At 43.1% G+C, this 288,358-nt stretch overlaps 1 pseudogene; it reads right to left on the minus strand.

Moving 5' to 3' along the window:
* Positions 1–44,177: 44,177 nt before the first annotated feature.
* LOC126096147 (5S ribosomal RNA) lies at positions 44,178–44,295 on the minus strand (annotated as a pseudogene).
* Between the last annotated feature and the right edge of the window lie 244,063 nt (positions 44,296–288,358).

Consider the following 288,358-nt stretch of genomic DNA (forward strand, 5'->3'; position numbering starts at 1 on the left):
TATTATTAGCATTACAATATGAGAGTCGTCTTGTTATTTCTTGTTATTTACAGAACTGTCGGCTTAGTCTTTCCAACGTTTGTAGCCCCTGGCTCACTTACGCGTAACAGGTCGTGTCCTATCGTAACCTCAATATTGCTCGTTCTTTTTAGTGGTGAGCGTAACTTTGTAAGCAAGCACAAAGAGATCCAAACGGACTCCACTGCAGAAGAGGTACTCGTGACAGCCTGAGGTCATAAATTATAGTAATCACGAGATGGCAATCGAAGTCATTTACATTTTTATTTGACTTGTATGTTAACAGATTCGAACTGGTTTGCTCGAGACTACTTCAGAACTCGAGCAGATATCGCGGTAGTAAATTAGTCTAGAGTTTACCGCTAGGCCCGGAAGCAGTCTCGTGTTCGTGTCAGGCACACTGTCATTTGTTTGCATGTAAACGTAATCCAGAAGTGATAGCAACTACCGCCTATTCTTACTCACTAACATCTTTGGTTAGTCATCTTTAACAGCTGGAACTACAGGGCGTATCATAATTAATGGCCTTAACGCATACAGTTAAAAATATACAATAATAAAAGTAAAACAGTCTCACAAAGAACTCCCTGCAAGCGCGATCGCAAGTTCAGTCTTCAGTAAGGCTCATCTGAAAGTGTTCTGTTAACAATTATGACAGGAAAAGTACGTCAGGAGGACGACAGAAAATGAGTGCCGGGGGGTGCAGAGATCAACCTTCTATAGGATGTCTTTATTACTCTTCACCATATGGACATCTCGATATTCAATAAATGTTCAAAACCATTAACTTGCACCATGAACACCGAATGGAAACTGGAGCATGACAGTGATCACAAGGGTTCCCTACATCACCATCGAAGGCGAACTCTCTGAGAGTTACGAACCATGCAGGACGTTCTGCTAGGTATCCACTATTAAGGAATGCATATAGAATCATATTGGTGTAACGGGAAGATGAGAACTCATGGAATGTGATGGAATGCAACCGAATGCAAGCAGTGTGTCGTGGAGCTTATCGTGAAACTGGCTTTTTTAAAAGGCTCAGCTGCAGGTAGTGCGACAATGTGTCTTATTAGGCACGGAAAATACAAACATCCACAGGCTGAATTTGTCCAGTGGTCCCAGATCGTACGAACTGCAATGTGATACACTTTTCAGGAGGGATAGATTGCTCTTAACGAGTATGAATTTTTTTTTTTTTTTTTTTTTTTTTTTTTTTTTTTTTTTTTTTTTTTTACGCAGACCAGGAATTGTTCAATAGCAAGTTACTTTCACCAGCTATAGGCCAACAGCAGTACTCATACCATAGCTGCAATACTCTTACACCCATTTTCTTCCTGTCGCTTGCTGTGACGTAAATATTTCTTACTGTCCTTGCAAGATCACGCAAACGAGAAAGAATCGTCGGGGGTAGGGCACCCCCAACTTCTCGCAGCACAATAAATACCTATCCAGCGAGTTTTCCATTCACATGAACAATTGGCATAATTGTATGTGAATGCGTTAAGGCACATGTTAATGGATCTTGATACAACTCTCTTGGTACCTTTAATTTTCAGAATTCCCTTCATACACATTTCCTCTTCGAAACCCGATTGGTCGGAGTTGTAAAGAAATTCGTTATTGAATGGTGCGATAAGTTCGTTAATCCACATAGAAATGTTCGATAATCTCATACACAAATTTTCAGGCAGATTGCACCATTTTCTTCGCTTCGTCAAGTTGAAGCTTTGTTTGAAATTTCATTATTTTACGTCTTCTAGCTCTGCAGCACTTTTAGAAGTTACGCAACCATGCCCTGCTTGCCTTGAAACCACTGTAAACCATGTCGCCCGCAATTTGAGGTGCGTGACGTAGTGTGTCACTAACATGCTCATCCCGTAAATTATATCAAGCATCCCTGAAACGCGCAAACGTCAGTTTTTTTATGAAGTGCGGCTTGTCCTCATTTGAATATCCGTAGTTTTTCTTGTGAACTACACGGTCATATTGCTGCTTACTTATTCTAAATTTGTTCATAATTGTTCTTTACTACGCTCCAGATGATCTTCGATGTACTTAATTATGTTTAGTATCCGCCCCTTGGACAACGATTGTCCTTTATTACTTTTCACTGGCTATGGGATTTGTGGCTTCCTGTCCGACAAAGATGATGAACTGCATGTCTCGACACCTGTTTCAATAACATTTTCACTTGTTAAGCACGTATAGTCATCATTGTACTGCACATGCTCATTGTCTGTCGAGTGTTTACAACACCTTACATTCTACTGAATCATATTCCTCAATTTTATTTGTCACTTCCTTCTCAGTCTGCGAAATTCGTCGGAATCGTTTCTGATGAAGTGTCAACTTTGGTAACTCTTATTGTAGATATAATGCAACGTTTGCTTTGTTCATCGATGCCGTTGCTCTGCTTTGTATCAACACCACTAGCACTATAGCACTGTTATGAGGTAATCTCGACTAAGCAGTTCAACTACGCTTCGTAGCTTCATGTTGTGCTCGCCATTGCATATCTCCAGAATCCCCCCCCCCCCCTCTGTTGCCATTAGTTACCAACATTGTGGTTTTTGAGTAGACAATGTGTGGGGCGTTGAATGCGTAAACATCATCGGCTTTTTACGATTTCGCACTCAATGGGTTCATTGTCAGTAAATGTAAGTCTGGAAACGAACCGTTTGCGAGGTAATTGTAACTTTGTGGTTACCGGGCACAACTCATTCGATTGTACGTAAACGTCCTCCCAGCTAGAAAAAAGCAACAATACCATACGACGTTACAAACGTCTTGGGGATAGGTGTTGTGAATGAACATGACATTAGTAACCTTACTGTACTAGTAGGTACAGGTGTTCGGAGTGTCATACCTGGATGCAAGCCTGTACCCGTCAACGAATATAATTTCGAATCCTTTCACTCCCGCCTGCATCATTTCGAAGTTCTTGACAAGCACTAACAAATTTATGCCCCATTTCTTCAATCATGTTAACAGAGTGGATGGCTCTGAGCACTATGGGACTCAACATCTTAGGTCATAAGTCCCCTAGAACTTAGAACTACTTAAACCTAACTAACCTAAGGACATCACACACACCCATGCCCGAGGCAGGATTCGAACCTGCGACCGTAGCAGTCCCGCAGTTCCGGACTGCAGCGCCAGAACCGCTAGACCACCGCGGCCGGCTAACAGAGTGGCATACACTACGTCTGTAAGGTGGTTCCAGAGACAGAAATCCGTGGGGTTCACATTACGTAATCTTGGGGGCCACAGTAAGGGTCCTCCTAGCTCAGTGTATCTTTGGGAATTCGGAGTGTTAGATTTCCTCTCACCACAGCAGCAAAATTTGTCGATGCTGCATTACGCATGTACCACATTCTTTGATCTACATCTACATACATACTCCGCAATCCACCATACGGTGCGTGGCGGAGGGTACCTCGTGCCACAACTAGCATCCTCTCTCCGTGTTCCACTCCCAAACAGAACGAGGGAAAAAGACAGAACGAGGAAAAAATGCTCTGAGGAAAAATTCCCAAGCCATCATGCAGGATGATGCTGCAGAAGCCGAAGCTAATGCCATCTAGTATTTCTAACATCACACGAGAAACGTCACTGATGTGGAGACTCATGCAGAGCATGTGTGTTGAAACCTAGATGACTCAAAACGTGAGAATTGCGCTAATTAAACCACCGTCACGAGTGTAACCCGCTTCACATGTAAGTGAATTGTTATTGTCAAACGTAGGTTTCCTTACAGTTTTTTCTTACATCCACTGGCAGAAATTTAGTCTTGGATCAAAATCTACCTCACTAAGATGCTAAACTCTCGTTGGATGTGGTACGAGTACATCGCATTGCTATGCATTACTCTCCAAACACTACCATTGCTCACGACAGGAATCTCTGTAGTAAGTTTCCTTGTCGACAATCGTGGACTTGGTTCGACTGTTTCCAGAACCACATATTCAAGAATAGGTATAATTTTTGCAGGCCTAGCCGCTCCTGCAGTATATGCAAAGTTCTCAGTTTCTCCGTGGCACTGATGAACCGTTGTACCATTCGACTGTCAGGCAGGATACAAGTGTGCAGCCTCACCTGCATTGCCGTTAGACCTACCATAAACGATATGCTTATAAGCATACTCCTCGTTAGTGTAACATTCCATGTTACCGCCAACTCTCATACAACACAACTGATGTACTGCAAACAACTGACTTGAGTGGCACGGTGAGTGTGTATGTGATGTCGCATCCATTTTCTCCCCAACTCTACATCTCCCACCACACTAGCGATCAGCACGCAGTGTTACAGAGAATCACGTCAGTGGTGGCTTATAATCACAAAATCGCAAATTATCTCACAAACAGTTTATTTGCAGATATGCGTTTACTGAGACTCTTTTGCTTCTAGTATCATGTACTTTCTATTGCATGTGTTTATGCCATTAATTATAATATACCCTGTAAATTCTACTGAGAGGGTTTCCTTATTGGAATGTAAATGTTTTTGAGGGCAGGTATGCCCTCCTTTATATAAATTTTATCGGCTAGTTACTTAATTTTGCGGTGCCATAGACACATTATAGATTGTAGTTTACTAGAATGTCGTTACTTCATACCTTCCACAAACACAAATGTTTCATCGAAAGTATTCAAAAATTTCAAATATATATCGAGTTGTAAATCCTAACAGTCGTATTTTCAGTGTAAGGTGGCAGCTTGAATAAATATCCATTTCGCACCTTACATGAGATTTTATACGTCATAACAAGTAGAGGAATATGTCCACCTGACATACTTTGGCGATAATGAGCAGGTTTGCCTATCAAAAAGTTCAGTGCGTAATGCAAAGGGATGACACTCGATTCAACAGCACACCGAACCCAAATCCTGTACGTCAATTAGGTGAAAAAAACTGCTGGAAGAAACATTTTAGTTTGGGGGCAGATGCAAGTTGTACTGTCACGGCCCGCCTACAATGGAAGATATCTAAAATGGGTTGATGACACGCGGTGAGAGGGACAATGAACTCGCCAGGCGATACGTCAAGGGGAGCAGGTAGTAGTGCGCGGCTGCTTGTGACGGAGAAATTCTTCAGAAAACTGCGTTGGGGAATTTCCAGATAGATACAAACAGATCAGCGACGCTTGATCACGTGAAATGCCTATGGTACGGTAGTGATGTACGCATGTAAGGAGCAAAAAGGGGCGATATTTCGACGCAGTTTAAAGGTAGGCCCTTTGCGATTGGCTGAGATAGTTCCCACAAGATGAAAGGAATGCTCCCATTGGTCTGAAAAAGCCATGACGTGAAGCACGAAATTACACAGGTGGGGGACAGTTTGCTACGAAAGACATAAGATGGAAAACTTTGGGAACTCTCCTCCTAACCAGCCTCAAGTGTAGAACAAGCGCATCACGCTCTGTACGACTCAGAAAGAGGAATGTTTGTGGGAACACTGCATTAACTTTGGCTGACATTCAGTTAGAAATTAGCTGAAGAGTCGTTGAGCTCCGACAATGGAGAAACTAAACACCCATGTAGTTAATTGTTCTTGCGAGAACTGAGACGGCATTGAAGTAGACATGCTGCACCATCTATGGATGTGTATATCGCCCTATTTTTCAGACTAAGGATGAGTGCATGTTTTCTCGCCTGACTTGAAACACAGGACAGTTTCAGCTGATAAAATCAGTAAAGATTTTAACTAGCTTTTTATAGGCTTTCAGAGGGTGAGAGCAGACATGCAGCTGACAGCACATCGCAACCAAAAGGTAAATTCCGCTGGCAGAGGGGTAAACTTGTTGGTTCACCAGCTTGTGTCCACTGTGAACTCAGGCAATCTTGAGTAATCTTTTACTCATCTTTTCACGAAAACTAGCCATCCTCCATAGACTTGATTCTCATCCTAAATAGTACCTAACTTAGAACCAGAATCGGACGATTTGTCGTAACATTGGCCAACTTCAGTGTGTATAAGTAAGAAAAATTCTGTTTAGATTTGATGTTGTGTTCGGTGTTATTCCTGCTAAACAGGTCGTAATGCGTTATATTGACCACTGTCCTGAAATTGTCATGTCACACACAATGTAAACTCCTGTGCTTCTTTAACAACAAAATAGGAATAAAATAATTTTACAGCTAAAAACCAATGTACTCGGTCCTAGAATAAGGGTCCACACCTAACCCCAGTCACTGATTCTAGCGATGGTAATGCACTCACAGAGTGTTTTGCTGATGTCTGACAAACGTGAAATGTAGTGGAGTGTCAGATCACCTACAGTATATGAGAGTCTTGGCTAAAAAATGTTATCTGCATAAGACGGACCTGATCAACAGGAATGTGTGTACAACATAGTTACAAAAATGGTTCAAATGGCTCTGAGCACTATAGGACTTAACATCTGAGGTCATCAGTCCCCTAGAACTTAGAACTACATAAAGCTAACTAACCTAAGGACATCACACACATCCATGCCCGAGGCAGGATTCGAACTTGCGACCGTAGCGGTCGAGCGGTTCGAGACTGAAGCGCCTAGAACCGCTCGGCCACCCCGGCCGGCCATAGTTACACACTTAATTGTTGTTCTCAGACGGAAACGGTGTTGTAGAGTTACGTAAAGTACTCTTCAACAGCCAACAGATCACTTACATGGTAATGCAGTAAGAAAGATATTGGTAAGGGTGGTCATTTTTAATAATCAAATTTTCAGAATTTGTGTTTGTTTTAAATAACGTAATTTCTTTCAAGCAACGGCCAGTTTATAGACGATAGTACTACAAATCTCTGTTCCACACAAAAAACGTATGTTCCTGCGTGTTAACTTTAAGACTGTCATTATGATTTAGATAGCGACAGAAACAGAAAAAAATAGTTGTTCAAAAATAACCATTCTCTCTCTCTCTCTCTCTCTCTGCACCCGACCAGGTCTCGGAAGGCCAAACGGTACCGACCGACCGCCCTGTTATCCTCAGTCGATAGCATCATTGGGTGCGGATATGGAAGAGAATGTGGTCAGCACACCGGTCTCCCTGCCGCTGTCAGTTTTCGTGACTGGAGTCGCCACTTCTCAGTCAAGTAGCTCCTCATTTGGCCGCGCAAAGGTTGAGTGCACACTGCTTGCCAATAGTATTCGGCGGACGCAGACGGGTACTGATCCAAGTGCTAGATAAGGCCGACAGGGCTTAACTCCGGAGATCCAATGCGAACGACGAGACTGTGTTTCTTTATGTTATATATGAAGCACCACTTTACTGTGCCCGTCTGACTGCAGAATGCACTAGGGAAATTCGTGAAGATGGGGAGCTGGGGCTGTTTGCGTGTTACCGGTTTGTAAGCTTGTGTTTGGTGTATTGTATGTGTGTTATTGGTCTCAAAAGTGGCGTATAAGGATTAATTTTAGGTTTTTGTGAGAAGCTTCTGGTGGTTCGTGTCCTAAGTTTTGGATGAGAAGTAGGGCGAAGTAAGTGTTGTTTCGTAAACTTTTGTCGATTTGTCTTGAACAAGTGTGCAAATGGTGGGTTGGTCTCTCATGTGTGTGTTGGCGACATGTCTGCAGGCGTTTGAGATGACATGAAAAATTTTGTTGTGGAGATTTGCAGTCGCGTTAGAGCGGTGTCTGCCGCCACAGAACACACCTCCGAGCCACACAAGCTGACCGTAAGTATGAGCTGGCAACGGAGCAGGGTTTGCACCGAATGGATAATCCGTCAACTTTCAGTAGGGGATACAACCAACAGAAAAGTGCGCAGACTTGGTTTGCTGCGGTGGTGAGATGCCTGTTCCACGTCAGGCGACGATCTATTTCATGGCCAATGTATATTACTGAGTTTCTCCAATTCAGTTCTCTGCCGTGAGTGGTGAGTTGACAAGGGAACTTGATTTTGGGGGTGAAGTAGATCGCCCGGCTAATTGTGGTGTTGATTTTTATCTTCCACCGATTACATCACTGTGTGGTGTTGCCGAGGTATTGTTCTAAGTGGTGGTGTATATGGATGAGCCTGCGACTGCTTTTGGATTTGATGATATCTTCGGCATAGAAAGCTATCCCTTCACCAATCTTCCTAGGAATGTTATTCGTGTACGTGGTATAAAGGTTGGGACCTAAATCCGAGCCTTACGGGACTCCTGCCACAGTCAGTCGTGCCTGCCTGAACTTTTCTCCGTTCCTTACTTAGTACTTTCGACCTGTAAGGAGGGAGTCAGTGATCCAGATTATGTGTACTGGGCACCCTATCTGATCTGGCTATCGTGCCAGCCCATGGGAGCCAACGTTACCACTGGGCGGGGCCGTTGCCCCAAATAACCAGTCACACCCAAGTAATTTTGTGTGACAATAGAAACGAGATGTCGTAACACAGCTTACATACCCTAATATGTTTTGTTTTTTACACCGAAAACGGGCGTCTGGCCCGACACAGGTTCGATTTAGCTGTTAATAAATAAATATTCATCCAACTTTTCTCGATTTCTGAATCACAGTGTCCTTCAAGTTAATGCAAGCTGCAGAAACCAGATATAAGAAACGTTAGAGCTGATTTAAATCTTCTACGCTGCTTGCCCCTACTTCGTCTTTGTGCAAAAATATCGAAATATTCACCAAAAGAAACAAAAATTCGAAAAACATTAATTTTATTTCGCTCTTCCAACTGTGGATTTTTATTTTTATTCATGTTGTTGTTCACTTCTTCTTCGACACAGTTCCCTCGAATGTTCTTGTGTATGGTTCTGTTTTTGAAACAGACAACGAGTCAGAATCATCAATAAGAGAGAAATTGTGCAACGATTGGAGGACAAAGCTGTACAGTGACTACGGTGACAGTGTCACAGTTTGACTACATAGCTGCGACCAGTTCAAAGCGGAGTTCAGCATCTATTATGAAAGTTATATTCTTAAACTTTTACCCAACATGTGGTTCCTAAGTTGGTCACACATGAATGTTAAGACATTCAAATGTCTAGATGAAATTTAATTTTTTTTACCTTCCCTTTGCAGTTGAAATAGCGTTAGCAAGTTTAACGGACGCATACTACATTTCTACAGTAGCTTTAGGATTTAAGCTGCTAAATGGACATAGACTTTCATGTCAGTCGACAGATACATAGTGGGATAACGAGAATATATATATATATTGTTTTTTGTGGCTAGGTGTAGGGGAAATATATCTAGTTTAGAAAGCTATGAAAATGATACAGAGCTATGTAAAATTTCTAATTCATTGTACTAAATATGTGGATTATACTAAATGGAAATAAGAAAATGGCGAAGTAGTTTTTACGAAACGTTAACTTAAATTATTGAGATGATATTTCTGCTCTTGGAGTTACAGTACATTGTATGAAAATTAATGGCCCGTTCGCTGCCTATTAGAAGAACTTTTTCATACGTGTATATCTACATGTATATCTAGTCTACTTGTATATCTACACGTTACGTCAATTCCGACTTGTTTGGCCCTAGCGTCGCCAGTAGATGAACCAGGGAATAGCATCAAGGGCCTGTATGGCAACTGCGGCAGGGTTTACATCTAGGCCTACTTTCCAGAATTGCTACTTGCTACCAATGGAACTGTAGAGCCAGTTACAGACATCTATGTGTGAATGAAGTATTGCCCTTTGATTTGAGTAATATGTTAAAGGTCTCAATACTCTTAAGCTTTACGTCTTGATTTATTAGTGTACCTTTGTGGCATCCACGATCATGTTTGGTAATTATCTCCTCGGTAATACATTTTCGACTAAACGGATTAACAGTGATTTCTTTGCGATTTCCTTGTCCCATAGGTCAACAGATGCAATTTTAACTTCGACATGGCGTTTCCTGGTATATTTACTCAGCTGTAATGGCTAGTGTTTTTCAAGAAGCTTTCCATTGGCAGGATTAGTTTCGTGCCTTTGATACCGCTAGACAAGACACCTGAGACCACACGATCTTGCTTGCTGTCAATCATAAGGCCTCAGACACAATATTTCTGCTTCGCAGTCGGTGTAGGTGGGTGGGATACGGGGTGAATTTGTAAGATATTCGATCATCATTAATTACGTTACACCCTTGTTCCCAAATATCCACTTTCCAGTGTTCTAGTAAGTGGTAATTCTACTGTAAGTGTTCTTACACCCCGTCCCATTACGTAATAAGTGCTATGCTACATTATATCTTACAGATATGACGATAGGGACGAAACCTAGGGCTACCACAAGTGTCTGTACGGGAACAGCAAAAAAGGCATGAATTCATGTGAAGTCCGCATTGGTAGACTACGCTACTGTTCCTAGACCGTGGCTACAAAGCTAAGGATTGCAGGTAAGGTGATGCTCTGGTAAGCTCTGACCGTTCGCACCGGAAATACGTATGGATACTACACATCTGTACAATTTTATTAATTACGTTTTGTGTTCTTGTTTTTTCTTTGTTGACGTGCAGGTGGAAGAACTTTTTTAATAGGTAAATCACATCCAAACATTCTCCATTCTGCTTTTAGTCTGATGACCAAGTGTAGAGTTTACCATAGCTTTGTTTTTAGTGTAATGTATCAGATTATGTTAACAGAAATACATAATTTCAGTACACAAGCACATAGGACGGATGTGCCAGGGTACATCAATTAGCCTTTCAAGTAGTGCGGCCTAAACGTACGGGCAGTGTAACGCCGTTCGTGTCGTCAAGCCGACTGTATTTTTGAGCTTCTACGCCTAGCAACTGCAAGTGGTACATTATAGACATTTCCAGAATAATCTGTCCACACCTGGAGTCATGTGGGTCCAATTAAGATACTGTTCTCGAATATTTTATCATTTTTCGGTAAGGTAATCCATTCAACCAATCAGTCTCTACAGCACTTTCGGTGGCTTTAGTTAAAAGCGTTAGGTACAGGAAATCTTTAGTTCTAGCTTGAGAGTGCAGGGCCCTGTATGCTGTCGAAGGTGCGTCCGTTATCCTGAAGAAATGGTTGGAAGTTTGTGGTAAGTCCTGTGGGACGAAAATACAGAGGTCATCAGTCCCTAAGCTTATACCCCACTTAATCTAACTTAAACTAAGTTACACTCAGGAATACACAGACACCCAAGCCCGAGGGAGGATTCGAACCCCCGACGGGGGCAGCCACGCGAACCGTGGCAAAGCGCCTGAGACCGCACGGCTACCCCGCGCGTCTTTAAAAAAGGAGGAGAAAGGAGAAATTGCGTTTTGCTCATATACATCGACGTCTTCGACTGCATAAAAACTTGGTAAGCCATCATACTATACTGTTAGTCACTCCTTTTCCAGTTGTACTGGCAAATGGAGAGAGAAGAAAAGACCATATGTACGCTTACGTACGATCCCTGTTTTCTTTTATCTTGTTCGCGATCTTTACGCAAGATGTGATCTATATTGATGGCAGTAGGATTGTTCTTGTGACAAATGTCGGCTCTCTAAATTTTCTCAATACTGTTTCGCGAAAAGAACGTCCTTTTCCATCTGGAGACTGCCATTTGTGTTCATGTAGCATTTTTATAATACTAGTGTGTTGATCGAATCTACACATAACAAATGTGGCAACACACCTCTGAGTGCTTCGATGCCTTCCTTCTATCCGAATGGATCGAGATTCCTAACACTAAAGCAGTATCGAAGTATTGGTCGCAAAAGGGCTGTGTTCCTTTATAGATGAGCTCCATTTTCCTAGAATTCTCCCAGGGAACAGAAGTCTACCATTCGCCTTCCCTATGATCGACCTTATGTACTCGCTCGACTTACAAGCAGCACATCATTAATACTGTATTCGAACATTATAGGAGTGTCTTTCCTACACTTCTGCACTAACGTACTTGTTTCCACACTTAAAGCAAGCTGCCATTCGTCACACCAAAGAGGATTTCTACTCAAGTCATCCTGTAACCACCTGCACTTATTTTAAAGAGACTCTATCCCGTAAACTACATTCAGTAGACATCCACAGACTGTTGCTCGTTCTATCCATCAGCTCGTTAGTGTATATAGAGGGCAAAAGTAGTTCTATTACACTTCTCTGGAGAACGCTTGGCGATATCTTGTCTCTGATGAACGCTCGATGTCAAAGACAATGTACTAGGTTCTATTAGTGAAATTAAAATTGAAATTTATGCGATATATTTTTAAGATCCCGATCGTGAATAACACCGAAAATTTCCTTGATATCCTTATCTGCTTCCGAGTTTCAAATTTACGCTACTTGTACGCTGAAATACACCCGCAAAATCCGGCGTGAGGCGGTTCAAATGGCTCTGAGCACTTCGGGACTTAACTTCTGAGGTCATCAGTCCCCTAGAACTTAGAAATACTTAAACCTAACTAACCTAAGGACATCACACATATCCATGCCCGAGGCAGGATTTGAACCTGCGACCGTAGCGGTTGCGCGGTTCCAGACTGTAGCGCCTAGAACCGCTTGGCCACTCCGGCCGGCGCGTGAGGCGGAAACGTAGTTTATAGAGTTACGTAGCACAGAGAAATATGCTATAAGGTGTCTCCGTTATCATCATAAGTGTTCTGGCAACCCCATGTTGTAGCACTGAAGCACATGCAAAATTCCTTGTACGTAAAATACAGTATGAGGCGTAAGATTATGTTTGCGTTATTTCAGTTTTGTTTAAGTAATCTGTAAAAATTTTACTGATTAATACAATTCATTTATAATGGACGAGCCTCGCTGCAATAGGGAAAAGAAGGGGACCAGAGGGAAAATGCCCCTATCCGAGAATGAAAAATGCGCATATGTTTCTTTTTATTTAAAAGAACCTGAAAACTGGCGAACCAGTTGCCTCGTTGTACCTTCCTCAGCATTTCAGAAACTTCCCCAAAAATTTTGGCATATTAACATAATGCCGCTTTTTAAGCTGAAAGAGAAGACGAAATGGGCGGTGGCAAAGAGACGTAAAGCCAGTAAGTACTGCAAGATAGTAGACGTGGTTTTGTTGTAAAAAAGCGAAGGAGACAATAGGAATGTGAGAGAAAGAGAGGGAGACAGTGGCATAAAACAAATTAGACTGTAACGGAGTAGTGCTAGCGGAAGAGTGAAGAAGACAGTGACGGGTGGGGGAAGAATAAAGAGAAAGAGGAATTCGATAAGAGGTCAGTGATAGTGAGAGGCAGATTGTATGACGATGACACCGAGCAAGAGAGAGACAGTGACGTGCGAAGACACATTAGCAGTGGGAGGAATGAATGAGATAACAGCAGTAAGAGAAAGGAAGAGGGAAATGCTGACAGTGAGAGGAGACAGTAGTAGTAGGACAGAACGAAGAAGACGGTGTCTGTGAAAGATGAAACAGTGACAGTTAGGGAGACACAAAGAGATGAAGACACAGTGCTGGGATAAACGAGTCAATGAGAATGGGCAAGTGGAAGTGGTTAGGTATGAGGAGGATACAACAATAGGCTAGTGAGTGACCGAGCGAGGTGGCGTAGTGGTTAGCACACTGGACTCGCATTCGGGAGGACGACGGTTCAATCCCGCGTCCGGCCATCTTGATTTAGGTTATCCGTGATTTCCCTAAATCGCTCCAGGCAAATGCCGGGATGGTTCCTCTGAAAGGCCACGGCCGACTTCTTTCCCTAATCCCATGAGACCGATGACCTCGCTGTTTGGTCTCTTCCCCCAAACAACTCAACCCAACCCTTGCAGCAGCTAGTGAGTGTGAGCTAGGTATAGAAAGAGCGAAGGATAAAATAGGATGTGAGAGAAAGAGAGGGGCACAGTGGCAGCGCGGAACATAGTAGACAGTGGCAGAAAAGTGCTATGAAAAGAATGAAAGAGACAATAGACAGTGACCGGGGGGGGGGGGGGGGGGAGGAAGGATCTTGTGAGCGAGATGTTAAAAAAAAAGCGGGAATTTGTTCGCTTATCAAAATTTTTGGGAAAATTTTTAAAGGCGCTGAGTAAGGTTGAATGAGACAGTTGGTACCCCAGCTTTCAGTCAGTCTTTTAAATAAAAGGAACACATTCGCACTTTTGTGCTCTGATAGGAACATATTTCCGCTGGTGTATTATATTCAAATTCAGAATATGCTCAAGAATTTAGCAGCAAATCAACGTTAAGGATATTTGTCTCTGCTCTGGAGCACCCATTTTTTTACCCTTGTTTTGAGAGTCTTGAGATTTTCCGCTCTGGAGAGAACATTTCCAGCATGTCAATTTTAGCCCTTCTGTTAAGTAATAGACGGCAGTTGCTGTAATACCTGTGAGTGAATGCCACCTGGACGTGAGGATTTGCCTTTTTATCGCCTGAAACACGCCCGGAGCTTAAACGCGGCTTAGGAGGACGTTCCCCTGTACCAGGAAGCGGTCTGTGCGCCCCCTGGACGGGAACGCCGGTTGCAGCCGCATCGGCTCGCCTTTCGCCGGCAGGATGAACTCGTCCTGTTCCGGTGTGTGTACTGAACAAGGCGCAGAGCCCGTGTCGTGCAGGGGGTGGCGCAAGGCGACCATTTGCACACAAAGCCTCGCCGCGGCCGTGAATATTCATGCGCGCCCGCCAGCCGCGACACCGCTGCGCTACACGGCGCGCCGGCGCGGGAAAGGAGAGCAGCAGGGGCGTGTCGCAGGAAGCACGCTCCCTCACCCGCCGGACACCGGCCGCTGTCCCCGCTCTCTTCCCAGCCGGCGCGTCCCCGCGGTCCAATACGTACAGTCTCACGACATTCTCTGGCGCGAAAGTCGTTGCCTTGTGACAGCTGGAGTGACACTAGCGCTCCAAGCGGTGAGGAAGCAGTAGCATGCGTCGTAAGGATAATGTTTGTTTTCTACTATTTTTTACTTAATTAATGAAACAGTTTGGGTTCCATCCGTTAGTAAATTACCAAGAGGCAGGAATCACATTGATTCTACTACATAAACTACAACTTACTCATGAAGAAATACCTTATAATATGTGCTTATTTTGCAGCTTATTCCGCTGAAAGTGATAGAATATAAAAGAGTATTTCATGCATGAGAAACATATCTTCTTCTTCTGGCTCTTCATTTGTCAGTTAAAAATATTCATGGAGTCTGATAATTCGCCCATTCTCACGTTTCTCTATCTCATACACGATAATTTTTATAAATGTAATTACCTTTGCTTCAAAAGCGAATATGCTAGAGTGTTGCTCAAATTTAACAACAAAATGGTTCAACTGGCTCTGGGCACTATGGGGCTTAACATCTATGGTCATCAGTCCCCTAGAACTTAGAACTACTCAAACCTAACTAACCTAAGGACATCATACAACACCCAGTCATCACGAGGCAGAGAAAATTCCTGACCCCGCCGAGAATCGAACCCGGGAACCCGGGCGTGGGAAGCGAGAACGCTACCGCACGACCACGAGCTGTGGACTAAATTCAACAACAATTCTAGAACTGGTTTCTTCTTTTGACGATCTTGGGTTCGTTTGAGTAGTTACCAGATAGCGCCAGGCAACAGGCTGTACTGCGAATGTGCAGCTAAATGACGTAGGCAGCCCGTGCTTGGTGCTTGCTCTGCTCAAACGCTTTTCGTCGGATTTCTGGTGGAATTTCGTGGTGGGGCATCACGTGACCATGTGCAGCGCTGCGGCATGTTGTTGAGAGGACATAAAAATTGTTTTCTCATATCCCACCCAAATGAAGGATGCAATAAAGAAGCAGTTCTTGGAAAAATATCGTTTCAAAATTAGACTCCACAGTTAGAAGTACCATAACATTTTGCTATGGGGTGAATTTGACAGATTGTTTTTTTTTTTTTTTAATTCGTACTCTGCAGTATTGTTATGTAGCATTTCCAACAGGTTTACATCTACACAGCACTGCAAAAAACCAGTAGGATGGAATACAAATTTCTTAGGAAAAAAAGAACAGTTTCTTGTGTAGCTTACACCGGAATAAGGACAATAAATTTCACGACTATTTCAAAATGTGCAAAAATTAACAAGGTTGACTGTGAGGCAAAGAAACTGTACAATTGACAGTTTATATTCTATTCTAGGATTAAATAAGAAGCCATGTGCGGAGCTAAAACGATAAAACACAGTATGCTGCCAGTCTACAATTTACCATAGAATGTCATTCTATAAATTTAAGACGTAAACACAAATTTAAGAAATAACTTCAGGCCCAGAGGAAGTAGTAGACAAGTGCCTTATGAACAAAAAACACTTTCACAGAAGGCAGATTTATAAAATTCTGCTACAGCTGTCATTATATTTGAAACTAAATATTTAGACCAAATTTGCCTACTTAGTCAGCTTCAAGTAAATGTTTAATCTTACAGTGTCATGAAAGGGGAACAGGACATCAGAGACTACTCCAACTAACATGGGAATTTCATAAACCACAGTAAAATGCTTCATTCCTCTCTAATTGCTTATTTCTATGTCCAGATGCACTCTGAAGTACCTGATATTCAGCTTTTCATGTGGTTTTCGTGATACCAATTTTCTCGGAGGTCCAGTACTGTATCCTCATGTTTGGTTCTTTATTATGGTATAAAGTCATTCGTCCCAGAAAATGAAAATTTGCACTTGAAACTGAACGAAGTTGAAAGTAGCCAATAGTGTGAAATGAAACACTTCGTTCCAAATAAACTAACTGCCTCAGCAGAAAAAAATTAATAGAAGCAAATTTCTCTACAAAACAGACAGAAATAACTTCATTAAGACATTAATGGTTGAATACTAATCACGTGGAAATAATATAAAATCAGAAAATTGAAACTACTAACTTATTTTTATCTTTCATGGTTATGAGAATGTGTATTAATTCACTTGATGACTCCCGGCCACAGAAATCTATTTTCATTTCATTTGACGTAGGAGCTGTAAACAAAGAGAACAGCAATATTTCGAAGACACGAAACATGTACACGAATCACGTGGGGAAGGATTCCCACCACTATAACTCAGCTTGCTCTGCGCATGCTCGAATCTGGGAGCTTGGGTGCGCCACAATTTCTCCGGGTAGCATCTGGCTACTTGCAACTACTGCTCATAGAGCAAACAGCCACGCTTCAAGTAGCCAGAAGCGGGAGGAATGCACTGCTCATACGCGAATTCAGCTCTTTGATTACGCGCGAGCCCGCTGGCAACTACTCATACGAACCTATTATTTTCTCGTCAATGTGCTTCTTCCGTAAGTTGCAGTTGTGGTGCTTATTTGGTACGTTAAATAATGTAGTTATTACAGTCCATACAGATTTCTTACGTACCACAGTCACAAAGCCGGTGAAAGTGTAGCGAACAAAAGTCTGTTTTGTTGCGTAGAAGCCGGCAGCTGTGGCCGAGCGGTTCTAGGCGCTTCAGTTCGGAACCGCGCTGCTGCTGCGGTCACAGTTTCGAATACTGCCTCGGGCAGGGATTTCCTTAGGTTAGTTAGGTTTACGTTGTTCTAAGGCAAGGCGACTGATGACGTCAAAAGGGCTGTCGGAGTTGGCCGAGCGGTTATAGGCGGTACAGTCTGGAACCGCGCGACCGCTACGGTCGCGGGTTCAAATCCTGCCTCGGGCATGGATGTGTGTGATGTGCTTAGGTTAGTTAGGTTTAAGTAGTTCTAAGTTCTAGGGGAATGATGACCTCAGATGTCCCATAGTGCTCAGAGCCAGTTGAACCATTTTTTTGATCTCAGATGTAAAGTCCCATAGTGCTTAGAGCCATTTGAATCATTCTTTGTTGCGTAGATATACGACATCTTTCTGCAAAAGATCACGTCTCCTGATGTTTACTCACAATTTCTTGTTATTAAAGGTCGAGAACATTAGTCTGTCTCTTACATGAGTATCGTAAATAAACTGCCGCATAGCGTACCGTTTCGTACCTGCCAGGAACTAGAAAATTAAATAGTGACACATGTGTTACTGTTCAGTTATTATCGATTTCTATGGCAACTCCGTATTGCAAAAAGTATGTTACAGATTACTACAAACGTTAGTATCTGCAGTCATCCGATATTCTATTCAGGACTGTCGCCTGCTGGGCGCTTGGGACGCTGCTATCGTTAATGGGGAACAAAAACGAGACGGAGTGTCACGACTGGTATGTTACACAGTGGTGCCTCCCGGCGCCTCTAGACCTGGCCAATGGAGACAAAAAAAATGGTTCAAATGGCTCTGAGCACTATGGGACTCAACTGCTGTGGTCATAAGTCCCCTAGAACTTAGAACTACTTAAACCTAACTAACCTAAGGACACCACACAACACCCAGCCATCACCAAGCAGAGAAAATCCCTGACCCCGCCGGGATTCGAACCCGGGAACCCGGGCGTGGAAAGCGAGAACGCTACCGCACGACCACGAGATGCGCGCCAATGGAGACACCTGCACTACCGTGATATCCCACCAAAGCCTTCCTCTCACGGGACGCACGTGGTCGAGGAGCTGATGACGTCACAGCGTGGAATTCACGTTCCCGTACACTATGGATCGTGAAATAAACAATCCACTATGTCAGATTTTTTCCTTGTGCAGAAGAACGTGACCGATGAGGTACCACATTATTTTTACGTCAGACGCAGAACTTCAACCCGCCATACTGTATGGCGTTAAACATCGTATTTTGTGGATTTTCCTTCTCATACAGGACGTGGTTGGAATATAAGTTTTTTCAGAGCATCAGAAAACTGAGGATGTCTTGAAATCTCGTAATTTCAGTTACGATTTGCTAAAATAAAACTGCGGGAAACTACGTATCTGTAGGTAAGGGCTCAAAAATGGTCCAAATGGCTCTGAGCGCTATGGGACTAAACAGCCGAGGTCATCAGTCCCCTACAACTTAGAACTACTTAAACCTAACTAACCTATCATACACATCCATGCCCGACGCAGGATTCGAACCTGCGACCGTAGTGGTTGCGCGGTTCCAGACTGAAGCGCCTAGAACCCCTCGGCCACTTTGGCAGTCTGTAGTTTATGTTTCTAGTTCAAATGTGGGTGAATTCAGAAGGGAGCAAATTGCTGAGGTTATTGGTCCGTAGGCTTACAAACTACTTAAACTAACTTATGCTAAGAACAACACACACACACCCATGCCCGAGGGAAGGCTCGAATCTCCGGTTGGAAGGGCCGCGCAATACGTGACATGGGGCCTCAATCCGCGCGGCCAGTCCGCGCGGCTATGACTTTAGTGAGATAACTTATATGCTATGAAATTTCATAGTTTCAGCGCTACGTGACATTGAGCATTTATGGAAAGCGGACCTCCTTGGTATGGCTTTGGATATACAGGGTACGGCCAAACTTTCAGGAAACATTCCTCACACACAAATAAAGGAAGATGTTATGTGGACATGTGTCCAGAAAGGCTTAATTTCCATGTTAGAGCTCATTTTAGTTTCGTCAGTATGTACTGTACTTCCTCTATTCACCGCCATGATTTCATACGGGATACTCTACCTGTGCTGCTAGAACATGTGCCTTTATAAGTACGACACAACGTGTGGTTCATGCACGATGCAGTTCCTGCACATTTCAGTCGAAGTGTTCGTACGCTTCTCAACAACAGATTCGGTGACCGATGGATTGGTAGAGGCGGACCAATTCCATGGCCTCCATGCTCTCCTGACCTCAATCCTGTTGACTTTCATTTATGGGGACATTTGAAAGCTCTTGTCTACGCAACCCCGGTACCAAATGTTGAGACTCTTCGTGCTCGTATTGTGGACGGCTGTGATACAATACGCCATTCTCCAGGGCTGCATCAGCGCATCAGGGATTCCATGCGACGGAGGGTGGATGCATGTATCCTCGCTAACGGAGGACATTTTGAACATTTCCTGTAACAATGTGTTTGAAGTCACGCTGGTACGTTCTGTTGCTGTGTGTTTCGATTCCATGATTAATGTGATTTGAAGAGAAGTAATAAAATGAGCTCTAACATGGAAATTAAGAGTTTCCGGACACATGTCCACATAACATATTTTCTTTCTTTGTGTGTGAGGAATGTTTCCTGAAAGTTTGGCCGTATATTTTTGTAACATCCTGTATACCAAATAATGACATTTGTATATACAGTCTTTAGACATTGTATATCACATACAGAAACCCAGTTGTGCTGTCGAATAGTGTCGTGAGCTGCGGCCCGTGCAAAGAGAAGTAAGAATTTCCCCTCCACCACCTTCCAAACCTTTTCACCCTGTGTTTTTTTAAAAGGTTCTGCGTATTTCCTATTATTTTAACACAATTATAATCTCAAAAGTAGGTGTTGTTTATTATAAACAATATTTTTCCTGCAATTCTTGTTGCAGAGGTCAACGACTGGAATTTTTCCCGTGGAAAGAAATCTTAATGTTACAGGCAGTCTACGTCAGAAAGTAAACACAAGTTACACATTGGAGGCTTTTGCTGTTATGGAACTATGTGTTTCCTTTCTCTTTTGTTTTATGGACTAGCTGATGTTAGTATCCTGCAGGTAAACATCTTTTTCAATTATGGTGAGCAGCTCGAGAAAATCTCCTCTTCCGTTTAAACGAAATAACGAAAAGAATTTCGATCTTGAAATCTATGTAATGAAGAATGTTACTTCAGAGTGATAGTAGTCAGATCAACAAGGAGAATATGAATATTATGCACGTGCAAACTGTCATTGGATACTGCACTTTATCTATATTCAGTTTACTGCCGAAAATGGGATGAAGATCTAATTGAGTTAAAGAATAACTTCTGCTAGTAGGCTATGTATCGTAGGTCGCTGTACAGCATTGTGTAGAGATCCTCTACCAGCAGTTCGCTGTTGAAGCCAGAAATCTGCCCGGAATTTTCTTTGCGATTTTCTCCGCTCTTCTACGACAATCGCTAACAGAGTATACGCAGCTATTTTGTGCGCGTCTGTTTTCGTAAGGAGACTGTATGATTTACGCACCACATGCATCTGAAAAGCCGCTGGAGAGCGTCGAGGTTGCAAATCACGTTGAGGAGCACGTTACGTTCCGTGAGTTGCAGCACGTCGTTGCAGAGCGTGCAGCAACCACGTCTGGCGTGCTTGCGATGAGAAATACGTCCCGTGTGAGGACGGCTTAAGGCTGTAAGCTGGTGACACTGACAAGATTGTAGCTGTAAAGCAATCAGAACAACCCATGCATTGTATCATGGCAGGGTCGTCCATATGTACGTTTATGAGGTTTCTAGATTATGAGAAGTGGCAGCTCTGTTGTGATATTTGCCATACAAAACGCGTTTCCTGAGTACGTGGATGAAGGAGACACCCGGGACATCAAAGTTTATAATGTTGTCGAGTAGTTTGCCGGCTGACGAACACTTCTGAGTCGAGAGTTGGTCGAAGTAGGTATGAGCTGGTCTGCAGCCCTGGTTCTGGAGTGCTATTGCTGTAGTTTGGAAGATATGAAATAAGGTAATATGCATTCGCGTGCTCTGGCATTGCAGAACACATAATGTTGCGTTTAAGAAACATTTTCAGTTTTCGTTTATAAATTTTTGTAACTTTAATTTTTTGGCTGTTGAGACATTGTTAATTCTAGATCTCCATAATACGCATCAACTCAGGAAAGTATCACAGCAGTCTTTACCGTTTTTCTTTTAAAGTAGTTACTGTAAAAGATAATTACAAAAAAATTAAAAAGGCCATATGGTTGCTTAAATACGATCGCTAGTTTTCGCTCAATTTGTTCATTAACTGTCATCAAGCGTTTCGGATTTAACTCAACATCTGATGGTAACAGATGTTATGTCACAAATTTTACAGAAACGTATATTTCTTATACTAGTCAGCGTATGTGGGCAAGCGATTTAAAATGTTGTTTATATTGACAAACACTTTGGGCAACTGTTTCTTAAAAATCCAAATGTAATTCTTATAACTGGCGCGAATCTGCGTGGCGCTCTTTAAACGTACATCGATACGATAAAGCCATGTGGCGTGACCGAGCCTTCCTCCCAGTGCACACGAGGGCGTTGGCCATTGCTTGTGTGGTACTGTAGTTAACAGTTGGGGTCGAACTGTACAACTAATGGTGCTACATATTATTCTGCTTACTAGTAACGACAGTATCTCACATTTACATGAAAATCTCATTTATTTGTATCTAAAATGGTATCTGTTTCCGTACCAAAAACCGTTTTGTTCTTAAAGATTGTTCTTTTCGAACTGACATGTATAATGAATTTCCGTTTCCGTTAAATCTGTAACGTAACATTTGAAACTTACTCGCAGATTAAAACTGTGTGCCGGACCGAGACTCGAACTCGGGGCCCATTGCCTTTCACAGGCAAGTGCTTCTGTGAAGTTTGGAAGGTAGGAGACGAGATACTGGCAGAAGTAAAGCTGTGAGGACGGAGTGTGAGTTGTGCCTGGGTAGCTCAATTGGTAGAGCACTTGCCCGCGAAAGGCAAAGATTCCGAGTTCGAGTCTCGGTCCGGCACACAGTTTTAATCTACCAGGAAGCTTCATATCAGCGCACATTCCGCTACAGAGTGAAAATCTCATTCTGGAAACGTAACATTTGTTAATGTAGTCTGTTTATCCTAAGTCATCAGCGTCGTGATGGTTAATAAACAAATTCAGAGAAAACCAGCGATTTTCTCTCAGCAACCAATCAGTCTTCTTAAATTCTTTCCAATAATTATATTCATTATGGTTGCATGTCTTTGCAAGAACTTACAGTCTGCTTTAGAATTTACTATAAAAGATGTTGCCGCACGGGGTAGCCGCGTGGTCTGTTGGCGCCTTGCCACGGTTCGCGCGGCTGCCCCGTCGCAGGTTCGAGTCCTCCCTCGGACGTTGGTGTGTGTGTTTTCCTTAGCGTAAGTTATTTTAAGTGAGATAAAGTAGCGTGTAGGCCTCGGGACCAATGACCTCAGCGGTATGGTCCTTCAGGAATTTACCACTATATAAGATATCGTGTTTAAAAACTTAATGTCAGAAAACTCACGTTCTCTATTCAAAGTTATTACTAGTGTTCATAACCAAGATTAATGATGTTTGTTTCTCCATTTTCTGTAATTCGGCTAAAGAATGCACAAATGAGTTTAAACGACTCTCAAAGTATTGGGCACAGTGCCCCCACATCTCATTCATTATTCAAAACTTTCTGATTTAAAACTGCTCGGACTTACATTTCAGCTCGCGGGATCCGACTGTTAGTATCAGATCTACCGGCACTTAACATTTTTGAACTGCACTCTGCAAGCTTTATTTATGTTATACTCCAAGGAGCGTGATTTCTTTAAGATTAACTTGTCGCAGAGTACTGTAATTGCATTTGCGTAGCAAAGCTCAGCTAACAATTATCGCATGGATATGGCATGACATTGTTGGAGCCAGATATATTGTTTAATGCAGTTAGGGAACAGTGAGTGCTTATTCTTTCAGCAGGTGAGATTATATTCAGTGAAATCTTAATCTGCTTAACATAGATATCGATACCATTTAGTTCAAGGGTTGTATATATGCTTTACATTAGAAGTCCAAAGACTGAGATTAAATATTTATACGGCAATACAACAACCACTATTAGAAGGTCACATAATGTACGTAATTATAGACACAGGGACTCTAAACGCAGTAGCCTCATATGAAATGCAACTAATGGTTACATACAGCTACTAACGTTTTACAGTTACATGACGTAGAGAGTCACACAGAGAGAAAAGTTAAAGAATAAAAATTACACGTAAAACTAAAAGTGAAAAGTTCAAGTATAAAAGTAGAAATGTGTGCCTGAATGTGACACAAAACTGAACTACGACCATGAGCATTTAATTAATGGCCTCAACTGTTAAGCTATGTTATAATACATGAACCTGTACGCCCCAGAAAACAAATTATAAACGCTAGCTGACCACGAAGATTTAACAGAATAGTCACAGACACACACACCTACGTGGGAATGAATTTTGCATAGTTAACTCTTCAAGCATTAAACAATAAATAATTATCTACCGAGAAATTGTCCAAGATACACAACTTCTAATACCGCAAATAGAGAGCTTCAAGGTATCAGGTATTCGATAACATAGCTCACTACACTACACTCTGTATTTAGCAGTCAGTAATCTTCCAGCACTATAACCGACAACTTATCTTTCCCCATCTGAAACCTAATTCAATGCAAAGAAACAGAATATTTATTGTTGTTGATTTGCGGTTGTAGAATGTAATTAATTTAGTTAACTCTACGTGCCATCTCATAGCAGTTACCAGATGAATCCGATGGTAATTAAGGGTGCACAATCTGGCGACATGGCAGCATGTAAGTTGGTTAAGTAAAGATAATTAACAAAGTGACTGAGTTTTAACGTAATAATTAAGAGAAAAATGTTATAAATATGAACGTACATTGTCCTCAAAAGAATGCAAGTCATTTACAAAGTCCATATGAGTCCTAAGAGTAAAAAATTGAAATAGGATTCTTGCGAAGGGTAAACAGAATCGTAGGCTCTAAACACAAAACTTCTAACAAGGCGGTAGCTCTTTTAAAATGCAGGAGATGTTGCTAATGTTGAATCCGCTTCATGACGCATTGAAAAGATAATATTCGGTCCAATAATCAACTTCCACTTAATAAGAAATGAGTAACTCGTGAGATTCCACGCCATCACATAGAAGTATACCATCGCAAGTATGAATACAAAGTGATCGCAAGTTCATAGTGCAGATATTTAAAATGCCCTTCTGAAATACCCTTTACATTCACCTAGCAGCCACTATAGCAAGTAACTGGAAAAAATCTCAACCACTTTCTTTATCATTGTAGCAGAACAGAATTTGATAGGAATCAGCACCACAGTGGCGAGTTCACTCTGAAAATGTAGCACTCCGTGTTTCCAAAACTGCAAACCTTTCTCATTACCGGATGGCCTAAATCGACCTCCGGAGATGCGACATGTACCACTGGAGACATAAAGAGATTGCTGAAAGAGCTTGTTTCGACTAATCATAGCAGACTACAGTAGAAACACACACAGCATTGAAAACATAAGCTCATGACCGAAGAAAAGCAACAGTTCCATGATGCTACCCCAGGCGGATGTTAAATGAATGTGCGCAACGGAAAATAATAAACTCTGAATTAAGATTTGGCCCTGTCTGACTACCCCCTGAAGCAGATCGTAGGATCTCTTAATTCTATAAATTACAATCTAAACATAAATGAATAATGAAGGCAACTCATCCTACTAAATGATAAACGTTGTTCCTGCTTATAAATTTATTGTAGATTAAAAAAACCTTTAGATTACAAAGTTTACATTTCCTAAGTAAAATCAATGGCCCAATTGCCCAACTCTGCCCCTTATTATGACTGCATGGTCTAATATGAATGATGCGAAATGACTGACATCGTCTACGTACCAAGCACTAGAAGTCACTACTTTCAAAGATGATCTACAGTGGTGTGGAACCTCAATGGAAATAAACTAACGAGATTACAGCTTTTTAGCTTTTATAGATCTAATTAGCCGAAGCAATTTGGGGTATCACAGTATGTGGTGCGTCCGGTGCTTCGAAGTGATGGTTCTCGTACTCGTCTGCGTCGATGGAAGAACTCCAGCCACAAATAAACTCTTTCAAACACTAGCACGGCAAAAGGCGGCCCTCTGACTAATATACTCTAATACTGTTTTCTCCTCTCTGTGTTTAATAGACGAGAAACGCGAACTCCCAGCCACAAGGTAGGAGTTCAGATAACGTTTCAACGTAAGTATAGGCAGAGAAAGTGCTCTCAGTTACTGAACGCTGCGAACTCAACAACGACTTACAATCTCGAGGTGAAGTCTAGAATCGTATAGGTTCGCAACAGTACAGTGCCTAACTGTTCTAACTATAAACTCTCCTGAGAGCGAAGACACCAAGTCTTTCCGTAGCAACAAAGCTGATATCGAGCGATCGTCACACATGGGCGCTCACAACGGAAGGACTTCGTCTCTCGAGCGCTGGCTTTCCAAAAAGGCTTGGCTCCCCGTCATCGTAATTCCGAAACCGAATCATATTGCCGAAACCACGGAATATTCTCCCTCTTTACAGATTCTTCCGAACGTCGACCAACCATATTTTAGTCTTTTGTCGTCCAACGCGGAAAGTTTGCGAGGAAAAACCTATACTCGCACAATGGTACTCTTCTGAGTAAAAATACTTGGAAATAGCCCTGCCTGCGTGGTTTCCGAGGTGTCACTTCTTCGTTCCTCTCACTTGCTTTCAAGATTTTCAGCGATCGGAAGTATTATCCGATTATCCTTCCGGCCCCTACTACTATAGCGGTCGGCCGTCACCCAGTTGTGCTCGAGAGCTCAGGTGTCACGACATCTGTCTAGCTACTTCCTGTGTCTAAGCAGAACCAATACCTGTGACGGCGTTCCACCCAGAGCTTGAGTTCTGCCTGCCGTTTCATTTCCACTGGCGTTCCAACCTCTACTAGTATAGGCAATCATTCATTACGCCGTGTTTATAATAAAGCCACTCCGTCACCTTTCATGCAATAAGCGTTAACAATTATTTACAAGACGTACGTGACAATGTCAGTCTCCTTTATATATTCATATATACGATGTACAACCTGTCACATGCTGCCTAATTCTGTTTGTAGATCACGGCAAAGTATGTGAATGAGTTCTTGTAAGGTGCGAAATTATAGCCACCTTACAAAGTATTGTGATCAAAATATGAAACTGCTAACAAACTGGCAGCTTTCACAAGCTATGATACGCTAAGCAATGTTAAATCACGGGGAAAAACGAATGACTTATGCTAAACTCACAAATGGGAAAGCAAAATACCAAAACCGTGGCAGCATGCTGTGCGAACTTGGAAAAAAACCTCGCTGTTTGCACAAGGGACGTTAAGTACGGACACGACTGAATGTACATCTCTAGATCAGAAAGTGTTACAGGCACAATATTACGCCACAGTGCGAGCATTGCTCCGACCTTGCCATAATTCTCTTTGTTTACAGCACGGGAATGACGATCGAAACGTATCTCTCAACTCAGTACTCAGCGTCCACAAGCCTGTTCCGTCATGTGTGTAGAGCCAGAACAAAAAAGGAGCCGAATCCTGAAGAAAGAAAGTCGTTGGTAGAAAATTGGTAAACCACTGCCTTTGCCTCGCATTCAGCAGGGCACGCAGGACCCAGCTATGCTACACAGGTAGCCCAGTAGTCAGTCAGCTATACTTACGAAGTGACGACTACACACATAGCTTCACTTTATTATTTTTTTTCCTAGTATTCGTCACTGTTGCGAAAATAGACATTTATTCGTGCCGACTAGTTTCGGACCATCACGCTAATTTTCCAAACAGAGCCTTAAAGCTAAGTTTAATTATACAGTCCACCAATATACATAACTGTTAAAAATGTTCATATTCGCCGTTAGAAATCAATATATGAATACAAAATAACATTTTGTAGCCTATACATGTAATGATTTATAACGAGGAATATGAACATTTGTAGCTCTTACGTATATTGATGGACTTCATACTTAAACTTAAGTTTAAGGCTATTGTTGGAAAATGAGCGTGATGGTCCGAAACTAGTCGGGACAACGACACGACTATCGTTCGGCATTGCTTACGATTTCGAGCGCTGTTAGCCCATATGTGTTGTCCTGGAGATGTGTTCTTTAGTCTCCACGCTACAGTTGGCCGATTTCCGGCGTTCTTTCATTCACATCTGATACAACACATCGCATACGTCGCTTTTAGTTTACTTTTTGTGGTCGACACGTCTGTGTTTTCGGTGTGTAGTGCTGCCAACTGTCGCTGTGTGTATAAGGTAATAAACAAGCTGCCTTCAAATAGATGCCTAGATGGAACATACCTCCACGAATCATAATTTAACTGTATCACCAGGAGACTTTAGTATGCTTAGCATCTACATCTATATTTATACTCCGCAAGCCACCCAACGAAGTGTGATGGAGGGCACTTTACGTGCCACTGTCATTACTTACCTTTTCTATTCCAGTCGCGTATGGTTCGCGGGAAGAACGACTGCCGGAAATGCCTCCGTGTGCGCTCGAATCTCTCTAATTTTACATTCGTGGTCTCCTCGGGAGGTATAAGTAGAGGGAAGAAATACACTCCTGGAAATGGGAAAAAGAACACATTGACACCGGTGTGTCAGACGCACCATACTTGCTCCGGACACTGCGAGAGGGCTGTACAAGCAATGATCACACGCACGGCACAGCGGACACACCAGGAACCGCGGTGTTGGCCGTCGAATGGCGCTAGCTGCGCAGCATTTGTGCACCGCCGCCGTCAGTGTCAGCCAGTTTGCCGTGGCATACGGAACTCCATCGCAGTCTTTAACACTGGTAGCATGCCGCGACAGCGTGGACGTGAACCGTATGTGCAGTTGACGGACTTTGAGCGAGGGCGTATAGTGGGCATGCGGGAGGCCGGGTGGACGTACCGCCGAATTGCTCAACACGTGGGGCGTGAGGTCTCCACAGTACATCGATGTTGTCGCCAGTGGTCGGCGGAAGGTGCACGTTCCCGTAGACCTGGGACCGGACCGCAGCGACGCACGGATGCACGCCAAGATCGTAGGATCCTACGCAGTGTCGTAGGGGACCGCACCGCCACTTCCCAGCAAATTAGGGACACTGTTGCTCCTGGGGTATCGGCGAGGACCATTCGCAACCGTCTCCATGAAGCTGGGCTACGGTCCCGCACACCGTTAGGCCGTCTTCCGCTCACGCCCCAACATCGTGCAGCCCGCCTCCAGTGGTGTCGCGACAGGCGTGAATGGAGGGACGAATGGAGACGTGTCGTCTTCAGCGATGAGAGTCGCTTCTACCTTGGTGCCAATGATGGTCGTATGCGTGTTTGGCGCCGTGCAGGTGAGCGCCACAATCAGGACTGCATACGACCGAGGCACACAGGGCCAACACCCGGCATCATGGTGTGGGGAGCGATCTCCTACACTGGCCGTACACCACTGGTGATCGTCGAGGGGACACTGAATAGTGCACGGTACATCCAAACCGTCATCGAACCCATCGTTCTACCATTCCTAGACCGGCAAGGGAACTTGCTGTTCCAACAGGACAATGGACGTCCGCATGTATCCCGTGCCACCCAACGTGCTCTAGAAGGTGTAAGTCAACTACCCTGGCCAGCAAGATCTCCGGATCTGTCCCCCATTGAGCATGTTTGGGACTGGATGAAGCGTCGTCTCACGCGGTCTGCACGTCCAGCACGAACGCTGGTCCAACTGAGGCGCCAGGTGGAAATGGCATGGCAAGCCGTTCCACAGGACTACATCCAGCATCTCTACGATCGTCTCCATGGGAGAATAGCAGCCTGCATTGCTGCGAAAGGTGGATATACACTGTACTAGTGCCGACATTGTGCATGCTCTGTTGCCTGTGTCTATGTGCCTGTGGTTCTGTCAGTGTGATCATGTGATGTATCTGACCCCAGGAATGTGTCAATAAAGTTTCCCCTTCCTGGGACAATGAATTCACGGTGTTCTTATTTCAATTTCCAGGAGTGTATATTCGATACCTCATCCAGAAACGCACCATTTCGAAACCTGGACAGCAACCGAGAACCCGGCTTCCAAACGCTGTTGCAATAGCTTAACAACAAGAAATTCGCCTAAATATGAATAACTTCAAAGATGACTTTTAATGAAAGGCTTTCAAGCAACAAGCAGTAACTGAAACTGCGACAAGTAAGCCTCTCTCACGGAAGTGGTAAACAGTGAAATAGTTTTGATGTAAAACTGTCTAAAAACGTCTGTACGCTTGTTACAGTGGTAGCCGGTCGTACTCTCTTGTGTGACAAAATAACGCAATAACTAACAGAGTAATAATGCGTAAACAATGGTTGGGGCCGCAATGGATAGATCGTGTTGAAACGTCCCCTTAGAAAAATTATACATGACTGTGCTTAAACTGATACACAATTTTTTAGCGCAACGCAATCTGACTTTCAATAATCCCTACAAAAGAATGGCCCTGACTAACATTAACCTATACCTTTCACAAATCACTTACCTCACAAAAATCTTCGTTACTCCAACTACTGCAATACAGCGAGCGCCACTACTGCCAGCTAAATAAAAGATTTAAACTACTGAAGGCACTAACTACTGATAGGCAGAGTTAGCAAATGAAAGATTTTGATAGAGAACAACAATGTATTTACCTTAATAGTGTTCAAAGGTCATAATATATATAGCAGTTCATGACATCCATTCTTACAAATGTACTGTTTCTGATGGACACACGTCCAGATCATCCGCTCTCAAAAATCCGCCATTTCACTTCCCCACATCCACCACTGCTGGCGGCTTACCTCCAACTGCGCAACGCTACGCGCTGTTCACATCCAGCTGCCCAACACTACAATGGCAGACAACAATGCAAACTAGCCACAGACTGCACACAGCACAGCCAGTCATTTTCATACAGAGCGCTACGTGGCGTTACCAGTATAAAAACCTAAACAGCCTACTTACATAGCCCCCATGCTCACAACAAAAAAATTTTCAAATTGTTTTGGGCACTGGCCAGTACATATTTGTTAAAATTTTTTCACAATTACAATAACAAAGAAATCAAATGCACACACTTATTGATACAATGTTGGTCAAAAGCTAAACTTTTCTCACACTCCATAAAGACAGTTCTGGTCGTTCATCACAGTAAAATAGCAGTGTTTTTCTCAAAGTCTGAGCAGTAAAAGAAAATGCACACGGAAGTAGTGGATTTCCATGCAATCTTGAAGAAGTAGTGTTGTCCTTCCAACGGAAAGACAGTGCTGACTCTTGACATGCAGACAGGTAATGGTCCACAACAGAGCAAACCCACAGCAGAGTCAGCCGACGATTTGAAGAATATTGATAGGTAGGTCATCACAGAGCAGACCCACTGTAGTCCTGGTAGAGATTACGGTATTGGTGGGCCACCAGAGGTGCAGACCCACTGCAGTCCTTGTAGAAATAATGGAATTGGTGGGCCACCAGAGATGCAGACCCACTGTAGTCCTTGTAGAGACGGCCAGCAGGCATCTGTTGCGACTATGCAGGTGCACAATCGCCATCGAAGAGTCTTACAAACAATATAGCAAGTCCATAAACCACCACTTGTGCACTCACAAAGTTTTTGGAATTGTCCTTAGAACCAGCAATGCTGTTAATCAGTCCCTTGCTGAGTTATCAACACATGTGCAAACACTAACGGTCCCAACTTCTCACATATTGTGCATGTACTATCACCAACAGAAATGTGTGCACTGAAATGAATGCCTACAAGTTACTTAATTTGCTGAACTGGTGTCCATTCCAATTTTATAACATGAGAATACAATTACAAATATACAGAAAACATCATTAAAACATAATAATACAGATAACATTTGTAGTAATACAGGCTTTACAAAAGAATAGAAATAAACGTATACATCAGTGTTACAGGAATTATGAAATAAGTAAATATGTAAAATAATGAGAATAGTTTTTGTAACATTAATTTCCCAATGAGCACTGAAACAAAACAGAATAAATAATGTCTAAACATCTTTACGAAGTAAATAACATATTGTCAGAAAAATTCCACAACATAACTCTTATTAGACAAACACATGAAGACAGGAAAAACACAGATTCCCTCAGTGTAATAACACAAAAATACAGGACAGTGTTTGTTTTCAGTGTGACATTTGGTACTGCAGTCCAACCCAAAACTTCATACTGTAGATGTTTCCTCTTTTTCCAACATATGTTTCCACTAAAAAAATCCTATCCAAGCATGCTTTCTGTATTCCGTTCACATCCTCTTTCAAAATTCTTTTTCAGCCATACCATTTTCTTATAGCTTCTCAATGCATTTCTTCCAATTCATCACAACTCGTTCTCACATATAGCCTACCCCATCTTAAGCTAACTTAAATCTACTGAGGTCAGATGCTAAACTAAGGGACGGGGCAATGCAGCAGCACAAAACAATTAACACAAACAGCAATGACAAAAAAATGGAAATTGGCAAAGCAAGCTACAGTAAATCTAAATTACCAAGCAAATGCAACATTACAACTAATATGAACCAATGTGCAACAACAAGAAAAATAAATCACTAGTAAAACTGGCTTAACAGAGTGATACAAAGTGAAATTTAGTAGCACTATGCCTGGCAAACAGCAGCAGCAAATGCAACAACTTATATCTAAACATGACAAAGCTCAAGCAGAAAAAATATTACAGTAAAATGGCCATGTTTAATACCTATGTCACATCTTAACACTAGAGTGATGCATCACGATAACTTTCTCTACCACAAAAATTACCAATTAGTTGAAAAGAAAATTATGTATGCAGTTACTGTTATTAATCCCTTCTTATTGTTCTTTCCATTCCAAGTGCTCCTTTTTCAAAGAATATGGATCATAAAATTACTATTTAATAGATCAGTTGGCAGAAAGTGTTCACATTAGCAAATGCACTTAATTTTATTTTATAAAGCCAATGCTGCAACACAGATGGAAACCAGATATTAAACAAAATGAGCAATCTCTCAACTAGAAAGACAATAGATGTAAAATGTTTCTCATCATTTCATTAGGAATTTTAGTAAATATCATAAATTAAGAGCTCCACAGTGTAATCATATGTTTTCAAGTTTGAACGTGTCGTATTTGCGATGCTTTCGACAAAGAAATGTCAATAGAAAGGATAATGGCCTCTTTTTTTTTCTACACCTAATGGCTTTCTTTTGTCAGACGACTATCTCTCAGCTGGGCGCCCAAAACGCATTATGTCAAGGTGACCTACCTTCCTTACCGAAATATTTATGACATCAATTTCCGCTACAGTGACAGTCTCTTATAAAAATTTCACAGGTCGAGAATTTGCGTTACAAATGTGTAGAATCAAAATCCTGTAAATATAACAGTGTCCAAAAACTTTTCGTCGGCATTGTGATACATTCACGTATTTACACACATTTCATAACTCTTAAAGTACGATTCTTGGTTTCCAACATCCTTTTCACAAGTCAGAGCCCCTAACCACTGCTCATTATTCCTTACCTTGTTACACATATAAATATTCGACGACACTTCTTCAATATTTCATCATAATAAATACGTAGCATAATCAAATTCCTCATATAGCATCAGCTTATTGATCATAAACATACCTCAACAGCATAACACACATCGTCATCGTAATAATAACATCATAATAACTCAGCCAAATCTCAAAAACGTCGTAGCTTTCTGCAATAATCTCTAAACCTAAGAAAATTCTCTTCTCATTTCAATAGTGTCATCTACCTCAATCGCACTTTAAAAATCGTGATCCCATACCAAATATATCATTCAAAGCTCTCATAATATCACAATGGTTCCGAAAAAATATGAACAGTTCACAAAGTACAGACAAAATACAATTTCGTAAGTGTGGAGTTATCCAATGGTGTAATTACATAAACATCTGTCACTGATGTAGTAAAATAAATGTTTGTCTCTCTCAGTTAAATGATCAGATAGCTGTGTAATTTATGTGTTAGAGAAATATGGTACCGATGTGTAAAGTTGTATGAACAAATACCATATTAGCTAGGGCTCCTTGTGCTTGCCAAACACATGGTACACAAAGTAAGCATGTACCTCCTGAGGATTAATGTTATTATACCCTCAGGTATTACAGATTACAGCAATGGAATGAAGTGTATCACGGAAAACTTTCTTTGTATGTAAAAAATTTTGAAAAATAAATGTTTTAAGTACAAAATTAAACACTCAAATGCGTGTCCTGTAGCGCTAAATGTGCGTCTTGTTGTAAGATAATTCTGTGGAAGACTCATAGTTATCGTCCTCTGTAAGCAAAGTTCTGCTGAAGTCAATGTACTTACCTCGTAATAAACAAAAGCGAAATGCTATGCATATACTCGTGGATATCGTAGTTATTACGTACAGTACCGTGATCAAGAAAGTACTACACTGTAACGTGCTGTTGTGCTACAAAAAAAAGGCTGTCTTATTGTAGCTATACCACAAAGTTACTACTAAAACATATTTTACTTTCCAGAAGAATTCAGAAAAAACTGTGCAGATATAAAGCAGATACACCGCAAAAGCAACAATGTAAATTGTGTCACACATTAGTAGCGTCGTGATATAATCGTGTAGCTGTCAAAGAAACCAAATACTAAGTCATATTTAATCCCACAGAAAGTACTTCAAATAAAGAATGTCTTTCCAACTAAACCAAGATGTTGCATTAAAATCTCATTAGCAGTATATGTTCTAAGTATATAAGCCTTATAATCGTTACATAATCGTGCAATTAACAAGCAAGAATGTACACACACAGTAACACCGTGTCCTCTGTTCACTATAACAATGCATTCGTAATTTCTGTTTAAATAAGTTCTCTTGGTTCTTGACTGGATATTTAACTTCAAACATTGTTGCATGTTAACAGATTCTAAGTCTGACAAAGCATACTAGTAATGTAAAGTGAAAAATCTTATAGCAAAGACTAAGTTAAAAAAACAGATTATCTCTCAGTAAACGGTTTTACATGTGAAATGTGGTGCAATCCTTTACTCTTCCTAGTATGCAGAGTTACAACTTGAACGCAATTATCATGTTGTATACGTCAGTAAGGAATGCTGGAATTTTTCTCAAGGTTAGCGTCTTTGTTATTTTCCTCTGAGCCAGCTGGCGCACGTGGCTGCCTGCGGTGTGAGTCATTGTCTGTTTCTTTGTTGGTGCGCATCGTTATTGGGATTTGGAGATCTAGCTGCTACAAATTCACCTTGTCGAGAGGGCCCTGCCCTGTTTGAATCATGCCAGTTCTGATGAAATTCAGGTCTGTCATTACGATCATATCGTCTGTCATCATGTTCGTAGTTCTTGTAGTTTCTTTCTTGTCGGTTAAGTGGTGGAGAATTTCTCCCTGAATTACCACTGCATGGTGGACCGTTGCATCTGAAGTTATTCTGTCTCCTGTAATAATAATTGTTTTGGTTCCCATATTGTCTGTTTTTATGGTAGTCTCTGTGATAGTCATTACTATGGAAATACGATCTTTTTCTGTAATTATTTTTACTCTGCCAATGGTTGACATACGGGTGGTGTCTGTTTTGGTCACGATTTACATTGTAAGAATAGCCTTGTCATGTCCAGTTATTATTTCTGCGGAATTGTGACGGATGTGACCTGTAATTGTTGTGCTCCTGTTTTCATGTCCCGCGATTGTCAGTGTCAATTTCCAATTCTTGTAAGAGTCCCTTAAAAACTTCAATGTCGTCATTGCAACGTCCTGCCAAAATAATATGTCGTAAATGTTCAAGCATTTTGATTAAGCAAATGCGGATTAGTTCTGAGGGGCTGTATGGGTTTGACAGATACTGATTCTTGTGCAACATACCTTCAAAATATTTCACAAGACTGGAAAATTCAGATTGTTCAAATGTTTCATCATTATGATGCTATGGTTTACTCGGTCTTGTGTAGCTTGAGACCAATATGCTGAGAGGAAGGCATGATAAAATTCTCCTTCACTATGACAATCGTGAATGACCGATCGCATTCTTTCAGCTGGTTCATTCTCTAAGTAGCCACACATAAATTCTAATCTGTGCTCTAATGACTAGTTGCGAGGGAAACAATGAGAGACTTGATGGAGCCACGCTTGTGGATGAATGTCGTTGCCAGAATTCTTATATGTTTTGAATTTACATGTAGTAATGAACAGCTTATAGTCAAAATCATCGTGTCGGCGAGTAGCATATCGGTCATTGTTACGTCGTGTCGGCGGTTCCATCTCAAAATTCGTTGCACCTTGCCAATTTCTTTCATAATTTCCGAAATGCGCTGTGTAATTATTTTGTGGCTGTTCCATATTTCTGTGTCCTTCATCCCGTATTGGGGCGCGAATGTCCTCTGAAATACATAATTCTTGTATTACCTGTGTCAGCTGATCTTGTACTTCCCGGATTTCTCTTTGGTGTTGCTTATTAATTTGATTCAGATTTTGTTTCAGTTTCCTAATTTGTTCGCACTCTTCTGTGTCATTAAAGACTACCGGTTTTGTGTCATTCAGATTATCATCTACCTTCGTAGATAAATTATTTAGCTGATCCGAAAGTTCAACTACTTTCTCTGATAGTGAACACATTTCCTCAGTGTGTTTTTCTGAACCAATTTTCAGAGTATCTACTGTGTCCTTTAAGTTTTCCTGAGTTTTTGCAAGTTGCGTAACCAAATCAGTAGATGCAACTAAGTCAATTTTAGTTTGCAGGGTCTCATGATTTTCATGAGCAATAGTTTGCAGTTCTTTTATGGCTGCTTCGTGATAATGTAATGCATTTTCATGACGCAAAAAAATAGGTTGGAAATGCTCACAAATTTGTGTTTTTACGTCATTACAGACTTTTTGACATTTCGATTCGATGTTATGTAACTCAGTAGTTAAATCTCACGTGTTTGTTCAAGCATGGTGTCTAACTTCCGAAGATTTTGTTCCATTGTGTCTAACTTTTGAAGCTTTTGCTGTGTTTGTCTCTGATTTTGTTCCATTGTGTCTAACTTTTGAAGATTTTGTTCCATTGTGTCTAACTGTTGCTGTGTTTGTATCTGATTTTGTTTCATTTGTTGCATTAATTGCAATAATAGTGTATTAGTGTCTGGAATCTGTTCCTCTATGCTTTTCGGCAGTTCATTTGCACCGGCAACATTCACATTTTGACGAGCAGAAAATGTGTCTTGACTTATTTGAGAAAACGATGAGGACCCAAAACCTGAGTCTACAGTATTTGCAATATTGTGATCTGTCATTTCGGATTCCTGAGGCGAGCTGTTGCCGACCGATCGATCGATAATGCTTCCCTGTTCACTAATTGTTTCACTGTCTACACCACTGTTTGTCGCCCGCTCCATTTCCCTACGCACAATTACCAAATTACCATGTTGAACATTAGTTAATTCATTACATGGTGGCGCTAAAACACTGCTTTCGTCTTCACTGTCATTTTTCAGTTTACTTTGCAGCCTACTATTACGTTTTTCACACGTCATTATTGTCACAATATTTTACACGATAACACAGAAAAGCACAACTTGAAGAGCAAAAATAAGAAAACACATTAACATAGCACTGAAAATAATATCTCGTTAATCGCAAGCGCAGCTGCGAAATACTTGGTGCAAATCTACATGCCACATCTGTTTTACTGTACAACAGTGAAAGACTGCAACTACAAAGGAGATTCTCTCTACAATTACGCGCTAGCAATAAACAAAACCTTCACTAGTTACACAAACTACAAGAAAACATGAGAAGTTTCCAGTGAGGTATCCTCGGCTAAGGTTCGACATATGAAACGTCTCCTTAGAAAAATTATACATGACTGTGCTTAAACTGACACACAATATTCCTAGCGCAACGCAATCTGACTTTCAATAATCGCTACAAAACAATGGCCCTGACTAATATTAACCTATACCTTTCACAAATCACTTACCTCACAAAAATCTTGGTTACTCGAACTACTGCAATACAGCAAGCGCCACTACTGCCAGCTAAATAAAAGATCAAAGTACTGAAGGCACTAACTACTGATAGGCAGAGTTAGCAAATGAAAGATTTTGATAGAGAACAACAATGTATTTACCTTAATAGTGTTCAAAGGTCATAATATATATAGCAGTTCATGACATCCATTCTTACAAATGTACTGAATTCTGATGGACACACGTCCAGATCATCCGCTCTCAAAAATCTGCCATCTCACTTCCCCACATCCACCACTGCTGGCGGCTCACCTCGAACTGCGCAACGCTACGCGCTGTTAACATCCAGCTGCCCATCACTACAATGGCAGACAACAATGCAAACTAGCCACAGACTGATTTTCATACATAGCGCTACGTGGCGTTACCAATATAGAAACCTAAACAGCCTACTTACAATGTATATGTGTGTTTGCCGTGCTGCATTTACTTTGCCTGTGAGGTTATCGTACCTCGGAATATGGGCGTGCTTGTTACAAATTAACTTTGTGTAAAACTGTTAATTGGTTTAGTGTGGAAGCATTGATTCGGATGTGTCTTTAAAGAGCTTGCTGAGTACCATCAAGACCCGAAGTGAGGCAATAAAAGTATTCGCCTGAATGTAAGTGAAAATCGGTATTGAAGTGTAAACGACAGAAAAATGAAATACGTGATGTCATATGACTCGTAAATGTACTCGGAATTGAAGGGAACGCAAGTCAGAGAAAAGGTCGCATATGAAGGAATCCAAAAAACCTTCAGAAACCAATGGAGAGCTAACACAAGCTTACGGCAGTGTCGAAAAGGATTTTTTTAAGCTTAAACCGATTACATTGGTGGGCCAGCTGACATACAGCGGCCGGTAACATTCCGGCATCGTTGCAGTGCGTTACAGATAAAGGCTGGTACTCGTAATATAGATGGCGTAAAGACAAACTTGACACAAGGAGATTTTTTTTTTATCTTACACAGACTCTTGTTGTTAATATCGACATTTCACGTACATGCCATTAGGGTATATCTTCGTGTTTTTATCGGTTACCGACTGAGAGAGTATTCCGAAGAAAGCATTGAATACCAGAGACTGAAATTCTCGTTACTTAAGTTTAAAGCTTCGCAAACTATGACGACGTGAATAAATTTATAGCGGTCCGTAGGTCTCGTTTTCGTCTTTTTCCGTGCTGGCGTTGGGGCAGTTTGAAAGCTGCACGTCCACGTTTTTACGGTAAAAGGGCGGCCCGGCAGGTTTCCCGCTTTACGACACGGCCGCCCGCCCGTCTCCCGGCGTCTTCTGGCGCTCGCGCTTGCCCGCCCGCGCCCCGAGGTGTTTTAATAACCCCGGCCCAAGTCTCTCTCCGGCGCGCGCTGGCGACTTTTAATTTTTAAACTTGATGTAAGCGTCGCCCCTGAATGGCCCTCGGAAGGGCTGTTAGCAGCCGGAGTTTGCTGCGCCGGAAACTCGTCAGCCTGCTGCAGAATTCAGCCGCTCAGGCGCTGCGCACGCTGCCGTAGCATACCCCTGAACACGTACGCCGCGCCTTCTCCAGATGCTACACGCACAGAGATACGTTGCACTCGCATTTGCGGAAATGTCCAGAGACACGCTACTCGTGCCTCGAACATTCATAGAATTGCTTCTCCTTCATAATTTTGTGCTGCTTCACCGTCCTGAATGCTGCCGTGACTGCAAGTGTTGGACAAAAATAAGGAAACAGTGGGAGAAATGCGTACTTGAACATGAAGCAGATGTTAGCCAAGCCTCCGGGTTGCGCTGTCATATTTGACCACGAACCTCATCTGTGAATGTCCTTGATAGGTTGCAAGTGACAGTCGTGGCGATATGCGGCGTGTTGCGTAGTTGTGAGTGCATTATGTGGGAGCTAAGTGAATTCGAACATGGGAAAATTGTTGTTGCTCCTATGATGGGTGCATCCGAAGGGAGAGGCACCATATCGAAGATGTATACCGCATAGAGAGGAAGTGGAGAAACATCATCTGCTGAGTCACAACACGGACGGGAGTATGTGCTGAGTCTACGTGACTGACGGTCATTGAAGAGGACTGACGAAAAATTAAGAGGACGGCAGCTGCAAAAGTCACTGCAGAATTGAATGTAGGACCAGCTCATGTAATTCAAAGTGTAGATTTAATTTCTTCAGGTTGAAGTTTGAATGTCTTTAAGAATTTTTTTTTCTTGATGGTTAACTTAATTGTTTCTGGTAATTTAGTCAGTAACACAATCTTCTGTTGTCTTTCCTTAACGTCAGCGTAACTGAAATGATCAAACCGTTTTGTTTAAATAACATGTATAACATGTGTGCATGGTTAGTACATGAACTTAGTATGTATTTGGAATATGTAACATTGGTTTTTTTAATAAATGTTTTTATAAAAATTAAAAAAAGTGGTCAGCGCGACAGGCTATCAATCCTAAGGGCCCGGGTTCGATTCCCGGCTGGGTCGGAGATTTTCTCCACTCAGGGACTGCGTGTTGTATTGTCCTAATCACCATCATTTCATCCCCATCGACGCGCAAGTCACCGAAATGGCGTCAGATAGAAAGACTTGCACCAAGCGAGCGGTCTACCCGACGGGAGACCCTCGTAACACGCCATTATTATTATACCAGAACAACGCGGTCTGTAAGCAGTGTCGAATTGGAACCCTAAAACGACTCGTCAATGATGCAAATGCTCGTAACCGGAAAACGTTGTGCCTAAGGTATGTAGTCAGGGTTATGGACCTATGGAAGGAAGTTATTTGGCTTTATGGGTCTTATTTTACATCGTTGCCAGCTTCTAGCCGAGTTCCCGTAACGATTCGAGCACCAATATCATGGTATTGCATGGGCCCATGATTACTCTGCAAGGCTGCATTACTGGCAAAGATTGTGTGACCATTTTGGCTGTTAGGTACACCCCACGGTACGTTCGTTTCCCGATGGTGATGCTGTGTTCCGAGATAACAGGTCGCTGTTCAAACAGCTCACATCGTCCATGACTGGTTTTCTGAGGATGAGGATGAATTGTCGCACCTCCCCTTTCCACTACAATCACATATTTCAGTATTATTGAGTCTTTCTAGTCTATTTTTGAGAGAAGGGTGCGTGATTGTTTTCCATCTGAGTCATCGTTTCCCGGAATTGTAACTATTTTCCACAAAGAGTGATGTAAGACTGCCTTGAAAACCATACAGGACCGTATTAAGACATTCCGAAGCGGTTTTGAACTCCGGAGGTTTTCCTACACCGTATTAGATATGGTAATGTGATTTTGGTGTTGCCTTACTTCTGTCCACTCCTAGTACGCAATAAACTTTCGTGGATGGTTTAAAACGTGCCGCAATGAGACCAGATTGTCTCACCACCTTCTCCAGATGCTTTATGGCCAAGGATAAGCTCATCGAACTACTTAATAATCCTGTTCTTGGGCAACACTGGTCTCTTTGGCGCGCCGTAGATAGTGTAAACAAGTTTATTTGTTCGTGTCAGGTGCTTACCTTTACAGCACGTACAGTTATACGAGGCACATTCATATTTACAGGGAAAATACCACCCGTAAATAACATCTTCCGAATTTGCAAATCAAATGAAACTTGTCCAGAATTCAGTCACAGATAGGACGCTATCGTTTGAAAGGATGAGGTCCGGGCCGGCCGGAGTAGCGGAGCGGTTCTAGGCGCTACAGTCTGGAACCGCGCGATCGCTACGGTCGCAGGTTCGCATCCTGCCTCGGAATGGATGTGTGTGATGTCCTTAGGTTAGTTAGGTTTAAGTAGTTCTACGCTCTAGGGGACTGATGACCTCAGAAGTTAAGTCCCATAGTGTTCAGAGCCATGAGGTCCGGCGTCGAATAAGTAAATGGACTGAGAGGGCACCAGTAGAGGTGTCCTGCAGTGTGTTCTACGCCACGCTCTCACCTGCTTCCCCCGGTATTAAACCCTGTAGTTTAAGGGAGGACTTCGTACTGCCGATCACATCTCTTAAGCGGTTAAACGACCTCCAAACCCTCCACTTCTCGTTGTGGCTGGCCGCAAGATATACGGATTTCCATCGAAAAAGTCTTGCCTTGTCGGAAGGGAGTTTCAAAGATTCTGCTGTTCGAAGGAGTTTCTTTTTTTTTTTTTTAATAGTAGGCTAGTCTGAGGTGGTTTATGGACAACTATTGAGTGCACTTCAACTTTCTCAGCTCTCAGTCGTTCATGACCGACGACAACTTCGTGACGAATATTTGGAGGTAGGCAGACAATAAATCTTTTCAACAGGGGCAGGTTTTAACCACCACGTAATCAGCTTGCAAGCTCAGTTCAGAGCAGGGTACACAGTTTTTTCATGAGATGATTCTTACTAAAGATGGGACGCGTAGTCTGCTGCAGAACAGCGTAGATCTTGTACATCTACTCGTGTCAGAAGCCTACCTTTACAGTACACACTTATACTTGGTATATACATATTTATAGAAAAAAACAACATTCGGAGGTATCATCCACCAAGTTTGCAAATCATATGACATTTTCCCAAACTATATGTTAACGAAAATCAGTCTTAAAAGTAGCGGAATGAGGTCTGGTACATCTCTCTGCAAACTCCGAAACTAAAACCTACGAGTCAGATTTGTATCCGACAGCATCCAGAATGTAGCAAAGCAGTTAATTAATTTACGAGGGTTACCTACAAAGTAAGCATCGTACACCACATATAGAAGCAGAACACACAGTCCTGCAGATAACTGCACATGCGTGAGAGATTCAAGAACCAGCTATTGTATATCACAGTTGCCCCTTAATGATCTCTCAATATACACTCCTGGAAATGGAAGAAAGAACACATTGACACCGGTGTGTCAGACCCACCATACTTGCTCCGGACACTGCGAGAGGGCTGTACAAGCAATGATCACACGCACGGCACAGCGGACACACCAGGAACCGCGGTGTTGGCCATCGAATGGCGCTAGCTGCGCAGCATTTGTGCACCGCCGCCGTCAGTGTCAGCCAGTTTGCCGTGGCATACGGGGTCCATCGCAGTCTTTAACACTGGTAGCATGCCGCGACAGCGTGGACGTGAACCGTATGTGCAGTTGACGGACTTTGAGCGAGGGCGTATAGTGGGCATGCGGGAGGCCGGGTGGACGTACCGCCGAATTGCTCAACACGTGGGGCGTGAGGTCTCCACAGTACATCGATGTTGTCGCCAGTGGTCGGCGGAAGGTGCACGTTCCCGTCGACCTGGGACCGGACCGCAGCGACGCACGGATGCACGCCAAGACCGTAGGATCCTACGCAGTGCCGTAGGGGACCGCACCGCCACTTCCCAGCAAATTAGGGACACTGTTGCTCCTGGGATATCGGCGAGGACCATTCGCAACCGTCTCCATGAAGCTGGGCTACGGTCCCGCACACCGTTAGGCCGTCTTCCGCTCACGCCCCAACATCGTGCAGCCCGCCTCCAGTGGTGTCGCGACAGGCGTGAATGGAGGGACGAATGGAGACGTGTCGTCTTCAGCGATGAGAGTCGCTTCTGCCTTGGTGCCAATGATGTTCGTATGCGTGTTTGGCACCGTGCAGGTGAGCGCCACAATCAGGACTGCATACGACCGAGGCACACAGGGCCAACACCCGGCATCATGGTGTGGGGAGCGATCTCCTACACTGGCCGTACACCACTGGTGATCGTCGAGGGGACACTGAATAGTGCACGGTACATCCAAACCGTCATCGAACCCATCGTTCTACCATTCCTAGACCGGCAAGGGAACTTGCTGTTCCAACAGGACAATGCACGTTCGCATGTATCCCGTGCCACCCAACGTGCTCTAGAAGGTGTAAGTCAACTACCCTGGCCAGCAAGATCTCCGGATCTGTCCCCCATTGAGCATGTTTGGGACTGGATGAAGCGTCGTCTCACGCGGTCTGCACGTCCAGCACGAACGCTGGTCCAACTGAGGCGCCAGGTGGAAATGGCATGGCAAGCCGTTCCACAGGACTACATCCAGCATCTCTACGATCGTCTCCATGGGAGAATAGCAGCCTGCATTGCTGCGAAAGGTGGATATACACTGTACTAGTGCCGACATTGTGCATGCTCTGTTGCCTGTGTCTATGTGCCTGTGGTTCTGTCAGTGTGATCATGTGATGTATCTGACCCCAGGAATGTGTCAATAAAGTTTCCCCTTCCTGGGACAATGAATTCACGGTGTTCTTATTTCAATTTCCAGGAGTGTATTACCATTCAAAAGGCTGGAATCGTGGCTCTCGTTCCTCTGATACCAATCAGTTACACACGCAAATACTTGATAATTACTACACAAAACTATTCTGTCGACAGTTATGGAACTACATCTTAAGCAACTTACATTTACCAATCAGAAATGTACAAAAGCCTCAGAAATGAATGTCCAGCCAGGATTAAAAAAGCACAACATAATGTCTAAAGAGCTCACTAAAACGATGTCTTTAAAACAGACAGTTAAAAAGTACCTGCCTAATATAAAGGATTTCATAGATAACACAGAGTAAGAAATCCGTCCACACAGGCCTTGGAAAACTCAACGGTACCGACCGGCCGACGTGTCATCCTCAGCCTATAGGTGTAACTGGTTGCAGATATGGAGGGGCATGCGGTGAGTACACCGCTCTCCCGGCCGTACGTCATTTTACGAGACCGGAGCTGCTACTTCTTAATCAAGTAGCTCCTCAGTTTGCCTCACATGGGCTAAGTGCACCCCGCTTGCCAACAGCGCTCGGCAGACCGTATGGTCACCTATCCAAGTGCTAGTCCAGCCCGACAGCGCTTAACTTCGGTGATATGACGGGAACCGGTGTTACCACTGCGGCAAGGCCGTTGGCAGGGAGAGTAGGAGCTAGGTAAAAATGTAACTGGAGTAGACAATAATAAAATACCTCTGTAATTTCGCAGCAGCCAATCGTACTATAATCTTTTTCTTTCAGGATAATCCTAAACTTAGGCTTTCAGTGGATAACATTAGCGCATTACCATCTTTTTGTACTCAAAATCTCCTTCATTACTGAGTGATGTTGACCCAGCTGTTCAGGGAAGCGAATGGGAAGCTGTGGTATAAAAAATACGAACAAAACTTCATCGTCGTCGTAGTGATGTCAGTTGGCGTGTGTATATATAGTGTGTGCAGTGGTCGGTGCAGAGAAATGAATGAATAGTGTACCAGTATTTCTATACTCTGTGAAGTTACTTCTTTACCAAAATGTACACTCCTGGAAATTGAAATAAGAACACCGTGAATTCATTGTCCCAAGAAGGGGGAACTTTATTGACACATTCCTTGGGTCAGATACATCACATGATCACACTGACAGAACCACAGGCACATAGACACAGGCAACAGAGCATGCACAATGTCGGCACTAGTACAGTGTATATCCACCTTTCGCAGCAATGCAGGCTGCTATTCTCCCATGGAGACGATCGTAGAGATGCTGGATGTAGTCCTGTGGAACGGCTTGCCATGCCATTTCCACATGGCGCCTCAGTTGGACCAGTGTTCGTGCTGGACGTGCAGACCGCGTGAGACGACGCTTCATCCAGTCCCAAACATGCTCAATGGGGGACAGATCCGGAGATCTTGCTGGCCAGGGTAGTTGACTTACACCTTCTAGAGCACGTCGGGTGGCACGGGATACATGCAGACGTGCATTGTCCTGTTGGAACAGCAAATTCCCTTGCCGGTCTAGGAATGGTAGAACGATGGGTTCGATGACGGTTTGGATGTACCGTGCACTATTCAGTGTCCCCTCGACGATCACCAGTGGTGTACGGCCAGTGTAGGAGATCGCTCCCCACACCATGATGCCGGGTGTTGGCCCTGTGTGCCTCGGTCGTATGCAGTCCTGATTGTGGCGCTCACCTGCACGGCGCCAAACACGCATACGACCATCATTGGCACCAAGGCAGAAGCGACTCTCATCGCTGAAGACGACACGTCTCCATTCGTCCCTCCATTCACGCCTGTCGCGACACCACTGGAGGCGGGCTGCACGATGTTGGGGCGTGAGCGGAAGACGGCCTAACGGTGTGCGGGACCGTAGCCCAGCTTCATGGAGACGGTTGCGAATGGTCCTCGCCGATACCCCAGGAGCAACAGTGTCCCTAATTTGCTGGGAAGTGGCGGTGCGGTCCCCTACGGCACTGCGTAGGATCCTACGGTCTTGGCGTGCATCCGTGCGTCGCTGCGGTCCGGTCCCAGGTCGACGGGCACGTGCACCTTCCGCCGACCACTGGCGACAACATCGATGTACTGTGGAGACCTCACGCCCCACGTGTTGAGCAATTCGGCGGTACGTCCACCCGGCCTCCCGCATGCCCACTATACGCCCTCGCTCAAAGTCCGTCAACTGCACATACGGTTCACGTCCACGCTGTCGCGGCATGCTACCAGTGTTAAAGACTGCGATGGACCCCGTATGCCACGGCAAACTGGCTGACACTGACGGCGGCGGTGCACAAATGCTGCGCAGCTAGCGCCATTCGATGGCCAACACCGCGGTTCCTGGTGTGTCCGCTGTGCCGTGCGTGTGATCATTGCTTGTAGAGCCCTCTCGCAGTGTCCGGAGCAAGTATGGTGGGTCTGACACACCGGTGTCAATGTGTTCTTTTTTCCATTTCCAGGAGTGTATAAGAGAACAGCATTGTAACGAGAGGAGAAAAGCAGGATAGTTCCCAATATGAGGCTACCCTTGTCAAACTACACCATTATATAAGCGCATCAGGAATAAAAATATTTACCGGTTTTCATAACAGACTGATAACATGACAATCTATCTTCCTGGATAAAAAAAAAAATAATGTCCAATTGAGGTTTATGGACATATTAGAAGAAAATGGAAAGTAAAAGGTAACCATAAATGTGGAACTAAACACTCGCTGTGACAGATGCTGCAGCTAGACGGGGAAGGGACAGGAGTTGGTAAGGATATTTAGAGTTTCAGTCCATCGAGAAGGTACAACAAATCACCAAAAGCAGCGTTAGAATGTCCAATGAAGCAGATTCTACTCAGTGCGTATCATATAAGCACAAAATTCAAGACTTTTCCCTCTTTAAAGGAGGTTTTCGAGTACGTCGCTCTTTGTAGATGAATTTAAACTAACTTTTCCTCAGCTACTGAACTACTGATTTATTTGATGATAATTAGTTCCGAGACAAGCTGACTAATATTTAAATGTTGATCATCGTACATTTCAGTGTGCGACAGTTACAGCATGCTGCTGTCATATTAAATTTCTGAACATCACAGAGTAACAGGAAACATAATTAGTGCCCGCGAGGAAGTACGAGTGCGGCTTGAGTTCGCTGATACTTTGTAGAACTCAAGGTAATGAGAATTTGACGACTCTCGTCTCGTATCTAATTATGACAGAATAAATGGTCTATAGGCCGCTAGCTGTGGTTTGAACGTTCATACTGAAAATTATCTGACAATTTATTTAGTGCTTTCTGATGTAAATCAAAAAATTAGTGAACGATTATGTATCGGAGTTATATTCATAACGACAACTTGGAGAAAGAGTGAGCTCCAGTATCTTCAGAAGAAACTGAAGTGATTATGTTCGGTAACATAGCTACTCGTAGTAAGGAGGCTAATTTGTAGACAGGTGTTAATAGAGGACATACTGTGTATATTATGTTCCAATAAATGTGTATCTGGTTCTACATTGTAAATATACGTTGCGTTGCCCAGAGTCCAGTTGTGCGCAAAGTCATAGCATGAAACGAAGATTCCACTGAATGGAATATCGTAGAAGAGCCTTGTGTCAGGTTTCGATAGCAGCATGAGACACTTACGTGAATAAATACGTACAGTGACGAAAGCAATGGGAAAAATGTGTTAGCCTCCTGCATGAGACGATACCCGTGCTATTTCTCTCTGTTTACGCATATGTGTTTCGTTGGTTTTACACCATTCTCAGTGTTTTCCACTTTATTCTACTGTAAAACATAAATAATTTCAATACTTAAAGACATGCAAGTTGGTACTACGCTCATCAGATTCACGAAAACTATTTCTATAATAATGTAGTGCAGACTGTTTTAGCTTGAGGATACTATACTCAGGTACACATGATATTTTCCAGTAGATGTTTCAATGTAGTGATCAATTTTAGAGTTACATTGAATGAATGCGCGCCGGCCGGAGTGGCAGAGCGGTTCTAGGCGCTACAGTCTGGAACCGCACGACCGCTACGGTCGCAGGTTCGAATCCTGCCTCGGGCATGGATGTGTGTGATGCCCTTAGGTTAGTTAGGTTTAAGTAGTTCTAAGTTCTAGGGGACATATGACCTCAGCAGTTGAGTCCCATAGTGCTGAGAGCCATTTGAACCATTTTTTTTTTTAATGAATGCGCACTAGTAACTACTATATGCAGTTTCCGTAATTTTCTACTGATTTCCTCGTTGTAGGACATGAGGTTGTGTTTTGATCAGCGTTTGTAAATATTGCGAGTACTAAATATTTAAATGCTTTGTAGTATAGTAAAACTGTTTGTAGGATATTGTTAATTCATCAGCTAGAGACTTTTATGATGAGTAAAATCACGTATATTTTAAAAATTAGATATGTAACCTGCGGACTTATAGTCGTACACGATCTTCTACCTTGAAATAGGTGAAGGTATTCTATCGCGTGCAACTTGATATTTGCAAATGAACTCAGTTTCTTCAGTGTCTTTACGATTTTCCCTGTCTTGAAAACGAAAATTTGTGTTAGTTGCAATTGATTCTATTTCAAAAGGTTTTTAAGTTACAACTGGTTTTTGATAATACTTCTTAATTAGATTTCTCTTATTGATTATTCTTGTTAAAACGGTTCAAGTGGCTCTGAGCACTATGGGACCTAACTTCTGAGGTCACCAGTCCCCTAGAACTTAGAACTACTTAAACCTAACTAACCTAAGGACATCAAACACAGCCGGCCGCGGTGGCCGAGCGATTCTAGGTGCTACAGTCTGGAACCGCACGACCGCTACGGTCGCAGGTTCGAATCCTGCCTCGGGCATGGGTGTGTGTGATGTCCTTAGGTTAGTTAGGTTTAAGTAGTTCTAAGTTGTAGGGGACTGATGACCTCAGAAGTTAAGTCCCATAGTGCTCAGAGCTATTTGAACCATTTGAACATCACACACATCCATGCCCGATGCAGGATTCGATCATTCTTGTGTTGCAGAGTGACAGTATAACACAGACTCTTGAATACAGTATTGTCGAGGTATTCTCGATTACAACACTTTTAAACCTGAATAGAATTTTTTTCTAGCCACATGACCCTGTTCTACTTTATAAAAGATTTTCATTTTTGGAAAAAAAACCTACTTTTCTGGAGATCAGTTTGCACTTTCAGAAAAAGAATGCAGCACAAATAAAATGAATGCCGTTATTTCGAAACAGAAAAAGAAGCGAAAGTCAGAAAAATGTTCCAAGGTGCGAGAACATTAACAGAGAAATTTCATGTTACTCTCTGTCTCGGTCGGAGAGTCAATACTTTACCACAGCCTGTTATCAGCAATTAATTGGTTTTTCTACCATTGGTATAGTATGGACGAAAATTTCGGCCTGAAATGGAACAACTTATACTAGTTGCCTGTTATTACTACCATCAAACGACTAGTTTTTCTTGAAACTGTTTTTCTCACTCTGATGACGATAAGCAGACTGTGTAATGTCACTGAAACATTTGTGGGTAAACATGAAGAAACAAGAAGTTGTCGGCTTATTTTGTTGTAGACGGAATACTAAAAATACGATACGTTCCTTAAAATGACAGAACAAAGGCGTGTGTGATTAACGGGAGCAATCTGAGGTGGGAGCCGTAGTAGACTGACAAGTGGCTATTACGAGTGGAAATATTACGGACGTATAAAAAAAGAAAAAAAAATAGTAAAATGTGTGACCAGGAATCGAATTGGACAACTAAACTAAATAAGGTGGAAGTTGTTCGCTACGGAACATTTCTTAAAAGCACCGTTGGAAACAGAAAGCCGTGTTACGGTGTTCCGCCCCTGTCCGCATTCCTGGGCGCATCGCGGCAGCGGCCTAGCCCTGGCCTGACAGCCCCTAATACGAGACCATCTACGATGACGTAGTGCGTCCTCGGGGAGTCCGGCAGACACTCCTCTTATTAAAAGGCGCCACTTGGCGGCCGCGCCACGTTTTTCCCAGAGATTTGGGGCGACCCAAATAGCCAGCTGCCAGCACTGAGTTACTGCCGCGCTCGGGGGCGGAGCCCTGTGGTCGGGAGGGGGTGGACCGCGGAGAACGCCTCAGGGATGTCGAGGGCTGAAGCGTGTCCGCTGCGCGCTGCGTTAGCAACGTGTGTAGCCTCTGGGTTGGCTGATTCCGCTCTTCCTGTCACCCTCCACTCACTAACGCGGAGACCGTACTGGAAGTAAAAGTGTCTTCTTAGAGCCTCCATCGAAACTACCTTCTGCAACTACTGCTCAGTTAAAGCGCGGCACTTTTACAGTAGGTGACCGTCACGGAAGTTCTTTCAAGCCATCCCAACATTTCAAGTTGTTCCTCCCTTCTAGTTCAGACATTTGATAAATCTTAGTAATTTAGTTGGCAAGTGTTTATGGACACCGTATTTTATGCCCAAGCAAGGCAATCTTACGAGCAGAAACACGAGTCTCAACCTATGCGTAACTCATACGACTTGTATGCGAGCAGTATGGAAAGGAGACATTAGGACATATGGCAGTTTTCGTTTGGTCGTGAACCGTGCACGGATAGCCAAGCGGTTTAGGATGTAAGATCAACGACTCTGTATTATTGTACATATAAGTAATTCTGTTCATTTGATGATAAACCTGTGTCATTGATGTTCTGATTTCATTTCTTTTTGTTTCATGCCATTATATTAAGAAAACTCTAAATAAGTTTCAATGTGAATATCAATGTTTATGTCAAATGTCAAGTAATATTGTAATAGAATTGAAATGTAACAAATGTTGAAACTGTTGTAAGATGTTTAAAATTGTAACAGTGCGTCTGGTACATACGTAGGCAATGTGTTAGGATATGTAGAATGCAAAACCTCGGGTGAATACCCGGTCTGTCAGGGAGCGGTAAAAGGGTGGATGGCAGGCGAGCGCGGGAAAATGCGCGCGGGCACTGCACGGCACAACGGGCTCAGTAGTAGTTGTTGGAGTTTGGCACTGGTTTGAGCAACACCTTTTGGAGCGAGGGGGCTTTCCTGCAAGACATAGCTTTACTGAGCCTCTGGTATGCCGTTCCAACGCCCACACAATATAGCAAAATTCCATAGGCACCAAATGGAAAAGTATTGCGACGCTAAGAAGAATTAAAGTGCCGATACGTCAAGAGCCATAGCTGTTGTTGTATGTGTGCTCTGTGCCTCGCCAACCGACGCATCGATACTAGCAGATTGAAACTTTTAGTGCTGTATTCGTATGGATCATAGAGTGAACTGTGTTTGTTTGGTGCAATAATAACCTAAATTTTACCAGAACTTTTCCATCATTTAATTATACTCACAAATAACCTAGACAGTGTCCTTTCCAAACGTTGTGCAATCCGAGTGTCCCGAAATGAAAATTAAAAATTGTGTTAATAATAATTATTTGCTGACCTAGCTATATTAGAATGGTGTTTAAAGAAATGTTTTGTTAACGAACCAGTAAATCAATAGCGAAGGTCTAACGAAGTCGAAAGATAACTTTAGTATTGATGTAGTAATGAAGTTTATTATTTTGAGACAGATTTAAAGGCATTTAAATGAGCAGTAAATAAGATGAAAAGAGTAGTAACTTACATAATGGAAATCTCGAACGTATAATAAATTCAGCAAAAATTTTTTAATACAGGGATCATGACAGTTTCAGGGTCCCCCCCCTAATTCTCTTGAATTTTGAAGTGTTCTAAATTGGTTTGACCAGCAAATGTTAAAGTCAATATAAAAGTCAAATGTATCAGTGTTTATCAAAACTGACATTTTGTGTGTGGCAGGAAAGTACAATTTCTAGGGTAACCTATGTCCGATTTTAATCAGATTGATAGACAGTATAAAGTTTTGTAGTAAACATTATAGTGTAGTGTTATGTATTCATGGTTTTCCATATCAGTAAAGTTCGTGAAACTATCAGTTCAATAGATTTTCTGGTTCTAAAAATTCTACTATATTATGCACTGTTATAACTTGTTTTTTGCATGAATATATACCAAATTGTACAGGGATGAAACTCAGTTAATGCCTAGTTAGGCTGGCGACAGTATTATTATCACATTGGTAGCATCGTTTGAGTTGCTTTTGATCCATCCTAACGTGTAATTGCATTTCGAACTTACTTGACGTATCATTGTTATTGCAGAGTGGATGCAAGTCTGTTTTTCCACCATTCAGGCACACACGGTCGATATCTATGCGAAAATCCTTTCTCATAAGGTGAATCCCGCTCACTTACCATAGCACAGGCTTTAACGAGTACAGTGTCACGGGGATTACAAGCCGACCGTTACCATAAAGCGTCCCGTTCTCCCAATCCAGCACATATTTTCATTTGTTAGACTACTAATAAATTGTATAAAAAATGGCTCTGAGCACTATGGGACTTAACATCTGATGTCATCATTTTCCTAGAACTTAGAACTATTTAAATCTATGGACATCATACAAATCCATGCCCGAGGCAGGATTCGAACCTGCGACCGTAGCTGTCGCGCGGTTCCAGACTGAAGTGCCTAGAACCACTCGGTCATCCTGGCCGGTGAAATAAATTGTATAGCTGGTGTGCAATCGTATTCATAGTATGTCAATACGTTTCATAGCTTAGTAATTCAATTGGACTGGCCACTTCAGCTCTAAATTTCGACTTCTCATCGAAGTATTGGGAGATAGATTTTAAGGCGTGGAAGCACTGGAAAACTGATAAGTCCATAGTAAGTTGGGAGGGATAACGAATGAGGGAACTTGATGCGGATATCCGCAGATGTTTACGGTAATAACACGTTTGTGGGTAATACCCTGCGCTGTTCTGAATATCCGCCGGTAACTTTGCAAGTATCCGTTGTAATTATTTGTGGTTAAAAGGACACTGCCAGTAATACGTCTTGTACTGGATAACATTGCATCGTTAACAACAATAATTATTATTAAGTGTCTGTTATTACTCAAACGCTACGAATTAGATTCGGTGCGCAATGTCCTTCCCGAATTGTATGCTTGGTTGACATCTGCAAGGCCTGACATGGTTTCCACGGTTTTCGGCATAATTACAAGCACATCGTGTTACCGTTCTACCAGCAACGGCGTTACTTGTGCCTCATTTCTGTTCGTTTTCTGTAATAGAGGTCACTATCGCTATAATCGAAAGCTGCCACAAGACCCTTCTGAGATATTCCATACACTGCGATCTTCGTTTTATAGGCTGACTCTCGTCTACGTACCACATACGTCGCAAATAATGTTTGATAAAAAATCAGGGGATCTATCAATGTTTCTTTTTAATGATACTCGTATAAAATCAGGAGATCTATTAATGTTCCTGTTAAATACATTTATAAATATACTATGTAACGCTAGTTAAGTTGAGAAGTGTAGCAAATTAACGTGATTTAAAATATATGGGGTCCGCCTGGACGCCCGGGTGCATATATGAATGAATATTTCGATGATCGTGTGATTGCTTTGGGCTATCCGAAACATACAGGAGGCGGCGTGGATTGGCCACCCTATTCGCCAGACATGAACCCCTGTGACTTCTTTCTGTGGGGACACTTGAAAGACCAGGTGTACCGCCAGAATCCAGAAACAGTTGAACAGCTGAAGCAGTACATCTCATCTGCATGTGAAGCCATTTCGCCAGACACGTTGTCAAAGGTTTCGGGTAATTTCATTCAGAGACTACGCCATATTATTGCTACGCATGGTGGATATGTGGAAAATATCGTAGTATAGAGTTTCCCAGACCGCAGCGCCATCTGTTGTTGAAAATTGTAACTACTGTAATTTCGAAAGTTTGTCTGCCTGAAAATGTACTGTTGTCCCAAGCATATTGCAACAAACGGTGTATTTCTATCGCTGCTCGTTTAGTTTTTATTGCCGTTTCAAATATACCGGTCATTTTTGATACACCCTGTATATTCTACCATACAAAAACAAAAAAAGGAAAAATATGGTTCGAAAGAACAGGGTGCTGAGAAATAGATGTTATAGGCCTATGCTGCAACAGTGAATACTTTACCATCCTACTGGTCAAGGCGCCACACTACGATGTGTGTGGCGACTGAAGTCATGAACGGCTTCAGGGACAGGGGGCGTAGCTCCGACCCCGAATCGAATCCGTCCGGTATTAATGGCGCAGGTCGGTGTGCCTGGATATGGATTTTAGGCGGTTTCCCACTACCGATTAGGTAAATACCGGGCTGATACCTAGATCCCGCCTCAGGATTCGCAAACGTTTCGAAAATATTGTCACACTTTCACTTCGGATAACACTAGACGCATATACGAGGGTCGTTCAATAAGCAATGTCCCACATTTTTAAAAAAGCCGTTAATATACATAGACAAACGTTCTTGTTGGTGCTTCACATTTGATGTTCGTTCAGTAAGGCGGTGAAATTTCAAACCATTCTGACAAATGGCAGAGCCGTAAAACAGCGTCAAAATGACGTCTACATGCGACTCACTTTACAAGCAGCGTGCTGTTATTGAATTCTTCTGTGGAGAAAAAGAAACCGTGGTGAACATCCATAAACGTTTGCGTGTAGTATATGACGATGCTGCAGTTGATAGGAGTCCAGTTGGTCGATGGGTTGAAAGACGATTCCTGTTAAAGGAGTAAAGGATCCACACAGTGGACACCAAATGAAAAAGCTACTCCTTATGTTTCTGATCTAGACTGCCATAAAAATGCGAAGGAACTGTTAAACAGAACTCAGGGTGAAGTTGTAGTCTAATTCACAATCGATTTATTGATCTTAAACAAGACAAGACCACAAAATTATTAAAGAAACGTCATACAAAAATATTTATTTAACAAAAGCCTTACTAAAATGGGATCTATGGTGGAGAAAGTGATCTGCTGGCGATCTACACACGACGTTAACCAGAACACTACTCGCTCTATCTCACTTCATACACGTGAATCCACGTTATGGTATCAAACTACGCCACCACCAAGCATCTACAGGGTGTTTCAAAAATGACCGGTATATTTGAAACGGCAATAAAAACTAAACGAGCAGCGATAGAAATACACCGTTTGTTGCAATATGCTTGGGACAACAGTACATTTTCAGGCGGACAAACTTTCGAAATTACGGTAGTTATGCATGTGGGCAGCATTTGGTTTACTGACGAAGCTTATTTTTACCTGGACGGCTTCGTCAATAAACAGAACTGGCGCATATGGGGAACCGAAAAGCCCCATGTTGCAGTCCCGTCGTCCCTGCATCCTCAAAAAGTATTAGTCTGGGCCGCCATTTCTTCCAAAGGAATCATTGGCCCATTTTTCAGATCCGAAACGATTACTGCATCACGCTATCTGGACATTCTTCGTGAATTTGTGGCGGTACAAACTGCCTTAGACGACACTGCGAACACCTCGTGGTTTATGCAAGATGGTGCCCGGCCACATCGCACGGCCGACGTCTTTAATTTCCTGAATGAATATTTCGATGATCGTGTGATTGCTTTGGGCTATCCGAAACATACAGGAGGCGGCGTGGATTGGCCACCCTCTTCGCCAGACATGAACCGTTGTGACTTCTTTCTGTGGGGACACTTGAAAGACCAGGTGTACCGCCAGAATCCAGAAACAATTGAACAGCTGAAGTAGTAGATCTCATCTGCATGTGAAGCCATTCCGCCAGACACGTTGTCAAAGGTTTCGGGTAATTTCATTCAGAGACTACGCCATATTATTGCTACGCATGGTGGATATGTGGAAAATATCGTAGTATAGAGTTTCCCAGACCGCAGCGCCATCTGTTGTTGAAAATTGTAACTACTGTAATTTCGAAAGTTTGTCTGCCTGAAAATGTACTGTTGTCCCAAGCATATTGCAACAAACGGTGTATTTCTATCGCTGCTCGTTTAGTTTTTATTGCCGTTTCAAATATACCGGTCATTTTTGAAACACCCTGTATATTCTACCATACAAAAACAAAAAAAGGAAAAATATGGTTCGAAAGAACAGGGTGCTGAGAAATAGATGTTATAGGCCTATGCTGCAACAGTGAATACTTTACCATCCTACTGGTCAAGGCGCCACACTACGATGTGTTTGGCGACTGAAGTCATGAACGGCGGCAATCTGTTATTAAATGTTCCCAAAAAATGTAAGTACGCGGTCTCACGTTCAGTTAATTCAGAACGCAGATACTTCCATATGAGCCTCTGAAACCTGATGGATTCCAGTGTGCAGGTGGACCCATTTTCTGGTCTGCCAAACCAATTTGACACCATGCCACGACTGTGCGTGTCGGAATACGTCAAATGTTTAGACGGCCGACTCAAGACAAATAAGTACATCCACGTGTCACTTGTTGTGACCGTCATGATATAAGCAGTACCTCTGACAGTTCATAAGGTGACTGACACAGGCTCTAAGTCACGCCCTAGCAAAGGACACAAGTCTCAGCATTTAGGTAGAGACCTGCAGTTCTTTACTAGCGAAGTGCCAGTACAAGAGACTTGTACCAGAGTGTCGACATCCCTTTCTCTGTGTTGCCTCCTCAGCTCAGTTCCAATAGCACATTTCTCTTTTTTGACCTCCCCCAATTTCGCACAAGCCAATCATGAGCTGGAGCCTGGCATCCTAAGCTCGGTGAATGGTCTTTGCACTGCAAACCGATTTGACCAATCCGAGACTTAATGTTAATTGGCAGATAATGGAAATAAAATTTCACCTTCGCAGCCTCTTTCCCACATGTTTGCCGTGTCTTTTGCTAACACAAGCAAAGCCCTCCATAAACAGCTTGTTATCTCCCCTGTTGCATCCATTTCAAAGTTTGCAAAGAACGGCCATAAACTAGCATTGACAAAACATGTTTTGAAACAGAGTCTGTACATTTGGGAGCCAGTTTTCCAGTCCCACGGACATTTGCAGCAAGTTTACGTTTCTATTGGTGGCTTGCTCGCTAACAAAGAATGCAATGCGCTGTCGGCGACTTTTCGGCGCTAGGCCGTATACTTGGACGTCTGGCCCTGCCCGTGGCGCCAAGCTAATGTGTTTCTGCACAATATGACTGCGGCACGGAGCTGTCTGGAAATGTCTCTTCATCGTTCTCCAGAAAAAACGCGCTTTGTCGCCCCACTAACGCCATGCTTTACTGCAGTTGTATCAGTTGGCACCCTGTTCCTTTGAATGCGGGTAAAGCTTACCGTAATTCTTTCCCTACAGCATGCAAACAAGACCATAAACTGCTGCCCACCATTTCATCACAATGTATGAAGTCAAATCGCCATAGCTCGTATTCCCTACACCAAATCAGAAGTGAGAGTGCCCTGCAATCTCTCAGGGTAAAGAACGTTATAGCCTCAGGAAATGCAGAAAGAGAGCTCCATGTTCAGCCACGCTCGGAATGTCCTGTCATAGTCACTGCTCCAGACACGCTGAATCGTGCGGATCACATTATACATGCCGAACAGCGCATCACAACTCGATAATTGGCTCTACAGTTGTCGGTCAGCACTGGAACTGCGTCTCTAAAGATGGAGATTCTCGGATACTCAAAGAGGTGCTCACGATGGATTCCATGAATGCTCATAAAGGACCCCAATATTAAAAGAAAGGCCATTTCATCTGAACTGTTGGAAAATTTTGAGAACAATGGAGAGGCCTTACTGTCATGGATCGTTACAGGGAGCTATAGCTGGGTGCACCACTTTGCGCTGGGGACAAAAAGAAAGTCCATGGAGCGTCATCATCCTCTTTCACCACAAAAGAAGAAATTCAAGACACCCCCCCCTGCCGGAAAAGTCATAGTGACAGTCTTGTGGGATTGTGATGTCGTCATTCTCGTGGGTGTGGTACCAAGAGGGTCAACCATCAATTACGAGGCACATGCAAAGACCCTGAATAAACTCAAGAACCGTTTCTGAAGTGTTCGATAGGGCTAGAATTCAGCACAAATCTTGCTCCAACACAATATCGCACTTCCAGACACAATTCTGAGAATCCGGGAATACATCGTCAAATTGCACTGGGCAATACTGCCTCATCCACCCTACAGTCCTGACCTGGCACCCTCGCCTTCCATCTCTTTGGGAAGGTTGAAGATTCTCTATGGGGTACACACTTTGAAGATTACGAAAGTGTCAGTCAAATGGCTCTCAGTACTACGGGACTTAACTTCTAAGGTCATCAGTCCCCTAGAACTTAGAACTACTTAAACCTAACTAACCTAAGGACATCACACACATCCATGCCAGAGGCAGGATTCGAACCTGCGACCTTATTGGTCGCGCAGGTCCAGACTGTAGTGCCTAGAACCGCTCGGCCACCCCGGCCGGCAGAGTGTCAGTCATGCCTTGAAAACATGGCTACGCCTACAGGACACGATCTTTTACCAGCAGGGGACACATGTTCTTCCAAAACGTTGGCGTACGGCCATAGAACGTGATAGTTACGTAGAAAATTAGGAAATGGACAAGATATGTTGGTTTATATTGTCACCAAATTCTGACTCTTAACAATAAATATGTTCTGGGAAAAAATGTGGTGCATTATTTATTGGACGACCATCGTAGGTGGGGTAAACAACATCCACTCTGGAAAGGAATGGTTGGATACGTGGGTGGAGGGTGCTGGGGTGGGGGTTTAGGTTAGGAAAAAGAAGAAGAAATGTGAACAAACGTTAACAACGAACATATACAGTGTGTGACGACAGGTGTAAGATAACTTCAATCTTAGTATACGGAGTGTAAATCACGAGTTCCGACTCCAACAGACTAAAACTGAGGACAGGGACAAGTCTGTCGTCAGAGTTCCATTTTACAAATGTCTAGTATCTGCAGATTCGGATAAAGGTCTTGCGGATAAGGTGCGGATTCCATTTTCTTATACATGCAGACGTCTGGATGTAGGCCTTGTCTCAATAAAATTGGGTGGCAAACTTCTCTTTCTGACGTAGACAAGACATTCTGCCTGAGAGGAACTACGTGACGTTCTTGTAAATATAATTATTTTATTGTATATTTCAAACATAGGTATCTTATTCGGTTTCGACTTCTGAGAAAGCCTCCTCGTCTGATTCTTCATTAATGTAGAATGACGTTTTCTGTCACGATACCAACAGAGTGAGTTGTTGTCATGGTGAAGACTTGGCGCAGTTTTCCTAGATAATGCTCAGTATTCGGAAGCTATTTTGTATTGCGAAACACCAGCGTGTGGTGCATTTGCGTTGACCTGTCCTGAGGAAATTGCTTTCTTCTAGTGCTGTATACTGACTGGCATTACAGGCGCAAAATGGGGTAAATACGTCTCCCTCTATTTTCTAATATTTACCGAAAACCTCGTCTCCACATCATGAACCGTCAACAGAATAAATGGGTAATTTGTTTTAAGTGGATAACCTGGAATATTTCATCCTAGAATCACGCATTCACAACAAAAAAAATCAGAAATAGGTCGGGAAATTACGTTACGATTGAAAAAATTTGAAAGTATTTCACCAACACACCTACTGTTTGCAGTTCCTCACCCACCAACATATTTCTTAATTTGATACAAAGTTTTTACATTACACTTGTGTAATTGAATAGTAGATGTTTTATGCAGATACAAATCGTTCCTTATCATTCATACTCGTAACTGGATCCATCTCTTGTACGCGTTGCTTAACGTCTTCAAGATCAATAACTAACGGTCTCCCTGATTATGTCTTCCTCCATTACCACAAAACTCAAGGGTTTGATTGCCAGCAGCTTTGAAATGTTTCCAGTGAGTCATCTAATAAATATTCTTTATCCAAATATTTCGCAGCTACGAATTGTCAACTATTTACCATAACTTAATATTCATCATTCAGACATAAGGACAAAATAAAGCATTAATGAGTATTTATTCAATCACATACCAGAGACTGAAAATATTTTAAATTTAAAACTCTTAAGTCTATTTCTGATTAATTACGAGTTATGAAAAGTAAAAAAGAAATTGATAGCGAACACAGCTGTAAAATGAAATAAATAGTAGTATAGTAAGAGTTGTAAGAACATTCAGCAATATCCTGCGTTTTGCTAATCTCGCTCTGCATCATACAAATCCATGTAACATCGATGATGTGCAGTGACGGAAAGGGGGTGGAGGGGTGGGGGGATCAGGTACGGGGAGTGGCTAGACAATTAATACTGTGTGGTATTAAAATATAACAACCGCACTGTCTTAAACATGTACTAAAATTAACTTAAAACAAAAAGCCATTTATATAAATGTCAGAAACCTCTCACATCTTTTTGTTTTTCTAAACTGTTGCTAAAGTTTATGGATATAACCAACATCATGGAAAAAAATGTGCCATTGTATTCTTTTGTTTTCCATCTCTGGTAAAAATGTGGGCCCGCACTTTTGAATCTTTGCCTAAGCCAAGTAATTCGAAAATCCAACCCAACAACGGACGACGAAGAAGTAGATTAATAAAAGGATCATGGAAAGATTCTATTGTGTGTCTCGCTACTTGACCCTGACAGAGATATCTGTCACCTGTGATTACAAGTAGGTTAAGACTGGTTTCCACCAGCAGTTACAATGAGGGCCTAAGCAGAGCAGAAACAATTGCAATCACCATTGTAATTAGCTGCTTTTAATGGAATCTAGGTAGACAATTTCATACTCCTCTTAACAGGTCAAGGAACAAGCAAGTCAGATATTAGTGAAATAATAGTTTTTCGTTTGGATGACGTTATGTTTGGATGGGATAATTTCATGAGGGAGTCGCACGCCTCTTTCAGCAAGGCGGCCCATGTGCTAACTGGACAAGAGAGAGCTTATATAGTAATGTACACAACAGAGCCTCTCTGTCCTTGGCTGTCACTTTACAAGACTGACAATGTAGAACTCTACATTGATTAACAGAGGAGACATGCCTCTTGCAGACACAATGGCTCCACCAAGAAAGAGAAAGCTTAGAAACTGTCGATAGTTTAGGACCCCAAGCGACATCCTGGCGCCAGTTGAGGGTTGAGAGTCCGCTGATTAAGTAAGAAGTTACGCCCTCGGCAGACATACCGACGCGAAAGCTGTTTACCAAAACTGTGGAAAGAGTTTAGACAGTTCCGGAAAATAATATCCAAATAGAAGAAAGGTGCATTTTCTCATGTCTCACAGGCTAAGCCGTAACAAGAGCTCTCACTGGCCGCTAATATTTGGCGTGCGTCTTCCTGCGGGTCCTAAGATTGGAGGAGTGGAGACGAGTGGAAAATTTTCTCTCTCCAATAGGTCAACAAATAAGCATGAGCCCAGGTTGGCTGACATGGGTTTTGGTGGAATTACTTTATTGGAGCTCCAGTACTAGAAGAGAGAAAGTTTTTTACTTCATTTTCGTCAAAAATATTCGCAGTATTCATAATAGAAAGTTGAATTTGCTTTTTTTGTTTCCAAAAACCGTTATGGATGGCAACTCCATGTTTCGTCCTTTCTCTTATACACTCCTGGAAATGGAAAAAAGAACACATTGACACCGGTGTGTCAGACCCACCATACTTGCTCCGGACACTGCGAGATGGCTGTACAAACAATGATCACACGCACGGCACAGCGGACACACCAGGAACCGCGGTGTTGGCCGTCGAATGGCGCTAGCTGCGCAGCATTTGTGCACCGCCGCCGTCAGTGTCAGCCAGTTTGCCGTGGCGTACGGAGCTCCATCGCAGTCTTTAACACTGGTAGCATGCCGCGACAGCGTGGACGTGAACCGTATGTGCAGTTGACGGACTTTGAGCGAGGGCGTATAGTGGGCATACGGGAGGCCGGGTGGACGTACCGCCGAATTGCTCAACACGTGGGGCGTGAGGTCTCCACAGTACATCGATGTTGTCGCCAGTGGTCGGCGGAAGGTGCACGTGCCCGTCGACCTGGGACCGGACCGCAGCGACGCACGGATGCACGCCAAGACCGTAGGATCCTACGCAGTGCCGTAGGGGACCGCACCGCCACTTCCCAGCAAATTAGGGACACTGTTGCTCCTGGGGTGTCGGCGAGGACCATTCGCAACCGTCTCCATGAAGCTGGGCTACGGTCCCGCACACCGTTAGGCCGTCTTCCGCTCACGCCCCAACATCGTGCAGCCCGCCTCCAGTGGTGTCGCAACAGGCGTGAAAGGAGTGACGAATGGAGACGTGTCGTCTTCAGCGATGAGAGTCGCTTCTGCCTTGGTGCAATGATGGTCGTATGCGTGTGAGCGCCACAATCAGGACTGCATACGAGCGAGGCACACAGGGCCAACACCCGGCATCATGGTGTGGGGAGCGATCTCCTACACTGGCCGTACACCACTGGTGATCGTCGAGGGGACACTGAATAGTGCACGGTACATCCAAACCGTTATCGGACCCATCGTTCTACCATTCCTAGACCGGCAAGGGAACTTGCTGTTCCAACAGGACAATGCACGTCCTCATGTATCCCGTGCCACCCGACGTGCTCTAGAAGGTGTAAGTCAACTACCCTGGCCAGCAAGATCTCCGGATCTGTCCCCCATTGAGCACGTTTGGGACTGGATGAAGCGTCGTCTCACGCGGTCTGCACGTCCAGCACGAACGCTGGTCCAACTGAGGCGCCAGGTGGAAATGGCATGGCAAGCCGTTCCACAGGACTACATCCAGCATCTCTACGATCGTCTCCATGGGAGAATAGCAGCCTGCATTGCTGCGAAAGGTGGATATACACTGTACTAGTGCCGACATTGTGCATGCTCTGTTGCCTGTGTCTATGTGCCTGTGGTTCTGTCAGTGTGATCATGTGATGTATCTGACCCCAGGAATGTGTCAATAAAGTTTCCCCTTCCTGGGACAATGAATTCACGGTGTTCTTATTTCAATTCCCAGGAGTGTAGAATACCACTTTCTCATAAATTCAATTCATAGGCTGTGATAATATCGAGGTTATATTCTGTGTGTATCTTTCATTAATGTATGCAGCACCATACTTCTGGAATCTAGAGTGACTGCAGCAATTTCAGCCAAACTTGATACGTACCCGGTGGTTATAATAAAAATGCAGGTACTTGCAGAGGCAGCGAATCTTGGTAGATATCCCGAGGGATTAATGCGGAACCGATTTACACTGGAAAAAAGTTAGTTCCAGTTATAGCCACCAGGTGCATATCGGAGGCTGTGAATGCAAGAAAGACGTACAGAAACGTTTCCATATGTAATGTATTACGAGATGGACTTGGGCAGAAACGATCAAACAAGAGAGAAAGGCATAATGTTGATTTTATTGTTAAGTGCAGCTTACACAATTTATTCAGACTCAGCACGGGAGACGTTGACGATATCTGCAGAGCGCCAGATACGCACCTGAGGCCAAAATTAGAACTGTTTTTTTTTTTTTCCGGCGTGTGTCGGTTATGCATCAACGCATTAGTGTATCTATGAAGTTTCGTTGCCCTACGATAATTCCAGAACACTCTGGACCCCTTGAGCAGCTGCAATGTAAATTACTGGTATGTGACACTGATGTATTCATCTCCAACACGTTTAGGATTGAAGTGTGTATGAGAAAGGGGTGACATATACACATAATGGAAAACTGTCGACATTGGTTCTGATTCCATAGCATTCGGCGTCTCTGGGATGATTTGTGGCAGTCCTGATGGTGTTTAAGTACTGAGATGCGGGTGGCACTTGGAAGGGGTGACTGAGGTGACTTACAAGTCATTAACATGGAAAATTTGGGACAATTTTAAAAATGGTTCAAATGGCTCTGAGCACTATGGGACTTAACATCTGAGGTTATCAGTCCCCTAGAACATAAAATTACTTAAGCCTAACTAACCTCAGGACATCACACACATCCATGCCAGAGGCAGGATTCGAACCTGCGACTTTATTTGTCCAGACTGTAGCGCCTAGAACCGCTCGGCCACTCCAGCCGGCGGGACAATTTCAACCCAACATCACATTGTAGACAGCAAGAGAGATTGTGTGGTGCTACGACAGACATATTACTACTGGGAATGTGAGGAGGAAGGAAAAGTTTTAACATTCTGTCGGCAAAGGATGGAAAAGGAAATCGTCCTTTCCGTTTCAATGGGACCATCTCGGTATTTGCCTTAAGCGATTTAGGGAAATCATGGCAAACCTATATCATATTGGCCGGGCGAGGATCTGAATAGTCGTCCTCCCGAATACAAGTCTAGCGGTGCTAACCACAGAGTTACCTCAGTCGGTTGTAAGAACGGGGTTACGGATTGAGGAGGAAATGGAGTGGCATGTAGCCATGGATTAATATTATTCTCTGACCATGGAAAATTTACTTTGACAGTGAGACACTGGTAGTTTGGGGATGGGGAGCGTTAAAATAATAAAAGCAGTTGAAAACCATCTTCAAGATGACAATATATCTGTATTCTCCTAGTCCACCTCGTGCTGGAAATGAAAACTCTTGCTCCGCTGGAGTCAAACTGTTAAGCACTAGCGCCGCAATGGCGAGACGTAGCGACCTAGGCTGCGGACGCGTATACAGTAACTCGGCTTCTCCGCAGCTGTTACTTAAAGCCGAGATGCTATCAGTCGCTGCCAGAAGATGGCACGCAACACGGCAGAGTCCACGGGCCCAGGCGGAGACGCAGACGCATGCGCTGCCCCGAGTAACTGTAACCGCGAGCTGAGCGGAGAGAGGGGACCCCATTTGTCAGCGGGCCCGCCATTCATTACGCCCACGCCACGGCACGCCACGCGGCGGCGGCGGCGACGCGTATCCGCCAGCCAGATATTCCGCGCAGATAGCCGTTTGTTCCGGCACGTCCAGCCGTGACGGCGCTGCCTGTCACACGCGGCGAAAGCCGCGCTCCCTCCCATTGTGCCGGTCCGGCCTTCCGATGGCGCCCCATTCACGCGACCGTTAGCGCCCGCCGGGGGGAATCGGTGACAGCGGATCCACCGCCACACACGGATGACGCCGCTGTCCTGTCAACTGGTGTCCTATAAAAAGCGTCCAACGCAGTTTGCTCCCAGTGAGATTTCCGACCAGAGAAGATGGAGGAAACGTCCACCAAACTCCCTGTCCAAAGTTCGTACCTTGCCCAGCAGGTAGAAGACACTGGGGTACTTACCTGGTGTTTTACTTTACAATAAATTCTGATAAAGGGGACTAGATACACTCAAACAAGAACAGCAGTGCCACAATCTTTTTCAGTCAACACTGATCATATTAGGTTGATGCTAAGTTCGTAGTGTTTTTGTATTGTATGTTTGTATTCCGGTTTCTGCGGATTTATTTATCGACTGGTATTTTTTATTTGTAGTTCACTGTTCATCCCCCTGTGAACCATGGACCTTGCCGTTGGTGGGGAGGCTTGCGTGCCTCAACGATACAGATAGCCGTACCGTAGATGCAACCACAACGGAGGGGTATCTGTCGAGAGGCCAGAAAACGTGTGGTTCCTGAAGAGGGGCAGCAGCCTTTTCAATAGTTGCAGGGGCAACAGTCTGGATGATTGACTGATCTAGCCTTGTAACGCTAACCAAAACGGCCTTGCTGTTGTGGTACTGCGAACGGCTGAATGCAGGGGGAAGCTACGGCCGTAATTTTTCCCGAGGGCATGCAGCTTTACCCTATGATTAAATGATGGTGGCATCCTCTTGGGTAAGATATTCCGGATGTAAAATAGTCCCCCATTCGGGTCTCCGGGACTACTCAAGAGGACGTCGTTATTAGGAGAAAGAAAACTGGCGTTCTACGGATTGGAGCGTGGAATGTCAGATCCCTTAATCGAGCAGGTAGGTTAGAAAATTTAAAAAGGGAAATGAATAGATTAAAGTTAGATATAGTGGGAATTAGTGAAGTTAGGTGGCAGGAGGAACAAGACTTTTGGTCAGGTGAATTCACGGTTATAAATACAAAATCAAATAGCGGTAATGCAGGAGTGGGTTTAATAATGAATAAAAAATAGGAGTGCGGGTAAGCTACTACAAACAGCATAGTGAACACATTATTGTGGACAAGATAGACACGAAACCCACGCCTACTACAGTAGTACAAGTTTATATGCCAACTAGGTCTGCAGATGATGAGGAAATTGATGAAATGTATGATGAGCTGAAAGAAATTATTCAGGTAGTGAAGGGAGACGAAAATTTAATAGTCACGGATGACTGGAATTCAACAGTAGGAAAAGGAAGAGAAGGAAACGTAGTAGGTGAATATGAAGTAAGGCTAAGAAATGAAAGAGGAAGGCGCCTGGTAGATTTCTGTACAGAGCATAACTTAATCATAGCTAACACATGGTTCAAGAATCATGAAAGAAGGTTGTATAGATGGAAGAACCCTGGAGATACTATAAGGTTTCAGATAGATCATATAATGGTAAGACAGAGATTTAGGAACCAGGTTTTAAATTGTAAGACATCTCCAGGGGCAGATGTGGACTCTGACCACAATCTATTGGTTATGAACTGTAGATTAAATCTGAAGAAACTGCAAAGAGGTGGGAATTTAAGGAGATGGGACCTGCATACACTGAAAGACCCAGAGGTTGTACAGAGTTTCAGGGAGAGCGTAAGGGAACAATTGACAGTAATGAGGGGAAAGAATTACAGTAGAAGAAGAATGGGTAGCTTTGAGGGATGAAATAGTGAAGGCATCAGAGGATCAAGTAGGTAAAAAGACGAGAGCTAGTAGAAATCCTTCGGTAACAGATGGGATACTGAATTTAATTGATGAAAGGAAAAAATAAAAAATTCAGTAAATGAAGCAGGCAAAAAGGAATACAAACGTCTCAAAAATGATATCGACAAGAAGTCAAAATGGCTAAGCAGGGATGGCTAGAGGACAAATGTAAGAATGTAGAGGCTTATCTCACGAGAGGTAAGATAGATACTGCCTACAGGAAAATTAAAAACACCTTTGGAGAAAAGAGAACCACTTGTATGAATATCAAGAGCTCAGATGGAAACCCAGTTCTAAGCAAAGAAGTTAAAGCAGAAAGGTGGAAGGAGTATATAGAGGGTCTATACAAAGGCGATGTACTTGAGGACAATATTATGGAATTTGAAGAGGATGTAGATGAAGATGAAATGGGAGATACGATACTGCGTGACGAGTTTGACAGAGCACTGAAAGACCTGACTCTAAACAAGGCCCCGGGAGTAGACAAGATTCCATCAGAACTACTGACGGCCTTGGGAGAGCCATTCCCGACAAAACCCCTCCATCTAGTGAACAAGATGTATGAGACAGGCGAAATACCCTCAGACTTCAAGAAGGATATAATAATTCCAATCCCAAAGAAAGCAGGTGTTGACAGATGTGAAAATTACCGAACTATCAGTTTAGTAAGTCACAGCTGCAAAATACTAACGCGAATTCTTTACAGACGAATGGAAAAACTAGTAGAAGCCGACCTCGGGGAAGATCAGTTAGGATTCCGCAGAAATGTTGGAACACGTGAGGCAATACTGACCCTACGACGTATCTTAGAAGAAAGATTAAGGAAAGGCAAACCTACGTTTCTAGCATTTGTAGACTTAGAGAAAGCTTTTGACAGTGTTGACTGGAATACTCTCTTTTAAATTCTAAAGGTGGCAGGGTAAAATACAGGGAGCAAAGGGCCATTTACAATTTGCGTAGAAAGCATATGGCAGTTATAAGAGTCGAGGGACATGAAAGGGAAGCAGTGATTGGGAACGGAGTGAGACAGTGTTGTAGCCTCTCCCCGTTGTTATTCAATTTGTATCTTGAGCAAGCAGTAAAGGAAACAAAAGAAAAGTTCGGAGTAGGCATTAAAATCCATGGAGAAGAAATAAAATCTTTAAGGTTCGCCGATGACATTGTAATTCTGTCAGAAACAGCAAAGGATTTGGAATAGCAGTTGAAAGGAATGGACAGTGTCTTGAAACTAGGGTATAAGATGAACATCAACAAAAGCAAAACGAGGATAATGTAATGTTGTCGAATTAAGTCGGGTGATGCTGAGGGAATTAGATTAGGAAATGAGACACTTGAAGAAGTGAAAGAGTTTTGCTATTTGGGGAGCAAAATAACTGATGATGATCGAAGTAGAGAGGATAGAAAATGTGGTCTGGCAATGGCAAGGAAAGCGTTTCTGAAGAAGAGAAATTTGTTAACATCGAGTATAGATTTAAGTGTGAGGAAGTCGTTTCTGAAAGTATTTGTATGAAGTGTAGCCATGTATGGAAGTGAAACGGGGACGATAAATAGTTTGGACAAGAAGAGAATAAAGGCTTTCGAAATTTGGTACTACAGAAGAATGCTGAAGATTAGATGGGTAGATCACATAACTAATGAGGAGGTAGAATTGGGGAGAAGAGGAGTTTGTTGCACAACTTGACAAGAGGAAGGGATCGGTTGGTAGGACATGTTCTGAGGCATCATGGGATCACCAATTTAGTACTGGAGGGCAGCGTGGAGGGTAAAAATCGTAGAGGGAGACCAAGAGATGAATACACTAAGCAGATTCAGTAGGATGTAGGTTGCAGTAGGCACTGGGAGATGAAGAAGCTTGCACAGGATAGAGTAGCATGGAGACGTCCAAGAAGGAACTTTCGTGCGCAAGACGTAGAAATCTGTGTTTTCTTTGAATGCAGTTGAGACCCACTGTTCTGAGAAGATTTGTAAGAGTGAGACGCCGGTCAACATTGACTTCACAAAGGCCAAATATTACTCAATATGAGAACTGCCAGGACTGGCTTATATGAATAAACTAGGGGTTAGACAGAGAAAACTGATTGTGCCGATAAGAACCAACATCACTGGTTACAGAGACAGACGGAAAGAGAGGGAGATGTCCTTTTTCAGTATTATATGGTAGGATACACGTTTGTGGTTAACCACATAAAGAATAGCCTAGGGAAAGGGAGTAGCGTTTTCTAAGGCAAATTTTTACCAGTCGAAGTTCAGAAATCTGTATTTCAGTCAATATGAGTAGATTAAAGAATGGAAACGCGAAAATGCGAGTTTCCCCTTCAACGAACACTCGATACAAAATTACTTCTCCAAAGAGAGCCTTCACCGCTTCATTTTTATCTCCAAGAGCTGGGATGTGACGGCTCCAGAGCAGATGTGTCGAAGAACTGAAAGTTTTCTGGCTGATTCGCTACTCAGCCTTTGGCGACTGTCAGTGGTTTGCCGCCAGTGACTGATTCTGCACCCACTTCAGCCTCCCCTACAATTTACTATGGTGAGATCGAAATACAACCGTGATATGATGCTAAGGGACGTTAAAGCTATTTTGTACTTCAAGCTTCACTTTGAAGACTCGCTTTCAGATTCTACGACGAGCTATCTTTCATTTCCGACTTTCTGCTAACGTCACAAAAGTTACGGAACAGATTCAGAATTACAACTGTTTCATTAATTTTTAGAATCTTGCCCAGACCTTGTCAGATGTGCTAGGGGTTGAACAAGAATAGTATTATCATTGTATTTCAGGTGTTTCTTTAAGGGCATAAACCGAATTAATGTTGATTATTATTTCATATAATACACATTTAATAAATAATCCATTATTTTCGAAGATGCTTAACCAACATATATCAGATACAGGGCCCAATTTCCACATTTCTTACTTGAATCACATGACTATAACCTTGCAGTTTGGTTAGTGACCTAGCCGTTTGATTAAAGAAGTATATCCGATTTGTCTCCGTGAAAGTTTAAAACATATTTACACGTATGTTTTGACCTACTGACATCAGCTGGAGTTGTTAGGAGCCAATTGGAGGCATTCTATGAAACGTTAGCTGTGTACATATTACAGACTAGTCTTCTGATCTCGTAATCTTCCTGCGAATAGGGCTCATTCACATAGCTTAAGGACTTTAATCACTTACTTTGGAGTAGAGAGGTTTCCACCATATCTCGCGGGTCAAAATGATGCTGGGGATCGTTATTTACACTGATTTTAATAGTATAAGAGTGCGGAGAAAGAATCTGGACCCGTTAGACGTTAGACAGGAGAACTAGGGAGCAATACGTAGTGCAATTTGACTGTCGCACCAGACTTCGCTAAAGGTTAGTGGATTCTGGCCGCGGACGTAGTTGAGACTACGAGGAACATTCGAGGACGGGCAGAAGAAACGTTTCCTGACCTCTTCACGCGTCTTGCGGCGAATTGGTAATACCGGATCTACCGTTGTGTAGTGCCTGTGAATTTGGCTTGTAAGCATAAAACGATGCAAAAGTTGGCTTGTAAGCATAAAACGATGCAAAAGTTGGATTGTAAGCATGAAACGATGCAAAAGTTGGCTTGTAAGCATAAAACGATGCAAACTGCTTCACCTCTTCCCACACGTAGTGTCACAGCTCTAAAAAGTGTTTTAATTACGCGTCGCCGCACATGCTAGTGAATGTAGCATACACACATACAAACCACATCTCAGCTCTTGCAGAAATGGCTTAAATTCACAGATTGTAGCGTACGAACATGAATACATTGACGAACAGTGGAGCTGGTTGTGAGACGCGGTTAACTAACGAGCAAATGCAACGCAGTACAAGTACCAGTGCCAAAGGATGAGAACAAGCTCTTCTCAAAGAATCGGCCAAAGCTCTCGTGTGAAACACAGGTCGCTTTATCTATAAATGACGTCTTGTAAACAACAGATGTTGTTGAACAGGTAGAGTCTTTCTTCCCTGATTTACATAAGATGTTGCACACTGTATTACATCCTTAATTGCTAAACAAGATATGATCATACGGAGCATCTTCGTAGATGTGATTGGCTCCAAGAATATTTAATCAATCGAGTTCTGTACCTTATACCTGACGGCAAATGTTTTACAGAAACGAACATGGTGTTTTCCCGAATGGAAGCGTAATACTGTGGGATATGGATGTCCTCAATACACATAAACGATTTAGCAGACAGGATAAGTTAGTTCGTTAGTTACATGTTACACGAATCAACCCTATAAAACTACAATTTATCAAGGAGAATAATGTTATCTACACGGTCAAATGCCATAGACAGATCGCAGAAAATACCAACCGGCTCTGTTTTGTTATTTAATGCTTGTAATATCTGGTGAGTGAATATATAAATCGCATTATCTGTAGAGCAACTCTTCTGAAACCCAAACTGTGGTTTGCTGAGGATATTGTTGCTTAGGTAAGATTCTATTCTAGAATATACACTCCTGGAAGTTGAAATAAGAACACCGTGAATTCATTGTCCCAGGAAGGGGAAACTTTATTGACACATTCCTGGGGTCAGATACATCACATGATCACACTGACAGAACCACAGGCACATAGACACAGGCAACAGAGCATGCACAATGTCGGCACTAGTACAGTGTATATCCACCTTTCGCAGCAATGCAGGCTGCTATTCTCCCATGGAGACGATCGTAGAGATGCTCGATGTAGTCCTGTGGAACGGCTTGCCATGCCATTTCCACCTGGCGCCTCAGTTGGACCAGCGTTCGTGCTGGACGTGCAGACCGCGTGAAACGACGCTTCATCCAGTCCCAAACATGCTCAGTGGGGGACAGATCCGGAGATCTTGCTGGCCAGAGTAGTTGACTTACACCTTCTAGAGCACGTTGGGTGGCACGGGATACATGCGGACGTGCATTGTCCTGTTGGAACAGCAAGTTCCCTTGCCGGTCTAGGAATGTTAGAACGATGGGTTCGATGACGGTTTGGATGTACCGTGCACTATTCAGTGTCTCCTCGACGATCACCAGTGGTGTACGTCCAGTGTAGGAGATCGCTCCCCACACCATGATGCCGGTTGTTGGTCCTGTGTTCCTTGGTCGTATGCAGTCCTGATTGTGGCGCTCACCTGCACGGCGCCAAACACGTATACGACCATCATTGGCACCAAGGCAGAAGCGACTCTCATCGCTGAAGACGACACGTCTCCATTCGTCCCTCCATTCACGCCTGTCGCGACACCACTGGAGGCGGGCTGCACGATGTTGGGGCGTGAGCGGAAGACGGCCTAACGGTGTGCGGGACCGTAGCCCAGCTTCATGGAGACGGTTGCGAATGGTCCTCGCCGATACCCCAGGAGCAACAGTGTCCCTAATTTGCTGGGAAGTGGCGGTGCGGTCCCCTACGGCACTGCGTAGGATCCTACGGTCTTGGCGTGCATCCGTGCGTCGCTGCGGTCCGGTCCCAGGTCGACGGGCACGTGCACCTTCCGCCGACCACTGGCGACAACATCGATGTACTGTGGAGACCTCACGCCCCACGTGTTGAGCAATTCGGCGGTACGTCCACCCGGCCTCCCGCATGCCCACTATACGCCCTCGCTCAAAGTCCGTCAACTGCACATACGGTTCACGTCCACGCTGTCGCGGCATGCTACCAGTGTTAAAGACTGCGATGGAGCTCCGTATGCCACGGCAAACTGGCTGACACTGACGGCGGCGGTGCACAAATGCTGTGCAGCTAGCGCCATTCGACGGCCAACACCGCGGTTCCTGGTGTGTCCGCTGTTCCGTGCGTGTGATCATTGCTTGTACAGCCCTCTCGCAGTGTCCGGAGCAAGTATGGTGGGTCTGACACACCGGTGTCAATGTGTTCTTTTTTCCATTTCCAGGAGTGTATTTACCTTCTAAAAAAATTTTTAAAATGATGTCTGCAGTGAAACAGTTTGCTAGTTATTGACATCTCTCTTATCAGCTTTCTTAAAGAGGGATTTACCAATGGCATATTTCATTCTCTCTGGAAAAATGCGTTGACTTACACATTTCAGACCAGACCGGCCTTATGATATGGGAACAAATCTTTAGCACTCCTTTGAAAATACCGTCAAAACCAGATGAGCTATCATTTTTGAGAGAATGTTTAATTTTCGTAATTTCAGAGGAAGAAATTGGTGATACATTCGTATGACTGAATTTTGTCAGTGTTACTTCTTCAACACACTGCCATGATTTTTCTCTTGTGCTGTTTGTCCCTATACTTTTTACTACTTTTAAGAAATGATTATTAAATGTATTTGCAACATGTCAAACTTCCATAAAGCTCAGTAGCTATGTTATCCTGTTCTGTGGCTGGTTGTCCTGTCTGTCGTTTCACTACATTCCATACAGGCGTAAGTCTGTTGTCAGAATTAGAGATTTCTGACATTATATGCATGCTCCTTGAGTTTTATTAACAGTTATTAATAATTTTGAGTAGTTTTCGTTTTGTGTGTCATCGTTAGTCAACCGTAAGAAATCCAGAACGAAGTCGAAATAATTTTCGCTAATTTTAATGAGTGGCAGCTCTCCTTAACATAGGATGAAGAGGATGCAAGGAAATATGTTTCTTTTGGTGACTGAAGACGATATACTGAACAACATTAGATCAGTATTTACGTCATTTGCACACTAATAATTATAGCTATTGTAATTCATACGGCTTTAAGTTGGTGAGTACCTCCAAGTATATGTGACAAGAGCGAACTATTAATACTTAGCCGGCCAGTGTGGCCGTGCGGTTATAGGCGCTTCAGTCTGGAACCGCGTGACCGCTACGGTCGCAGGTTCGAATCCTGCCTCGGGCTTGGATGTGTATGATGTCCGTAAGTTAGTTAGGTTTAAGTAGTTCTAAGTTCTAGGGGACTGATGACCTCAGATGTTAAGTCCCATAGTGCTCAGAGCCATTTGAACCATTTTATTAATACTTATTTTCCCCTGAGCAGCAAGTCAGGTGTTGAAGTCTGGACGTGTGGACGCAAAAAGGTTAGTCTATATTGACAGGCTTAGTCCACTTAATGGTGCAGTTACAACCGTGAAGAAAACATCAGGTAGTAAATTATATAATGTGTTTGTGGGACAACTGTTCGACACAGCCGGCCTAAGTGGCCGAACGGTTCTAGGCGCTTCAGTCTGGAAACGCGCGACCGCTACGGTCGCAGGTTCGAATCCTGCCTCGGGCATGGATGTGTTGAAAGGTGGCTACACTGAGCCTCAGCGCCAAAGATCGCGCCAGAGAGTATTGTTCCGCCGCCTCCACTGGCAGTGATTATTGAGACGCAGCGGCAAGCAGTGCTTATTGAGAGGTAGCGGCAGGCAGTTCTTACCGAGAAGTTGTGGTGGACACTGCTTGTCGTGAAGTCAGAGTGAGATGTGGTAGTGGAGAGTGTTGTTCCATGTTTTATGCAGTGGTTTGATGGGAGAGATAGCAGATGTTGTTCTAATGGAGATATTGTAATGGTCAGAGTGCATTTCGTCAATATATATGGAGGTATTTTCTTTTATTCTTTTATTCTTTCAGTGACCTGAATAATGTGTCATTACAGGTTCAGTCAACAAAGCATCTGGCGTGTGTTCTTGTATTAGAGTGTAATTTTGGTTTTCTTGCACAATTATAGTATTTGTAATTTTCTTTTATCACGTCAGTATAATTGGTATTTAAAAATTCTTGTCTTGTTGAAGAAGAACCGTGCCAGATGTGCGTTGAGTCATACTACCACATACAGAACAGCTACACTTGTGCTTTGTTGGTTTCGTAGGTTTTATAGTTGCTGGGGACTTAATTAATTAACTGTGTTAACGAAAATTTTCTTACATTCTTTGTTGTCATTCTAAGCAGTCAGATTGCGTACTAATACTAGTCAGGGCCAGCCGTTTACGAGACTTGCGTAATCGGACATACAGCGACAGAAAATTAAAAAGTATTTGCATTGCATTCTTATTTTTTTTTAATTAAGCCCCCATGCAGTGTGTAGTGTCCTTCGGTTAGTTAGGTTTAAGTAGTTCTAAGTTCTAGGGGACTGATGACATCAGAAGTTAAGTCCCATAGTGCTCAGAGCCATTTGAGCCATTTTTTGGACACAGAGAAAAAACAACCAAAGCACTGATTTCTGTGCATATTAAGGTAAAAAATATTAAAATATCTGCACTTATACGCGTTGCATCCTATATGTTAATAAATGTAAAATAATACCTGTAAGAAAAAGAATGAACCTACTGGTACCCGATTACAAGATTAGTGGTAAAAATCCTGAACATCGAATAGGTATTTAGGGATCATAATAATAAGCGACATGGATATGGGGCGATCACGTAAAATTAGTATTAGGATAGATGACTGGTTGTGACTGGATTCAAGACTTCCAGCAGACAGGACTCAAAACGTTTTTCTCAACGGGACGAAAAGTACAGACGTATAGGTAATTTCGGGAGTATCCCCAACGGAATGTTGTACCGTAAGATACTCAGCAGAATCCGCCTGCAGTGACTCAGATTTTTGTGGAGGTTCTGGTAACATGTGTAAGAGAGAAGACGCAGTTATAGGAGCACTACTGTATGATTTTAGAGAAACTGTATTCGAAAAGACTGTGCGCCATTAGGATGTGATCATCGTAGGCACCATGAGAATTCTATAAGAAAGATTAAACAGAATAATGAGCCATGTAGACAGCCATTTTTCTATCTTCCAATGCGCAAATTGAATAAGACAGAAAACTAATAACACTGATATGAAATACACTCCGTCACGCACTATGTAGTGGCAAGCGGAATGTAAGTCACACATTATTAAGGCAGGCCAAGTAACTTTTACTGCATTGTCAACAACACCTGAAAGTGACAGATACTACACTCCTGGAAATGAAAAAAAAAAACACATTGACACCGGTGTGTCAGACCCACCATACTTGCTCCGGACACTGCGAGAGGGCTGTACAAGCAATGATCACACGCACGGCACAGCGGACACACCAGGAACCGCGGTGTTGGCCGTCGAATGGCGCTAGCTGCGCAGCATTTGTGCACCGCCGCCGTCAGTGTCAGCCAGTTTGCCGTGGCATACGGAGCTCCATCGCAGTCTTTAACACTGGTAGCATGCCGCGACAGCGTGGACGTGAACCGTATGTGCAGTTGACGGACTTTGAGCGAGGGCATATAGTGGGCATGCGGGAGGCCGGGTGGACGTACCGCCGAATTGCTCAACACGTGGGGCGTGAGGTCTCCACAGTACATCGATATTGTCGCCAGTGGTCGGCGGAAGGTGCACGTGCCCGTCGACCTGGGACCGGACCGCAGCGACGCACGGATGCACGCCAAGACCGTAGGATCCTACGCAGTGCCGTAGGGGACCGCACCGCCACTTCCCAGCAAATTAGGGACACTGTTGCTCCTGGGGTATCGGCGAGGACCATTCGCAACCGTCTCCACGAAGCTAGGCTACGGTCCCGCACACCGTTAGGCCGTCTTCCGCTCACGCCCCAACATCGTGCAGCCCGCCTCCAGTGGTGTCGCGACAGGCGTGAATGGAGGGACGAATGGAGACGTGTCGTCTTCAGCGATGAGAGTCGCTTCTGCCTTGGTGCCAATGATGGTCGTATGCGTGTTTGGCGCCGTGCAGGTGAGCGCCACAATCAGGACTGCATACGACCGTGGCACACAGGGCCAACACCCGGCATCATGGTGTGGGGAGCGATCTCCTACACTGGCCGTACACCACTGGTGATCGTCGAGGGGACACTGAATAGTGCACGGTACATCCAAACCGTCATCGAACCCATCGTTCTACCATTCACACGACACTGTATCTGGTCCATACGCCGCGAGAGTTCAACGGTGAATCTGTGTGCAGCTTGCACGTTTTGACCACTGTCCTGCGTACTTCGTCTTTGAAGTACATTTTCAGTTGCCGCGCCATTTTACTCGCACGTTGTGATTACCCTCGTAGATGTTGATGTGTATGTAAGTCGGAGCATCCGATGAGAGGGTTCTCTCCAGTTGCTTTGTGCCAACACAGAAGATGACGAGCAAATTGGAGATCGGCCGCGGTAAAAAGGGGAGCCGGCCTCTTGACGGAAGAAGAGTTGGTACCGGACGCGAAGTACCTAACTGATATTCTCCATCTTGACGATTCCCCCTAACTTAGGGCGTGGTGAGAAAACAAAGTGGTCATTTGGTAAAAGACATATCCGAAGTCACAACAGAAGCTTTTCTCAGCAAATACTATTGCGTTTCCAACTGAAAGTAAATTATATTTAGACACGTCAAAACTAAAATCAGTATTTCGGTTGGCGGTTCATCTACACCTACATCTACATGGATACTCTGTAAATCACATTTAAGTGCCTGGCAGAGGGTTCACAAGAAAAACGCTCGAAAACTTGTCTGACTTTTTTTCAGTTTGTCATGGAAGAAACTACATAAAATAAAAAGTAAACTTAATCACCCACCAAAATGTCTTTAGGTGCCTTTTCTCTCGTCCTTATGATGGTATTTGTTTCATTTTGGTATGTAGATGGGATCAACCCAAAGAACCACAGCTCAAATGATGCTTCATTACATCGACCAGTGAAAGAAAATTGTTCAACCCTTTCTTACTACCGTAAAAATATTGTTTGATGTTACCTCTGCGGTCTAAACAGTGACAGATTTTCAGATTGCAATGATATTTAGGTCTATTGACCGTACAGAAAAACATGGAATTTATCAGCGTTTCCAACAAAGACTGTGTACAAGGTGAGCCTTTCCGCTTTGCATTCGTGGTATCGTCATATTACACCGATATTCTGGCGCTCTAGAGCACTGATTGTTTCCCACATCTTGCTGTCAGAGTTGGCGACTTTTCTTGAAGTGAATACCACTAGATACTAATCTAATATTGGCCTCCTGCTTGGGTGTTACGTAGCATACTTTAATAATATTTACATCGTAGCGAGAGCTGGTCTGATGTTTCCAGTTGACTCTTACACGTACGAAGTACTCTTTCAGTATTTCCTGGGCGGATGTCTTGTACGCAGCACAGAAACAAAATCCAAACTGTGTTAACATATGCCACAGAAAAGTCACCTGACGACCTTCTGTAAGGTCAGTTTTTATTTAATCTGTGTGTGGACCCACAACAACGACATATCTAAGACTCTCACGGGTGACCTGCATATACATCTATACTTGGCAAGCCATCAGACGTCGTGTGATGGAGGGTGCTTCTGGTATCATGTCAGGCCCCTCTCTCCCCCCCCCCCCCCCACACACCCCCACTCACTCCTCCACTTATCTGTACCATTAGCGAATAATGCGTAAGAATACTGACTGTCGATGATTTTCTCGCTGTGGTGCTTTGACTAGTCTTACGAGCTATATAGAAACCAGTTACCCAACTCTTCTAGGAAAGCACACTCTCGGATCTGCAACAATCAAGTTCTACGTGACGCACAACGCCGCTATCGATGTGCCTGACACTGCATTTTGGTGAGTGATTCCGTAAAGTTCACGCGTTTATGTAAATATCCTGTTATGAGAGTTGCCGGTATTTGTTAGATCTCTTCTGTCTCTTTTATTGTCCAACCTCGTAAGGGTCCGAGACTGATGATCAGTACTCAAGAATCGGTCATTGAAAGTTCACTGCAGGTCACTTCTTGAATGGACGAATTGCATTTTCTTCAGATTCCTACCACAGTTAGTTGCACGTAGTCATTCCACTTTAGGTGACTGCAGGCAGTTGATGCTGTTCCCGTAGTTGTTTTGCCAATGGTGTAATCGAGCAGTGATGGACCTCCTTGACTATTTACGTTTCAGTTCAACTACGAATCCTTTCAACTATAATCGATCCTTTGTGGTCTTCCTGCATTTCACTACAGTCTCCGAATATTGTAAGTTTCTATATACAACATACAGCTGTACGGAGCTACTAACAATATCATCTACCAGATAACATACACATTGTAAACCGTAACAGCGCTACAACATTCCGTTGAGGGGACTCCCGAAATTACCTATACCTCTGTACTTAGCGTCGTGTTGAGAAAGACGTGTGGAGTTCTGACTGCTAGGAAGTCTTGAATCTAGTCACAAACATGGTCCGGTTCTTGAGTACATCGTATTTTGTTCAATAAACGTGAGACTATCCATTAGAAAAATAAAACTGGTTAGGTGCGAGTAGCACTCGTGCCCTGAGGTTTCCACAGAAACTCAATTATGTATACAGGCAGTTCCGGGAATGGAGAATTCCGACTGTTTTTGTTGTTATCGACTCTGACACTGGCAAGATAGCGGTTCCAGAGATTCCAAGATTTTCGAGAATGCTTTTCAATAACATAAATGTGACATAAGATCATGCACGAGGCAGGTAACCATTATTATAACAACCAGTAGTTACGCGTTCAGGCTGACTAGGTGGCAATAGAAAAACTCAAAACATCAGGCAAGGAATGATTTCACTGATCATATGACGCGTTTCGGAATTTATCCATCGTCAGACAACCAGGAGCGATTACTGCACGTAACATTGCGTTGTGAAACAAATATCTGCAGAATAGTCTGTGAGTGAGTAAACTGTCGAATGTGTATTTATTGATGACTGTTATAACGCACGTAATTTCTGTTTGTGTAGAATTTTCTGGTAAAGACTTTTGACAAATAATTTTCTCGTAAATGCTTTTGACAACTATATTGACCGTTTATTCTCGTATATTGTGTCAATCTAACTGCCGTAGTATTTCAAAAAAATTCTACACAAATAGAAATTATATAACATGTAATGGTTCAAATGGCTCTGAGCAGTATGGGACTGAGGTCATAGTCCACTAGAACTTAGAACGACTTAAACCTAACTAACCTAAGGACATCACACACATCCATGCCCGAGGCAGGATTCTAATCTGCGACTGCGACCGATGCGGTCGCGCGGTTCCAGACTGTAGCGCCTAGAACCGCTCGGCCACTCCGGCCGGCTAACATGTACTGGTCCAGCAACAAATAGACAGACAGTAGACAGTTTACTCACTGACGCAATACGGACGTCTATTCCAACTAGACGTTTGCTTGAGAATGGCACTATAGTCGAAAGAAGCTTGTAGTAACGGTGAAGCAGTACTAATTAAAATATCTGCAGTTTGCCTGAAATAATTGTCTATAAAAAGGCAGAGAGTCAGAAAGAAAGAGACACTGTGCTGGTTAAGGATTCCAATAACTCACTTGTTGATCAGTCTGGTGTGGCAGCTGAAGAAAACAAAACGAGAGCCGAACTTTCAAATTTCACGTTCAAGAAATTGTTCACACAGGAGAACCGTACAGACATAACGTAGCTTGACCATCGCACAGACCCTTGTATGGATACCGTAGTAATCAGCACGTGTGCCATAGAGAAACAACTGAAAGAGTTAAAAACAAATAAATCTGAAGGTCAGGAGGGAGTTGCAGCTCGATTTTTCAACGAGTACCATACAGCATTTCACCGCTTATCTAGCTTGCCTTTATCATGAAGCCCTCACCCTGCGCAAAGTCGTAACTACTGGAAGAATGTGCAGGTGATTCATTTATAGAAGAATGGAAAAAAAAACGGATTCGTAAAATGAGAGACCAGTATCCTTAATCTCGGGTTGCTGCAGAATTCTTGGACACATTCGTAGTTCGAATATAATACATATTGCTGAGACCGATAATCTTAGGTCCACAAATCAGCATTGTTTTAGAAAGCATCACTCGTGTGAAACTCAGATAGCCCTTTTCCCACATGATATGCTGCGAACTACGAATGAACAGCAAGAGGCCGATTCCATATTTCTAGATTTCTGGAAAGCCTTTCACACGGTGCCCCATGGGAGGCTGTTAAAGATGGTACGAGCATATGCAGTAGGTTCACAGGCATTTGAGTCGCTCGAAGACATTTTAAGTTACAGAACTTAGTATGTCTCCTCGGCGGCGAGTGTTCATCTGAGACAAAGGTGTCGTCACGGGTGCCCCAGGGAAGTACAATAGGACCGCTATTATTCTCTGTATAAATGATTTGCCGGATAGCTGGGCGGCAATCTGCTGTAGTTTGCTGATATTGCTGTGGTGTACCATAAAGTGTCGCAGTTGAATGACCCTAGCAGGGTACAAGATGACTAGTTGATATGATGAATGGCAGCTACCTCTAAATGTAGAAAAATGGCAGTTAGTGCGGATGGGTAGGAAAAACAAACCCGTAACTATCGCATGCAGCATTAGTAGTGTCCTCGTCGATACAGCCGCGTCCTTTAAATATCTGGGCGTAGCACTGCAACGCGATATGATGTGAAACGAGTATGTGAGGATCGTGGAAGGAAAGGAGAAATGTCGGCTTCAACTGTCGGCTTCATCTGTAAAGGAGAACGTATTTAGGACATTAGTGCGACCTATTCTCGAATAACGCTCAAGTGTTAGGTACCCGCAGTAGCTCGGATTAAAGGAAGATATCGAAGCAGTTCAAAGGCGGGCTGCTAGAGCTGTTACTGGCTGGTTCGAATAAATGTTAGTGTTACGGACATGCCCTACGAACTCAAATGGGAACCCCTGGAGGGAAGGCGACAATCTTTTCGAGGAACACTATTAAGAAAATTTAGATAGCCGCATTTGAAGCTGACTGCAGAACGATTCTACTGCCTCCAGCATACAATGTTAGTAAGGATTAAGAAGATAAGATACGAGGAAATGCGAAATGAGGGGTTCATACGGAGGCATATAGATAGTGGCTTTTTCCTCACTCTACCTGCGAGTGTAACAGGAAAGGAAATTACTAGTAGTAGTAGGGGGTAATCTACCCACGCTCCCTACTGTAGATTGCAGTGTATCTTTGTAGATGTAGAAGTGACCACAAAAAAATGATTTCTTGTTTATGATTACAGATTTACAGTTTTCGGTTTTTTTCCTTTTGTTGTACTTTGAAACGGTCCTTTTGTCACATGTCATGATTCTAAACCGGAGGGAAGTACCCTATATTTTTGTTGAGTGAATTCGCAAGTATAAAAATATGTAATATAAATTGCATATCTTTTGATTGCATTGACTTAGTTTCGATGTTTTACGCGAGCATGAGACCATTGACCTCAGTATGTGACATAAATTTCAACGAGATACGTATACCCGCTCCTGAAAAAATGGTGTTTTAACAGTCTGACACACAAACAAACGGCCGAACAACAAACTGATACTCTAATGTTTACTTTTTTACGGACTGAGGTACAGAACCCTAAAAAAACACATATCTCTATGTGAGTTATTAGTCACTCTTGAGGTGCGAAGATACTCTTTTCATGGATTTCATGCCCTGTGGATGCCGCAGTCTTTGGCTGCATAGGGAAATTAAATGTGTTCGGTGTAGTTTGGAAATGTAGCTGTCTAACTAATCTGGTGTAAGAGCGGCAGAATTTGGTACAGCGACTCCCGTAGACTGCCGGACGAAGCATTTTGACTTGTGTTTTCCGTATCTTCCGGACTGGATGCATCAAATACTCGCTGCCCTTTCTAATTCGGTGATATTGTCTGGTTTCATTTCAGTGGTAGTTCTATGCCACAACATACAGAAATTTATGGTTAGATAGTTGCTTACAAGCGCGCATTGCCATAATGTTTCATTTGTAAAATGTTCAGTTTTACATCTTCCTTGTGTACCAGGTTAAATCAGCTGTTCAAAGCGAGAGGCTTTGTTCCACGTTCAAGGATCAATACAGGTATTTCATTTATGAATGTAGGTCATGTACTTTAATATCCGACTTCTTCACTATTAATATAGAAATTTAATATTATATGGGTTATATTTTTTTCTGATTTAAATTCGTTGTGGAATTGTACTGCACGTGGTCTGTTAGAGGACATATGTAACCTGGTTACCGCTATGTCTCTGTTGTTTATTAAACTATAATACGAAGTTATTATTAATTTGTCTTTAATTATTTTGATCCCTGTCAAGTCTGGAAATTATTACATGTTCTTGGGCTATTCCCATATTCTTGTATATCGTTACCTAAATCGGCTGTTGATTGTTGTTACATTTACTAGATACATTCTGTCATCAGCAGAAATATTTTGAACGATCTGTGTAACCCCCGTTGCCTGGATATGTATTTATTCAATCCTTTTACTAGTTCATCTCCTACTTTACCCTATGTCTGTCCATCGCCTCCTTCTGTTCTGTCTGCCCATCTCCTCCTCCACTCGCTCTGTTCATATTCTCCTCCCTCTCCCTCTATCTGTCCCTTCTCCATCTCTCTCTCCATCTCTCCCTCTTTTCTTTTTCTGTCCATTCCCGCCGGCTGGTGTGGCCGAGCGGTTGTAGGCGCTCCAGTCTGGAACCGTGCGACCGCTACCGTCGCAGGTTCGAATCCTGCCTCGGGCATGGATGTGTGAGGTGTCGTTAGGCTAGTCAGGTTTAAGTAGTTCTTAGTTCTAGGGGACTGATGACCTGAAATGTTAAGTCCCATAGTGCTCAGACCCATTTGATCCATTTTGTCAATTCCCTTCTATCCCCTTTCGATCTATTTCTTATTCCTCCTGTCTGTCCACCTCTTTCTGTCCTCTTCTTTTCCCAAGCTATCACCCCTATCCCAATAAGAGTTTGCTGGTTTATATCCCCACTGTCTTTCTTTCCAGATAGCAAGTAGTATGTGTACCAAGTCGATTAAAATCTGTCCAGTGATTTACGATGATATGGTGTCATACATACATACATATGTATATTGTACACCCATTTTATGATAGGTATGGATTCTTTGCATGCGGCTACAGCAAGTATAAGGTAGGTTTGTGTGGCTGAGAACTTTGAGAATTCCAGTTGACCTTGAGTATATTCACTGCAGATAGTTGTTAGATCATACAAAGGGAGGTTTCACATTCTTATTGCAAGTCTGCTCTTTGTAGGGGAGGATGCACGAATACTTTCTTGTCGTATCAGGAGACCAGTGTGTTCTGATCGAAATATTGTATCCAATTAAATACATGTTCAGGTTTCTTCTATTGCTTGTGTGGTGTTACCGCCAGACACCACACTTGCTACGTGGTAGCCTTTAAATCGGCCGCGGTCCGTTAGTATACGTAGGACCCGCGTGTCGCCACTATCAGTGATAGCAGACCGAGCGCCGCCACACGGCAGGTCTAGTCTAGAGAGACTCCCTAGCACTCGTCCCAGTTGTACAGCCGACTTTGCTAGCGATGGTTCAGTGTCTAGATACGCTCTCATTTGCAGAGACGACAGTTTAGCATAGCCTTCAGCTACGTCATTTGCTACGACCTAGCAAGGCGCCATAATCAGGTACTACAATTACTACCTTCAAAAATGTATTCTGAACAGATAATATTGTGAATCATGTACCGTCAAGGGCGACGTTCATCATTAATGGATTGAAGTTAAGAATCAAACTAATTACGTCCGCTTTCTGAATTCTCCTCCCTTGTCATGTTCCAGACCTCACGTCAGTATAGTTCTTCCCTCCTCACGCCAGCCTGCGTGAGCTAACACGCGTTCATTTCGGCCTCCACTCGTAATACGGTGTTGGCTCTTCTGCTAACACAAGAGCTTGTCTGCAGTATTAAAGTCTATACTACTTCTGGGTACATTAATCGTTTAGCAGTCAGATCGCGTTATTATTACTTCGCGGATCAGAATTCTGTGTAAAAAGGGGAATATTTTCACAGAATTTTCACTGAAGTCGTGCTAGTTAGGTACACAGTTTAGTTCATAAAAGGAGTAGGAGGCTTCTAGACCACAGTGTGAAACTGTATCGGGTGCCTTCCGGAAGTCACGGAAGGCGGCATCAACCAGAGTACCTTTGTGTGCCACGCCCTGGGTCTCGCAATCGTGGCGGGAGTAGAACTCGCGATCTCCACTGTACGTGCGATGGGCGCTACTCCGAGACAATAGAGAGCAATGTCCCGCAGTGCGCCGAGGTTCCGTGCCGGGCAGCGGACAGCAGCCGCGGCCGTGCGGTCCACTTGGCCTGCAGAGCGTGGGGCGCCCACGCGTCCGCGTGCTCCGCTCTGGTCCCGTCTCGGCTGGGCTCGCCACGCCGCGCCACGGCGGAACGGACACCGGCCAGCAGGAAGCGCGCCACGCCACGCTGCCTGGACACCGCCGCTTCCTGCCCCGCCAGTCCAGCGGCTCCGTCTGCCGCTGCTGCCGTCGACCCCATCCAGATTTCACCTGCTCCCGTGTCCACGCTAACCTCTCCCAAGTGTACGGTATATCTTTCTACGAATATCCAGGAGAGCTCCCACCCCTGATACAAAAACACTCTTGCCTACAGCAGCCGCTGAAACTTTGTAGCAACAGATCGGACTTACTCTGTATGTGAGATGAAAGCTCAAAAAATCCTCTTCTGCTTATTCTTCTTCTCGTGGTATATTTTAGGCCTTGCTTGGTCTGTTGCACCTAGATTTGCTCCATCTTTTTACAGGGCTTCCAATGTATCTTCTACTTTTCAGATCGTATTGCCAACAATGAATCTGCAATCTTGACTACTCTTTTCGCAACATATGCAGAGTCGATTTTACCTATTTTCTTCAACAATTTCTTTTATATTACACTACTCGCCATTAAAATCGCTACACCACGAAGATGACGTGCTACAGACGTGAAATTTAACTGACAGGAAGAAGATGCTGTGATATGGAAAAGATTAGCATTTCAGAGCACTCACACAAAGTTGGCGCCGATGGCGACACCTACAATGTGTTGACATGAGGACAGTTTCCAACCGATTTATCATACACAAACAGCAGTTGACCGGCCTTGCTTGGTGAAACGTAATCGTGATGCCTCGTGTAAGGAGGAGAAATGCGTACCATCACGTTTCCGACTTTGATAAAGGTCGGATTGTAGCCTATCGCGATTGCGGTTTATCGTATCGCGACATTTCTGCTCGCGTTGATCGAGATCCAGTGACTGTTTGAAGAATATGGAATCTGTGGGTACAGGGGGGTAATACGGGGCGCCGTGCTGGGTCCCAACGGCCTCGTATCACTAGCAGTCGAGATGACAGGCATCTTACCGCATTAATGTAACGGATCGTGCAGCCACGTCTCGATCCCTGAGTCAACAGATGGGGACGTTTGAAAGACAACAACCATCTGCACGAACAGTTCGACGACGTTTGCAGCATCATGGACTATCAACTCGGAGACCTTGGCTGCGGTTACCCTTGACTCTGCATCACAGACAGAAGGGCCTGCGATGGTGTACTCGACGACGAACCTGGGTGCACGAATGGCAAAACGTCATTTTTTCGGATGAAACCAGGCTCTGCTTACAGCATCACGAAGGTCGCATCCGTGTTTGGCGACATCGCGGTGAACGCACATTGGAAGCGTGTATTCGTTATCGCCATACTGGCGTATCACCCGGCCTGATGGTATTGGGTGGCATTGGATACACGTCTCCGTCACCTCTTGTTCGCAGTGACGGCACTTTGAACAGTGGACGTTACATTTCAGATATGTTACGACCCGTGGCTCTACCTTTCATTCGATCCCTGCGAAACCTTACATTTCAGCAGGTCCTGGACGGGCCTTTCTGGATAGAGAAAATGTTCGACTGCTGCCCTGGCCAGCACATTCTCCACATCTGTCACCAACTGAAAACGTCTGGTCAATGGTGGCCGAGCAACTGGCTCGTCACAATACGCCAGTCACTACTCTTGATGAACTGTGGTAACGTTTTCAACCTGTACACGCCATCCAAGTTCTGTTTGACTCAATGCCCATGCGTTTCATGGCCGTCATTACGGCCAGAGGTGGTGGTTCTGGGTACTGATTTCTCAGGATCTACGCACTCAAATTGCGTGAAAATGCAATCACATGTCAGTTCTAGTATAATATATTTGTCCAATGAATATCAGTTTATCATCTGCATTTCTTCTTGGTGTAGCAATTTTAATGGCAAGTAGTGTAGTATTTTCATTTCCTTCTTCCTTCTTCTTCATCTTCCTGACTTTATACCATATGTTAACGGGGTCGACATTTAATCTGGATTTGGCAGTGTTAGTGTTAGAGGATGGCCGCTTGCACTTACTGTCGCCACGCCATCATCTTCGACCTCCCCCCCTCCCCTCTCCCCCGGCAGCTGGAATTTGTGTGCACCACACCCCTTTCTGTCTAGTCTTATTGCATGTGAATGTGTGAAAGTTTTTCGAATTATTTTGCGAATTCTGTTACTGAGATGGGACGTGAGTACAAGCCCGTTACTCTCCTTACACATACAAACTTTCCAACACACCACCTGTCGTTAATCAGATGGGCAGGTTCCATACCCGAATCAAGGAAGCAAAATGCTAACGTGCTATCCAGACGGATTTTGTTATAATTTCTTTCGTAATATCTATACATAGTTCTGTCACGTCAGTGTGAACACTGCTTATGTTCGGTGTCAACGTTCAATAACCACTCGCGTATGGCAGGTGGCGGCACAAGCAATGGAGGGCATATAAAGCGTGACGGGGGGACGCGAAACATACTGCAGTCACTGTCGTAGTGCAGAGACGGAGCGATTTGTCTGATGCCAAAAATGGAACGATCTTTGGCTTTTGGCCTAAGGGTGGAAGCGTTTCCGAAAGGGCTAAGTTTTTAAACTTTCCGCGTGCTGCCTTGGTTAAAGTTTACCGTGAATGGCAAAATGACGCTATCCCAAATCGTCGCCGAGGCAACTGTTGTGCATCACCGGCATAGATGACAGGGGTGAATGACTACTGGAGAGATGTATATGGGCGAATAGACGTGCATCGGAACTTAATTCGAAACGGGGCTCTTCACTGAAGACAATTCTACTCTAGTCAGTGAGTGCGAATGGTACAAATGGCTCTAAGCACGATGGGACTTAACGTCTGAGGTCATCAGTCCCCTAGACTTAGAACTACTTAAACCTAGCTAACCTAAGGACATCACACACACCCATGCCCGAGGCAGGATTCGAACCTGCGACCGAAGCAGCAGCGCGGTTCCGGACTGAAGCTCCTAGAACCGCTTGGTCAGTGAGGTACTAGGCAGAAGACATCTCTGAGGACGCCCCAGACGACGGTGGGATGCAACCTGATAGTTGCCCGCCATACGGCCGACAACCAGGACTGATGGTGTGGGGTACCATTCCTCTTCATGGCAGGAATCCTTTGCTTGTCATCCGTGGCACCCTTACAGCACAGCGGTACATGGCCGATGTTTTATGCCCAGTTTTGTTGCCCGTCACGGCTAGCCATCCTAGGCGTACATTTCAACAAGAGAACGCCCGCCAGCATGGGAGAGAGTTTCCGCTGTTTGTCTTCGTGCTTGCCAAACCTTATCTGGCCAGCAAGGTCGTCGGACCTCTCCCTAACAGAGAACGTTTCGACCATTACCGGCCTGGCCCTCGAACCACCTCGGGATTTTCATAATCTCTAACACACCAGTTGGAGAGAATTTGGCACGATACCCTTCATGGGGACATACAGCAGAACTGTCAGTCAATGCCAAGTATTATAACTGCTTGCATATAGACCAGAGGTGACCAACGCGTTACTGACTTGCTCCGTTTCTGAACTTCTTTCTCTTCTTCAGTGGTCGAGATTAAAACTTGATCATATGCAAATAGCATCATCATTATATAAACCTGTTCCTTAAAATCGTATGTGTAATTCTGTAGTTAAATTTTCCAGCGCAGTACAATTTCTTCATGGTATGGCGAAACGCTGCGACAGTTTCGAACTCCTAAGTTAATATTTTCTTTTCTTTTCTCATTATCCCCAGTTATTTGGACTCTTGTTTTATTACAGATTTCCTGAATTACATATATGTTGTGTATTGGTGTGGCTCTTCTTCACATTGTCTTCCATAATAATTGTGTATTTACTTTGTAGAAGGTCTTTATATAATATGTGAAAAGGATGTGTGTTAGAACTGAAAGACTGAAGCTCATAACAGAGTGCATGTTGGCAGGGAAAAAAGTGATTCAGAAAAGAAGGAAGTTGTACAGGCAATACATTTATACTGTAACAAATTGTAGAGAAACACAAGTAATACAATAAAAAATGCATATATTTTCATAGAACTGAATGATACTCAGTTCTTTTCCAGGCAACACTTTATGCTAAGAGACCTACTTGTACAGCCAACTGTCCGCAGCTCGTGTCGTGCGGTAGCGTTCTCGCTTCCCACGCCCGTGTTCCCGGGTTCGATTCCCGGCGGGGTCAGGGATTTTCTCTGCCTCGTGATGACTGGGTGTTGTGTGATGTCCTTAGGTTAGTTAGGTTTAAGTAGTTCTAAGTTCTAGGGGACTGATGACCATAGATGTTAAGTCCCATAGTGCTCAGAGCCATTTGAACCAATTATAGCCAACTCGTGACGCGCTAGCTTACTAAACGAGGAGGAGAGGCAAACCCGGATCTCAACTGCGCGTCGGAGTTGACTGTTCGTGTGGTACGCTCTCCACTCTGATTGTGGTTATTAGGTGGATTTCTACATTCGTTTGGACAAATGGTGTGCTGGTACCCAATCTACGCCTCATAAATTATGATGCACAAACAGTTAAGAAGTATCCAGAATGAAATTTCCACTCTGCAGCGGAGTGTGCGCTGATATGAAACTTCCTGGCAGATTAAAACTGCGTGCCGGACCGAGACTCGAACTCGGGACCTTTTCCTTTCGCGGACAAGTGGTCTACCAACTGAGCTGCCGAAGCACGACTCATGACCCCTCCTCACAGCTCTACTTCCGCCAGTACCTCGTCTCCCACCTTCCAAAGTTCACACAAGCTCTCCTGCGACCCTTGCAGTTCTAATCTGCCAGGAAGTTTCATATCGGCACACATTCCGCTGCAGAGTGAAAATCTCATTCTGGAAACTTCTCTCAGGCTATGGCTAAGTCGTGTCTCCGCAATATCCTTTCTTCCGGGAGTGCTTGTTCTGCAAGTTTCGCAGAAGAGCTTCTGTGAAGTTTGGAAGGTAGGAGACAAGGCAATCGCGGAATTGAGGATGTGAGGGCTGATCGTGAGACGTTCTTGGGTAGCTCAGATAGTAGAGCACTTCCCCGCGAGACGCGAAGATCGTGAGTTCGAGTTTCGGCCTGGCAATCAGTTTTAATCTGCCAGGAAGTTTCACTTAACAAGTACTGTAACACGCAGATATACATACGATCCGCAAATAGGTGGCGCACCCGTAAGTTAAGTTGCGCTTGTTGCGAAAGTCAGGGGAAAAATCGCCATATCTTGGAAAACAGCGAATCCCATACAACGGGATAAATGCTAGGAAATACAGACGTTAGGCAAAGAGGTATAACTCATTAACTCCGTACCCATTTTTACAGTTGCACTTAGTTGACATTCAGGTATCAGATTGATGAACCACCTAGCTATCTCTCGTCCGCAGATCTCATTGTTATTGACAATAACGGTGTGCCTTAATTAATACGATCAAGCTTACATTTCTTGTTTCAAAGAATGTGCTATTAATCAAACCAGAACGGTTTTAACTTCGACTTTCACTATTGTATGAGTTCATTTTCAGTAGTCAAATCAAATGGCTCTAAGCACTAAGGGACTTAACATCTGAGATCATGGGTCCCCTAGAATTATAACTACTTAAACCTAAATAATCTAAGGACATCACACAAATCCATGCCAAAGGCAGGATTCAAACCTGCGAACGCAGCAACAGCGCGCTTCCGGACTGAAGCGCCTAGAACCGCTCGGCCACAGCGGCCGCCTTTTCAGTAGTCAGTTAATGCCTAATCATTCGAAGTGACATACATTCAGTCAACGTAGCACACTTCTGTCTTTCTGTCTGCACAGACATGTAGTTGAGATTCACTATATTAACCTTCAGAAATATAATTTAGCATGAGGACAGTTTGCTACACCAATCATTCGCGGTCAAATACATTATAGTCATTGTTTTAAGTTTCTTCCATGACATGCGTAAGAGCACAATGGGCTTGCAGTGCTCGTTGTGAAAGCTGAATGAGTTCCACTGAAGTTCGACCTACTTCTGAAATTTATGGTAGCGTGGATTTAGATACACTTAAAGTCATCCTAATACGAGTATAGACTACCACCGAAGATTAAATAATTATGAAAATAATCACGACTTGAAACTTCTTGGCAGATCAAAACAGTGAGCCGGAATGGGACTCAAAATTGAGATCCTTTCACGGGCAAGCGCTCCAGCGACTGAACTGCCCAACACGGCTCAAGACCGGCCCTCACTGCTTCACTTCCGTCAGTACCTCTCTCTTACCTTCTGAACTTCCTCGAAGTTCTCCTGCATGTCTTGATGGAGCAGCACTCTCATCAGAAAGGCTACTGTGCAGACGTGGCTTAGCTATAACCTGCCGGATTGTTTCCAGAACCATTTTTCACTCTGAAGCACTGTGTGCGCTGATTTAATGAATAGCTCAGTCGGTAAAGCAATTGCCCGCGAAAGGCAAAGGTTCAAGGTTGAGCCGCAGTGCCGCACACAGTTTTAACCTACCGCACACTTTGAAATCAGCTCACACTGTCGGGTGCCTACAGTAGAGTGAAATTTCATTCTAGAAATTCATGACATATTCCATACCCCTCACACACACGCATAAAATCACTTGGCAGATTCTCTGCTCCGTCACAACCGAGATTGTCGATCGGCAAAGACAAAACCCAAACTCGCGGCAGCTAAAAGATAATTTAAGGCAGCAAAAGACGTACACCGCCTTGGTCAAACCTGAGCGTGCTTGCAAACTCGCAGAGGGTAAGAACAAGAATTGCTAAAGGAGTTCTTCGATATTAGGTAACCACGTCGAAAGATTATTTATGGTGCAAACATAATTACCAATTATCCTGATAGTCATCCATTATCTGAAACTTTTGTGTATTGTAATTTGACTCTGAGAGGGATTTTTCCAGAATCAGACTAAGATAAAATGTCGAAAGCACAAAGACGAGAATGAGACGAAATCGCGAACAACTCAGGGCAACTTTTCATTGGAAATTACTTCCCCGAGTAGGGTGCGCATCTAGGCCTCCTCCAATAACATGCAGTAAACAGTTAACGCGGACGTTCGTAATTATTAATAACACGGCAGAAATAAGTTTTTCATGCGTCGGCGATCCACGTAGGGGTACTATATACACACTGGCCATTAAAATTGCTACACCAAGAAGAAACGCAGATGATAAACGGGCATTCATTAGACAAATATATTATACTTGAACTGACATGTGATTACATTTTCACGCAATGTGGGTGCGTAGATCCTGAGAAATCAGTACCCAGAACAACCACCTCTGGCCGCAAAAATGGCCTTGATACGCCTGGGAAATGAGTTAAACACATACTGGATGGCGTGTACAGGTACAGCTGCCCATACAGGTTCAACACGATAGCACAGTTAATCAAGAATGGTGACAGCCGTATTGTGACGAGCCAGTTGCTCGCCCATCATTGACCAGACGTTTTCAGTAGGTGAGAGATCGGGAGAATGTGCTGGCCAGGGCAGCACTCAAACATTTTCTCTATCCAGAAAGGCCCGTACAGGACCTGCAACAAGCGGTCGTGCATTATTGTGCTGAAATGTAGTGTTTCACAGTGACTGAATAAAGGGTAGAGCCACGGCTCGTAACACATCTAAAATGTAACGTCCACTGTTCAAAGTACCGTCAATGCGAACAAGAGGTGACCGAGACGTGTAACCAATGCCACCCCATACCATTACGCCGGGTGATACGCCAGTATGGCGATGACGAGTACACGCTTCCAATGTGCGTTGACCGCGATGTCACCAAACACGGATGCGACCATCATGATACTGTAAACAGAACCTGGATTCATCCGAAAAAATGACGTTTTGGCATTTGTGCACCCTGGTTCGTCTTTGAGTACACCATCGCAGACGCTCCTGTCTGTGATGCAGCGTGAAGGGTAACCGCAGCCATGGTCTCCGAGATGATAGTCCATGCTGCTGCAAACGTCGTCGAACTGTTCGTGCAGATGGTTGTTGTCTTGCAAACGTCTCCATCTGTTGACTCAGGGATCGACACGTGGCTGCACGATCTGTTACATCCATGCGGATAAGATGCCTGTCACCTCGACTGCTAGAGGTACGAGGCCGTTGGGATCCAGCACGGCGTTCCGTATTACCGTCCTGAACCCACCGATTCCATATTCTGCTAACAGTCATTGGATCTCCACCAACGCGAGCAGCAATGTCACGATACGATAAACCGCAATCGCGATAGGCTACAATCCGACCTTTATCAAAGTCGGAAACGTGATGGTACGCATTTCTCCTCCTTACACGAGGCATCACAACAACGTTCCACCAGGCAACGCAGGTCAACTGTTGTTAGTGTATGATAAATCGGTTGGAAACTTTCCTCATGTCAGCACGTAGTAGGTGTCGCCACCGTCGCCAACCTTGTGTGAATGCTCTGAAAAGCTAATCATTTGCATATCACAGCATCTTCTTCCTGTCGGTTAAATTCCGCGTCTGTAGCACGTCATCTTCGTGGTGTAGCAATTTTAATGGCCAGCAGTGTAAATCGCGGTCGGTGCAGCCGTGCACTTAGTATTCGGGAAGCGTCGATCGGAGGGACGTGTAAAAGGGAGCGGTTGACAGCCTCTGCGGGAGGGAAGCCGAGGTGAGAGAATCCAGTTTCTTGCCGGACAGGTCCGGCTCGGTGTCGCAGCTTGGCACAGCTCAGCTCGGCTCGGCTCGGCGACAGCGGCGGCCGAGGCGCGACAAGAAGGCCCGCCAGCGCCGGTGGCGACCGCAGAGGCACGCCGTGCCGCGGCGGCGGCAGCAGGGGCGGCGCCAGAGCCGAGGCACCGCCGGCCGCGCTGGGAACCTTTCACCGGCCGTCACGGCCGGACGGCGAGCATTACCGCCGCATCCGCAGATCGCCCGGTGGGCGCTTCTTGCCCGCGCGCTCGCTTTCTCTGTCGCGTTACTCGAGCGCAGAGTTATATCACAGCCAACTCAGCAGGGTTGGTTGCGGCCGTAGCCGAGAGGAACTAGAACCGAAAATAGAAAGAACCATGACAATACTATCACAATGGCGCCACAGAACCAAACGAAAAGTCGCACCAAATGAATCTACCTACTTACTCTTAAAAGGCCAACTGGCCAGAAACCCTACAGTTAGGATAGATGGCACACCAGTAATACGTCGTCGGGAAGCAAGATACTTAGGAGTAGTACTGGATGAGAAATTGAGCTTCGCCCGGCACATTGAAGTCACAACACATAGATCACTAGAGGTACTAAATAACCTCATTACGATAGGGCGTAGGCGATTTCAAATCACACGAAACCTCATCAACACAATCCTTGCCTCCATCGTGGGCTACTGGTCCGCAGTCTGGGCTCACAGGCTCACGAGGGTCGTTCCAGCTATGGCCGTGACGAGAGTGCAGCGGAACATGCTATTGCGCTCAGTCGGGGCCTACCGTACATCTCCTGGGGGAGCATTGTTGATTCTCATGAGGCTGTGCCCCCTAGATGTAAAAATCAGGAAGCAGGCCACATGGTACTGGGTAAGAATGGGGCAGATTGAAAAAACTGGGGACATTATGGGGGTCAGACTGGGGGATAAACCATCAATCAAAAGACGGGGAATGGAACTTTGGCAAGAAATCTGGGATGGGGATGAGACAGGGAGAAGAACCTACCAACTGTTACCAAACATCCAACAACGATTGAGAATGAAGCATTTTCAGCCTAGTAAGGGACTGCTGCACTTCCTCACTGTGCATGGCCCGTACCCGCCATATCTCTGCCGTTTCGGGAAAAGAGCGACACCCTCGTGTGACTGTGGCGCCGGGATAGGTACGCCGGACCACGTGGTCTACGAGTGTCCCATTTTCGACGACGTTGCCGCAGAGTTAAGGAATTCACTGCCAAATACGGATAACTTCCATCTAATTAGGAACCCAGTCACCTTCACTATGATCGATAAATTAGCCAGCGAGGTATCCGCCAAAGTCCTGAGAGAATAGCGTAGGGAGATAGAGTAACGAAAGTGCCAATACGTGACATTACGCAACATCTCATTCCGCCAGGATGCGTACTGGCCGACCGCCGTGACAATCGGGATCCGTCGCGTCCAGGATTAGGGGGAGGTTGCGAACTTACCGACTATAGACACAGCACACCGATTATAACTTAGTAGATTAAATTACTAGGAGGAAATAGATTGTAGGACATTCAAAAAAGACCTGCAGCGATTTTCATTAAGGCCAGGGGCACGTCCACTGGGATTAGCTCGGTTGGCCAGGCCAAGAGATAGTAGGTCTATATTTCTACTGGCACACACGTAACGCTGCAGGATGTAGTTGTTAGTAGAGTAGGATAGAGTGGATAGCATGGTAGGTTAACAGTAGGTCAAATAGCAGGAATACTCATAGAACTAACTTCCCATCCTGTAGTTGATACTAACAATAAGCAGATAGAGTCTTGATGAATTCTGCTGAAAATTTGTAATTTTGTATGTAACTTCGACCCACTAATGTCTTAGGTGGTGGGTTACTTTGTATGATATTGGTTTTGATGAATAAAGATTAAAAAAAAAAAACTCAGCAGTGTGACGTGCAAGATGTTCGTAACCACTAGGAGATTGTAGATCCTAAATTTTTAATCATTTTCGTCACTTAGACTATTGTAAAATTTTCCATCTAACTGGCCGGTTCGTCGCTGATAAAGCATTTCTTTTGTAAGTAGACGTTCTAAAGGTACACTCTGTTTTTATTTTATTTACTTGCCTTGCCTTGTGAAACGGTGTCCAGACAGTTGCCACGCCGGACATTTGCCACGGTTTTACCTGCTCCGAAAGGTTGGGTCCCTTTTCTCCCCCTCCCCCTCCTCCTCCTCCTCCTCCTCCTCCTCCTTCTCCTCCTCCTCACCTACCCTCCCAGTTTGCTTTCGAAGTTCCTAACGTGACCATCAGTATGGAAGTTATTACAACGAACAATGGGAGGCCTCCTGCTCATTAGAATGGTTACGCGTATCTTAAACAGAGGCAATCTAAATAAAGTGTTGTTACATGGATGTGCTTACGCTGAAAAGCGGATCATTGCAAGGGAAAGCTGCTTTTGAGGAACGGAGAAGTGTTGAACCTGTTAGAACATCTCTGTGGACCACCTGACGATGCGGCTCTGAAAGTGAGACAGCAAGTGGAAAGAGCGAAGAGAAGGTCTCGAGAAGAAACTACACAGTTATCGGAGTTATACGCGGGTGAAATAGGAAATCTACATAATAAAGTTTACGACTTTGTTACTGTGATGCCTAATTCAGAATCTATGAAGAGAACCATGCGTCGTCGATGGAGTCAAGAGCGGGGGAACCAACAAGAGTCTAAGAACTCTTATGAAATTGATCTTCATGAAGATCTTTTAAAAGTGGGAGATGGCAGTAGTTTTCTTCTGGAAGACGATAGATTAGAAGTGAGAATAATGATTTTTAGTGGAAGCAAAGAAAGTTTAAAAACATGTTCCCATTTTTTTACGGATGGAACATTTAAGAGATGCAGCAAGCAGTGTGCACAGATCTACACCATACACGTAGACTTAAGAGGCCCGATTAAAGAAACAAACATTCTTCCTACTGTATTTGCACAGCTCCCTAATAAGAAGAAAGGCACATATGTTCGTCTGTTTCGTCTGATAAAACAGGCAGTCTCTGAGTGGCGTCCTAAACAAGTAAAGGTGGACTTTGAGGCAGCTGCGATATCGGCCATTCGTCAAGTTTTTCCCACAACTGAAATAAATTGATTCTATTTTCATATGAAGAAGAGTTTATGGAGAAGAATTCGAGTTCCCGGTCTAACTGAGGAATACCGCTAGAACGAGGATTTAAGACTTCACGTCAGCATGTGTGCAGCACTGGCAGTTGTAAAACCGGAGGACGTAAACAATGGATGGACTGAGCTTCATGCAGAAGCTCCTGATAACGGAAGGTTCTCTCAGTTTTTTGACTACTTTGTGGATCACTGGCTAGAGAATGAGGATATCGCAATAGAAATGTGGGACTATTACGGAAAAAGGTACCGAACGACGAATGCTATTGAAGGGTGGCACAACAAAATAAATAGTATTATGGGAAACCCTCACCCTAGAATCAACTATTGGGTGGAGTGCTTGAAAAAGGATGCTGAGCTCACAAACAGCATGTACATTAAATTGGAAATGAATTTTGAAGGTAAAAAGAGGAAGATAAAGTACTTGAAGCTGTACGACAGGATAGAGACAATCGTAAAGAATTATGAAGAGATTGGCAACATTAGGCCTTGCTTGAAAGCCATTGCCCATATTCAGAAACTGGACTAAAATACGTTAAAAATAATGTGTTAAAAACTATGAAGACCACTGAGTCCTCGCAGATTACTGAGATAAAATTATTAAAACATTGAAGCAGCATTATCGGAGCTAATATTAAGTTGTAACTGTAGATAGAGTGTACATTAGTTCAGCATGCTTAGGCTGATTTTATACTTCCTTCGCCTTCTTTGGTGAAGGAATTTCGGAAAATGCATTTACTAACTCCACTTTAGTGGCACTGTCATCAGTAACATTACCGTCGCTGTCGCGCAGTAAAGGTACTTACTGAGCCTTTCCGCTGGTTTACTTAACATGGGACCAGATTTTCCGCCAAATTTCTAGAGCGAGTTTCGTTGTGGAAACTATTAAATGTATCTCGCATTGAAATCCGCACCAAATTTTAAGCCTCAGTAAAACTTCACCAATCTTGGAGATTTTGCGTTCGTCTAAATTATACGTGCCTTTTGCGGTGCTCCTGAAACAGCTTTCTGTCGTGTTTTGTGTACCATGGGGGATCAGTTCCGTCTCTTATTAATTTATTTGGTATGAATATCTCGAGTGCTGTTGATACTATTTCTTTGAACTTAAGCCACATTGGTCTTCATTTACATAGTTTGGAAGGATTGGAGACTATCTCTTAGAAAGACGTTACCCGAATTTTTATCTGCTTTTATAAATAGATATAATTCGCGTTTAGTTTTGGTGAATTTCTTTGTTACGGGAGTGAGCCTCGCTACGATTGCTTGTTCACTAATCCCTGTATCCGTCGTGATGCTCAGGATTATTTGTGGCTAAGAGGTCAAGTGTGTTTTCGTAACCATTTACAATTTGAATGGCCTCTTCAACTAATTGTTAAAAATAATTTAAAAAAAACATTTGGAACCTTTACGGAAGTTGTTTTCTATTTACAATAGGGTATGAAAATGTATTTTGGTCAACATGCGGAAGGTAGATTGAAGAAACTGCCAGCTATAATTGTATGAGTAGGGTACCTATTTGTGATGAGATTCAAGTTTTCTTTGAACTGTTCAGCAACTGTTTCATCTGAGACAGGGGGTCGGTAAGTGAACTATCTACATTTTAGTAACCAATATATTTTCTTTTATTTAAGTTACATTCCTTGCAGCGGCAAGGAAAAGGAGAGAACCACCGTAAAGATGCTTCTATCGGAGCATAAAAAATGCGAATATGTTCCTGTTTATTTAAAAGACTGACTGAGAACTGGGGTACGGGCTGCCTCCTTTCTACCTTCCTCAGTACCTTTCAAATTTTTTTCAAAAATTTTTGCACTAGAACATATTTGCTCTTTTTTATGCTGAGAGATAAGAAGACAGTGACTGTGGGAAAGACACGGAAAAGTATTAAATACTGGAAGGTAGAATCCAGCGGTTGTGCTATAGAAAGAGCTAAGGAGACAATAGTAGTGTGAGAGGAAGTGAGGAACACTGTAGCATTGCAGTGTAGTTGACAGTGGCAGAACAGCGCTAGGAAAAGAGTTAAGGAGACAGTGCGAGGGAGGGAGGAATGAAGGGAAAGAGAAAGTGAAAGTGTATGAGAGCCAGTGATAATGAGAGACAGAGTATATGACAGTAGTAGGAAGGAATGAATTAAATGTTAGCAGTAAGACAAAGCAAGAGGGAGACAATGACAGTGGGAGGAGACAACAGTTGTAGGACAGAACGAAGATGACTGCAGCAGCGACACAGGAGACAATGACAGAGAGACACAAAGAGATAATAGCAGTGAGTTGGGCTGAATGAATGAATGAGAAGGGGGAACTGGGAGTTGTTGGGTTTGAGTGACTTAACTGCGATTGCCTTTTGGCTCTGAGTGAGTTACAGCTAGAGGAGCTTCTGGAAGTTTGAGGTGAGTTGCATGTTACGGAAAACGCGAATATTTTCGCATGCAAAACTATTTGGGAAAGTTTTTTAAGGTATTGAGGAAGGTTGAATGCCGAAGCTGGAACCCCATTTTTCAGTCAGAGTCTTCAAAATAAACAGGAACATATTCGCATTTTTGATGCTCCGATAGGTGCTTTTTCCGTTGGTACTAAAACACTCAGAAAATTTCCCTGAACAGATTTCGAAGTTTTCTCGGCGGGGTTTCATACGTCCCTCGTCGTCCCAGCCTCGGGGCTGCTGCAGCGTCGGGCGAAGACCGACTCAGGGCCACGGCCAGAATCCACACACTCTTAGCAACGAGCGGCGCAGGACACAAATCCCAAGACCTACTGCTCCACAGACTTTCTCTGTGCCATTTCTTGGCAGACTGGAGCAATGTACGCACAGATACGCAGATACTATCACTTAACGTAAGGGTTGCCAGCCTTGCTTTGACCTGTGAGGCAGGTTTAAAATTGTCTCTTATCATACACCACTAATCAATGCCCTGCCAGCTACTTTGGGAAAACTGTCGGATCCGACCATCAGATTATAAAACGTGAGATGCAAGCGATGACAGAATCGTATCAGAACGGTTTTTTGTCTCTTCCGCCAATAATCTACTCCATAATCTAAAGATAATGACAGTGTGAAGTCAAAGAGGTGATGAACACACACACGAACTCCACCCTTCAAATTTCCATTTGAAGAAAAAGGGGTTTACCATTTTCTAATAAACCTCACTAAATCCTCCTCGATCCTTAGAAAACACCTCCACCTATCTAATGGCTTCACTCTGCGCTAAGCAGTGTCTCTCTAGGCTGTTGTAAGCATTCTCTATCTCCAAGAGTGAAGACGCGTGAAGAATACTCCGTTCAGACTGATCAGTTTTCTTTAAGTCAAATAGAAAAAAATTATTCTCCCGTGTTGGTCCGCGCTTATCATGACTAACCAATCAACAAATAGCACACTTTCGAATCGTACTTTTTTCCAAAATAAATATTCAACATTTTGATATTTTATTTATACTTCACGTTATTAAGTATTTTCAAGTGCACTCGAATTAACTTTCGTTTTACCTTAAACTTACTTAACATATTATGATACAAAATTCCCCGTTCTCTGCTTTCACACTGTCTTAAAAATTTCTCACCTAGTCCGTACAGCGTTTATCAGTATAACAATGATCTACATATTTACTTTAGACCACATTCACGCATCATTCACACTACTAAAAACATATACAAAACTGTACAAAGATAAATAAACAAAAAAGCGTTCAAGAAACAGAACAATTCACAAAACATTCTCTTGACCCGTTTCTTGAATGTCTCTGTCCGCTACTGTACTCTGGTGGATGCAAATTAGAACTACGTACTCGACTGAATCCGCTACAGAGCATCTGTCAATGTGCACGCATGAATCGTTCTCCCGATACACAGGCTCCAGACAGGACCGATATAAAGGCGCTACGCCTCAATATGTGACATTTATTTCAAACAAGTACGTCTATTTCTCTGGTGTTTTACTCCATACGACGCCAGAGAGGACGTTAAATTTATCTTTGGTATTCAGTCGTGTAGCCTGGTCCTAGATCATGAAACAAAATATTGGTTCGCAGGACCGCTCGTTCTCGCACACTGACGAGCACACATAAATGACAAACTGCACGTCATACTTTTAAAAGTTCTCCAAATCAACGAAATACAGAAAATAAATACTAACAGGTAGTTTTGCTACATTTTTATGTCACCCCATCTCAACTACTAATGATAATCGTGAATCTTATTCTGATAGTATTTTTATACAAATACTAAGTCATGTAATCATCTAAGAATTTCGCGAATTTTGCTTTAATGTCTCTCCCTTTTCCTCTCATTCCTATGGGCTGTAGGTGGATCATAACCCCACAGTGGTTCTTTCCGTACAGTAAGCAATCATTAAATCCCTAATTCTATAAACTTCAACTCCCCTATATAAAACAACTTCAAACTTCTGTTTACTTAAAAAACGACTTAATGTGTTAAGGATTTGACAATGAGTAAGTAAACGAGAAATAAATTAGGGAACCGTCTGAAATTATGTTTAAAGTATGCTGGAAGTTGCGAAGTGGTCTCAGTATGAAATACAACACGAGTGTAGTCTGGACAACTTGCTCTCTGTTTTACGAAATTCTTGTCTTCCACGCAACCCAGTGTTTATGACGTTTATGTGTCCTGAGCTGTGTCCTACATTGATATAATTTTGTTGTTAAATTCTGTGGTATATACGGATACTGCCAACAGAGTTTGCAGGAAAAAAGTAGTAAATTAGAATGACATATCTGATACGGAAGATTTTTCACGCATCACAGTTTTTATGAAGTCATATCGCCTGTACTGTGCAACATATAATAATATAATTTTGCAAGTACATTTGGTGGTATATGTGAATAATGTCTGCGAAACGCATTGAGAATAGATTTAGTAGCGAGTCAATGAAGTAGAACACCGTGACTGATGCGGCAGTTTTATTTCATGAACAGCGAAAACGTAATAAGTGATAAACTTTTTCCCTTTCGTAATTTCGAATGAGTTGTGAGTGAGGGAAAGCTTCGTAAAGGTTTGAAATTATGTGTAAAGCTTGGAAGACGCTAAGTGCTCTCATTTTCAAATAGTGGATGAATGTGTAAAGGTTATTTGCAAGCGCTGAGCTAAGTTTATTTTGACCCCCATCACCCCATAAGAAGTAGGTGGTTTTTAACACTACAGTGCTTCTTTACAGACAGTAAGTGTTAATTGTACCAAGAGTAACTGCAATCGATCCAATGGATTAGGATGAGATGTTGCACGCACACACACACACTCACACACACACACATACATACAAGGTACAGCTATTTAGGCCTTCAGAATAAGTAGCCGTAAGCAGGAAATTTCATGGGCCATTTCTTTCTCTGGTTACTCCACCCGAAAATGTAGCTACCTGTTAGGACATTTCGAATGTTTCTTTCTAGCAGTGCTTTGATCCACTGGTTATCCTTGGAAAATCACTCGCTCTTGAGCTAGCCTCCTAGGCCACGAACACAACCCATTTAAGAGGATTAGGGAAAGACTAGTCTCTCATTTTCCCTCTTCCTCTTGTTACCGGAAACTATAGAGGCACAACCGGGAGACGATGATACTAGTTCGTTACCACCTTGTATTTCATGTGTGCTGCTTCTTTCCACTTTTATTTCCGGAACTTCCACATAAGTTTCCTTCCAAAAACTTGCTCGTACGAATATTTTCCATCTCCTCGCGAACCACGAGGCAATGACCGTGCGCGTCTCCAGGTGAAGAAGCACGGTGTTGCCGACCGCCATTATAATTTTCGCCGCTGTTGCGCAAAGTTATACATCCCGGAGAACAGTCGTTGAAATGCAGGCGGGCCCATCCTTCTCCGCTATTGCCACACGGCGCAGCGCGATGACGCCGGCTACGGAACGATTTCCACCGCGTTCATCTTGTGACGAAACGCGCTCCCTGTCTTGTATCTCGCAGTCCACTGAGGGATACCGGCCGGTTCGCGGGTGCGTCGACCGGACAGTGCTTAAGAGAGCGGGCGATAAGCATCGCGCCCGCTAACGCTGCAGGTGGAGGGCGGGTATTTTTACGGCGGTTTCGCCGGTGCACCAGTGTCCATCAGGCGCGCCGTTGCGCCAGTGGAGAGTGGGACCGGAGCCGGCCGCAGGGTGCTCACATTCCGGCCGCGACCCGACACGCCCAGTTCCATCCCCGCCCAGCTCCTCGGCGATCCTCTCCGCAGACTGCGCAACGCTCGCCCCTCGCCGCTCTGCTCCGCCGAACACACACAGTAAATCGCCGCGCGCCTCCCAGATGGCTGCCGGGTCAAAGGGATACGCCTGCGCAACCGAGTTATCATAACGAGGATGTACTGCCGCTTAGCGTCGAAGGAGGCTATTGAAGCTATTAGGTGCGCAGAAAGCGGCTGATGGCAGCCCGTGCTTACTCTCGAGTCCGTCTTAGTGGCTCAGAGGTCGACTTGCGTAACTGCTAGACCGAGGACTGGGCTCGATCACCACTAGTATCAGCCTCTTTTGTAATGAATAAGCTGAGACAATTGAAAACCGGTATCAAATCGGAACTCGAAACGGGATTTCTTACTTTTTCCTTGTGTACTCTTCCAGCACATCCCGTAGAGTGTAGTTGTTGTTGTGGTCTTCAGTCCAGAGTGGTTTGATGCAGCTCTCCACGCTACTCTATCCTGTGCAAGCTTCTTCCTCTCCCAGTACTTACTGGAAACTACATCTTTCAGAATCTGTTTAGTGTATTCATCTCTTGGTGTCCCTCTACGATTTTTACCCTCAACGCTGATCTCCAATACTAAATTGGTGATCCCTTGATGCCTCAGAATACCCCTTCTTCTAGTCAAATTGTGCCACAAATTTCTCTTCTCTCCAATTCTATTCCATACCTCCTCATTAGTTATGTGATCTACCCATCTAATCTTCAGCATTCTCCTGTAGCACCACATTTCCAAACCTATTCTCTTCTTGTCTAAACTATTTATCGTCCACGTTTCATTTCCATACATTGCTACACTCCATACAAATACTTTCAGAAACAACTTTCTGACATTTAAATCAAAACTCGATGTTAACAAATTTCTCTTCTTCAGAAACGCCTTCCTTGCCATTGCCAGTCTACATTTTATATCCTCTCTACATCGACCATCATCAGTTATTTTGCCCTCCAAATAGCAGAACTCCTTTACTACTTTAAGTGTCTCATTTCCTAATCTAATTCCGGCAGCATCATCCGATTTAATTCGACTGCATTCCATTATGCTCGTTTTGCTTTTGTTGATGTTCATTTTATATCCTCCTTTCAAGACATTGTCCATTCCGTTCAACTGCTCTTCCAAGTCCTTTGTTGTCTCTGACAGAATTAAAATGTCATCGGCGAACCTCAAAGTTTTTATTTCTTCTCCATGGATTTTAATACCTACTCCGTATTTTTCTTTTGTTTCCTTTACTGCTTGCTCAATATACGGATTTAATAACATCTGCGATAGGCTACAATCCTGTCTCACTCCCTCGCCAATCACTGCCTTCCTTTCATGCTCCTCGACTGTTATAAGAACCTCAATGGCATTGAACCTCAATGGCATTGAAAGTCTGAGTTAGGCCTTTAGTTGTGCTCGGATAGCAACGATAGAGATAGGACTCCAAGGCACAGGTGCTCGCAGTTTTTGTTGATGTTGAACACTATACTCAGCTGATTTCTTACAAAATTATATTTCACAAATGAACCCCAGATACGTACACTGAGGAGTCAAGGGGTGGCAATATGTACTTATACATACGCCAGTAGTATCGTGTACATCAGATACAAAAGAGAAGTGCAATGGCGGAGCTGTCATTTGTACTCAGGCGATACAAGTGAAAATGTTTCCGACGTGATTATGGCCGCACGACAGGAACTAGTATTTTGAACGCGGAATGTAGCTGGAGCTAGACGCTCAGTATATTCAATTTCGAAAATCGTTACTTATATTTTTCCCTCAGACATTTAAGTCTTTCTTTATCTACGATAATGATTGAAGCATCAGAAATGAATTAAAATTTGCGCTGCGGCTGGGACTCGAACCCGAATCTTTTTACAGATTCGGCTGAAATGCTAACCATTACCATTCCACGGCACTACGATTAGCACGGCTACAAAAACTACTCACGTTGACTGCTCTCCATAACATAAACTTCAATTCATATCTCCTGCTTATTTTCCCTTACATTGCTCTACTGCCAGGGTTCTCCGGCATTGGAATAGCCGGAGCGTTGGACGTAATGGGAAAGCCCTGTACGGTAGGTGATGTTATAGATCTTATAATTACAATTATCGTGGAAATCGCTAGAGCCCCGCGGGATTAGCCGAGCGGTTTAAGGCGCTGCAGTCATAGGCTGTGCGGCTGGTCCCGGCGGATGTTCGAGTCCTCCCTGGGTCATGGATGTGTGTGTTTGTCCTTAGGATAATTTAGGTTAAGTAGTGTGTAAGCTTAGGGACTGATGACCTTAGCAGCATACGATTTCACACACATTTGAACATTTGAAATCGTTAGAGAACTCAATATTTCTAGATCCACATTGTCAAGAGTGTACCGAGAACGCCAAATTTCGGGCATTAGCTCTCACCACGAACGACGCAGTGGCCGACGGCCTTCACTTAACGACCGAGAGCAGTGGCGTTTGCTTAGAGTTGTCAGTGCTTACAGACAAGCAACACTGTGTAAAATAACCACCGAAATCAGTGTGGGACGCACGATGAACTCATGTGTTAGGACACTACTGGGCTATGGCAGCAGACGACCTTCGCGAGTGTCTTTGCTAACAGCAGGGCATCGCCTGCAGCGCCTCTCCTGGACTCGTGACCATGTCGCTTGGGTCCTGGAAAACTGGAAAATCGTGGCCTGGTCAGATGAGTCTTAATTTCAGTTGCTAATAGCTGACGGTAGGTTTCGAATGTCGTGCAGAGCCCACGAAGCCATGGACCCAAGCTTTCAACAAGGCATTATTCATGCTTATGATGGCTCCAAAATGGTTTAGGCTGTGTTTACATGAGATGGTCTCTGCTTACTCTGATACAACTGAAACGACAATTGACTGGAAAAGGTTGAGTCGGGATGTCTGGAGACCATTTGTAACCATTAATGGACTTCATGTTTCCAAACAACGATGGAATTTTTATGGATGACAATGCGCCATGTCACAGGGCCCACAGTTGTTCACTATTGATTTGAAGAACATTCTGGAAATTTCGAGAGAGTTTTTGGCTAGCAAGATCGCCCGACATAAATTTAGTGGAACATTTATGGGAATAATTGAGAAGTCGGTATGTGACAGAATCATGCATCGGCAACACTTTCGCAGTTGTGGACGGCTAAAGAGGCAACATTGGCTCAATATCTCTGCAGGGGAATTTCCAACGATTGTTGAGTCCGTGCACTACACAAGGCAAAAGGAAGTCTGAGACGATATCAGAAGGTATCCCGTGACTTTTCTCACCTCATTGATAAACAACGGCGGAATAATGTTTCTATCAGTTTTCAGTAGCAAATGAAAAACGTGTAAAACTGAACGTCTACAGATTAATTATTTTATGAAAGTACTGTTCTTGTTTATTTAAACAGCTGAACAAATAATAATTTAATAAATTGGTTCATTAAGGTACTGAACTTCTCTTCTTTCAGTGTCATGTTCATGCCAACGCTCTACGACCTTCCCATGCAACTGTCGGGCTTTATCTGACGATATATCAAAGAAACCTCTTTAAGTTCTTGTTTCTAGGTTTTGTTACAGCTGACTGATTAAAATCAAAAATGGCTCTGAGCACTATGGGACTTAACTTCTGAGGTCATCAGTCCCCTAGAACTTACATCTACTTAAACCTAACTAACCTAAGGACATCACACACATCCATGCCCAAGGCAGGATTCCTACCTGCGACCGTAGCGGTCGCGCGGTTCCAGACTGTAGCGCCCAGAACCGCTCGGTCACCCTGGCCGGCGACTGATTAAAATCCTGGAAACTATCTGCATATGTAAGAACTCTGGCTTCATACGTTTTCTTTTGTTGCTCTGTTAGCAGTGGCCTAAAATCGTAGGCCCACACATGTCAGTCCTTCCCAGAATCGAACAGGTACCATGATGGCTCAGAGCCCCATGAGATTGTGATAGTAAGCTTGTGGCTTCAAGTTTTCTTAATCTCTTTTTAATGGTATCAAATACCCTATCACGGGGCATGAAACTCTTCCCCCTGGGAGGGAAGTAAAGAGCTACCTGTCGAAATTTAACAATAAATGTCTACCACAAGCAGTAGATCACATTCAGCAAAAATCATATTTTTAGGTGTCGAGTTTCGGAAAATTTTACAGTTTTGTTTTCAAGATTAAACAGGCAAATAGTAATTTTTAATAAAAGCCGCGTACTGCAACGCATTCGTCTCATTTAGAAGTACACGAATACCTATATAACTCATTTTTGTAAATTTTGTAGTTGTTGAGTTTTGTGAAACCGGTCTTCAGCAGCTCTGTTATCAGCTATTCATTCATGATTCACAATCGCGAAGTGAAGCTGTGAGGGTGATTCGTGAGTCGTGCCTGTATAGCTAAACCCGTAGAACAGTTTCACGAAGTGCCCAGGGTTCGAGTCCTGGTCCGTCGCGTAGCCAGGAACTACAAACTTGCGCGCATTCCATAGCAGGGTGAAAATTTCATCTTGGGTGGTTGTTGTTGTTTTCTTTAGTACAAAGACCGGTTTTATGCAACTCCCCATGCTTCCCTCTCCTGTGCATTCCTCTCCATGTCTATATGATTGTTACAACCAACAGCAACTTGAACCCGCTTATTGAAGTTAAACTTTGTTCTAGGTCTCTCTCGCTGCATTTTACCCTAGCCCCCTGCTCGCTGTGTTTCCTCCCATTACCAGACGGACGATTCTTTGATGACTCAGTATGTCTTCTATCAACTGAGCCCTTCTTCAGCTCTATTTGTGCCATAATTTTTTTCTACGGGTTCAATTCAGTATCTCTTTATTAGTTATTTGATGTACCCGTCAAACCTACAGTATTATTCCGTAGCTTGATATTTCAAACGCTTCTGTATTCTTCTTGTTTGTAATGATTCTAGGCGCTTCAGTCTGGAACCGCGCGACCGCTACGGTCTCAGGTTCGAATCCTGCCTTGGGCATAGATATGTGTGATGTCCTTAGGTTAGTTAGGTTTAAGTAGTTCTAAGTTCTAGGGGACTGATGACCTCAGATGTTAAGTTCCATAGTGCTCAGAGCCATTTGAACCACTTGTAATGTTTATCGCCGCCTTTCCCCTCGAAAAAGCTCCCCGCCCCACGTCATACAAACACTTCCACTATTAGGTGTTACACTATTTCTTCTTTTTCAAAAACACCTTCATTGGTATTTAAGCCTGCATTTTATATCCTTTAAGCAAAGTGTTCTGATGTCGTCAGAGGTGTTAAGTACAGTCGAATCACCACATACGAAAGCAGAAGCAACAATAAGATGGGATTATAACCTCCCGAAACCGCTCTTAATTCAACAAATAAGTCTTCTGCAACTGAAGCGGCTTATTAACTGATCCCACGATACTCAATTGCGGATGTCCTTTCAACCAAACGTTAGACAAGTAAGAAGAAAAATGAAGAAGGAAACGGACAACGACAGGGCTCTGAGTGTTCCGAACGAACTTAAAGTTTATATAGACTACAATAATTTCGTGTGGCTCAACTAGCTCGGTACAAGTCTTTCAATTTGACTCCAATTCGGCGACATACGTGTTTCCAACCCACTCACGTTATCCAACGGGGAAAGAGGACCTGCAGTTTAACGTGCATTCGGAACCACTTCCTATTTATGACGACTCTCCCCATCGTCGAGAGATGAAGGTTGGGTTAAACGAAGACTGAAAAATCCATGGTCCGACTGAGATTCAATTCCGCGACGTCTCGGTTTCCAGGCACGAGGTTTACCACTAGATCACCAGACCTGACATGTACGTAGGTAATTCGCCTACAGGTTTTGATATGTGAGTTCGCTAGTATATCTTTTGACTACACTGAGGTAGAAGCTTAATTTTTCTCCAGCGCCAAGCGATCACAGACCTTAGTATGCCACATACATTTCAACTTGACATCTCTGCCCGTTCCTGAGATGAGGAGGTCTTAGCACACGGGCAGACAGACAGATTGACAACTAAAGATAAAAATGTATTTACTGTCTGATATAATCACAAATTCATAATTTTCAGATTTTTTCCCTTTACTTGTACTGCGAAATCTCATGATTCTAGGTCCAGGAATGTACCCTATAGATACTGATGAGTCAATTTGCGGGTATCAAAATATGTGATATAAATGGCCGTATCATTTTGTTTCATTCACTCATAAGCTTAAATTTTTCTAGAGAACCACAGGACGGTAGATCTTAGTATCTGACACAAATTTTAACTTCATACCTCTACCTATTCTTGTAAAATAAGGGGGTCGTAACAGACTGGTGGGCAGATGGACTGACAACAAACGGCAAAAAAAAATTATGTGAAATTGTTGCTAAATTGAATGATCGTATGGCATAGTTGGCCCGGAGGTCCCATTCGGTTTCGGCCGCCAAGCGCAGGAATTATTTCAGTCCCCGAGCGGTGAAAATCTCCAACCCGGCCGGGAATCGAACTCGGGCCCAGTGCTTGGGAAGCAAGCACGTTATCATCCAGCTAAGCAGGCGGGCATATTGTTACGACTTAACAATTATGACTTTTTTCCTAGCTTCCTGTCAAATTTCGTGAGTCTACATCAACGGGAAGTACCCTATAGGTTTTGACGAGTGAGTCTGCAAGCATAGAATTGTGAGGCAAAAATGGTCGTATCTTTAGATTCCATTGACGCAGAACCTTGAATTCTTCCATTGACTCAGAACCATCGGCGTTCGTATGTTGACATAAATTTGGACTCGAAATCCCGGCCACTTCCTGAGAAAAGAGGGCCTTAACTGTCGGACAGACAGACGGACAACTATGTATCCTATAAGGGTTCCGTTTCTATCGGTTGAGGTATGGAGCCCTAAAAACGATAAATGTCTGATTTCCGTACGGGAAAGGGAGACCGAAGATCAGAGGAATAGATTACTGATTAGCAAGTGCGACAGGATTAAAATATCACGAATTACCTGCACTACAGCACGATTTTATGGCTAACTCTCTGTACGTCAAGTTAACAAAAAGTCCCTTTTAGTAGATTGAATCCGTAAGGCAGCTACAAGCACTGACTACCCAGACAGTGAAGCTGACATCATTAAAACAAATCGCCATAAAACATGAAACATTATATCAATAATCTGAAAACAAAATGCAACTTAACTCACATAAGGTACAACTTGTTGAATCCATACCAACTGATTCTCTTCACATCTCATAACAGTAAGCAAGAAAAATTTGCGATAAAAATTGTCGCATTACTCTATTAGCGTGCATGGGTTAGAGCGTACTTGTGGTTATCGAATGTCTTGGTAAAGAAGATGGAGTATGTAAGTCCGGTTGCATTTGATTCTGTAATTATTGAGAGTATATTTGAAAATTTGTGACGATACATCGTATTAATGGGTATTATTAATTGTAATTTCTTCACCTACGCAGATTCGCCTCAGAACGGAATTAACAGACCGAAACCGGTAGCCTAAGAATTGCCAATTTTGGCAGGGGAGTTACTTTATCATCAGGATCCATTGCAAGTACAATGACAATTAGGCTTGAGGTGAGGAAACTTGGATTTCATGATCGAGCGGCTGCACATAAGCTACACATCACGCCGGTAAATGCCAAACGACGCCTCACTTGGTGTAAGGAGCGGAAACACTGGGTGATTGAAAAGTGGGAAGACGTTGTGTGGAGTGACGAATCACGGTACACAATGTGACGATCCGATGGCCTGGTTCAGGTATGGCGAATGCCCGGTGAACGTCATCTACCAGCGTGTATAGTGCCAACAGTAAAATTCGGAGGCGGTAGTGTAATGGTGTGGTTGTGTTTTTCGTGGAGGGGACTTGTACCTCCTGTTGTCCTGCGTGCCACTATCACAGGACAGGCCGACACTGATGTCTTAAGAACCTTCTTGGTTCCCACTGTTTAACAGCAATTCGTGGATAGCGACTGCAACTTTCAACACGATCGAGTACCTGTTCATAACGCACTGCCTGTGGCGGGGTAGTTACACGACAATAACATCCCTGTAATGGACTGGCCTGCACAGAGTCCTCACCTGAATCCTAACGAATAGCTTTGGGATGTTTTTATAACGCCGACTTCGTGACAGGCCTCACCGACCGACATCGATACCTCTCCTCAGTGCAGCACTCCGTGAAGAATAGGCTGCCATTCACCAAGAAACCTTCCAGCACCTGATTGGGCGATGCTTGCTAGAATGGCAGCTGTCATCAAGTCTAAGGGAGGGCCAACACCATATTGAAATCCAGCATTACCGATGAAGTGCGCCACGAACCTGTAAGTCATTTTCAGCCAGGTGTCCGGATACTTTTGATCATATAGTGTATTAGCTCCCTTCACTCACACATACAAACAAAGATAAATACACCCACTTTTAAAAAACAAAAGTAAATTAACTTATCAAGAAAGTAATAATACAAAATGTATGTCCGTCTCTCTCTCTCTCTCTCTCTCTCTCTCTCTCTCTCTCTCTTTGTCTCTCTCTCTCTCTATCTCTCTCTCTCTCTCTCTCTTTCTTCCTAGTCGGAAAACATAAACGTTCATAGAACGGGAGTGACGCCTCCACCACTATCAAAACAACCAAAAGACGAACGCATACCGCAATAGCAAAACAAAACACTCTAAATGGTGAGAGGACAGGGATACTTCCCAACATACAAGTGTAAATGTGTTCAGTGGTGCGTGCAAATACTCAACACATACACGTGGAAGGCGAAAAAATGCCACAAAGAAACAAAAATAATGTAACCAAAAGAATAAAAACTTTGTAGTAATACGTAAAGCCTGTGAACAGTTAATGACCATAAAAAAACAAACTTGTAAGTTGAAAACCATATTGTTACCGTGACTACAGACGATCCTTTAAAACAAAACTAAAGACGTCTGCTTTTAATAAGGCTGTTACTATAGTTGCTGAAGACGGCAGTTAACCTACACAACTTAAAAACTTTTTCTTCAGGTTTCAGCCAGCTCTCGGTCCCGACAATAATGCGAGCAGGAAAAATTTCATGAAGCGCAGTAAATTCGGGAACTTCGTGACGAATATCATGATAGTTCACTGATAAAATTTTGACAGTCGAGCCATCCTTTCTCTGAGCGCGGCCTGATTTCGCTATCTGTGTGTCCACTGACGAGTGTTTATCAGAGTATCTCAAACGACCAGATAGGCTGAAAGTATCGCATGTGCATTCCACAAGTACTCTGCTACCCGAGTAGCTGCTTCCTTTTCGTAGAGCACCTCTGACCTTTCAAGAAGAGTCTTAAAATTCCCCATCCGACAACGCAGGCCCAGATATCTGCAGCCAAGACGAAGTCTTTAGTTGAGACCTTCCATTCGGCTCCAAACCAAAGGATCTCTGGAAACCTTGCGAAAGATGCTCCAATTAAAGTTCATGTAGAACAGTACAACTATAGCTAATTGCTACTGACTTTGGTACAATGATCCCAGTCCATAGGATAGGAATGGATGGCTTCAGTGTAGCAGCTCCTGGATTGCCGACGCATCAAGTTTTCCATGGCGTCTTGCGAAGTTTTGACTTTTAAGAAACTGTGCCCGAAGATATGCCTCTCACACGGGATAATATCGGGTCCATAAAGAGGATGTTCCAGGACCTCCCACTGATATTTCTGAAGGAGCTTGGGTGTCTTCTTTGCCTCAAGTGGCCTAGCGTTGTCCTAGAGAAGCAGTATGCCATTCGAGAACTTGCCCGTATGCTTGTTCTTGATGGTCGGTTTGAACCGTAGCAACTGTTGTAATACTGCACATTATTAACTGTAGCACGATGTGGTAGACTGTATATAAGTGCTTCTTCATCGGAAAAGAAATTGACCATCAATTTTCCAGCCTTCGGGATAGAGTGGACTGTTTTTGGACAAGGGGAGCCATCATACCGCCACTCCATGCTCACCTGTGTGGAGGCAGCGTGGAAGTGGTGACACCACGTTTCATCACATGTCACAATGTGAGCAATGAAATCCATTTCTTACTCCGTTTATCTCAACAGACATGTCATATAAGCGCCCATTCTCAGCACCTTCTGATTCTCTGAAAGACGCTTGCGCACCCACTGTGCACAAATTTTGCCATAATGGAACTTCTCGTGGAATATGTGATGTACAGTTCTTTCTCTGCAGTGTCACATTTTGTGTTCCGTCGCTTTGTCCGTATGCACTCTTCCACACCAGAAATCGTTGCGCTGGTGATGACAACGTGCGGCTACCCATGGCGTGGCATATCCGTGACGTTTATACGTACAGCCTTATAACGCTGACGCCCGCTAAATATTGTGCACTGTGCGAGACACTGCAATCCCTACTCTTTTTTCATCTTACGAAGAAATTGGATGAACGTTCTGTATGCTGGCCGGGAGGAATCCATCATGCAGCGAACTGCTGAAACAACTCTCCAGAAATGAGGAAATTGCAGCGAAGCCGTTAACTCCACTTGTGCAACTGGGAATACCAACACGCCATTTCTCGGCAAACACATTTTCACCCATTGGGATTACGTACAACGCAGCTACAGTAAAGGTCTCCTTTTCAGTTGGAGCATATATGTAGATCTCCATTTCCTCCAATAGGTTCAATACTTGTCCCTTCGGTGCCCTATTGCTACGCTTTGAAGTTATCTTGCATATTTCATGCTACATGTTCTTCCTTTGTGTATCGTGGGCACTTATCCTGGATGCAAATGTTTTCTCTGAAGCGAATCTTTAAGTCCCTCGCCGTCTGACCGATAGAAAACCTTCCACAGTCGTGGAAGTTGACCTTAAAGTTCCTGGATTCCAAATATTTATTACTGTTGTTGTCTGCTTTGTAGCGCAGCCTAGTTCCAGTTATACCTTGTGTCTTAAATCCAATTTTAGCTTCAGTTTCTTTCTCAAAACTTGCACAATTCTAAGTGTACCACTAAATGACATGACGATAAACGCTTATCGTCTGGACCTACTCTCTCTTCCTGTCCCATATTTTTTATGTATGGTTTGGCGATCCTCGCGAATGTATGTCCGGCGCCTTGTTTACAATTCCACCTCGCATGGTAACTGAGATTTGATGTTTTATGTATAACGTCTGACGTATTGTAACCTCTGTCCAAGTTTCACGACAGTCAGTACGTGATATCTCGAGCTAATGCTATTTCGCCGATTCTTGCACGTTCGTAGTGCGGCGAGTTGGCGGTTGTGTCTTGCTAGCTGTCGGCCTGCACGAGAACGCCGACAGCGCCTCGGGCGGCGGCGCAGTAATTGCCAGGCGACTCTTTATGAATTGTAGATGTGGCGCTCGGTCTCGGCGTGCGCATTCCTGCGGGCTGGCCCCGTCGCAATTAAAGTCGCTGCCACATCAAAGGCAGCAGCAGCCTGCTGCCTGCAGCCTTCGTTTATCGCTCGGTCACCGCCGCGACGTTTCGGAATGCGAGTGAACACTCGGCCGGCCGTGTCCCTGGCTGTCCCGGGACGTCGAGAGCCGGCGCTAGGAACGCCGCCAGCGAATTCCCCTCGCCACTTGCCACACGCCTCACTCTGCTCCACTCCCTTCCGAGAATGCACAGTGTACGTAAATGCCTTTAAATCGGTTCCTGGATTTCCAATTTGCCAACGCAACAAGCCTGTCTGCATAACCGAAGACGCTGAATGGTTGACCACCAGCGGAGGCCAAACTGATGGTTATCATCAGTGTTTTAACGACAACATGTTAAGTTCCACGTTCTTGTTTAGTGAAGAACATACAGTGTGTCCATGTAGTCCGGCTATAATTTCCAAAAAAATGAAATAAAAATTATTGGAGCATGTTGGTTTGTTGTAAAATGTTTAGTAGCTCTCAAAGATTTTTTCCGTTATGCCAGAATTTCAGTATGTGCTCCAGTCGTCACTCGTAGAATACTGGATTTCTGTCCAGGTGCGGGTCAGCACTGCAGCTTTGGCAGTTCCGATTCATTCTTTTATTCGAGCACGAAGAGTGGCATTGTCACTGAGTGGTGTTGCGAACACACGATACTTGACGTAACTCCATAAAGGAAGGTCTAATGGTGTGACATGTGGAGAGCGCGGTGGCCATGCGATGGGAACAATCACGACCCATCCACAATCACGACCCATCCACATGTCATTCAGAACACGCCCAAGTGCCAACTCCAGTGTGCGGGTGCACCATCGAGCTGGAGGACGATAGATGGCTACATCTCTGCAGTCTGCGGCAGCACGAACTGTTCGAAGTTTACAAGTAAACATTTCCGGTTATGGTTTTCTCTGGCAAGAAAAATGAGCCTCTCGCCTCGCCCCGTTGTACATTAGGCCACACCAAACATTACGGTTCAGATGATTTTAAAACTGGGTCAACCACAGCTAAAACAGTTATACATGATTTCTTGACAATTCATAGAGTGAACAGTTTTTAAATTAGAATTGTGTAGAGGTATATACACTTTTCATCGTTGACGATGGTCTTATTTATCAATTGACAAGGGTTTTGTATCAACTGAGGAGGGCGGAAAATTTTATCTAGCTACGCGGGTACTTACTCTGTGGCATTCTGTAACCTATGACATAGCATTTATGTTTGCACCAGAAGGTGCTACTTTAAAGTTGCGATAGCAGTATGGTTCAAATGGCTCTGAGCACTATGGGACTCAACATCTTAGGTCATAAGTCCCCTAGAACTTAGAACTACTTAAACCTAAGGACATCACACACACACATGCCCGAGGCAGGATTCGAACCTGCGATACCAGTAGTGTGGGTTTATAACTGACCTGAACATATGCAGATACAGCGCACCATTGGACTGTACTAATTGTCAAGCAGTCATGTATAATTATAGTTCAGGCTATCACCGACGTGTTCACGTGCGCTACGTGGGTTCTCCAAGCCTCAAATCCTAATGTTGTGGCGATTCTGGAACTGCAGAACGTTGCTTCGTCTGCACACAGGTACTTTTTCGGGCAGTCATTGTCAGCTTCTGTGGAGGTCAGCTTGGAACATGTGAATGCATACTGCAGAGGACGGTCGATTTGCTTCAATGCTTGGACAATTTGCCTATTGTACGCGAAAGGGCATTACATTTTATGAACAGTTGATTTTGCTTCCTGCTATTCACGTGACGAAATCACACATGGGGGCTGCGCTGAAATGCAGCTTCCACACTGTCGACACGTGCACGAGACACAAGGAGACTTCCCTTCGAGTAACGTCTTTGACACTACCTGTTTCTTTAAAGGTTTTGACTCACCTTCATGGGGTACACCGAGGCTATTCCACCTATTTCAAATGCGAGCACAATATAATATGACATGAAAATTTTTAGAAACTCTAGTATTGGCACCCACCCACCTTCACCTGTGTGGGTATAATGTCCGCCTCCACTCAGGTTTCAGTGCAGGCGAGAGTCAGTATGATACAATTATGAAATGTTAATCATGAATAAATTGCGGTATATACAAGCTCGAAACAAACATCTGAAAAAGGCAGAAATCACCATACATAAAAATGGTGGGGGTATTCCACCCAGTCAAGAGGCTATTTCACCCAATGTATTCCTATGTCGACATCACAAGCATTAACACAAGTAAATATTTTTCACATATTTGCACAATCACCAGTTCCTGAAAGCATGTAGTACATTGTCATCCAGAGGAACTGCTTATAACACTTGTTACTGCTTGTTTCATATCTTCCTCGGACCATGTAGCACTAGGCTTTTTCCTTCCGTAACTATGGACAATCTGAAACAAACCCATAAAATATGTTCTCTACAATTTCTCACTAAAACATCGGTTAAACTAATAATGTGACTGAGCGGAAATAGCCGCCATGGTTCAAATGGTTCAAATGGCTCTGAGCACTATGGGACTTCTGAGGTCATCAGTCCCCTAGAACTTAGAACTAATTAAATCTAACTAACTTAAGGACATCACACACATCCGTGCCCGAGGCAGGATTCGTACCTGCGATTGTAGCGTTCGCGCGGTTCCAGACTGTAACGCCTAGAACCGCTCGGCCACTCCGGCCGGCAATAGCCCCCATGTACGGGGCGAAATAGCCCCATGTGCAGACATTTCGAAAGACGCGGCAAATCAGAGCTGTGGATAAGGCCAGCAACAATTGTTGATACACAAACTCCGTAATCTGTGTTCTTATACAGGTAAGAGTAAGAGTTTAAAATTTCACGATATTGTGCATGGTACACATTCATTTGTTAGGTTGTGTTCTTTACCTGTGGCAATAATCTATACCAATTCACTTACCTCTACAGTTAGTTCTTCTGTCCCATAAATAACGCAACTGAAAGCGCTCTTACTATAACCACATGCGGCGATACAGAAAGACTGGTACACAAAGGAAGGCAAAACGACCTTGACTCTATGAGGAACTAGCAATTGATCCAACATTTCTTATTTGAGGCGGATTAGCCCCGTGAGCAGAATAGTGCTTGTTTTTGCCGTTGCTGCCGTCCTATACTGGAGTCGATACGTTAGCAGTCCAGTCGACACATTGCTTCTTCTCCTGGTCTCGCGCCACAAATCTGCAACATAGGACAAAGGAAAAAAAGTAACTGAGTGCTGCTAAACGTTTTACAACAAACCACGATTCTGTGTATCTAATAGTTTCCAACTTATGGTCTTCTTTAAATGACATTTCGGACACCCTGTACAATATTCCATCATCTTCTAGGCGAGCATCGGAGACAGCAACCATTTCTCTTCCGATATTTCAGCTTTAGACCTTTACCATCTTCAAAGTGAGTTGGTGACTCAATTCTGAGGCTCCAATCGAGACATTTAATACGCTGAAGTGGGAAAATCACGTGATTCAAAGCTATACAGTGAAGTAATATGAGCATGCGTCACAGATAACGCAATAAACACAAAAGCGTCTGTCATACATAAAACTTATTCGTCAAAGATGGAAATGCTGGTTGCGTGTAGTCTGTGCAAACATAGACTGGTTGCAAATTGTGAGTGCTTATCACATAGATCGTTGATCATTAATAATGGTGGAAGCTGTCAAAATGCTAGGCAATGAGGACTAACAACAAAAAATTATTTCAGGGTGCAGACATGAAATAAAGCACTGTAGAGGGGGAAGCCATCTCCTCGGTTGAACAGGTCGACTGCCAGTTGTATTTTCACAATTTTGCTTGACGAGTAAATCCCAGTAGGGTTAGGCAGTGGTCATATTATCACTTTTGTGTTATCGGCGGAATGACCAGTGTACGTACAGTGTTTTAAAAGGAGGCTGGGGTGTTGTTCGGTGCACCGTTCTTGTACGGTGTCTGCCATTTCCCCTATATAACTGTTATCACACTGATAAGGCTGGTATATATTGTAATGTCCACGCCTGTACTTTATTCAGAATCATATTCGCGACAGCGCTGTGCTTGGAACGCGAATGAAAATTCTCGTGATATTAATAAAAAGGACTTCATCGATGCTATAATAATAAATAATTATTGTCAATGACATAATTTAATAATCTGTAAGAAATTATATCTCAGACAGTACCCATGGAAAAAGATAATGAAAATTTTCATCTTTTGTTATCTATGATTGTTTTAGAATAATCCTTTTTCTTGTTCGAACTGATGTACTGTTCGTATGTGATTGATGTCTCGTAACACAGCGGTCTGTCAAAAACTGTATTATGTTGTGAGCGTGTGGTTGCTATTCTGTCATTCTGCGCAACGGATTAATCTGAGATGTACCTTTTACCCTGTGGCTCCTGCAAGATGCAATTTCCACCCCCACACTACTACAGAAGTCAGACAGACGCCCCTACCGTTCTAAAGAGAGATTTCTGAAAAACTTTCAGCAATAAATATCTTCTGGAGTCGTCCGCTGTAAGGAAATGGCACAAAAATTCACAAAATTTCTTACGTAACTAGTGGGATACTTGGATACTGGAGTAGTGCTAGTTAGTGCAAGAAAAACATGAAACTAACGAAAATTATTATTTATTTCGCAAAAAATTTGAGAAATCACAATGGCACTTTTAGTTATGAACTGAACAAGTTATTTCCAGGTTCTTTTCGGAATGTGAAGTTACCTCTTAAGGATAGGATTCGCTACTGAAATTTATATACAAAGTCTAAGATTGTTATTGACTTGGCAGAATGGCTGAGAGCCGCGCCTACTCAACTTGAATAATTATCCATTAGAATGTTGCTACGTATGGTCGAGGCTGTCGCGTGTGAAATGCAGTGAAGTGTATTGTTGTGGAGGAAATATGGGGCTCGCAAGAGCTGTAGCACACAATACCGTAAGCTGCGATGACTGCTGTCTGTGCCACTTGCTGCTGACAAATAAGATAACTCTCGTTCTATCTGGATTGACCTTCACCTATCAAACTCTCCCTACGCCTTGATGATGTCGAGGACTCCATTCGCCCCTAGTCCAACTATTGGCGTGGTACACATGCCAGATAACCAGTCCACCGCGATGCCACTCAAAAACTCGCTCTCAGGCGTTTAACTATAATTCTGTCCGTTCACACCGCACAATAAGTGTGGCAGCCAACACAGTGAACAACGCTTAATCGCAAGGACTCAATATAGAGTTCAAAATGGTTCATATGGCTCTGAGCACTATGGGACTCAGCTTCTGGGGTCATCAGTCCCCTAGAACTTAGAACTACCTAAACCTAACTAACCTAAGGACATCACACACATCCATGCCCGAGGTAGGATTTGAACTTGCGACCGCAGAGGTCGCACGGTCCCAGGCTGTAGCACCTAGAGCCGCTCGGCCACTCTGGCCGGCCAATATAGAGTCACACTCCGATTCGCTCTCGACAGAGGTGCTCTCCCAGTGAAGTACTAAGGAGAGACTTGTTCCTCGCTCTTTGAGTACACGTACGAGTGCACACACTCTTGTTATGTGTTCTCGCTCGAAGAGCGACAACAGAATGGCCCCTCTCCACGCCAGACATGAAGGGGTATATCTTTCGGTCTCTTTCATTTCTCCTTCAGATCAAGGCATCAGGAATATCGTCTGCCAATCAGCATTGCTCTTCTAAAACGGGAGAATGACGTTTCGTTTAAGGCGACCAATCCGGAAATCTGTAGCATCGGCGTTTGGCGTTTGCTGTCTCCCTGTAAAAACCTCTGAAACTGCGTGCTATGTTTGTAAAGTATGCATAGGCTGGGCGCTCCAACAATGTAGGGGAATTTGCTTTTAAGCCAAACACAGGGTTGTTCTCGCCTTTCACTCGGGCAAACGCTGTCCGCTCCATGGGCGGTCGCCGTCTGACGTAGAAAGGCTGAATAGTCCTCTGAAGGGACCAGCCTCTCGGCGTGCAGTCCGCCTCTCCTGATCGAAAAGCTCTTGTGAGCGTCGTGTCTTGAATGTGTGTGTTTATGCCAGCCTCGAGTATCTCAACCTCAGTGCGCACTTGTTATTTGCGAATAGTTTACATGAATTCATACAACATTGACTTTATCTTATCGAGTCTGAGTTCGAATGAAGCGTCTTGATGTGCGAAATATGATTGTGAGGGAGGAATATGTAAGCAATGAAGGTCAGGAGACGACGACGTCTTGCAATGTTGTTACTTAATATTTGAAAAACGTAGTTTCTTTGTCACTGAAATGAGTCTTCATTGTTTCGAGTTTTGTTTCATTATGATTCTTGTCATATATAAATGTCGAGTTTTTCTGATCAGCTACAAAGGAGCGCAGCCATTAGCGCTATGGATCTACAGCGCTATTGATCTACAGCGCTATTGATCTACAGCGCGGTTTATTGTTAAATGCTGAATAACGAGCGACTAAATGGTTCAAATGGCTCTGAGCACTGTGGGACTTAACATCTGAGGTCATCAGACTTAGAACCATGTAAACCTAACTAACGAAAGGACGTCACACACATCCAAGCTCGAAGCAGGATTCGATCCTGCAAACGTAGCAGCCGCGCGGCGCCGGACTGAGGCGTCTAGAGCAGCTCGACCACAGCGGCCGGCAACAAGCGATTAAAATTGAGAAATGCTTTTAAATGTTAATGCATATAATAAAGGTACAAAAAATATCTAATATATATTATTTGCTAGTAATAAAACATCGATAGGTGATTGTCTTATGTTAGCCGCCATCTTAATGAAATATTGCAGCGGCAGTTTTAAATGGAATTTTTGAACAGACATAAATGTTGTTGGTCATTATCGCGATAATAATTGTGTATTGGTCGCCCAGACTCCACTCACAGGTAATAAATTCCAGTTAGACTGTGAATAATCTTTAAATGTAGTGAACTTCTAAGAATGCAAACAGCATCTTACATGATGAAAATGGTTATCTGCTGATGTATGAAGCTTGGTTACTTCGTAACAACTTTTATGAAAAATTTTGACAGGAGAAAAGTACATTAGTGTTGTGTGCGTGCGGTACTGTGCGAAAAAACTATTCATTTTGCTTAAAGCTAAGATTAGGTTAGGTTAGTGTATAACGTCCCGTCGACAACGAGGTCATTAGAGACGGAGCGCAAGCTCGGGTTAGGGAAGGATTGGGAAGGAAATCGGCCGTGCCCTTTCAAAGGAACCATCCCGGCATTTGCCTGAAACGATTTAGGGAAATCACGGAAAACCTACATCAGGATGGATGGAGACGGGATTGAACCGTCGTCCTCCCGAATGCGAGTCCAGTGTGCTACCACTGCGCCACCTCGCTCGGTAAAAGAAAAGAGTTGCCGCCTCGAATAACAGTAGCGGTAAATTCGATAGACGATCTGCAAGTAGTAATGAGACTGAAAATTGCTAAAAATCATTACTCTTGTATAGTTGAGATTACTTATCATAGATATATCTTGTTTACTGGTTATATATGATCACTTTTGTGAATGAACTTAGTGCCATTTACCTGCTTGACAGACAAAATTGCTACAAGAATCAAATTTTCACTCTGCAGTGAAGTGTGCTCTGATTTGAAACTTACTGGCAGATTAAAACTGTGTGCCGGACCGAGACTCGAGCTCGGGACCTTTGCCTTGCGCGGGTAAGTGGGGTAGTTGCTCTATCAACTGACCACTTGCCAGCGAAAGGCAAAGGTCCCGAGTTCGAGTCTCGGTCCGACACTCAGTTTTAATCTGCCAGGAAGTTACAAAATTGCTACAAGTTTCCAGGTGGAGATTTCTTTAACAAAATAACTATCATTAGCCGGACAGAGAGGCGAAAGACGAGGAGATGGACACAGACGAGAAGATTAACAGAGAGATGAAGAAGGAGAGGTGAAAGAGGAGGGGATGGATCGTGAGAGGGGCGAGGAGGTGGAGGCGGAAGTGGATAGAGGGGAAAGAGGGAAATGGACAGAGAGAGGAGCAAGAAGAGATGGACAGAGAGAGGGAGAAGGAAGAGACTGACAGAGAAAGGGGGGAGGAGGAGATGAACTAATAGAATATCGGAATCAACAAATTTTTCGCCAATGCCGGATCTCTGAGCCACCAAATTAGTAAGTGGTCTCTTGTGCCCTTGTCCCACATCGGTCGCAGCTTCAGTAACGTATTTGTCATCGTTAATTTAAGGGGTGGCTGGATGTCCTTCCTGCCGCCACCTGCCCACTGGATGGATTGTGTGTATCTCAACAGTCTACAGGTAGTAGCTTTCATGTGAAAGTGCGGGAAAGTTTTCTAATTATTTGCGAATCGTGTAAATCAGCTGGGACTTGGGTACCCGCCCAACATTCGACAAGTGGGATGTGGGAAACCACACAGAAACCAGATCCAGGATGTCCGGCACACCGACCCTCGTCATTAATCCCGTAGCGGATTCTATTCGTGGCTGGCGTATTTCCCTGTCCAGAAAAACCGTTATAACACACACGGCTATCCGGGATGGCTTATAGATTAGTAAATGTTATTTAAATAAATAGCTTCTCAAGGAAGATACTGTAATGAATCCATCAAGAGATACAGTACGAGTATAAAATGGTTCAAATGGGTCTGAGCACTATGCGACTTAACTTCTGAGGCCATCAGTCGCCTAGAACTTAAAACTAATTAAACCTAACTAACCTAAGGACACCACACACATCCATGCCCGAGGCAGGATTCGAACCTGCGACCGTAGCGGTCACGCGGTTCCAGAATGAAGCGCCTTTAACCGCATGGCCACACCGGCCGGCAGTACGAGTATAGCGTCCTAAAGTGCTCCCACGTGGTGCTAAGGAATGGGTCAGCAGAGGCTCATGAGGAGCTCTGCGAAAAATTTTAAATCGCTTCAACGAAAACGAGGAATTTGCTGAGAGCATAGCGTCGTGTGGTGTGTCATCATTTCGCTAACGAGACAAAGTGAAAATACGGAACTATCGGATTTGAAGAAGCGGGAAATCGAAGGTTAACATTCTAAGATATTCGTGACACTCAAAATTTAACGTTCTTTGTGAATGCAAGAAACTCGTTGGTCTGGACGTAATGACGTTTGTCATGTTTTATTGTAATAGGAAGATGCGCAGCTCTTACATTAGAAAAGTAACATTTTCTATTATGTGGAAATCCTCACGGACAAAATTTTAACCTCTGCATTGTGTGACATTTGGTTCCAGTTTAACTACTGTACCGTAATTTTCAAGACAATGGTCCCATACTATCCATGTCTAGACACTATAACGGCACTTGGAGCCTACCTGATACTACTTTCTTGTCACTATATCTTTGGCTCAAGGTAGTTATATTCGTACTGTGTAAAGCAAGAGGTTATCCCAGCCAGATAGCATCATAGCTAATAGCTTTCAATTACGAAATGCCAACGGCTGAACTATCCGACCATACAGATCACTTCCGAGGTACGAAGTGATCCTGACCTGTCTCCGAACTCGGCACCGTCGTCTAACACATAGCTTCTTGAAACTTAATACCAACTTAAAACGATTTATGTCGAACCGCGGCTCGAATCCGGGATCTTTGCCTTTCGGTAAGTATAGCTAAATTGTGTCTCAGAGCATTCACACAAGGTTGGCGCCGGTGACGACACCTACAACGTGCTGTCATGAGGAAAGTTTCCAACCAATTTCTCATACACAAACAGCAGTTGACCGGCGTTGCCTGGTGAAACGTTGTTGTGATGCCTCCTGTAAGGAGGAGAAATGCGTACCATCACGTGTCCGACTTTGATAAAGGTCGGATTGTAGCCTGTCGCGATTGCGGTTTATCGTATCGCGACATTGCAGCTCGCGTTGGTCGGGATCCAATAACTGTTACCAGAATATGGAATCGGTGGGTTCAGGACGGTAATACGGAACCCCGTGCTGGGTGCCAACGGCCTCATATCACTAGCAGTCGAGATGACAGGCATCTTATCCGCTTGGCTGTAACGGATCGTACAGCCACGTCTCGATCCCTGAGTCAACAGATGGGGATGTTTGCAAGACAACAATCATCTGCACGAACAGTTCGACGACGTTTGCAGCAGCATAGACTATCAGCTCGGAGACCATGGCTGCGGTTACCCTTGACGCTGCATCACAGACAGGAGCGCCTGCGATTGTATACTCAATGACGAACCTGGATCCACGAACGGCAAATCGTCATTTTTTTCTGATGAATCTTCCGTTTACAGCATCATGATGGTCGCATCAGTGTTTGGCGACATCGCGGTCAACGCTTATTGGAAGGGTGTATTCGTCATCGACATACTGGCGTATCACCCGGCGTGATGGTATGGGATGCCATTGGTTACACGTCTCGGTCACCTCTTGTTCGCATTGACGGCACTTTGAACAGTGGACGTTATATTTCAAATGTGTTAAGACCCGTGGCTCTACCCTTCATTCGATCCCCGCGAAACCCTACATTTCATCAGGATAATGCACGACCGCATGTTGCGGGTCCTGTACGGGCCTTTCTGGATACAGAAAATGTTCGACTGCTGCCCTGACCGACACATTCTCCAGATCTCTTACCAATTGAAAACGTCTGGTCAATGGTGGCTGAGCAACTGGCTCGTCACAATACGCCAGTCACTACTCCTCATGAACTGTGGTATCGTGTTGAAGCTGCATGGGCAGCTGTACCCGTACACGCCATCCAAGCTCTGTTTGACTCAATGCCTAGGCGTATCAAGGCCGTTATTGCGGCCAGAGGTGGTTGTTCTGAGCACTGATTTCACAAGATCTATGCACCCAAATTGCGTGAAAATGTAATCACATGTCAGTTCAATGAACACCCTTTTATCATCTGCATTTCTTCTTGGTGTTGCAATTTTAATGGCCAGTAGTGTATCTTGGCCAACTCTTAGAGGAAGAACACTCTTAAGTTCACCTTTTCGAATGAATTCGCATGACCCAAAGCACCGACCGTCGAACGCTTCCTACGTGAAAGTGTGAAGATATACCGTGACGATCTCATTGGCAGACACCTATCGATCATTAGCAGTGTTGTTTATGTTGAGATGGCTTGCAACACTGCCTACAACGATATTATACAACAAACTCGACATGGACTAAAATTTCGACACTCCGACAGCAACGACAGGCTTCTGGATGTAGTCGACGCAGGACTCGGCCTTTGAACGGTCCGTGTTTTCGAGCTGCCTTTCTGGGTGCATGAAGACGAAGTCATTGCTGCGCCAAGCCCGAATGGAAAAATCCACTATCAGGTAGCCGAAACATGGGCACAATTTACGACGTATTCTATGCTTCATGGTGTCAGTCTGAATGGATCTCAAACGGTACGTCCCATCACACGTTTCTATAGGCGGCTGTCGAGCAGTGGTGATTTACAATCGCTAACTTGTATCGGTTGTGGCAAAGAAGGCCAGGTCCGTAATGAATGCCTGCAAAGCCGCATGACGCAACTACGGCATGACGACACGAACACCGACCGAACCACAACCGCCCTTCCAATCACATATGCGGTGAGACTCCACGTCCAGCCCTCACAGGACGCATTCCATAAGCGTCTCTCAGGACAGATACATCCGGAAGCGTCACAGCACTTTGCCACCGGCAGTGCCGCCCTCCCAGGGTTCACAAGGATACCAGCGGTTGTCTTATAGAGACTGAAGACCGCATAATAGAAGCCGCAGCTTTTGTACCGGAGCGACGCGTTTCTTTTCCTTCCTTAGACACCAATACACATTGCCGGAAGCAAAAGTCACGTAAACGCCGAAGGAAACGCCGCAGAATCGGCCACTGAGCCACGTTGGCAGGACGAAAAGGTGGCGCATAGATCTGAAGGCATACACGAGAAATCTTCTCCGACTGCCACGGAGACACGTCCTCCACAAGATGGGGAGCCGTCCAACAGAGGTTCTGAAGAACCGATCCAGGAAGACATGGAACCCAGCGCGCCCGTCGTCGCCGAAGCCATTTAGCCGAATCGGCTAGCGCCTCCAGGTCTCACCAGTGTTGAAACTGACGTACCGTTTTCATGGACAGTTGACGTGGGTTTACCACCTCCACCCGACGCGGCAATGATATTTGTTACCCCGTTAGATCAACACTAACATGGTGGACGTTCCCTCCACAACAACCTTCACCAGCTATACGCATATTGGCAACACGGATCCTCCAGGTATACTGAATAGCTACCATCAACACCAACAGTATCGGCTCCCAAGTTACACTTCAGCTGCTCCGTGACACGCTAACGGCAGCGGACATCGACATCGACCTACTACAAGAACTGAGGACAGCAATTTGGACCGGGTCTTGCGGACACGAGATATACGCCGTCCCAGCGGATACATCCTCCTCCAAGCAAAGATTGCAGTTTTAAATGTAGAATGTCTCCCAACGGCGAGAGGGGTGGCCTTAACAACTGACGTAATCAGGATCATCAATATCTATACCCTATCGGGCACAGATAAACGGAGGAATCGCTCCCAGTTGTACGCAGAAGATACCACGTCTTTATTTCTTGGCAGATTCGATCATCTTACAGTGGGCTTAGATTTGAACTGTGTTCGCTTTCACGTTAACCGCCTTCGTCTCGTTTACACTAGGAGATTGGTACACGATGACCGCCTGGAACATTCACACATCACAAGCCACTCTGCCATCCCACTCGATGGAATATATATAGCTGACACTCTAACATCCGAGGAGCCTCTCGATGCGGAACGTTGGCCGTCTGCCTCTTCGGATCTATACCATCAACCTACATAGACTATGTACACGCCGCAGTGCACGACCTTGGAACCTCGACGTCACGCTACTGCGAGTCCTTGAATGTCGACAATAGGTCATAGAAAAATCGTAAGCTTGTGTTAAACAAATCGTGCGTTACGAGACCACACTGCAATGATGGCTAATGTGCGCCGAGCCGACCATCCACCGCACTTTGACACAACTGGAAGGAGCCGTTATACGTGGATGTGGCCAAGACAGTATTAAGGGTGAAGACCTCTGATGCATCATTTCATTCGAAATCGCCGACATCTACAGGTCTTAAGGTCAACATTTGACCTACCTCAGGGACGACGGCTGACATCGGAAGCTCCCATCGCTGAGACCTCCACAACGCACTACAGATGTCTCAATTAAGAAATACCTGCCCGTACAGAGACTATTGCCGAGGTTCCCCAGGAGATCCATCGTATACTAGACTCTTCACGCTGCAGAAGCTGTCCTCCTTACTGCAAAAGTGATCACCGACGATATCCTTGGAGCTGTGGCCAAATGATCACTGATTTGGTCCCCCGGTCGGGATGGTTTACAAATGAGTTTTACAGAACCTTCCAAGATTTGATGTTGCCAGAATGGAGAGACATGTACTGGGAACTTTTGTCCGGCGCAGCACCTCCGTTACCAATGTTCATGGAAGGCTTACTCGTACCAGTTCCCTCGATCATGTTACTCAATTCCGATTTCAGGATTTTCACACGCCTTCTAGCTACGCGACTCAAACATGTATTACGGTAAATCCGTAGGCGGTGATAATAACATACAGACTGCCCTTAATGAGTATCGATAAGTGATCTCTGTGGCAACACACTCCTGACTGCCAAGCGCTTTGATCTTCAACGACTTCAACCAAGCGTTTGACAGTGTCAATAATGCATTCCTCAACGCAAATAATGGAACACATGGCGATCCCCACGACACGCAGGTAATTATGCAGCTGCGAGGAACAACGTCCAGGCTTCTCGTCAACGGAAGAATTGCAGAGCCAATACAGATCGAACGCTCAGTGTGGCAGGGTTGCCCACTCTCGACCGTGCCTTATGAGAGTGCGAAGGGACCACCCATCTGCGGATTATGGCGACGCTTGACAGGCATTCGATTCCAGAACCATGTCTTCCATTGCCGAGCCTATGCGGACGACTTGGTCCTCGTCGTACGTTCAGCGGCTGACGTACAAGCTGCGATGCAGTGGATTAACCGTTACAGTGCAGGGACAGGGATATGAACGTTGCAAAATCATGCGCCATGAAAATCGGCCGCGGCCTTCCCACCTACGGCGTAGCTCCTTTCAACTGGCGGACATCCTCCGTTGTCTCGGAGTGGTGTGCGCGCGAAACATTCACCGTACCTCGCCGATATATTTTCATACAGAAGCACCTAATATGCCCGCTGAATATGTGCCAGAGAGTCACATGCGTCAATACCCATCTGGCAGCCCGGAAACCCACATTGCGCAGATTCTGCCCATCACTGCTATAATAGCAGCCATACTACAGGCGGATTTCGGGTATTTCACGCTTTCCGGACACATCTTCAAATTCCAGTATGATGCCCGCACTTTACCATAGCGGAATGGTGGTCTTCATATGGTTAAGATCAGAGCTAGTACCATGGCACTGTACACCAATACTATGCTCCTGTTATGAAGAAGCCATGATATTAGTTTCGTGGAATGTTGACCAACGACTTCGCACCTGCTTCGAGACGCCCGCCAACATCATTGGCAGGTATACCACCTCCGATGTCACACAACACACGGTTCTCTTTGGAATACAGCAACATATGCACTGAGCTCCCCAGCACTAGAAAGACGACCACCTGCGACATCTACCGTCTTCTCCGACCATACCTACCCCGAAACCCCTTGAAGCTTGTCACCGTAGTTTTAATGACCTACAGTTTGGAAAACGATCCATCAGCCATGTTGCACAACTGACACCACCGCGACGTGGTACATTCTCGTCAACGGCCAACATACTACAAGTCAGAAACTGCATCGCATCGCGCTGGTGGACTTACCGCTGTGCCTCAAGTGCAGTGTCTAAGATACAAATCTACACCGTTTCGAGTGGGGGCAGCAGCAGCTGTCTGGACCCTTGTACAGAAGATAGTGGCTTTCTACCTCCGAGTACCCCTACATCACATTTCTCCTACCAAGCTAATATACCCTGAAGCATCTTACTTTCCATCGTCTATGCGAAAAGACATCATATGGATCAGTGGCATGGCTATCAACTGACTGTTCCGGGACGATATCGTCGATCCGGCGGACTTATGGACACATCTCCAAGTACAACATCACAACTCTATCGGGCCACTTTCGTGAACTATTTACAGAGTTTTTTCACCAACCCCTACCCCTCTCAGGAGCTGGAATCTCGACGAAACGCGCCAACCAAGACAGGACGATCCCACGTCCCTCTTCCAACGATAGAACGGACGTTGTTCTGACGGCGCGACAATGTCGAGCATGGAGCTGGAAGTCTCCCTAGTTTCTTTCTTTTTCTCTTCATTTTCTAAACATTTTTCCTTATGCATGTTCATTCACGAGTGGCTCTGAATCTGCAGCCTTATTTGTTTTCCTTTCTCGTATGCTTCACTACAAAAAAATAAAAAAATAAAAAAATAAATAAATAAAATAAAAAAGTGGCGTTTGAACGCATGCTTATTTACGTTTTCAGGAAATATTGCTTATTTTATGAAGAAAGTTGTGTTTTATTATCAAACAATAGATTTTTCATTGTTTTATCATTTTCTGAGAAAAAAAGACAGTAGACGACTTGCCCGCGTAAGGAAAAAGGTCCCAGGGTTGAGTATCGGTCCATCACACAGTTTTAATCTGCCAGTGAGTTACAAATCAGCTCACATGGTATCATGGCTGCATATTCCAGCGAGACGAAGCCTCCTCACATACAAATGGCTGAGCTCAACATTTTGAGAGCACTTTATATTATGGTGTGAGGGCAGAATCAAATTTAGGTGGGGCTGTGCCCTCTATTTCAGCTGACGATGGGAAGTGCGCTGTATATATTTTAAAATTTTATGAAGTGTCCTCATTCCGGTTTAAGAATTTAGCCTGTGGACATTAGTGGGTTGCAGAGTGGCTGGCTCACACTTTTTCTTCTAGCTCTCAGTCATCCTCAAAAATTCTTTGTACTCCTTTTTCCTTCATTATTAAAAGTTTCATATCTGAAAAAATACATAATTTCATAGCTTTAGCTGTGTGTGTGTGTATGTGTGTGTGTGTGTGTGTGTGTGTGTGTGTGTGTGTGTGTGTTTAGGGCGTTTTTATAACTTTTTATTTGTGGTTAAGGCTTTACTGTTTTGCGAGTGTTATTCACACTCATCTCATAAAATTTTAGTATGGTCGCCAAAGACCTTGCTGCACTGCGCCAAAACCATTATACCTGGGGGATCAAAAAATTTCCGTTTGAGGACGTTGGTGCAGTTTTAACTCAACAAAGCATTCGACAGAGTAAAATAGTGCAAGATCCTAAAAATTCTGAGAAAAATTGGGGTAAGCTGTAGGGGAAAAGAGTGATACACAATTCTGCAAGAACCAAAAGGGAGCAATATAAGAGAAAGACCAAGCACAAAGTGCTTGGATTAAGAAGGGTGTAAGACGAAGAGTGGGATTAAAATACAAGGAAGAAGGACATCAATCATAGGATGTGTTGATGACATTGCTATCCTTAGTGAAAGGGAAGAATAGAATGAACAATAAAATGAGTACAGAATTTACTGATTCAGAGTAAATCAAAGTAACATGAAAGTAATGAGCTGTAGCAGAAGTGAGAACAGCGAGAAACTTTAGATCAAAACTGGTGTTCACAAATTCTGCTGTTTAGGCATCAAAATAATGCATGACGGACAGAGCAAGAAAGACTTCAAAAGCAAACGAAGTGCTGGCAAAAAGGGCATTCCTGACCGACGGAAAGCTACTCATATCAAATACAGGCTTTAATTTGAGCAAAAATTCTAAGAATGTACTGTTGGAACCCAGCATTTCATGGTAAAGAAACTTGAATTGTGCGAGAACCGGAACGGAGGAAAAACGAAGCATTTGAAATGTTCTGCTACAGGAGAATGTTGAAAATTAGACGGATTGGTAAGATAAGTACTGAGGAGGTCCTCCGCGAAACCGGCGAGCAAAGGAATAGTTAGGAAACACTGAGGGCAGAGACGTGTTAAGACGTCAGGGAATAACTTCCATGGTACTGGAGGGAGTAGTAGAGGATGAAACCTTTAGAGGAAGACAGGGACTGGAATACACCCGGTAAACAATTAAGGAAACAGGTTGAAAGCGCTGCTCTGAGATGAAGAGGTTGGCACAGGAGACGAATTCGTGGTGGATCGTATCAAACCAGTCAGAGGAATGATGACTCAAAGCATCAATAAGTAGGCAAAGAATTAGGGTGGCATTCGTGTCTTTCCGACGTGCGTGCGGTAAATGACGAAACCTGAACGAAGCCGACGTTATTACCAAATACGTTCAAACGTGACCAATTGTCACACGTTTAGTGGTTGTCGAAGGACAGACACCTGTAGAACTCCATCGAAGAATGGAGAATCTGTATGAAACTGCATGTCTGTCGAAAACCATCACTGTGGAATGGTGCGCCAAAAGTGCTGCTGCTACATGACAACTTATGTCGTCATATAACAAATGTCGTAAGTTACGCCAACTCAAGTGAAACGCACTACAACACCCGCCAGTTACACTACTGGCCATTAAAATTGCTACACCAAGAATAAATGCAGATGATAAGCGGGTATTCATTGGACAAATATATCATACTAGAACTGACATGTGATTACATTTTCACGCAATTTGGCCTTGACATGCCTGCGCAATGGGTCAAACAGAGCTTGGATGGCGTGTATAGGTACAGCTGCCCATGCAGCTTCAACACAGTTCATCAAGAGTAGTGACTGGCGTATTGTGATGAGCGAGTTGCTCGGCCACCATTGACCAGACGTTTTCAGTTGGTGAGAGATCTGGAGAATGTGCTGGCCAGGGCAGCAGTCGAGGATTTTCTGTATCCAGAAAGGCCCGTACAGGACCTGCAAAATGCGGTCGTGCATTATCCTGCTGTAATGTAGGGTTTCGCAGGGATCGAATGAAGGGTAGAGCCACGGGTCGTAACACATTTGAAATATAACGTCCACTGTTCAAAGTGCCGTCAATGCCAACAAGAGGTGACCGACACGTGTAACCAATGGCACCCCATACCATCACGCCGGGGGATACGCCAGTATGTCGATGACGAATACACCCTTCAATGTGCGTTGACCGCGATGTCACCAAACTCGGATGCGACCATCATGATGCTGTAAACAGAACCTCGATTCATCCGAAAAAATGACGTTTTGGCATTCGTGCACCCAGGTTCGTCGTTGAGTACACCATCGCAGACACTCCGGTCTGTGATGCAGCGTGAAGGGTAACCGTAGCCATGGTCTCCGAGCTGATAGTCCATGCTGTTGCAAACGTCGTCGAACTGTTCGTACAGGTGGGTGTTGTTTTGCAAACGTCCCCTTCTGTTGACTTAGGGATCGAGTCGTGGCTGCACGATCCGTTACAGCCATGCGGATAAGATACCTGTCATCTCGATTACTAGTGATACGAGGCCGTTGGGATCCAGCACGGAGTTCCGTATTACCCTCCTGAACCCACCGATTCCATATTCTGCTAAGAGTCATTGAATCTCGACCAACACGAGCAGCAATGTCGCGATACGCTAAACCGCAATCGCGATAGGCTACAATCCGACCTTTATCAAAGTCGGAATCGTGATGGTACCCATTTCTCCTCCTTACAGGAGGTTTCACAACAACGTTTCACCAGGCAACGTCGGTCAACTGCTGTTTGTGTATGAGAAATCGGTTGCAAACATTCCTCATGTCAGCACGTTGTAGGTGTCGCCACCGCCGCCAACCTTGTGCGAATGCTCTGGAAAGCTAATCATTTGCATATCACAGCATCTTCTTCCTGTCGGTTAAATTTCTCGTATGTACGACGCCATCTACGTGGTTTAGCAATTTTAATGGCCAGTAGTGTAAATTAGCATTAGAAGATTACCAGTGGCAGATTGGAGAAGCAGTTCACTGTAACTTGGAAATTTCTTGTTGTACGGTGTATAGAGTTCCAAGTTGCGCGACGCATTACAACAGTTCTGCCTTTGCTGTAAGAGCCAACGTGAGACGCGAGAATAGTGTTGTACTGGCAATCGCTGCTCGGTTCACACCTTCTCATTTACGGGCTGTCTGCGAGTAACCGCTTCGTGGCGACGCCTGAAGGCGTATTTGCGCTCTGTTGTTGCGTGTTAAACCGATAAGCGCAGCTCCCTGGCACGCCTGCAGGAACGGCGGCAGGCGGTTCGTCCTCGGCTGCGGCCGGCTGTCTGGAAGGAGATCTCCAGCGGCGATTCTGGCGCCGTCCGTGCAGCCGGGAGCAGCGGAGCGGGCAGCCGACCCAGCTGCGCGCAACTCGCCATTATCGCGCGTAATTAATAACCGGGGAGCAGAGGGGGCGCGTGACGGCCTGATGCAGCAGCGGGCCCGTGAGACGGCGAACGCTCCTCTGCCGATGACGGGAGAAAACGAGCCGCCACTCTGCCGTGTTGCAAGCCAGCCGCACACCGTGCTGCTCGAGATTTACGCCGCGGGAAATGTTACTCGACGCACGCTCCTCCGACCTGGTCGGCTACTCCGCACTGCTAGGTGGCGAGGTCAGCGAAAACAGCGCAGTGGGAGGTCTGTGTTTTGATAACATGAGTGGCGACGATTTCTCTGTTGCGTAAGTTTGGCGCGGAACATGCACCAGACGATCAGGGGACTTGGTTGAGTGTTAATGTATAATGTTACTCGAATGAGATATTCACTCTGCAGCGGAGTGTGCGCTGATATGAAACTTCCTGGCAGATTAAATCTGTGCCCCCGACCGAGACTCATTCTGGAAACATCCCCCAGGCTGTGGCTAAGCCATGTCTCCGCAATATCCTTTCCTTTAGGAGTGCTAGTTCTGCAAGTTTCGCAGGAGAGCTTCCGTAAACTTTGGAAGGTAGGAGACGAGATACTGGCAGAAGTAAAGCTGTGAGTACCGCGCGTGAGTCGCGCTTCGGTAGCTCAGATGGTAGAGCACTTGCCCGCGTAAGGCAAAGGTCCCGAGTTCGAGTCTCGGTCGGGTGTTGTTGTTGTTGTGGTCTTCAGTCCTGAGACTGGTTTGATGCAGCTCTCCAAGCTACTCTATCCTGTGCAAGCATCTTCATCTCCCAGTATCTACTGCAACCTACATCCTTCTGAATCTGCTTAGTGTAGTCATCTCTTGGTCTACCTCTACGATTTTTACCCTCCACACTGCCCTCCAATGCTAAATTGGTGGTCCCTTGATGCCTCACAACATGTCCTACCAACCGATCCCTTCTTCTGGTCAAGTTGTGCCACAAATTTCTCTTCTCCCCAAACCTATTCAATACTTCCTCATTAGTTATGTGATCTACCCATCGAATCTTCAGCATTCTTCTGTAGCACCACATTTCGAAAGCTTCTATTCTCTTCTTGTCCAAACTATTTATCGTCCATGTTTCACTACCATACATGGCTACACTCCATACAAATAGTTTCAGAAATGACTTCCTGACACTTAAATCTATACTCGATGTTAACAAATTCCTCTTCTTGAGAAACGCTTTCCTTGCCATTGCCAGTCTACATTTTATATCCTCTCTACTTCAACCATCATCGGTTATTTTACTCCCTAAATAGCAAAACTCCTTTACTACTTTAAGTGTCTCATTTCCTAATCTAATTCCCTCAGCATCACCCGACTTAATTTGACTACATTTCATTATCCTCGTTTTGCTTTTGTTGATGTTCATCTTATATCCTCCTTTCAAGACACTGTCCATTCCGTTCAACTGCTCTTCCAAGTCCTTTGCTGTCTCTGACAGAATTACAATGTCATCGGCGAACCTCAAAGTTTTTATTTCTTCCCCATGGATTTTAATACCTACTCCGAATTTTTCTTTTGTTTCCTTTACTGCTTGCTCAATATACAGACTGAATAACATCGGGGAGAGGCTACAACCCTGTCTTACTCCTTTTCCAACCACTGCTTCCATTTCATGCCCCTCGACTCTTATAACTGCCATCTGGTTTCTGTACAAACTGTAAATAGCCTTTCGCTCCCTGTATTTTACCCCTGCCATCTTCAGAATTTGAAAGAGAGTATTCCAGTAAACATTGTCAAAAGCTTTCTCTAAGTCTACAAATGCTAGAAATGTAGGTTTGCCTTTTCTTAATCTTTCTTCTAAGATAAGTCGCAAGGTCAGTATTGCCTCACGTGTTCCAACATTTCTACGGAATCCAAACTGATCTGCCCCGAGGTCGGCTTCTACCAGTTTTTCCATTCGTCTGTAAAGAATTCGCGTTAGTATTTTGCAGCTGTGACTTATTAAACTGATAGTTCGGTAATTTTCACATCTGTCAACACCTGCTTTCTTTGGGATTGGAATTATTATATTCTTCTTGAAGTCTGAGGGTATTTCGCCTGTCTCATACATCGTGCTCACCAGATGGTAGAGATTTGACATGATTGGCTCTCCCGAGGCCATCAGTAGTTCAAATGGAATGTTGTCTACTCCCGGGGCCTTGTTTCGACTCAGGTCTTTCAGTGCTCTGTCAAACTCTTCACGCAGTATCTTATCTCCCATTTCGTCTTCATCTACATCCTCTTCCATTTCCATAATATTGTCCTCAAGTACATCGCCCTTGTATAAACCCTCTATATACTCCTTCCACCTTTCTGCCTTCCCTTCTTTGCTTAGAACTGGCTTTCCATCTGAGCTCTTGATATTCATACAAGTGGTTCTCTTCTCTCCAAAGGTCTCTTTAATTTTCCTGTAGGCAGTATCTATATTACCCCTAGTGAGACAAGCCTCTACATCCTTACATTTGTCCTCTATCCATCCCTGCTTAGCCATTTTGCACTTCCTGTCGATATCATTTTTGAGACGTTTGTATTCCTTTTTGCCTGCTTCATTTACTGCAGTTTTATATTTTCTCCTTTAATCAATTAAATTCAATATTTCTTCTGTTACCCAAGGATTTCTATTAGCCCTCGTCTTTTTACCTACTTGATCCTCTGCTGCCTTCACTACTTCATCCCTCAGAGCTACCCATTCTTCTTCTACTGTATTTCTTTCCCCCATTCCTGTCAATTGTTCCCTTATGCTCTCCCTAAAACTCTCTACAACCTCTGTTTCTTTCAGTTTATCCAGGTCCCATCTCCTTAAATTCCCACCTTTTTGCAGTTTCTTCAGTTTCAATCTGCAGTTCATAACCAATAGATTGTGGTCAGAATCCACATCTGCCCCAGGAAATGTCTTACAATTTAAAACCTGGTTCCTAAATCTCTGTCTTACCATTATATAATCTATCTGATACCTTTTAGTATCTCCAGGATTCTTCCAGGTATACAACCTTCTTTTATGATTCTTGAACCAAGTGTTGGCTATGATTAAGTTACGCTCTGTGCAAAATTCTACAAGGCGGCTTCCTCTTTCATTCCTTCCCCCCAATCCATATTCACCTACTATGTTTTCTTCTCTCCCTTTTCCTACTGACGAATTCCAGTCACCCATGACTATTAAATTTTCGTCTCCCTTCACTACCTGAATAATTTCTTTTATCTCGTCATACATTTCAACTATTTCTTCATCATCTGCAGAGGTAGTTGGCATATAAACTTGTACTACTGTAGTAGGCATGGGCTTTGTGTCTATCTTGGCCACAATAATGCGTTCACTATGCAGTTTGTAGTAGCTAACCCGCACTCCTATTTTTTTATTCATTATTAAACCTACTCCTGCATTACCCCTATTTGATTTTGTATTTATAACCCTGTAATCACCTGACCAAAAGTCTTGTTCCTCCTGCCACCGAACTTCACTAATTCCCACTATATCTAACTTTAACCTATCCATTTCCCTTTTTAAATTTTCTAACCTACCTGTCCGATTAAGGGATCTGACATTCCACGCTCGGTCGGGTACACAATTTTAATCTGCCAGGATGTTTTATAATGTTACTACTTCTGTACCACTTGTTAGCAGCGGACACAGTGGCTGCGCAAAAGACTGAGATGGCGTGGACTTTTACAATTATTTATTGAACTTTCTTTACAATTTCTCCCTCGTCGTCGCTGCCCAGCTCTGCGGATTCCTCCCCCTGGCTGCTACTGTGTAGATTCTCCGACAATGCGCGCAACTCGCTCCGCTGATCGCAGTCGGGAGCCTCAGGCCACCATAGCTCCGCTGAAGCCAGGATGCCCTGTGGTTGAGATGAACTGCTGCTGCACCGGCGGCTGGGGAGCCCTCAGTCGCGATGTCCGCGAGGTCCTGTCATGGACGGACCACGACGCGTGGGGCCGGGATGCCGTGAAGTCCCTGGCGGCGCCTGTGACCAAGACCACGCTGCGGCCGGTCCTGCTGGAAGTTCTCGCTGTAGATAGTCAGCCATGGTGCCGACTGAACTCGGACCGATCTCCAGAGCTGAAGTTGACATCTGGAGGCGAACGGATGACTCCTGCGAGCTGGAACAGACTTCCGGAACCGTCACCTACGAAGATTGAACATTCAGACACGGACCACGTCCGTCCTCAGATCCGAAATGCTTCCTAATGGGTTCTGTCTGTTGCTGCCTGCGGTCCACTATTTACATCCAGCAGGACGACGTTTTTCACCCTCGGTGGTAGCTTTTTGTTATTACTCCCACAACATATTGCAGCGTAACTTAGAGTGCTGGCCTCACTTCCCCTTACTCAGCACTCTCCAGGCTTTGCTCGGCGCTCGGTCTGTGTGCATCCTTGCGTCAGCCTGTTGGTAGGCTGCTGCAGTCAGCCAGGCTATCTGTGCGTGCTTACTTCGCAACGCCTCGGTCGCCGGCGTGCCTCTGTTTTGGCATTCTCCACTGTGTGAAGCAACGCTTACTGCATGTGGCCGCAACAATAACTTCAACAACTGCCTTCTGAGATGTGGCGTAGTGAAGGCCAAAGGCCAGTAAACATGGTCAACAGGCGATAAACTTGGGGTTGTAAAATTATGATTAAGAGGACAACATAACCAGTCACTAAATTTTAAGTTTCTTAAATTGCGAATCGTTTCGGAGGCGTTCCTTCATCATCAGGTGGCACTGTGCCTGTAGAGCAGAGACGTTTCTGTAACCTACCACAAGGTGTGCATTAGGAACGACTGCCACCCTGTCCAGCCTTTCTGACAAAGAGAGAGACTTATAACAACATATGTAATTTGCTAACAGTAGATTCAAACTTTACGCAGATTTAGGAATCCTTTTATACATCACAAAGGTAGATCCGATTAATATTCAGATAGTTGAAACACCCCCTTAGAAAAATTTGTAAATGACTGTGCTGGTAAACCTCTCACGTTATTTGATTTTCCAACAACTGAGCAAACCTGAACGTGCTCAGACATTTCGCTCTTTACTTATTCTGATCAACACTAAACTGACACACAATATTTTTAGCGCAACGCAATCTGACTTTCAATTATCCCTACAAAAGAATGGCCCTGACTAACAATAAACCATAGCTTTCATGAATCACTTACCTCACAAAAATCTTCATTACTCGAACTACTGCAATACAGCGAGCGCCAACTGCGAGTTGGTTGGTTGGTTGGTTTGTGGGAGTAAAGGGACCAGACTGCAACGGTCATCGGTCCCTCACTGCGAGTTAAATAAAAGACTCTAACTACTGAAGGCACTGCAATGGTTACACGGAGCAGGTCCGTAGATTTCAGTAGAAGTTGCCGCTATTTGTATGTATTTGCATACAGTGCTTGCATACCGTTGTCGGTAACAGTCATGGACTTTACATCTTCGGTTAGTACTGTTTCACTTGGAAGGTAACCAAAGCTATACATGTTTGCGCGATAGTGCTTTTCACTGTCCCTGCCTGAACTTTAGTTTGTTCTTTCCCGTAGATAATAATCATTGCCATTTACCTCTTGCAAGGGAAACTCCCCATCGCACCCCCCTCAGATTTAGTTATAAGTTGGCACAGGGATAGGCCATGAAAAACTGAACACAGATCGAGAAAAAGGAAGAAGTTGTGTGGAACTATGAAAAAAATTAGCAAAAGATACAAACTGAGTAGTCCATGTGCAATGTAAGCAACATCAAGGAAAGTAGGAGCGTACGAGCGACGTGGTCCCGTGGTTAGCGTGAGGAACCACGGAATGAGAGGTCCTTGGTTCAAGTCTTCTGTTGAGTGAAAAGTTTAATTTTTTATTTTCAGACAATTATCAAAGTTCAGGCACTCACACATAATCAACTTCGCTCTCCAAAATTCCAGGACATGTTCAGATTTGCTTGGACGTATGCAGGATTTGACGGTCTACACACGGAAACATTTTAAAAGGTAAAAAAAAAAACATATGTTTTGACAGAGCACAGGGAAAACTGTGCGACTGTGAAACTGTTGCATTCATTAGTTGCAGTTTATGTGACAAACTCTTCTGTTTTCATCACTTTTTTGGGAGTGATTATCACATCCACAAGAAAACCTAAATTGGGCAAGGTAGAAGAATCTTTCTACCCATTCGCCAAGTGTGGAAGTTAGGTGGGTCAACAGCATATTCCTGTCATGTGACGCACATGACGTCAGCAGTGTCGTATAGAATATATCAGACGTGTTTTCCTGTGGAGGAATCGGTTGACCTATGACCTTGCGATCAAATGTTTTCTGTTCCTATTGGAGAGGAACGTCCTTTCGTCTACTAATCGCACGGTTTTGCGGTGCGGTCGCAAAACACAGACACTGAACTTATTACAGTGAACAGAGACGTCAATGAATGAACGGACAGATCATAACTTTGCTAAAATAAAGAAAGTAAAATTTTCACCCGATGGAAGATTCGAACCTAGGACCTCTTGTTCAGCGGCTGCTCCCTCTAACCACGGGACCACGGTGCTCCTCAGACGATTTTGTCCTTGATGTTGCCTACGTTACGCATGGACTACTCAGTTTGTATATTTTGCTTATTTTTTCATAGTTCCACACAACTTCTTCCTGTTTTACTCGATTGATCTGTGTTTAGTTTTTCAAGGCCTATCCACTATGTCAATTTATAACTAAATCTCTCTCTCTCCTTCTCCCTGGCGATTAACAGAATGCTCGTTTGTATGCAAATTCCTCCATTTGTCTTGCCATGCAGCAAGACGTTCTTTATGTCACATTTGAGTTATTTCTATACGTGTAGTATCCGATATTTTAATTTTAACAGGCTACCTCGAACTCCATGTGAGTGTTTGTATCGAAATGTATACAAGATTTTACCAGATCTGTACGACTTCCGCTCGGTAGACTTCCCCTGTTGCCTCCTACAGTCCTTTACCCTCCGCCACACACCGTCAGGTGGCTTGCGGAGTATGGATGTAGATGTAGATGTAGATCAGAAGCCTCTGGTTTGAAGAGATGCGACCCGATGCTGGCCACGGTCCAGACAGCAGAATATTAGCAGGTAAGCTAAAATGTGCTGTTAACTGGGAATCGGAAGTCAGGCATTCATTTTAATTTCTACCAACCCCGTCGCCACGGTCGTTGGTTTAAAAAGACAATCGACGGAAGCTGGAACATCTACATGTTGATTAGCTCAGGTGCACTGCTCGTGGGAAAATATAATGGAGAATGGAATGGCGCCTGCACGCAGGTGATGGTCAACCGCACCTGTGAAGTATACCTGGTGAGCACTGCCTCGAACAATGTATTCGTCCGAGATATACTAGTTCCAATCCAGGCCTCATGGTCTGAAGTCCGATAAGCTATAACTCTCGTTCAACTCGAGTGTTTGTGGAGGCTACGGTGACCAGCGATCGATACATGCCGAATGTTGTTTGACCACCTATGCCGTTCTTGAGGCAAAAAGGTAATGTGTCAGACTCAGAGCCTGTATCGGCGCCCACGTAGACTACACTACTTACCAATGTCGGTGTTTCGTCAAGGGTCCATATCTGGTACCTCATGTCCTTTTGAACTATTGATCTGTAAATGAAATGTTAACTTAAACACGTTTTATTAAGGAGGAACAAAATTACGCTCCATTGCGGACTGATAAATTGTGCACGCGTTGTAATAGGCTACATAAATGATTGCACAAACACCTCTGAATGGAAAGTGTGAAGTGCAACTACTTAAAAGCATTAATTCAGCAGACAGTTGTGGGAAAACCAGCACATCAGCTGTAATATTTGAATTAGAAGTCATTTTTTCAAACTGGGTGCACAGCTTGTACCATGTTTTAGACATAAATATCACAACGAATGATCACTGAAACATCTGTCAGCTCTAAAACTTTTCTCTCTTCTTATAGAAGCTCTATAAAATGACCTCTGAGGCCGTAATTGTATGATTAATTCTGGGGTTGATACTCAATATTACATTTCACACAGGTTTGCAGGGTAGAGACGCAGGCTGCTGTGATTTATGGGGTACATTTAGTAACCGTTACTTTGTCGGCAAAACTATCTTAGAAGTAGAATGTCTCAACGAAAAAGCAGCGTTGCGAGTAAGTTTAATTACAGACAGTACAGGAAAATACGTAGAATAAAGTAAATTTTATGCCGTGCAGGATTATATCTCGACCCTGAGCGCTATACGCGAACATAAATAATCCAAAGAAATGAGGAAGCTACAACATTAGAGTCTCTACTTATTGGATCTACACCGGTAAAAAGAGTTGATATTAACGCGGAGTTCCGTAAAAGTACACACTGTAAAAGAAGATTATTCAGTGAGGCCGTGAGCGGTATAAAAGAGTGCGGGAGAAATGTTTCTTTTTAAGTATCTCATTTAATGCATTGACAGCCACTGAAGCTGCAGCACCAGGAAGGATAGCAAATTACGGAAGTTTATTTATTTTGCGTGTATGGTATAGCCATATGACAGGGGAATTTAGACTAAATGAAGGCATAATTCATGTGTTTGTTTATGCCAATGACAATTTGTTTATAATTTTGTACAGGCTCAATAAATGAGTATAGTATTTTCAGTTATAGTAGAGTAATGAATACAAATAGTATTCAAGCAACGAGTTTCAGTTGTGTTTGAGATATTTTATCATGAAAGGTTCGAGAGAACATCGCATGATAAACTGGGGGGCACAAGTGAAGATGAAATACTGCGATTTGATATAATTTCTTTTTCCTGATTTTTCATCTTTGCTTGGTACACTAATGAGTTCCCAGAGCTGTTCCAGTGTCCATGATACTTTGTTGTACGATGGATTTTGTAACTTTCCTTCTTGTGCAACTTTTCTTCTGCTAACGTAATCGAAGTGTTATTAATGGAATTGCTATTTTCCCTTTTCTGCTGCTGTATTTTTGCAAGTTCATGAACAAGTATTGAAATTACTTTCCCTGGACAGAATAGTGTAAAGAGGTAATTTTGTAAGAAATTGTATGTAGTTGTACTTGGTATAATGTTAAGTGAAATGTACTGGGTTGTAGAAAGATACCAGTAGGTCGATAAGGGAAAACAACAGAGAGTGAGAACGGGTGGTGATTGTCGTACAATGTGACAGCGAGTGTGCTCTTTTCGTTGTGTACTATGGACGAAGAAACTATTATCCAAAGGTGTAGCGTTGCTTCTCATTCTGAAACGCTACTCGGCATGTTAATCTCACCAAATCGTGTGAGGGATGTACGTGTACGGTTTTGATTATGCGCGGTACCGACTGTGTAGTTCACACAGTAGATGGTCAAATTAAACTGGAAATACAGTAATACATTTTGCCGTTGTGAACTGATATTCACATTACTGCTCTGGAAAGTGTAATGTATCGATTGCTATGACTGTACACTATCTACTTTGAACAGTACGAACTGTTTGATACATACCGCGCAATCTTAAATCAAAATCGAATTATAAATATGTTTATCTACGTTCTTATTGCGGACGGTGGTACTTCGTGATATTCAGAACCAAAATCGAACGGAAAACAGCAAATTAAGAACTATGACGGCTAATAAACCTTATGACGTCGATGTACGTCACGTTTTAATACAGTAAGGCGTGTCTTATCTATGTCGCCAGATGAAAATATGCTGCTTGAGAAGATTCTAAAAGCATCGCTGTGTCCTACCCTTTCAGCGAACGGACGGCTGCGATCGAGAGGACCAAGGCGGTGATGATGATCACTAGACTGCACGCTCCTGGATTGTGGTCAGCAACACGAACAACGGCTTACCGATACCAATACTGATTTATCCCACAAAAGCCCGGCCATGCAAATTATTACTGAAACAATTTATTATGTTAAAGCTGCGTTAATTTCTCATAGTCACTGTCTTTCAAGTAAATGATACTGTATTTTCAGCAGTTAATCTCAGTAATTTAATCTCAGTAATTTGTTTCGTTAAATAACTTTCTACTGAATGCATTTTTGCAAGCCTCTTGTGCTTCATACCACCTCATAGTTGCAAATGAGTATTACTATTGTTATTATTATTAATTACACTGAAGGTATCACTCTTTATTTTCTTGTTCTTTTATTCGCTTTCATTGCTTGTTTTCGAATATTTTCTCTGTTGATTTCTGGTGTTACTTTTGCGTTTGCATTTTGCCTTGTTTTTCTGCTATTTCTCTATTGGATTATTGCCATGTGTTGAGAAAATACGCGCGTTGTGCAGTGTCCGCCATTGGGCTAGCGGGCAGCAGCCAATCACAAATAACCATTATGTTCGCATTAGCAAAGCTCCCTAATAAGGGAGGAACGTTTGGTATTGGGAACTGTGTAATGATCTGCGTTTGTTAGAAAATCAATACCCGTCGTGTTATGGTTATCTGATCCTTGATTGCGTGTGTCGTAAAGATTAGTAGTTATTTCAAGTTATGTGGCCATAATATTCGATTAATACAGGGAAATTTAAATATCCTTGGTGTCGGTTACCTCCAAACTTACGTAATTGAGACATCAGGGAAGACGCTTCAGGAATGCTAGACTTTTACTAGAGGATCATTGTCATTTATATTTGGGTTAATATTAGAGGGTGTCCTGTTTCTTCCCCAAGTACAAATATAATTGATGCACGAATAGAACTGTAAACTCATCAAATTTGCATATTACACTTTAAAAAAAGTTTCATTAGTGCCCGTCTGGTCACAAAACATGCGTCCAAGCGATAAGCAAGTTATTTCCATACCCTACGTAGCGACATCCCGTCAGTGGTCATTATAGCAGTATTGATGCATTCTCTGAGATGTTCCAATGTTCTTGGCAGTGGGATACGTAAACACGTTCTTTAATGTACTCCCAAGGGAAAACATCACAAGGCGTTAGGTCAGGCGAAATGGGTGGCCAAGGGAACAAAGTTACAGCCATCTGCACCACCATGCCCAACTAAGCGACACTTAAGTTCGTCATTTAGATAGCGACGAACATAGATGCTCCAATGGCGGGTTTCCGTGTTGCTGGAAGATAAAATCCACAGAATCAGCAGTCAGTTGTATAAACAACCAGAACTGCAACATTTTATTTAAGTCTACTTCACTTGCTGCGTTTAGGATTCGATATGCAGCTATAAAAACGGTAAAGCTATATCAACCCCGATGTTGGTTTTGAACGTGAAACCCCTACTGTAAGTGGTATGCCCTTTCCTTGCTCCGAACTCTGACATGATTTACTCATCAATATGTAGGAGGCCTTACAGTTTAACGTGAATTAGCAATCAAGACGTATTTTGTTCTATCAGTCTCACCTGCCAAGTGTCCCAATCGCTCGAACGAGGGTGTTACGAGCTACGTCTTAAGTAACTGAAATAGGTTTTCTTACGATTCTTCCAAGTCTCGCAGTTACCTGTGGCAGTTCCACCTTAAATCACGTAGTCACATGCGGCCGGATGGTTTAGTATAGTGACTGTTTCCCTTGTTTGATTGGCAATGATGTAAGTAAACAATAACAATTCTTTCCGCCTATTATCGCATAGTAAATTACAGTTTGTTATTTCGAGGGGCAATTGCTATTCCTTTCATCAGGAGTTAATCTCTCTAAGGTTTTCTTGCATTTTGCTTCCGTTTTTCAACTTAGATTTCCCAGCTTATGTCGTCAACAGCTCACTTATATCTGTAGGCATTCCCTACTTGATAGTTATGTTGGCATTTTCATTGCAAGACGAACCAGATAACTGCATGACTAGTTTATTTCTTGTATGTAGTTTCAATTGTCATTCCAGCACACTCATCATCTTACGTATACGAAATCGATAGTGCTGTGGGCTCACTAGAAGGATGTTCCCTTGCTGGATACCTGACCTAAGGCCAGATTCCATTGCTGTGTGTGGAGTTGCAACTTGTCCGCCAATACGAAGTTTGTCCACAGCCTGGAGGCCTCTGCTTGGACCTGTCAGGGGCACTGCTGCCCAAGTATCACTGCAACTCTCAACTTCAATGATTCGCCTGCAGCACGTGGAAGAACAATCTCCATGCCAGTAGCTAGAGGCATTACAACAGTCAAGCAGCAGTAGCGCTTAGTGCGTCAGCTGTAGTTAACTCACGGATTTGAGTCGTGCATAAAGTTGTTGCAGACAAACAGCGATATAGAAATGTGGCGTATCAGATTCGGACGTATACCTCACTTTAAGTCTCTAATTCGGTTACTGTAATTGTGAGTGCGTCCTACATCTAACATTACTGTGGAACAGGGTGATGCGTTGGACTGACGGCTCAACCTGGAAGAGATTATTAAATAATTTTAACGTCTGGGGGTAACGTGAGTAGAGCGTAAAGATGCCGAGCTCAGTCTCCTCTGCCGCGAAAAACTGGTTTGAAAAACGCGGTAATTAACAGAGGCTACCTCTTGTATGAGCACCGTTGATGTTCTTAATAAATATGAATGCGAAGTGCCGTGAAGCTAGCGTAAAGAACTAAGTGTTTCGAAATGAGTAACAACTAGTTCAGCAGGGAGAACGAGAAACGCAACGTCAAAAATACAAGAGTGTATTAGCAGGTTCAAATGGCTCTGAGCACTATGGGACTTAACACCTATGGTCATCAGTCCCCTAGAACGTAGAACTACTTAAACCTAACTAACCGAAGGACATCACACAACACCCAGACATCACGAGGCAGAGAAAATCCCTGACCCCGCCGGGAATCGAACCCGGGAACCCGGGCGTGGGAAGCGAGAACGCTACCGCACGACCACGAGCTATTAGCAGGTCCATTACGTCGTGAGGGTCATACTGTTTTTATTGTTAATTTTTGGTTCAAATGTATAGGGAGTAAAAGAAAGAAAAACAAACGAAACGGGCTATATGGATACAAATAAACACACACTTGACGATGGTACAACTGAGCTAATACACATTTAAATAAAACGAAACATAAAAGTGTGTTGTTACAGTGATGTGAACACAGCCAACAATTATCTTCATATCCGCGTGATAGATATTAAAATCCAGGATGGTTATAGCCATGTTTCAGTAAGCATATAATTCTTGGAACATTGAAACTGGTCTCTCTTTACTCCCAGAAAACAGGTTCTGATGTCGTAAAATATAAAGTAACAAGTATTATGAAACTAAGATTCTTTGACTGTAAAACTCACCTGCCGCTGAATCATTGATTTAAGAGGCACACAGGCTGGAGATTTCGATGGCTTTAACGTTTACTTCCGAATTTTACAACTGCAATACGAAGTGTTTCTGACAGAGCGACAGCGTAAATAGTCGCAAAGACATTCTTTCTTCCTCTTCGTTCCAGGTTTGACGACTTTTGAAGGTAAATACATGGGCTAATGTCAACGAAATTTGTTCTCAGCGTCCTCATGATTTGGGTTTTACGGTTGATAACGAAACTGCGTAAAGACTCTCAAACGTTATTCAATTCTTTTTAAGGTGCTGAGGTGACGAAAGTCGTGGAATACCTTCTAATATCGTGTCGGACCTCGTTTTTCCCAGAGCAGTCCAAATACTCGACGTGGCATGGAATCAAAACTCGTTGCAATTTCCCTGCAGAAATACTGAGCAATGGTTCCTCTATAGCTGTCCATAGCTGCGAAAGAGCTGCCGGTGCAGGATTTTGTGCACGAACTGACATCTTCAATACGTCCCATAAAAGTTTGACGGGAATAATGTCAGGCGATCTGGGTTGCCGAACCATACGCTCGAATTGCTCAGAATGTTATTCAAACAGTTGTAGCCGGGTGACATGTTGTATTGTCATCCATGAAAATTTCATCATTGCTTGGGAACATGACGCCCATAATGGCTGAAAATGGTCCCTAAGTACCCAAACATCCAGAGGACCCAGTCCTTTTCATTTAAACACAGCCCACACCATTATGGATCCCCCACCAGCCTACACAGAGCCTCGTGGACAACTTGAGTCCATGGCTTCGTGGGGTCTGTTCCAAACTCGAACCCTACCATCATCTTTTACCAACTGAATTCGGGACTCACGTGACCGACAACGGTTTCCCAGTTGTCCAGGGTGCAGCCGACATGGTCACGCGCCCAGGCGAGGCACTGCAGGTGATATCGTGCTGTTAGCAAAGGCACTCGCGTCGGTCGTCTATTAACTCAGATTTGGCCACACTGTCCTAACGCATGCGTTCGTCGTACGTACCACATTTATTTCTGTGGTGTTGCTCGTCTGTTCGCAGTGACAACTACGCAAACGCCGCTGCTCTCTGTCGTTAACTATAGGTCGTTGGCCACCGAGTCTTTCGTGGTCAGAGGTGATGCCGGAAATTTGGTATTCTCGCCACACTCTTGACACTTTTGGATCGCGGAATATTGAATTCCTAACAGTTTCCGAAATGGATTGTCCCATGTGTCTAACTCCTGCAACCATTCCCCATTCGAAGTCTGTTCATTCCCGTCGTGTGGACATAATAACGTCGGAAACCTTTTCAAATCAATAACCGCAGTACAAATGACAGTTCCGCCAATGCACTGCCCTCGTCCATCTTGTGTAGGTGATAATCCCCCCATCTATATGTGTGCGTATCGCTATCCCGTGATTTTTGTCACCACAGAGCATAAAAATTGAAATAACAGAAAACAATAATTCGTTTCTTTACCCTCTATGGAATGAGACAGCCTCAGATATCGACCTCATCTCATGCTCCTCTGCCGGAGCTCCTCTTAGGGGCACAACCCAGACACGAGAAGTGGCATCGCTCAAACCGCTAGCAGACGTATGTCCAGAGTCTGTCTGCTGCCTCTTAGGTCGTCACTTGCGTTCGAAGCCACCGTTCTTGTATTGAGATTTGGTAATCCTAGACTATCCTGCGACAGTTACCTTCACTACCTTAGTACGATACTTTGCTGTCCATCAAGTCTGTGTTGTTACTAGTTGTATCCAATACCTTTATGACTGCAAATTCGGTCCACGATGAAGTCGAAAAAAAATATCAGTTTACCTTTTCTGGGTGTCATGGTAAGAAATAGAGCAGATGGAGTGCTTTAGTCAGTGTCTGCCTCAAACCTACTCACACAGATATATTTCAAGGCCAAAAGCTCTCTGCACAATTCACCGATGTTTATACTGGAGACTACGGAATGCAGTGAGTCCAAGTACAACTGTGTGAGAATGTCCAACCATTACACCGAACGTTCCACCATAAAGGAAAACACAGTTCGTGATAAGCATATTCTCCTGCCTATAACTACCTGAAATCGCTGTACATGGCCTAACACTGTTTCCAACAGCAAAGCATGATGATGTTGATGAGGTACTACACTCCGAGGAGTGTAGGGGACGATGCGGGAGACCCGCACTGCTGTACTAGGCAAGGTCCTAGTGCAGGTGGTTTGTGATTGCCTTCCTCCAACCGTAAAGGGGATGAATGATGATGATGAAGACGACACAACAACATCCAGTCATCTCGAGGCAGGAAAAATCCCTGACCCCGCCAGGAATCAAACCCATAGCAAAGCATAAGTAAACATATAATTGTTTTCTTTTCAGTTCCACAGCCGACTGTGACACAGTGTAACTACGAGTAGGTCTGAACATGGTAATCGTTGAGTACATGGACGATCATAATTCCTTTCGCACCGTAACGAAAACGGAATTCCAGGACTACCAAACAGAAGAACAAGGTAGTCTCTCAAATATATTCACAGAGCTGTGAATGACTTTATTGACTTCGTGGTAAGTCGAGTGGGGAATGCATGGGAAAGAAGCAATTAAGAGTCCGTAGCCCAAGAGCCTCTGCAGAAATACTTCCCTCCCCTTTATAGCACTTTTTTAGTACTTTTAATATCATGTCCGAGCGACCAGGGCTAGTTGTTTACTATGCTACCTTCTGGTGCCTCATGGAATTGCTGACAGTAATTTTATTTTTTTCATAGTTGTAGAAGTTGAAGAAAAATTTCATTTCCTAGTGAAACAGGCTGAACTAAGGCAGAGATTACATTAGAAGCATTCGCGACAAACAGATAACCGCCTGGTGGAATAGGGTAAGGCTCGCAAACGATATTTGTAGCAAATACGTTTCTCGACTTTGCCGCCAGATACCATCGTCTATGTCCTAAATTAATTCGTCGAAGCAGCGGTGGTTGTAGTAGCTAGTGCTGCATATAAGGGTGATTCACGAAGATAAGCAAATATTTTAATGTGTTATTCTATATGTATAACCAAAGAAAAAAATTCATACAAACAGAGGTCCACAAACGTTTAGTTACACAGTTACGGTTAATAAAAGATTTTGCCTGAAATTTAGCAACTTCGCTAATGAGAAGCCATCGCAAAACCGTAAGAGGTTAAAGTAAAGCATGATTTCAATTTATTTTGTTGTTATTGTGAAACCTTCCCGTCTCCTCTATATCTCTTTTCTTGTCACGCAATAACCTTCTCCTCTATATCTATTTTGTTCCCTTCTACAATATGAAACCTACCTATGAAACCTTTCCTTAGGATTTCTATCTCTTGCTTAACAATAACAAATGAAATCTTCCCTTTGAAATTTATTCTCTTTCTCAATCTTCGCATACAAATTTAATTGCTGCTTATTAAAAGTGATTTTCTGATTATTTCGACGAAACATAAAATGTGTCGTCGTCGTGGCCCTCAGTCGTTATCTGAAATAACCCAAAACTGTTCCTTACCTTATTTACTGTTATTGGATCGCCATCTGAGTGCTACATCGAATTGTGATATGAATATACTTACTTAATCCTATTCATAAAATTTAAACAACTTTCATAAATTGTGGTTTGACAATAGACAATAGAAACATACACGTCTTACTTAACCCTCCACTGGGTTTACTTAAAATTTTCCTACGTTGTTAAGTTATTTGGACTTGACGTAATGAGAAAATTTGATTATAGAAATATGTGTAGTAATATGTAAGTTAATGATAGAATATTTCTTTCAACAAAGCACATTCATATACTGTCATAAGAATTTGTTTTCCTAAGTCTAACAACGAGAATATTCAAAAGAGCATACATCAAAATATACAAATAATATCAGTCAGTAAGTTGGAAGTGTACATCAGGTAGTAAAAGTTATTTATATTTCTAATAGTGATCGATGGCAAAATTAGAACATAGTTCATGTTTCATTATAAATTGGCATCTATTAGTACCATATTCAAGGAAGGGAAAAAAAGGAATTAGATAGCATGGTCAAAGCACTGGCAACTGTCTGTGAATGCACTCAAAAGTCCGTTTCTTTCCTTCACATAGCGCAGCATAGCATGCAGCTTTACTGTATGGATAAATGATGACGGCGTCGTCTTGGGTATAATATTCCGGAGATGAAATAGTCCCACATTCGAATCTCCGGGCGGGGACTACTCAAAAGGACGTCGTTATCAGGAAAAAGAAAACTGGCGTTCTACGGATCGGAGCGTGAACGTCACATCCCTTAACGGAGAAGATAGATTAGAAAATTTAAAAAAGCGAAATGGATAGGTTAAAGTTAGATATAGTGGGAATTAGTGAAGTTCGGTGGCAGGAGGGTTATAAACACAAAATCAAATAGGGGTAATGCAGGAGTAGGTTTAATAATGAATAAAAAAATAAGAGTGCGGGTAAGCTACTACAAACAGCATAGTGAACGCATTATTGTGGCCAAGATAGAAACAAAGCCCACGCCTACTACAGTAGTACAAGTTTATATGCCAACTAGCTCTGCAGATGATGAGGAAATTGAAGGAATGTATGATGAGATAAAAGAAATTATTCAGGTAGTGAAGGGAGACGAAAATTTAATAGTCATGGGTGACTGGAATTCGAGAGTAGGAAAAGGGTGAGAAGGAAACATAGTAGGTGAATATGGATTGGGGCTAGGAAATGAAAGAGGAAGCCGCCTGGTAGAGTTTAGCACAGAGCATAACTTAATCATAGCTAACACTGGGTTCAAGAATCATGAAAGAAGGTTGTATACATGGAAGAATCCTGGAGATACTAGAAGGTATCAGATAGATTATATAATGGTAAGACAGAGATTTAGGAACCAGGTTTTAAGTTGTAAGACATTTCCAGGGTCAGATGTGGGCTCTGACCAGAATCTATTGGTAATGAACTGTAGATTAAAGCTGAAAAATCTGCAAAAAGGTGGGAATTTAAGGAGATGGGACCTGGATAAACTGAAAGAACCAGAGGTTGTACAGAGTATCAGGGAGAGCATAAGGGAACAATTGACTGGAATGGGGGAAGGAAGTACAGCAGAAGAAGAATGGGTAGCTCTGAGGGATGAAGTAGTGAAGGCAGCAGAGGATCAAGTAGGTAAAAAGACGAAGGCTAGTAGAAATCCTTCGGTAACAGAAGGGATACTGAATAAAATTGATGAAAGGAGAAAATAAAAAATTCAGTAAAAGAAGCAGGTAAAAAGGAATACAAACGTCTCAAAAATGATATCGACAGGAAGTGCAAAATGGCTAAGCAGGGATGGCTAGAGGACAAATGTAAGGATGTAGAGGCGTATCTCACGAGGGGTAAGATAGATACTGCCTACAGGAAAATTAAAGAGACCTTTGGAGAAAAGAGAACCACTTGTATGAATATCAAGAGCTTTGATGGAAACCCATTTCTAAGCAAAGAAGGGAAAGCAGAAAGGTGGAAGGAGTATATAGAGGGTCTATACAAGGGCGATGTACTAGAGGACAATATTATGGAAATGGAAGAGGATGTAGATGAAGATGAAATGGGAGATACGATACTGCGTGAAGAGTTTGTCAGAGCACTGAAAGACCTCAGTCGAAACAAGGCCCCGGGAGTAGACAACATTCCATTAGAATTACTAACTGCCTTGGGAGAACCAGTCCTGACAAAACGCTACCATCTGGTGAGCAAGATGTATGAGAGAGGCGAAATACCCCCAGACATCAAGAAGAATATAATAATTCCAATCCCGAAGAAAACAGGTGTTGATGGATGTGAAAATTTCCGAACTATCAGTTTAATAAGTCACAGCTGCAAAATACTAACGCAATTCTTTACAGACTTTACAGACTGGTAGAAGCCGACCTCGGGGCAGATAGTTTGGATTCCGTAGAAACGTTGGAACACGTGAGGCAATACTGACCTTACGAGTTATCTTAGAAGTTAGATTAAGGAAAGGCAAACCTACGTTTCTAGCATTTGTAGTCTTAGAGAAAGCTTTTGACAATGTTGACTGGAATACTTTCTTTCAAATCCTAAAGGTGGCAGGTGTAAAATTCAGGGAGCGAAAGGCCATTTACAATTTATACAGAAACCAGATGGCAGTTATAAGAGTCGAGGGACACGAAAGGGAAGCAGTGGTTGAGATGGGAGTAAGACAGGGTTGTAGCCTCTCCCCGATGTTATTCAATCTGTATATTGAGCAAGCAGTAAAGGAAACAAAAGAAAAAGTCGGAGTAGGTATTAAAATCCATGGAGAAGAAATAAAAACTTTGAGGTTCACCGATGACATTGTAATTCAATCAGAGACAGCAAAGAGCTTGGAAGAGCAGTTGAATGGAATGGACAGTGTCTTGAAAGGAGGATATAAGATGAACATCAACAAAAGCAAAACGAGGATAATGGAATGCGGTCGAATTAAGTCGGGTGATGCTGAGGGAATTAGATTAGGAAATGAGACACTTAAAGTAGTAATGGCGTTTTGCTATTTGGGGAGCAAAATAACTGATGATGGTCGAAGTAGAGAAGATATAAAATGTAGACTGGCAATGGCAAGGAAAGCATTTCTGAAGAAGAGAAATTTGTTAACATCGAGTATAGATTTAAGTGTCAGGAAGTCGTTTCTGAAAGTATGTGTTAGGATTGTAGTCATGTATGGAAGTGAAACATGGACGATAAATAGTTTGGACAAGAAGAGAATAGAAGCTTTCGAAATGTAGTGCTACAGAAGAATACTGAAGGTTAGATGGGTAGATTACATAACTAATGAGGAGGTATTGAATTGAATTGGGGAGAAGAGGAGTACGTGGCACAACTTGACAAAATGAAGGGACCGGTTAGTAGGACATGTTCTGAGGCATCAAGCAATCACAAATTTAGCATTGGAGGGCAGCGTGGAGTGTAAACATCGTAGAGGGAGACCAAGAGGTGAATACACTAAGCAGATTCAGGAGGATGTGGGTTGCAGTGAGTACTGGGAGATGAAGAAGCTTGCACAGGGTAGGGTAGCATGGAGAGCTGCATCAAACCAGTCTCAGGACTGAAGACCACAATAACAACAGCACAACACCAGGTTTTGCCATGTGATTCCGTCGTCTCTTTGATCCATAGTTTTATTGTAACTAAACACTAAGTTAACCGTCGAATTGCCTGAGTTGCTGCAGCTACATCGGGTACAAGTTCCAATTCCAATTGTCCATTAGTAGTGATGGTGTGCATCTTGGTATGCAAGCACCTACTGAAGTACATCATGACTGTGGTGTGCATCTTGGTATGCCGACACCTCATAGAAAACATCGTAGATTGACGTAACGTGGTTCACTAGTCACTTTTTTTGTGCTCCATAACCATGGGTATGCACAGGAATTAAGGTACAGGTATAATCATTTTGCCAAAAGGTTCACGGATATGGTTGATACGGTGATTACCCAATTTTACATCATCTCTTTCCTCCGTGCTCATAAAAATTATTTTTTTACCTTGAAAAGGACAAAAATTTCACCCCGTGTGACTGTAGAAATAGTTTATAGTTTTAAACAAGTACATAAGAAAAATATTTCTTCTGTATTGAATTCAGCCTACAATACGTATTACATTACGTGACAGTCAATAACATAAACAAATATTTCTGTAAGTGGAATTTAGTAGTACATTTAGGCATCAACATTTTAAATAAAATAGACAAGTACCTTTATACAAACTATGTCACTTTCTGTGACTTGATCAGATACATTTCCTCTAGATAAATCATAATCTAGTGCTCATATAAATAATTACATAAAGACACTGTTATTTTACTTCACAGGTTGTGAATTCACAGTTTTTGAAATATGTAAGTACATTTTGACAAACTATGTTACTTTCTACGACTTCAGTACGTTCAGTAATGTGATTGTCAGTTACGAGTCATATTGTCAGTCTACTATATATTATGTTTCAGTTGTGTAGCACACATCGTCATTGTTATTTAAGAGTAAACATTTGTATTTTACGCAGAGTGCGAATCGGTATGCTGACATTTGGTGTGATCTGTTTTTCCTGTGCATGTATCTGATGTAAAATGTATCATGTTCAATACAGAAAAACTTTTCGAATAGCAAAGTAAATGTAGTAAGCAATTTAATGTGATTTCTCCATTCGTAGTGCTGCGCTGAGCTGTGTCACCTGTTATCAAAATAAACCATTACTAAATTATATTCCTTACATTAACAACTTCATTCTCCTCTCTCCGTTGTACCTCGTGTCATCTCTCTACATAGCCTATAAAAAAGTACTCATTGTTAATAATCGTTAGCGCACGGCATGACTTCAATATCGCTCTGTATTACCTATAATAAAATATTCATGATTGATAATCGTCAGCGCACGGCATGACTTCAGCATCTCTCAGCATCTGGAAAATCGCGTCAGTTCTCGGCATGACCTGTAAAGCATTTATCCACATTTCTCCATATTCAATACTTATATTATAATTAAAGCTACGTTTATTTTGGTGAACTATGACAACAATGTTGCATGCTCGGGTTAAAGAATACATCTAATTGCTACTACTTTATGAAAATCTTTTGTATGTGTTATAAATTTACATTTAAAGTAGTCCTGTTAATTGCTTCACTTACCTTACATAATGTGAAATGAATGTCCTGCGAGAACGCTTCTAAGACTGCTATTAATGTTCAGTGTATTTATCTGTGGTCGAATCGAGGTGACCTGTTGTGCACGTAAATAACACAATAGTAGCTCACAGTGTTAGGGCTTGCTGGAATGTGTCAAAAAGCTCACTGTTATTCTGTGTCTATATGCATCCCTGTAAGAAGGTTTTTCTATTTTAAGAATTTCTTTATGTTTGACGTATGATGGGTTCCTCTCGATTTTTTTGTTCCGAGTGTCTCACTGTGTACTACATTAGCGTGCGGAATATTTCGAATTCTGTACGGTCCTGCGTATAGAAGTTCAAATTTTTTGCATCGGTTCTTCCCTTTATGTGACAGATAATGGGTACGGACTAGTACCTTATCGCCAATCTCGTACTTGCGTAATCTACTTACCTGCTTCTGCTGTCTCTTCCGACAGTCTGCAACTCGTTTAATGTTCGCTAGTGCCCTGTCTATTATCTCACAATAATGAAGTCTACGCTTCTTTGGAAAAGTAATCATTTCAGTAAGTTTATTCGGTGGGTCTTCATTCGTCAGTATTACAGTTGGTGAGAGAATCGTTGACTCATTAGGTATTGCATTTATTACTTCCAGAAACTGTGAAATGTATTCGTCCCATGCTGTATGCTTTCTGTGACAATAAATTCTACATAATTTCCCGATAACTTCGCGAATGTGTTTTTCCATATTGTTGAAGAGACAATTTTGTCAAAGAATTAAAAATCATTTCCTAGCTCCCTAATGTGCATAGCTTAGGTGCATATACCATATCAATTTTTTTCTGATCCTTTCTGGAATGCATAAAAGCCAATAGTTGCCGTCTGGGTATGAGCGAATAAACAGAATATTTTGATGTATAGTGTAATTATGTCTCATTTTTGCGTTGCTCTTGTCTCGCCAAAGCGTTACAATCTCTTTTAGTGTTTCGTCTTTCTGCTGTTCTCTCTCTATGCCCTGTAATACTGATGATATAAAGTTTTCGAAAGTTACTTGTTTGATATACATAATACTATGGTTGTTGTGGCAGAAGGTATTTTCTTTCTCTAGTCGTTTATGGTGTATAGATCTCGATAGTGCGTCGGCAACAATATTCAGCGTGCCTGGAATGTGTACATTAGTAAAGTCAAACTCTTGTAGATATAATTCCCAACGGCTTAATCTATCATGCACAACTTTTGCTGATAATAAAAACTGGACTGCTCGGTGATCGGTATATACTGTGGTGTGTCTTCTATATAAATAATGACGGAATCTCTTAAATGCCCATGCTACGCATAGCGTCTTTAATTCTGTTACAGGATAATTGCGCTCTGCTGGAGAAAGTATCCTGCTTGCAAACGCAATATGTTTAACGATTGTCCTACCTTCCTCCTCTACTTCCTGGAAAATATGTACTCCTAGTGCTGTAGCTGAACTATCTGTTGCAAAGCAAAAGTTTTGTGTTGGGTCGGGATGTGATAACAAAGGTGCCCATAGTAACGCTTGTTTCAAATTCTCGAATTCAGCTTCAGCGTCTTCATTCCATGACCAAATTGTGATTTTTAGTTGTGAGCTGGTATAGCAAGGGTGTGTCTAATGCTTTATAATTAAACAACTTTCTAAAATAATTAATAAGGCCTAAGAGGCTCCGAAGTTCCTTCTTATTTGTTGGCACGTCGATGCCTTTCAATGCTTGCAATTTGTCAGAGTCTGGTGCAATACCTGTTTGTGAAATGACATGACCTAGAAATTTTATTGAGGCTTTTCCAAATTTAGACTTACGGAGGTTTATAGTTACACCGTTCCGCTCGAATGAATTCAGTAATTGTTGAAGGGTGTGATTGTGCCGTTCCCAGTTTTTTGCTACGATTAGAATGTCATTTACGTATGTAGTAATTTTATTTTTAAGATCCTGTGGGAGAATTGTATTCATGCATCGTATAAAAGCTGCAGACGAAATCGTTAGTTCAAACGGAAGTTTACAAAATTGGTAATATTCACCAAAGCAAAGGAATGCCGTATTCTTTCGGCAATTTGGATGCAACTGGATTTGCCAAAATCTAGATTTGAGATCGAGGGTGGTATACATGGAAGTGTCATGAAACTTTTGCAGTAACTTTTCTAACGTCTGTGGTCGGTCAGTTTCTGTAATGATTATTTTAATAATCTGACGTGAATCTAAAACTAAACGGAGTGATCCATCGTTCTTTTCAACGATGTGTAATGGATTTATATATTGGCTTGCTGCTGGTTCAATTATACCCTGATCAATCATTACTCGTAACTCTTTCTTAATTGCTTCTGTGTGTATATGCGGGATTGGATAGCGTTTTGCTTGTGTGGTTTCACCTGAAATTCGTACATAAATCCTGCCATTCTTCCTGGAACATTGTTAAAAACTGTTTTATGTTTCACAAGAATATTTTCTAATTCTGTGCGTTCTGTGTCGTCTTCGGCTATACTGTCTCCAGCCTTGCGTGTAACTGTCTCTAATACATTATACTCCTGTTCCTCTGCCATGTCGTTATTATATGTATTCGTGTATAGTGTGAGATAACAATCGGCATATACACTCCTGGAAATGGAAAAAAGAACACATTGACACCGGTGTGTCAGACCCACCATACTTGCTCCGGACACTGCGAGAGGGCTGTGCAAGCAATGATCACACGCACGGCACAGCGGACATACCAGGAACCGCGGTGTTGGCCGTCGAATGGCGCTAGCTGCGCAGCATTTGTGCACCGCCGCCGTCAGTGTCAGCCAGTTTGCCGTGGCATACGGAGCTCCATCGCAGTCTTTAACACTGGTAGCATGCCGCGACAGCGTGGACGTGAACCGTATGTGCAGTTGACGGACTTTGAGCGAGGGCGTATAGTGGGCATGCGGGAGGCCGGGTGGACGTACCGCCGAATTGCTCAACACGTGGGGCGTGAGGTCTCCACAGTACATCGATGTTGCCGCCAGTGGTCGGCGGAAGGTGCACGTGCCCGTCGACCTGGGACCGGACCGCAGCGACGCACGGATGCACGCCAAGACTGTAGGATCCTACGCAGTGCCGTAGGGGACCGCACCGCCACTTCCCAGCAAATTAGGGACACTGTTGCTCCTGGGGTATCGGCGAGGACCATTCGCAACCGTCTCGATGAAGCTGGGCTACGGTCCCGCACACCGTTAGGCCGTCTTCCGCTCACGCCCCAACATCGTGCAGCCCGCCTCCAGTGGTGTCGCGACAGGCGTGAATGGAGGGACGAATGGAGACGTGTCGTCTTCAGCGATGAGAGTCGCTTCTGCCTTGGTGCCAATGATGGTCGTATGCGTGTTCGGCGCCGTGCAGGTGAGTGCCACAATCAGGACTGCATACGACCGAGGCACACAGGGCCAACACCCGGCATCATGGTGTGGGGAGCGATCTCCTACACTGGCCGTACACCACTGGTGATCGTCGAGGGGACACTGAATAGTGCACGGTACATCCAAACCGTCATCGAACCCATCGTTCTACCATTCCTAGACCGGCAAGGGAACTTGCTGTTCCAACAGGACAATGCACGTCCGCATGCATCCCGTGCCACCCAACGTGCTCTAGAAGGTGTAAGTCAACTACCCTGGCCAGCAAGATCTCCGGATCTGTCCCCCATTGAGCATGTTTGGGACTGGATGAAGCGTCGTCTCACGCGGTCTGCACGTCCAGCACGAACGCTGGTCCAACTGAGGCGCCAGGTGGAAATGGCATGGCAAGCCGTTCCACAGGACTACATCCAGCATCTCTACGATCGTCTCCATGGGAGAATAGCAGCCTGCATTGCTGCGAAAGGTGGATATACACTGTACTAGTGCCGAAATTGTGCATGCTCTGTTGCCTGTGTCTATGTGCCTGTGGTTCTGTCAGTGTGATCATGTGATGTATCTGACCCCAGGAATGTGTCAATAAAGTTTCCCCTTCCTGGGACAATGAATTCACGGTGTTCTCATTTCAATTTCCAGGAGTGTAGTTTTCTGCATGATCGGTTTTTCGTGTAACAATGTGTCTCGCACGTCGTCGAATGTAATGGCATTCTCTATCGTTATCTTTTCTCTGTCCTTATCCATAGTGTCGTCATTTAGAGATTCATCACAGGCTATCCCTAGTCATAAATGTTCTGACATTTCATTTTCTGTCGGGGTATGTTGTGTGTTTTCTATGAGCTGTACTGCTCTACCGTTTTGATTATTAGTGGTAGGTGGCGGATGAAATATTGTGTCTGGTACATTCATATGATGACTTGGTTGTTGTTTACTGTTTAAATTTCTAAGAAAATTATCATTGTGGAATGTTCTTTGCGGTCAGTGTTCGTTTTCTCTCCTGTCGTTATAACTGTGGTTATACGGCGAGGCACGCGTGTTTCTCTGAAAAGGCTGTCTTTGTTCGTTTTCTGTATTTTGCGGCTGGCCCGTGTAATTGCTTGTACCCGTCGCATTTTCTTGGCGATGAGTCATGTGAAAGTTTGACCGGTTCGGCATTTCCTGTCGTATATGGGTCATGTTATTTGGATGGCTTTGTTGCTGTCTTGAATTGTAATGTACATTGTTATTATACTGCTGTTCATTAAATCTCTGTGTGTATTCTTGATTAAAATTTTCATTTTCGCTGCGAAAGCGTTTATTACGATTGTTATTGCCAAATCGTGTTTGCTCAAAATTAGCATTGTTTGTCTGGTTTGCGTTATGTCGTGAAAAGTTCTTATTAACAAACGCATAATCTGCCTGGTGTACCTCCAGCAATTGCAGGATGTCTCTAAATGCGTACACGCTGTCCTTTTGCTGGCCTGTTACTAATGACTCTTTTAATGCTCTGGGGAGCTTTGAAATACACAGCTGTATTAATGCGGATTGACTCTATGGCTCATTGAGGTATTGGTTTTGTTCAACCATATACGTGAAAAAATGTGTGATTGTTGGGAAAGTAGAACTTTCGAAATTTGGCAGACTAATTAGCAGATCTTTAATGCTACTCTGTGTGGTATCTGACCATCATGCTGTTAGAAGTGCTTCCTGGAATGCTTCTACTGAAAAACACTCTCTGCCAAATTTTGTCATATTGTTCTCACTGGTTCCCCTTCAAGAAAACTAATAAGAAATTCTAGCTTATGTTGAACTGGCCATGATGGTGGGAGTGCCGCATTGAATCGTGGGTCCAGTCCAGTGGATGTATTTGCGTCCTGTCGTTTTTAAATGTTTTAAACTTTCTCACTGAAAGGAAATGGTTGTGGTCGAAACCGTCATGTCTTTGTGTCTTATTATTTTCGTAATGTTGTGAATATGAATTTATGTGTCTTTCTGCCTGGTTAAGATCTCTTACTCTCAGAAGTCTACTGACATTATATGTATTGTGCATCTGAGGCATGTCATAATGGTGTGTGTTCTGTTGGAATCTATTGTTTGCAGTTGTTTCTTGTGTGTCAGCTATCCCTTGCTGTAAAGAATAGATTTTTTGATGTAACAAATTGTTATGTGATTCTAGGTCTGCGATTGTTTGTTGCACATTTGTAATTTGCGTGTCTTTACTATTAGAAATCTGTTGAACAGAGACTGGTTTAGTGTCATCTGATTTACTGTCACTGGTAGTATCTAACAGGTCTATTCTTGTAGTGAGTTCGTTGATCTTTTCTGTCAATTCGTTTCGTAATTTACGATTACTTTTGGTTACTTTCTTAAAATCTGCTTTCAAATTTTCTGGATCTTGATCGATTTCTATGTGTTCTAGTTTGTCAGTTAGTGTCTGGACATCGTCTGTTTATTTATCCCAAATATTCTGGATTTCAGTGTCTGTAGAAATTTTCGCCTCAATTGTGTGTGATTGGGTTTCCGTGAGCCTCTCTTGTATTTGAATATTTGTCTCCTTAACCGTTTCGATTTCTTCCAAAATCGAGTGTATGTGATTGTCCACGTAAGTTTTTGCCTGAGCACACACTTTCTTTTTGTCGTCCTATCGCTGTTTAATAATTGTTTGTAATAGTTATTTTCGTTCTTTATCCTGCGATCGCACCAGTTTGCGGTCACGTATCAAACAGTTTTCTGTGTGATTGTGAGCGTTGTGTGTAGAAAAGTTATCTGTCATTGTTTGTCGTATGCTAATCACGAATGCTTCTTGTTTATCTGTTATTTCTTGAATCTTGGCGTATAATTCTTGGTTTGATTGTGAACATTTTTCAGCGCCTACCTTGATTTCGTTTTTTAGGTCTGCTGATTCTTGTGCCGTTCTGTTAAAGTTTTGGTTCATGTCTTGTCTCATTTGTAGCAAAAATGCCATTATTGGATCCACTTCGGATTGACTTCTGTGTGTATTTGTATTCGTTGTTAAAGGTTGGACATCTGTGTTCATTTGAACATCCTCAGATGATTGTATTCATGTCACCTCTTCCGTTGTTTCGGGAGTTTCGTCAATAAAACGGTGGTATCTGCTACGCAGATTGTGTAGCTGTGTACCGTTTGAATCTGTTTCGGCACGTAATGGAGTCACACTGTTTGACTGCATTATAGTGGTTTCGTTACTGAAACTATTATGTCTGCTACGCGTAATTTGTGGCCGTGTAGCGTCTGTTGTTTTTAAAAACAAATTATTTTGCACAAATGTCTCATTGTCAGTTGGCATTTCTGAAGTTGATTGCTCGTCAAAAGATTTCACATTATTACTACTCTCGAATGTCTGTTCACCTAACGTTTCACTATCGGATTTTTCACACGTATTATTTCTGTCTATTCCTGAAAATAATTTCTCGTCAGTATTTTCTACACTTTTATCACTTTGAGAAGGAGTAATTATTCTGCGGGACACTGTCTATAATTAGCTCACGCAACAAAATATATCACTGTTTAAAGCGGATTCAACACTAAACAAACAGTTTTCAACGCAGAATCAATAGAGCAAACAGAATTGCCGATGGGCTGTGAATTAAAGGTATACAGTTTATTATAAGCGTTGCGCCACTTAACACAATTGTCAGAGTCAGTATATTCATTTTCACAGTAGATTCACTAAAGAGTCTTACTGATTGGATGTCGCCAAGTGGAACCTTCCCGTCTCCTCTATATCTCCTTCTTTTTTTTTTTTTTTGGTACGCAACTTTCCCTTCTACAATAACCTATGAAACCTTCCCTTCGGATTTCTACCTCTTGCTCAATAACAACAAATGAAATCTTACCTTTGAAATTTGTTCTCTTTCTCAATCTCCGCATACAACTTTAATTGCTGCTTATTAAAAGTTATTTTCTGATTATTTCGACGAAACATAGAATGTTTCGTCGTCGTGGCCCTCAGTTGTTATCTGCAATAACCCAAAACCGTTCCTTACCTTTTTTACTGTTACTGGATAGCCATTTGACTGCTACATCGAACTGCGACATGAATATACTTACTCTGGTTTACTATACTCTATTAACTGCTGGTGGGCTGTCATAATAAGTGGCTGTATTTATTACCAAAGCTGAAGTTATTCTTTAATAGCAAAGCTTACGTTATTCTTTAACTAATTTGACTGATGTTACGTAATTCATAGTTACACTTTTTCTTGACAACAATAAAATCTTTGCAAAGTTTTACGTTGATGGTTTTTGGGATGGATTATAATCAGTATTGCAACATTTCTGGCAAAAATTAATTATATTCTGAAAACATTTCTTCAAATATTTACTGCTGGTAATGAAATGTTTTTACAAACGTTCAAATGGGACTTACTTTTTACAATAATCTTACAACTAGCAATGCGCAAACATACCTTCAGTAGTCATGAGTTTCTCAAAAAATTAATTCAATAATATTAGTTCCTCATAGGATAATAGTCAGCTGATGTCTCTGTACATCCGTTTATAATCTCTTGTAAATCATAGCTGGTGGCTGGCACGCACACTGCTCCTCTCAACCTCTCGCTTCAGACCTGCTACCGACTCGCTTCACATCTCGCTTACTACTGACTTCCTACGAACGCTAAAGTGCGGTCTCTCCCGCCAACAATGTTTTCTGGTGTAGACAATCCCTGCTCCCATTACAAAATGTATCATTGCGCGGTATTTCCCGCTCTTTTCTTAAAATTATATCAATGTGCGGTCTCTCTTGCCAAAAATACTTCGGTGCAGACATTCCCAGCTACTACAATTATTTACAACATGACAAATATTAATTATTCCTACTTAATCATATTTATAAAAATATAAACATCTTTCATAAATTGTGGTTTGACAATAGACAACAGAAATATACACGTTTTACAATTGGAATGGTGAATCTAACACATTGGAATGGTGAATCTAACACATGTTCCAGACGTGTAACTGCAGTAGTTTTCCAGTAAATTACGAGATGCTAAGATTATTATACAAGTAAATTTGTTTGTAGAAACGTTTATGCATTGTTGGCATCCATATGTACACTGTACAACTTCCTTAACACTGAGCATTGTTTCTATGCGATTCAACGTGAATTCACGTGTGCTATGGTGTTAATAAAAGCAAATTATCTGACAAACTCATACAGTTGCAGTTAACATTATTACCATCATTTTTCCAAAATTATGTTATCTACAACTTCTTTTTAAAACTTTGGAAAATTGTCTGGAATTTAAAAAATAAATAGGGCCAAGTAGTTAAAAATTTTAGGAAGTTACGTCTGCTTCTCTGAATGTCCTGGAAAACTACTGCAGAAACACGTTTGGGACATGTTTGATTAGATTTATCAGATCAATAACAACAAAATAAATGGAAATCGTGCTTCACTTTAACGACGCACAGTTTTGCGATTGGTTCTTATCAGAAAAGTTACTAAATTTCAAGCAAAATCTTTTATTAGCTGTAACTCCGTAACTAAAAATTTGCGGGCCTTTGTTTGTATGAAGTTATTTATTTACTTTTACTTGTAGAATAACATATTAAAATGTTTGCATATCTTCGTGAATCACCTGCATATCGGCGCAACCAGCAGGAATGTATATCCGAGTCACCAGCAGGTATCACGCATGCGTTGAGATGCTGTTACAGCTTGAAGGAAAGGGCGCGCATGGCGCCCCTTCTGGACATATCGGTCATCATCGGACAACTCCATCGTCATCCACAAACAGCATTAACCGTCCTCGCACTGACCGACCAGGCGCAACAGGCATGGAAATCCATCCCACAAACTGTCATTCGGCGCCTGTACAACACAATGCATCCACTTTTGTATACTTGCATTCAACATTCTGGCGGGGACAACGGTTACTAATGCACCAGCATTTCACATTTGCAACGTCTTATCTCGCAGTTACGTTAACCTATAATCTTGCAATGTTAATCACTCAAATATGTTATCTACACAAATGTATCCTCAAACTTCATTCCTCATTAATTCGATTTTTTCTAACAGTGTATATTTAGATACAGCACTTTGATAACTGTGTTGGGTTATAGAGTTTCCAAGAAATTGAAAAACTGCTCCTTTCTTTTTCCACAAACATTTATGCCGTCTAGCACGGAGACCATTTTACATTATTTTATTTTATTATCTTGTTTAGGCGGTGTTGAAGAGTTTTTAGGAGTGTTGAAAACTACATTGTGAAGTATGCAGCTGTACCAGTACCTGTTATTAATGACAGTCGATTTCCGAAGAAGATCAGACCATCTTCTTGTCTCAAAAGCAACTGTAACTACGCAGCACTAAGTGTAGCTAACACAGTGTTGCGTTAACTACTTTCAGCTGTCTGTGCGTAACCTTTACGCCCATTCAGCATAACCGTCTCCGACGACCGAAATGTCGTGAGAACCTTCTGTCGGTGAATCGTGTATAAGTTTCTTCTGTGTGTGGTCGTATTTTCGGTGTCTGCGTACCTAATTGTTTGAGACGGGACTTCCGAAAGAACCCACCATTTGCCTCAACCACTGTGTGGAGTTGTGTAAAAACCACACCCAAGCTGGTCGGGGTCGTTAACCCGCCATGTGGATTCTACATGAGTCTGGCGCACATCCCTGTCTCCCAAATTAAAGCTATACGTGTTACGTTATACGCGCTGGCCAATGAACTAAAGAACAGTGTTGGTGAATCTGTTGTTAGATGACGCAGACAAAGGTCACCAGGACGCGGAGTGCGCTACCGCAACGAAACACATAAACAGCCGCGAGCCCCGGATCGCCGAGTGGCATCAGGTGGGGGCGGCGAGACGTGACCGCGGGGCGCGTCCAGCAGATAGTGGGGGCGGCGCCGGTTCACTGTGCGCTCGTCCTGAACGGCAGATTTACTCTCGGCTGCAGAGTCTGGCGCCGCTCCGTGGGCGGTGGGGCGACCTCCCGCGATGGACGGCTGCTGGAAGCCCAAGACTGACCCGGGAGCGTGACCTCTGGCTGCCTGCTCTCTCAGGCTGAACGCCGAAATAAACTCAGGACTCCGAACGGGAAAGTCCTTTCACTTGGATGATTCTATCTGCGCGCGTCACGTGCAAAACTTGGTAAACTGCTCAAACAGCTTACGAGAACGCAGGCAGGTGACGTCTTTGACGACCGCCAGTGTTTCCGACATGTGCGCAGTGCCACGACCCGAGCCAGGGTCGCGTTGTTATAAGGAAGTACAGTGAAGAGCGCGGGCGAGTGACCCTCCGGGGCCACTAATGAAACATAACTAACAATCATTTATTGAAGACAGCTTTACAGTCACTCCGTCATCATTCCTGCGCTGCCTGGCAGCGCCCTTGCTGTCCGTACAACTTGAAAATGCGAAGTGGGATGTGAGTGTGTAACACTGAAAATTGCGGATAAATTACCTTCTGCTCCGTCCAGCACTTTTCGCCATTTAATAACTGTAGTTAACATGTTCTTTCCTAATTCTGAATCTGTAAGCTTTATTACAGGAACTACATTCGATATTGAATGTTGTTTTGTTGTTGTGGTCTTCAGTCCTGAGACTGGTTTGATGCAGCTCTCCATGCTACTCTATCCTGTGCAAGCTTCTTCATCTCCCAATACTTACTGCAACCCACATCCTTCTGAATCTGCTTAGTGTATTCATCTCTTGGTCTTCCTCTACGATTTTTACACTCCACGCTGCCGTCCAATGATAATTTGTGGTCCCTTGATACCTCAGAACATGTCCTACCAACCGATCCCTGCTTCTTGTCAAGTTGAGCCACAAACTCCTCTTCTCCCCAATCCTATTAAATACCTCCTCATTAGTTACGTGATCTACCCACCTAATCTTCAACATTCTTCTGTAGCACCACATTTCGAAAGCTTCTGTTCTCTTCTTGTCCAAGCTATTTATCGTACATGTTTCACTTCCATACTTGGCTACACTCCATACAAATACTTTCAGAAAAGACTTCCTGACACTTCCCGATCTATACTCGATGTTAACTAATTTCTCTTCTTCAGAAACGCTTTCCTTGCCATTGCCAGTCTACATTTTATATCCTCTCTACTTCGACCATCATCAGTTATTTTGCTCTCCAAATAAAAAGACTCCTTTACTACTTTAAGTCTCTCATTTCATAATCGAATTCCCACAGCATCACCCTACTTAATTCGACTGCATTCCATTATCCTCGTTTTGCTTTTGTTGATGTTCATCTTATATCCTCCTTTCAAGACACTGTCCACTCCGTTCAACTGCTCTTCCAAGTCCTTTGCTCTCTCTGACAGAATTACAACGTCATCGGCGAACCTCAAAGTTTTTATTTCTTCTCCACGGATTTTAATACCTAATCCGAATTTTTCTTTTGTTTCCTTTACTGCTTGCTCAATACACAGATTGAATAACGTCGGGGAGAGGCGACAACCCTCTCTCACTCCCTTCCCAACCGCTGCTTCCCTTTCATACACCTCGACTCTTATAACTGCCTGTACAAATTGTAAATAGCCTTTCGCTCCCTGTATTTTACCCCTGCCACCTTTTACAGTTCGAAAGAGAGTATTCAAGTCAACATTGTCAGAAGCTTTCTCTAAGTCTACGAATGCTAGAAACGTAGGTTTACCTTTCCTTAATCTTTCTTCTAAGATAAGTCGTAGGGTCAGTATTGCCTCACGTGTTCCAATATTTCCACGGAATCCAAACTGATTTTTCCCGAGGTCGGCTTCTACCAGTTTTTCCATTCGTCTGTAAAGAATTCGCGTTAGTATTTTGGAGCTGTGATTTATTAAACTGAGAGTTCGTTAATTTTCACATCTGTCTGATATGTAATAGTGTGTTTATTTCCGATTATATATAATTCATCATCATCATCAATTTCTTTAGGCCTTTGCCAGCTGGTGTGGCCGAGCGGTTCTAGGCGCTTCAGAACCGCGCGACCTTTCCGGATGCAGGTTCGAATACTGTCTCGGGAATGGATGTGTGTGATGGCCTTAGGTTAGTTAGGTTTAAGTAGTTCTAAGTTCTAGGGGACTGATGACCTCAGATGTTAGGTCCCACAGTGCTCACAGCCATTTGAACCTTTTTTTTTTTTCTTTGGGCGTTTGTCCCACTTCAACCTGGGTTCGGCCTTATTACAATGGAGTTGGCAATGTTTGTGTCAGAGGGTGGCTGGATGTGCTTCCTGTCGCCACACTGTACCCCTGGGACGGAATTAGTGTACCCCAGCTGTCTGTGTCGAGTGTAAGCCATGAACAGTGTGAACGTTTGTCAAATGTCTGCTAGCCGTGTAACTGAGGCGGGACGTCGGGACCAGCCCGGTATTCACCTAGTGGGATGTGGAAAACCGCCTAAAAACCGCATAGAGGCAGGTCGGGCCGTCTTCGTTAATCGACAAGGCAGTTTTGATCCGTGCCCGGCGCGCCTGCCCGAGTCGAGAGCGCAGCGCACTAGCGCTCTCGGCTAACGTGGCGGGTTGATGTATATAACTTATTGTAATTATAATGGAAATGTTGTAAATTTCTGGGTAATATCCAAGGGAAGTTTTTAAATGTATCGATAGCAACAACGAAATGGCAGTAGCTGTACCGTTGTTTATCTTCGCGTATGGAGAGTCTCTGTTACGCTGCGAGCAGAGAGGAAGCAGAGCAGCTTGAGTGATGAAAGAGTGCGGAAGTGTTTGTTGGGCCCTCCCGTAGACTCGGTGTGCAGCTATGATCGCGCCAGTGTAGGCGCGGCTACTTCGATAGCCCGCGAGTATTCAGAGCACGGTCGGACTGGGCAGGTGGAGGGAGCTGCAGTCCTCACAACTCTGCTTGGCTCTGGATACGGCTCATGGTTCTCTACCAGCAGCTGCGACAGCAGCGTCTCAGCATTGTCGTCGGGTACGCTCTTCGTCATTCGCACACCTATAACATTGTAGGACTGTTAACTGACAGAGTATAACTAATGTTGTACAGGCATTACCCAGTGGCATTTCTTTCACAGACTTTAGTAATCATCTTGAATAATAACATGCAATAGTTAAAACTTATAGGGCACCTGTGTTGTTATTTTCCTCAGACATTATTACCAAGCAGAGTTCGTTAATATGAAATTTGGTCAACAATTTACTGCTACTTTTGTTTGTCTGTTAATGACCAGTTTCAGTCTAAATTTTGCTGCTACTGTAGCTGTCCGTTCTTTTATTCCGTAACAGAGGTTTAACGAATTTGCAGTTTTGAGTATTAATTTCACTCATTTAAAGAATCGTAAAATTTCAAAGGCAAAACTAACAACTAATGATACAGCACAAATTAAGAGTGCCCAATTTCATCGGAGACTTATAAGGAACTTGTACCTGGGACAAAGGTTAAAGGTACAACTGAAACATGGAGAAACGAACAGTGTGGAAATAGGAAGGAGAGTGAGACAAGGATGTTGTCTGTCGCCAAGTCTCTTCTACCTGTATGGAGAAATGATGGCGAGAGAAGCGCTGAAAGGATGCGGAAACTTCAAAGTAGGAGGACGTCTCATCAACACCATCAAGAATGCAGACGACCTGGTAGTGCTCGCCAAAAATCAGAGACAGCTGTAACACATGATGAACAATTTGGTGGAAACGGGAAGAAAATACGGCATAGAAATCAACATCAAAAAATCAAAAGTGAAGCGCATATGAGAACGTGAGGAACACTTGAAGATAATTGTTGACAATCGGGAACTGGAAAATGTGAATCAGTTCAAGTACCTGGGCAGTTTTATCACAAAGGATGCCCACTGCACCAACGAAAGCCGAGCAAGAATCGCCATGGCCAAAGCCGCTTTCAACAAGAAGACTCTGCTGACCAGCAAGTTGAGTTTGGCATTGAGGAAAAAACTGATAAAATGCTACACTTGGAGCATTGCACTGTATGGAGCAGAGACATGGACCATGAGAAAGAAGGAGAAAAAATACGTAGAGAGCTTTGAAATGTGGTGCTGGAGGAGAATGCAAAAGATCAAGTGGACAGATCGCATAAAAAATGACGATGTACTGCGAAGAGTAGGAGAGAAGAGAAGTACTATGCCTACAATTCTTCAGAGAAAGGCCAACTGGATTGGACATGTACTTAGATACGAGTGACTCATAGATGATGTCATCGAAGGGAAACTCAGGGGAAATGCAGGACGAGGAAGAAGAAGGATTCAACATCTGGACGACATGAAAGATGGAAGAAGATACAACAGACTGAAGGAAGAAGCTGAAGACAGGGAACAGTGGAATCAGAAATTCTCCTTACAAAGACATAGAGCTGCGACTAGGCAGAATACTACATAATAATTATAATAACTGCACTTAGCTTAGCGAGTGACTTGTGTTGGCTTGGTACGTACTTTACTGTTCTGATGTTAAAAGTAAATCAGTTGGTCATTTGCTTAAAGTAAATTCAGTATAATTTTTCGATAAATAAAAGTAAATTGATTGCCTTTTTCTAAATTATGCATTACATTTTAATCTGAGGTTACTGAAAACCATTATTTTAAGTAACAAAGTTTCAGTTACAGTCGGTCATTTATTTAACCAAAAACATCGTTTAACTTTTCTTTCAAGATTTAGTATTTCAGATTCAGTAACTGGAAACACAGTGCTTACTGATTCATTTATTTTCTCGGAACTGTTGTGCTGCTGAAAAACGTGACAACCTTCTGTTGCCACGGCAGCGATTACTTGCTTTATTTTCTTTGCCACTACCTTCCTTCGGATTTTGGATATTCATGCCCCTGGTGGGCTGACGACCGTTTAATAATCCCTTTTTTCTAAACAATATCTTTCGTGTTATCAGTATGAGGACGTATTGAACAGAATTGGGGAGAAGATCAGTTTATGGCACAACTTGATTAGAAGAAGGGATCGGTTGGTAGGACATATTCTGAGGCATCAAGGGATCACCAGTTTAGAATTGGAGAGTAGCGTGGAGGGTAAATATCGTAGAGGGATACCAAGAGATGAATACACTAAACAGATTCAGAAGGATGTAGGCTGCAGTACGTACTAGGTGATGAAGCAGCTTGCACAGGATAGAGTAGCATGGAGAGCTGCATCAAACCAGTCTCAGGACTGAAGACCACAACAGCAACAACAACAACATCAGTATGTTTTGTATTGAAAATATTACTTGGTACCCTTTTTCTCCCCGTGTGGTTCGTGAGCAATTCCACTATGTTCGACCCATATCAAAATTATTATCAGTGTTTAGAGTAGGTTTAGAAAAAATAATTCCTTCAGAAGGGTCTGTTCTACACTTTCCTCCTACTAACCGATATTATTTTCCTTCGGTAACGATAGCCTCGGTCAATGTAAAGTTTCAGTAGGCGTACGCGATCACAGTACATTACATCGCACTCCAGTAGGCCGATTAGGAAGGGGGAGGTAGCAAGTGTCCCACGAGGAACTCAGGTGTTTGTTGGTGCTGCGACCCTGTCGCAGCAGGACGATGCGGTGGCCGTGCGTCTTGGCGGCCTGGCGTGGCTGTGGACGTCTGTCAGAGCGTTAGCGATCTCGGTGAGTCGAGTTGCGCTCAGGCTCGGCCCCAGAAATCTGCACCTCCTGTTGTCGGTTTTTGAGATGGCGTGTAGGCGGAAGAGGCAGCAACAACACGAAGGACAGCCCGAATGGCACCCCCAGCAGGTGGCCAGTAAAGCGCCATTTGTACTGCCACAGTAGCGGCTACACAGACGCCCAGCGCCAAAGTTGTACAGCTCGCAGTCAGGCAGATCAGTTCTTCATACACGAATCACGGGCCCGGCCCCAATCCTCAGTCACACACCGTTGCGACTAACAGCCTGACGGCTGTGGATTTGCGTCAGAGGACTCCAAGTTGGCGGCAGCTTGTAAACACTTGTTGAATTCACGACAGCATCCAGCAACTTAATAGACCTAGTGTCTCATCGGTATCCGTGATGCGGATGGAATGGACTAACTCCGAGAATGAGCTTGAGGAGGATGGAGCTTTTATAGCAGGCGATGATGTGATCCCCACCCTTCTTCGTTGCTCTCGCTTACTGAGCCTGTCAGCGTTGTCGGCTCTTCTGTTGTTTAACTGTGGGGTTTCAGAGCGTTCATTTATGCGATGTTTGCATCCTGAAAGGTGGTCTTATTAAAACTCTACATCTACATTTCCATACATACTCCGCAATCCACCATACGTTGCGTGGCGGAGGGTAACTCGTACCACAACTAGCATCTTCTCTCCCTGTTCCACTCCCAAACAGAACGAAGGAAAAATGACTGCCTATATGCCTCTGAACGAGCCCTAATCTCTCTTATCTTATCTTTGTGGTCTTTCCGCGAAATGTAAGTTGGCGGCTGTAAAATTGTACTGCAGTCAGCCACAAATGTTGGTTCTCTAAATTTCCTCAGTAGCGATTCATGAAAAGAACGCCTCCTTTCCTCCAGAGCCTCCCACCCGAGTTCCTGAAGCAGTTTCGTAACACTCGCGTGATGATCAAACGTACCAGTAACAAATCTAGCAGCCCGCCTCTGAATTGCTTCTATGTCCTCTCTCAATTCGACCTGATAGGGATCCCAAACGCTGAGCAGTACTCAAGAATAGGTCGTATTAGTGTTTTACAAGCGGTCTCCTTTACAGATGAACCACATCTTCCCAAAATTCTATCAATGAACCGAAGACGACTATCCGCCTTCCCCACAACTGCCATTAAATGCTTGTCCCACTTCATATCGCTCTGCAGTGTTACGGTCAAATATTTAATCGACGTGACTGTGTCATGCGCTACACTACTAATGGAGTATTCAAACATTACGGGACTCATTTTCCTATTCACCTGCATTAATTTACATTTATCTATATTTAGAGTTAGCTGCCATTCTTTACACCAACCACAAATCCTGTCCAAGTCATCTTGTATCCTCCTACAGTCACTCAACGACGACACCTTCCCGTACACCACAGCATCATCAGCAAACAGCTGCGCATTGCTATCCACCATATCCAAAATATCATTTATGTAGCTAGAGAACAGCAGCGGACCTACCACACTTCCCTGGGGCACTCCAGATGATACCCTCACCTCCGATGAACACTCACCATCGAGGAAAACGTACTGGGTTCTATTATTTAAGAAGTCTTCGAGTCACTCACATATTTGAAAACCAATCCCATATGCTAGGAGTCTGCAGTGGGGCAAGTAAAGTTGCTACGACTAGCCTCGTTACAGTAACGCCTTCTATCTGTTTCGCACTGTTGTCGAGATACTGAATCGAATCAGTTGTTCTTCGCTTGCTTCTCGCATACACCGACGAAATGAGCTCACAGCTGTATTTTACTTCGGGTCCCTCGTGTTGACGTTTACTTGCGACACTGTTGTGTGACCGGCAGGTGCGCCCCACTTAGCCATCTCCGTTCGTTCGTAACAACATTTTATTCCTAACCTCACTATTCCGCTGTGCAACAGAACTCCTCCTTCAGGCACAAATACAGCGACAGAGCGCTGTACAGGCAAATTTAAAATCTCGTCATGCACAGCATATGTCTAACGACAATACACACAAACCATTAACACTAGCTCCATCATACAAACAGTGACGACCACAACCAGAGGTGTCAAGAACACAGTACATGGTCATTGGAACAGTGGTCCCGGGTTATGTTCACAGATGAGTCCAGGTATAGTCTGAACAGTGTTTCTCACCGGGTTTTCATCTGGCGTGAACCAGGAACCAGATACCAAACCCTTAATGTTCTTGAAAGAGACCTGTATGGAGGTCATGGTTTGATGGTGTGGGGTGGGGTTCTGATTGGTGCACGTACCGTACACCCCTGCATGTCTGTGACAGTGGAACTGTAAGAGGACAAGTTGTACGTAGGCTGTTTAGGTTCTTATATTAGTAACGCCACGTAGCGCTCTGTATAAAAATCACTGGCTGTGCTGTGTGCAGTCTGTGCCTAGTTTGCATTGTTGTCTGACAACATTGTGAACAAAACAGACACCACCCATATGACAACCACTGGCAGAATGATAGTTACAGAGAAAGATCGCACTTCCGTAATTATGAATATGACAGAGATAACCATAGAAACAGACAATATGGAAACCAAAACAATTCTTATCAAGGGAGACAGAATAACTTCAGATGCAATAGTTCAGCGCGCAGTTACGATTCATGGAGAAATTCTTCACCACGTGACCGACAAGATATTAATTACAGAAATTACCGACGTGACGACAGACGATATAATCATAACGACAGACCTGAATTTTATCAGAACTGGCGGGATTCAAACAGAGTAGGGCACTCTCGACAAGGTGAATTTGTAGAATTTAGGTCTCCTAATCCCAATAACGACGCACGCCAACAAAGAGACAGACAATGACTCGCACCGCAGGCTCAGGGAAAAATTACATAGACGCTACCCTTGAGAAAAAATCCAGTATTCTTTACCAACGTATACCACATGATAATTGCGTCGAAGTTGAAACACTGCATACTAGAAAGAGTAAAGGTTTACACCACATTTCACATGTTAAACCGTTTATTGAAAGATAATCTGCTTTTTATCTTTGTCTTTGCCATATAACTTTTCACTTTTCATTACTAGTATGCTTTGTCAGACTTAGAATCTGTTAACATGCAACAATGTTTGAAGTTAAATCTCCAGTCAAGAACCAAGAGAACTTATTTAAACAGAAATTACGAATGCATTGTTATAGTGAACAGATGACACAGTGTTATTGTGTGTGTACATTCTTGCTTGTTGTTGCACAATTACGTAACGACTATAAGGCTCACATACTTAGAACATTTAACAGTACTGCTAAGGAGATTTTAATGCAACATTTTGGTTTACTTGAAAATACATTCTGTATTTAAAGTACTTTCAGTGAGATACCAGATGACAAAGTGGTTTGTTTATGTGACAGCTACACGATTTTATCAAGACGCTACTAATGAGTGACAATTTACAATGTTGCTTTTGCAGTGTTTCTGTTTTATATCTGCACACTTTTTCTGTATTATTCTGGAAAGTAAAACATGTTTTAGTAGTAACTTTTGTGGTATAGCTACAATGAGACTGCCTTTTCAGTAGCACAACAATACGTTACAGCACAGTACTTTCTTCCTCACGGCAATAAGCGTAATAACTACGATATCTATACGCAAAGCATTTCACTTCTGTTTATCATGAGGTAAGTACATTGGCTTCTGCAGAACTTAGCTTTCGGAGAACGATAAGTACAACACTTCCACAGAGATTATCTTACAACATGACGCACAGTATAGCGCTACAGTACACGTATCTGAGTGATTAATTTTGTACTTAAATAATTTATTTTTAAAGATATTTGAAGTACAATGAGACAAAGGTTTTCCGTGATACATTTCATTCCATTGCTGTAATCTGTAACACCTGAGGGTATAAGTACATTAATCCTCAGGGGGGTACACGCTTACTTTGTGTATCATGTGTTTGGCAAGCACAAAGAGCCCTAGCTAATATGGTATTTGCTTACACAACTTTACACAACGGTACCATATTTCTCACTTATGAAATTGTATTTTGTGTGTACTTTGTGAACTGTTCATATTTTTTCGGACCCATTGTGATATTATGAGAGCTTTGAATGATATATTTGGTAAGGGAGCATGATTTTAAAGTACGTTTGAGTTAGATGACACTATTGAAATGAGCAGATAATATTTTTTAGTTTTTGACATTATTGCAGAAAGCTACGACGTTCTTGAGATTTGACTGAGGTGTTATGATGTTATTTTTACTACGACGGTGTGTATTATGCTGTTGAGGTATGTTTATGATCAATAAGCTGATGTTATATGAGGAATTTTTTTATGCTACATATTTATTATGATAAAATATTGAAGAAGTGTCGACGAATACGTATATGAATAATGAGTAGTGTTTAGGGACTCTGATTTGTGGAAAAGGATGTTGGAAACCACGAATCGTGCTTTAAGAGTTATAAAGTGTGTATAAATGCGGGAATGTATTACAATGCCGATGAGGATTTTTTTGGACACTGTTATATCAATCGGATTTTGTTTCTACAGATTTGTAACGCAAATTCTTGACCTGTGAAATATTTTTATATGAGACTGTCACTGTAGTGGAAACTGCTGTCGTAAATATTTCGGTGAGAAAGTTAAGTGACCACCTTCACGTAATGTGTCGTGGGCGCCCAGCTGCGCGACAGACGCCTGGAAAAAAGCCATAGTGTGTGCCTTTCAGAGGCACAGGTGGAGAAGAAAAAAAAAAGAGGCCATTATCCTCGCTATTGACATTCATTTGTAGAAAGCATCGTAAATACGACACCCTCAAACTTGAAAACATGATTACACTGTAGAGTTCTTAATTTATGATATTTACTGAAATGAAATGATGAGAAACATTTCATGTCTATTGTCTTGCTAGTTGAAAGATTGTTTACTGCATTGTGAAATGCCATATGGCTAGTGAATGGCGTTTCACGCCTTGCTTTGCCTATTTTGTTTAATATCTAGTTCCTAGCTGCACTGCAGCATTGGTTAAAATAAAATTTTATAGATGTACTAATATAAATATTTTATGCCTACAGATCCAGTAAAAAATAACTTTATGATGGATGTACTCCAAAAAAATGAGGGAGCACAAAAAGACATTTCCACTTCACAGGAACTGCATACATAATTTTTGTCAGTGACTTGGTAACTTGTCTGGTAGAGCAAGTTACAGTGATGCATCACTCTAGTGTTAAGATGTGACATAGATATTAAACATGGCCATTTTTACTGTAATATTTTTTCTGCTTGAGCTTTGTCATGTTTAGATATAAGTTATTGCATTTGCTGCTGCTGTTTGCCAGGCATAATGTTACTGAATTTGACTTTGTATTACGCTGTTAAGCCAGTTTTACTACGGATTTATTTTTCTTGTTTGCTGCACAGTGCCTTATATTAGTTGGAATATTGCAATTGCTTTGCCGATTTCCATTTTTTTGTCATTGCTGTTTGTGTTAATTGTTTTGTGCTGCTGCATTGCCTTGTCCCTTAGTTTATGCATGTGAGCTCAGTAGATTTAAGTTAGCTTAAGAGGGGGTAGCCTATAAGAGAATGAGTTGCGATGAATTTGAAGAAATGCACTGAAAGGTTATACGAGAAAAGTACAGAAAGCAGGTATAGATAGGACTTTTTGGAAATAATGAAGAACGAAGGGAGATCTCCAAGAAGTAAAGAAAGTTTTGTTTGCAAAATACTGTAGTAAAACAAACCCTGTCCTTTCCTTGCGTTATCCCACTGTGTTTGTGTACCCTTGTGTGTTTATATGTTTATCTGATAAGACTTATGTTGTAGAATTTTTCTAATACTCAGCTACATGAACTATGATGAGGAATACTGTTATCCTCAAATATAATTTGCATTAATAATAAGTTATTTACTTTTTAAAGATGTTAGACATTATTAATTCTGTTCTGTTTTAATGCTCATGTGTGAAATTGATGTTTCAATAATTATTCTGATCTTTTATGTATTTACTTATGTCATAATTCCTGTAACACTGATGTATATGTTTATTTCTATTCTTTTGTAAAGCCCATATTACTACAAATGTTATCTGTATTATTATGTTTTTAATGATGTATTTTGTACCTTTGTTATTGTATTCTTATGTTATAAAATTGTAATTGATACCACTTCACCAAATTAAGTGACTTGTAAGTTACATTTCACTGCACACATTTCTGTTGGTCATAGTATATGGACAATATGTGAAAATTAGGGACTGTTAGTTTTTGCACATTTGTTAATAATTCAGCAAGGGACTGGATTACAGCATTGCTGGTTCTAAGGATAATTAAAAAAAATTGTGAGTGCACAAGTGGTGGTTTATGGACTTGCTATATTGTCTGCAAGACTCTTTGTTGGTGACTGTGCACATGCACAGTCGCAACAGTTGGCTGCTGGCTGTCTCTACAAGGACTACAGTGGGTCTGCATCTTTGATGATCCACCAATACCATTATTGTAAAAGGACTGCAGTGGGTCTGCACCTCTGGTAGCCCACCAGTACCATAATCTCTACCAGGACTACAGTTGGTTTGCTCTGTGATGACCTACCTACCAATACTCTTCAAAATTTCGACTGACTCTGCTGTGGGTTTGCTCAGTTGTGGACCAATACCTGTCTGCATGTCAAGAGTCAGCACTGTCTTTCCGTTGGAAAGACAACACTACTTCTTTAAGATTGCATGGAAATCCACTACTTCCGTGTGCATTTTCTTTTACTGCTCAGACTTTGAGAAAAACACTGCTGTTTTACTGTGATGAATGATCAGGACTGTCTTTATGTGACTGTGAGAAAATTTTAGCTTTTGACAAACATTGTATCAATAAGTGTGTGCATTTGATTTATTTGTTATTGTAATTATGAAAAATTTTATCAAATCATTATTGGCCACTGCCCAAAACAATTTGTAAATTTTTTTGTGGGGAGCATGTGGGCTATGTAAGTAGGCTGTTTTGGTTCTTATATTGGTAACGCCACGTAGCGCTCTGTATGAGAATCACTGCCTGTGCTGTGAGCAGTCTGTGGCTATTTTGCATTGTTGTCTGCCATTGTAGTGTTGGGCAGCTGGATGTTAACAGTGCGTAGCGTTGCGCAGTTGGAGGTGAGCCGCCAGCAGTGGTGGATGTGGGGAGAGAAATGGCGGAGTTTTGAAATTTGTAAGATTGGATGTCATGAACTGCTGTATATTTATGACTTTTGAACACTATTAAGGTAAATACATTGTTTGTTCTCTATCAAAATCTTTCATTTGCTAACTATGCCTATCAGTAGTTAGTGCCTTCAACAGTTTGAATCTTTTATTTAGCTGGCAGTAGTGGCGCTCACTGTATTGCAGTAGCTTCAGTAACGAAGATTTTTGTGAGATAAGTGATTCGTGAAAGGTATAAGTTAATGTTAGTCAGGGCCATTCTTTTGTAGGGATTTTTGATAGTCAGATTGCGTTGCGCTAAAAATATTGTGTGTCAGTTTAAGAACAGTCATATATAATTTTTCTAAGGGGACGTTTCAAGGTGTATCGGGACGTCATTTTTCACCAGTATGTCCGCCTTTTCAGGGGTGCAGTGGGTCGCACCTTCCTCCTGATGGATGATAACGCACGGCCCCGCCGAGCTGCCATCGTGGAGGAGTACCTTTAAACAGAAGATATCAGGCGAATGGAGTGGCCTGCTTGTTATCCAGACCTAAACAGCAACGAGCACGTCTGGGATGTTCTCGGTCGACGTATAACTGCACGTCTTCAAACGCCTACGACACTTCAGAAGCTCTGGCAGGCACTGGTGCAAGAATTGGAGGCTGTACCCCAGGGGCTGCTCGACCACCTGATCCAGAGTATACCAACCCGTTGTTTGGCCTGTGTACGTGTGAATGCTGATCATATCCCATATTGATGTCGGGGTACATGCACACGAAATAGTGGCGTTTTGTAGCAAATGTGTTTCGGGACGGTTTTCTCAACTTATCACCTATTCCGTGGACTTACAGGTCTGTGTCGTGTGTGTTCCCTATGTTCCTAAGCTATTAGCGGCAGTTTTGTGTAGAGCCACGTTCTGTAGCACCAAATTCTGCAGTTATCCTTAATTTATGAGCATGTAGAGCCACGTTGTGTGGCACCACATTCTGCAGTTATCCTTAATTAATGAACATGAGTGTATTTTGTTTCTTACTTTTTGTAAATTCTTTTTACAACATATATGCTGTTTCCTAATTCTTTTCTTTCCTTTCTTTAAAAAATTTTGTCGATGATACCTAATACAAGAACACAGTACATGGTCACTGGAACAGTGGTCCCAGGTTATGTTCACAGATGTTTTTGCTGATGATGCTGTGGTAGATCAAGAGGTTGTAACAATGGAAAATTGTACTGAAATGCAGGAGGATCTGCAGCGAATTGACGCATGGTGCAGGAACGGCAATTGAATCTCAATGTAAACAAGTGTAATGTGCTGCAAATACATAGAAAGATAGATCCCTTATCATTTAGCTACAATACAGCAGGTCAGCAACTGGAAGCAATTAATTCCACAAATTATCTGGGAGTACGCATTAGGAGTGATTTAAAATGGAATGATCATATAAAGTTGATATTCAGATGGTTCAAATGGCCCTGAGCACTACGGGACTTAACATCTATGGTCATCAGTCCACTAGAACTTAGAACTACTTAAACCTAACTAACCTAAGGACATCACACAACACCCAGTCATCACAAGGCAGAGAAAATCCCTGACCCCGCCGGGAATCAGTTGATCTTCGGTAAGGCAGATGCCAGACTGAGATTCATTGGAAGAATCTTAAGGAAATGCAATCCGAAAACAAAGGAAGTAGGTTACAGTACGCTTGTTCGCCCACTGCTTGAATACTGCTCAGCAGTGTGGGATCCGTACCAGCTGGGGTTGATGGAGGAGATAGAGAAGATCCAATGGAGAGCACCGCGCTGCGTTACAGGATCATTTAGTAATCGCGAAAGCGTTACGGAGATGGTAGATAAACTCCAATGGAAAACTCTGCAGGAGAGACGCTCAGTAGCTCGGTACGGACTTTTGTTGAAGTTCCGAGAACATACCTTCACAGAGGAGTCAAGCAGGATATTGCTCTCTCCTATGTATATCTCGCGAGGAGACCATGAGGATAAAATCAGATAGATTAGAGCCCACACAGAGGCATACCGACAATCCTTCTTTACACGAACAATACGAAACTAGAATAGAAGGGAGAACCGATAGAGGTACTCAAGGTACCCTCCGCCACACACCATCAGGTGGCTTGCGGAGTATGGATGTAGATGTAGAAATATTTTTACGGATTAATTGTTATTCATGTATATTTCATACTGTGTACGCACTATGCCCGTAGAAATTGACATGAATGTTACAACAGCGGAACTGACAGTTGAAAGAGAATGAGCTAAAGTAAAAAAAATGAAGTTCGTTGGCCCTGCTGGTGGCAGGGGGTGCAGGGGGAGATCAGTAACTAGTCACCGATATATAAAGTAGTACAAAGTGAGCGCAGGCTGTCCGAGGTCGAGTTAAAATATTTAAAGCAGAGCGCGTTGATGGTGTGCTATAATTATTCAGAGATAGAGTGTCACGGCTTGGAAAGTGTTTTATATGAACAGCTTTGTGGTAGGAGGAATATATTAATGACATTGGGAGAGCACAGTATACCTAATTCGTTGTGGCTGCTAATCAATAAACGCTAGCCCATATGCGTAAATATCTAAGTGTGTCATCTCATACAAAATGTGTGAAACCTGTCTCTGTGAGCATTTAATCTCCGTCTCGACTGTACATTGCACCATAACCTGTTCTACATACAGGGGTCTACTGGAATTCCTGAAACTGCTATATTACATTATCCATCAACTGTTTAGCCTCGTAAGTACATTCAACGACGAATTACGTAATATTCAAGAAAGAGGAGTCGCCATAACGGATAAAGCTTCATTTATTTGCAGCATCATTCTCCATCTTCTGGTGCCCGAGGTAATCGTAACTTACTTGAATGCATCGATGGAAAAGGGAACATAAATCGTAGATTTCAGCAAAGAAAGCTAGTCAAGACTGCAATATACTATTTATTTTTGATTCCGCCAACCGGTCTCGGTCTGTATGACCAGGTGGAAGGAGCTGCTATGAGCAGCAACTGCTACCTGTCACCAACTGCTTCTCCTGTTTAATGGTCAAATCGTTTTACGAGTAGAAGCATCTCGCGATCGAAATCACTTAAACATTTGTTACATTTACTTAGTGGTGCCCAAGTCAGTAGGGGCCGCTGGATGAAAAGAGCTGGAACTTTTTAATGGGGCGGCAGTCAGCCTTTGTTCTTGGAGTAAGGAATGAAAAGTGATATTGCTAATAATCTTACAGACGGCGGAATGTTAATGGTAAACATTTTGTAGTTAGTAAGAAACTGATTTACGTCAAATAACATTTCTACTTGCAGTAAATTTTTACATATTATGAAAACTGTACAAGTGTGATTGTTGTGTGTTTGTATAAAATTTAAAATGTGCATTGTGGTATAGTTGCGCCACCGAACTAAAGGCAAGTAGTGATAGAATGTAGACAAAGCAGTCAAATAAAAATAGATACAATACTGTTGGAGTTACAGTGTGTTTAGCGTTAGACCACAAAACAGTAAGATCGGACGACCTGGAAGTGCTGCTTGGCGTCATCTTTCGGACACTGATAATGATCGAATCACTGGGAAGATAGAGATGAGAGCATGATACCAAGAGATCGCACAGACAGCTGTCTCTAGTGTAAAGTCACAGACTGAGTCGAGACAAATGGGCTCACTACAACTCTGATGCAAGCACGTTCAGTTTCATTTAGTGTAGTAGACGAACAGATAGACTCCATCTTCCAAGATTTTCGAAAAGTGTACGAAACTGTGCTACCATGTCAACTTATAACAATTAGCTTCCAGGAAAGACAGTCGAATTGTTCAACTGCTTCTGACGAGTGGACATATGACAACAACTGGCACTTGGGCAGAGATAACAGACAGAGTTGTTAAGCACAGCTTACTGCAGGCTATTGGATTGAGGTCTCTAGTCGTCACAGGATTCCACAGCTGACACACTAACACAGACAATATAGAATTGCATCATGTAGAGCGGAACAGACGCATTGAGAGGCTGTCTCCGACGTACAGCATCAGATCTGGCTTTTGTTTGTGGCTGTCAGTTTGAAAGCAACGCATCTGTAAAAGGTCGCAGGTAGCAGCTCGAGAGTCATACCTCACCAATTCCTGGAATTACTTTTTTGGGTGGAATTTTATACGTCATCTGGACTTACTTTCCAGCTGTTTAAGGGAGACTGAGTGCTCTTCTGTATATGGCAAGAATATTAAAATTCTTTTCCAGACTTTTAATGGAATCTTTCAGCAGGATAATGCAAGAGCCAAATTGTAGTTCACACCACGGACGCCTTGAGGGATATAGCTATCCTTGGTTGACCCTTGATTTCTCACCCGTAAACCATGACTGGCTTGCAAAGGCAAGACATATACTTTCATTTCAGCCTCCAGCCAGCAATGTTTATAAACTGACACAGCATGTGTTTCAGGTATTGCAATAAGATCAGATGAGGAGGCTATCAAGCCCCAACGAGCAGAAGAATGTATTACTGTTTGTTGGTTCACGCCTGTTACTGATGTTTGATCATTGAGCAGTCGTTATGTGATGAACATATTCTCAAAGTTTGATAAATATTGAATTGATGCTTCCTACTGTACAACAGTGCACTATCTGTATTTGATAGTGCCTGTATAGTTCCATGCAATGTTCCTTCAGACATGCATGCATGCATGCATGCAAGCGTGTTCGGACAGTCGAAGTGGTTAATGCAATTGATCGTAACAAGAGGGGAATGTGGGCTCTATTCCCAGTCAGGCACCAATTTTCGTATGTTTCCAGTAATAGTCAAAGGCCAGGTAAAATGACGAGAAAAATCTCTCCTTGTGAGGGAATCACATAACTGTGGGAGCGCCATGGGAACAGACATTGAGACATATGGAGATTTGTGTCGGCCGTCTGCTCGCGACAGTCGGGAAATCCGGGTTCAGGCCCTGGTTCGGTCCTAATTTTCATTTGTATCCAGAAAATTGTATAGCTGTAGTGGTACCAAGTTGGCAATCTGCTAATGCATTTCAGGAACGGCTATACTGTAGCACATTAGTTTCATTTAGTGTAGTACATGAACAGATGGACGCCATCTTCCAAGATTTCCAAAAAGTGAACGACATTGTACTACCATATCGACTGATAACAATGATACAATCAATCAGACTGCCTACTCATTTGTTTATGGGTGTTAACAACCAGGCAATTCCAAGTGGGATTTATTCAATTAGTTTTTCAATTACGGATGTGTAGCTTTCGCTGAAGCACATGTACTTGGTCTTGATTGAGATGTTTACTAGTTACCCGATCCTGTCGAAATGTATTCTAGCCTCTTGGGTGAAGTTTTCAAAAACTCTAAGTCTCCTGCATTGTGTTCTACTGCTACCGAACGACGAAATGGGGTATTCTGTCTTAATTGCTAGCACAAATTCCATTATTTACTATTGTTAAAATCACTGAAACGAACTTTACTCTCAGCGTTATAATAATAATTATCTTAACGTGAGTATTGTGTTCTGAGAAAAACTGTATCTAATCCAAAAAATAGGCTGTCAATTAGACTGCACTTCGTAACGTCTCAAGTAAACATAAAATTTCCTTGTGGTATGTTGTTAGAAGTGATGTAGGCGAAAAGGAAAATTGAGCCAGTAACTAAGAAAGGACAGGGACAGGATTGTAGCCAATTCCACGTGTTATTTATCTGTAGAATGAGCAACTGGAATGTGGAAAGAGAGTTAAAGTTCAAAGAGAATAAATTAAAAGTCTGAGGTTTGTCAATGACCCTATAATCTGTCAGAAGCGTCAAAGCACATCGAATATCTGTGGATAGAAACGGATAATGCCTTCAAAAGAATTTGTGCAGTGAACATTAACAAAAGGGAAGCAACAGTAATTGAGTATTGACGAATTAAATCATAAGATGCTGATTAAATCAGATTAGGAAATCAGGAACTGAAAGAAGTAGCCGAATGTTAGAGAAATAACTGACAATGAGAAAAGTAGAGAGGCCAAATAACGCCGAACTGTAACTGCAAGAAGAGCTGTTATAAATAATAGAAATACATTAAAATCTAACAGAACATAGAAGGAAATCTGGAAGACGGAACCTGTTATACGGCTTTTCTGACGGTATCTGTACGGCTTGTAGCTTTATACAGGAGTGAAATGCGGACGATAGACAGTAAAGACAAGAAGACAATACAAGATCTGAAATATGGTGTTACAGACGAATGGGGAAGATTAGATGGGTTCAACATATCACTAACAGAGGAGTTCCCAACAGTAAAAAAGAGTGTATACCACAACTTAATTAAAATTAGGGATCAATAGCTAGACACAAACAGAGGATTCAAAGAAAATTATTTTGGTAGTGTAGAGGGTGGTGGAAAGTGTGTATGGGAGGGAAGGGGAGATAAAATTTGTAATGGGAGACCGAGGCGACCGTACAACAAGCAAGTCCAAACCTCTTTAGCGTACCGTAGTTCCGCGGAGAAAAAAAGACCAGTACGCGACAGACTACCATGAAGACCCGCTTTAAACCAGTTTTCGGTCTGAGGGCGACAGTAAAAACTCGACTTTAGACCTCGATCTGTTTTAAATTACCATTTTATTTCTTCGATAACCGTAGATTTGTTGTATCATAGTACATCAGATAATTTGAATAGGGAACGTGGAACCTAACAGTAGAAAATGAGTTTGTAACACCACACTGTGTTGAGGAAAATAAATATTTTGAGGAATATATATGAACCATTGACCATTCCGTTGGTGGGGAGGCTTGCGTGTCTCAGCGATACAGATAGCCATACCGTTGGTGCAACCACAACGGAGGGGTATCTGTTGAGAGGCCAGACAAACGTGTGGTTCCTGAAGAGGGGCAGCAGCCTCTTCAGTAGTTGCAGGGGCAACAGTCTGGATGATTGACTGATCTGGCCTTGTAACACTAACCAAAACGGCCTAGCTGTGCTGGTACTGCGAACGGTTGAAAGCAAGGGGAAACTACAGCCGTAATTTTTTCCGAGGGCATGCAGCTTTACTGTATGGTTAAATGATGATGGCGTCCTCTTGGGTAAAATATTCCTCAGGTAAAATAGTCCTCCATTCGGATCTATGGGCGGGGACTACTCAGGAGGACATCGTTATCAGGAGAAAGAAAACTGGCGTTTACGAATCGGAGCGTGGAATGTCAGATACCTCAACCGGGCATGTAGGTTAGAAAATTTAAAAAGGAAAATGGATAGGTTGAATTTAGATATAGTGGGAATTAGTGAAGTTCGGTGACAGGAGGAACAAGACTTCTGGCCAGGTGAATACAGGGTTATAAATAAAAAATCAAATAGGGGTAATGCAGGAGTAGGTATAATAATGAATAAAAAAATAGGAGTCCGGGTAAGCTACTACAGACAGCATAGTGAACGCATTATTGTGGCCAAGATAGACATGAAACCCACGCCTACTACAGTAGCACAAGTTTATATGCCAACTAGCTCCGCAGATGACGAATAGATTGATGAAATGTATGATGAGATAAAAAAAAAATATTCAGATAGTGAAGGGAGACGAAAATTTAATAGTCACGGGTGACTGGAATTCGACAGTAGGAAAAGGAAGAGTAGGAAACGTAGTAGGTGAATATGCAATGGGAGTAAGAAATGAAAGAGGAAGTCGCCTGGTAGGATTTTGCACAGAGCATAACTTAATCATAGCTAACACTTGGTTCAAGAATCATAAAAGAAGGTTGTATACATGGAAGAGGCCTGGAGATACTCGAAGGTTTCAGATAGATTATATAATGTTAAGACAGAGATTTAGGAACCAGGTTTAAAATTGTATGACATTTTCAATGGCAGATGTGGACTCTGTCCATAAACTATTGGTTATGAACTGTTGATTAAAACTGAAGAGACTACAAAAAGGTGGGAATTTAAGGAGATGGGATCTGTATAAACTAAAGGAACTAGAGGTTGTAGAGATTTTCAGGGAGAACATTAGGGAACGACTGACAGGAATGGGGGAAAGAAATACAGTAGAAGAAGAATGGGCAGCTTTGAGGGATGAAATAGTGAAGGCAGCAGCGGATCAAGTAGGTAAAAAGAGGAGGGCTAGTAGAAATCCTTGTGTGACAGAAGATATATTGAATTTAATTGATGAAAGGAGAAAATATAAAAATACAGTAAACGAAGCAGGCCAAAAGGAATACATACGTCTAAAGAATGAGATCGACAGGAAGTGGAAAATGACTAAGCAGGGATGGCTCAAAGACAGATGTAAGGATTTAGAGGCATATCTCACTAGGGGTAAGATAGATACGGCCTACAGGAAAATTAAAGAAACCTTTGGAGAAAAGAGAACCACTTGTATGAAAATCAAGAGCTCAGACGGAAACCCACTTCTAAGCAAAGAAGGGCAAGCAGAAAGGTGGAAGGAGTATATAGAAGATCTATACAAGGACGAAGTACTTGAGGACAATATTATGGAAATGGAAGAGGATGTAGATGAAAATGAAATGGGAGATACGATACTGCGTGAAGAGTTTGACAGAGCACTGAAAGACCTGACTCGAAACAAGGCCCCGGGAGTAGACAACATTCCATTACAACTACTGATGGCTTTGGTAGAGCCAGCACTGACAAAACTCTACCACCTGGTGAGCAAGATGTATGAGACAGGCCAAATACCTTCAGACTTCAAGAAGAATATAATAATTCCAATCCCCAAGAAAGCCGGTGTTCACAGATGTGAATATTACCGAACTTTCAGTTTAATAAACCACGGATGCAAAACACTAATATAAATTGTTTACATACGAATGGAAGAACTGGTAGAAGCCGACTTCGGGGCAGATCAGTTTGGAATCCGTAGAAATGTCTGAACACGTGAGGCAATACTGACCCTACGACTTATCTTAGAAGCTAGATTAAGGAAAGGCAAACCTACGTTTCTAGCATTTGTAGACTTAGAGAAAGCTTTTGACAATGTTGACTGGAATACTCGCTTTCAAATTCTGAAGGTGGCAGGGTAAAATACATGGAGCGAAAGGCTATTTACAATACGTACAGAAACTCGATGGCAGTTATAAGAGTCGAGGGGCATGAAAGGGAAGCACTGGTCTGGAAGAGAGTGAGACAGGGATGTGGCCTATCCCCGATGTTATTCAATCTGTATATTGAACAAGCCATAAGGGAAACAAAAGAAAAATTCGGAGTAGGAATTAAAATCCATGGAGAAGAAATAAAAACTTTGAGGTTCGCAGCTGAACGGAATGGACAGTGTCTTGAAAGGAGCATATAAGATGGACATCAACACAAGCAAAACGAGGATATCGGAATGAAGTCGAATTAAATCGGGTGATGCTGAGGGAATTAGATTAGGTAATGAGACACTTAAATTAGTAAATGAGTTTTGCTATTTGAGGAGAAATATAACTGTTGATGGTCGAGGTAGGGAGGATATAAAATGTAGACTGGCAATGGCAAGGAAAGCGTTTCTGGAGAAGAGACATTTCATAACATCCAGTATAGATTTATGTGTTTGGAAGTCGTTTCTGAAAGTGTTTGTATTGAGTGTAGCCATGTATGGAAGTGAAACGTGGACGATAAATAGTTTGGGCAAGAAGAGAATAGAAACATTTTGAAATGTGCTGCTACAGAAGAATGCTGAAGATTAGATGGGTAGACCACATAACTAATGAGGAGGTATTGAATAGAATTGGAGAAAAAAGATGTTTGTGGCACAATTTGACTAGAAGAAAGGGGTAGGTTAGTAGGACATATTCTGAGGCATCAAGGTATCACCAATTTAGTATTTGAGGGCAGCGTGGAGGGTAAGAATCGTAGTGGAAGACCAATAGATGTATACACTAAGCAGATACAGAAGGATGTAGGTTGCAGTAGGTGCTGGGAGATGAAGAAACTTGCAAAGGATAGAGTAGCATAGAGCTGCATCAAACCAGTCCCTGGACTGAAGACCACAACAACAATAACATTTATTGTCGTAGTAAGCAACAAATACACGAACAAATTGGCAAAAAGTAAACAGTGAATTGTTTCAAGGAGTAGTTACTCTTTGGAATAGAAATGTAAAATTTTTCACAAAATTAATCTTCATTATCGTAGTAAGCAAGGAATATCAAATGAATTGCAAAAGGTAAAGTATCAGTTGTTTTAAGGAAGCAGTTTCACTTTGGAACCACTGGGACATACTGTTTTCAACTACCCATCACTTCATGCGATATACACTGAAGGAAAAAGAATCACAACACTAAGAAGGAGTTGTGCCACATAAACGAAAGTCAGTAGGAATGTTTCTACATATGGAACATGATGTCTATTCAGATTTCACCCCAGCCGCATCTGTGGCGCAAATCAGTTTTTAAAAACACACTGTAACGGTAGTCAGCGTTAGTTTCCTTCAAGATTGGACGTGTCGAGTTGATAGTAGTCAAGAATGCCTTAAAGGCAACAAAAACTTGGTTGTCAGTACCTCACTGAGTTGGGACGATGTCGTGTAATATGGCTACGACAAGTTGGATGTTCCTTCTACGACACTGCAAAAAATGAAATGAAACGATCGCATGCCATTTATTGGTCTACAAGGTATCGACATGTAGCCTTGGTCTGCTCCATCACCACATCCGTCTCCAGTCGATCACATATGAGACATGATCGGACAACCGCTCCAGCGTCAGACCCCAAACAGCGTTAACCGTCCCTGTATTGATCAACCAAGTGCAACACGCGTAGAACGACAGACGTCCGGTAGCTGTAAAACACAATGCTAGCACGTTTGCATTCTTGTATTCAGCATTCCGGCAGTTACGCCGGTTATTAATGTAGCAGGATTTCAAATTCGCAACGGCTCATCTCGCGCTTTCATTAACCTGTGATCTTGCAATGTTAATAACTGAATTGTGTTACCTGGGCCAATATATTCCCGAGATTTCATTACTGTGTTTAATTTTTCTTTTTGGTGTTGCGTTCTTTTTCCATCATTGCTTTTGAAAGCAATTTTCTGTTTCTGCTAGACAAAATCCCAAGTCCTGAAACTTTCATGCACTCATAAGGCCTAAAAGAAACTATAGGCTTCAGTAACAAGCAATAAATGGGTCTAAAATTAAATAAATTTAATATCACAACTACATACTGACCCGGTGGCTTCATTTCGACTGTACTCGTAAAAGCAGTACTACTAACTCAAATTTACGTTACAGTAACTGAGATATATTCACTTTCATTGTGCATGATCTCCCCAATGTAGCTAGTATAAAAGAAAACAGCAAGTCGGGTTCTCTTACAGTCACGTAGCACAGTCCTTGCGCCGACTGTTGCCTTGAACGCTATGGAATAACTTCTGCAGTGTAGTAGCTATGTAGAAGTACCTCATTGTAAACCAGAAGCCCCTGTCTTTCTGTAGTGTCTGTGGTTACATCTGAAAGGCACTGGTACTTAAAAAATTGGCCAGGCCCTGGTTGATCTCGTGCTGTGAGGGTTCCGAAAAAATTATTTATACAGAGAGCTCATACATTCCGGGAATCGAGAATTCGACGTTTGCCTGTTGTCGACACTGATTCTGGCAAGATATCGGTCCTGGGGATTCCAAGACTATCGAGAATGATTTAATTTCAGGATTCAAGTCGAATAATAAATGTCACAAAAAAAATTTTCCGTGTGATATAATTGCATGTTAACAATTTCCTGATTTTCCCTTTTCCTGCTCTGTGAAACCTTCCTTTTTGGCAGATATCATGGTTTTAGATCAACGAGTAGAACACCTTAGTTCTTAATAAGGGACTTTAAGTGAGTCAAAAAACGCCAGATAAAAGGCCCTATCTTTTGGTTGCACTGACTTAGAAGCATAACGTTTTTACACTTCCAAGGGACTGTGCACCTTAGTATGTGACATAAATTTCAAGTCGGTATGTCTAGTCGTTCCTGAGAGAAAATGGCCTTAATAGACGCAGGAAGAGACAGTCGGATAAAAAAGGAGAATTTTTTTCGTGTGATATAATTACAAATTAACAATTTTCATACTTTTCCTTTACATGTACTGCGAAACTTTGCTTACTGCTAACGGAATGTTCTCTATAGGTTTTGTTGAACTAATTTGTCAGTAGCATAATATAAGACACATTTACTTATAAGCTTAAGTGTTTTTCAACTCCAATGACCCATTGAGCTTAGAAAGTGACATAAACTTCAACTTGGTACGTCTACCTACTCCCGGGAAAACGGGTTTAAAAATCGGACAGGCAGAGAGCGACAGACGAAAGGACAACTAAGTGATCCTACAAAGGTTCCGTTTCTACCAATTCAAGTACGGATCCCTAAAAAATCAATAAAATGATAATTTCAGGCAGGAAGTATTGGAGTCAAAGATTTAAACGAAAGGGAAGGATTGTCCATTCCAGTATGTGTTAATGAACCTGTCTGGACAGCCTCGCGCGTTAAGATTCCTCTTCCGGGATTCCGGGAGGCGCGGTGACTTTGCATAGAGTCCTCACAGTGGATTAACAATGAGGGCCGATGTTCCGGACGGCCTGAATTTGTCCCACATACTACTAGGTGAATACCAAGCAGGCATCCATGTCCCGCAACAATTACACGATAAGCAAACATTTAGAAAACTTGAGCCCACTTTTAGACGAAATAATGTTAGACGAAATACGCGCAGTCAATTGGAGGTACACAAATTCCATTTCGGGTTGTGAGGGAGGGGGGGGGGGAGGAGTGGTGACAGGAAGGATATGCAGCCACCCTCTATCACTGACATAGCCAAATACGTGAATTAACATGCCGTCCCCAGGATAAACTATAGGAAAAAGAAAAAGCGCTGGTTTAATGATTTAGTAAGGGGGGGGGGGGATGGCAGTGAGATCAGGGTCCTTTGATGACATTATTCGTCTGGAATGTGTGGCAAATAAACATTGTAAGTGTAGTTGCCGGTGTTCTTGGGGATGGAACTCAGATACTGATAAACACAGGTTTAGGTCTAAGAATGAGAAAAATGAAAGTAAATTAGAAGTTAGAGAGGCGTAATAGAAAACGCTTTTCGATATCCAGAGAGGGGAATTAGAAAACGTGAAGAAAATCTGAAGACTGTGTAGATGATTGACGCTAGATGGGAAAAGAAAATAAGAGAGAAAAAGAAATTCCTGTGTACAGAATAAACGTTAAACGGCAGAGGAAGCTATCTTGTTTTAAACTCAAAGCAAGATAGAAGTTTCCAACTGTAGATCCATGTGGGTAAAATATATTCGACGTCAGGGCGGCAAAGAAAGAGATAAAAAAAGGTCCTGAATAGTTTTTGGTCTTTAGGAATGTTGGCGCTAGGCAGCCATAAGCTCACAAGGCAATATATTAGTAACCCTCATAAAAGGAGACAATGGCGGCTTTAGAGTGCTGTATGTGGTGTTGAACTTATACCAATAAGTCATATGTGTCCTCATCGCTGTGGGGTAGTGAAGTGGTGTGTATGTGACAGTAGGTTGTATGGAATCAGCGTAGTAGGGTGGAACGTCTTCGAGACGTGCCAAGGCTCTCGTGTTTGACCTTGACCATGAGCACATAATGAATGATACGTTGGTGAATCAACGCAGATTGCGTAACATATCTACAAGGAATACTGTAACAATCATCGCCATATAATATGGCCTAAGAACAGCGTTCGTAAAGAATTCGTGACATAAGGAGGTGAGTGTGATGCTTCGTCGCGATCTGTTTCAAACCCAGCTGGAAGTGCTGCTATCAGTGAACACAGGTCCAACTCAACCACTTCCCAATCGAATATTGAGAAGACCTGAATGCTGAAGACAGTGGATACTTGTAGTCGGGTACTTCAGTAACGGCCATTGCTCACGGCTGCAAATAAAGCTGCACGTCTTCATTGGGCAAAACAATACAAAAACAGGACAGTAGCTAACTGTGGGCGTATAGTGTGGTCCAACAAGCCGGCATTTTGCCTCTTTTCAAATTAATCTTGGCATCATGTGCAAAAATGGCCCCAGTAAGGTGTTTATTCACATTGTGCGAAGGGTGTAATTCAGGCAGGAGAAGGTTTCTGTGGTGTAGTGGTTATATTTTTAGTATCACGATTTGGGTCGAGTCTTGTAGACTATCGTTAACATGAAACTGATTGTTTATTTCAATATTATCGGTGACGAAATATTGTCACTGCATGTGAATTTCCCACAAGGAGCATGTTGTGGAACGCCAGCCTTGTATGATGTCACAGTCGTGTCCGCAGCGCCCCACGCATACGTTCCTGGTTTAATGTACACTTGGGCACCCTGTGCTACCTAGACCGGCCCTGCAGATTGCCCATCTTAATACCACAGAAAACCTCTGTCACTACATGGAACACCGGGAAACTCTACAATCAACATTCCTGAGATCTGGTTTCCCCAATCTTCAGTGAATGGCTTCAGCTGGTTATGGCATATCTAAAGAAACTTGTGGAATCTCTTCCTAGACAAACTGAGGTCGTTAGCGCGTAGATGATATTGCAAGACTTCGGCGTGATGTCTCCAGGGAGTAACTAAGTTTTTTTAATGCAGTGTGCTGGCCACGTGTCAAATTAAATCGTACTACTCCGTACAAAAGAAGGAAAATTTGCGTTGGTAACATCATAAATCTCAACAATTTGGAGGTTTATTTTTAGGTTACTGCATTATGCCTATTAATCAATGGAAACTATTTGACACCGAAACATCGGGCTGTGAATTTGCGGTATATCATGTACCGTGAGATGAAGAGATTGGGATGGGATAGAAAGAATCGGAGAGCGACATGAAAAGATTTGAGTGATAACTGTATTGGTAAAAGGTGAAGAGTGCTGTCAGCTCAGTGGAGAAGGTTAAAAATGTAAAAGAATTAAACGCTGTGTACACCTCCACTGAATTTACAAATTTAACAGAGAAATGTTGTTTTTATCACCTACGATATAAATAGGAAAATGTAATGCTCTAAATGAAATCTGCATGTATTCAACGTCACAGAATAAGAATAAAGTGGACGTTCTGCAAGGGATGAGTTCCGCAATATTTCCGAATCTACCACGAAAACCTCAGAACTGGAAGAATGATGTCATACAAAATTATTTAAAGTCCAAGCGCATGAAAGTTCTGCCTTAACGTGTGCAAAATATGTCGCGAAGAAAGTTAGCAGTAAAGAAATAGTAAATTAAAACTTAATGCCTGACGTTGAAGTTTCACTAAGCGCCATTTGACGAACACTAGCTTTCCCAGCATAGCAATGCTCATGGCGCCCTATCTCCTCAACTATGTGTCGGGTAATGATATAATTTGTAAGTATATAAAGTCATATGTGTAGATACTGCTGCAAACTTTGTAGCTAGTAGAGTCGGTAGTAAGGAAGTAATAAATTAAAACGTTGTGACTGATCCTGAAGTTTTGCTGCATGAATAGCGGAAGTGTAGTAAGCGATTATTTTTTTCCTTTCCTCAGCTGTGAGCAGTGTCGACTAGGAAAAATTTCACAAAGGTTTGGAATAAAGCTTAATGGTTGTTGGAAGTCGCAAAAGGCTCTCTCATTTTCAAGTATTGGGTTATTGTAGCCCAGGTGTTTGTGTACCATCACTTATACTGCGTCAAGTCAAACACACAGTTTCTAACAGTAATACGTATGTTATCCTGTTAAGCTTGTAAAACATTGGATTATACCTCTTAATTGGTAGATTACGACAGCATTTAAAATTTTTAAATTCGGTCCGCAGTTACGTGATATATTGAAAATCAAAATTTTTTGCTCCCTGGAAGCGGTTAGATGGGCAATCTGCAATTGATACTGGGAACATGGATAACGTTTTAAATAGGTGATCTGTGAACTGAGGTAGCGCAACAGGAATCACGAATGAGTAAACAGAGCTACTAGACACGTAAAAATGACGTCGCCTGCAGCGCATGCGCCATCACATGCACGCGCAGAAGCCGTGCCGTACGCGGATTACCAGGGCGCTTACGGCGGCTGTCGCGGAAGATCCTCCGTAAATAATGGGAGCTGAGCCTGGGCCGGCCTCTCGGTCACACTTAAAGCGCTGGAGATCCGCGTTCCTCGCCGGAGAGTCGTATTTTCTCCGGAAATTTTACGAAGCATGTCGGTTCCGCAACGTCGGGAATCGTCCCGAAATAGGGACCCCAGTTTCATACTTAGAGACAGACCTTAAATCATCTTCGTTATCTACGTTTGGGTGAGACTGTCAGCTTTCGGGAGCTGTATTTTCGGATGCTCGCAAAGAATAGGTCAGTGCTAAAAGTGAAGACATAATTTGTCTTAGAAAGGACGTTGGTACTGTCGGAAATTATGTTACTGATAAATGTGGATAACGTGACTAGGTCAGCAGATTGCAGGCAGGAGACGGAGGGAGGGTTCAAATGCCGTCCGATCATCTGGATTTGAATTTGGGGCGATTGTTTAAATATCACTCTAAGCTGAAAGACGGGGAGGGCACTACGACATGCCACAGTAGATTCCTTCGAACATTTTTCTCCAGATCAGTTAACGTTCCGTAACTGACCGCGACGACATCAACGACGCATTTAAATGTAGCATTCCTCTTTCCATTTATGTATACATAAATCTGATTGTTTTCTCTTTCCTCTCTCCAATGGTCCTGCTTTCTCTGGTTCACTTCTCTTCTTCTTCTTCTTTCGTTTCACCCTCTTTGGGGTACGCTGGATCAATCATTTCTTTGTGCGTCGTTCTTTTCTTAGGGCCCAGTAGTTCTTCATTCTTTCTGATCGTCTTCTCCTCTCTTCTTCCGAGATGAAGGGTTTAAACTTTTGTGTAGATTTGTCTTGGAACCTTATGTTTTCATCTTTAGTAATCAATTTAGCTGTTCGATATAAGAGAATTTTCTGAAATCTTTAATTCTACTAGGTCCTTCTCAGTTTCTTTAAACCAATTGGGTTTCGTTTTGCGGTTACGGAAGAAGTCAAAGATTTGTTTAGTTAATCTGTTGGAATTCATTCTGAGAAGATGACCATAAAAATTTATTCTCCTTTTTCGCATAGAATATGAAAGTTTTTCAATTTTCTTGTAGAGAGTTTCATTTTTGATGTATATAATCTTATTGTCTTGAAATTTTGGCCGAATGGTTTTTCTTAAAATTTTTCTTTGCTTTGGCTCAAGTTTCTCCATTTGGCCTTTGAAATTAATGTTCAGTGTTCCTGCTACGTACAGTGCTTCTGGCTTAATCACTGTCTTGTAATGTGTAATTTTGGACCCCCATGAAAGGGATTTTTTGTTGTATGCATTTTTTGTTAGTTGGAAGGCCAACTCAAGTTTATTTTTTCTGGATTCCATTGCTTTTCTTTCCCCAACATTCCAACTAATCCATTCTCCGAGGTATTTGAATTATTTTACTATTTCAATCTTCTGTTCTTGAACTTTGAGGTATTTACGTGAGTGCTTGATGTTTGTCAATATCTTAGTTCTCTTCGTTCTATTTCCGAGAATATTATTCGTATTGTTATTGTTTTCTAAACCGATAGATCCACTACTCCCATTAGCCGGTAGACAGACCAAGCATTTATTTCGAAAAACAAGGTAAATACCAGGTGCAGTGAATCATAGAACTGGGGAACCAATAGTGATTATCGCTTCCTGATTGGTTTAATGCTGTCCGCCGTGAATTCCTGTGCACAACCTGTTCCTCCCAGAGTAACACTTAAAACCAACGTCCTCAGTTATCTGTAGAATATGGTGCAGTCCCCCCCCCCTTCTCCCCCCTCCGCAGGCTACAGCACTTACAGCGAGAGAGATAGCGCAGTGGTTAGCACACTAGTTTCGAATTCTAGAGGACGACGATCCAAATCTGCATCCGACCATCCTGATTAAGGTTCTCCTTGATTTCCATAAATCACTCCAGGCAAATGCTGGGATGGTTCATTTAAAGGACAATGCCGTTCTCCTTCCCCATCCTTGAAACATTACTAGACAGTGCTCCGTCTCTAACGATCACGATGTCGACGGTATGTTAACCCCTAATCTTCCTTCCTTGGTTTTACCTCAGTTACCATGGAAGTCATTCGCTGTTGCCTTAACACGCGTTCAATCGTTCTGTTAGTTGTTTTCAATGTTAACTACATGTCCTCTCCTCACCGATTCTGCGGAGAATCACCTCGTTGCTTATCTTATCAGTCCACGTAGTTTTCAACATTCTTCTGCAGCACCAAGTCTCTAAACGCTTCAGTTCTCTGGTTTATCGGTTTTCCCACAATACATGATTCACTTACACACAATGCTGTCCTCCAACCGTACATTCGCAGAAATTTCTTCCTCAAAGTATACCGACGTTTGATACTAGCAGACTAAATTTGGCTAGGGAAGCCCCCGTTACCTTTGTTAGTCTGCTTTTTGTGTAGTCTTTGTGTCGTTAGTTATGTCTTACTTTGCTTCCAAAGTATGTCTACTTCTTGGTCCTCAATGTTGGTGTCAAGTTTACCGGTATCTCATTTCTGATACATCTTATTACCATCGTCTTTCTTCGGTCCGCTCCTGAATCTTTCTTTTAATTACGTCACTGTCCTTTGATATATAGATCGAATAATAGCAGCGAAAGACTACTTTACCGTCTTATACCATCTCAAATCCGGGGTCTTCGTTCTTAGGCTTCATTCTTTTCTTCCTTCTTGGTTCTTGCACATTTTGTATGTAACCCTTCGTTATCTATAGCTTATACCTTTTTTTCCTGAGAATTTCCATCTTCTTGCATCACCTCACATTACCGAATGCTTTCTCTAGGTCAACAGATCCTATGAGGACGTTTTGATTTTTTCTAAGCCTAGCTTCCATTAGCAAGCGCAAATTCAGAACTGCGCAACTGGTGCGTTTAACTTCGCTCAACTCAAACTGGTAATTACCTAACAGATCCTTCAGTTTCATTTCCCTTAAGATTCGATATCATTGTTTCCTACATCTTGTTTACTGATTGAGCCGTGCTCCGGCCCACGTTGTTGCTGTTTGTAGGTTTCCGCCGTCTGTTGGAGGCCAGACCGTATCCTTTAGTTGGCATGATTGCGGTTGTTTGTCTTCTTCTCGTATCGACTGGCGCCACTCGATTCGCAAGCGTTGCCTGTCCTCTACTGGCAGCAGCGGCGGTTATCGATATGTAGTAACTGTTGCCCTATCTCTGGGGCGACTTCGTTGTTTTTTCGTGTCGTGTGAGCGTGGCGAGTTCGCTTAGTGACTCAGCAGAAGCCAGGTCCGCGCACTGCGAGAGCACGCCAGGACCGCTGGCGGGACGCACGGACTGCCGGATGGAAGGGCTGTGGTCAGGAGGGTGCACGGCCTTGTCGTAACCCAGATCCAGCAAGCTTTAAGATGAGTGCATTTCAATTCAAGTAGAGTGGAGTCAGAAAAATTGGTTCTAAGGGCTCTGAGCACTATGCGACTTAACTTCTGAGGTCATCAGTCGCCTAGAACTTAGAACTAATTAAACCTAACTAACCTAAGGACATCACACACATCCATGCCCGAGGCAGGATTCGAACCTGCGGCCGTAGCGGTCGCTCGGTTCCCGACTGTAGCGCCTAGAACCGCACGGCCACTGTGGCCGGCGGAGTCAGTCACCCGTGTGGTCCCCGTAGTACGTATGTGATGTTATGACAGATTATCATCGCACCGTCATGTGCAGTTTGGTCGATCTGCGTACCACTTATTACCTGAAGACCCTACTACGTTAAAAGCACTTGGTTCAGTGATTAGACGGTGGCCCGCATCTCGTGGTCGTGCGGTAGCGTTCTCGCTTCCCACGCCCGGGTTCCCGGGTTCGATTCCCGGCGGGGTCAGGGATTTTCTCTGCCTCGTGATGGCTGGGTGTTGTGTGCTGTCCGTAGGTTAGTTAGGGTTAAGTAGTTCTAAGTTCTAGGGGACTGATGACCATAGATGTTAAGTCCCATAGTGCTCAGAGCCATTAGACGGTGTGGTTACTCAACTGTGAATTAATAAAGCAGTGAAGAGATTTGTTTCGTTCTGCCAACCGTCGTCAGAGTGGTCACAGTCAGTTCAGTGTGCGTTTGTGGGGCTAATGAATTTGATGTCACTCATTTGGTACTTGGTTTTGGCTCGCTTTGCGATTGTTTCCGCAATGACGTGTGGTTGCTGTTTCTGATTGGTTACATTTCGGTTTTGCCTCGCACGCAAATCGAGTGGGGTTTTAGTTACTGTTAGTTTGTCTGGTGTTCTGTACTGTGACTTGTTTGTGCAGATGTTCGGGTTTGTGGAATCGGACGGAAATCTGGTAGTGGTTCCTTTCTTGTTCAGGGCGCTCTAAACACAGTATTTTGTGGACGTAGTGTAAACCGCCAGTTCCGGATTTGGCGTGTTGTTCCATCGTTGCATTTGGTTTATCGGACGTCGGGTAGTTTCAGCAAGATTATCATTATTTATTTGTTAGACTGCCACTAGTCTGAGTTACCATCTTGTGAAGTGAATGCAGCTCTAGGCTGCCTATCTCATCGCTCGCGAAAGTGTTTGTTCCCGGACCTTCTCAGATGCCGATTCCTGGAGCACTGTCTGTTACTGGTCCTTGTGTTTTATTATTGTATTATTTATTACCATACCTTGTAACGCCAACATTAAAGGTTATGTATGTCTAGTTGATAGTTTCGGACGCCTTCTGGAATAAATCTAGGAAGTGTAAGGGTTGTGTTACCATCATCTTATTTCACCCGTTTGGTGGTCAGTTGCTTGTCTCTTTCATTTAATCTTTCCTTGTATTTAAAAAAAAATTAATTAGATATTTATGTTTTATCAGTAAGCATTAAAATCTTATTTACTGCCATTTCTGGTGTCTGATACCTACTGCTATGTTTGTGGCCACTTAGTTTTTATATTTAAATACCTGTACGTTGTATTGCAGCGAGTTCTAAACATTCCTAATTTATTGCCATTCTTGGCGTGGAGGGCCTTCAGCAGTGACCACAGTGGCTTGATTTTTTTAAAAAAAAGAAACATTATCTGCATCTGTATTTTATGGTGACTTGCTAAATTCTAATGCATTGAAAACACTATTATTTACACAGTTGTTTACTCCTTCATCAATAACGTGTGGTTCAAAATAGTTCGAATGGCTCTGAGCAGTATGGGACTAAACTTCTGAGGTCATCAGTCCCATAGAACTTAGAACTACTTAAACCTAACTAACCTGAGGCCATCACACACATCCATGCCCGAGGCAGGATTCGAACCTGCGACCGTAGCGATCCTGATTCAAAATTAAAAAAAAAAAAGGAAACCATACGTTATTGCCGGCCGGAGTGGCTGAGCGGTTCTAGGCGCTACAGTCAGGAACCGCGCGACCGCTGCGGTCGCAGGTTCGAAGCCTGCCTCGGGCATGGATGTGTGTGATGTCCGTAGGTTAGTTAGGTTTAAGTAGTTCTAAGTTCTAGGGGACTGATGACCTCAGAAGTTAAGTCCCATAGTGCTCAGAGCCATTTGAACCATTTGAGTCACGAATTACTGTCTTAAAAGTAAATAGGGGTTCACTGATCTCACATGTCCACAGCTTTTGATGTACTTTTTTCACATGTGGGACAAGAGTTTTCCTGAATGAAATTTTCACTCTGCAGTAGAGTGTGCACTGATATGAAACTTCCTGGCAGATTAAAATTGTGTGCTGGACGGAGACTCGAACTCGGGACCTTTGCCTTTCGCGGGCAAGTGCTCTACCAACTGAGCTACCCAAGCACGACTCACGCCCCGTCCTCACAGATTCAATTCCGCCAGTACCTCGTCTCCTACCTTCCAAACTTCACAGAAGCTCTCCTGCGAAAATTGCAGAACTGGCACTCCTGGAAGAAAGGATATTGCGGAGACATGGCTTAGCCACAGCCTTGGGGATGTTTCTGGAATGAAATTTTCGCTCTACAGCGGAGTGTGCGCTGATATAAAACTTCCTCAGATTAAAATTGTGTGACGGACCGAGACTCGAACTCGGGACCTTTGCCTTTCGCAGGCAAGTGTACTTGCCCGCGAAAAACAAAAGTCCCGAGTTCGAGTCTCGGTCCGGCACACAGTTTTAATCTGGCAGGAAGATTCAAGAGTTTTCTTGTCCTCTTAAAAACTGACTATCTAATTTTCAGTACTCACAGTTCCATTCTTAAAATATTGACATAGAAAGTCTGTTACCTGTAAGCCATGAATAAAGGCAGTCAAATAGATTCAGTCCCCCACGACTCTGGTAAAGTTTTAAGTTTGGTACCATGTAGACGCCTACTAAATAAAATACCGGGTGATCAAAAAGTCAGTATAAATTTGAAAACTGAATAAATCACGGAATAATGTAGATAGAGAGGTACAAATTGACACACATGCTTGGATTGACATGAGGTTTTATTAGAACCAAAAAAATACAAACGTTCAAAAAATGTCCGACAGAGGCGCTCCATCTGATCAGAATAGCCAATAATTAGCATAACAAAGGAAGATAAAGCAAAGATGATGTTCTTTATAGGAAATGCCCAATATGTCCACCATCATTCCTCAACAATAGCTGTAGTCGAGGAATAATGTTATGAACAGCACTGTAAAGCATGTCCGGAGTTATGGTGGGACATTGGCGTCGGATGTTATCTTTTAGCATCCCTAGAGATGTCGGTCGATCACGATACACATGCGACTTCAGGTAACCTCCAAAGCCAATAATCGTACGGACTGTGGTCTGGGGACCTGGGAGGCCAAGCATGACGAAAGTGGCGGCTGAGCACACGATCATCACCAAACGACGCGCGCAAGAGATCATTCACGCTTCTAGCAATATGGGGTGTTTTTTTCGATTCTAATAAAATCCCATGTCATTCCAAGCATGTGTGTCAATTTTTACCTCTCTGTCTACATTACTCCGTGGTTTATTAAGTTTTCAAATTTATACTGACTTTTTTATAACCCGGTCCTTCCTCACTAGATATCCTGCCAGGTTGGTTGATTAGACTGCATGTTTACTGATAGGCTTGTTATTCCGAATAGTCTGATCCACTGATTAGTACCTGACATAGGGAGTGAAACCGGAAAGTGTGATGCGTCCTTAAACATCCAGTTTAATGTGTTGGAGGAAAGCTGTAAGCAGAAAGTACTCCCATTTGACGTGTTTATCTAAGAGGTAGAGCTATCATGTTAATGACTCTTATTAGTCAGAACTGATCGAAACCGCAGTCTGGTAAAAACTTTACTCATTACTGTAGCTTTTAATGAAGAAAACTGTAAAATTGTGCATGTTGCATAATAATCTAATAGCCTTTGACAACAGGATTAATGTTGTACTAGTGGAGTCAGTCATGTGATATAAAGACTTATAAGTAACATTGTGTTGAAAAATGAAGCATAATGCTGCATTATCAGCTCTAGGTAAAGCAAAGCTTAGACATTGATTGAATGGTGCAGTTCTGGGAAGGTACCGTTTGCGCATGGAATAGATTGTTTACGAAACCACAGAACACTATAACAATGGTCAAGTGTGTGGTACTGTTAGTAAGTTGCACGAACCAGAGGGTTAGGGTAGGATGTCATGATAGGACGAAATGAATAGAGGCTAAACACTATTTCCGATTCGAAAAGATTAGGAAAGGAAATCGAATACACCATACAGGTACCGTAGCATTCCTTTTTTTAGAAACGACAATTCCGAGGTTCTTTCGGATAAAATGGCTTCCAGGCAGTCAGTTAAGAATAAACTGTATGGTAAACCGGACATTACCTCCTGTGTTCTGGAAACTTGAGAAAATTTAGTTATCTCCATTATTTCAAATCGATATGCATGCGATAACAAGCTTAAACGTCGTGCATAGAAACGGGATTTTCCAGTGCTCATATCTCGGGTCCTATTGGTGATAAAAAAAGTGGAGTCAAGTGTTCTCGATAGCCCTTGGCCTGGGGACCATTTGTACACCCAACAGAAAAATTGTCTAAATGTCACTATCCTACAGTACAGGGTAAAAGATTGTATACAACACACGTGCTTCTGCTTAGGCAAATGAAGCAAATCGGTTGGTTCTTTTTTCATTTGACCGGACTTATGGAGGCACCATTAGTTCAAGGGTGCTTCCTCGGAAAACCCCAAAAGCGGGTTTCTTTACAACATTTTCGGGGTCACCAGCGGACCTAAACACAGCCCATGAATTTAAGATGGCTATAGATGGCTATACACAGCAAATGGCTGAATATGTACGATATGTATATACACTACTGGCCATTAAAATTGCTACACCAAGAAGAAATGCAGATGATAAACGGGTATTCATTGAATAAGTATATCATACTAGAAGTGACATGTTGTTACATTTTCACGCAATTTGGGTGCATAGATCCTGAGAAATCAGTACCCAGAACAACCATCTTTTGCCGTAATAATGGCCTTGATACGCTTGGGTATTGAGTGAAACAGAGCTTGGATGGCGTGTACAGGTACAGATGCCCATGCAGCTTCAACACGATACCACAGCTCATCGAGAGTAGTGACTGGCGTATTGTGACGAGCCAGTTGCTCAGCCACCATTGACCAGACGTTTTCACTTGGTGAGAGATCTGGAGAACGTGCTGGCCAGGCAGCAATAGAACATTTTCTGTATCCAGAGAGGCCCGTACAGGACTTGCAACATGCGGTCGTGCATTATCCGGCTGACATGTAGGGTTTCGCAGGGATCGAGTGAAGGGTAGAGCTACGGGTCGTATAACAAATCTGAAATGTAAAGTCCACTGAGCAAAGTGCCGTCAATGCGAACAAAAGGTGCCCGAGACGTGCAACCGATGGCACCCAATACCATCACGCCGGGTGACACACCTGTATATCGATGACGAATACACGCTTCCAATGTGCGTTCACCGCGATGTCGCCAAACACGAATGCGACCATCATGATGCTGTAAACAGAACATGGATTCATCTGAAAAAAAGTTTTGCCATTCGAGCACCCAGGTTCGTCGTTGAGCACACCGTCGCAGGCGCTCGTGTCTCTGATGCAGCGTCAAGGGTAACCGCAGCTATGGTCTCCGAGCTGATAGTCCATGCTGCTGCAAACGTCGTCGAACTGTTCGTGCAAATGTTTGTTGTCTTGCAAACGTCCCCATCTGTTGACTAAGAGATCGAGACGTGGCTGCACGAACCGTTGGAGCCATGCGGATGAGATGCCTGTCATCTTGACTGCTAGTGATTTTAGGCCGTTGGGATCCAGCACGGCGTTCCGTATTACCCTCCTGAAACCACCGATTCCTTATTCTGCTAACAGTCATTGGATCTCCACCAACGCGAGCAGCAATGTCGCGATACGATAAACCGCAATCGCGATAGGCTACAATCCGATCTTTATCAAGTGATGGTACGCATTTCTCCTCCTTACACGAGGCATCACAACAACGTTTCACCATGCAACGCCGGTAAAGTGCTGTTTGTGTATGAGAAATCAATTGGAAACTTTCCTTATGTCAGCTCGTTGTAGGTGTTGCCAATGGCGACAACCTCGTGTGAATGGTCTGAAAAGCTAATCATTTGCATATCACAGTATCTTGTTGCTGTTGGTTAAATTTCGCGTCTGTAGCACGTCACCTTTGTGGTGTAGCAATTGTAATGGGAAGTAGCCTATTATTCAGCCATTTGGTGTCCATAGTCATCTATAGCCATCTTAGATTCATCGGCTGGATATGGTCAGAAAATGTCTGAAACGCTTGTAGGGATGTTGCAGGGAAGGTTGTACTGAGATATGAATGTTACAAAAAAAATTCCAAAATTCCATACGTTGCGCCGTTTCCGAGTTATTTAGCACTGAAGTTAGCCAATCAGATTGTAAATTCAAGTCTCAGCTAACGAGACAAAGCACTCGTTGGGCAGCACCGCCCCTGGCAGGCCGCTTGAATGCTTACGCGCAACGCCCCGATTGGCTAAATTCTATGCTAAATAACTCGGAAACGGAGCAACGTATCAAATTCCTTTCTTAACATTTATGTCTCAGTACAACCTGCACTGTAACATTCCTACAAGCATTTCACACATCTTCTGAACACTATATATATATATATATATATATATATATATATATATATATATATATATATATCACATGAATAAAAACCTTGGAAATTTCCTTGCTATCCTTATCTTTTTCTAAGACAAAGAGGTTCAAAGTTACACTGCTTGCACAAGTAAAATACGCACATAAAATTATTAAATAATAATTTCAAACTTCCTGGCAGATTAAAACTGTGTGCCGGATCGAGACTCGAACTCGGGACCTTTGCCTTTCGCGGGCAAGTGCTCTACCAACTGAGCTACCCAAGCACGACTCACGCCCCGTCCTCACAGCTTCAATTCCGCCAGTACCTCGTCTCCTACCTTTCAATCTTCACAGAAGCTCTTCCGCGAACCTTGCAGAACTAGCACTCCTGGAAGAAAGGATATTGCGGAGACATAGCTAGAGTGAAAATTTCATTCTAGAAACATCCCCCAGGCTGTGGCTAAGCCATGTCTCCGCAATATCCTTTCTTCCAGAAGTGCTAGTTCTGCAATGTTCGTAGGAAAGCTTCTGTGAAGTTTGGAAGGTAGGAGACGAGGTACTGGCGGAATTGAAGCTGTGAGGACGGGACGTGAGTCGTGCTTGGGTAGCTCAGTTGGTAGAGCACTTGCCCGCGAAAGGCAAAGGTTTCGAGTTCGAGTTTCGGTCCGTCACACAGTTTTAATCTGCCAGGAAGTTTCATATCAGTGCACACTCCGCTGTAGAGTGAAAATTTCATTCTAAATAATAAATTGACTGATGATTGATGATGAGGGCTATATCTGTGATATTGTGCGATTTAAACTGCAGGCAGAACGAATGAGTAATGCAGTTGTGTAAATTTTGTGATTATTATTTGGCAAAATTGTGTTACCTATAGGCTTAAAAAAACTGTTGAAAACGTGATTTTTTGCCACCAAATCGCAGCCACGTATTCCAAGATGGCTATGCACAGCAAATGGCTGCAATTTTTACGATGTATTGCTAAGATTACGTTCTCGGTTAAAATTTATCCTAGTTGTGCACGTAAAATACCTAAGTGAAATGCGTTGTGAGGATAAAACGTAGTTTATAAAGTGACGTAGCTGACAGTAACATGATGTTAAGTGTCTCTGTTATCATCAGGGCGCTGGAACCTCCATGTTATAGTACTGACGCAAATTTCTCTTGCACATTGTATCCGGTCTGAGGTGTAAAATTATTTTGCGCTACTCCCGTTTCTCTTAAGTAAACTATAAAAATTTTACTGAGCCATCAGTTTTTTTCATATGAGTGTCATGGCCTCCTGTGGCAGGGAAGAGAAGGGAACCTAGAAATGGGTGAGAGCCATTGATAATGAGAGGCAAAGTCTAAATGACAGTGAAACGGGACAGTGAGAAGTGATAGCAGCACTGGGACGGAATGAATGAGATAATAACGGTAAGAGAAAAGAAAAAGAAGGAGACAGTGACACTGAGAAGAGGCAGTAGCAGCAGGAGAGACCGTGGGTGTGAGACAGGAGTGGTGGGTGGAAGTTGGGGAGCTACAAGGAGATAACGACAACGAGTTGGACAGGATGAATGAGTAAGAATCGTCAGCTGGGAGTGGATGGGCATCAGGGACTTGCAGCGATTGATTACTGGCTGAGAGTGGGAGATGAGTTGCATTTAACAAGAGCGCGAATGTGTTCGCTAGCCAATATTTCTGCGATAATGTTTGAAGGTGCTGAGGAAGGTAGAAGAAGGCAGTTAGTACCGCACTTTTCAGTCAGAGTTTTTGCTCCGATAGGAGAATTTTTTCGCTAGTAACAGTAGTGTTCTAAAATTGGTACGACTGAATAGATCTCCCGAAGGTATTTTGCCTAGAAAAGTTTTTATTACATTGCGTACAACTTTGTGGTACAGCCGTAAGGAAGACTACAGAAACTCCCCGTGGAACTTGTGAGCTTAAAGACAATCTGTTAATACTTTAACATGAGACATTTTTCTTGCACTTCCAGAAGTTATTGTACCTACTTTAGCTATTTTATAAGTAAAAAGAACATAATTTTTAAATGCTAAATAGTCCCTCTGTTTAGTAATTATTTTTGTAACATGTTTACCACTTTCTCCATTTACTGAAATGAAAGTTAAAATTTTTCCTCCTTGCTCTCTAGCTATTCCTGCACTCAGGATACTGCTGAGTGGTGTAGGCGGCAGCGAGAAACGCGGTTTACACATTCAGCCTTTCTGTGGGTCTGTCCCTCTGTGGGGTACTGCTGTACACTGCGTGTCTGATGCCATTCCGAGTTTCCCACTCCGAGTTTATCCCAGACACGTGCCACACGTCTCACAGACCATTGGGGTTGAAAATTATTCATGAAGGAACTGTAAACCGAGAGTGTTGTGACCAAAACAAGGAAGAGTATACTTTTGTAATAAATATGAGACCTAAGTTTACTTTCCGTGTAAAACAAAAACATTAATGCTATACTGCAAAACATACATTTACTTAAAACAGTGGGTGGGTGGATGTGTCTGTCCCTTTATACAATATCATACATAACGTAATATATGCATCAATAAGACTCTATAACGTCTGTGAATTTCTTTAAGTTCTGTGTAACTTGTCATGTCATGAAGATCATTTCGATGATATCGAGTCAGTGCAAATTTCTTTCCTTTTTCTTTGTTTCTTTCGTTTTGAGTCATCAGTCTTCTGATTGGTTTGATGCTGTACGAAACGAATTCCTCTCCTGTGTGAACCGCTTTCTCTCAGAGCAGCATTTGCGACCTAGGTCCTCAGTTACTTGTTCCATGTATTCTAATCTCTGTCTTCCTCTAAGTTCTTACCCTCTACGGCTCCCTCTAGCACCATGGAAATTATTCCGTTATATCTTAACAGATATACAGCCCTTCTGCCCCTTATTCCTGTCAGTGTTTTCACCAGAGTGTAAAAAAAATTACCATAGTTAAAAAAATCATGTTATTTGACATATGTACGTGACAACGTACTGTAGGAAACAGCAAACACTCGAGTTTTGCACGCTACTTGCCAAGTAGCAGCAGTGAGTGCCCACTTCAGTTCTAGTAAAAATGGTGTCGCGAAAACAGAAAGCGTTTTTTTTCTACGTTTTGCGCAGTCTGGGACAGTAATAATAAGTGTTCAGTGGGACTTTTGTACTGGGTATGGTATGGAACCCCCTACAGCACAAAGCATTAGACGAAGGCATGAACAGTTCCGAGAAACAGGTTCTTTGTGTAAAGGGAAATCGCCGGGCCGTCCCCGAGTGTCTGACACAGACGTCGAACGAATCCGCCATAGTTTCACAAAGAGCCCGCAGAAATCTGTTCGCCGTGCAGCTCGACACCTCAACATGCCCCTGATGCGCGTCGGGCATGCATTGCGTCTACGTTTGCACATGAAACTACGCAAAAATACAGCTCCTACAAACACTCCATGGAGCTGACAGACAATAACGTCTAAAGTTATGTAATTTCGTTCTTGGCAAGCTGGAGGATGACTGTCTTCATCCACGCTTAGTGTTTAGTGACGAGCCAACATTCCATTCAAATGGAAAGGTGAACCGTCATAACGTGAGAACAGGGGGTACAAAACGACCACATGAAGTAGCACAACATGAGAGGGAATCTCCAAAATTTAATGTGTTTTGTGCAGATTCACGGGAAAATGTGGATGGTCCATTTTTCTTTGCCGAGAACACTGTTACAGGAAGCACATACCTCGATATGCTTGAGAACTTTCTTTTCCCACAGTTGGAGACTGATTCGAACGACTTGATTTACAAACAGGATGGGACACCGGCACAATGGCATCTGTTTCTTATACATATTGCATATTATCATCTTTCCCTATACCATACCTTATTTTCCTCAGAATTTCGAGCATTTTACACTAGTTTATATTGTAGAACGCTTTTTCCAGCTTGTCAGATCCTACAAACGTGTCTTGATTTTTCTTCATTCTTGCTTCAACCGCAATGTCAGAACCTCGTTTCTGGTGCCTATACCTTTCCTAAAGCCAAACAGATCGTCATCTAAAAGATCCTCTGTTTTCTTTTCCATTCTTCTGTGTATTACACTTGTCAGCAACCTAGTTCAATGAGGTACTAAGGTGATTGTGCGATGATTGTCACATTTGTCAGCTCTTTCAGTGTTCGGAATTGTATGGATAATGTTTTCTAGAAACTCGGACGATATATCGCCATACGCAATATTCTACACACCAGCGTCAAAAGTCGTTTTATTGTCATTTCCTCCACGATTTTAGAAATTCTGATGAAATGTTATCTATCCCTTCTGACTCAGTCGAACTTAGTTCTTCAAAAGCTCTTTTCAATTCTGATTCTAATACTGGATCCTCTATTTTGCTATACCGACCCCGTTGATTTGACTTTTCTATATGCTAAATCAGTCCTTCCGATAATCATTTCTTTTTCGATTTCTTCGCAATTTTAATACAGCCATTTCGTCTTAGCTTCCCTGCAGTTCCTCTTTTTTTATTTATTATTTTTATTCCGAAGTGACTTGTGTTTCTGTCTCCGTGAATTTTCCTTGTTTGTGTCATTGATCAAGTGAAGTATTTCTTCTGTTACCCACGGTTTCTTCGCAGTTACCTTCTTTGTAACTACACTCCTGGAAATGGAAAAAAGAACACATTGACACCGGTGTGTCAGACCCACCATACTTGCTCCGGACACTGCGAGAGGGCTGTACAAGCAATGATCACACGCACGGCACAGCGGACACACCAGGAACCGCGGTGTTGGCCGTCGAATGGCGCTAGCTGCGCAGCATTTGTGCACCGCCGCCGTCAGTGTCAGCCAGTTTGCCGTGGCATACGGAGCTCCATCGCAGTCTTCAACACTGGTAGCATGCCGCGACAGCGTGGACGTGAACCGTATGTGCAGTTGACGGACTTTGAGCGAGGGCATATAGTGGGCATGCGGGAGGCCGGGTGGACGTACCGCCAAATTGCTCAACACGTGGGGCTTGAGGTCTCCACAGTACATCGATGTTGTCGCCAGTGGTCGGCGGAAGGTGCACGTGCCCGTCGACCTGGGACCGGACCGCAGCGACGCACGGATGCACGCCAAGACCGTAGGATCCTACGCAGTGCCGTAGGGGACCGCACCGCCACTTCCCAACAAAGTAGGGACACTGTTGCTCCTGGGGTATCGGCGAGGACCATTCGCAACCGTCTCCATGAAGCTGGGCTACGGTCCCGCACACCGTTAGGCCGTCTTCCGCTCACGCCCCAACATCGTGCAGCCCGCCTCCAGTGGTGTCGCGACAGGCGTGAATGGAGGGACAAATGGAGACGTGTCGTCTTCAGCGATGAGAGTCGCTTCTGCCTTGGTGCCAATGATGGTCGTATGCGTGTTTGGCGCCGTGCAGGTGAGCGCCACAATCAGGACTGCATACGACCGAGGCACACAGGGCCAACACCCGGCATCATGGTGTGGGGAGCGATCTCCTACACTGGCCGTACACCGCTGGTGATCGTCGAGGGGACACTGAATAGTGCACGGTACATCCAAACCGTCATCGAACCCATCGTTCTACCATTCCTAGACCGGCAAGGGAACTTGCTGTTCCAACAGGACAATGCACGTCCGCATGTATCCCGTGCCACCCAACGTGCTCTAGAAGGTGTAAGTCAACTACCCTGGCCAGCAAGATCTCCGGATCTGTCCCCCATTGAGCATGTTTGGGACTGGATGAAGCGTCGTCTGACGCGGTCTGCACGTCCAGCACGAACGCTGGTCCAACTGAGGCGCCAGGTGGAAATGGCATGGCAAGCCGTTCCACAGGACTACATCCAGCATCTCTACGATCGTCTCCATGGGAGAATAGCTGCCTGCATTGCTGCGAAAGGTGGATATACACTGTACTAGTGCCGACATTGTGCATGCTCTGTTGCCTGTGTCTATGTGCCTGTGGTTCTGTCAGTGTGATCATGTGATGTATCTGACCCCAGGAATGTGTCAATAAAGTTTCCCCTTCCTGGGACAATGAATTCACGGTGTTCTTATTTCAGTTTCCAGGAGTGTATGTTTTTCTTTCCAACTTCCCTGATTGTTCTTTTTAGAGATGTCCATTTTTCTTCAACTGAACTACATAATGACGCTGTATATGTAGCCTCAGAAAACTTCAAATGTACCTCTTCATTTCTTCGTACTTTTGCACTGATCCCTCCTGACTAGTCTGTTAAATTTCAGCCTTCTCTTCATCACTACCAAATTACGATCTGAGTCTACATTTGCTTCTGGTTACCCCTTACAATCCAATATCTCACTTGGTTATCTCTGCTGGACCATGAAGTAATCTAACCGAAATATTCCGTATCTCTAGGCCTTTTCCAAGTACACCTCCTCCTCTTGTAATTCTCGAACGGAGTATTCTGTATTACCAGCCGAAATTTATTGCAAACCTCAACTAGTCTTCCTCTTCTCGCTTTCGTAGTACGAAAGCCTATATACTCGCGTAACACTTATATTTCTACTCCTTCCCCGACAACTGTACTCCAATCCCCCATGTCTATTAGATTTTCATCAAAGTTTATGTACTGAATCACCAGTTCTCAGTATCCTCACATATTTTCTCTGTGTGTTTATTTTCAGCTTGCGTCGTCGGCATTTATACCTAAACTAAAGTGTCAGTCTTGGTTTGCTCTCGATTCTGACGAGAGCAACCGTATCACAGAACTTTCACAGTAACGTACTCTCTGCCCTTCCTTCCTATTTAACGAATATTACTCTCGTTATAGAATTTTCTGCTCCTGTTGGCATTGCCCTATAATTATCTGACCAGAAATCCTCGTCTTCTTTCTATTTCGCTTCACTCACCCCACTATATCTAGACTGAGCCTTACTATTTCGCTTTTAAGATTTTCTAGCTTTCCTAAGACATTCAAACTTCTGCCATTCCTCGCCCCAACTCGTAGAACGTTATCCTTTTGTTGGTTATTCAATATTTTTCTTATAATCACCTCCCCCTTGGCAATCCGCTCCTGAAGATCAGAGTGGGAGACTAGTCTGGAATCTTTTGCCAGTGGAGAGATCATAGATATTCAAGTACAGGCCATACGTCCTCTGGGTACACATTATTTATCTTTAATGGAGTGGTTTCCATTGCGCTTTGCATATTCGTGTCGTTGATCATTGTTGATTCTTTCGTCTTTAGTAGCTATTCCCACCTTAACGGCAACAGAGTGGAATGAACCTCTGTCGTCTTCTCCGGCCTCTTTGACAAAGCCGTGGGCTGAATGAGAATAACTTATTACGCCGGAAGTCTGGCTTTCAATGCTGTTGATTTTTATTCAAATTTTAAGCGGTGGCGTGGTTCGAACCCGGGACGGACGACATTTTGATGTCTAATTAGACACTATTCCTTTTTATCTTCTTTATTTTGTTGGTTATTATTCGTGGCATTTGGTCTGGGCGGACGTCACAACCCCGCCCTTTGAAGTTCATCATTGGTTACTTCACTCTGATTTTTTTGTTTTTGTTTTTATATATTACAGAGGGCAGCCGGTCCTCTGAACACGCTTAGGTACCGTCCCCGGTAGACTACGATTCTACTAAGAAAAGTACCGACAATTTCCAGACAACACAAATATACTAACATAGCACCGTATCCCTACGAAAGTTTGAAGCTGTTTCCTCCATTTTCCATCAGCTGTAGGTCATGTTAGTTGCTTTTTCATGTCACATTTGATGATTTTCCTAGAACTCATTGTGCCCAAAGAATCTCGGGTGAACCATTTTCCAATGAACGAACTAGTGTGTTAGGTCTTAGACATTGTCCGGAAAAACGTATTCGGTACCGATAACAAGCTTATTTGTGTGGAGACATCATGTACCATTGTAGCTGAAAGTCTCAACTGGTAAGATGTGGAGGAAACAGACCTGACATGTCCACTTACAGAATACGGAGGTCCAGATTTTAGTGCAGAATCTACAAACATCGTGTTTACCGTATGTATTGTTCCTGTAAAGACCATGGACGTAAAAATGAAATAATAACAGTGGACATACAAACGTATAAGCATTCTTGTTTCGCACTCTTCATTCGCGTATGGAACGATAGTAAAACGAAAGATACGCCCAGCCTCGCAGTTTTAATATCGTGTGCACGACGTAGCTGTAGTTCATAAATGTCTTTCAGAAACGTAATCTTGGTCCATTTCATAAACGCTGACTTCATCTTTTCGTCTGGTGATTATTCTTCAGTAATTATACTTAGTACATGGATATTACAAATGATTGAAGCGATTTCACAGCTCTACAATAACTTTATTATTTGAGATATTTTCACAATGCTTTGCACACACATACAAAAACTCAAAAAGTTTTTTTAGGCATTCACAAATGTTCGATATGTGCCCCTTTAGTGATTCGGCAGACATCAAGCCGATAATCAAGTTCCTCCCACACTCGGCGCAGCATGTCCCCAAAATGAGTTCGAAAGCATCGTTGATGCGAGCTCGCAGTTCTGGCACGTTTCTTGGTAGAGGAGGTTTAAACACTGAATCTTTCACATAACCCCACAGAAAGAAATCGCATGGGGTTAAGTCGGGAGAGCGTGGAGGCCATGACATGAATTGCTGATCATGATCTCCACCACGACCGATCCATCGGTTTTCCAATCTCCTGTTTAAGAAATGCCGAACATCATGATGGAAGTGCGGTGGAGCACCATCCTGTTGAAAGATGAAGTCGGTGCTGTCAGTCTCCAGTTGTGGCATGAGCCAATTTTCCGCAGGCTACGCGTGAAACTTGCCCGCACGCGTTCAACCGTTTCTTAGCTCACTGCAGGCCGACCCGTTGATTTCCCCTTACAGAGGCATCCAGAAGCTTTAAACTGCGCATACCATCGCCGAATGGGGTTAGCAGTTGGTGGATCTTTGTTGAACTTCGTCGTGAAGTGTCGTTGCACTGTTATGACTGACTGATGTGAGTGCATTTCAAGCACGACATACGCTTTCTCGGCTCCTGTCGCCGTTTTGTCTCACTGCGCTCTCGAGCGCTCTGACGGCAGAAACCTGAAGTGCGGCTTCAGCCGAACAAAACTTTGAGTTTTTCTACGTATCTGTAGTGTGTCGTGACCATATGTCAATGAATGGAGCTACAGTGAATTTATGAAATCGCTTCAATCATTTGTAATAGCCCTGTACTTGTTCGCTGTCGGTTTTGGTAGAAATGATTATGTCGTTCGCTCTCTTGGCTAAGTAGAAACTTCGTTGACAGTTTCCTTTTAGTTCGCGTCCTGCCGTAAGTGGCTATCTAATGAGAGCCGAAGAGGTACGTTCCCACCGGCGTAAAAGGACACCGTTCAATAGCTGAGGACAGGTAACATTGGAAAGCTTCAGCCGCGGCGTTCGCTCTAGCAGAGGCTGAGGAACCCGCTTCCGATTCCGTGGAAGCTGAGTTTCGCAACAGACGTACGTCGACGTCGCAGCCGCCGAGCTCCGTCTGTCGACTGGCGGGTGCAGCCAGCGTGCGATGGAGCACTTTGCGGCTGCAAGGCCGACCGCCGAGGCGTGCGTGCCAGCCGGCTAGCTAGCCTGGTCCGCGCTGTGTGTTCAGCGAAAGTGCGCCTAATCGCGCGGGTCGCGGGTCGAGGAAAGCGGACACGCCTGCCGACGTGTCTATCGCGCTCCGTATGGAAACTCGGGCAGCCCCGACCTCGGGAACCCACCGCACTAGAGAGCTGCTCTCTGCCTATCTGCCGCTGAGCTGAGCCATTCCTTGAAAACAAACTGTTGTCCTGTACTTTAACGTTGCCGTATTTTGAACCTGTTTCAAGACTTTTCCACGCGGGCCCATTTAATTGCGCAAGTGGTGATACCATTTGATGCATTGTAAAGTATGCGGATACAATTATTTCCCCTACAAACAGGGTACAAGCAAGGACAGATGTACTGCAAAATTTCGAAAAAATTCGAATTTTTTTGTTGCATAATTTATTAGATTGATTCTTCGAGAATAAAATCGCAAATTTTCATAATCGAATTCTGGCTAGAAATATGTTTTAAAAAGAGTTCAACTCGATTCCTAAACTGAAGGAAACAAATCACCGCATTCGCTTCAGAACTGCTACAAATTCGCCGGACAATAGACCGCGTCGCTCGAACTGTCAATACAACTGGCACTGCTAAGAGTATCCTACGACATCCACATCGCTGGCAACGAGTTATACACAATGCTGGTGACTACTCTGAAGGTCAGTAAAAGTTTGAATCACGTATCGATTTTGTATGAGCTGTAAATAAATAGTTGCCAATGTTAAAGTTCCAAACCTCGTACTTAATGCTAAAGAAGAAGAATTAAACTTGGAGAAATTGTGGGAATTAATGCTAAATGAAACAAACACCGTAACTTTCCCACACACCACGGAGCGACTGCGAGATCCTAGGAAGCAGTCTTATGACATCACGATCCATCCATAGCTTGTAAACGTATTTGCAGTTTTGCTAGCTGAGCTTGAGCTTGAAACTACTACCTTAATCTTTATAGCCTCTGATGATGCCTCCAGCATTAGAAGGCCAAACGTTAGATACAGAAACAAGGGCCGGTTGCAGGTCTAAGTGACACAAACTGTCGCTTGGAGCACTTCGCTGACGGGCGTCAAGGTAGCAGAAACGCAAATTTTGCATGCAGGGCGTTAATAGCGAAAACTGACACTGGTGAAGGTAAATGATAATAGAAGCAAGAAGACTGCAGAGAAACATCGATCCGCAAGCGAGCCGTTTGTTTGATAACTGCTAATGCGTGATTACGATCCACTTCTTACTTCAGTATGAAATACTGCCCTAGTTACTACAAACGTGTATGAAGAGTAGGAATGACTTCAAGAAAAAATTAAATTGGTTGGTGTTCTATATCTGGTCACTAAGGGCAGTAAAGAACTGTACTGAACGCCTTACGAATGTTAATAAAAACGCCATCAATCTGGATGCATTTGTCTACGACAAAATACTGAATTCAGTCTTTCAAAATTTTTTCTTCGCTGAAGATCGTTATTATCTTCATATACGTCGGTTTCATTCCGTTAAGAATGACTTAATGGGTACTGTCTGTATGTTACAGGCTAAGAAAACTGCAATACAGCCGCTCGCTCATAGGAAGATCCGTACCTAAAGCCTGGAAAATTGCTCAAGTCACACCAGTACCCAGAAAGGGAAACAGCTTAACTACAGGCCCATAACACTAACATCAGTTCGCTGTAGAGTTTACGAACACTTACTGCGTCCGAACATTATGATTTACCTCGGAGAAAACGACTTATTGACACATAGGCAGCACGGATTCAGAAAATATCGTTCTTGTGAAACACAACTAGCTCTTTATACTCATGAAGTAATGAGTGCTATCGATAAGGGATGTCATATTGATCACATATTTTTAGATTTCCAGAAAGCTTTCGACACCGTTCTTCACAAACTTCTAACCAAACAGCATGCCTCAGTTGCGCGATTGGATTCGTGATTTTGTGTCAGAAACATCACAGTTAGTAGTAATAGACAGAAGGTCATCGACTAAACCAGAAGTAATGTCCGGCGTTCCCCAAGGAAATTTTATGGGCCCTCTATTGCTCAAAAATGGTTCAAATGGTTGTAAGCATTGTGGGACTTAACATCTGAGGTCATCAGTCCCATAGACTTAGAACTACTTAGACTTAACTAACTTTAGGACATCACACACATACATGTCCGAGGCAGGATTCGAACCTGCGACCGTAGCAACAGCGCAGTTCTGGACTGTTTCGCCTAGAACCGCTCGGCCACAGCGGCCGGCCCTCTATTGTTCCTGATCTATATTAACGACACAGGAGACAATCTGAGCAGCCCTCTTAAATTGTTTGCAGTTGATGCTGTCATTTACCGTCTTGTAATGTCATCAGATGGGCAAAAGCAATTGCAAAGTGATTTAGTTAAGATATCTGTACGTTACGAAAAGTGGCAAATGACCCTGAATAAAGAAAAGTGTGAAGTCATTCACATGTGTACTACAAGAAATCAGTTAAATTTCGATTACGCAATCTGAAGGCTGTAAATTCAACTAAATACTTGGTGCTTACAATTACAAATAACCTAAATTGGAAAGATTACATCGATAATGTTGTGGGCAGAGCAAACCAAAGAGTGCCATTCTTTGGCAGAACACTTAGAAGGTGCAACAGGCCTACTAAAGAGACTGCTTGCACCACGCTTGTCCGCCCTATTCTGGAGTATTGCTGTCCTGTGTGGGATCCGCAACAGGTGGGATTTACGTATGACATCGAAAAGTTCAAAGAAAGCTAGTTCGTTTTCTATTATCTCGAAATAGGGGTGATAGTGCTACAGACATGATACGTGAAGTGGAGTGGCAATCATTAAAACAAAGGCGTTTTTCCTTGTGACAGGATCTGCTCATGAAATTTCAATCACCAGTTTTCTCCTCCGATTGCGAAAACATTCTATTGGCACCCACCTACATAGGGAGAAATGATCATTACGATAAATAAGAGAAATCAGGGCTCGCAAAGAAAAATTTAAGTGCTCGATTTTCCCAGGGCGCCGTTCGAGAGTGGAACGGTAGAGAGACAGCCAAAACGTGGTTCATTGAACCCTCTGGCAGGCACTACATTGCGAATAGCAGAGTAATCACGTAAGTGTAGATAATAATTTAATCCAAATACATACACTAAACAACTGTAGCTTTTAGACCTGACTTTGTGAGTCAAATATTTACGTTTCCTATTAACCTATGGTGGGGAAGTTCGCGTGCCTCAGTGATACAGATGGCCTTACCGTAGGTGCAACCACAACGTAGGGGTATCTGTTGAGAGGCCAGACAAATGTGTGTTTCCTGAAGAGGGGCAGAAGCCTTTCAATAGTTGCAGGGGCAACAGTCTGGATGATTGACTGACCTGGCCTTGCAACATTAACTAAAACGGCCTTGCTGTGCTGGTACTGCGAACGGCTGAAAGCAAGGGGAAACTACAGCCGTAATTTTTCCCGAGGGCATGCAGCTTTACTGTATGGTTAAATGATGATGGCGTCCTCTTGGGTAAAATAATCTGGAGGTAAAATAGTCCCCCACTCGGATCTCCGGGCGGGGACTACTCAAGAGGACGGCGTTATCAGGAAAAAGAAAACTGGTGTTCTACGGATCGGAGCGTGGAATGTCAGATCCGTTAACCGGGCAGGTAGATTAGAAAATTTGAAAAGGGAAATGGATAGGTTAAAGTTAGATATAGAGGGAATTAGTGAAGTTAGGTCGCAGTAGGAACAAGACTTTTGGTCAGATAAATACGGGGTTATAAACACAAAATCAAATAGTGGCAATGCAGAAGTAGGTTTAATAATGAATAAAAAAAATAGGAGTGCGGGTAAGCTACTTCAAACAGCATAGTGAACGCATTATTGTGGCCAAGATAGACACGAAGCCCCCGCCTACTACAGTAGTACAAGTTTATATGCCAACTAGCTTTGCAGATGATGAAGAAATTGAAGAATTGTATGATGAGATAAAAGAAATTATTCAGGTAGTGAAGGGAGACGAAAATTTAATAGTCATGGGTGACTGGAATTCGAGAGTAGGGAAAGGGAGAGGAGGAAACAGGTGAATATGGATTGGCACTAAGAAATGAAAGAGGAAGCCGCCTGGTAGAGTTTTCCACAGAGCATAACTTAATCGTAGCTAACACTCGGTTCAAGAATCATGAAAGAAGGTTGTATACATGGAAGAATCCTGGAGTTACTAGAAGGTACCAGATTGATTATATAATGGTAAGACATAGATTTAGGAACCACATTTTAAATTGTAAGACATTTCCAGGGGCAGATGTGGACACTGACCACAATCTATTGGTTATGAACTGTAGATTAAAACTGAAGAAACTGCAAAAAGGGAGAGCATAGGGGAACAATTGATAGGAATGGGGGAAAGATGTACAGTAGAAGAAGAATGACCAGCTCTGAGGGATGGAGTAGTGAAGGCAGCAAAGGATCAAGTAGGTAAAAAGACCAGAGCTAATAGAACTCCTTGGGTAACAGAGGAAATATTGAATTGAATTGACGAAAGGAGAAAATATGAAAATGCAGTAAATGAAGCAGGCAAAAAGGAATACAAACGTCTCAAAAATGAGATCGACAGGAAGTGCAAAATGACTAAGCAGGGATGGCTAGAGGACAAATGTAAGGATATAGAGGCTTATCTCACTAGGGATAAGATAGATACTGCCTACAGGAAAATTAAAGAGACCTTTGGAGAAAAGAGCACCACTTGTATGAATATCAAGAGCTCAGATGGAAACCCAGTTCTAACCAAAGAAAGGAAAGCAGAAAGGTGGAAAGAGTATATAGAGGATCTATACAAGGGCGATGTACTTGAGGACAATATTATGGAAATGGAAGAGGATGTAGATGAAGATGAAATGGGAGATACGATACTGCCTGAAGAGTTTGACAGAGCACTGAAAGACCTGAGTCGAAACAAGGCCCCGGGAGTAGACAACATTCCATTAGAACTACTGATGGCCTTGGGAGAGCCAGTCCTGACAAAACCCTACCATGTGGTGAGCAAGATGTATGAGACAGACGAAATACACTCAGACTTCAAGAAGAATATAATAATTCCAATCCCAAAGAAAGCAGGTCTTGACATATGTGAAAATTACCGAACTATCTGCTAAATAAGTCACAGCTGCAAAATACTAACGCGAATTCTTTACAGACGCATGGAAAAACTGGTAGAAGCCGACCTCGGGGAAGATCAGTTTGGATTCCGTAGAAATATTGGAACACGTGAGGCAATACTGACCGTACGACTTATCTTAGAAGAAAGATTAAGGAAAGGCAAACCTACGTTTCTAGCATTTGTAGACTTAGAGGAAGCTTTTGACAATGTTGACTGGAATACTCTCTTTCAAATTCTAAAGGTGGCATGGGTAAAATACGGGGAGCGAAAGGCTATTTACAATTTGTACAGAAACCAGATGGCAGTTATAAGAGTCGAGGGGCATGAAAGGGAATCAGTGGTTGGGAAGGGAGTGAGACAGGGTTGCAGCCTCTCCCCAATGTCATTCAATCTGTATATTGAGCAAGCAGTGAAGGAAACAAAAGAAAAATTCGGAGTGGGTATTAAAATCCATGGAGCAGAAATAAAAACTTTGAGGTTCGCCGATGACATTGTAATTCTGTCAGAGACAGCTAAGGACTTGGAAGAGCAGTTGAACGGAATGGACATTGTCTTGAACAGATGGTATAAGATGAACATCAACAAAAGCAAAACGAGGATAATGGAATGTAGTCGAATTAAGTCGGGTGGTGCTGAAGGTATTACATAAGGAAATGAGATACTTAAATTAGTAAAGGAGTTTTGCTATTTGGGGAGCAAAATAACTGATGATGGTCGAAATAGAGAAGATATAAAATGTAGACTGGCAATGACAAGGAAAGCGTTTCTGCAGAAGAGAAATTTGTTAACATCGAGTATAGATTTAAGTGCCAGGAAGTCGTTTCTGAAAGTATTTGAATGGAGTGTAGCCATGTATGGATGTGAAACATGGACGATAAATAGTTTGGACAAGAAGAGAATAGAAGCTTTCGAAATGTGGTGCTACAAAAGAATGCTGAAGATTAGATGGGTAGATCACATAACTAATGATGAAGTATTGAACAGAATTGGGGAGAAGAGGAGTATGTGGCACAACTTGTCAAAAAGAAGGGACCGGTTAGTAGGACGTGTTCTGAGGCATCAAGGGATGACAAATTTACCATTGGAGGGCAGCGTGGAGAGTAAAAATCGTAGAGGGAGACCAAGAGATGAATATACTAAGCAGATTAAGAAGGATGTGGGTTGCAGTATGTACTGGGAGATGAAGAAGTTTGCACAGGATAGGGTAGCATGGAGAGCTGCATCAAACCAGTCTCAGGACTGAAAACCACAACAACAACAATTAACCTGAAATTTGTATTTTCATTTTAGCTGCATACCCAAAAATTGTTACCGTCTGTATAACTTTTCAACTACTTCCTTGGCAAATTTTGTAAAATTTAACTATTTATTGATGAGTTTTTTTCTTACATGTATCATATAGGTGCACATGAAATCTTCCTAATTTCCAAATTATATTTTTACAAAAGGTTTGGAGGATCATTTAAAGCAAATCTAAATTGTTGTCATAAATTAATACACATGTATGGGCAGGTTACGTTACCCGTAAAATGTCTAGACGATACCTAATATCAACCGAAATGCAACAGCGTGTCTGGGTTGAGGGAGGCTGTTGCATCCACGATTCTTCTGAGGAGATCTCCGAGCTCACAGATAACGAGGTATCTACAATGCCTTTCACTTAACCATGCAGGAAGAAGTCGATAGGGGTTATGTCTGTATATAGCGGTCCCCATTTTGCTGGTCCATCAATTCCTATTCATTTCTGAGAAAATGTTCCATCCAGAAAGTCACAGACATGTGAACTCTAGTGCGGTGATGCACGATGCTGCTGGAAGGTCACATTTCGCTAAAGGGTAAGAAGCTGCGGATTTTCTAAATGCTCAAGCAGATCCAGATAAACGATTCCTGCTACTGTATGATCAAACTATGCCGGCTTTTCAGTGAACATCACACAGTCACCATTCCTCTGTCTGTGGTCTGAAAACGATGGGGATTTACCGAACAGCAGATGCGAATGTAATTTCGATGAATCTTCTCACTCCTGTAGAAGCCTACTTCATCATAAAAATCGACATTTCCTAGTAACTGGGGTTTTGCCCTGCCCACTCCAGTACCTCAGTAGCAAATTGGTGTTGAAGTTGCAAGTCCTTTCACTTCAGTATCTGCACAATCTGAACTTTTTAAGCTTGTAAACGAAGTCGTTTCTCACCTATTAGCAGAGGGATATCTAACTCTGGCGATGCTCAGGAGAAGTGACTTGGATGGACTTCATTGGACGGCTTCTCTGATCTCCTCTATCATTTCAACAGAAGTGCGTTTAATGTCAGTACCAGTATGTCTGTTTAGACTCCCGGGTGCTAGCAACATATCACATCAAGCCTTATTCGCCATAACGTCCGGTGGATTCCTTTCAAGTTTACATTTCAAATTACTGTGGACAGCTATGAGTGGTTTCATTTCCGCATACCACATCACTCATTTGGATTTCCCTTAAGTTATAGTTGTTTCTGATAATTGATTACGACCTGAAACAAAACAAAAGGAATCACCTAGAAATAAAATCTGTGGAAACTTTTTGAGTTGATTTTCATGATGCCGTAATCCGCAAATGTCTGTACCTCGTAGACTTTTTTTTCTTTTCAACTGATGCGGAAATGAGGCAGGTTTCACGTGAACGCCGTGTAAGTATTACATACTTAGTTCCTCATGTTTAACATATCGGTATTAAATTAATACTTTTCGACCTATAATTCCTTCTTTCGTATGGAAAGTGAAACAATTATTAATTTTTGGCCTTAAAAAGTTTCACAACGAAACTAAAAAAAATCTTTTAAATGTCTTGGGACTACCACAGAAAATGAACGTCCGTGAATGTAGGCTTTCTCTGCGTACTCTGCTGGCGAAATCTTCTCGGGCTTCCGTCCGGGTGGCTGCATTGAAATTTCGCGACGTTTCAATGAGTGCCACTCTCATCATCAAACTTGAATGAGATTCCGTTGGAAATAAACTGTATCTTTCTTTAGTATTTAGCACTAAAGTAAAATTTAAGAAATTTATTTATGTGGCAGAGGAAACTCTATGCGTTATTATTTAAAAGATAAAACCACTTATTCGCACCATCATTAGATTTTGATTTATTTTTTAATGTTTTATATAGAGCCCGAGGAATAGCAACTAATGTGTCAGAAAACTGGTGAAGGAGGGCACGGGAGAGGGCGGTGTCACCTAGTGATACGTCGCTTGTGTAGAAAAATGATATCGAACAGGCCCTGCTTCACCATGGGCTAATAGTTCTATAAGAGAAATCACCATAGATTAGTCATTTGTGTCGTACGGCGATTTAAACTTCGGTTTCCACAGTACGCATCCAGTGTCTTAACCACTGCCACGTTCTGCATCTACATCTGCATCTACATCTACATAGACAGTCCGCAAGCCACAGCACGGCGCATGACAGAGGGTACCCCGTACCACTACTAGTCATTTTCTTTCCTGATCCACACGCAGACTAAGCGAGGGAAAAACGACTATCTTTGTGCCTCCGTATGGGCCTAAATGTCTTGTATATTATCTTCGGGGTACTTATGCGCGGTACATGTTGTGGGCAGTAGAATCAAGACAGTCAGCTCCAATTGCTGGTTCTCTAAATTTTCTCAACAGTTTTTCTCGACATGAATGTCACCTTCCCTCCACGAATTTCCATTTGATTTCCCCGAGCATCTCCGTAACTTACGTGTTGTTCGAATCTACCGGTAACAAATCTAGCAGCTTGCTCTGAACTGCTTCGTTGTCTTCCTTCAGTCTGACTTGGTACTGAAGAATAGGTCGCACTGGGGTCCTATATACGGTCTCCTTTACAAGTGAACCCCTCTTTCGTAAAATTCTCCCAATAAGCCGAAGTCGACCATTCACCTTCGCTACCACAGTTCTTACGTGCTCGGTGCGCATCGTTTTACTTTGCAACGAAACGCCCGGATATTTAAACGACACTACTAATACTGTATCCGAACATTACAGGTTTAATCTTCCTACTCATCCATATCACACCAACTACAAATTTCGTCTAACTAGTCTTTTATCGTCCTACAGTCACTCAACTTCGAAACCTTACCGTACACCACGGTATCACGGAAAACGACCGCAGATTGCTGCCCATACCGTCCGTCAAATCATTTATGTAAATGGAAAGCGGCCGTCCTATTACACTTCCCTGGAGCGTTCCTGACGATGCCCTTGTCTCTGACGACCATTCGCCGACGAGCACAACATACGGGATTTTATTACGTCAGAAGTTTTCGAGCCACGAACTTATGCCATACGCTAGTACCTTCGTCAACAGCTTGCAATGTGGCACCGTGTGAAATGCTTTTCGGAAATCTAGAAATAAGGAACCTGTTGCACTTCATCGATAGTTCTCAGTGTGTCGTGTGAGAAATGAGCAAGCTGAGTTTCGCACTTGCGACGCTGATTCGTGGTCATAAGCTTCTCAGCCTCAAGTAAGTTTGTTATATTCGATCTGAGAATATTTTCAAGGATTCTGCAGCAGCCAGAATTTAGGGGTATTGGTCTCTAGTTTTGCGGTTTTGTTATATACTGTAGTTACCTATGCTTTCTTCCAGTCGCTTGGGACTTTGTGCTGGGCGAGAGACTCACTAAAATGCGAGCCAGTGCTATAGAGTACTCTTCGTAAAATCGAACTGGGATTCCACCAGGACCTAGTGATTTATTTGCTTTCAAATCTTTCAGTGGTTTCTCTACGCCAGGTTCCAATAGTTAAATGACGGCAAGTTTGTACGATTCTCCTGTGTGAACGATTCCTTGAAGGTTAAATTTAAGACTTCGACTCTCGTTTTGCTGCCTTCAATCGCTACACTAGACTGCTCAACTAGGGACTTAACGGAAGCTTTAGACCCCCCTGGCGATTTTACATCCGACCAGAATTTTCTCTTGTTCTCTGCCAGATATTATGCTAAGGTGTGACGGTGGTAGTTGTTTATGCTTCGCGTAGAGATCTTTTCATAGACGCACAAACATCTACTCATCTTCGCTTTCCCTTTTGAACCGAGATTGCAACAGCGGCCGAATTTCGGTAATAAACCATTGTGGCTGTTTTCCATCCTCTATCCATTTACTAGGCACATAACTCTACCGACCGCGATTTACCGTTTGCTTAAGCTTTGCTCATAATTCCTCTGAATCCATCTTCCTGGAACTAAATGTTGCCAATTCATTGTCTAAGTGAGATGTAAATAAATGCTTATCTGCTCTGTCTAGCAGAAACACTCTCATAGGAGGAGGAGAATAATGTTTAAGGGAACCCGGAACCTAAAAATGATGAAATTTTGGTTTTTCAATTTATTGTGAAATAAAATACTACAGATCTTCCTCTTTAAAATGACATATTAATCTTACCTGTAGCTCAACTCCAAGTATTGAAAATATTATTTTCAATAATGTGCTGTAGAGGGCATGTCGCGACATCGAATTTCCATGGATACATGTTCATTGAAAACATCGTTTCTCAAAACTTCCGGTGTTTCCAAAGACTTTATATTATGTTGGCAACACGATTTGATAGGCAATTGTTTTGTCTGCGTATTGTAGTCTTTGGATACTGTTTTTTACATTGAGCATTTGGTGGTTATTACACGATTTGTGTTGTATTTCTATTGCGTAACAGGAACTTATCAAATATGCCTCGATTTAGTAACAGAGTTTACAAGAGGAAGAAGCCTCCTTCGAGGTACACTAGTGGAACAATGACAATTTCTCCGACTTTGGGAAATGATTCTGAAAATAGTGAGGTTATTCATGAAATGAAATCTACACCTGTCTCTAGCACAAGCAAGAAGTTACATGGATCAACTAAAAAATACTGCAGTTTATTGGAGAGGTGTAGTGAGGATAATGTGAACGAAATAATTAACATTTCATTGCTCTCAAAGGTGATTGAGAGTTCAGTACTGTGTAAGGAGTGTTTCAAATTGAGTATGTCAGTAAATGTCAAGCGACACATAGGACTTGCAGCAGAAATCTGTCTCCATTGTACTAGTTGTCATTACAGTGTTTCATTTTGGAGCTCAGAATATGTCGAAATAGGCCAAGGTGAAACTGATAGTGAGAAGAGCAAGTACTATGGTGTAAATATTAGATGTGTTTATGCTCTAAGGTCCATTGGTAAGTGATACTCTGCCGGTCAAATGTTTTGTTGTGTTGTTGTGTAATGAATCTACCACCACCACCAACGAAATTCTCGAAATGTAACTCGGTTGTTGGATCCTGTGTTGAAGATATTTGAAGATATTACCCAAGAATCCATGAAAGAAGCAGTGGAGGAGGCTGTGGTGGTGAATGAAGAAATTCCAGATGTTCAGAATCCTCGGGACCTGATTGTCGCACTAGATGGTACGTGGCAGAAGCGCGGGAACACTTCACATAATGGGGTAATAACGGCAACAAGTGCTGATACTACAAAAGTTATAGATGTTGTAATTAAATACAAGCACTGTAGGTGTCCTAAAAGGGTGAAGGATGAGTATGCAGAAAACTGTCGAAGGAATTACAGTGGATCTAGTGGGGCCATGGAAGTTTCCGGTGTGAAAGACATTTTCAGTCGCTCTCTTCTGTGGTACAAGATCAGATACCTACAGTTCCTGGGTGATGGGGATTCGAAGTCTTATGCTGCTTTATCTGAGCCGAACCCTAATGGAAATGATATTACCATTACTAAACAGGAGTGCATAGGTCACGTTCAGAAACGTATGGGAACAAGGCTGCATCGACTGAAGACCACAATGAAAAGCCAAGTACTCAGTGATGGAAAACCTTTGGATGGAGCTAAAAGATTGATAGACGAGGTAATCAACAGATTGCAGAGAGACTATGGACTGGCAATAACACAAAATACTCACAGTGTAGATGCAAAGGAAAAGGCTGTAACGGCACATTACTACCACACCTTATCGACTGACGAGGAACCACTACATGGACTATCCCCACAGGGACCCAATTCCCGGTGCAAGCACAACAAATATCAGGGATCTGAACGTGTATACAAGCATCATCACAGTCTACCAGGAACTGTCATGAAGGCTATAAAACCAATTTTCAGAGATCTTTCTGCAACTGAACGTTTGAAGAACTGTCTCCATGGATGTCCACAAAATCAAAATGAAAGTGTGAATAATGTAATTTGGACGAGAATCCCAAAAAATGTGTTTGTGGAAATTCATACTCTTCATTTTGGTGTATATGATGCCATTGCTACGTACAACAAAGGTAACACTATAAAGTGCAGTGTGCTGCAGAAGTTGGATGTGATGCCCGGAAAGTACATGGTGAGTGCAATGATGTCGATAGACAATGAGAGGAAACGGGATGCTGAAAGGAAACAAAAGGAGTGTGAGAGGCAAGCCGGAGAAATGATGAAAGGTGTGAAAAGAAGGCTATATGGGGAGACGCCTAGTGACAGTGAAAACCCCTCTTATGCTGCTGGACTCCACTAAAATGTTAGTGGAACTTTGAAACTCGTTTTCCACAAGTTCACTTTTTTGCCATATAAAGAACATTTTCTGCTAAACTATTAGAGATAAGGACTTAAAACTTTCAAGGGATGTAAACAGTGCCAATATACACCTTGTATCATAGCCTTTTTGTGATACATAATTGATAACAGATATTATTTCAAAGATACTATGCCAAAAAAGTTTCAATTATTTTCAGTAACAAAATAATTAATATCTTCCCAGAAAACACCAATAAATTAAAATCCATATGGTACATGGTATTAAATATACGTAATATTATACTGTAAAAGTTTCATCATTCTCATGTTAATAGTTCATAAGAAAATGTTCCTTACATTTAACATTGGAGATATAGGACGTTCCGGGTCCCCTTAATGTCCCGTCGACAACGAGGCCATTAGAGACGGAGCACAAGCTTGGATTAGGGAAGGATGGGGAGGGAAATCAGCCGTGCCCTTTCAAAGGAACCATCCCGGATTTTGTCTGAAGCGATTTAGGAAAATCACGGAAAAGCTAAATCAGGATGAGGAGAAGCGGATTTGAACCATTGACCTCCAGAATGCGAGTCCAGTGTGCAAACCACTGCGCCACCTCGCTCGGTAATCACACTCATAGCCTTTTTGACTGATCTATTAATTTACGTAATCACAGATCCTATAATGACATCATGATCACTAATCCCCGTTTCTATAGTGACGCTGTCGATAAGGCACGGTCTATTTGTAGCTACAAGGTGTAAGGCATTCCCATTCGTGTGGACTGCCGAGCTACGATTATGTTGAATGATGTCTGATCTGTGGAATGGATGAAAAACTCGATACGTAACTCGAATTGTCGTGTTGCGTGTTGTAACTGCAAGTGGTGTGCTTACTCTGTGTGACTGTTAGCAAAACTTTACGGGAATTTATTGGGCAATGCAACTCCCAATACCAATAAAGGAATACAGTCACTGCAAAATACATTCAGCCCCTAAGGCACTGAATCCCAAGGCCCTGTTCAAAACTGATAACTTTGATCCCTGTGCACATAACAAATAAAATAAATTGTCTTACCTCCAGAGCAGCAACGGAGTAACGCGATATATTCTGGTCTCTCACAAAAATATGAATGCTAGCCACAGGCTCAGCAGTGTGCAATGCTGGCCATATTACTTGAAACGCACATGAGATTCTTTTAGCTGATAAGCGAGAACATTTAAGAAAATTCAACTTCTTTAAAAAATATATGACCTGGACTGGGAGGCGGTACTGATTATGGTGAATTACTAACACTCAGTCTTCAGCAAAATTATATTGCAAGTTTCGTTTGGCTTTTGAAAAACATTTGTCAATTGAAGTTACATTACTCACAGTTGATTCACAAAAAATGAGGTTTAAACAGCAAGTATTATCTAACTTCATTAATCAAACAGAAATGAAAATCATCAAATTACACATTGCTCTGTTAACAAATCTTAAAGGCACTACAAAAATGAAATATTTAACTAGCCTCTTTATCAAAATCGCTTACGTACATTCTGGGGTTACTCAACAATTACAAATTATCAGCCAACTCATTTATACTAACGCGCTGTCAAAAACAGAAATTACAATTGTTTAAATCTTTAGCCTATTTGCATGAAGACTTCTGCTTCCTTGTTCAACCATATCAACACACCTACATTAATCTAACTCTTTGTGGCTTCACACAGCACACCACAAAAAGTGTCTACTCCATCGTCTTTCCCTCACAGACAGCTACCTACTACTGAGAGCCCAGCGCTCTCTTAGTCCAACCAAGCAATACAGTTACCTTTTGCTCTGCGGTCGCGCAGTCAGTGATCCACATTATCGAACCTATCAGAGACATTTATTGTTTATAGTATACTAGTGCCCCCCCATGAACCATGGACCTTGCCGTTGGTGGGGAGGCTTGCGTGCCTCAGCGATACAGATGGCCGTACCGTAGGTGCAACCACAACAGAGGGGTATCTGTTGAGAGGCCAGACAAACACGTGGTTCCTGAAGAGGGGCAGCAGCCTTTTCAGTAGTTGCAGGGGCAACAGTCTGGATGATTGACTGATCTGGCCTCGTAACATTAACCAAAACGGCCTTGCTGTGCTGGTACTGCGAACGGCTGAAAGCAATGGGAAACTACAGCCGTAATTTTTCCCGAGGACATGCAGCTCTACTGTATGACTAAATGATGATGGCGTCCTCTTGGGTAAAATATTCCGGAGGTAAAATAGTCCCCCATTCGGATCTCCGGGCGGGGACTACTCAGGAGGACGTCGTTATCAGGAGAAAGAAAACTGGCGTTCTACGGATCGGAGCGTGGAATGTCAGATCCCTTAATCGGGCAGGTGGGTTAGAAAATTTAAAAAGGGAAATGGATAGGTTAAAGTTAGATATTGTGGGAATTAGTGAAGTTCGGTGGCAGGAGGAACAAGACTTTTGGTCAGGTGATTACAGGGTTATAAATACAAAATCAAATAGGGGTAATGCAGGAGTAGGTTTAATAATGAATAAAAAAATAGGAGTGCGGGTTAGCTACTACAAACAGCATAGTGAACGCATTATTGTGGCCAAGATAGACACAAAGCCCATGCCTACTACAGTAGTACAAGCTTATATGCCAACTACCTCTGCAGATGATGAAGAAATAGATGAAATGTATGACGAGATAAAAGAAATTATTCAGGTACTGAAGGGAGAAGAAAATTTAATAGTCATGGGTGACTGGAATTCGTCAGTAGAAAAAGGAAGAGAAGGAAACATAGTAGGTGAATATGGATTGGGGGGAAGGAATGAAAGAGGAAGCCGCCTTGTAGAATCTTGCACAAAGCATAGCTTAATCATAGCCAACACTTGGTTCAAGAATCATAAAAGAAGGTTGTATACCTGGAAGAATCCTGGAGATACTAAAAGGTATCAGATAGATTATATAATGGTAAGACAGAGATTTAGGAACCAGGTTGTAAATTGTAAGACATTTCCTGGGGCAGATGTAGATTCTGACCACAATCTATTGTTTATGAACTGCAGATTGAAACTGAAGAAACTGCAAAAAGGTGGGAATTTAAGGAGATGGGACCTGGATAAACTGTAAGAACCAGAGGTTGTAGAGAGTTTCAGCGAGAGCATAAGGGAAAAATTGACAGGAATGGGGGAAAGAAATACAGTAGAAGAAGAATGGGTAGCTCTGAGGGATGAAGTAGTGAAGGCAGCAGAGGATCAAGTAGGTAAAAAGACGAGGACTAATAGAAATCCTTGGGTAACAGAAAAAATATTGAATTTAATTGATGAAAGAAGAAAATATAAAAATGCAGTAAATGAAGCAGGCAAAAAGGAATACAAACGTCTCAAAAATGAAATCGACAGGAACTGCAAAATGGCTAAGCAGGGATGGCTAGAGGACAAATGTAAGGATGTAGAGGCTTGTCTCACTAGGGGTAAGATAGATACTGCCTACAGGAAAATTAAAGAGACCTTTGGAGAGAAGAGAACCACTTGTATGAATATCAAGAGCTCAGATGGCAACCCAGTTCTAAGCAAAGAAGGGAAGGCAGAAAGGTGGAAGGAGTATATAGAGGGTTTATACAAGGGCGATGTACTTGAGGACAATATTATGAAAATGGAAGAGGATGTAGATGAAGACGAAATGGGAGATAAGTTACTGCGTGAAGAGTTTGACAGAGCACTGAAAGACCGGAGTCGAAACAAGGCCCCGGGAGTAGACAACATTCCATTTGAACTACTGATGGCCTCGGGAGAGCCAGTCATGAAAAAACTCTACCATCTGGTGAGCACGATGTATGAGACAGGCGAAATACCCTCAGACTTCAAGAAGAATATAATAATTCCAATCCCAAAAAAGCAGGTGTTAACAGATGTGAAAATTACCGAACTATCAGTTTAATAAGTCACAGCTGCAAAATACTAACGCGAATTCTTTACAGACGAATGGAAAAACTGGTAGAAGCCGACCTCGGGGAAGATCAGTTTGGATTCCGTAGAAATGTTGGAACACGTGAGGCAATACTGACTTTACGACTTATCTTAGAAGAAAGATTAAGAAAAGGTAAACCTACGTTTCTAGCATTTGTAGACTTAGAGAAAGCTTTTGACAATGTTAACTGGAATACTCTCTTTCAAATTCTGAAGGTGGCAGGGGTAAAATACAGGGAGCGAAAGGCTATTTACAGTTTGTACAGAAACCAGATGGCAGTTATAAGAGTCGAGGGGCAAGAAAGGGAAGCAGTGGTTGGGAAAGGAGTAAGACAGGGTTGTAGCCTCTCCCCGATGTTATTCAATCTGTATATTGAGCAAGCAATAAAGGAAACAAAGGATAAATTCAGAATAGGTATTAAAATTCATGGAGAAGAAGTAAAAACTTTGAGGTTCGCCGATGACATTGTAATTCTGTCAGAGACAGCAAAGGACTTGGAAGAGCAGTTGAACGGAATGGACAGTGTCTTGAAAGGAGGATATAAGATGAACATCAACAAAAGGAAAACGAGGATAATGGAATGTAGTCAGATTAAGTCGGGTGATGCTGAGGGAATTAGATTAGGAAATGAGACACTTAAAGTAGTAAAGGAGTTTTGCTATTTAGGGAGTAAAATAACCGATGATGGTCGAAGTAGAGAGGATATAAAATGTAGACTGGCAATGGCAAGGAAAGCGTTTCTGAAGAAGAGAAATTTGTTAACATCGAGTATAGACTTAAGTGACAGGAAGTCGTTTCTGAAAGTATTTGTATGGAGTGTAGCCATGTATGGAAGTGAAACATGGACGATAACTAGTTTGGACAAGAAGAGAATAGAAGCTTTCGAAATGTGGTGCTACAGAAGAATGCTGAAGATAAGGTGGGTTGATCACGTAACTAATGAGGAGGTATTGAATAGGATTGGGGAGAAGAGAAGTTTGTGGCACAACTTGACTAGAAGAAGGGATCGGTTGGTAGGACATGTTCTGAGGCATCGAGGGATCACAAATTTAGCATTGGAGGGCAGTGTGGAGGGTAAAAATCGTAGAGGGGACCAAGAGATGAATACACTAAGCAGATTCAGAAGGATGTAGGTTGCAGTAGATACTGGGAGATGAAGAAGCTTGCACAGGATAGAGTAGCATGGAGAGCTGCATCAAACCAGTCTCAGGACTGAAGACCACAACAACAACAGTATACTAGTTTAATTTTAATTTATTAATATTCTTATCTTATTCTGGTGCCACATACAAGGGCGCCCCAGTATACGTCTTTCACAATTTTCTACGGATTCTTGTGAAACCACGCAGTATATCACCATTCTATTTATCACTTTCTTATCAGATACGTACAATTGCGACAACACACAGTCAGAATTCAAAATTAACAGCTACAGCAAGACGTCGTTCATTACTAAAGAAAATGAAAACACCTCAACTTAGTGGAAGTCACATTCAGTATTTCAGCACGGATGGAGATGTTATTTTGAGCAAACAGAGTTTTACTATCGACGATAAGCCAGCCCAGTCTGATGTCACAGCCCGTAAGAATGATGGTCATAACAGTTCGAGTTTATTTCAACAGCCCACTTCTAATTCTAAGGAACACTACATTTTCTCTGATTACGTTAGAGAACTACAATTTACAGCAGTTTTCATAAAGCTACACTGTAAAGCAGCACTTCTGAGATTTCAGATAAAATTTGTAATACCACTCAGAGTAATACTTTCAGCACCAGTAGATAAAAGCCTAAGCCAGGAAAGCAACATCATAGGAAGCATGTTCAGAAGACCAGTACATATGCAGATGTCATTTTATGTGAACAGGATTTTATTATCTACGATCAATCAGTTCTATCTAACGAGACAGCCCTTCAGGGCAATGCCAAAAACAGTTTCAAATTATTATGCAAGGGGACGAGAATATTTTATACCCAATTCACAGCAAACTTAAAACAAGCAAATACTCAGAATCCGATAGACCGACCCCGCTCAATTATACTGGGCAAACTGAAAGCAACTCTAATAACGCTAATAATGTTACAAATTATTCAAGGTCAATGGCAATGCGTAATACAGCCTATGGGAAGCGTAGAGGCCACGTGCAGACAAAGCATTGCATCTGCAACAGGTAAGTGCCATGCCGTCCTAAAAGCAATGTAGCGCCACGCCGAACTAAACAAAACTCTCCTCCGCATATGTCAAGCCCATCGACGTCAAAATTACTTCTTTTTACTCAAGAAGCCAATCTGATTTAACAGCAGTGCACAGATCCTATGAAATCAATCGCAAAGTTAACAGTAAAATGGTTCAAATGGCTCTGAGCACTATGGGACTCAACTGCTGTGGTCATAAGTCCCCTAGAACTTAGAACTACTTAAACCTAACTAACCTAAGGACAGCACACAACACCCAGCCATCACGAGGCAGAGAAAATCCCTGACCCCGCCGGGAATCGAACCCGGGAACCCGGGCGTGGGAAGCGAGAACGCTACCGCACGACCACGAGATGCGGGCTTAACAGTAACAAATCAGTCCACAATAAAATAATCAGAGCTGAATACCACCAGTACCAAACTCTCAATCAGGTTTATTTGAAAACATCGAATCCCAAAACTAAGCACATTTATATTCATCTCAAAATTATTATGCCAAGCCTAACACAGCTGCTTCGACGACTAATCCACCTGTCATGAAATATGCTATTCAATACCGCTTCAACCTCACGTGAGCTATGTGCCAAACATCCATAATGTTGGAAGTACATCGCCATTCTGTCATGCAGTAGTAACACCGGTAGAACATTACGTAGGAAATTAGCATACACTGCACCATTTAGATTGCCATCGATAAAATGGGGGCCAATTATCTTTCCTCCCATAATGCCACACCATACATTAACCCGCCAAGGTCTCTGATGTTCCACTTGTCGCAGCCAACGTGGTTTTCCGTTGCCCAATAATGCATATTATGCCGGTTTACGTTACCACTGTTGGTGAATGACGCTTCATCGCTAAATAGAACCCATGCAAAAAATCTATCATCGTCCCGTAATTTCTATTGTGCCCAGTGGCAGAACTGTACACGACATTCAAAGTCGTCGCCATGCAATTCCTGGTGGATAGAAACATGGTACGGGTGCAATCGATATTGATGTAGCATTCTCAACACCGACGTTTTTGAGATTCCCGATTCTGGCGCAATTTGTCTGCTACTGATGTGCGGATTAGCCGCGACAGCAGCTAAAACACCTACTTGGGCGTCATCATTTGTTGCAGGTCGTGGTTGACATTTCACATGTGGCTGAACACTTCCTGTTTCCTTAAATAACATAACTATCCGGCGAACGGTCCGGACACTTGGATGATGTCGTCCACGATACTCAGAAGCATACGTAGCACACGCCCGTTGGGCATTTTGATCACAATAGCCATACATCAACATGATATCGACCTTTTCCGCAATTGGTAAACGGTCCATTTTAACACGGGTAATATATCACGAAGCAAATACCGTCCGCACTGGCGGAATGTTACGTAATACCACGTATTTATATGTTTGTGACTATTACAGTGCCATCTATCACAAAGCGAAAAAAGTCGTCCAACTAAAACATTCATATTTTTTTACGTACTACACGAATATGTAACAAAAATGGGGGTTTCTATTTTAAAAAACGCAGTTGATATCCGTTTGACATATGGCAGCGCCATCTAGCGGGACAACCATAGCGCCATCTGGTTTCCCCCTTCAAGCTAGACGAGTTTCGTTCTTTTTAGTTTTTCCGTTTGATGCTTATTTCGTGAGATATTTGGCCCAGTCACTATCAGTGGACCACCTTGTATACTGAATTTCAATCTCCGTCGTATAGCAATAATGAGAAATGACTGAAATACCAATACGGTAAGTTTTGGCACCAAGAATACGAATGCGATTATGAACGAAATTAGAAGCACGCTTATTTCAGCAGCAAGAATTTCAGAGGAAAAATTTTCGCCATTTATTCTACCAAATTTCTATGTAACCATACTTTATTTTCGCTACTGACATGCACCAATCTTCACGACATAAATTATTTCTTCAATTCGACGTGTTGCATTCTGAAGACATTACACTACTGCTATTAATATTATTTTTGCCTTTTAACTTTGTATACATTTTTTTGCTACTTTTCAGGAACTATGCTAACTGCTAATTTTTTTTGACAGATGTGCCTATTTATATTGGTAGCTTTCATATATGCTTATTCTGATTTCCATATGAGTGTATCTAATGATATAACACAACACAGATCTTTTTATCTGATGCATTTCCCATACTTACAGAAGTTTCATTGGTACCATGTTTTCACGATTCCTTGATTATTCAGCATTTCATTAGGTGGCGACGTGCCTGGTAGGGAACATCTTGCAGGTCGGTTCTCTTACCGTAAGTTTAGGCCTTGCACGTTTTCTGTTTTCATACAGATGTACATGAAAATTACAACTGAAAGAGACAACATTAATTTTGACGTGTGTCCAGCCGATCACATCCTTTGGGTGGTCTGACCGATGCAAACTGTAACTCAAACAATTTTTTATATAATAAGAATTTGTGTGCTTTTTCTATAAGGCCTGTATATATCTTATGTTCATTTATTTCTGATGCTATTTTGTCTTTACTGATATCATAAAATGTTCCATTTTATGATGCTATACTACTTCAAGTTGCCATTATTGCGCAGACTAGGTAAGATAGTATTACTACTGAAATTTATGCTACTGTCTGATGAATTATTATTACATTTTTTGTTAGGTTAGTCACTCTTTGCACTTTATAATGTTGCCACATTTCATTTATGTCCTGTCTTGTGCTCTAATTTGCTGTATATCTCTTGTACTTGATGATGTCACTAGTTTACTGGCTTTCACCTATTTAGATTTAAGAAATCAGTGTACCCTGTAACTCATATCCATAACATGTACACATCCATTTTGTATATTTTGCAGAAGCAATGTACCAAAGTCCCACTGTATTCAAACCAGACATTATGCTAATAAACAAAAGCACACGAAAGTGCAGGAAATGCAGTACATAGAAAGCACGAGATAAGCAGCTTATATTGAATTAAACACCACTGACACTTATCACACTGTTTTCTGACAGACCTTTCATAAACGTTTTCCTCTTAGTGTACTAGGTAAATTATGCAGATTGGCTGTAAAGATTTAGGATGAAAGATAATTTTTTCACTCCATTTTGTGTTAGATACAAGAGTATTATTGGAACAACCTATAAATATTGTGTCTTTACTCACATGGCACCATACTTTGATTCTATGATTCAAGCCCTGAGCTGCACCAATTTTTTTTGGAATAATGATGGAATATTGATGTTTAATAAGTGTTCATGTCATAAGATGCACTCCAATAATGAGGATTATATTGGTATATTGATGATTTTTCTTAATGATATTGTATGATGTTAATATGTATTTGGTGTAAGTTGTGTCCTTTTAGGAAAATCTGTTTTGCTTTGTGCAACATAATTGGAGGTGTTTGAGGGAGACTGTCACAGAAGCTCTACACCTGAAAACATGTTTGTTTCACCATTCCTTTAAGATTGCTTATGGTACTGCCTTCTTATGTTAGCATGCATGACTTCCGTTTTTATTTTGTTTCCAGGTTGATAATCAAATTTACAGGTTCCACTATTTCTGCCATTCACCCTCGTATTTGTATATTTATCTCTTTATTCACTGTGATATGTTAAATTTATCTAGTCACTAAGGTATATTGGTCTTAATACTCTGATCTTTATGCTTTCATATACTATAATCTCACTTCTTCTTTGCTTCGGCCATAGCAGTTCTTGACTCAAGACGATTGACTTTTAATCATTTTCTTTGCAGATAAAGTGCACTACCCTTATGAAGCATTCTCATCTCCTTCCCTGTAGATATGCGCATTGTTAGAGATACAGGTCATTTAATATGTAGTTTTATGAAGCCCCAAGTGTGCTAGACAACCACTAAATATTGTGTCTTTACTCACATGGTACCATACTTTGATTCTATGATTCTATTTGTCTAATAACTATTCATACAGGCCATACAGAGCTATACTTTTATATAATACCGCTATTTACGCACTTTATTCTTGAAAAAGCAATCTCGAGTTACGTATTCGTATTGTGAACTATTCATAGACCTCTGGGTGCCATATGAAGTTATAGGTAAATGATATTTTATGACACTTTCTCAGCTTTGATGTTTATGCTACGTATTACTAGGCCACCTTGAGCCACAAACATGTTTTCTGTTACCTTTTAGTTACTAAGGTCAGCACCTATTTCATATAAAAACAGGCCACTGTGACCCACAAAGAAGAATTTTGTCACCTTTTAGTTGTTATGGTCAGCAGTTATTTCTTTGTGAACTTGGCCACTTTTGAGCCACAAATATGATGTCTGTAACATTTTATAGCTACTAATATCGTCATTTATGTGAGTAGAAATGCTAGTGTGAGCCTCAAAGAAGGTTTTTGTCGCCTTTTAGTAATTAAGGTCAGCAATTACTTCATGTAGAAAGGCCACTTGGAGGCTCTGATTGACATTTTCTATTCAACTGGTATAGATATTAAGATTTCCATGTATTTCCTGTACTAAGCCACTTGGAGCCTCAATCATTTATTGCTATTCAGAGCAGCATTTATGTATGTAGAAAAGATACTTGGCACCTTTGATTGACTTTTTTCTGTTCAGTTTAGATATTAAGATTTGCACGTATTTAAATTCAAGGCCACTTGGAGCCATTCACTTGTTGATTTTACTGTTACATTTTCTTAATATTACGTATAGACGGCCACTGACAGCCACAGTATAATGTTATGGCCCAGTGATGTTCTGGCTAATATTAGGTTATTCTATGTCTAATTGTCGAACTGATGCTATACTTATTGATGTTATCTTATTAAGAGTTCAATTTCCCTTTAGCGTATTCACTCTGATATAAAGCATTGTTTCTTCATCCAGTCTGTAATTTCATTAGGATACTGTTCTTATTCTGATCAGATAGATTACTCGATGTTGACATAGGTAGAAATGGTTATGTTACACTACCTTACCTTTTCTTTTCTTTTTTTTACCTTCCATTATCCAGTCTTCTACCTCTGTTCATGGTATTGGAGCAATTTAGTACTGGTTTTCATACTTCAACATAAGCGACTATATATGCTGTTTGGATCTTAGAAGAATCTCTGCTATGAAGAGCAGTGATGATGACGGTCATCGTGTTACTGATATTAAGGTAGTTGCCAACTACTGTTGTTGGCAATCTGTTGCTGAGTACCTCTTGTGTCTCTGCACGTGACTGAGGAAAATAGTAAAGAGTTCAGATTTATTGGTACACTGAATGCCATCCACATGGGTCACCATTACTTGTTGAGCCCACACAGAACAAAAGCATATGGACTTCATGATGCAGTCACTTAAACATGCTCGTTGGCTTCTGCCATGACTCTTCCTTTTCCTTGCCCAATCCTATACCATTATCTTGACGATTAACATTGGTTACTAATTCTGCTTTACGTGGTTTATTTATCGGCAACCTTGTTTACGAGACAATTTACTCAGATTATAACTAGTTTATGACTTATAGTAGTTCATCTGAGGTCATTCGATTCGTTCTTGTTTGATAATGTTATAGAGTTAGATAAATAAACCACACATTTGTTGTACAAGGTACTTCCAAATATGTGCCAAATTTGTTAAACCCCACTGGAGGGTTGATAAAGGAGTATACTGGGGCGCCTTTGCATGTGGCACCACAATAAGATATGAATATTAATAAATTAAAATTAAACTAGCAAACTTTAGACATTGAATGATTCTGATATGCTCGATAATGTGGATCGCTGACTATGCACGACCACAGAGCCGAAGATAACTGTACTGCTTTGTTGGAGTAAGTGAGCGCTGGACGCACAGTTAGAGGTAGCTGACTTTGAGGAAAAGACGATGGAGTAGCCAGTTTCTGTGGTGTGCTGTATGAAGCCACAAAGAGCTAGATTAATGTAAGTATGTCAATATTGTAGAACCTGGAAGCAGAGGTCATCATGCAAATAAGGTAAAGATTTAAATAATTATGATTTATGTTTTTGACAGCGAGTTAGTGTAGATGAGTTGGCTGATAATTTGTAATTGTTGAGTAACCACAAAACGTACGTAGTCGGTTTCGATAAAGACACTAGTTAAATATTTCATTTTTTTAGTGTCGTTAAGTTTTGTTAATAGAGATGAATTGCATTTCTGTTGGATTAATGAAGTTAGATAATACTTGCTGTTTAAACCTCATTTTTTGTGAATCAACTGTGAGTAATCTAACTTCAATTGACAAATGTTTTTCAAAAGCCAAACGAAACTTCCAATATAATTTTGCTGAAGACTGAGTGTTAGTAATTCACCATAATCAGTACCGCCTCGCAGTCCAGGTCATACATTTTTTGAAGAAGCTGAATTTTCTTAATGTGCTCGTTTATCAGCTAAAAGAATTTCATGTACAATTCAAGCAATATCGCCAGCATTTCACACTGCTGAGGCTGTAGCTAGAGTTCATATTTCTTGTGAAAGACCAGACTACATCGCGTTCCACCGTTGCTGGTCTAGAGGTAAGACAACTCAGTTTATTTGTTATGTGCACAGGGACAAATCTTATTAGTTTTGAACAGAGGCAGATGGTTCAGCGCTTAAGGGGCTGAATGTATTTTGCAGTTCTTTATTGGTGTTGGGAGTTGCACTGCCCAATCGATTCGTAAAGTTTTGCTAACAGTAACACAGAGTAAGCACACCACTTGCAATTACAACACGGAACACAATTCGAATTTTGTATCCATGCCACGGTTGAGACATCATTCAACATACTCCTAAACTTTATTAAAGTTACAATAATATTTTAAAGAACTTTACAACGTGTTCGAAAATATTTCGCATGACTGTCTGTCTGTACACCCCGCAATGAATTCACAGATATCCCGGTCTACACTCGGGGGTTTAACCCTGGAATGGTACCCATCGTCAATGCGACGAACATGCAAGGATGTTTACTGCACTGAGCCACAGTACCGCTGCCTAGCTTCGTGCGCGCTCAGCTACGCTTCGAGGGACCTTGGCACGAGCAGTCAACTGCACGCAGCCCTTGGTGAGTTTCCTTCAATAGTTTAGATGTCGGTTCGTCAATACGACGAATGAGTAGCAGTAAGAGAAGAAATCCTATACGTCGGAGCAACTAGGGTACCATTACAGAAAAAAATGCCTTCGTTGATATGACGAAGGGGCAGCAGTAACAGCGCACATTTACTAGAAGTAGTGTAGTTTCATTAGTAAATTCGTCATATATTTTGGTAGTAATAACAACACTCTTCATTTTGTCTGTAGAGCATGGCTTCGAGTAGAAGATGCTTGGATGATGACAAAATTAGAGCACTTTTAGAAGAAGATTTGGGTGACGTGCTATCGTCGGAAGAAGAGGACTCTGAAGATGAGTTGTTGAATATGTCAGAAGAGGCCGACCCTAACTATGAGCCTTCCTCAAGTTCAGAGTCAGATGGAGATGAGACCAATCGTCGACCCATCGACGACGTGGAACAGGAAATTGCAAACCACATCATTCAAGTCTCAACCTCAACTTTTGAATCCATGCAGAAAAACAGACGAACAGGGCGTCAAAAAAATGGTATCTGAAACTAACAGCTCAACCATTACATCACCTCTTATGTCACCTGAGAAGAGTAAAATTCTTAGTACCTGGAAAGGTGCTTGCTACAACCGGAAAACAACACCTATCAAACAACAACGCCGAAGAGGAATGTGATTCACTTCACTCCAGGCCCTACAGGTCACGCGAAAAAAGCATAAAGTCCACGTCAGTGCTTTCATTTATTGTTTACTTCAAATATGTTGGACGCAATGATTACTTACATCAGCGATGAGATAAAAACACAACGTTGTCAATACAAAGATTCCCCTAGCTTCACAAAAGAAGTAACAAATGCTGAATTCGAATCCCTGTTTGGATTGCTTATGATGAGTGGTGCTATAAAGGAGAATCACATGTCAGATGACGTTCTGTTTGACACAACGAGTTTCGGAGAAAGATATCGAGCTGCAATGTCATCATCAAGATTCAGGTTTCTCATAAATTGCTTACGATTCTATGACAAACAAACGAGAGCAGAAAGGCGAAAGATAGACAGATAGGCCCTCTTGTCTGCCTTATGGGACCCATTCCTTATAAATTCTAAAAGCAACTACAGACCAAGCCCCTATGTGGTGTATATGTGATATTTGTGTACTCGTAATTTACCGAGGCTGATTAGCTGTAGTAGCATGTAAAGTAAACGTTGAAAAGCATTTATTTACTAGTCCTCAATTCACGAACATGCATGTTGAGGAGCCCCTGAAGAATAGGAGTTTTTTTGTTTCTAAATCTCTATATTGTAATCTGTTACTTTTATTCTTACATTTTTACGCTGATTGTTACAGTGCAATCTATTGTAATGCTTATTGTTACATAGTTATATTGTTCTTTTCTTACAGATTTTCAAGTGGTTGTTGCCCAAAAGACAGAAGGAATTTAATTGTTTGCTCTTACATTAATAAACATCGAACGAAACCTACTTCTGAAATAGTTCTTTACCTATATCCCCATACTAGTCCTCGTCTGAACCCTACTTATTTTGAAATTTTGATATGTTGCTGACTGTAAACGAGTATTACATACATTCCGAGGTTCATATCTACATAAACTGCTGTTATTGTTGATTATACACATGAAAATGGCTCAAATGGCTCTGAGCACTATGGGACTTAACATCTATGGTCATCACTCCCCTAGAACTTAGAACTACTTAAACCGAACTAACCTAAGGACATCACACAACACCCAGTCATCACGAGGCAGAGAAGACCCCTGACCCCGCCGGGAATCGAACCCGGGAACCCGGGCGTGGGAAGCGAGAACGCTACCGCACGACCACGAGCTGCGGACTCACATGAAAAGTGGTGGTGTTCGTCGAATCGGCGAATGGGTAGCAGTGATCGTCAAAAATTCTTGCCTAGCATTGCAGGGTTAAAGTCGACCCCCAACTATTACTGCGTGATCTGGGTATTTACTAGCTATCGACCGTAGACTTTCTCTGTTCTGATGTTGCAGCAGACAGTGTCAGACGTCGACTAGACAGCTGCCGATTTCCTGCGGGGGCAGTCGCATCTGCTGACGCGTCCGAATACGGCAGGTGCCGCGGCGACCTGCATTCCGGCGTGCGAGAGGCGAGAGCGGCGCCGGTGCGGCCGCATTCGCCGCACTCGATTAGCGCGAAGTGCTGTAACGAGCGGCGGAGGGGTCGTGCGTTGCGCCCGGGCGTGGGATAAACACTCGCAGTCGCTCGTATGCGGCGGGCGCGCTGGCCGATAGCCGGCGATCGCGCGGACCCCTGCGTGCCGAGCTGATCGGCCGCGCTCATTACGCTGTCCCAACAGTCGGCGGCCGAGCGTTATAACTGCGGGTTGCCACCGCCATCACCCGCCATCGCGCGCCGTGTTCGGAGAAGTGAGCCCGAGACGAAAGCTGCAGTAAGCCGGTGCTGAGTGCGGCCCAGTGGGTAATGACCACCAGCGGACGACCGCTCCTCTCACTGCCTCAGCGACTGGAGGATCGACCTCGAAGTATAGGGTGTTGCCAGTGCCTGTATTGTTCAGTAGTACGATGCAGTGTTCCTTGGGCCATCCACGCATGTACAGGGTGACAGTTATTGAACTACATGGAGGAAAAGGTGGATTAGTTAGAAACTAAGACGTCCACATACTTTATTCAGCATGTAAACGTCACTACAGATATTCGTGTTTTGTTATGACATGTTCGATACGCCGCCATCATTAGCGATGATGTGACGCAGACAAATAGCGAAATTCTGCAGGACCTGCTGAAGTGTCGGAACGTCGATGTTGTCGATGACTCAGCTCAGCAGTGGTTTTGGAGTCATTGCTGTACACCTTGTCTTTAATATAGCTCCACAAAGAGGAGTAGCATGTGTTCCGATACGGAGAATATGGCGGCCAATGGAGGCCCAAGCCAGTGGCCTCTGGGTATCCCAGAGCCAGAATCCGGTCCCACGACATCACTCTCCTGCTTCGATGGGGTCGAGCTCTGTCTTGGATGAACCACATCTTCTCGAAATGAGGGTCACCTTTGGTAACAGGGATGAAATCATCTTCCAAAATCTTCAGGTACCATTCGGTAGTCACCGTACCATCAAGGAATATCGCACCGATTATTTCGTAAATGGGCATTGCACTCTACACAGTCACCTGTTGAGGGCGAAGAGACTTCTCCATCGCTAAACGCGAATTGTCACTCCCCCAAATGCGCCAGTTTTGCTTATTGTCGAACCCATCCAAATGAAAGTGGGCTTCGTCGCTGAACCAAAGTATACAGCCCATACTAATTCCCACATCCCTGGGGCCAACACTGCAGCTTGAACGTCTATGACTATTTTATTTCATATAGTTCAATACTTGTTACCCTGTACTTCCGAACAACGCAAGCACTGCAGTACTGTGTTTGCCCGCCGACAGTGGGCAAGCGACTTTCAGTTAAAATGTCTCTGTTGTATGCTGAACATGCATAATGGATGTACTAGTGGAGGTTGTAGACACGTGGTTGACGAAACGGAGAAACTTGCCTCGAGCCGTAAAGCGTGCTCGGACAGCTCGCGATGAGCGGGAAATCTCGAGTTTGAGTCTTTGCTTGGCGCAAATTTTCATTGCCATTCCTTTATACAGCTGAAGGTTATTCCATAACCGCAACTGGGTGAATACATTTCTTCTATTTCGTAACGGTTGAAGTCGCCGCAATACGTGTTGCTTCAGACGTGTATGCTTGTCAGAAGGAACAGTGCATCGTATTTCTGAACAACACAGGCACTGCAATATCGTATTTATCAGTCGATACTGAGCGAGCGGCTTTCACTTAAAATATCTCCCCTGTACAGGAACATACATAACTGAAGTACGAGTGCAGATTATAGACACATGGTTGATGAAATGTTGAAGTTTGGGTCTGGCTGTGAAACAGATTCGGATACCCAAGTGGTAAGGTGACCGCTCGCGATAAGCGGGGAATCCGGGTTCGAGTCCCAGTCCGGCACAAATTTTCGTTGTCGTCATTCCATTCTACAGTTGATGGTTGTTCGAATTCGCAACGGCGAATAAATATAATGTACGATGTGTAGGGTGTCGCAAAATCATTTCAAAACACCATAACTTGGAAATTATTAGAGACAGAACGTCATCACTTTTTATAAAAAAGTTCATCGGATACCAGAGTATCTTCAGTATAGAAGAGCTTCAATGTATGCACCACTCATCACTCGTGGAACAACAATTATTGCTTATTTCTAGATCAGCTTCATTAATTGTCACAATATGTTGCAGTTTCACTGGCAGCCGCCATGTACACACTATCCGTGACGTAACCCTACAAAATGACACCATGTTATGGTAATGTGCGAAATATCTGTTATTAATTTCTTCACAGTGGTCTGTGACTCAGAACCACCGCTACTTACGCTACTGTAAACTGTGCACCACAAACTACACTCCTGGAAATGGAAAAAAGAACACATTGACACCGGTGTGTCAGACCCACCATACTTGCTCCGGACACTGCGAGAGGGCTGTACAAGCAATGATCACACGCACGGCACAGCGGACACACCAGGAACCGCGGTGTTGGCCGTCGAATGGCGCTAGCTGCGCAGCATTTGTGCACCGCCGCCGTCAGTGTCAGCCAGTTTGCCGTGGCATACGGAGCTCCATCGCAGTCTTTAACACTGGTAGCATGCCGCGACAGCGTGGACGTGAACCGTATGTGGAGTTGACGGACTTTGAGCGAGGGCGTATAGTGGGCATGCGGGAGGCCGGGTGGACGTACCGCCGAATTGCTCAACACGTGGGGCGTGAGGTCTCCACAGTACATCGATGTTGTCGCCAGTGGTCGGCGGAAGATGCACGTGCCCGTCGACCTGGGACCGGACCGCAGCGACGCACGGATGCACGCCAAGACCGTAGGATCCTACGCAGTGCCGTAGGGGACCGCACCGCCATTTGCCAGCAAATTAGGGACACTGTTGCTCCTGGGGTATCGGCGAGGACCATTCGCAACCGTCTCCATGAAGCTGGGCTACGGTCCCGCACACCGTTAGGCCGTCTTCCGCTCACGCCCCAACATCGTGCAGCCCGCCTCCAGTGGTGTCGCGACAGGCGTGAATGGAGGGACGAATGGAGACGTGTCGTCTTCAGCGATGAGAGTCGCTTCTGCCTTGGTGCCAATGATGGTCGTATGCGTGTTTGGCGCCGTTTAGGTGAGCGCCACAATCAGGACTGCATACGACCGAGGCACACAGGGCCAACACCCGGCATCATGGTGTGGGGAGCGATCTCCTACACTGGCCGTACACCACTGGTGATCGTCGAGGGGACACTGAATAGTGCACGGTACATCCAAACCGTCATCGAACCCATCGTTCTACCATTCCTAGACCGGCAAGGGAACTTGCTGTTCCAACAGGACAATGCACGTCCGCATGTATCCCGTGCCACCCAACGTGCTCTAGAAGGTGTAAGTCAACTACCCTGGCCAGCAAGATCTCCGGATCTGTCCCCCATTGAGCGTATTTGGGACTGGATGAAGCGTCGTCTCACGCGGTCTGCACGTCCAGCACGAACGCTGGTCAAACTGAGGCGCCAGGTGGAAATGGCATGGCAAGCCGTTCCACAGGACTACATCCAGCATCTCTACGATCGTCTCCATGGGAAATAGCAGCCTGCATTGCTGCGAAAGGTGGATATACACTGTACTAGTGCCGACATTGTGCATGCTCTGTTGCCTGTGTCTATGTGCCTGTGGTTCTGTCAGTGTGATAATGTGATGTATCTGACCCCAGGAATGTGTCAATAAAGTTTCCCCTTCCTGGGACAATGAATTCACGGTGTTCTTATTTCAATTTCCAGGAGTGTATTTACAGTGTGTGCCTCTAGTAGTGAACCGTAAGTTCGCAAATTTGCAAATCTGTAGTACACTGAGGTGATAAAAGACCTGGGATGGCGATATGCACACATACAGACGGCGGTATAAAAGGGCGATATAAAAGGGCGGTGCGTTGGAGGAGCTGTCATTCGTACTCAGGTGATCCATGTGAAAAGGTATCACGACGTCATTATAGAGGCATGATGGGAATTAACAGACTTTGAACGCGGAATTTTAGTTGGAGCTGTACGCATGTGACATTCTATTTCAGAAATCGTTAGTGAGCCATGCCCGGTTCATGCCGTTTGTTCCTTGGCATTTTGACGCAATCGAGTGGCGTCTTATTTCTCCCTGAGTTACTACCATAGTCGGCCGGTGTGGCCGTGCGGTTCTAGGCGCTTCAGTCTGGAACCGCGTGACCGCTACGGTCGCAGGTTCGAATCCTGCCTCGGGCATGGATGTGTGTGATGTCCTTAGGTTAGTTAGGTTTAAGTAGTTCCAAGATCTAGGGGACTGATGACCACATATGTTAAGTCGCATAGTGCTCAGAGCCATTTGCTACTACCATAATGAGTTTCTGACTTGCCTCCGTCAGTGGCAGCAGCAGCGCTTTTCGATACTAGTACTGCTGTACCATCTTTGGTGTGACCGCTATATTTCCGTGTGGTGGTATGTGTGGCAGTCGGTCAGTTGGGACAGAGCAGCCGGGAAGCCTCCGCGGCGTGATGTCGGGCGGGGAGCACTGGCGACGTGCAAGTGTGGTCGGATTGTGAGGCGCTAGCTGTGAGAGCTACAAAGTTCGTTGGTCACCGAACCTGGATACTGAAGTGGTTCTTAGGAAAATAAAGTTTGTGTGTACTGTGCAACTAATAGTAACTGATTACGGCCCCCTCCACAACCATAACCTTATCTGCTCTATTCTGCGAAACCCAGATTTCAGTTAGGAAAGTTACTATTTCGTGATACATAGCGTCAAGACAACATTTTAGGTATTACCTGTCACCACTGACGACGCTGTGGCCGACGGCCTTCACTGAACAACCGAGAGCAGCGGCGTTTGCATAGAGCTGTCATTGATAGCAGACAAGCAGCACTGTGTGAAATAACCGCAGATGGAAATGTGGTACATACAATGAACGTATCCATTAGGGCAGTGCGGTGAAATTTGACGTTAATGGGCTATGGAAGCAGACGAGTGTCTTTGCTAACAGCGCGACAATGCTTGCAGCACCTCTCTTGGGCTTGTGACCACATCGGTTAGAACCTAGACGAATGGAAAACCTTGGCCTGGTCAGATGAGTCCCTATTTCCGTTGGCAAGAGCTGAAACTAAGGTTAGAGTGTGGCGCAGACCCCACAAAGCGACGGGTCAAGCTATCAAAAAGTCACTGTGCAAGCTGGTGGTGGTTCAAAATCGTATGGGCTGTTTTACATGAAATATACTGGATCATCTTGCCCAACTGACCCTATTATTCACTGGAAAGGGCTATGTTCAACTACTTGTAGACCATTTGCAACCATTCATGGACTTCATATTCCAAAACAATGATGGATTTTTTTATGGATTGCAATGCGCCGTGTCACCAGGGTACAATTGTTCGCAATTGGTTTGAACAGCATTGTGGACAATTCGAGCGAATGATTTGGCCACCCAGATGATTTCCGTCGAGCATTTATGGGACATACATACGAGATCAGTTCGTGCACAGAATCCTGCACCGGCCACATTTTAGCATTTATAGACGGCAACAGAGGCAGTAGCTCAGTATTTCTGCAGGGGACGGCCAGTAACTTATTATCATGCCAGTGGAGTTACCACACTACGCCGAGATAAAGGAGGTCAGACACGATATTGGGAGATATCCCATAACGTCTGTCGCTTTAGTGTATAAGGTATCCGGAATCATTTCAAAACATCATAACTTAGAAACTGATACAGCTTCGTAATTTGTTGTACAACGTCCAGCAGATCTCAAAGTATTTTTCCTTATGCCAGAGTGTCATGGTATGCTCCACTAGGCGCTCGTTGAACATTAAGGCGATATTCCAGTTTGTTCATCTACGGGTCAGCTCCGTAGCAACAACCTGATTACTTCTCTGATTCATCCACAAAGTGTGGCTGACCAGGCGTGCACCTTTGTGTCCATCATAATCGCCCACGACCTCTGTCAGCGTCTAAAGGACACAAGCAATACTGTTGCCAATTCGAAGATGCCCTTGGGGTGGTATCGATACGTGATACAACAGTATGATAATGTGGCAATTACCTGTCATAAACTTCTGCACCGGCACGACTTCTGACTCAGAACCACACATAAGATACACTACTGTAATCTGTGCACAAATAACTATTTAGAAGTGTGTTAGTAATGTGTATTCCCAGTAGTAAACCCTAAATTGACAAATTAGTAATAATACTATAAATTACATCAAATCTCCCACAGAAGAAGAGCGAAATTATTAATTGCACAAAGTGTATTATTTATGGAAAAGAGAAATGTTATTGATTGTCATGATGAATTTATTGCAAAACACGGTGCATGAAGTATAAAGTTAATAATAATAGAGATCAGATATGTAATTGAAAAACCTATAAATCACAGCCATGTAAGTACTGATGATCGGGTGGCAAAGTTGATGGAAAAGGTTGGAAATCTGTACACGACGCCTTCCGCTTTGAGTATCAACGTTAACATTATCTGATTGATTCTATCTTCTGTGGCACTGATTGTGAACTACACACAACAAAAAAAGTTTTGCATCACCCCGGTTCCCAGAACTGAAGATAGACGTTGACTGTGGATATTTTATCACAGACACAGTCCCTTTGACTGTTCAGAGATGTCACTAAACCCTCCCAGAGATGTATACAACCATGCATGAGCAGCACCTATTAGACGGAGGGGGTCTGACAGCCGATCAGTTCCAGTCATTCCAACAGGAAGGAGATAAACGCCTCATGTTGCCTGTGGTTGAACCATGACTAGACGGTCAATACCGCGGTTCGATAGCGTCCGCATTGTTACTTTGTGACAGGAAGGGTTCTCATCAAGGGAAGTGTCCAGGCGTCTCAGAGTGAACCAAAGCGATGTTGTTCGGACATGGAGGAGATACAGACAGGAACTGTCGATGACATGCCTCGCTCGGGCCGCCCAAGGGTTACTACTGCAGTGGATGACCGCTACCTACGGATTTATGGCTCGGGGGAACCGTGACAGCAACGCCAACATATTGACGAGTGTGACAATCTGGACCGACAGTGCCTTGATGAACTTGTGGATAGTATGCCACGACGGATACAGGCATGCAGCAATGCAAGAGGACGTGCTGCTTGGTATTAGAGGTGCTGGTGCATACAGCTATCTGGGCGACCACCTCTGAAGGTCTCGCTGTATGGTACGGTAGTATAGCATGCAATGCGTGGTTTTCACGAGCAATAAAAAGGGCAGAAATGTTTTTTATGTTTATTCCAATTTTCTGTACTGGTTGCGGAACACTCGGAAGCGAGGTGATGCAAAACTTTTTTTGATGTGTGTATTAAACTGTAAGACTATACCGCACGAATTAAATGAACCACTGCTATAATGGGTCAAAAGAACACGATACAGCTGTTGTAAAGCACCTTGGAAAATTTCTAATGTTTCGGGGCTGCAAAGATGCGGACCATAGGTGCGGTCCACATTGAAAATCCGAAAGACCGGGACCCTTCCGTAGACCCATCCATAAACTCTAACATTGGACACCCCGTCGATCACCGCTCCTGGGTAAGCACTCTAGCACTCTTATCTCTACTCGATGCCGATGCCAAAACCTCCTCCTCCGAAACATGCTCCACGTGGAGCACTCCGTAAAATTGTAACTACCAGTTGCGCACAGCAGGATCTCTCCGCGTCATCGTCTAATCAGATATCCGCTCACAGACTCCCTCCATGACACATGCAAAACTCACTCCCCCCCAACAGAGTGGCTTGTCGTTAAAAGTTGCTGATGCCCTGGTATGTCTTCTGATGTCGCTATCTGATTCCCTGTCGTGACACCTATTTTCAGAGTGTGCAGGAAATCGCTTCGCTTGGGAACCCGGACGTCTAAAAGGAATACACCGGCTGACGACACACTGGTGGGCACGCACTAGCGAGGAGAAATGTTTTCAGTCCTAACGGATAAGACTCTCATCAAAACGCCCTCTTTTATTAACATGCTGATTCAACTTATGTCACCAGTTTTTCTTTGCGATGATCGGATTGGAAGTGGATAGGACAAGATACAAATTGAGAATGGACAAAAGGAAAACATCGTTGTAAATTGTCGTAGTACCTTTTGCCTTGTACCTCGAGTTCTTTGGCCGACGTTTGTTTAACGATTTTGCTCAAGTGTCGCCAGCACAAGTGACAGTAATTGTCAAAGATTCAGCCTCCATTGCCCCGGTGATGGACTGAAGTCGAGCCGGAGATAGGTTACCTTCTACAGTACCATCTACTCGTGGTGGCGTCACGTCAGAAAAACTGACATCGACCGAAAAAGTCGAGACAGAAGCCAATAGAAAATGCGTAAAAAAGTGGCCACGAAAGCATCAGCAATTTTTTTATCGTTGTCAATTGGACACAACTCATTTCCTAGTTCTAATAACGTTCTGAAGTGGGTATTTTCCAAAGTAGAAGAATTCTCAGTTAGAGGCTTCAATTGGAAACAGGAAAGGCAACAAAATATCTTACAGACGGGTTTACCGAAGATGATTCATCGGTGGCGGAAGATTCCCAGAGAGCAAGTGATCTTCTGTGGCTGCTGGACGATGGATGGCATCAGCAGTGAAAAGAAAAGGAAAAACTTACTTTTCGACTCAATTTGCAGTGGTACATCTATTTCTGCGTGAACTTTGAGAGTTATGTATTTCATTTTAAAATTATTGTTTTTTGTCTTGTGAATTATTTTGTAACAAATCAATAGTATGTTTAAAAATGTTGTGTGTTTTTACGTACTGGTAGTAACAAGCGTGACTGAGTGACTCAGTGGCGAATAATACTTAGATTACAATTCCATAGTTTCGGGGTTCGATCCGCACCTGGTCCTACGCTTTTTTCCTGTCAGTTACTGCTTCTTTCAACTGTATCAGCGATTTGCTAATGTGAAACTGACGAACTGCACCTTGGTTCTGAGCCACGTCGAACTGTTGCCGGGCTGTGTGAGTCCGTTGAAGGGTCGGACGACTGCTAGGTGTATACCTTTGCCACGTATCATTTCCAGGCCACAGCTGTGTGCTCGTCGGGTCGTTATTACGTACAAGAGCGCCAGTACCCGGGGGAAGGTGGTGTCCTCCGGCATAAGTGATGAGCTGGTCTATCCCTAATTCTCCTAAACGGAAAGTATAGAAAAATTAGCTAAACTGGAAAAATATGATGGCAGACAGCACTTTAAATTTTACAGAAAAACAAATGACTACAGACAAAATCATAAATAATAATCAAATGGAAAGTGTGGAAAATATGACAGGGTGGGAAAAATATGGTGGCAGACAACACTTTAGTTTTTATAGAAAACCAAATAACTACGGATACAATCAAGAATGATATCAGCCATTTTTCCATTCAATGCTTGAGAGGATGTTAGTAAGGCTACCACTATCAGATCACAAAGTAGAAACTTAATACATTGAAATATATGACTGCTAAAATGAATTTGGACTTCAGGTTGTAATGACATTTTTTTGTGGTCATCAGTCTTCTGATTGGTTTGATGCGACCCGCCAGGAATTCCTCTCCTATGCTAACCTCTTCATCTCTGAGTGGCACTTGCAACCTACGTCCTCAATTACTTGCTAGACGTATTCCAATCTCTATCTTCCTCTAAAGCTTTTGCCCTCCACAGCTCCCTCTGGTACCATGGAAGTCATTCCCTCATGTCTTAACTATTGTCCTATCATCCAGACCCTTCTCCTTGCAGTGCTTTCCACACCTTCCTTTCCTCCTGACTCTGCGCAGAATTTACTCATTCCTTATCTTATGTCAGTCCAACTAAGTTTCAACATTCGTCTGTAGCGCCACATCTCAGCGGCTTCGATTCTCGTCTGTTCCGGTTTTCCCACAGTCCATGTGTCACTACCCTAGAATGCTGTACTCCTGACGCACATTCTCAGAAATTTCTTCCTCAAATTAAGGCCTATGTTTGATACTAGTAGACTTCTCTTGGCCCTTTTTGCCACTTCTAGTCTGCTTTTGATGTCCTCCTTGCTCCGTCCACCATTTGTTATTTTACTGCCTAGGTAGCTGAATTCCTTAGCTTCATTTGCTTTGTGGCCATCAATACTGATGTTAAGCTTCTCGCTGTTCTCATTTCTGCTACTTCTCATTACTTTCGTCTTTCTTCCATTTACTCTCACTCATATTCTGTATTCATTAGATTGTTCATTCCGTTCAGCAGATCATGTAATTCTTCTTCGCTTTCACTCAGGATAACAATATCATCAGCGAATCGTATCGTTGATATCCTTTCACCTTGAATTTCAATTCTACTCCTGAACCTTCCTTTTATTTCCATCATTGCTTCCTCGATGTACAGATTGAACAATAGGCGTGAATGACTACATCCCTGTCTTACACCCTTTATAATTCGAGCACTTCGTTCTTGGTCGTCCACTCTCATTATTCCATCTTGGCTATTACCCGTCTGTTCCTATAACTTATCCCTACTTTTGCCAGAATTTCGAACATCTTGCACCATTTTACAATGTCGAAGGCTTTTTCCAGGTTGAAAAATTCTATGAACGTATCTTGATTTTTCTTTAGTCTTGCTTCCACTATTAACCACAACGTCAGACTTGCCTCTCTCGTGCCTTTACCTTTTCTAAAGCCAAACTGATCGTCATCTAGCACATTCTCAATTTTCTTTTCCATTCCTCTGTAAGCAATTCTTCAGTTGGATGCATGAACTGTTAAGCTGATTGTTCGATACTTCTCGTACTTGCCAGTTCTTGCAGTCTTCGGAATTGTGTGGATGATATTTTCCCGAAAGTCAGATGGTATGTCGCCAGACTCATACATTCTACACACCAACGTGAATAGCCGTTTTGTTGCCACTTCTCCTAATGATTTTAGAAATTCTAATGGAATGTTATCTATCCATTCTGCGTTATTTGAGGTTGCGTCCTCCAAAGCTCTTTTAAATTCTGATTCTAATACTGGATCCCCCATCTCTTCTAAATCGACTCCAGTTTCCTCTTCTATCACATCAGACAAATCCTTCCTCTCGTAGAGGCTTTCAATGATTTCTTTCCACCTAGCTGCTCTCTCCTCTGCATTTAGCAGTGGAATTCCCGTTGCACTCTTAATGTTACCACCCATGCTTTTAACGTCACTGAACGTAGTTTTGACTTTCCTGTATGCTGAGTCTGTCCTTCCGACAACCATTTCTTTTTAGATTTCTTCACTTTTTTTCCTGCAGCCATTTCGTCTTAGCTTCCCTCCTCTTCCGTTTTATTTCATTCCTCAGCGACTTGTATTTCTGTGTTCCTGAATATCCTGGAACACTTTGGTACTTCCTCCTTTCATTGATCAAATGCAGTATTTTTTCTATTGCCAATGGTTTCTTCTCAGTTATCTTTTTTGTACCTATATTTTTCTTTCCAACTTCTGTGATGGCCCATTTTAGAGATGTCCATTTCTATTCAACTGTACTGCCTACTGAGCTATTCCTTATTGGTGTATGTATAGCCTTAGAGAACTTCAACGTAACTTGTCATTCCTTAGTACTTCCATATCCCACTTCTTTGAGTATTGATTCTTCCTGACTAATGTCTTAAACTTCAGCCTACTCTTCAACACTACTATATTGTGATCTATGCCTATATGTGCTCCTGGGTACGCCTTGCAATCCGTATCTGATTTCGGAATCTCTGTCTGACCATGAAATCGTCTCGTATCACCCGGTCTTTTCCAAGTATACCTCCTCCTCTTGCCATTCTAGAACAGAATATTCGCTACTGCTAGCTGAAACTTGTTACAGAACTCAATTAGTCTTTCTCTTCTCTCATTCCTTGCCCCAAGCCCATATTCTCCTGTAGCCTTTTCTTCTACTCCTTCCCCTACAACTGAATTCCAGTCTCCAAAGACTTTATGTACTGTATTACCCTCTCAGTATCTCATGTACTTTGTCTGTCTCTTCATCTTCAGATTGCCACGACCGCGTATTTACCTGAACTATCGTTGTCGGTGTTGGTTTGCTGTCGATTCTGATAAGAACAACCGTATCGCTGAACTGTTCGCAGTAACACAGTCTCTTCCCTACCTACCTATTCATAACGAATCCTACTCCCGTTATTCCATTTTCTGCTGCTGTTGATATTACCCTATACTCTTCTGACCAGAAATCCTTGTCTTGTTTCCATTTCACTTCACCGATCCCTACTATATCTAGGTTAAGCCTTTGCATTTCCCTTTCCAGATTTTCTAGTTTTCCTACCACGTTCAAGCTTCTGACTTTCCACGCCCCATTTCGTAGAATGTTATCCTTTAGATGCTACTTCAATCTTTTTCTCATGGTCACCTCCCCCTTGGCAGTCCCCTCCAGGCATCCGAATGGGGGACTATTCCTGAATCTTTTGCCAATGAAGAGATCATCATGACACTTTTCACATACAGGCCATATGTGGTGTGGATACACGTTACGTGTCTTTAATGCAGTGGTTATCATTGCTAACTGCATCCTCATGCCGTTGATCATTACTGATTCTTCCGCCGTTAAGGGCGGTTTCCCACACCTATGACAAGAGAGTTCCTTAACCTCTGTCCGCTCCTACGCCCTCTTTGACAAGGCCGTTGGCAGAACGAGGGTGACTTCTTACGCCGTCAGCCTTCGGGCAACAATGCTGATTATTAATCAAAATTTAAGCAGTGGCGGGATTCGAATCAGGGACCAAGGACGTGTTGATTACTAATCAAAGGCGCTACCCCTAGATCACCTGGTGAGATTTTGCAAGAATAAAATGAAAACTACGGAGATGACTCACATTACGAATTCAAAATGGAAAAGATAAACGATAAACCGAACTCCAAATATGCAGTTCTGACTTTTTACAATATTTTTGAGAAAATTAAAGAGATTTTCAAGAGAAGTAAAATAATAGTATCACTTCAGACTCAGATTGCTGAAAACACTGGTCAGGAGTCTATATATGAAAAATCCGCATTTCATAGAATTAATTGGTAGCAATATTTTAAAATTAATATAGGTCACAACTATAGAAAAGTATGAATAAGTTACAAAGAACGTGCATAACCCAGCAATACATCTGCTCCAGGCATCTACTTGAAATCACACAATCACACTCTATGCAGCATTTCAGATTTGATGGAGTTATTGCATAAAGTGGAAAAGGTTCAAATGGCTCTGAGCACTATGGGACTTAACATCTATCGTCATCAGTCCCCTAGAACTTAGAACTACTTAAACCTAACTAACCTAAGGACATCACACAACACCCAGTCATCACGAGGCAGAGAAAATCCCTGACCCCGTCGGGAATCGAACCCGGGAACCCGGGCGCGGGAAGCGAGAACGCCACCGCGCGACCACGAGCTGCGGACTTGGAAAAGGTATTGATATTAATTTGTTAGAAGAGATTCACATTTTTGCTGACTTCATTCTACACCAGACAGAGTTCTTAATGAACAGACTGACTTAAAAAAGAAAAATTGTTTGAATAACTTGTCAGTTATATTCAAAAGTATACTAGAGACTTGCAAAACTGTGCCCATGGTAGAAAATAAAAACGTTTTATCTCTCAATTAACTTCTCCCATTCCGTTTGTCTATTGTTCTCTGAAATTTGTGTAAGGACACAAAGCAACAGGGTAAAATAGGATATGATATGGATACTCCGTGCGGGAATTCCCCACCCCCTTTCCCTTTGGGTACTGCCCCCTGAAGTTTTATTCTTACACAAATCAACAAAGTACAATGTTATAAGTGATACTCTGTTCAAGATTTCGTATCTACGCCTTTATATTACCACTGACTGACATATATCACTTCTGATGCTAATATGGACGTAATACTGAAATCATTTACACACTTGATCTAAATAACATGTAAGGTACATGCTATAGTATAGCCACAGCTTACGTGGAGGATATATACTATCATAGTAATCCTCTCACTCTCTTTCTTTTTAAATCATTACACATACATCTCATTATATTTTACAAGGTTTATGTAATTGTAGGAACAGTTTGAGGTTTGATTCCTTGTATTTTATATGACTGAAGTTAGTAAATGCCAGATCCCTGACACGTACATACTGCTGATAAAATCTTTTATACTAACTCTTACGGACATTTTATTCCACATTGCCATAATACCAGCTATATAACTTATTTTTATATAGTCAGTATCTCCTGTTCGAGCTACGTAATGTTTTATAATTTCACTATTTTCGTTAAGATGCTCTTTTTTCTCTGTAGTAGCCTTTCTTTGTACCTTGGATCACAATAAACCTAATTTTATAATTTATTCTATGATTTTTTTCTAAATTATACGAAACCTTGTTTTCTTTTGACAGATCAGATTTAAATTTTTGAGTTATGTAAGTAGACTTGACAATCTGAGCTCGGTAAACCTGACTGATAAAGGTATTGAAATCACCGCTAGTTTAGGAGATTGAAGTCAGGGTGAATTCCGACGATGTTTGGACTGATTCCGTTGGTGAGGAAGCTTCCGTGCCTCAGTGATAGCGATAGCTATACCGTAACTGCAACCACAATGGAGAGGTATCTGCTGAGAGACTAGACAAGCGTGTGGTTCCTGAACACAGGTAGCATCTTTTTAGTAGTTGCAGTCGCAACAGTTTGGATGGGTGACTGATATGGTCTTGCAACAGCAGTGTTTACTGTGCTGGTACTGCGAATGGCCGAAGGCAAGGGGAAATTACAGCAGTAATTTTTACCGAGTGCATGCCGCCCTACTGTATGGTTAAATAATTATGGAATCCTGTGAAGTAAAATATTCCGGAAGTGAAATAGTCCTCCACTTGGATTTCGTGGCGGGTACTACTCAGGAGAATGTCGAGAAACAAAACTGTCGTTCTACTGATTGCAGCGGGGAACGATAGATGATTTAATCGAGCAGGTACGTTAGAAAATTTAAAAACGGAAGTGGGAATTAGTGAAGTTTGGTGCAGGAGGAGCAGGATATTCGGTCTGGTTAATACATAAGTAGATTTAATAATGAATAAGAAAATAGGAATACGGGTAAACTACTGCAAACAGCATAGTGAAAACAATATCGTAGTCAAGATAGACATGAAGCCCACACCCATCTCAGTAGTATAAGTTTATATGCAAACTAGCTCCGCAGATGACGAAGAGATTGAATAAATGTGTGATGAGATAAAAGAAATTATTCGGATAGTTAAGGGAGACAAAAATTTAAACTTGATGAGCTACTGAAATTCGGTAACAGTAAAAGGAAGATAAAGAAAAGTAGTGGGTGAATATGGACTTGGGCAAAGAAATGAAAAAGGAAACCGTATGGTAGAATTTCGCACAGCGGATAATTCAATCACCAATAACACTTGGTTTAAGAACTGTGAAAGAAAAGTGTATACTAAGTTTAAAAGACCTGGAGACACTGGTAGGTGTCGTATTGATTATACGATGGCATGACAGAGATTTCAGAACCAAATTTTAAATTGTAGGAGACTTCCAGGGGCATATGTGGGTTCTGACCACACTTTATTAGTTATGAACTTCAGATTAAAACCAAAGAAATTTGAGAGATGAGACCTGGATAAGTTGACACAACCAGCGGTGCTTGAGGGTTCCAGATGAAGCGTTAGGTATACAGTACAAAATGAGGAGTGTGTATCGTTGAGAGATGAAACAGTGAAGTCAACAAATGATCAAACAGATAAAAAAGAAAGGATTTAGTAGAAATCCTTGGATAACACAAGAGATATTGAATTTAATGTTTGACAGGAATAAATACAAAGAAGCAGTGAATGAAGCCGGCGAAAGGGAATATAAACTTCTGAGAATGAGATTGATAGGAAATGAAAAACGGCTAATCAGAAGGGGATAAAGGACAAATGCAAGGATTTCGGAACACGTATCACTACAGGAAAGATAGATACCACGCACCGGAAAATTAAAGATGCGTTTGGAGAAAGGTAACACAGCTGTATGATTATCAAGAGCTCAGATGGTAAAACCGGTGCTGAGCAGAGAAGGGGAAGCTGAATGATTGCATGAGTATTTAGAAAGTCTATAAAAAGGAGATAAACGTGAGGGTAGTGTTATAGAAATAGAAGAGGACGTAGATGATGATGGGAGACATGATATTGTGAGAACAATTTGACTGATAACTAAAAGACGCAAGTCGAAAAAAGGCCCTGGATGTAGACGACATTCCGTCGGGACTATTGATAGCCTTGGGGAGAGCCGGCCATGACAAAACTCTTCCATCTGGTGTGAAATATGTATGAGACAGGTGACACATCCTCAGACTTCAAGAAGAATATAATAATGCCAATTCAATGGAAGCAGATGCTGACAAGTGTAAATATTACCTAACTGTCATTTTCATAAGTCATGGTTATGAAATACTAGTACAAATTATTTACAGAAGAATGGAAACAAAACTGGTAGAACCTGATCTCGGCGAAGATCAGTTGTAATTCCGAAGTGTAGGAGCACACGAGGCAATACTGACCCAACGATTTCCCTTAGAAGACGGGTTAAGGAAAGCTGTACCTATGTTTATAGCATTAGTAGACCCAGAGGAAGCTTTTGACAACGTTGACTGGAATACCCTCTTTAATATTCCGAAGGTAGCACAGGTAAAATACAGGCAACGAAAGGCTATTTACAATTTTTGTAGAAACCCGACAGCAGTAATAAGAGTCGACCGGCGCGGAAAGAAAGCAGTCGTTGATAAGAGAATGAGACAGGGTTGTAGCCCATCACGCGGTTATTCAATCTGTACACTTAGCAAGTAGTAAAGGAAAATAATTAAAAAAATTAGCAGGAATTACATTTCAGAGAGAAGAAATAAAAACTTTGAAGTTTGCCAGGCAATGAGACTGTAATGCTGCCAGACAGAGCTGAGGACTTAGAATTGCAATTCAATTAAATGTTCAGTGTCTTTGGAAGGAAGAAAAAAATGATAATTTATAATAACGAAACAAGGGTAATGGAATTTAATGGAATTAAATCAAGTGGTTCTAATGGAATTACAGTACGAAAAGAGACGCTAAAAGCTGCAGACGAGTATTGCTCTTTGAGCAGCAACATAACTAATGACCAAGGCAGAGAGGATTTAAAATGTACACTGTCAATAGCAAGAAAAACGTTTCTGAAGAAAAGAAATTTGTTTACATCGATTATAATTTTACGTGTTGGGAAGTACTTTCTGAAAATATTTGATGTGTTGGCAGATGTGCCAACACCTTGTAGTTAGAGGAGGCCGAAATGCACGCTATAATCTAACGCAGACTGGCGTGACGTCTGGAACAGGATACGCAATGAATGCTATAAAGAAAAGTACGTAGCTGCTGGAATACTTAACTTTATTCCATCATTTGTATACAGCATTCTTGATGATACAAGTGAGACTCTCTCCAGAAATGGTTAATGGCGCCTTGCTAGGTCGTAGCCTTGGACTTAGCTGAAGGCTATTCTAACTGTCTCTCGGCAAATGAGAGAAAGGCTTCGTCAGTGTAGTCCCTAGCAAAGTCGTCGTACAACTGGGGCGAGTGCTCGTACGTCTCTCTAGACCTGCCGTGTGGTGGCGCTCGGTCTGCAATTACTGACAGTGGCGACACGCGGGTCCGACATGTACTAATGGACCGCGGCCGATTTAAAGCTACCACCTAGCAAGTGTGGTGTCTGGCGGTGACACCACAATATTAATGTGGAGAGTAGCCATCTATGGATCTAAAACATGAACGTAAACAGTTTAGACAAGAAGAGAATAGAACCTTTTAAAATGTGGCTCTACAGAAGAATGCTGAAAATTAGATGGATAAATCACGTAAGTAATGAGGAGGAAGTGACTATAATGGGGAAGGAAAGAAATTAGTGGAACAACCTGATTTAAAGAAGGGATCGATTGATAAGACACATTCCGAGACATCAAGGGATCACCAGTTTAGTATTGGAGGGAAATTTGGGAGGCAAAAATTGTAGAAGAAAACCAAGAGATCAATACTGTAAGAATATTCAGAAGGATGTAGGTGCAGTAAATTTTCAAAGAGAGAGGATAGATGAGAGAATAGCACGGAATGCTGCATCAAAGCAGTCTTGGGACAAAAACAGATTCCTGATAGATACGTACAGTCAAAGTAATTTTAGATATTGGCAGCGTTGGTAATTTTGTTTACATGTAACTTATCGCAAGGAATGATACTATTACTGTTTATGTTCAGATGTTCTTCGCTCTTCATAGTTTGGTTTACACTATACTAATGTATAAAAAGTTTTTGTGCGACACCACCGCATGTAATTCCTCTCGTTACATCAGATTTGTCTTTTAGTGGTGAACTTAGTCTTGACAACTGAGCCATTTTTGTTGTACGATTTTCAAGGTCTTTCCTGGACAGTCTGGCTGTGTAACAGAGGTGACACAATAGTATAGGTACTTCAACAAATTTAATTTTGAAGTACGTGAGTTATTGCTTTTACCGTTTGATAAGATTTCAGTATGATGTAATAAGATATTGGTTCACATTCTGAAGTATTTTCCTGTTAATAGACCTATGCATAGGTGTCGAATCAGAACCAAATTTTATATTATGGCTGGTAGTAACTATTTTCCACATGTTTCGTTGATTAAGATATATTGTTGGTACAACACAAAAATGTTATTTTTTTACTTTTATAACATCATTTGTACTATCCTTTCTTTGAAATCCTTTGCTGGCCGGTATGGCGCTTCAGTCTTGAACCGTGACACCGCTACGGTCTCAGGTTTGAATCCTGCCTCGGGCATAGATGTGTGATGTCCTTAGGTTAGTTAGGTTTAAGTAGTTCTAAGTTCTAGGGGACTGATGACCTCAGATGTTAAGTCCCATAGTGCTCAGAGCCATTTGAACATTTGAAATCCTTGTTTGATTAATAGATTATTTTTCGACTGATTGTATGCCTCTTTGTGATGATACTATGTTGTACTTCACTTTATCTTTAGTTCGTATTTAGCCACATGATCTTTGGCTTCACTTCGTCACCTCTTAGATGGCACTCTTAAACTGGACTGTCAGTAGTCTGCCTGTTGTTGTTTGAGACAGTGCTGTAATGTTGATTATTTATGTTTTTTACGTTTTTCAAGTCATTCTGTGTCCTTCATCCCATGTTTAAAAGCACGAATGACATATGATGCTGACTTTGTAAAAGACGTTTTTCGTAAGTAGACTATTTAAAATCTGTGATTACGATTTCCTTTGCAAATCGTATTTCGGTTTTGAAGTTCATTATTTTGTGTTGTTTCACTTTATGTGTACAGTACTGTGAAGATGGTCTTGTAACTGAAATCGGTCGTGAATAATTTGATTTACAAGGCCGCTTAATGTTCATCATTCATTTCAATAAAAACCCCGAATGGGTTGCAGCCTGAGTATGCATGCATTGCTTGAAATTTGTGATATCCCTTGATGATCGGTGGTTTCCAAAGACAGAAAAAGCTCTGAAGGTCCTACCAGGAAGCAGCATCATACTGAAACTCAGCCAGCGGTAACAAGAAATGTGCAACTAAAACATCTACATCCTGCTGATGACTCTAATTGGCCGAGAGGCCTGAATGTTAAAAAAATTTCATGGACCGGTTTGGAGTCTATCAGATAGAGGAGTCATCCAACAGCCCTCGGGATGTTAGGACAGGTGACACGGACCCTGTGACCCGGGGATGGGTTTTGAAAAGAATTGTACGTATTAAGTCAGAAGTGAGTGATCTTCAGAGATTATTGAAGTCGTTTTTGGATTTTGTGGCAAGAGTAGCGACTTAATGAGTCATAATTTGCTAGGTGGACAGCTATCTGGATGTAGTGTTTCATAAGAATGAGGTGCAGGTCTTATAGGAGACAATAACTTGCATTTGCTACGACGGAGACGTGCGTTAGTTTTGAGATTGTCCTTCCACTTTTTCAATTCAGATTGTTGTGTGTGTGGAGGAGGTAGTGTGGCGTGTCGAATAGCACATCTTTTTTCCCTGGCGCCAGAGATCATCGTCATCGCCAAATGGCAAATTTGCCTCGACTGGAGCCGTGGCGCAGTTGACGGAGTGGATGGACGAATTCCTGGAGTGACGCGGAGGCAACAGTTCTGAGTGGAGACAAGTTTGAGGTACTCAAGGATCTGGCGTGCGGAACGGTGCAGGATGTGACGACGGTTAGCACGTGCGGCGCTGTCGTGTGAAAAACAGCCCGCTGGAGCGGTTGCTGTCTGCCCGGCTGGACGCACAGCACTGCAGTGGAGCTGAGGGACGGCGTCAGCAGATCGTAAGGAGCACAACCTGAGTGGTTTTGCGGTTAATGGCGGCATCCTGGTTGCCTCGTGTTTGTCGCAGAGCGCCGTGTTATGTGAGAACGTGACCGAAGTGTAGCCACTTGTAAAGAACTACTTGAGTGAAAGCCTGGGTATGATGAGTAAAGACGTGTTTGTACTGACGGCATGCAAAGCCTGCGGCAGTGTGTGTGTTATGAAGAAAGATTAGGACTAATTATATCACTACACGCTTTGGCTGAGACTAAGAAGATTAAATGAAGATTAATTGTTTCTCACTACGGCCGTGAAACAGTAGCTTGTTCAGTGGTTTTAACCACTGATTCTAGAGGATGAAAAGTATTTAAACCGATAATCTCTGGGAGGTTGCAGGGGACATCAAAACAAATATTTTTTCCTAATGTCATTTTTTTCCTATTAGGAGTACTTAAACCGGTAGAGGAAGATTTCTCTGGCAGCAAATTAATTAAACCAACAAACACTTTTCCATTTTTTATGACCAAAAGGCAATACATTAACACAACCCAATTTCAGTTACAGTAGATTGTCAAAAATGCTTCCATTGACACGTAAACAAAGGTTACACCGTCGGATCATGTTCTGTCTGACACGGGCAAAAACTCTAGGAGTATCCTGAACTCTTCCTGCTGCTACTACTATCCGGGTAACCAGATCCTCCTCTGACGCAACAGGAGTTGCGTAAACAAGGTTGTGCATCTCTCCCCACACAAAAAAGTCCAGAGGGGACATATCTGGGGATCAAGCCGGCCATGGTACAGGAACACTTCTGCCAGTCCACGTTTTTCGGAACCGTCGGTCCAGGAATCTACGCACACGACGACTAAAATGTGCCGGCGTCCCGTCATGTTGGAACCACATGGATTTTTTGTACGGAGCGGGACGTCTACCAGCAATTCTGGCAATGCTCTGGTGAGAAAATTGTGATAGTGCCTGCCATTTAATGGCCTAGATAGCAGATACGGCCCAATTAAACAGTCCCCAACAACACCGACCCACACGTTAAGAAGAACCGCACTTGATGAGCGCTAGTAACTATGGCATGTGGGTTATCCTCACTCCAAACATGCGAATTGTGCATGTTGACGGCTCCATCACGCCCGAACGTTGCTTCATCGGTAAACAACACAGAGGATGGAAGTGTAAGATGCATATCACACTGTTCCAGGTACCACTGCGAAAACTGTGCTCTGGGTGGATAATCAACTGGTTCCAGGTTGTGGACTCGCTGTAAGTGAAATGGACGTAACAACTGCTCTCGAAGGACTGTTCTTACATTCGTCTGATTCGTCCCCATGTTATGTGCAAGCACGAGTGCTGATTGAAGGATCCCACTCCACATGCTGCAAGACAGCTTCCTCAAATTGCAGCGTTATTAAAGTGCGACGGCGTCCCTGTCCAGGTAATCTGCTAAATGACCCGGTCTCACGCAGACGTTGGTACACAGCAGCAAAGGTCGTATGATGCGGGATACGGCAATTAGGGTATTGTTGTTGATAAACCCGCTGTGCAGCTCGTCCGTTGTGGTGCGCTAGGTAGTACGCACCAACCATATCAGTGTACTCACTCCAGGTGTATCGCTCCATTAGTAAACAGAGACAATGCGCTACTACACTGGTGGGCAGCAGTTGCCTACAACTGAAGAGCGTAATACGCCCTCTAACAACTGAAGATCATAATACGGCCTCTAACAACTGAAGAGCGCAATACGGCCTCCACCGGTTTAAATAATCCTCTTAGGAGAAAATGACATTAGGGAAAAATATTTGTTTTGATGTCCCCTTCAACCTCCCAGACTTTGTCGGTTTAAATACTTTTCACCCTGTATATGTATATCTTGTGACCGAACCAATCATTCACTCAAGTGCATTAAAAATTTTTTTTATCTTATGTTATTAAGTTGTTATAGCTGTAGCTGGATGAGTATTTATTTAGACATAAGCGTGGGTAACTTGGTAGTGTTCTTGGCAGATGGTGTTTTAGTTGTCGGATGTTGATAATTAGAGAAGACCAGTGTCTAGTTAGTTGCTACATCTTTATTTAAGTTTTATCTGGCTTCCTAAGTTTTTCAGTTCTCATGTATGATGAAGGCAGAGTGCCCGACGTTTTAAGTTGTTGTATTGTTTCTTCATTGCTCGCTCTCGAGCCAAAATGAATTTGCTTTATGTTATTGTAAAACGTTAATACCTATTTGATTGTTCTTGTCCTCCTAAAGTTCTTTGGGGCTACAGGTATTGTATTGCTTTACTGTAATCTGTTTCTGCTTTGTCTATTCAATATTTTGATCATTAATAAATTAGAGATAAAATGAGCCACTCGTCTGCACAAACCCCAGACCGAACCCCACTCCACCTACATCTCAAGCTACAATACTATAACCCGTTAGAAAACAGTATCGTGATTAGAATGAAATTTTCACTCTACAGCGGAGTGTGCGCTGATATGAAACTTCCTGGCAGATTAAAACTGTGTGCCGGGCCGAGACTCGAACTCGGGACCTTTGCCTTTCGAGGGCAAGTGCTCTACCTTGCTTTCTTCCAGGAGTGCTAGTTCTGCAAGGTTCGCAGGAGAGCTTCTGTGAAGTTTGGAAGGTAGGAGACGAGGTACTGGCGGAATTACAGCTGTGAGGACGTGGCGTGAATCGTGCTTGGGTAGCTCATTTGGCAGATCGCTTGCCCGCGAAAGGTAAGGGTCCCGAGTTCGAGTCTCGGTCCGGCACACAGTTTTAATCTTCCAGGAAGTTTCAGTATCGTGATTGTTTGCAGTAATCGTTCGCCAATTCAGTGGTCGAATTTGGGAGATTTTTTATGTGTTAGATACAATGCTACATTACATTGATTACTTGTACACAAGAAGTGACTAATTTATCGGCGCACAACTTGATGCAATGATCCTTGACTTCCGGAAAGCGTTTAGTACAGTTCTGCACAGTTACCTAATGAACAAAATACAAGCGGTTGGAACGTGAGATCCGCTTTGTGACTGAGACTGCGAGTTCCTGGCAAAAAACGACACAGCTTGTCATTTGTAACGGAAAAAATGCCAGCAGTGCCAACCTTTCAGCTTGATGTGAGGGAATTTCTGAATAGCTTCAGAGTGTATCGGAAAAGAGGAAGTGCTGTGGAGTATCCAGCTGTATCACCAACTTTATGCTTCATTCTTCTGTCTACTGTAAGGAAACAGAGTACGCAGCAAAACCACAAACTGAAGATGCTGTAATAGAGCTAACTGAGCAGTCTTGCTTTGCTATTTTATTACAAGCAGTTGTAGCTCTATTCTAACTAGTTCCAAGATGCGTTGCGTTGCAGTGTGGTTATTTTGAGTATATACCACTTTATGCTGCAGTTTAAACGAAACCAAAAACCTTTCATTTCTAACTGCTTTAATTAAGGAAATATTCCGTTTCATAGAGTGTATACATTAGTTTGGAACACGTTGTATATTATTTCCTCCTGGGTATATCGAGCCATTCGTGACTGTAACAGGGAGGAGGGGACTGTGAAAGTCGTACACCTAGAAAGGTGGCTGTCTGAGTACAGTGGCAGATATACACTAATCAGAAGCATCTGGACACCATTAAGAAGACATGATTATGGGGTGTGTCCATTTTTATGAGGGATTGACCACTGCTGGCTAAACTTTCAGGAAGGTTTTTGAATGTCTGTGAAGGAATGGCTGCCCGTTCTTTCTCAAGAGCCGAAACCAGAGAAGGTAGTGATGGACGCCGCTGTATGGAGCGAAGTCGCTGTTCTAACTTTTCCCAGTGGTGTTCCATTGGGGTTAGGTCGGGACTTGGAGCAGGCCAGGGCATCACCTCACAGATCATCACCTCACAGATGCTTCAGTATGCCACGATGATCGACAAGCTGATATAAACAATCACTTCCTCCGAACTGTCCCTCTGCTTTACGCAGACTTTTTTCCAGTTATCCACTGTGCACTTGTGTCGTCCTTTATAGCACCTCAAGCTTCGCAAAGCGTACACTACAGATAAGTGTGGCTTATGCCGACCTGTTGGAAGATCGTACCCCCTTCGTTTTTACTGCATGTGTGGAGTAATTGTTCTGGTTTGACTGCTGGTAGCACCGAGGAACTGTGAGTGTTCCCATTCGCTGATTTAAGGCGTTTTTGTATAATCATCCTGCGCAATGGTCGACGGACGCTATCTCCAGTGCACGAGGTTTCCCTGGTATTGATTTAGCTGTGGTTGTTCCTTCGCGTTTTCACTTCGCTACCATATCATCCAAAAGTCGACTTGAGCAGTTTCAGAAGGGTTAAAATGTGCCTGATGGAATTCTTACTCAGGTGACATCATCCAGTGACTAACCCACCTTCGAAGTCACTGAGTCCTCGTGACCGACGCATTGCCGCGCGGGATTAGCCGTGCGGTCTAAGGCGCTGCAGTCATGGACTGCGCTGCTGGTCCCGGCGGAGGTTCGAGTCCTCCCTCGGGCATGGGTGTGTGTGTGTGTGTTTGTCCTTATGATAATTTAAGTTAAGTAGTGTGTAAGCTTAGGGACTGATGACTTTAGCAGTTAAGTCCCATAAGATTTCACGCACATTTGAACATTTGACCGACGCATTCTCCAGTTTTACGGACAACGCAATACTCCCCGCCACGTTTTATACAGGCTGGTCGGCCTCATGTGACATCTAATGTTCCATTTCCGCATCACTTAGTGATGTCCGGATACTATTGTTCTGATACTGCAGGTCTTTCCGACGCAGGATAAAATCTGTAGAAGAGTGTCGCGGGAGTCGAGACCGGGTCGTCTGAGACTGCAACGACATCATCGTGACAGTGAGCGAAACTGCGAACGGTAATCAGTCGTACTTGTAGTGCGAGAACAATGTTATCTTTTCCTGTCGTACCTCCCGAAGGTCGGCGAGCGTTTCCGCGTCTTTCCGGTCCCGCTAACCCCGGCAGGCAGAGGTATGTGAGGCGCCTATTGATGCAGGTGTGTGCGTCACGCGAGACCGCGGCTGCCCCGGGAGAAAGGACGCAGAGCGTGCGTGGGCGCCGGAGGAGCGGCGGAGCGGCGCGGGCCCTGCTGAGCTGCAGCGGTCTGCTCGCGCGCCGGAGACACGGGTCCCGTTACGGCCGACCCGCGGCCGGCCACCAGCCTTATACGGCCAGCGTCGCAGCGTCGTAGCCAGGCCTAGGCGTGCCGAGCCTAGCCTAGCCTAGCAAAGCGTAGCGTAGCGCGGCCTGCACGGCGACCTCGAAGCGCCGCTCCGTTTGCAGAACCGACGGGCGCTGCCGCCACCGAGACAGCGGGATGGCGGGGGGAAGCGGAACAAACAACATGGAGGGTGGACGAATGGAGTTCAGTGCTCCGACGATGGCGCGGTCACCACACAAGGGCGGATGCGGGTTCCAATTCCAGTGCGCGTCACAACTCGTGCCTCTCTAGTCTTCCCCTCCCAAGCTCCCAAACGATAACTGCAGTCACCCATACTTCCAAAGATACTTGCGATAATAATAATAATAACACAGAATGTCTCAACCTATTTATATGAATCACACAGACGATAATACACCCCTGGAAATTGAAATAAGAACACCGTGAATTCATTGTCCCAGGAAGGGGAAACTTTATTGACACATTCCTGGGGTCAGATACATCACATGATCACACTGACAGAACCACAGGCACATAGACACAGGCAACAGAGCATGCACAATGTCGGCACTAGTACAGTGTATATCCACCTTTCGCAGCAATGCAGGCTGCTATTCTCCCATGGAGACGATCGTAGAGATGCTGGATGTAGTCCTGTGGAATGGCTTGCCATGCCATTTCCACCTGGCGCCTCAGTTGGACCAGCGTTCGGGCTGGACGTGCAGACCGCGTGAGACGACGCTTCATCCAGTCCCAAACATGCTCAATGCTGGACAGATCCGGAGATCTTGCTGGCCAGGGTAGTTGACTTACACCTTCTAGAGCACGTTGGGTGGCACGGGATACATGCGGACGTGCATTGTCCTGTTGGAACAGCAAGTTCCCTTGCCGGTCTAGGAATGGTAGAACGATGGGTTCGATGACGGTTTGGATGTACCGTGCACTATTCAGTGTCCCCTCGACGATCACCAGTGGTGTACGGCCAGTGTAGGAGATCGCTCCCCACACCATGATGCCGGGTGTTGGCCCTGTGTGCCTCGGTCGTATGCAGTCCTGATTGTGGCGCTCACCTGCACGGCGCCAAACACGCATACGACCATCATTGGCACCAAGGCAGAAGCGACTCTCATCGCTGAAGACGACACGTCTCCATTCGTCCCTCCATTCACGCCTGTCGCGACACCACTGGAGGCGGGCTGCACGATGTTGGGGCGTGAGCGGAAGACGGCCTAACGGTGTGCGGGACCGTAGCTCAGCTTCATGGAGACGGTTGCGAATGGTTCTCGCCGATACCCCAGGAGCAACAGTGTCCCTAATTTGCTGGGAAGTGGCGGTGCGGTCCCCTACTGCACTGCGCAGGATCCTACGGTCTTGGCGTGCATCCGTGCGTCGCTGCGGTCCGGTCCCAGGTCGACGGGCACGTGCACCTTCCGCCGACCACTGGCGACAACATCGATGTACTGTGGAGACCTCACGCCCCACGTGTTGAGCAATTCGGCGGTACGTCCACCCGGCCTCCCGCATGCCCACTATACGCCCTCGCTCAAAGTCCGTCAACTGCACATACGGTTCACGTCCACGCTGTCGCGGCATGCTACCAGTGTTAAAGACTGCGATGGAGCTCCGTATGTCACGGCAAACTGGCTGACACTGACGGCGGCGGTGCACAAATGCTGCGCAGCTAGCGCCATTCGACGGCCAACACCGCGGTTCCTGGTGTGTCCGCTGTGCCGTGCGTGTGATCATTGCTTGTACAGCCCTCTCGCAGTGTCCGGAGCAAGTATGGTGGGTCTGACACACCGGTGTCAATGTGTTCTTTTTTCCATTTCCAGGAGTGTAGTTTCAATTATTTGTTTTATTCTAATTCCAGTGTTGCATGAATCACACGTAATTAATTTCTGTCGGTAAAGACAGTTTTCAGACTTGAATAACAAGGTATTGCGATGTATGCACTGAAGAGCCAAAGAATCTGGTGAACATGCCTAATATCGTGTAGCCCCTGCAAGATCCCCTCGCTTCTAAACTGATACTGTTATTACTCAGCTTAGCCGCGAGTCCGTAGAGGATGGTATAAGTGACGTACAGTATAACTGGTCAGCATTTCCATCCGGAATTTGCGAGTGTAAGTCGGACCTTCCCTGATCCGCATTGGTGATTCGTGTCGTCGGATTTCCTCCTACCTGTGCAGGTTGCAGCTCTCGTAACTGTCGTACCGTGCAGATTCTTCATTGCCGCATTGGATGTCTCTGTCGGTGGAAGTTAATTATCTGAAATTGCTGTCGATCAACTTTGGGGTATCTATTACTCGAATTAACATTCAGAATGCCGTAATATCACTTTTATTCCTATTAGATCAAAATGAAACACTCATGTCACAAACTACTCGTAACCGAGAGCATGGCTACCATCGAACAAGACAGGAAGAGCTCTTAACACCGACTGCCGACTTTGGTGCGCAGTCCGTATCTCTTACTAATTTCGTCACAGTTCGTGGATTTCCGATCAAGTTCCTAGTTACTAAGATATGCATTTGTTAATGAACGGGTGTGAATTTTTACGAGGAAAAATTATGACAAATAGTTTTAAACATCCAGAGGCTCCTCCTAGTATTCATATTGTCATAAATGAATTTAATTATTAAATATAAATAAACAAAATCGGTGACTTTGGCGCCAAGGTGGCGGTACTTTCCGTCGTGTATATTTCCCAGGCTGACACTTGTTGCTACGGTCCAGCGACGAGCCCCACCCCACTACGCGCGACATACGGTCGCTTCGTCACCTCAGCCAGCGTGGGAAATGCTCTCCGACTCATGTCCGGCTACGGACTACAGCACTTCCTAACTATCGTGAATACATCAATAAGAGACAATAATTTATTAAAGCTGGTAATAATGTCTTCCTCGCGTAAGAGGCACCATACACCCCTCCCGCCCCCCCCCCCCCCCCCCCCCGTCACCGCCACCCAGAAGTGCCACAGCACGACTTGGCACGGACTCGACTAATGTCTGAAGTAGTTCTAGGGGGAATAGACACTGTGAATCCTGCAGCGTTGTCCATAAACCCTTAAGAGTACTAACGGGTGGAGATCTCTTCTGAACAGCACGTGTTCATGTCTGGGGTGTTTTGTGGGCGGCGGAAGTGATTAAACTCAGACGAATGTTTCTGGAGCCACTCCGTAGCAATTCTGGACGTGTGGGATGTCGCATTGCCCTGCTGGAATTGCCCAAGTCTGTCGGAATGCACAATGGACGTGAATGGATGCAAGCTATCACACAGGATGCTTACGTACGTTTCACTTGTCAGAGTCATCTCTAGACGGATCCCATATCACTCCAACTGCACACACGCATCACCATTACAGAGCCTCCACCAGCTTGAACAGTCTTCCGCTGACATGCAGGGTCCATGGACCCATGAGGTTGTCTCCATACCCGTACACGTCCATCCGTTCTGCGCGGTCTGGGGCGCCTTGTCACGTCCTGGGCGGCTCCCCCGTCGGAGTTTCGAGTCCGGCTATGGCTTTGTGTGTTGTCCTCAACGTAAGGTAGTTTAAGTTACATTAAGTAGTGCGTAAGCTTAGGTACCGATGACCTCAGCAGTTTGGTCCCATAAGACCTTACCACAAATTTCCAAGTTCCATCCGCTCGATACAATTTGATACGAGACTCGTCAGGCAACTTGTTTCCAGACATCAGCAATGCAACGTCGGTATTGACCGGCCCAAGCGAGACGTAAAGCTTTGTGTCATGCAGTCATCAGGGGTACACGAGTGGGCTTTCGCTTTCGAAAGCCCATATCGATGACGTTTCGCTGAATGGTTCGCAAGCTGACACTTACTGATGGCCCAGCATTGAAATCTGCAGGAATTTGCGGAAGGGTTGCGCTTCTGTCACGATGAATGATTCTCTTCAGTCGCTGTTGGTCCCGTCCTTGCAGGATCTTTTTCCGGAGGCGGCGATGTCGGAGATTCGATATTTTACCGGATTCCTGATATTCACGGTACACTCGTGAAATGGGCATACGGGAAAATCATATCTTCATTGCTTCCTCGGAGATTCTGTGTCGCATCGCTCGAGAGCTGACTATAACACCACCTTCAAACTCACTTAAATCTTGATAACCTGCCGTTGTAGCAACTGCGCCAGAGTCATGTCGGCTTACAGAGGCGTCGCCGACCGCAGAGTCGTGTTCTGCCTGTTTACATATGTCTGTATTTGAATAGGCATACCTAAACCAGCCTCTTTGGCACTTCAGTGTGCATATATCACGCTAATGCACTTCATTAATTGATATAAGGTCTTCCTGTCATACAAACAACTGTTTATTTTTTTCTCATGTGAATCTAAACATGTTTCGGCACGGTTGTGCCACCATCAGTCGACATTCGTGATCTGTAAAATTCGAAATCATTTTAAGTGATTATTATTACACCGAAAATTATATTAAAAACAGATTTTGTCTCTTGTTGTAATTATCTTAATTTTGCTACATTATCTGTTATGTAGCGCCGTCTGTACATTATCAGATATTAGTAGCTACTCATCTGGGCCTAAATTGCGTTAATGTGAGTTTGGCTTGCGAATTAACTGGGATGGAGTTCCTCGGTTTTGGAGCGAAATATTTATTACTGGACAATAAAAAGCACATACATAATAACAACAATTAAATGCTGAACCCATTACAACTACAATCGAAAAATATAGTCTGAACTGGGGTTAACTCGCCTACCTTGCCTACCTAACTCACATTAATATCATTTAGTTGCAGATGATAAGACACCAACATCCGATAATGAACAAAGAGTCGTACATAATAGTATAATGTAGAAAACTTAAGGCAATGACGTCAACAGACACAAACAGTTTCAGTTATAACTTTCGTTGGAAAAATTGTCGCTCAAAACATGATCACATTTTATAGATTTGAATACAGAACACCAACTGACGATGGTATTAAGGTGCTCAAACGTGTTTGGGTCATATGGAAAGACAGTGCGTGCATAACAGGCGATTCCTATATTCAATAATTTTGTCTACCAACACGGCCACTCCAACCACAACGAAATCAAAATCTGTTTTAGTGAAGAAAGAAATACGCAGAAGTAAACGAGAAAGTTGGGATGCTCTGTATGCGAAATAGATCGCGACATTCATGCAATACAAAACAAAGATGCATGATTATGAAGTACTCGAATAAACAATAACGAGATATTTTAAACTATATACAATATCAGAATATGAAAGAATAAAGTACTTTAAATCATTATAGACTGTTAAGAAAGAAGGGCTAGAAATAAAAGCTAGTACAAATAACTCTTTCATTCTGGAAACAATGGAAGAACTGAAAAATGTGATCCAAGAAACAAAAAACAAAGGTCGCCAGGCACTGATAATGCAAACGTGGAATTGATTCGAGGTGTGTCTAATCAGCTAAATCTTATACTTTTAAGTTTTATGAATGTTTGTTGATTCACGAATGGAATGAAGCTTTGGTATGCCGTATTTGCAAGTGAGGTGGTTTCAGAAAAGGTATATCATATTTTGTTTGTCTTTTCACTTTGGCACAAGTGACTGAAATAGAAGAGAATTTAGCTTACCAACCTATTACTTTATCGATTATGACAAGGCGTTTGACAAGGTAAATGGAAAGGAGCTGGGAGTTCAATAGATATGATTGCAGTAATGCAGTCGTTATACAAGAATGATAACATAGTGATGCATACTGTACCAATGGGACAGAATCTGCCGATATTAAAGAAGGAAACAGATAACGCTGTCCCCTGTCCCCTAACCTTTTCAATGTTTACACCGTGGATATCATACATAAATGACTGATTAGATTAAACGACAAATTAAGAAGTGATAATTTTAATTTCGTGATGCTACTGTTTGCTAATGATCAGTTTATAATAGAAGCTAAAGGAAAAGGTACAAGTTGAGACAAATTACCATTAAAATTGTATCGACAGATAAAACAAAACTAATGTCATTTCTAGGACTGGACATCACAATGCCTAAAATTCTTAGAGACGACAAAAAAAGAAAACTGAATAAGGAAGAGAATTTAAATATCTAGAGTCCTGTTTTAAATTTACTAAATCAGATGACACAGGGCTAAAACTGGCCAGATTTACACTTTTTGTGAACGCATGCAGTGTACATTAAAACTTAAAGTACAGAAATCAACATTACTTAAAGTTTACAAACAAATAAACTTGGTTTTGCTGCTCTATGTTAGCGTATATTGGACAGTAATATCAGATCAAATACGACAGATAAAATCATCAGAGCTGAAGTTCCTCTTCTTTGTAGAAGGATATTTATAACTGGACCATACACGAAAAGTAGAGGGCCTCTACCACTCCAGGTACAGTCTCTGGTGTTGAATCGCTCCACCAAGGTGAAGGTCGAAGACACCCCTCTGCCTCATCCCTCCTCTCCCCCTTGCGTCCCACTCGAGGCAAAATGAGTAACTTCATAATGGTAAAATAAAAGGTGCTTTATCGTGCTTGTCAGGGATATGAGTGCAGATATTACGGTTGCCAGATTTATCTTGGAGAAAAGTACCTTCACCGTGCTAGAGATCTGGTGATGGTGCAGACTGCACCCAGGATGGTACAATGCTGTTACTAAGGAACAGCAACATTAGTTAAGATTTAAATGTTTAGCCCATTACACCTATAGCTGGAAAACAGAGCCTAAACTGGAAAGACCACGTCCAATATATGTCTAATAATAGGATAACTAAACCTGTTTTACTCTATAACAAGACTGAGAAGTATTGGACACCCGTTAAAGGTACTGGATGGAAAATTTTGAGGCACAGCAGACGCCAAGACCCAACGCTTAGAGAAGAAGATGACGATAGAATGTTTTAATATAATAATACTTTGTTTACATCAGTACTTAGTCAGTGAGCCTAACACCCAAGAGACAGCAGTTCAGAAAAATCATAGTTTTTGAAAAGTATTTGTCCAAAAATTTAAGAAAATATGTCATGGAGCTAATTTAAGAACTTTAACAGTAACCAACTCTCATAACTATCACAATGTCATAGCATACACAACGTAAAATTGAAGTGTGTTTTCATGATTATCAATGTTTCAATTAGTAATACGACTACGGCCACATAAGCGTGTAAGTGAGTGGAACATTGTTTTTTTGAGTCATTTCCATGCATGTTCAGGACGTCAGTCTTCCAGTTTCTTTTTGTGAGTGCTTGGATTTTCCCTTTCTGACCTTCCTCACTCCCTTTAATATATCATTTCTATCTGTTGGATTACAAAATGAGTCTAATTTGTTATTGATGGTCGATACAGTGAACCTGGAATCGTTGCCTTTACCTGGCTAGAATATCACTGGACAAGTTGTAAACTCATCCAGACGGGCAGGCCCTCACAGAAGGAACTGAAAAGCGTCCTGTTTTAAATGTATATTGTAATTACCTAAAATCCCTTACAGTTTTTTGAGACTCCTAGTTTTACGCTACTTTATTCTCTGAAAGTTAGCAGTGACATTTTGAAATTAATACACTCCTGGAAATGGAAAAAAGAACACATTGACACCGGTGTGTCAGACCCACCTTACTTGCTCCGGACACTGCGAGAGGGCTGTACAAGCAATGATCACACGCACGGCACAGCGGACACACCAGGAACCGCGGTGTTGGCCGTCGAATGGCGCTAGCTGCGCAGCATTTGTGCACCGCCGCCGTCAGTGTCAGCCAGTTTGCCGTGGCATACGGAGCTCCATCGCAGTCTTTAACACTGGTAGCATGCCGCGACAGCGTGGACGTGAACCGTATGTGCAGTTGACGGACTTTGAGCGAGGGCGTATAGTGGGCATGCGGGAGGCCGGGTGGACGTACCGCCGAATTGCTCAACACGTGGGGCGTGAGGTCTCCACAGTACATCGATGTTGTCGCCAGTGGTCGGCGGAAGGTGCACGTGCCCGTCGACCTGGGACCGGACCGCAGCGACGCACGGATGCACGCCAAGACCGTAGGATCCTACGCACTGCCGTAGGGGACCGCACCGCCACTTCCCAGCAAATTATGGACACTGTTGCTCCTGGGGTATCGGCGAGGACCATTCGCAACCGTCTCCATGAAGCTGGGCTACGGTCCCGCACACCGTTAGGCCGTCTTCCGCTCACGCCCCAACATCGTGCAGCCCGCCTCCAGTGGTGTCGCGACAGGCGTGAATGGAGGGACGAATGGAGACGTGTCGTCTTCAGCGATGAGAGTCGCTTCTGCCTTGGTGCCAATGATGGTCGTATGCGTGTTTGGCGCCGTGCAGGTGAGCGCCACAATCAGGACTGCATACGACCGAGGCACACAGGGCCAACACCCGGCATCATGGTGTTGGGAGCGATCTCCCACACTGGCCGTACACCACTGGTGATCGTCGAGGGGACACTGAATCGAACCCATCGTTCTACCATTCCTAGACCGGCAAGGGAACTTGCTGTTCCAACAGGACAATGCACGTCCGCATGTATCCCGTGCCACCCAACGTGCTGTAGAAGGTATAAGTCAACTACCCTGGCCAGCAAGATCTCCGGATCTGTCCCCCATTGAGCATGTTTGGGACTGGATGAAGCGTCGTCTCACGCGGTCTGCACGTCCAGCACGAACGCTGGTCCAACTGAGGCGCCAGGTGGAAATGGCATGGCAAGCCGTTCAACAGGACTACATCCAGCATCTCTACGATCGTCTCCATGGGAGAATAGCAGCCTGCATTGCTGCGAAAGGTGGATATACACTGTACTAGTGCCGACATTGTGCATGCTCTGTTGCCTGTGTCTATGTGCCTGTGGTTCTGTCAGTGTGATCATGTGATGTATCTGACCCCAGGAATGTGTCAATAAAGTTTCCCCTTCCTGGGACAATGAATTCACGGTGTTCTTATTTCAATTTCCAGGAGTGTATATGCAGAAATATAAACATTTCTACGGAAATGTGTTTGGGGATATAATGGCCGTCAAGAAACTCTCCTCCCTCCATTATCTCCTTTGGATCTGGGCGTGTCACTACATACAAGTAATGTATCACATTAGACCTCTCCTGTAACGAATTTTCCTAATGGAAAATCAACCAGACCGGATTTTAATTCAGCAATGAGTTATGAATATTGGACCTACCAGTGCCATCTGTGTACTTTGACATATGGTTTAATCAAAGCAGCAGATATTGTAATACAATTAAAGCAGATATGTATCTTGATTTGCTGGGAGTCTCTCAGGAGAGTTAGTGAGACTCCAACTTCAAGTTCCTTAAACTTAATTATCACCTACTGATGGCAGCCCACAGACGCCTCGAGACTGGTAACACAGTAGTAAGTTAGATGCCAACAGCGGTCGTGTGGGATGCAGCAGATCCAATGTCGTATGGGATCCAGCAGATCCAGTGGAGCACGCCCACTGAGCCACGCCTCCAGCGGCTCTGGACTACGAACGCCCTCTGCCACTGCAATACAGAACGACCACCGGTAGCCTCTCGACCCAACTGCTCTTGCAGCCTCATTTCTACAACACCACAGGTCGTGCTTTCTTTCAGAAAGTATCGTCCTAGTTGACACTCTGATATCTGGCCTCTACTTCGTGCTGTATTATTTGTAATAAGTCTTTGTACAGTTGTAAAAGTGCAAGTTAAGTAACTCATTTGTTTATTGTGTTAACTTGTTCACTAATCATTCTGCTCCAGTGCAGCTTCCCTACGACGAACCACTCTGTAGTCTACCTATAATTACTACTGTGAACGAAGTCGTGCACAATAGAACATTAACAAGGAATCTGAACCACAGTTCGTTTGTGATATACCTTCATATTTTCAGGGAAATGGGACCTTCAGTTTAACATGGAATCTGAACCACGTTACGTTAGTGACATACCTTTACACCACTGAAACGTGATGGCTAATATAAAGTCAGACTGAAAATACCGGTGTCAGGCCAGGATTCGATCCCACGAGCGTACGGTCTCAAGACTCCCAGTTTACCACTGCACCACCAACCCTGACAATACACGTACATGTACTGGGTAGTACACTAAAGGTCGTAAGGACGTGAGGCATCGTATAAGGCAACGAAGACAATGTCATAATATGGAGTAAAGCACAGTTTGGAACCAAGAACAGTGCGAGAGGATACAGACACTGCCTGCCTCGGAGCGTCGCCCCCGTTTATCAGCACCCTTCAGCACAGGAAGACTTCCGTGATAACGCTTCGAGTGTCAGTTCCCTGGGACCAGCTTTCGAGAAGGACTTCCGTGTCGCCGACGCGTGCTGCCAATTTTGACAACCGCCCCGGACATTGTCTCTGTTGCAGAACATTTGGCGTGTCATATAAATCCCGCCATTACCTTGAAGACAGGAAGCAGCAGTAGCATTTGAATTCCTCCAGGACCGACGGTATTCATGGGCAGCAGTGTTACATGAAGTCCATGTTGTTCAGCGCCGTATCGATGACGCTGCCATCTCTACCGTCACCAGGCTCCCACCCTCTGGCCCCCGCCTGATAAGCCGAGTAATCGGCCACTCTAGCGCCCTGTCGGGATTACAGCCCGGAATCCAGCCATCCACGGCCCTGCCGAGGCAGTAGCGAGGGGGTTCTATGTACCACACCTCTGGGCGGCGCAGCATGTGATCAGGGCAGAGCAGCTCCAACCGGCCGGCGCGACATGGGCTGGGAAATGCAGGGCCTTCTCCTTGCGAATGTCCACTAACACCTGGGTACCGTGTCGGAGGTCGACGCACTGGGTGAAGGTCGAGACGTATTCGCTTCGCTCGCCATCAGCGCTAGAAGTTTCGAAGTCCAGTGTTTGTAAACAAACAGTAACTATCTTCTACTGCTGCTATACCTGCAGCCATCTTCGGCAGAAAATCGCCGCCCTCACCCATCCATGCGTATCCCACTACAATACGAAGGATGCCGATATCAGGAATATTAATATCAATGGAACTGGAACTTGCGTGCGAATTTACAGTCCTACGTCCTATTTCAAATATAGTTCAACGAGTTTAAAGGAGCGAAACTTTCTTCACAAGTTGAAAAGCATTCTTTAACGAAATTACAGTGAGGGGTATTATTATTTTCGTTATTTGTTAATCAATAACGATGGTCTTAGCAGTTTACTGACATTAGACATTTAATTAGACCTTTCGCAGCTTTTGTACTGAAATTCGGAATAATAAATCAGACATTTTGCTTACATGCTTAGGCAGTTTATAGTAATGAAAAACTCAAGAATAAATATATGTTGTAAGACGCTATTTCAAAATTTGATTTAAAAAAAGTGCAGTTACATTAAAATTTTGTCTAGTACAATGATAAATATTATATTAAACCACTCTTTTGTATCCGTCTTCTTTGTTTTGCCAGCAGACATTACCGGGCGCATGTCTGCAAATCTTCTTACGTAGAGCTCATTGTGAGCATTTATAAGATGGAAATCTTGGTAGAAATGCTTGTGTAGGACTCGTGGAGAGATGATAGTAAAAACTGTTAGCACTGAAGGTATAAAATCCTTCAAACTGAAGTGCTGTAATGTATTTTGTGTATCTGTTGTAAAGTATAAAATGCAATAAATGGAAGATGTATGCCACTGAAACTTTCGACACACTACGGAGAGACAGAAAAAATGGCTCTGAGCACTATGCGACTTAACCTCTGAGGCCATCAGTCACCTATAACTACCTTATATACTTCGTAATCTGTTGCCTGATGCATCTGAAAATGCCCTGAGGTAAAAGACTGAATTCAGATCTTTGGAGTTATTAAGAGTTACTTTTACAAGAAGGGAATTTGAACTGCGTACAAGCCTTGTTCTTAAACGCTACTGTCCCTCACGAAATAAAGATCTGACAATAACTTAGTATACAAACTGATCAGCAACGGTAGTGCTTCTAGGGGATCAAGGGAAAGGAGTTCGTAGGCTTGTGCGTGATCGAACATGCTGCAACAGAATAAGCGCAGCTGCGGGCAAATAAACGTACGACTTTCAAAACAGAGGTTTGATAGTTCTGGTACCATTAGTTAACTGATATGCTAGCTTTTTTTTTTCTTATTGAAGGTATTCTTCAACGCACCTCTCTGTGTTGCCGCATTTAGAGATAGTCTGGCAGATTTGGTTCAAATGGCTCAGATCACTATGCGACTTAACTTCGGAGGTCATCAGTCGCCTAGAACTTGGAACTAATTAAACCTAACTAACCTAAGGACATCACACACATACATGTCCGAGGCAGGATTCGAACCTGCGACCGTAGCGATCGCTCGGTTCCAGACTGTAGCGCCTAGAACCGCACGTCCACTCCGGCCGACGGAGAGACGGAGTCCCCTTGCCTTATTAGTCACTCGAAGACATGAATAACAAGTTTATTAGGCTGCAAATATCAGATAAAAACATTTTTAAGAGAACTGAAGACGTTGAACTTTTCAATTTACGAAAGTTATTCCGAGAATGTGTGTTTAACATACATGCGATTATAGGTGGAGAATAGTGGCAATTTGCAACACAAATCCATTTAATAATGACTGACCACCTATTTTGAGCTCATATTCTCGTTACTCCAAATAACTAACATCGATATGTTGTACCTTGCCTGAATCGTGGAAATATCTACTTTTATATAGTGTACGAATATTACATTTTGGCTGCAATAGGTGCGACATACGCGGCACTATTTAAGAGAAAACATGCTTCTTCGAGCATTTTTGGCGCTTATTATCTTTGATGAGTCATAAAAGCCAGACTGTACTTTCGAAAAACTTTTTTTTTGCACGTTTCAAAAATAGAGCTTTTTCTATTTTCAGGTACATTTTCGTTATTATCTGATTAGTTGTTTCATTGCTATAATTTAAAACGCAAGACGCTACCAGTGAGCTTACCGTCGTAGCCGTTGCGGCGGGGAAACCACGGTGGAGAGCCTGAACTTTGGTCGGTTACATCGTTTGTCAGTTAAGAGTTTGTAAAGAACTTACATTAGCAACTGCAAGATATGCGAGGCGTTGTGGAGCATTGCTGTCGTGCCAGCACTCTGCCTCTGTTGTAATGGGCGATATGCGGCTATTCACGGGCGAAGAATGGCAGTTCCGTAGTCGCATTCCAATACAGCACTGCCGCGTTCAGATGTCGTCTAGAGGAAGGCAATAATATGGAAAACAGTAAATGAACACTCGATGTGGAAGGAACTGTCAATAAATGAACAACGAAATGTATTTTAAATTTTAACAGTAAATGAAATCCATTACATCAAATAAACTTTGCAGGAGAGGGTTATGAATGAAATAAAACCTACCTTAATCGTTTTCGTTGCTCACTGAGGTTTCGTACCTGCTGCTTGAGTCGTCTACTTGTAGGAGCAACGGTTCTACTGCTCTCGGCCTGAGTGGCCGTGCGGTTCTAGGCGCTGCAGTCTGGTGCCGAGCGACCGCTACGGTCGCAGGTTCGAATCCTGCCTCGGGCATGGATATACGTGATATCCTTAGGTTAGTTAGGTTTAATTAGTTCTAAGTTCTAGGCGACTGATGACCTTAGAAGTTAAGTCGCATAGTGCTCAGAGCCATTTGGCTCTACTCTGTCTCAGGACAACGTGGACTTTGTGGTTAACTGTTTCCAAGTTTGTGTAAATTGCTCACTGGATTCCTCCAGAAACTTCGAGGAACACTTTCCAGAGCGGAGCCACACAACGTAAGTTATCATTTATCTAAATATTATTGTTCTCCTTTGCTCTGTTCCTGACGAGTGCCTAAATCACGTTCAGTGGCACTGAATTCCCAATGCACCACAGGCTACCACAAACGTTTAATTTCCTTGTCCACTGAGCGAATTCCACTTTCCAAAAGACACTCTCGTGACCTGTCGTGCAGTCACCCGTGTTCCAGTAGACCAGCTTATTAAATTCCTTACATTATGTGACATTAGATGAAAGCTCTGCATTATTTCTTTCCCTCCTTCCAATAACAGAATTCTGTCTGCATTTCGTGGATGGATTCCGTGATACTGGACTTCACATTGTGTGACATGGATCCTCATCTAAAACAATCGCAGATCTGTTTCGTAATTTTTCAGGAGCACTCCTAAACCGCTTTTCGTAATGTCTGGCATTGAGAACACTCCTAAACCACTCTTCGTAGTGTCTGGCATTCATTTCATAATGATAATTTGCACCTCATTTTTGGGCAGTAAAAAATAAGCTAGCTCTTCGCACGAACCCATCTCCGTTCTAAATGTGGCTCATTACAACCATTTTTCCAGAACAGGACAGTGTTTGAACATTTCCTTTCCATCTTTAACATTTTCTCTGTGATAACTGTAAATGTTTTCTGATGCGTAAGACTATTTTGTTCCTGCCATCGAAACTTCCTGCAGTGATTTGCACCACACATGGTGTCTTCGGTGTAATAAACAGTCCATCCAGTGTTTCTAAAGTGCCTGATTTACCGCAAGAACTCGACTCCTTTCCTGATACTCTGTTATTTTTCGTCGGCAAATGTTTTTTGGTAAATTTTTTTGTATCTAAGCCCAATTTCCGAATATCCCGCCAAAGGATTCATTCAGCATACCAAGTCTTCCATTTGAGTCATTAACTTTTTCAATACGGCAGCCACTGATGGAAACTGCTTCTCCACATAGAAGTTGTGGATTATCCTCCTTATAATTCTCTTTGTAAAGTCATCCAATGTAAATTTCTGGCGCCTGCCAGAACCGTTTTTTGGTGGCCCAAGACATGAAGTTCCTCTCTGTTCTCCCGAAATTCATTTACTGTACTTTAGACCAGAGACACTCAGAAATTCTTTTTACTAGCTGTGACACGGAACTGCTCGCGCCCTGTTCCTTTTCAGCGCGTAGACGCAGGCACACACTCTGATCTCAACAGACTTTTCACAGCTGCGTAAATGATACCGTTTCACACAGATACGACGTAACTAATTATGTTACAATGTTTGTCTCACACGAGTACACAACAACGAAGGGAAGCAGGATTGTTTGCTATCTGACGGAAAGCTCCGATGTGAACAACGCTACTGTGAACAATGAAGTGGAAATACTGCACGCAGATCTGGCAAAGTAGCATACTCGAGCACACGCCGCACGAAGACGCAGACGCAAATAAATCGCAGATATGATATTAGTTCTTTATGTAGATTTATGCGTAAAGGGCAACAACAGAGCTTACATTTACATTTTACGTGTTTTTAATACCAGTCACTATTAGGCGAATTGCTGCAATATAATGCACTATTATATAAAACAGCTGATCGTTAAGTAAAGAAATTTCGGTTGTAAGCAAAGAATGATCGTATCTTTAAACTGTGTAAAAGAACTTTTTTGCCTAATTACATTCTGATTTCTGTGATTCCTCGAAGTTGCCGGCAGGTGTGGCTGAGCGGTTCTAGGCGCTTCAGTCTTGAACCGAGGGACCGCTACAGTCGCAGGTTCGAATCCTGCCTTGGGCATGGATGTGTGTGATGTCCGTAGGTTAGTTAGGTTTAGGTAGTTCTAAGTTCTAGGGGACTGATGACCTCAGATTTTAAGTCCCATAGTGTTCAGAGTCATTTGAACCATTTGAGCTGGCAAGGTACACACATCGGTGTTCGGCATCCAATGTAACCAGAGTATGTGCTCTAAGTCAGGGATCAATGATTATGAAATGCAAACAACCTTAGTGGTAGGCAACCACAGCTATGGTTCAAAATGGTTCAAATGGCTCGGAGCACTATGAGACTTAACATCTGAGGTCATCAGTCCCCTAGAAATTAGAACTACTTAAACCTAACTAACCTAAGGACATCACACACATCCATGCCCGAGGCAGGATTCAAACCTGCGACCGTAGCGGACGCGCGGTTCTAGACTGTAGCGCCTAGAACCGCTCGGCCACTACGGCCGGCAACCAGCCACAGCTATGAGTAGCCATCCTGGGTATTAATAAACCGTTTCCGATATATTTAATCCTTTATTATTGGGCCACTACCGGTTTCGTGACACTAACAGCCACATATTCAGGTGAACATTCGTATAACTATAAATACAGAAAGCATAATAACCGCGATATGTGAACTGGTATGGTAACTTACTTTAAGATTTTACTTTTTTTAAAAGTTACTTAAAACTTGAACATGACGATATCTAAATATTAGTAACCACACAATTAAGCATTTGAGGTGAAAAGGTGGGAAGTTTGTACCCAGCATTCGTTGTCGATCGGAAAAAAAACACCGCTAGAAGCCGGTGCGGCGCAGAATAAAACAGCCGGATTCAAATATAGTGGGTGGGTCCTAAGCACATGAGACCATACTGATCCACTGGTAGAGTGAAAACAAATGGAACCTATTAAGGCCAAATTTTTGGCCAGAATGAAAAACCTAGAAGTGGTTGCCACAAAATGGAGGGATGTTCTACGTGGACCAAACCCGTCAAGTAAATAGCTATTGACGGAAAAGCAGAAACTGAAAACTTCACTTATGGCTTCTCCGATCTATACGCAATCGCGAAAAGGGGACGCGGCCACGTGCTGTGTCATGTTGACAGCAGGAAAGTAAACAGCTAGTCTGTGGGTGGCTCAAGCATGTGCTGACGATGCGCAGGTTCGAACGAACGATTGGCGATCTTCTGGGGGATACTCGAATGGTGAATGAGAACGAGGAATATTGGGATAAAAAGCCAGAAACTATTTTTTGAAAAACAGTCAGTAGAATAACGATATGATAGTGACAGCTGATATTTTTTTCGTTAATAACGCCCGTACGTTATGCTATAGCTTTATCATGTAACGACGTAAAAGAGGAACATCGTGCGCATATATTACGTCAACGAAACCGATCTACTGGCAGTGTCCACTGAATAAAGGTTAAAACATTAAGAAACTTTAAGAACTTTAAGATTGTAAAAGTTATTGTTTCCGTGGTATTACGGCCACTCGTGTGATATAGGGTGCCTAGGAAGCTGTTTCTCGGATTGCTAGACAACATTCAAGCAAATCCTATTGATGGCGTTTATTACAGTAAATTGAATTGACGGTACTTAACTTTGCCTTTTCACAGTAAAGTGTCGCAAGCAATTGGCGACATGCAAATAATAAATGTCCTTCGACAGTCCATTTCCATGCAAGCAAAACATAAGTCACGATTAAGGAGTTACGATCACGGCTGGTGTTGTGGTGAAGCTCTTCTAGTGCGCCCGCGGCTGGCAGTAGCGGCGCTTATATTCCCTTCTTGTAGAGGCCGCTCCTGTCGTGGTGCGGTCCCACTCAGCGTACTGTTGGCTTAAGTCGTCTCACAGCCCTCCCTGCTGCATCTTTCTTGATCTTCGTGCGCGCGCTTGCCGTTACGCCGGAAGACTTGCATAAAAATGTTTTCAAAAATTCTTCGCTTTTACAGTTAAAAGGATCAAACACTGTAGTGAATTTTTATACTTATTTAAAGTAGATCAAATTTAAGAAAATTTATTAACTTGAGAATTTTACATCGAGAAAACAAGGGCTACGCTTCAGGCAATTTATATAATTTTCTGAGATCCATTAGTCGTTTTACACACCAAACCTTGAGTGGACTAATGAAGTTGTGACACGATCGTATTTCGGCAAATTTCGAATGCCTAAATAAGGAAAATACTTTCTTTACCTGGTCCTCCTTTGTTCCTCCCGGACCATTTTCCTCCCACCCCGCTTCCCCATCTCACCTCCTCGCCACACTTCCCCACCTCCTATTCATCCTCCTTATTATCTTAGTTGTTTCACATTTCCTTTCAAGTATGTTTTAAAATTTTTATACATTTTCTTAAGTTTCATCCACTCCACATACTCATCAAAATTCACTACAGTCTTGGATCCTTTTAACTCTAAAAGTGAAGAATTTGTTAAACCATTTTTATGAAACAATAGTTACAGGAATTTCGTAGTTCTTAAAGTTTTTTAAAGTTTCAAGGTTTATTCAGTGGACACTGTGACAGATCTGTTTCGTTGCCGTAATATGCGCATGTGATGTTCCTCTTTTACGTCATTACGCACCTCGGGCTACGATTCAAATGAATTTTTCTTCACAACGTATACTCAGAAGAGTATAATAGCAGCAAAACAAATATTTTCGTTTACCTACTATATCTCAGTTTGCGAATGCATGTATTCCTCGCCACAACGCCACTGCATCACGGATCAAAGTGGACGTCGTTATCTCTTGGTTAAACGTAATCTTAACATCATTTCAAAATACCGAATCTTTCTGTTCATATTTTGATACGCTGACGTGTTCAAAGACCTCATGTGTGACGCAGGGCTCAGCAACGGCATAGATGTTATTTCATGTTATCGAAACAGTGGCTGGCTGTGGTCAGGATGGTTTCTTCTGAGTTATCTTCCTTTGAGCCTTCACACTTAGTGTGGAGTGCAGCCTATTTAAGACAGGTGATGCTGAGGGAATTAGATTAGCGAATGATATGCTAAAACTACACGCGAGTTATGCTATTTTGACAACAAAATTGCTAACGAGAATAAAGTGGATATAGAATGTAATCTGGTAATAATAAGAAAAGCATTCCTCAAAAACAGAAATATGTCAACGTTCAGTTTCAATTTAACTGTTGGGAAGTCCTTCCTACAAGTATTTCTCAACAGTAGATGAAGAGAGCTACACAATGTGATCATAAGTATCCGGACGCCTGGCTGAAAGTGACTTAACAAGTTTGTGGCGCCCTCCATTGGTAATGCTGGAATTCAATATGGTGTTGGCCCACCCTCAGCTTTGATGACAGCTTCCACTCTTGTACGCATACTTTCAACCAGGTGCTGTAACGTTTCTTAGGGAATGGCGGCGCATCATTCACGGAGTGCTGCACTGAGGAGAGGTATCGATGTCGGTCGGTAAGGCCTGGCACGAAGTCGGCGTTCCAAAACATCCCAAAGGTGTTCTATAGGATTCAGGCCAGAGCTCATCGGAGGCCAGTCCATTGCAGGGGTGTTATTCTCGTGTAACCACTCCACCAAAGGCCGTGCATTATGAACAAGTGCTCGATCGTGTTGAAAGATGCAATCGCCATCCACGAATTGCTCTTCAACAGAGGGAAGCAAGAAGGTGCTTAAAACATCAAATGTAGACCAGTGCTGTGATAATGCTATGCAAAACAACAAGGGGTGCAACCCCCTCCATAAAAAACACGACCACACCATAATATCACTGCCTACGAATTTTACTTTTGGCACTACACACGCTGGTAGATGATGTTCACCGGGCATTCGCCATACTCACACCCTGCCCTCGGATCGTCACAATGTGTACCGTGATTCGTGACTCCACACAAGGTTTTTCCACTGTTCTATTGTCCAATGTTTACGCTCCTTACACCAAGCGAGACGTCGTTTAGCATTTACCGGCGTGACGTATGGCTAATGAGCAGTCACCCGACCATGTAATAGAAGTTTTCTCACCTCCCGCCTAACTGTCATAGTACTTGCAGTGGATTCTGATGCTGTTTGGAATTCCTGTGTGATGGTCTGGATAGATGTCTGACTATTACACGTTACAACCCTCTTCAACTGTCGGCAGTCTCTGTTAGTCTACACGCGAGGTTGGCCTGTTCGCTTTTGTGCAGTACGTGTCCCTTTACGTTTCCACTTCACTATCGCATCGCAAACAGTGGACCTAGGGATGTTTAGGAGTGCGGAAATCTCACGTACAGACGTATGACACAAGTGACACCGAATCACCTGACCACGTTCCAGGTCTGTGAGTTCCAGGGAACGCTCCACTCTGCTCTCTCACGATCTCTAATGACGACTGTGGTAGCTGATATGGAGTACCTGGCAGTATGTGGCAGCCCAATGCACCTAATATGTAAGACGTATGTTTTGGGGGTGTCCGGATACCTTTGGTCACATAGTGTATATCCATTGAAACGAACTCCTGTAGTTTAGAAACGTTACGAGGTCCTATATGTGAATTTAGACTTTCTCAGCGAATGTCGATGATGAAGTCTTTTCGAGTTATCAGCTGAGTCAAGGCATCATTCTGCGGCAACGTATCAGCAAGTTTCCTACTTGTCATCGCCTTGACTCAACCGATAACTCGAGACGATTTCATCATTACACAGTCCTTCCTAGATGGAACACAAATAAGAAAATTAGAAATGGAGGATGAGCAGAATAGTGCTGTGTGAAGAACAGTATTTCACGTTATACAATACATTTGAGGAGGAGATATCGAATAGAATTAGGGGAGAAAACAAATTTTTGCCACAGATTCATCTGAAGACGGGATCAGTTGATATGGCACTTTCTGAGGCACTAGGGAATCGTCACTTTTATAAATAAATGAAGTAAGATAGGTAAAAATTGTACTGAGAGATCACAGGTTGAATACAGGAAGAAAGTTCAGATGGAAGCAGGCTGCCGTAATTGTAAAGAGATAAAGAGGTTTTCAGAGGAGAGACTAGCGTGGAGGACTGCATGAAACTAGTCATCGGACTGAAGACAACCATATTCAGTTATTTTCAAGGTGACGACCTGTCGTAAAACCGTATTCGCCTGGTTCAGTGTCCAGGGAAGCTTTCCTCCTGGGGCAGAACAAAGACCGTCTAATTTCAAAATGATAGTACTGCTAGAAACTCAATGAACGCCCGGCGTCGGATTTGCTTCTACGATTCTGGCCTGGGGACTGCGAGGCTGACATCATTTGTAATAGAAAGCTGAAATTGGCTGCGGACTCGGCGAAATGCAAGAGGCCCCATAAAGCAGCGCCGGGCAGGCAGTAATTCGTGGCGCGGCCGGCTGCGGCGTTTACTGTCGCGCTGACGCGTCGCCTCCCAGGCGCGGCATTGCCGGCCATTTCCCTTACAAATGGGTCGCCTCTGCCGGCTGCTGATTTATCTGCTCACCAGACGTTTACTGTTGCGACGATAACGCACGCTGCCTTGTGCATCGCGGCCACTAAGCAGCGTATAAAAGGAGACGCGATAAAGTACGGCGAAAGCGCAAACGCGACCTATTCAGGGCAATAACAGCCCAAGATTAAATACAGCTGTGCCCAGCATATCTCTTGGGGAAATTGCAAAATGCGTATGTCGCCGCTTCTGGGCATTTACGTCTGCCCCAAACTACTTTCTGTCGTTTATTATTCTGCTTCACTAACGAACGTCGCTCAGACAACACAAGAACTTCAACCTAGAATAACTACAAGGGGCATTCAAGAAGTAATGCAATTTTTTTTTTCCCTGGTTGGCAGGATTACAAGACACCATATCATTCTCCACTCTTTTGGTTACAAAAGCCTTTTTTTCAACATAATCTCCGTTCAGTGCTACGCTGCGTGCTGCCATGGTACCATTATACTGGTCGGCGTCGGAGCCAACGTCTTGCTGCATCAGTAACCTCACCGTCATGCATGTAATGCTTCCCGTGGAGTGCAACCTCCGCTGGATCGAACAGATGGAAGTCGGAAGGTGTGAGATCCCGTCTGTAGCGTGGACGAGGGAGAACAGTCCAGGTTTTCTGAGCTTCTCTCGAGTGCACAGACTTTTTGCCAGGTCTTGCGTCATCCTGGAGGAGACGCTAGTTTCCATTTTTATGGCGCCGAACACGTTGAAGTCGCTTCTTCAATTTCCTGACGATAGCACAAAACACTGCAGAGTTAATCGTTGCATCATGAGGCAGGACATCGAACAGAATAACCCCTCAGGGTCCCAGAAGTCCGCCGCCATGGCTTCACAGGTTGAGGGTGCGGCTGGAGAGGTGGTGTGGCGCCTCTCCATTGATTGCCTTGTTGATTCCGGTTCGAAGCGTTGAACCCATGTTTCATCGCCTATGAGGATGTTCGAAAAAAAAAAAAATGATTCCATCAGCAACGTAACGTGCAAGCATCTCCAGACAGATGGTCCTTCGTTGCTCTTAATGGTCTTCAGTTAGGTGGCGAGGAGCTCGGAGGACTCACTTTTGAGCACCTAAACTGTTCGACAAGTGTGTCGGCACTACCAAC

This window comes from Schistocerca cancellata, chromosome 8 (genome assembly GCF_023864275.1).
Source record: "Schistocerca cancellata isolate TAMUIC-IGC-003103 chromosome 8, iqSchCanc2.1, whole genome shotgun sequence".
Taxonomy (NCBI): Eukaryota; Metazoa; Arthropoda; class Insecta; order Orthoptera; family Acrididae; genus Schistocerca; species Schistocerca cancellata.